We start from the raw sequence: 288,358 nt of genomic DNA on the forward strand, positions 1-288,358 counted from the left end.
GTGGGGAAAGTTGAAGGATATTTGCTATCGTGATCCACCGACTACGCCTGATAACATGCGTCAGCGAATTTTCAATGCATGTGCGAACATTACGGAAGGGGAACTACTCGCTGTTGAGAGGAATGTCGTTACACGTAAAGCCAAACGCATTTAGGATGACGGACATCATTTTGAGCATTAATTGCATTAATGTGGTATTTACAGGTAATCACGCTGTAACAGCATGCGTTCTCAGAAATGATAAGTTCACAAAGGTACATGTATCACATTGGAACAACCGAAATAAAATGTTCAAACGTCCCTACGTTCTGTATTTTAATTTAAAAAACCTACCTGTTACCAACTGTTCGTCTAAAATTGTGAGCCATGTGTTTGTGATATTACAGCGCCATCTATCACAAAGCGAAAAAAGTGGTCCAACTGAAACATTCATATATCTTTACGTACTACACGAATATGTAATAAAAAATAGGGGTGCCTATTTAAAAAAAAAACGCAGTTGATATCCGTTTGGCCTATGGCAGCGCCATCTAGCGGGCCAACCATAGCGCCATCTGGTTTCCCCCTTCAAGCTAGATGAGTTTCAATCTTTGTAGTTTTTTCGTTTGGTGCTTATTTCGTGAAATATTTGGCCCGGTATCGATCAATGGACCACCCTGTACAGTCACTGTAAAGAAATGTCTAAAGAAACAAAGATTACTGTACAATAAACGTAAAACAAAGTGTAGGGCTATTGATAAAGAGATGATGAATGAAACGCATTTGGCTCTGAAGAGAGCAACGCGTGGTGCCTTCAATGACTATCGAAGCAGAATATTGTCAAATGATATTTTACAAAACCCAAAGAAATTCTGGTCGTATTTAAAGGTTGTTAGTGGCACCGAAGTTATTGTCCAGTCCATAGCGAGTGAGCCAGGAACTGAAACTGAGGGCAGCAAAGCAAAAACTGAAATGTTTCACTCAGTTTTCAAACGTTCCTTTACCAAAGAAAACAAAGGAGAACTGCCCCAATTTAATCGTCGTACTACTGAAAAAATGGATGAAATACGAATTAGTGTGAATGATATTGAGATCCGCCTCGATAGCTGCGTAGTCAACGCGACTTAATGCTGTGAAAAGGGGCCCGAGTACGATTCTCGGCTGGGTCGGAAATTTTCTCCGCTCGGGGACTGGGTGTTGTATTGTTTTCATCATCGTATAATCCCCATCGACACACAAGTCGTCGAAGTGTCGTCAGCTTAAAAGACTTGCACCAGGCGGCCGGTCTACCCGACGGGAGGCCATAGCCACACGACATATCATTTCAGTGGTATTGAGAAACAGTTGAAGTAGTTAAAATTGAACGAATTTCAGGACCAGACGGAATCCCTATTAGATTCCATACCGAATTTGAGGCTGAGTTAGCCTCTTTTCTAACTATAATCTATCGTAGATCCTTCGAACAAAAAACCGTTCCCAGTTGTTGAAAAAAAAAAAAAAAAAAGCGCACGTCACACCCGTCTACAAGACGGGTATTAGAAGTGATCCACAAAACTACCACAATATCCCTGACATCGATTTATTGTAGAATCTGAGAACATATTCTGACCTGAATACTAATGAGGTATCTTGAACAGAATGATCTCCTCAATGTCAACCAACACGGGTTCAGAAACATCGATCATGTGAAACCCAACTAGTAGTTTTCTCACATGACATGCTGAAATGTTTGTATCAAAGCAGTCACATAGATTGGGTAGTTCTTGATTTCTGAAAAGCATTTGACTCAATCCCACACCTATGTTTATTCTCAGAAGTACGATCATATATGCCATGCACCTCACGTTGGTTTGCAGAATATAGATGTAGATGATCACGGAAGCCTTTTCATTTTACGATCTGCTATCTATATGTTTCTCTATGACAGTTACTATTTCTCACACACGACACAGTATCAACCATAAATCGGTTAATTAATCCTGCGTGCCTTTCCGCGAAATAACTGAATTACTAATATACTTTTCTTCTACAAATCGACGTAACATTGTCGGCTATTAATTTCACTTCCAACCAACTTCTTCCTACTACTTATCCTCGATGTGGCTTCCATAGTCCCAGAAGCCGGCGATAAGTTACGGAAAACGATGCAATTACATTATGGTATCAAAGATAGCAGACTCCCTTACAAGATACACTATAAGACAAAAGAAAAAGAAAAGAAATGCACCACGAAGCAATTATCCGAATGGGACGGGAGTCAATAACGCGTTGGTCCACCTCTGGCCCTTATGCAAGGAGCTATTCAGCTTGGAACTGACTGATGGAGTTGTAGGATGTACTCCAGATGGATATAGTGCCAAATTCTGTCCAATTGGCGCATTACATCGTCAAAATCCCGAGATGGTTAGAGGGCCCCGCCCATAACGCTTCAAACTTTCTCAGGTGGGGAGAGATCCGGCGACTTTGCTGTCCAAGGTAGAGCTGATAATCAAGGCTCAGTTAGAAGCAGGACTAATCTGTGAAGACAATTCTACTTCAGTCAATGAGATTCCACATCGAAGATGTGTCTGGAGATGCCCCACACAGCAGTAGGATACCAACCTGACTGTCGCCCATCACACGGCCCATCAACTGGGAGTGATGGTCTAGGGTGCCATTTATTTTCATAGCAGGACCCATCTGGTTATCATCCACGGCACCCTTACAGTACGGCGGTACATCGACGATATTCTATGCTCCGTGTTATCATTCATGGCAAGCCATCCTGGCTTACATTTCAGCAAGATAATGGTCGCCCACACATGGCGAGAGTTTCTACTGGTTATCTTCGAGTTTGCCAAACACTACCTTGGCCTGGAAGGTCACCAGATCTCTCCCCCCAATTGAGAAAGTGTGGAGCATTATGGGTAGGGCCCTCCCGCCAGATCAGGATTTTGACGATCTAACTCACCAGTTGGACAGAATTTGGCACGATACCTTTCAGGAGGACACCAACAACTCTGTCAATCAATGGCAAGTCAAATAACTGCATGCATAAAGGCCAGAGGTGGACCCAAGTGTTATTGACTTGCTCAATTTGTGAAGCTCTTGCTCTCGAATAAATCCATTTTTTTCTTAAACTGGTCGCCATCATCACGTGAGAAACGCTAAACCGCTCTCACCGATAACTGATTCAAACTGAGAACGATGGGACCTTGCAGCGAAAATACGAAACCGCATGCGCTAAGGTAATGTGCAAGCGCTCAATCGTTGCTGCCGCCCCCTGGCGCAAGAAGAGTTGCAGCACCTCCAGTCGTGGGTATTGTCGAAAAACGATATGTCGTTAAAGATTATTCTCAGCATCCGAGATAGCGCATGCTCTTTTGAGCAAGGTCCGTAGGACTCCTTTACGTTGAAACGCTGGATGACAGCTGGTAGCATGTTAACACCTGCTGATAGGTATTTACATGTACCCACCGTTTCAACATGTAGGAGAGAATTTACCAGAAGAGCTGCAGCATCTGGACGTGTTTAATCATAACGGCTATACAGACAGACAGATTCGACGTGCTTTTGAGTTTGGACCATTTCCTAAACCAGCTGAAAACATTTTTATTCTGCGACTTTCCTTCCATATGCTGGAAACGGATGTCTGCGAAGATAGGTAGGTATTTGAAGAAACATGAAATCATATGTGTATTTCGTCCACGGCTACGATCAGAGCACCTCTTAGCTCTGTTAAGGACGATATTTTTGAGAAAGCCTGGCGTTTATAAAATACCACGTGAGTGCGGTAAAATACACATTTGTCAAGCTATTCGTACTGTCAATGACAGATGTGTTGAATATCATCGTCATACGCGATTATTACATCCTGACAAATCTGTGGTGGCTGAGCACTGTCTTAGAGAGGGACATAGGCTGCTATAAAATGAGACCCAAGTGGCCGAGAACGCTTCGCGTTACTGGGATTGCGTTTTAAAAGAATCTGTCGAAATCAGGCTAACAGATAATATTATTGACCATGATAATGGTTCAAATGGCTCTGAGCACTATGGGACTCAACTGCTGAGGTCATTAGTCCCCTAGAACTTAGAACTAGTTAAACCTAACTAACCTAAGGACATCACAAACATCCATGCCCGAGGCAGGATTCGAACCTGCGACCGTAGCGGTCTTGCGGTTCGAGACTGCAGCGCCTTTAACCGCACGGCCACTTCGGCCGGCACCATGATAATGGATAACCGCCAAGTAATACTTGGAATCCTGTTTTATGAGGTATGAATAGGCCGGCCATGAGCATTAATTTTCAAAGAGATGTCGTTTTTCGACAATGTTCGCCATTGCAGGAGCCAGGGAGCAGCAGCAACGATTGAGCGCTTGCGCCTTACCTTAGCGCAAGCGCTTTCGTGTTTTCGCTGCTCACAAAGGTTCTGTCGTTCACGAGTTGAATCAGTTATCGGCGAAAGCGGCTTAGCTTTTCTTACCTGATGATGGCGGACAGGCGGACCGCGGAAACATTGTGCGCTGATGATAGTTTGATCCGGCTGAAGACCCGACAAGAATTTAAAGCTAGTTCTGCCTTGGTGCCAGTGATGGCCTTGTGTTGGTTAGGAGGCTAGTCGAGGGCCTGCAACCAGATCGTCTGCATGTTTAACGCACTTGACATTCACAGGGAGTTATGGTCTGGGGTGCAATTTCGTATGACAGCAGGAGCACTCTTGTGGCTATCCTCGCATCCTGACTCCAATATTGTGTCTGTCTGGTGATTCGACCTGTTGTGCTCCCATTCATCAACAGTGCTCCAGGGGGATGTTTTCCAACAGGATAAAGCTCACCCACATACCGCTGTTGTAACCCAACATGCTCTACAGAGTGCCGACATGTTGCCATGGCCCACTCGATCACCAGACATGTTTCCACTCGAATACATATGAGACACCATCGTATAACAACTTTAGCGTCATCCACAAACGGCATTAACCGTCCCTGTATTGACCGACCAAGTGCAACAGGCATGGAATTCCACCCCACAAACTGACATCCAGCATCTATACACCACAATGCCAGCACTTCTGCATGCTTGAACTCAAAATCCTGGCGTTTACATCTGTTATTGATGCACCAGCATTTCAAATTTGCAATGGCTTGTCTCGAACTTGCATTAACCTGAGATCTTACCATGTTAATCACTCAAATATGTTACCCAGGCAAACGCATTCACGAAATTTCATTATTCTACATTAATTCTTTTTGGCGTTGCGACTTTTACCCGTCAGTGTGCAACCAGGCACCTGACGAATTGGTAACTCTAAGTCACTGGCGTTGGGTAGCGTGGATCACAGTGTAGGACAGAGGTGGAAGTCAGTACAAATTTCATCTATGTTGTTGAAAAATATCCATCGACATGGAACTTGAAGCGGCAGTCCTCTTTAAGTTTTCACTGCGATCTGGAGACAAAGGTACTTCAGAGACGAAGGCAGTTGATGAGTGTCATAAAAAGAATTATTAGCGAACTGGACATTTACCACATCCTGATTTTTATCAAACTAATAAGTATAGAAAGTATGCTTCATTTAAGTGAGATGCTGAGTAAAGTAAACTCATTTAGAAAACAATTGACGTCTTAGTTGTCCCTTTGTGCTCACAAATATGCCTGTAAGATTGTCATGAAGATATTTTACATTTCTCTAAGCTTGTATTGCGTTTGTTGACATGTCACGTAAACCATAAGTAGTCAAAGTCTCTTCAGATCTGTATCCATCTCGATCACGCACAAAATAGTGCAACACACACCATGTTTTTATGTTATCTTCATCAAGTTTTTGTCATACGTTCAACAGCCGATGAAGCGCATGGCTGTGGGTACTACCCTCTGGTTTAGTTAGTAGGGTTTTTTCCCATTCCATTTACGAATGGAGGGGGGAAGAATAACGGTTTAAATGCCTCTGTGCGCACTGCAGTTAATCTAATCTTGTCCTCACTATCCCTACAGAAGCGAGGCGTTTTCAAGACGGTCTTCAAGATGTCTTCAGGTGGATTCAGTTCGGTACCTCCAGCATCGCTGTGATACTCTTAAACAGATCAGACAAACTTGTGAACATTTGTGCTGCCTTTCTCTGCATACATTCAGTATACCCTGCTGGTTGGATAACCAACGAAAGGATAACGTTCTATGAGTTGTGGCGTGGAATGTAAGGAGTTTGAACGTGGTAGGGATGCTAGAAAATCTGAAAAGGAAAATGCTACGGCTCAATCTAGATGTAGTGGGGTCAGTGAAGTGAAATGGAAAGAAGACAAGGATTTCTCGGCACACGAGTATTGGGTAATATCAACAGCAGCACGAACAGCAAATCATATAACTGGACTAATTCATTATGAACTGGAAGAAAGGGCACAGATTGAGCTACTGTGAACAGTTCAGTGATAGGTTTGTTCTCATCAGAATCGACAGCAAACCGACATCGCCGTTATAGTTCAGGTATACATACTGGCATCGCAAGCAGAAGATGAAGAGACAGAGTATGAGGAAATTGAGCAGGTAATTCAGTAAGTAAAAGGAAATGAAAATCTAATAGTCATGGGGGATTGAAATGCCGTTGTAGGAGAAGGAGTAGAAGAAAGGGTTGCGGAAGAATATGGGCTTGGTTGTAGGAGAGGGATAGGAGGTAGACTAATTGAGTTCTGCAATAAATTTCAGCTAGTAATAGTGACTACACTTTCCAAGAATCAAAGAGAAGGAGGCATACTTGGGAAAGGCCAGGAGATAGGGGAAGATTTCAGCTAGATTACATCATGGTCAGGCAGAGATTCCGAAATCAGATATTGGATTGTAAGGCGTGCCCAGGAGCAGATATAGACTCATATCACAATTTAATAAGGATGAAGAGTAGGCTGAAGTTTAAGAGATTAGCCAGGAAGAAACACTGCACAAAGAAATGGGATACGGAAGTAATAAGGAATGAAGACATACAGCTGAAGGTTCAAATGGCTCTGAGCGCTATGGGACTTAACTTCTGAGGTCATCAGTCCCCTAGAACTTAGAACTACTTAAACCTAACTAACCTAAGGACATCACACACATCCATGCCCGAGGCAGGATTCGAACCTGCGACCGTAGTGGTCGCGCGGTTCCAGACTGTAGCGCCTAGAGCCGCTCGGCCACCACCGCCGGCAGCTGAAGGTCTCCAAGGCTATAAGCAATGCCAGAAACAAAAGAAAGGTTCAAAAGTTGGATTAAAATCCACGGTGAAGAGATATCAATGATAAGATTTGCGTATGGAATTACAGACCCCAGTGAGCGTGAAGCAGAATTACAGGATCTGTTGGATGGAATAAACGGTCTAATGAGTACAGAATATAGATTGAGAGTAAACCGAGGAAAGACAAAAGTAATGAGAATTAGTAGAACTGGGGAACAGCGAGAAACTTACGATCAAATTTCGTGATGACGAAATAGATGAAGTTAACGATTTGTGCCACCTAGGCAGCGTAATAACCCATTATGGACGGAGCAAGGAGGAGATAAATCGCAGACTAGCATAGGCAAAAAGGGAATTCCTGGCCAAAAGAAGTCTACTAGTATCAGACACTGGCCTTAATTTCAGGAAGAAATTTCTGTGAATGCACTTTTGGACACAGCACCGTATGGTTTCACTAGAAACATGGACTTTGGGGAAAACGGAAGGGAAGAGAATCGAAGCATCTGAGATGTGGTGCTACAAAAGAATGTTGAAGACTGGTGGACTGATAAGGTAAGGAATGTGGAGGTTCTCCGATTTGGTACTGTAGAGGGTTAAAACTTTATAGAGGAAGACAGAGATTGAAATACATCCAACAAATAACTGAGGACCTATGTTGCTAGTGCTACTCTAGGATGAAAAGGTTGGCGCAGGAAAGGAATTCGTGGCGGACCACATCAAACCAATCAGAAGACTTACGACTCAAAAGAAAAAAAAAATCTCTGAGGTCCAGCGCTTTGAGCAGTATTCTAATATACGTTGCAGGAGTTTTTTGTACGTATTCTTCTTTGTAGAGCGGTTGCTTTTCTGTAGTATTATACTAATAAACCGACGAGTGCCACCTGCTTTACCTACAAACGAGCCTATGCGATCGTTCCATTTCACAACTCCACAGAGCGTTACATTCAGATACTTGTGTGAGTTGATTGACTCCAACTGCGACTCGTTGATACTATAGACGCAAGATACTTCTCCCTTTGGTTCTGTGAAGTGCACGATTTTACATTTTTGAACATTTAAAGTAAGCTGCCAGTCTTTGCATCAGTTTGAAAACTTACGAAGATCTGACTGAATGTTTGTGTAAATTTTTCAGACAGTACTTCACCCGGTTACAAAGTTGTGCAACACACGCCACATTTTACAGTACCTACCGGCACTGTAACATACCGAACAAAACCTTCAACAACAACAATTACAAGAGGAAAGTAATTACAGTCTTCACACAACTGCCTGCTTTGACGGAATTTAGTTTATTTTCAACTAACTTCTTACACATTAATGAACTCTTGAACACAGTTGTATCTGACAATCTAACATATGCTTCAGTCAGTAGAGATGAACTGTAGTGAGAACCACACAAAGCTAGCAACAGTAAGAAAAACAGTTTTGTAGCTCAATAAAGGGATCCACAGCCCGTGTTTACCATCTATATCCACCATACAGACGAGGAAATTGGCTTCCTTTTTAATAAATCTGTAACTATTCTTCCTTCTTGAAATGGACCCAAAGGTTAGATGTTATGAATGTATGTCCTTCTGAAGTTGTTCATCTACCGCATCGAAGGCATAACACGGAAGCACCAATATTTACCATGATGTATAACATGCGGTTAATGTGTAAAAAATCGAATGTGATGAATGAAATGCGGAAACGACATGGATACTCAAGCTATATTTAAGAACTGTAATACTTTACAACACGTCACTTATCAGCTTCAGTTATGCCTATTTAGTCATCATCACATTATTTGTTTCTTATTTAAAGAGTGATCTCCAACGTTGAGCACTGAAACATGTAACTGAATGCAAAACAACATCAAGATGGGCACAAACCAGAAATAGCTCGTGCATTAAATAAAATTACCTTTTATTGTGACAGGTAGCGGTTATTATTTTACACCCTACTTCCTTTTAAATTTCCTTTTTTTTTCTTCTTCTTCTTCTTTGCTAGAGATGAAGAGAAAGGCGTCCTCCTCCTGTCTTTTATATATTTATTTTGCTGGACCCACTATCTAGATCAGTCGTCATCAAGCTATTTTGCTTAAGAGCCAATATCGACATTGAGGGGCGACATGTCGGGCCGCATGAGGGGGGGGGGGATGACAGTTTCGTATATAACAGGAGTTAGAAGCCAGCTTTATCCGTAAGTGTGTTTTTTGGAAGCAACTAAATGTTGTTGAGGTGAACACCTTGACCACTATTCCCGATGAGTAGTGTGGCCATTTTTCCCGATCGGATGCCATATCAAAAACAGTGGTCAACAGAAGAAACTATCAAACAGGCATTTGAAGGCCTAAAGATATTATTTAGAAAAACTTATTACTCTCCATACAAGTGAGGTAATGTAACAATATAAATGACTTATTTTGCATCAGACGACAAAAAAAAATGTTTTAACTAAAATAACGGAACAAGCTTCGACTGTCAGTCTCACTGACAACAATAGCGATGTATATCAGAACCAGTGTGACCGCTTCTCGGCAGGCAACTGCGCTGTTCGGGGCAAAAAATATGCAATGGGCACTTTTCCCGTCCTGGCCACTTTACTTCATCTTCCACTACCAGTCTTGGTAATAATTGGTAACTTATATAAATTAGTATGTTACACTAATTAATAACAGCAATCGCAATATGAATCACGATCGTAATTGTCTAGGCTACTAAATGTTTTGAATGTCACTTTTCTTTCAACAGTTGCATTGTATGACAACAGCATTAATTTGATTTAATTTTACTTGCAACAAACATGTACTGCATCTGAAGATTACCGTATCTATATTGTGTATTCACGAATCCATGTTACTTCCATTTAACACTTATACACTAACAAGGCGCTCCATGAAGGGACAGAAATCGGTAGATGTGGAGTACATGTACACACAGACAAGTAATTACAATTTCACAAAAACAGCATAATTTATTCAAATGAAAGAGCTTCACGAACTGAGTCAGTCAATAACGCATCGATCCACTTCTGGCCCTTATGCAAGCAAAAATTCGGATTGGCCTTGACTGACAAATTTGTCGCATGTCCTCTTGAGGGATAGTGTGCCAAATTATGACCAATTGGTGCGTTACATCGTCAAAATCTGCAGCGTCACACATTCATCTATCGGTTGCCAAAATTTTCGATACCTGTACGACTATCAGTTTGTAACCAGTTTGCATAACTCCTTCGTGGGTGTTTTTTGTCTTAGAGTGAAATCTCACACGGATCGATAAGGTGACCATTTCAGACTTTAGTTATTTTTTCTAGAAGAAGACCTATGTATCTTAATAGTAAAACTATCAATTTTTGACAATATAATGTAATTGGATAGATAAAAAATCTACTCACCAAGCGGCGGCAGAACACGCACATAAAAAAAGTTTATAATTATGCAAGCTTTTGGAGCCAGTGGCTCCTCCTTCCGGCAGAAGGGTTGAAGGGGAAGCAAGAGGGGCGAAGTAAAAGGATTGGAGAAGTCTAGGAAAAGGGGTAGAGTCTGGAAAAGTCATCCGGAATCGTGGGTAAGGGGAAATTTACCAGACGGGATGAGAAGGAAAGGCTGATTGTGGGGACTGCACCGGACGAGATTTGAAAACCTGAGAGCTTAAAGGTAGAGGACAGCGTAATATACAAGACAGAGATTACTGCTAAAACACTGTGCACGAGTTAATAAGAGTACAAAGCTAAGTGCATTGTATGTAACAGATGTGGGAACTGCAGAGCAAAAAATAGACAGGTAAGAAAATGAAAGATGTAGAAAACTAAAATAAAGTGATGAAAGGAGTGGTTGCTGAGGAAAAAATGTTGAGACAGAAGAAATGAACGTAAATTATGGCTAGGTGGGTAGCGAGAATCAAGTTCCCACCTGCGGAGTTCTGAGAAACTGGAGTCTGGGGGAAGATGGTGCGTATGGAGAAACAGGCATCGATGTCACAACTGTCACGTAGAGCATGCTCAGCAATAGGATAGTGTGTGTTGCCCGTATACACATTCTGTCTATGCCCATTCATCCTAAATGATAATTTGGTAATAATCATGCCAATTTGTCAAATGTCGAACAATGTTTACATAACAACTCTTATATGACGTGTTGTTTCACAGGTGACTGCTCTCCCTTTGATAGTATATGTTTTGCCAGTTACAGGGCTGCTATAGGTGGTGGTAGGAGGGTGCATAGGGTAAATCTTGCAGTGGGAATGGTCTCACGAGAAGGAGCCATAGGTTCCACATTCTGTTTCTTTAAATCTGCTTGTCCTTTGGAGTTACTCCAGAAGGCCTAACATTGAAAGTCCCTGTTTCTGGATGTCATCCTACCCTACACCAGGCTCTTTTACATTTTCAAATACTACAATTTCTTGCTCTTACCCAGATAATCTGTGACATACATACATCAAAAAAAGTTTTGGATCACCTCGGTTCCGCAAGTTCCAGAACCTGTACAGAAAATTGGAAGAGAGATCAACCTAATCATTTCCACTCTTTTTATTGCTCATGAAAACCACACATTGCACATTGTGCCATGACCTTCAGAGGTGGTGGTCCAGGTTGCTGTACACCCAGTATTTCTAATACCCAGTAGCACATCCTCTTGCATCGATGCATGGCTGTATTCGTTGTGGCATACTATCCACAAGTTCATCAAGGAACTATTGGTCCAGAATGTCCCACTCCTCAACAGCAATTCGGCATAGATCCCTCAAAGTGGTTGGTGGGTCTCGTCTTCCATAAACAGCCCTTTTCAATCTATCCCAGGTATGTTCTGATAGGGTTCATGTCTGGAGAACATGCTGACCACTCTAGTCGAGCAATGTTGTTATCCTGAAGGAAACCATTCACAAGATGTGCACGATGGGGACGCGAATTGTCGTCCAGGTCACATCGCTTAGTTTTTCTGAAGTTGGCGGCTAGACAAGGAGCTGGTACCTCTGTATAGCAATAGGGAATGGATACAGTGTATCTGGGAACGACCTTATCCAAGGTATGACAATGGGCGTCATCCCTATTGTCAACTACAATCATCTGCAGTTGACTGGCATGCACAGTGAAAAGCATGCTGTTGTGTTCTTCTCTGTCCTCCAAATGTTTGTACTTCTGCAGGGCATTGTATCTGGTGGAGGACATGGTTGTGCCAAGGTTGGTCAGATGCTGGGTTGTCATGTTGCATAACTCTGAGTTGGTCAAGTCCATTCTTCCTGGCATGTTCAACTAGTGGCAAAAATTGGTGCTAAGGATCAATATAACTCTTCTTCGATATTCTCTATCACCTCCTGACAGATGGGGTTAACATTCATGGCTGCCTTCTCTTATGTATTTTGTCCAAAGTTTCTGGCCATCATGCACTGCCATATCTCTTCCGTTACTATTTGATGTAAAGAATGGCTAGCTCATGGTAGTCTTCCACAACTGTTAAAGGGACCATATTCAGTAGGCACTCATATGTCTTTTGCGACATGCTTTTCTGTTGCATTCCCTCAATTCACTGGTAGCACCTGTTGTGACAGCCTAAATAAGCTTGTGCATGTCTCCTGCAACTTCTTTCATCAAGTATGTGATTTAGTTGGCTTCTGTCTTATTTGGTTTAACAATGTGACACAGTACCATAACATTCTGTACATATGATGTGTCGTTTTTCCTATGATGGTCTCTGTTCTTAATTTTGTTCTTCCAATAAGTGCACTTGGCTACTGACGCTGCCAAACACTTTCTTCAGTTCGGCTTGGAATTTGTACTGGTATTCAGCTTCTCTCCATCATTGCTGAACTGCTGCTGGGCTGTGCTGCCCAAGTAGAAGTACACATTTGCCAAACGTATCATGTCATCCTACTTGTTGTATATGGTGACTCAGTTGAATCCTTTCAGCTATTTTGTCAGGTTCTGACCAACCTCTCCAGAAAACAATGATGGGTGCCTTGTGTGCAGCTGACTTATTGCTGTTTTGGAATCCATTTGTCCCCTGAATACATGAATCACTGGGACAAGGTACTGCTTGTGTTCCCATTCCTGTCTACGTAGACAATGGCTTCTACATTATATATCTGGAGCCACGGTAATGTAGATGTTTTGAAGTTTGGAGTACTCTGCATCTCCCCCAAACAGTGTCATGTCTAAACCACAATGAAGTCCAAAAATGATGGGCAGGGTCGTCAGTTAAGGTCTACACCTAGTACTGAAAGTATGTTTACTACTGTCACCAACATACAGCCAGAAAAGAGCTGAACTCCTGTACTGAGAGTGCTACTATTTATAAAAAGATGGAACATTTCAGAATGCTGCTATTTATAATAACACCAAATATTCCACAATATACAAACACTGCACAAATAACATATTTCAAAAACCTTACAGAAATTATAAATACTACATAACAAATGGGGTTAAACTGGTGACCTGAGAGCAGCACTAACAACTACACAACATGGCATGCACCACAGTTGACAGCATTGGCTGTTCTGAAAGCTGCTGGAAAACAGCAAGTGCACTGGTTATTCCATAAGAGTTTCTATCATGTTTGTCATCACTTCAAGGTGTTTTTTGTATCCAGAAAACTGTTGTGAAGCCCAATTTGATGGTTACCGATAATGCAACTGGAAGATGGGTTTTAGAAAAGTGTGGTTAGTTCGGCCAGATAATTTTAGCGCTCTTTTTTTTAAGAAGGGGCGAGCTGGAGCAAATTCACGGTTACTAGGTCTGGCACATGGTGCAAATTTCTTTAACAAGCAAAACATATATTGCATTGGCAAAGATAAAAAATTTGAGTAAGTTGATCTCTTACCAGAAACATTCAGCTAACAGTGAAAATGTTGGCAGTCAAGTGAGTGTCAGAGGCTATGAAGCGGTTAAATTACTACCTATTTTTACCTTTAACGTGCACTTTCTGTTACATTAATGAGAATCTAATGTTCTTATAATCAGTTTTGTACTTGTGAGAAAAATGTTCACCAATGTTTCACAGTTGCTGATACCTGATATAAATAATGACTAGTATGACAGTTCAGTGCACATACAGGAATCCACTAATGCTAAGTCAGCATACAGCCCAGTGGTATGGGACACAATTGTCACATACAGTAATCTTTATGGGCAGATTGTTACAATGAGCTTGGCCACAGGATGTGCTGACAATATCAGTGCCGCCCTGTTCTCTTTGGATGAACAGTCTCCATTGAGTCTGCATCTATCTCACTGTCAATATTCAGTGGTGTAACGTTTGGATTAACAACCTAGTACTTAAAACGTGCAGCCACCACCATAATAATGTTCCTGTCCACGAAGCAGTGACTGGTCCATCAGTGTTCAATCAGGTGGCTGTGGGAGATTAATCTGTTCAAAACTATAAGTAGTAATCCATGAAACATATCTGGGATGGACTAAAACATTGGTTGCATAACAGATAAATCTGTTCAAAAATGCAGCTAAAATTATTCAACACACTTCAAGAAGGATGAACTAACTGCTTTTAGGGTATCAGAACTAAATGGAAAACCTTTCATGATATCAAAATCTACTATTTTCATGACTAGGAATAATGAAATGGACAGCAATAGGATTCCAGATATTTTAACCATCTTTGCCAAATGGGCTATTACTTGCTGTAATTTTTTCTTGAAAACTTATAACAAGTTTTAGGCACTATTACAAGTCTGTGCACTCCCAAGAACTGCCCAACAAAGTGATTCTTCAGTTTCTCAAGACATATATGTTGATCAACCAGTCCAAGGGTACACTGGTGGTTCACAGCGTCCAATGAGTACAGTATTTCGGCAATCAGACACGTCACCATCGTCAGGTGTGCTGACGAACTTAGCTCCTGGGGGCGCGTGGTCGACTACTGTCCTCTGCCCCCATGAGCCGCTCCAGCCATGGTACGTGCCTGCAGGCACATGCCAGTATCAGTGGTTGGTTAGTTGGTTGGTTGGTTTAAAAGAGAGGGGAAGGGACCAAACTGCGAGGTCATTGGTCCCTTGTTCCCAAAAAAATAATTACACAACAGAAAGAAGAAAAGAAAGGAGACATACAGCATAACAACAAGAGAAAGGAAGAACCAGAAGAATGACAGGAGGACAACCAACACTACTATGGATAAAAACAGGAAAAGAAAACCATAGAGAGAAGCAAGAAACAGGTAGAAGAGGTAAAAACAAGAGAGCAGATGACTGTGGCTGGCCGACCATGAGAAGAAAGAGGAAAAGCTAGCCACTCTGCGACACATTAAAACATCCACCCTAAAAGCATTAGAACGGAAAACACAAAGGGACAAAGGGCATGTGCTAAAACTTATATAGAATGATAAAACCCACAGGCGCATATAAAAAGTAAAAGTAAATTAGCCAGTGAGGCGTTGTCAGCTAAAATTAATGGCAACGAGTCCGGTAACTGAAGAGTCCGTTGCAGGGCAGCCAAAGAAGGACAGCTCAACAAGATATGGGCCACTGTAAGCTGGGTACCGCACCGACTCTGAGGTGGGTCATCACGGTGCAGGAGATAGCCATGTGTCACCCAAGCGTGGCCAATGCGGAGCCGAGAGAGAACCACACAATCCCTGTGAGAGGCCCACATGGAGGACTGCCACACACTTGTAGTCTCCTTAATGGCACACTGTTTGGTGTGCATGGTGAGGTTATACCATTTCATTTCCCAAAGCCGCAAAACCTTACGGCATAGTACTGAACGCAGGTCAGTTGCAGAGAAGCCAATCTCCACAAGCGGTATCTGCGTAGCCTGTTTGGCCAGCCTGTTGGCAAGTTCGTTGCCTGGGATTCTGGCGCGACCTGGGGTCCAGACAAACACCACTGAACGACCAGACCGTTCCAGTGATCTGCAGTGAAAAAACTGCAGCCATCGGGCAAGGATTGCTCTTCAATATGTCATCCTTGGACATAAGCAAATCCGACGTGAGCATCAGCCATCAGTGTACACCACTTCGGGGCCTTGGTACTTGTCAAGAATCGAGAGGAAATGGTAGCGGAGAGCTGCAGGGTTAACTGACTCCTTAGGGCCATGTGAAAGGTCCGGGCAAAGCTGCGGCCTAGGTGTCCACCATGGAGGTGTACGTGAATGGGCCTCAAGTATAGGTGGAAAAGGCAAGGACTCCAGTTCAGAAAGAAGGGATTGGACACTAACTGCAATTGGAAGCCCTGACCTGGGCTGGGGATGTGGGGATGAACCGCCATGGGTGGGAAAAGGAGATGGTGATTCAGATGCGCAGGAGAACTACGAACGGGTGCTATGTAACTGGCCAGCAGTTGTACATGCCTAACCTGCAATGAAGGCACTCTGGCTTCCACAAGGACGCTGGTCACTGGACTTGTCCTAAAAGCTCCTGTTGCTAGGCGAACACAACAGTGGCACACTGTGTCGAGTAAACGCAATGCTGAGGGCGCTACCGAACCATAAACCAGACTCCCATAGTCAAGGTGGGATTGAACAAGTGCTCTGTAGAGCTGCAGCAGCGTAAAGCGATCTGCACCCCAGTTGGTGTTGCTCAGGTAGCAGAGAGTATTGAGGCGATGCCAGCACTTCTGCTTAAGTTGACAAAGGTGAGGAAGCCAAGTCAATTGGACATCGAAAATCAGTCCCAAAAATTGATATGTCTCCATTACACTGAGTGGATCATCATTAAGGTAAAGTTCTGGTTCTGGATGAATGGTACGATGCCCACAGAGGTGCATAACACATGACTTTGCGGCTGAAAACTGAAAACCATGGGCTAGAGCCCATGACTGTGCCTTGTGGATGGCTCCCTGCAGGCGCCACTTGGCAACACCAGTACTGGTGGAGCAATACGAAATGCAGAAGTCGTCTGCATACAGAGAAAGTGGGACGGAGGGCCCGACAGCTGCTGCTAGACCATTAATGGCCACTAAAAACAGAGACACTCAATACAGAGCACTGCAGGACTCAATTCTCCTGGATATGGGGGGAACCATGGGAGGCACCAACTTGGACACGGAAAGTATGGAGCAACAGGAAATTCTGGATAAAAATCGGGAGTGGACCTCGGAGACCCCACTCTCATAATCTGGCAAGGATATGATTTCGCCAGGACGTGTCATATGCTTTTCATAAATAAAAAAAGACGGCAACCAGGTGTTGGCGTCTGGAAAAGGCTGTTCGAATGGCAGACTCTGGGGACACAAGGTTATCAATGGTGCAGCGACCCTGGCGGCAGCCACTCTGACATGGAGCCAGTAGGCCACGTTACTCCAGGACCCAACCCAACCAGCAACATACCATACGTTCCAGCAGCTTACAAAGAACGTTGGTGAGGCTGATGGGCCAACAGCTATCCACATCAAGTGGGTTTTTACTGGGTTTGAGCACTGGAATGATGGCGCTCTCCCACCACTGCGATGGAAAGACACCATCGCACCAGATCCGCTAGAAGATGACGAGGAGATAGTGCTTGTAGTCAGATGAGAGATGTTTAATCTTCTGACTGTGGATCTGTCTGGTCCAGGAGCTGTGTCGGGGCAATGTGCAAGGGCACAAAGGAACTTCCACTGTGTAAATGGGGCGTTACAGGATTCACTGTGGCGTGTAGTAAACGAGAGTACTTTCCCTTCCAGCCACCATTTGAGAGTGTGACAGACTGGGGGCAATTCTCCGATGCAGAGGCTTGAGCAAAGTGCTCAGCAGTCGCATTTGCGCTGTAGATAACACGCCATCTATGGTAACACCGGGAACACCTGTTGGCGTCTGGTATCCGAAAAGACATTTGATCTTTACCGAGACTTGGGAAGGTGACATATGGCACCCAATGGTCGAGACATCTCTCTCCCAACACTCCTCCTCCCTTCATTTGGTAAGTTGGTGAATGCGAGCATGGAGCCGTTTAAAGGCTCTGAGATGCACCAGGGAAGGTTGCCACTTATGCCACTGTAGAGCTCGCCAACCATCCTTAATTGCTTCAGCAACTTCCGGTGACCACCAAGGAACTGTCTTTTGCCAGGGCACCCTAAAGAGAGAGGGATCGTGATTTCTGCCACAGAAACGACTGTTGCAGTCACCTGCTCAACCATCACATCGATGTTCCCGTGTGGGGGAGATTCAACAGTGACAGCAGAGGTGTCCGTTGTGGTGGGGCCACCATGTACCCGTTGGCTGTAGCCCCCTGACCACACAGGGATTGCTCTGCTGATGCCTGCGCCATTAACTTCCCATGTATTCCAAGGGGTAGATGCCCATCCCCCTGGAGCATTGGGACTCCCGGCAATGGCCATCCTTGCTGGTGGTCACATACCAGCAGTCTCTAAGTGTTCACAGGCTCAGTTCAGTGCACAAAAGTATGACACCAAATCGTTCCGCTCCCTGGCTACACCACAGAGGAACATCAGGCTAAGGATGGCAGCGGCTCTTATTCTCCCCAGTACCTTGTATGTTCGAGAGATGATGGGGAATCTTTCATGATGATGAAGGCTCAGTTTTTTGTTGAGCATTTATAGGACAAGTTTGGGGAGATGGAGGGATTGTCCAAAATGCAGTCAGGGTCAGTCTTGATCAAAACAGCATCCCCTCCTCAGTCACGGGTGTTACCCACTTGTGACAAGCTGGGGGATGTTTCTGTAACCATCACACCCCATAAGAGCTTAAATATGGTCCACGGTATCATATTTCACAGGGACCTACTTTTGCAGTCCGACAATGAGCTGCACGGCAATTTAGAACAGCAAGGTGTACATTTTGTTTGGCATGTCCACCAGGGTCTGATGGATAATCAGGTTGCCACCAGTGCCTTCATCTTGGCCGTCGAGGGTGATACATTACCTGAGAAAGTCAAGTTGGATGGTCTACCGCTATGATGTAAAACCCTATATCCCTCCCTCAGTGCGTTGCTTTACATGTTGGAAGTTTGGTCCTATGTCTTCCTGCTGTACTTCTAGCATCACATGTCGAGATTGCGGACACCCATTGCATCCCAATACTCCATGTGTCTCGCCTCCCATCTGTGTCAATTGTGGAGAGCACCATTCACCTTGCTCGGTAGACTCAAGGATTCTCCAGAAAGGAAGGAAAATCATGGAGTACAAGACCCTGGGCCAACCTACACTGAGGCTAAGAGGAAATTTGACCGCGTACGTCCTGTACGCATGACATTGTCTTAAGCCGCTGTTACAACAGTTCTAGCCCTAGCCCCATCAGCTCTGCCAACCCCAGTCACCTCTCAGCTCCGGAAGACTACCCTGCCCCCTTGATGGTGGGGGGAGGGGGCACTTCCCACCCTGTTGCTCCCGCACACCATAGTTCAGGAGCAACACCCCCCCCCCCCCCCCAACTATCAAGGATGTTTGTCCCCACTTCTAAGCTGCAGAAGCGTACAACTTCTTCAGCTGCTCTTGCTAGGAAGGGGTCCTATGGATCACTCCCTTCCCAGGTTTCTGCTAGTGGAAAAGATGACAAGTGCCAGTGGCTGAAGAGCTCAAAAGCAGCTGGTTGCAGGGCTTCACGCTCATCCTCAGTCCTGGAGACTGAATCAGTGAAGTCCTCCCAGCCAGAGAAACTCAAGGAACAGCGAGAGAAATCCAAAAAGAAGGTCTCCAAGACCAAGGGAATTGCGGTGGCACCCACACCTCCATGCTCTGTGTCTGTGGAGGAGGTGGAGATTCTGGCATCTGCCAAGGACCTAGATATTGCCGGACTCTCAGACAAAATGGATACAGACTGCACAGGCAAAAAGTCGGTGGCACCAGGTGACCCTGAAGCGTAAACTGCCTCATTGAATGTGTCATGCTTTCCCAGTCTCAAGATGACGTCATACTCCAGTGGAATTGTGGCGATTTTCTCCACCGCCTGGCTGAGCTGCGGCAACTGTTAAGCTTTACACCTGCTTTCTGCATTGCCCTCCAGGAAACCTGGTTCCCGGCAATGCAGACACCTGCCCTCCACGGCCATAAGGGATATTACAGGAACCATAGCGAATTTTGTTGAACAGTGTCTTAGAAAATGTAAAAACTGTCATTTAGCATTAATTTATTTTTTACAAGCCATGAACTTACGTGCATGAATTGCTCGATTTGAAACAGTGCCAATGTTGGTTCAAATGGCTCTGAGCACTATGGGACTTAACATCTGTAGTCATCAGTCCCCTAGAACTTAGAACTAGTTAAACCTAACTAACATAAGGACATCACACACATCCATGCCCGAGGCAGGATTCGAACCTGCGACCGTAGCGGTCACTCGGTTCCAGACTGAAGCGCCTAGAACTGCACGGCCACAACGGCTGGCTGCCAATGTTGCCCACAACATTCTTTACTACCAAGCTAGTGTCATCAGTGAACAGAAATATTTTAGAATTCCCTTTAATACTAGATGGCATATCACTTATATAAATACAGAACAGGAGAGGCCCCATCACTGATCCCTGGGGCACCCGCGATTTGACCATACCTCACTCAAACCCCACATCATAGCCATTCTCAACGCTTTGGATAATGACCTTTTGGTCTGTTGTTAAAGTAAGAGGTGAACCAGTTGTGAGATATTCCCCATATTCCATAATGGTCCAACTCCTAGAGCAGTATTTTGTGATCAACACAATCAAGCGCCTTAGTTAAATCAAAAAGGATGCCTAGCATTTGAAACCTTTCGTTTAATCCATCTAAAAAAAGAGAATATAGCATTTTCAGTTGTTAAACGACTTCTAAAACTGAACTGTACATTTGATAGTAAATTGTGTGAAATAAAATGATAAATTATCCTTAGATACACAACTTTTCCAGTTGGCATAGGAGTTGGTCTAAAATTGTCTGCATTATCCCTTCCCCCCTGTTTATAAAACGGCTTTACTACTGAGTACTTTAATCATTCAGGAAACTGACCATTCTTAAAGGAAAAATTACAAATATGGTTAAGCACTGGGCTAACATATGCTACATACTCTACCATATCCATGAGAGTCCTTACTCTTCAATAATTTAATCACTGACTCAATCTCCCCCTTGTCAGTATCACAGAGGAGTATTCCAGACATCAGCCTCGGAAAGGTATTTTCCGATAGAGTTATAGGATTCCTAGTAGCAACTAAGTTTTTATTTAACTCACCAGCAATTCTCAGAAAGTGATTGCTGAATACTGTACATATATCTGACTCATCAGTAACAGAAATATTTGTATCACAAACTGATTTTATGACATTGTGCTGCTGACCAGACACTTCTTTCACAACTGACTATATGGTTTTAACTTTACCTGTGAATTAGCTATTCTATTTGGGTACCACACAATCTTTGCCTTCGTAACAACATTTTTAAACACCTTACAATACCTTTTGTAATGGCTACTGTAGCTCGACTGTGACTACTTCTGACATTTTGATAGAATTCCTACTTTGTTCTACATGATATCCTTATCCCACTAGTCAGCCATCATGGCTGCCTTTTACTGCTAGTACCCTGCTTAGAATGTTCTGAAGCAGGGCTTCACAACATACGTGCTCGCGGAGCAAGCTGTGAGCAGCACGAGCACGCTACCCCCACTACCGGACCAGAGCGGAAAGTGGGGAGAGTCACGTCGGGCACACAACAGCTGCCGCCACTCAATGTAAATCCGCGGCCACCTGCAGGGATATCACCCACGAATTATTACTGTGACAAACGAAACAAATAAAGGAGAATGTACATGTGCCACATAATTTTATTAGCTTAGTGTATGTCTCTACATTCGTATTAATTTGTGAACTGTTACACAATAAAAGGTGTCACTGAAGTGGGGGATTCTCTGTTATCTTGTACTTTTTGCCCTTTACAATTGCGTCTATGTTCGGAGTAATTGTTCTTGTGCATCGTAGGCGCAGCGTGCAGTTTAAATTTCGATCAGACAATGCGTTTCTCAGGCGCATCTTGTTACATTTCATTGCAGAGAACAGTTATTCACAAACATACGTGGAACCGAACATTGATATTATTGTAGCCGCCAGTTTGTGCAAATGAGGAAATCTATCCTGAGGGAAGTGTCTGTAAAATTCCAAAATGTTTTTCTTGTTCTGAAATTTGTCTCTGTATTCTCTGTCACACTGCAGGCCAATAACTTCTAGTTGCAGCTCAGGACGAATCTCTTCAATATTTGCTGAATATGGGGAGGAGAACAGATCAGAATCACTGTCTAGTGCTGTCAGATCTTGAAAGCATTGATCAAATTCTTCCTTAAGGGCAACTAAACTATGTCAATAACGTTCACAGTCTTTGTGAACATCTTGCATGGATGATAATTTAGGAAAATGAGCTAGATTTCCTGTTTCCAGCTGACTCACCCAAAGTGTCAATCTCATTTTAAAACAATTTTGGTAAACATTTTTGGAATACAGTGATCAATTGTTATATTTAGATTAAAGTTCAGTCTTGATCACGTTATGTCTGTTTTAATGGGTAACCGGTTTCGGTTATAGAAAAAACCGAAACCGGTTACCCATTAAAACAGACATAACGTGATCAAGACTGAACTTTAATCTAAACTCATTTTAAAAGCTCGTATTCGATCTATGAAATGAGTAATTAGCAGATCTTTACCTTGTAGTGAAATGTTCAAAGCATTCAGATGGCTAGTTAAATCTGCCAAGAATGCGAGATCACATTTCCATGAAGGCTCTTTCAGTTCAGGAACACACGTCATTTATTTCCATGAACATATTTATCTCATCTAATAGGCAAAAATTCGATTTAATAATTCGCCACGAATAAGCCAGCGGACCTCGCTGTAATAAGGCAGGCTACCATACTGGCTTTCTACATCCTCAAGAAAGCTTTTAAATTGTCTGTGTTGTAGCCCATGCTTCTTTATATAATTGGTTGTACGAACAACAACACTCATCACATTTTTTAGAGTGATACTCTTTGCACATAAGTTTTCCTGGTGGATCACACAGTGAACGGCCCTTATTTCATTCGGCACGGTCAGTTTTTGCATTTTCTCCTTCAACAGCGCAACGAAACCTAATTTTTTCCCTGTCATCGCTGGTGCACCGTCTGTAGACACTGAAACTAAAGAATTCCATGACAATCCTATATTTTCAACACTTTCTTCAACACTACTTAAAATATCACCTCCGGTTGTAGTGTTCTTCATGGCTACTACATCGAGGAGCTCCTTCCTCACCTGAAGATCTCTATTAACACCTCTAATAAATATGGAAAGCTGCGCTGTTCCAGTGATATCAACACTTTCGTCCAGAGCTAGAGAATACGCCATAAAATCTTTATAGATATTTGCAAGCTGGCTCTGGACGTCGTCTGCCATGTCCTGTATGTGACGCATAATGGTCATGTCAGATAATGGCACAATCCGAAACTGTTCAACTTGAGACGGACACAAATGTTCCGCTGCAACTACCAAACATCTTTTATTAAATCGCCATCGGTGAAGGGGTGCAGGGATTTTGCTAAAAACAAAGCAATTTTGTAGCTCACTCTGAGAGCTGCCTCAGCTGATTTTTCTTCGTCATCCAGATCTTCTTCGGATAGCTTCCTTTTAAGTTTAATAACTTCCTGTGCACGATCTGGTCCATCACATTTTCCACTTCCATAGTCTTTCGCGTCGTATGACATATAATGGCGCTGCAAATTAAATTTCCTAAAAGAATTCAGCGTTTTGTGACATACTAAACATTTTGCAACACCATCTTTTTCTGTAAACAGATACAATTCCTCCCAATGGGGGTTGAACCGCGAAAGCATGGTTGGGGTAACACAACAGCGACTTGACATGATTCTTAACCAGCGAAGTGACTGTTAGAGCTGATCGTAGTACTTTTAACGTTACACAGTCGGCGCTAATTCAATAGGCACGCTGCGGTCCTATTCATACGTGCGCGCGCATTTCCCCTCCCTCCCTACTCCGCGACCTTGCACATGCTTGCGAGCACGTGCCTGAGCAGACGCGAGTACTCGCGCTCAAAACCAGCCAGTTGTTAAGCCCTGTTCTAAAGGAAAGCAATCTTGGCAAGATCCTGGTACATGCATACTCCATCTTGTGATGTGCTTTGACAGTCCACACTGTATGTCCAACATATGTCTTCCCACATAGATTGTGCAATCTGGTATACGCCGGTCTTCCGCAAATCGAGGTTATCTGTGACACTTCCCAATAATGCTTGTGGTTTATTAGGTGGGAAAACAATGGTTTCTAGTTGGTGCTTTTTCAATATAAATCCTATTTTTCCCGATAGTGTACCAGTATATGGTATAAAGACAGTGACCGCCTTTTCCTCCTCCTAAGAGTGAGCTGCCCATTGCAACTCTATCCATTTGTTCGTAATATTCTCCATTAAAATATTTGGAGGTCAGGACATGCCTGAAAAGGTCGGTGGTCTTCTCATCAAATTCCAGACCAATAAGCCCTAATGACTCTCACAGAGGTACCTTCGTGAATAATGAAATGGCATCAAAACTCAACAGATAGCTAAGTCTTTCACCCTGAAGGCTTTTTACAAAATCCACAGAACTACAGATATGATGACTGCATATAACACATAAGTGCTTGGTATTTCCAGTATGTATTTTGCAGCAAATATGTGGGTGCCCCAATGTTGCTGACAATGGGGTGCAACAGCATCCTATCTTTGTGAACATTAGGGAGACAAAGTCTTGGCAGTAGAGGTCCTTGACGTAGCAGTTTCTTGGTTACACCCTCTGGTAGACCTACGTCCTTGAGAAGAGCCCTAGTATTGATCTCCACTTTCTTTGCGGGGTTGGTGTTGATCTTCCTGTACGAGTTGTCGTCTAGCAGGCTATGCATTTTCTGAAAGTAGTCCTTGTCGGAAAGAACAATAATAAGCCTTTGTCAGCATGTAAGACAACAATTTTGGGGCTCTCTCCCAGATCCTGAATCACCGCCTGCTCTCTGTTGGTAATGGGTGACTTTGTAGGCTTAGTTATCATCAGAGCGTGACAAGTTTCATGGCATACTACTTCATCTGGTAATTAAGACGTATCTTATTCAACTGCACTGATGATGTTCACAACTAAAGTATACTTGGGGGAGGGAGGAGGGCGGGGGGGGGGGGGGGGTGAGGAGGGGGGAGAGCGAGCAAAGTGAAGTCCCTTCTCCATAACTGAAACCCATCATCACTCAGCTCCATGTCAGTCAGTCAGATTGATGACCATCTCGTACAGGTCCTTTAGAGATGGTTTGTCAGAGACGTATGTAAGAATTTTGATATTTGACGTCGTGTGGCCTTTCTATAGGTGGAATCAGCTGCCACCCAGGTAACACCATCAATCCATTCCCAGGTCCAGGAATTAAAATGATTGGCCAGTTGTAAACGTAGTCTAAATAAAGGCAAAGTGCGTTCTCTCACATTCCAGAGCAAGGCTGGCTCGCTTCTTAATTTTCCTGGCTGTTGTGGAATCAATGAAAGGTGTGACCTTAGAAAAGTTTGGCATTACATGCTCGGCATGACATCTCATCAGAAATGCAAGAGTACAGCAAACAGTACCTTCACTGGTGGAGATTGTCAAACTTCTTCATGCTGCAATACATCTCCTCCCTGTAAAGGTATATGGTGTGATTCTTCAGTTTCTCCCAGTGTCTCTGTTGATTTAACAGTCCACAGGTGTACTGTCACTCATAGTGTCCAATGGGCACAATATTTCAGCGATCAGACATTCACAGTCGTCAGGTGCTCTGACAAACTGAGCTCCCGAGGGTGAGCGGCTGACTAACATCTCCTGCACCCACGAGCTGCTCCATCCACAGTCCATGGGAACCAGCACTGAATTTAATTAAGAAGACTCTCAGCTAACAACACGATCTGGTGATCAGGGCGGATGGAGAACTTACATCAACATCACTACGGCTGCTGATGCTAGTGTCTCCATGACTGCCAACACCAATACATGGCTGCAGATGGAGCAGCTCGAGGGGCAGGGGATGTTAGTCGGCCACATGCCCTCAGGAGCACAGTTCGTCAGCACACCTAACGATGGCGAATGTCTGATCACTGAAAAATTGTGTCTGTTGGACACTATGAACAATGAATCACTCAAAGTCGAGCTGAAAGTTGTGGGGATCATTTGCCATGTATGAGAATGGATATGTACAAATTTATCTGGTGCAAAGAAACACATAGGGCTCCAATCATTCATTGTAGAAATGTTTTTACATACATATATTAGAGTCGGAGTGCAGAGTGTCAATAACCAGGAGCAATGAAATTGATTCACCCAATTTGAGATACTTTGGGGGCAAGCACACAGTCAGTAGTTGCTTGTTACTGTGGTACAGTAATAACTTTAAACCAAGTTTAACAGCAACTGGAAAAGTGCTTTCAGAAATAGTAAATTATTAAACATTTGAGTATATTATTTTAATAGGTTATCCTAATACAGATGTAGGACTGTGATAAAAAGAACACTGCAAGTGCAATAGCATCATGCTTTGAAAATATACTGGTCAAAACTTCACACAAGATACAAACTTTTTTTCATTTCAGAATCTAAACAGCCTAATGCAAAGTGTAAATAAAGGAACAAATACCAGGAATGTTGAGTTTTTAGGGCATGGAATCAATAATAAACAATATGTCATGATGTACTTTAGTTAAGTCTACTTCCACATTGGTCTGATAATTTAGATTGGTTGTTTGGTTTAAAAGAGGGGAGAAGGGACCAAACTACGAGGTCATTGGTCCCTTGTTCCTAATAAAACAATGCCACAAATGTGAGAATAAAACAGACGAGAAATTAAACACAAAACAAAAAGAAAGGAAAAATCACAAGAACAAAGGAAAGGCAAGGAACACTAGAAGGAACAAAAGAGGACAAGAAAACAACAGAGACACTAGAAACAGAAGAGAGTAAAACAAGAAAGCAGATTACAATCGCTGGCCAACGACGAGAATAAAAAGGAAAAGCCAGCCACTCTGCAACACATTAAAACCTCCACTCTAAAAGCACTAGGGTGGAGGGGGGAGAGGGACAAAGAACATGTGCTAAAATTTAGCTCAAATGATAAAACCCACCCTCACGAATAAAACATAAAACTAAATCGCCCAATGACAATGAGGTGTTGTCAGATAAAATGAGTGGCAACGAGTCTGGTAACCCACGATTTCGTTGCTGAGCAGCCAAAGTGGGAAAGTGCACCAAAATATGGGCCACACCAACACTGAGGCGAGTCTTCACGGCACTAGAGGTAACTGTGGGATGCCCAAGAGTGGCCAATATGGAGCTGGCAGAGGACAACTGATTCCCTGTGAGAGGCCCGCAGAGAGCACTTCCACACATTCGAAGTCTCCTTAATGACATGCCGTTTGTTGTGCGTACTGTTATGTCATTCCATCTCCCAAAGCCGAAAAACCCTGTGGCATAAGTCAGAAGACAGGTCAGGTTCAGAGATGCCCATCTCCACAAGCAGTTTCTGCATGGCCTGTTTGGGCCAGCCTGTCGGCAATTTCGTTGCCTGGGATGCTAACGTGTCCTGGGGTCCACACAAACATCGCTGAACAACAGGACCAGTCCAGGGCATAGACGGACTCCTGGATGGATGCCACCAAAGCATAGTGAGGGTAACACTGGTTGATAGCTTGTAGGCTGCTCAAGGAGTCAGTACACAGAAGAAACAATTCCTCGGGGCATGAATGGATATACTTAAGTGCACGAGATATTATCACCAGCTCTGCAGTGAATACACTGCAGCCATCAGGCAAGGAATGCTGTTCAATATGGCCTCTGCGGACAAACGCAAAGCCAACATTACCATCAGCCATCGAGTTGTCGGTGTAAACAACTTCAGAGCATTGGAACACTTCAAGAATTGAGTGGAAGAGACAACAAAGAGCCGGAGTCCTTACGGCCATGCGAAAGGTCCAGGCAAAGCTTCGACCTACAAGTTTCAACATCTCTGCCTCGGCCAGTAAGCACGGTGCCACCCCACAAGGGGTTATGGCCATTAAAATCTCCCAAAAGTAGGGAAGGTTTAGGAAGTTGATCAATCAGTGCAGCTAATATGTTCAGGGGTATTGCACCATCTGGAAGAAGATATACATTGCAGACAGTTATTTCCTGCGTCGTCCTTATTCTGAGAGCCACAGCTTCAAGAGCGGTTTGTAGGAGCACAGTGTCACTACAGACTGAGTTCAGGACATAAACGCAAACTCCACCTGACACTCGATTACAGTCGCTAAGGTTCCTGTAATATCCCTTATAGCCACAGAGGGGAAGGGTCCGCATTGCCAGGAACCAGGTTTCTCTTTACATTTGCCGAAGCTCAACCATGTGGTGGAAAAAATTGCTGCAATTCCACTGGAGGATGACATGATCATGAGGCTGGGAAGGCATGGAACATTCAATGAGGCAGTTTACACCTCAGAGTCACCTGCTGCCCCCAATTTATTGCCTGAGCAGTCTATATCCATTGTATCTGAGGGTCTGACAAGATCTAGGTCTTCAGCGGATGCCACAGTCTCCACTCCATCCTCAGAGGCAGAGCTTGTAGGTAGTGGTGATGTGGGTGCCACCACAATTCCCTTGGTCTTAGGGGTCTTCTTTTTGGATTTCTCTCGCTGCTCCTTGGGTTTCCATGTCTGGGAGGACTTCACTGGCTCAGTCTCCGAGAATGAGGGTGAGCGTGAAGACCCATGAACAGCTGCTTTTGGGCTCTTCAGCCACTGGTTGGTGTCATCTTTTCCACTAGCAGAAACCTGGGAACGGAGTGACCCAAGGGACCTCTTCCTAGTGAGAGAAGCTGAAGAAGACTTACACTTCTCAGGCTTAGAAGTGGAGATGGATGACCCTGATGGTTGGGGGGTGTTGCTCCCAAAGTAGGTGGTGCGGGAGCAACAGGGAGGGAATTTCAGCCTGAGAGGTGATGGGGGTTGGTGGAGCTGATGGTGCCAGAAACGTTGTAGTGGCAGCGTAAGACAATGTCATACGTCCTGGATGCAGGTGTTCAAAGTTTCTCTTAGCCTCAGTGTAGGTCAGTTGGTCCAGGGTCTTGTACTCCATGATTTTCCTTTCTTTCTGGAGAATCCTGCAGTCTGATGAGCAAGGCCAATGTAGCACTCCACAGCTGACACAGATGGAAGGCGGGGCACATGGTGTATTGGGATGTGATGGGTGTCCGCGATCTTGACATGTGACGCTGGAAGTACAGCGGGAAGACATACGGCCGAGGCCAAGATGAAGGTGCCGGTGGCAACCAGATTATTCTTCGGACCCTGGTGGACACGCTGGATGAAATGTACACCTCACTGTTCTAAATTGGCGCGCACCTCATCCTCGGACTGCAAAAGTAGGTCCCAGTGAAATATGATACCCTGGACCATATTTAAGCTCTTATGGGGTGTGATGGTTACAGAAATATCCCCCAGCTTGTCACAAGTGAGTAACACCCGTGACTGGGCAGAGGATGCTGTTTTGATCAAGACTGACACTGACGGCATTTTGGACAATCCCTCCATGTCCCCAAACTTGTCCTCTACATGCTCAACAAAAAACTGAGGCTTCATCATCATGAAAGATTCCCCATCAGCTCTCGAACATACAAGGTACCGGGGCGGGGAAGAGCACTGCCATCCTTGGCCTGACATTCCTCCCATGGTGTGGCCATGGAGGGGAACAATTTGGGGTCGTACTTCTGGGCAATGATTTGAGCTCGTGAATGCTTAGAGACTGCTGGTGTTTCGCCACCAGCAAGAGATGATGAACTACACTTCATTGCGTGTCATCCACCCTGATGCCACCCGCTCCGACCAGCCACAGCAAAGGCCACCTGACAGGGTGGCCATTGCCTGGAGTCCCGATGCCCCAGGGCATACACGGGGAGTTAACGGTGCAGGCATCAGCAGTGCAATCCCTCAGTGGTCAACTTGGACAAAGGAAGTACGGAGCGACGGGAAGTTTTGGATAAAAATCAGGAGTGGGCCCCGGAGACACCACTCATACAATGTGGCAAGGATGTGACATCTACCAGGTCATGCTGTATGCTTAATGTTAAGTCAAAAAAGACGGCAACCAGGTGTTGGCATCTAGAAAAGGCTGTTCGGATGGCAGACAAGAGGGACACAAGATTATCAGTGGTAGAGCGACCCTGACGGAAGCCACCCTGACATGGAACCAGCAGGCCACGTGACTCCAGGACCCAACCCAACCACCGACACACTATACGTTCCAGCAGCTTACAAAGAGGCTGACGAGGCTGAGAGGCCAATAGCTATCCACATCAAGTGGCTTTTTACTGGGTTTGGGCACTAGAATGATGGTGCTCTCCCGCCATTGCGATGGTAAGATGCCATCGCACTACATCCGGTTGAAGACGACGAGATGATGTCTCTTGTAGTCAGATGAGAGATGTTTAATCATCTAGCTGTGGATCCGATTTGGCCCAGGAGCTGCGTTGGGGCGATGTGCAAGGGGGCTGAGGAGCTCCCACTCTGTAAATGGGGCGTTATAGGATTCACTGTGGCATGTAGTGAATGAGAAGACATTCCCTTCCAGCCGCCGTTTGAGAGTGCGAAAGGTTGGGGGGAGGGGTAATTCTCCGATACAGAGGATCAAGCACAGTGCTAAGCAAAATTCTTGTCAATCGCGTTTGTGACGGTATATAACACGCCATTTATGGTAATACCTGGAACACCTGTTGGGGTCTGGTACCCGAAAAGACGTTCGATATTTGCCCAGGCTTGGGAAGGTGATGTATGGCACCCAATGGTCAAGATGTATCTCTCCCAACACTCCTGCTTCTGTTGTTTGGTAAGTTTGCAAACATGAGCACGGAGGCATTTAAATGCTATGAGGTGCTCCAGGGATGGGAAATGTACACATTGTCGTTCTAAAATGGCGCGCAGCTCACCGTCGAACTTGAAAAGAAGGTCCCTGTGAAATATGATACCCTGGACCATATTTGAGCTCTTTTGGGGAGTGATTGTTACAGAAACGTCCCCCAGATTGTCACAAGTGAGTAACACCCGTGACTGGGCAGAGGATGCTGTTTTGATCAAGAGTGACCGTGACTGCATTTTGGACAATCCCTCCACCTCTTCAAACCTTTCCTCTAAATGTTCAACAAAAAACTGAGGCTTCATCATCATGAAAGATTCCCCATCAGCTCTCGAACACACAACAGGGCGAGTAAGAGCCGCTGCCATCCTTAACCTGACATTCCTCCCATGGTGTGGCCAGGGAGGGGAACAATTTGGGGTCGTACGTCTGTGCATTGAACTGAGCTCATGAATGCTTAGAGATTGCTGGTGTTTCACCACCAGCAAGAGATGATGGACTATGCTTCATCGCGTGTCATCCATCCTTCCTGATGCCACCCACTCCGACCAGCCACAGCAAAGGCTACCTCGCAGGATGACTATTGCCAGGAGTCCCAATGCCCCAGGGAGATGGGCACCTACCCCTTGGCATACGTGGGGAGTTAATGGTGCAGGCATCAGCAGAGCGATCCCTGTGTGGTCAGGGGGCTACAACCAACAGGGTACATGGCAGCCCCACCACAATGGACTGGCTGCCATGCTGGATATCAGGTATCAGGTGCAAAGAAGTCCATGGTCATTGTCGACACAGAAAGTGACACTGCATAGTGCATGGTGGAAATCACACCCAGGAAGGTGTCCTCTCCGAAGAGATGGAGAATGAGCGGGAGTGAAATGCGATGACGAGAAAGTGGGCTAAAGATCTCAATCCACAATGGACACGAAGTACCATGTAAGGTGCCCTTCCCCAGTTGGCTCGCTCTTCAGGAAAATTTTGAAGAATTGAGGTCAAACCCTATCACATAATGGCCTAAACCTGTGAAACTCCTTTTAGTGGCTTCTTATGAAGGCAGGAATACCTCGGGCCTATTCTTACCCCCAGACCCGCAGGGGGAGATAATCTGGAGATCAGAAAAGACCAGAAAATGGGAACTGTAGATCGACACAGACATGTTGCTTCATTTCGTATGTCCACACTTTTCTCTGATCGAAGTCATGATCGTTACATTACACTGCAAAGTACCATACTTAAAGTAAAAACTTGATATGATTAACTGGAAAGTTTTGCACGCAAATAGTCTGATGTTCTGACATATGTAAGGATTTAAAAAAAAATCAATTTTATTCTGGTACAAACTGTTAACAGAGAATTACAACAGTATTGATTTTTCCATAACCAGAAATGTAACTACACAATTGGAAAGTTATGTGGTAATTAGTAAAACATACTACAGCGATTACATAATTGAAAAGCTATATGGAAATTAATATGACACACTAGAGGGAGTCAAAGAGAAGTTGCATTCTGGCACAATCTTAGGATCATTTTAGTAATAAATATAATTCACCACTTTATACAGACTTCTTAAACCCTCTAGCAAGAATGAATTTCTCTGCAGAATCAGTTCGACTTGCTGCTGGTTTGACTACCTTCACAGACTCATAATATCTGTTCAGATCAGTACAAAGTGAGGGCACACCACCTCCATCCCATATCTGAAAGAAAACCATAAATATTAGAAACACTGTCTGCACATAAACCTTTACAACAGTTCAGAGTACTCAAATTCATCATTAATGAGTGTGGCTTTCCTGGAACAAAAACATGGAATAAAATACCAGAATTTCACAAAAGAACAAAGTACACAAAGTTCCACATATATGCTGTGTCTGGAATATATATACTGCTAAAGCTATATTCGGTTTTCAGAAAAATCATCATTTACGAGTACAGCAATATCCTAAAAGTCTACTACTAATTAATGTTAGTAATACACAGCAACTGTTCTGCACATTCGTGTCCCTGTCTATTTAAAACTAGAATGAACTACTACCAAGTGACTTGGCAGGTATAACATTCAGAAGAAAGATTCAAATCACTGTCCAGACATCCTGATTTTAAGTATCCATGGTTTCTCTGTATCGCCTGAAGCAAAAGTTTTCTTCACCATCTTTGCTCATTCTGAGCTTGAGAGCCAAACTCATCATTGGCAGTCTGTAAACCCCAATTTTCATTCCCTCCCTTTTTCCCCATTGCCCTGGCAAAAGCCTTCATTATACTGTTTCTCAGGAAGGTGTTAGTTATATTGCATATTCAGTACAGGATGTAGCCAGAACACCGAAGATCGTATGTCCTTTATGGATAACCTAATTTTGGGTATTGGGCTGTGTCACTGTAAACTACTAAAACAACTAAACTGCCAATGTCTCATCTGACTTGCAGCGGTCCTATTCATGACAGATCATTGCTGTACGCTACTGATTGTCTTCCTTTATGTTACTGCCATTTTTTGTTATTTGATGGCTACTGAAATCACAAATCTGAGATGTCACTGGACAATATGAAGAGGTTGTTATGGAGAAGGTGACTGTACAGTATGCTACTGCATGTGCTACCGTGGTGGCTGACTGGAAGGCAAGAAAGGACTGCAGAAAATTGTTCAAAATGCCAGCAGTTAAGTTGTTTTAGTAGTTTAAAATCATGCGTCCCAATATCCAAAATTATTTTACCCACAATGACACCATCCATGGAAGCCTATGAACTTTTATCCTATGTCCTTGATTTTATCAACAGTAGCTTTCCATCTCCATAAGATTTATTCCGAATTTTCAGTTTACGCACCTGTGAGTTGGCAAAATTTTATTCCATGAATGATTTTTTTGAACACAGAACTTATAACAGTTTTCTATTATTGTGTTTGAGCAACATTACAATTAATAAGTGACAAAAGATACAATGAAAGCTACCAACATTTTACAAATTTCAGTACATTATATATTTATTTGAAAAGAAAACAAACAGTCTCCTACTTATTTTCATTCAACTGTCTGCAGGATAATGATCACTGTTGAATTTACCGCATTGTTCTCTAGGACACCTTTTGACAGAATTGCTACACCATGGCATAATTGTCCACCCAGTTCATTACATCTTTTTCTGAATACTTATTTAGTGTGACCCACAATATATTTGAACTAAACGCACAAAACTTGCACATTTTTCCCCACTTTATATGGTTCTTGCTGCTGCAGTGAATGTATAGCAGTTTGTTAAATGTGTTATTTATAATATATTTTTGAGCATTTCTTCTCATTTTTTAAACTCTGGTATCCAGTGAAGCAAAGACAATCTTATCGTTGCAAAGATATCTTAAGGTGACTGTGCAATGAGGCTCAAACATTGCCAGACTGCCAATGTTCACAAAACATTATAAAAAGGGAGTGCGAGAGACGGGGGAGTGGGAGTGGGGGGGAAGGGAGGGGGAGTGGGGAGTGCGAGAGGCAGGGGAGTGGGAGTGGTGGTGGGTGGAGCGGGAGTGGGAGTGGTGGTGGGGGGAGCGGGAGTGGTGGTGGTGGTGGTGGTGGTGGTGAAGTGGGAGTGGTGGTGGTGTTGGTGGTGGTGGGGGAGTGGGTGTGGTGGTGGTGGTGGTGGTGGTGGTGGTGGGAGTGGTGGTGGTGGTGGGGGAGCGGGAGTGGTGGTGGTGGTGGGGGAGCTGGAGTGGTGGTGGTGGTGGGGGGAGCAGGTGTGGTGGGGGGCGGGAGTGGTGGGGGGGAGTGGTGGGGGGAGGGAGGGGGGGGGTCGGAAGTGGTGGGGGCAGGAGTGGTAAGGGGGAGCAGGAGTGGGAGTGGGGGGGAGTAGGAGGGGGTTTGATTTTGTTTTGCTCTGGGGCGCAAAAACAACTGGGGTCATATGCGCCCAAGTCAAAACTAAAGAACACGAAGACTACACGTCAGTCCCAGTTGATGTAATAGAAGACAGCTAAAAACCAGCACTTGGAAAAAGGGCTAAAGAAGATACCAAACAGAAATGGAGGTCCAAAAGTAAGAATTAAATAGCCTTTGCCATATTTGCTAAAACAGCCAATAACTCAGATGGCAAACCCACACAGGAATGTAAAAGGTTAAGAAATGGACAGTCCATCAGGATGTGGCAGACAGTTAAAATTTGAGTGCAATGTGTAGAAAGTGGTGGGGTAGCACCACTTAGCAAATGACGATGGCTAAAGAGGCAGTGCCCAATACACAGCCGATTTAAAATAACCTCCTCCCAGCGGGAGGGCCGAGAGGAGGTCGTGTAAGCTGCTGGGAGAGGCTTAATAAGCCGGAGCTTATTCCTGTGAAGGGAGGACCATCGGCAATGCCAAAGCAACACCACCTTCTAACAGACGGCAGCACAGAGATCATTGGAGGGAATACAGATATTCTCGGGCTGATGTACAAGGACTGCAGCCTTGGCAGCAGCGTCAGCAGCCTTGTTTCCTGGCAGACCGACACGACCTGGAAGCTGATATTGAAAGACACAAGTGACAACGACGAAGGCACAAGCGACCCCACGGTCAGTCTGAGACCCATCACCATATACAAAGGTACTATCGTGAAGTTCCATGCAATGGTGGTGAAACTCAAGGCGATAGACCAAGGCTGGAGTAGTCTCCTTAGAAAGCGAATGAAGGCCGGAGTTAACATGGGCTACTTCACAAAGCCAAGGTGGTGAATGGTTCACACCCACCGAGAAACGTACAGGTAGTGTGAAGTCAAGTCGCCGTAGCAAGTGCAGAAAGCAGACTCCAGGGGGGGTAACAGAGAAGCAGCACGAGTCCCATACTGACGATCAAAGCAATCATCAGAGGAGGAGGATAGGATGGGTGGCCACGCATGAGAAATGGCATGCATACCTGCTGAGGAGAAAGTCACGGCAGTAGTGGGGTAGTTCAGCAGCTTCAGCATTCACAGTCTCAACCAAGCTGGTGTAAAAGGTGCCTGTGGCCACACAGATGCCATGATGGTGGATAGTGTTGAGACGGCTTAAGAGGGATGGGCATGCAGATGCATAAACAAAAACACCCATAGTCCAGTTTTGAATGGACAAGGGACCGGTACAAATGGAGGAGGGTTCCCAGGAAGCTCCCCAGGAAGTACCAATGAGGACACATAGGACATGGAACCATGTACAGCGGGCTGCCAGGTAAGATACATGGGAGGACCAAGAGTTTTTCCTATTGAGCATGAGCCCCAGGAATTTTGTAGTTTCTACGAGCTGAAGGGCAACAGGCCCAAGATGTAAAGATGGTGGGCCAAACCACTTGCGTCGCCCGAAATTCATAGAGACGGGTTTGTCAGTGGAGAAGTGAAAGCCATTGTTGATGCTCCAGGAGTAAAGACGATCAAGACACTGTTGAAGATGCCCCTCAGTGAGACAGGTATGTGGAGAACTGCAATAAATGGCAAACTCGTCAACAAAAATGGAGCTAGAGATGCCCGGTGGGAGACAGGCCCAATGGTGATAGCAAAGAGGATGACAATCAGGACGGATCCCTGAAGCACACTGTTTTCCTGGATAAAGGTGTCCAACAAGGCAAAACCCACATGCACCTTGAAAACTCAGTCTTGTAAAAATGCCTGAAGGAAACAGGGCAGGTGGCCATGGAAGAATACGGAGGATGTGTGTTCTCCAGCTGGTGTCTTAGGCCTAATCCAAAGCGAAAAATACGACCAGTCTGGGATTCATGCAAAAAACTATCCATGCCAGGGATGGACAAAGTAACAAGATGGTCAACTGCAGAACCCCGTGCTCTAAATCCACACTGTGCATTTGTTAGTAAATTGCGAGACTCAAGCCATCATACCAGCCGGGCATCAATCATATGTTACATCACCTTGCAAATGATACTGGTAAGAGAGATGGGGCAGTAGTTAGAAGGAAAGCTCTTGTCCTTATCGGGTTTAGGTATGGGTATGACTGTGGCTTCATGCCAGCGTCCAGGAAATGTGCCCTCAGCCCAGATGCAGTTGAATGTGTTGAGCAGAAAGTGCTTGCCCACAAGAGAGAGGTGCTGCAACATCTGAATGTGGATAGCGTCCTGTCCTGGGGCGAATGACCGAGATGAACTGAGAGCATGATCTAGCTCCCTCATAGTGAAGGTAGCATTGTAGCACTCACGATTGTGAGAAGAGAAGAGTATTGCCCGAGCTTCCTCCACTCGTTTCCGATGGATAAACGCAGGGTGATAGTGAGAAGAGCTCAAAACATCCGCAAAATGGTGGGCCAAGGTGTTGGAGATACCAACAGGATCCATGATGTCATCGGCACCTACTCTCAGGGCAGAAATGGGGGAATGGAGCTTGGTTCTAGAGAGCCGTCGGAGGTTGGCCCACATGACAGAGGAAGGGATGGAACTGTTAAAAGAACTTGTGAATGAAATCCAACTAGCTCTTTTGCTATCCCGAAGAACTCGATGACACTTTGCATGCATCTGTTTCTAATGAAGGCAGTTTTACAATGTAGGGTGGAGAGCACATCTCCATGTGTGAACTGCGTCGCGGCACACCTCAGTCCACCAAGGAACTGGGACGTGGTGTGGTAATGAGGAAGTGTGAGGAATGGAACGTTCTGCAGCAGTAAGGATAACGTTGCAACTGGGGATATCTTGTTCTGCGATGGTTGCCAGGGAGGAGTAAAGCTGCCAGTCAGCCTTAAAAAGTGGCCAGCTGGTGGAGAGTTGCTACTACAGGGCACAGAAGCAGGAGGATCCTGCTCCATGGGGTCCACAGAAGCATCCGCTTGGTTGTGAGGTCGGTCCGTGCAGTCCAACGCTGAAAAATGGTTGGTGGTGCGCACCAGTGAGACAGAGGCTGGCCCGGCTAAGGTACCACATGGTGACACCGTTGAACAGGATCTTAGAGTTGGCGAAGGAGAAGACTGTTTGCCTTTGGTGGACTTCTTTGAGCCTTTCCGGTTAGAGGAAGACTCTGGTGTTGTTTGGCTGGAGGGACAGAGGAAGCCTTCATGGGAGTACTTCTGTCCTTTCCTGCCTAGTGGTTGTGTAGCTGGTGGCTTCGACCCTTGAGAGAGAGTTTGACAGTTTGTTGCACAGCGGGATGGGGGGATGGTGATGCTATCTTGACAATGGCGATTTCACAACCTCAGAGCTGAATTTGAGGTTGCATGTCTGCATGGCCATGTCCTTCATGTAACGAGGGGTAACAAGAACAGAACTACAAGTGCCAGGCAGGAGAACACAGGGTTTGCGACCAGCCAGTAACTTGCGAGCTACTGGATAAGGCACTTTTTCCTTCACCCGAATCTCTTGGACAGCCAGCTCATCAAGATACACAGGGCAATTCCAAGAGGAGGCAGCAGGGCTGCCACTGCAGTTGATACAGCGGGGAAAAGGAGGCAGACAATAGCCCTCATGTGCATCCCTACCACAGGTTACACATTTGGCTGGGTGTCAACAAGACGTTCTAGTGTGGTTGAAACGATGACACTGGTAGCAGCGTATTGGGTTTGGAATGTACGGCCAGACTGTGATAATTTCATGGCCTGCTTTGATCTCTGATGGCAGCACCACTCTATCAAAGGTGAGGAAAAGAGCATGGGCGGGCACTAAGGAGGAATCTACCTTTTTCATTCCACAATGGACAGCAATGGCACCCTGATCAGAGAGGTAAGACTGGATTTCTGCCTCTGTTAGACCATTGAGCAGCCTGGTGTAAATTACACCACGGGAAGAACTGAAGATTCCATGGGCCTCAACATGAACAGGGTAGCCTTGGAGAAGCAAGGAAGCAAGCAGTTGCTCTTGAGAATCAGAAGCAGTCTCCAAAAGCAAAGTGGCATTCCATAAACGAGAGCAGGATTTCACAGGGTCAGCAATTGCATCAGCACCTTTCTGAATAACAAACAGATTTACTGTAGCAAAGGACTGACTGTCTTCAGTACATGAGACCTTGAGGAACTGTCGTGCAGTGGGAAGGGTCTCTGAATCAGTAGCCTAATTACATTTACATTTCATAGACGTTGATTGGGAAGATGATTGACGCATTGTGAGAAAATCCCCCATGATTGCCAGTGTCTCCAGTGGCACGCTCCTTCCAACTGGGGGCTCCCTTCACAAGAGGGCGCACCCGCCTTAGGCGATTGTTCACATCTCAGGTCACACCTCCCAAACATCTGACAGATGGACCAATCAGCAATTTGGGAGGGTTGCAGCTCAGGCAATCACCCCTCCCTGGGCCTGGCCTGTACCAGGGTGTATGTGCAAACCCTACCTGTCGACACGGGGCAGGGAATGACAATGCACCCGGTCACCAGTTACACGTCAGAGGCATGGGTCGGCCTTCAGGAGCGCACAGGGAGGAAGAAGAAAAAGAGGGACCTGGAACGCTGAAGCAGAGGAATGAGAGGAGAAGGGAAACAAAGAAAGGAAAAGAGAGCGAAAAACAAAAGTGAGACTGCTCGTACATCAGCAACAGACAATGCAGAACATTCCCAATAACATCCCAGACATGTTCCCCAGGTGAAGGGGAAAAGAATAGCATGAGGATATTTTATGATATAACATAATAATGATATAATATATATGATGATGTAAGACATATGATACAGATATGCAGCACAGATGGGGGAAAAATGCTGCAAAGGCAGGGGCCCCATGGTAGCCAAGCATGAACTCACCAAAGAGTGGCGAGTCCCCTGGGGGGAGTGGGTTGGTTGGTTGGTTGGTAGGTTTGTTTGAAAGGGGGGGGGGAAGGGACCAAACTGCTTGGTCAATGGTCCCTTTTTCCTATTGTAACAATTCCACAAGGGAAAGAATAAAACAAACAAGACATACAACACAATACTGAAAGGAAGGAAAAACCACAAGAAAGACAGAAGAGCAACGAACACTGCAAGGAACATGATAGGACAAGAAAAACACAGATAGAAGAAAGTAAAAGAGGAGAGCAGGTTGGCTATCCATGAAAATAAAAGAATAAGCCAGCCACTCTGCAACACATTAAAACCTCCACCCTAAAAGCACTAGGGTGGAGGACACTGAGGGACAAAGGACATGCACTAAAATTTAGATCAAATGATAAAACCCACCCTCACGTATAAAATGTAAAACCAAATCAGCCGATGAGGCGTTGTCTGCTAAAATTAATGATAACGAGTCCAGTAACCGAAGGTGATCTCTCAGGGCAGCCAAGCTAGGACAGTGCAAAAGAATATGGGCCGCTGTCAACCAGGTGCCGTACCGACACTGAGGTGGGTCTTCACAGCACAGGAGGTAGCTGTGGGTCGACCAAGTGTGACCAATGATGCGGAGCCGGCAGAGAACCACAGAGTCCCTGCGAGAGGCCCGCATGGAGGCCTTCCACACATTCGCAGTCTCCTCAATGGCACGTAGTTTGTTGTGTGTACTGAGAATACGTCATTCCGTCTCTCAAAGCTGAAAAACCTTGGGGCATAATAACGAACTCAGGTCAATTATTGGAATGCTGACCTCCATAAGCAGTTTCTGTGTAGCCTGTCAGCAAGTTCGTTGCCTGGGATTCCAACGTGATCTGAGGTCCACACAAACACCACTAAATGACTGGATTGTTCCAGAGCATAGATGGACTCCTTGGATGGTCGCTACCAAAGGATGACAAGGGTAGCACTGGTCGATAGCTTGCAGGCTGCTCAAGGAGTCAGTACAGGGAGGAAATGACTCCCCAGGGCATGAATGGATGTGTTCAAGAGAACAAAATGTAGCCATCAGCTCTGCAGTGAAAACACTGCAGCCATCGGGCAAGGAATGATGTTCAATATGGCCTCCTTGAATGTAGGCAAAGCCAACATGACCATCAGCCATCGAGCCATTGGTGTAAACCTCTTCAGAGCCCCAGAAGATGTCAAGAATCAAGGGGAAGTGGCAGCGGAGAGCCACAGTGGGTAACTGAGTCCTTAGGGCCATGCAAAATGTCCTGGCAAAGCTTCGGTCGAGGTTTACACCATGGAGACATATGTGACTGGACCTCAAATGGAAGTGGTAAAGGAAAGGACTCTAGTTCAGACAGAAGCAATCAGACGTGAACCGCAATTGTGAGCCCTGACCTGGGCTGCCGATGTGGGAGATGAATTGCGGTGGTTGGGAAAATGAGACAGTAATTCGGATGCACAGGAGAATTATGAATGTGTGCAACGTGAGTGGTGGGCAGTTGTGCACGTCTAACCTTCACTGGAGGGACTCCGGCCTCCACCAGGACACTGGTCACAGGACTTGTCCTAAAAGCTACCGTTGCTAGTCGAACACCACAGTGGTGCACTGGATTGAGTAAAAGCAATGGTGAGGGTGCCGCTGAACCATAAACCATACTCCCATAGTCAAGGTGGGATTTAACAAGGGCTCTGTAGAGCTGCAGCAGTGTATAGCGATCTGCACCCCAGTTGGTGTTGCTCAGGCAGTGGATAGCATTGAGGTTTTGCCAGCACTTCCGCTTAAGCTGACAGAGACGAGGAAGCCAAGACAATCGGGCATCAAAAACCAGTCCTAAGAATCGATATGTCTCTACTGCAGTGAGTGGATCATCATTAAGGTAAAGTTCTGGTTCCGGATGAACGGTACGACACCGATAGAAGTGCATGACACACGACTTTGCAGCTGAAAACCGGAAGCCGTGGGCTACAGCCCACGACTGTGCCTTGTGGATGGCTTCCTGTGGGCGTCGCTCAGCAATACCAGTACTGGAGCTGCAGTACGAAATTCAGAAGTCGTCTGCATACAGAGAAGGTGAGACAGACGGTCCTACAGCTGCTGCTAGGATGTTAATGGCCACTAAAGTAGAGATACACTCAATACAGAGCCCTGCAGGACCCCATTCTCCTGGTATGGAGTGACAGGACATTTTGGATAAAAATCAGGAGCAGGCACCAGAGACACCACTCACACAACGCGGCAAGGATATGATATCGCCAGGTCATGTCATAAGCTTTTCGTAAATCACAAAAGACGGCAACTAGGTGTTTTGCATCTGGAAAAGGCTGTTCAGAAGGCAGACTCGAGGGACACAAGATTATCTGTGGTAGAGTGACCCTGGCAAAAACTGCCCTGGCATGGAACCAGTAGGCTGCATGACTCCAATACCCAACCCAACTGCCGACATACCATACGGTCCAGCAGCTTACAAAGAACGGTGAGGCTGATGGGCCAATAGCAATCCACATCAAGCATGTTTTTACTGGGTTTGAGCACCGGAATGATGGTGCTCTCCCACCATTGGGATAGAAAGATGCCATCACACCAGATCCGGTTGAATATGATGAGGATATGTCGCTTGTAGTCAGATGAGAGATGTTTAATCATCTGGCTGTGGATCCGATCTGGCCCAGGAGCTGCGTTGGGGCAATGTGCAAGCGGGCTGAGGAGCTCCCACTCTGTAAATGGGGCATTATATGATTTACTGTGGCATGTAGTGAACAAGAGGACTTTCCCTTCCATGTGCTGTTTGAGAGTGCAAAAGGCTGGGGAGTAATCCTCAGACGCAGAGGCTCGAGCATAGAGCTCAGCAAAGTGCTCAGCAATCACATTTGTGTCGGTAGATAACACACCATCGATGGTAACACCAGGGGCACTTGGGGGTTGGTACCCAAAAACACGTCTGATCTTCATCCAGACTTGGGAAGGTGATGCATGGCACCCAATGGTCAAGACATACCTCTCCCAACACTCCTGTTTCTGTCTTTTTAGAAGCTGGCTAATGCAGGCATGGAGCCATTTAAAAGCTACTAGGTGCTCCATAGATGGATGCTGCTTATGCTGCTGTAGAGCCTCCCAATGCTCAGTACCGCCAAGATACTGTCTTTCGCTGGGGGCACCCTAGGGAACAAGGGATCGCGTTTTCTGCCGCAGAAATGATCATTCTAGTGACCCACAACATCGATGGTACCATGTGGGGGGGAGAGTCAATGGTGACAGCAGACGTGAAAGCTTCACAATCTGTCTTGTTTAGAGCCCATCCAGGTAGGCATCCTTGGGCATGACACTGGGGAGTAACAAGAAGAGAGGGAAGTGGTCACTACCACACAAATCATCTTGGACGCTCCAGTGGACAGATGGGAGAAGTCCTGGGCTGCAAATTGATAAATCAATGGCGAAGTAAATGCCATGAACCACACTAAAATGTCTGGGAACCCCAGTATTTAGGAGGCAGAGGTCGAGCTGAGACAGTAAATCTTTGACCTCTCTACCTCGACCAGTAAGCATGGTACCATGCCACAAGAGGTTATGGGCATTAAAATCTCCCAAAAGTAGAAAATGTTTAAGGAGTTGATGAATCAGTGCAACCAAGACGTTCAGGATACCACACTATCTGGAGGAAGATATACATTGCAGACAGTTATTTCCTGTGTCGTCCTTATAATGACAGACACAATTTCAAGAGGAGTGTCAAGAGGCACAGGTTCACTACAGACTGAGTTCAGGACATAGACACAAACTCCACCTGACACTCTATTATATCCCTGTGTCTGAGGATGAGGTGGAGATACTGGCATCCACTGAGGACCTAGATCTCGCTGGACCCTCAGACACAATGGACATAGACTACTCAGGAACTAAGTTGGTGGCAGCAGGTGACCCTGATTCGTATACTGCCTCATGATAATGTCATCCTCCAGTGGAATTGCTGCGGTTTTTTCCACCATATGGCTGAGCTGTGGCAACTGTTAAGCTTTACACTTGCTTTCTGCATTGCCGGGAACCAGGTTTCCTGGAGGGCAATGCAGAAAGCAGGTGTAAAGCTTAACAGTTGCCACAGCTCAGCCATATGGTGGAAAAAACCGCAGCAATTCCACTGGAGGATGACATTACCATGAGGCAATATACGAATCAGGGTCACCTGCTGCCACCAACTTAGTTCCTGAGTAGTCTATGTCCATTGTGTCTGAGGGTCCAGCGAGATCTAGGTCCTCAGTGGATGCCAGCATCTCCACCTCATCCTCAGACACAGGGCTTATAGATAGTGGTTGTGTGAGCGCCACTGCAATTTCCTTGTTCTTGGGGGTCTTCTTTTGGGATTTCTCTCACTGCTGCTTAGGTTTCTCTGGCTGGGAGGGCTTCTTTGATTCAGTCACCAGGACTGAGCAGGGTGCATACGTGGACAAGGAAAAAAAATTCCCAGATTTTTCCCGGATTTCCCGGTTGAAAATACACTTTTTCCGTGTTAAATAACAGTATACTTTTCCTCGGCACTGTAAAACTTATCAATCCTTAGAATGTTTATGGTTTTCTACACAGACGTAGAATTTGCCGGCACTTTAGAAAATGAAACCCAGGGGGAAAAAAACAAGTTTTGGAAAGATCTTTGATGTGCAGCAACATGTACGCTGCATTTCTTCGTTTTACGGAGGTATAAATTCGAATTCCACCAAACACTGCATGATATTTCCGAAGCAATGAATTAGAGATTGCGACGCGCTTTTGCAAGCCAGTCATAGCTCATGTCACGTGATCTCAGCACTTGATGACAGCACAGGACACGTAGTGTAGTCAACCGATAGCAAGATCACAAAAAGAAAAGTTAATGGTTTAAATTAATATACATAGTTTTGCTAGAAGAAAAACAAAGCTTTCACAAATAATACTGGTCTCTAAGATTAATAAGCTGCAAGAGAAGCTAAGCTTCCACATATAATGACGATCATTTTGTGCGTGTTACACTTTAAGATACATCACACAAATGTGCCAGTAAAATTTTTAATAATGACGTAAATGTCTGATCTTCTGGGCTTGGAATTCTTCTAGATGGTTGTCCTCAAAGAGTTGATTTTTAAATGAGAGTCAAACGCTCTGTGACTTAAGAAATTCATCATACATTCTCGCACATAGTTCATCTTGCGTCAAAGGAAATTTACTTTGAAAGTAACACTTTTCAAACCACCATTCGCAATTTCCCGTGACCTGTTAGAAATTGGTTCGTTTCGGCAGTCGCCAGAGAGCGCCAGATAACAGGCGTCACCGCGCCTGCACAGTTACAATGACGCAGGAAGCCCGCATGTTCGTTTGTGTAAAATATTAAAAGATCTTGCATTATGTCATAACAGAAACAAGACATCAAAGGATACTTCAGGAGCATCGGAATTTCGTGAACTATACTAAAATGCATAATTCGGCTTAAAGTGCACAATCGTATGTGCAGATTCGGATGTAAATTTTCTTGAGTACCAGTACTGTATTATCTCATGTTTGGTTACTTATTATGGCATAATGCCATACGAGCTAGAAGATGGAAAACATGCACTTGAAATGCAGCGAACAGTTGAAACTAGCCAACAGTGTGAAATTAAACACTTCGTTTCAAATAAATTGACTGCCTCAGCGCAAAAGATTAATACAAGCCTAATCTCTTTAGCAAACCGACAAAAATAACTTCATTGTTCTGCAAGGTGATTAATGCTTGACTGTCAGAAAGGTGGAAATAAAACCTGAAACTAACAACATATTTTAGCTTCCATAATTATGCGAATGTATTTTAATTCATTTGGTAGCTCCTGGACACAGAAATCAGTTTTGTTTTCATTTAATGTGAGAGCAATAAACGAAGGGGAAACAGCAAAATCACTAAACGTAAATACAGGTCACATGGAGACTACCCACCTCCCCACTACAACTCTGACTGCTCTGTGCATCAGCCCTGGATCTACAATATTTCCAAACCAGAGTAATTTAGAAAGTGGCGCCCAGCCATACATCTGTAACCAGAAGCGGGAGAAGGTACTACTCATAGGCAACTCAACTGCGCATGCGCAAGAGCCTGCCCGCAACTGCTCAAATGAACCAAATGTAAACAGCTGTCATGTCAGGCTCATCGGAGGCAATTTGTTGTTAGGAAGCACTGCATATTCTTCCTAAAGCCTTTGACACACTTTGGTTGGCAGACGCTTCTATGAGCACTGTGTTTTGTTGTTGTATATGGCGCATTTCCTTTGCGACTTATATCCTTCGTTAGAGTATTGGTTCTTACCAGTCAAAATCACAAAAATTTAACTGGTAACTAAAACAAGGAAAAGTTCCCGGAATTCTAAAAAATTCCCGGATTTTTCCAGGTTTTCTCCTGGACGAAGAAATTCCCGGGTTTTTCCCAGATCTCCCAGGTGTCCCGGGTCGTATACACCCTGCTGAGGAGAATCATGAAGCCCTATGACCAGCTGCTTTTGGGCACTTCAGCTACTGGTGGGTGTCATCTTTTCCACTAGTAGAGACCTGGAAAGGGAGGGACCCAAAGGACCCCTTCCTAGTGAGAGGAGCCGAAGAAGACTTAAGCTTTTCTGGCTGAGAAGTGGGGACAAATGTCCCCAATGGTTGGTGGGGCAGTGCTCCCAAGATAGGTGATGCGGAAGCAACAGGCAGGGAAGTGCCCCCCAGCATCAAGAGGGCAGGTGTGGTCTTACGGCTCAGAGTCAACTGGAATTGACTGAACGGATGGGGCTAGAACTGTTCTCACAGCGGCGAAGTAAGAAGATGTCATAGGTACAGGATGCAGGAGGTCAAATTTCCTCTTAGCCTCAGTGTAGGTCAGTCGGTCCAGGGTCTTGTATTCCACGATTTTCTGTTCCTTCTGGAGAATCCTGCAGTCTGGTGAGCAAGGGGAATGGTGCTCTCCACAGTTGACACAGATGGGAGGCGGGGCACATGAAGTATTGGGATGTGATGGAGTCCACATATTATGCTGGAAGTACATTGGTAAGACATATGCCCGAACTTCCAGCACATAAAGCATCGCATCAGTGGCTTGACATCACACCAGTATACCATCAACTTTATCTTCTCGGGTATGCGTCATCCTCAAAGGCCAAGATGAAGGCACCCATGGCTAACTGATTATCCTTTGGACCCCTATGTACGTGATGGATGAAATGAACTCCTCGTCACTCTATGGTGGCGCACAGCTCGTCATCAGACTGCAAAAGAAGATCTGTGTGAAATATAATACTCTGGTGTGATGGAAACACAAAGATCCACCAGCTTGTCACAGGCGAGTAGTGCCCATGATTGGGCAGAGGATGCTGTTTTTATTATGACTGACCCTGATTGCATTTTGGACAATCCTGTCAACTCCCCCAACTTGTCCTCTAAATGCTCCACAAAAAAACTGAGGCTTCGTCAACATGAAGGATGCCCCATCAGCTCTCACGTACGAGGTACAGGGGGGAGTAAGATCCACTGCCATCCTTAGCCTGGAGTTCCTCCCATGGTGTGGCCAGGGAGGGGAACGATTTGGGGTCATACTTTTTCACATTGTAGCTAAGACCTCGACCGCTTAGAGACTGCTGGCATTGGGCCAGCAGCAAGAGATGACATAGTACACTTCCTTGCGTGTCGTCTGCCCTGATGCCACCCACTGCGACCAGGGGCCCTCCCAACGGGCGCTACCCAACCACAGCAAAGGCCACCTGTCAGGATTGCCATTGCCGGAGACCCAATGCCCCAGGGTGTTGGGCATCTACTCCTTGGTATAAGTGGGGAGTTAACGGTGCAGGCATCAGCAGAGCAATCCCTGTGTAGTCAGGAGGCTGCAACCAACAGGGTACATGGCGGCCCCACCACAACGGACTGGCTACCGTGCTGGATATCAAGTGCAAACAAGTCCATTATCATCATCAGCGCAAAAAACGATACTACACAGTCTATGGAGGAAAATGCACCCAGGAGGGTGACCTCGCCCAACAGCTGGAGAATGGGCAGAAGTGGTGATCCACATCGACGAAGGATGCGAGAGGTCTCAGTGCAAGATGCACCGTGTAAGGCGCCCTTCCCCAATTGACTTGCTCTTCAGAAAAATTTGGAAGAATGAAGGTCAAACCCTACAGGGGACCATCACATAAAGACCGAAACATGTGAGACTCCTTTAGTCACCCCTTACAACAGGCAGGAATACCTCAGGCCTACTGTAACCCCTGAACGGGCAGGGGGGATAGAGGGGGGCAGGGCGGGGGAGAGAGGGGGGCAGGGCGGTGGAGAGAGGGGGGCAGGGTGGGGGAGAGAGGGGGGCAGGGCGGGGGAGCGAGGGGGGCAGGGCGGGGGAGAGAGGGGGGCAGGGTGGGGGAGCGAGGGGGGCAGGGCGGGGGAGAGAGGGGGGCATGGCGGGGGAGAGAGGGGGGCAGGGTGGGGGAGAGAGGGGGGCAGGGCGGGGGAGAGAGGGGGGGGGCAGGATGGGGGAGAGAGGGGGGCAGGGCGGAGAGGGGCAGGGGGGTCAATAAGTACAAATCACTGTATGCATGAAAAAACAGAGTGATACAATTATAGAACTAACTTGTTCCACAACATAGCAAGAGGTCACAATTGTGAGCCACAGGATACTAAAATAACTTACTAACTAGCTTCATCATGTATTGCAGCAGCAGCAGCAGCTCTGTGGCTTACACTGTGGTTAAGGAGGAAGAATTATCGTGACTTATGATCAGAAACACTAGTCTATTGGTTCCATTACAAACTGAAACACAATGAAAAAAAGTATTCTTCTGCAGCCACTGAAAACGAAAATTCAAAATATCAGGCATTGTGTCAAAAGTACTTCAAAAGCAAGTGAGCAATATTTGAGTAGTTCCACCATACTATCTAAAATGGATAGTTAAATTGCTGTAATTTTGTTTTAAGGTTTAATTTTCATGTGTAATTTTTGAGACTAATTATGTATGAAGTAAGATAATGAAAATTTGTAACATATAAATATATTAGACGGAAGACACTACATCTGGTAATACAGGCTCTACAAGTATAGTTTTGTAAACTTACTGTTCAATTCTTAGAGCTACTTTTAATCATAATTACTAATATCCTGCTCCAACTTTTACATTTTCAATAAGCAAAAGTTGAAGTATGGACTAATATTTTACTGCACTTCAACTTCACCTGGAAGGGATTTTTGGCTGCAGCCATGCTCGAACGGGAGTAAGATTCAAAAGTCAAGATCCTAAAACATGTTGGGCTGGCTAGTGACCTACAGCCAACTGTCCTGTCTACCTGCCAGATTATCCCAGAAGCAACCCGCGATGGCTCCACACTGCATCTTGACCAAGCAAACACGCAGTCCTTACCAGTCCAATTGGCTGCATCCTACTGGGTATTTCAGAACCTCCACTTTCATATCTTACTCCCATTCAGGCATGATTGAAGCCGAGAATGCTTACCAGTCAGAGGAGGAAGGTACAGCAGTATACATACAGGGTGGTCAGAAACAGTCTGAAAAGCTCATAAGGATGTTGCAGGGCAGACTAAGAAACAATTGTTAAGAAAAAAATTCAATATGTTGCATCATTTCTGAGTTAATTAGCATTGAAGTTAGCCCTTATGGTCATTATGTGGGCAAATTCAAGCAGTCCACCAGAAACAGTAGCCAAATGTGTTCTTTGCTTTCCTGAAACCAAATAAGAGAGGGATACAAAAATTGGACATGGGATGGTAGTAAGGATTGAAGCTGAGCCAAAGGCTGAGCCGTCTCGTTCAATATCATCTATGCCATGAGAACAACTGAGACAAACTGCATCTGGCATGTCGTTTGAATTTGCACAAGCTATGGCTTGATTGGCTAACTTCAGTGCTAATTTACTTGGAAATAGTGCAACATATTGAATTTTTTATTTCTCAACACAACCTACCCTGCAACAACACCCTTACAAGTTTTACAGGTTTTCAGCTTTGAATTTGTGCTTTCAGGCCTTAATTTTTGTATGAAAGCATATTGTAGTCAGGGGTATTAACACAAATTTTCTAAACAACACTTCCTCCATTTCAAAATTCAGGTTTATACTGTTCTACTCAAACCATTTGTCGCTTCCATTTGGACCAACTCGCCTTATGGCAGACAATCATATGTTTATCTACATATTTGCAACCAAACCTCCAGAGATCTTTGTTAATCTTCTCATATTTTTGGGGCCACAGTCATGCGATAATGTTTGAATGATATTTCTGTCATTCGACTGTATAAACTTCTTTTTTTGAAAACATGTTTGCTACCTGTCTGCTGAACATTTTTGTGACTTTGCACTTATCTGCATTCTGGGACACCCAGTTCAATATATCTTGATGATGACTTCATTAACAAAATCCAATTATACCCAACACTGTTGTACTTGAAATAGCTTAAGGCCAAAATCATGATAGTAATATAAAATAAAGAATTTTGTGCAGTAAAATGGCAGAAGTATCATTTCGGTGTCTCTGCATCAGACATATCTGTTCATGATGTAACATTTATGAATTACTCATTAAAATATCCAAACAACATTTACAAATTTTAAGTACATGACTATGTTTCAACTTAAGCTAATGCCTATGAAATTTCTTTGGAGGCAATGGCATGAAATAAGATCAATATAAATTTTGACTCAGTAGTCAACGGCCTTGACACAGTGGTAGCACCAGTTCCTGTCAGATCACCGAAGTTAAGCGCTGTCAGGCTGGGCTAGCACTTGGACGAGTGACCATCTGGTCTGCCGAGTGCTGTTGGCAAGCAGAGTGCACTCAGCCCTTGTGAGGCAAACTGAGGAGCTACTTATCGAGATTTAGCGGTTCCGATCTCATAAACTGACATATGGCTGGGAGAGCAGTGTGCTGACCACATGCCCCTCCATATCCACATCCAGTGACGCCTGTGGGTTGAGGATGACACAGTGGCTGGTCAGTACCACTGGGCCTCTATGACATGTTCGGGTGGAGTTCATTTAGTTTACATGATAAACACACTCCTCTGAAACCTGTATGAGACAAACTGCACCATGACTTAAACACCTTATGAGTATGAGACACAGTTCACAGAACACAAAAACTGCACCCGACCTGTGACAACTATCTCACTAACAAGAAAATATGGAACCAAGCTACTCAACCTGTAAGAAATTAAAAACTCATTGCTTACATATGCTCATTCATTAATTGAGGACATTCGCAGATCCATCAACCTGTGGCAAAATCTACAGAGTGTAGGAATAGACAAATCTAAAGCTGAACCCCTAACTCCCGTCAAGGTCCAAAATTAGTATTTCATCACACTGATGCCCTTACTTGACCAACAAAACAGCACAAACATTCAGTTCCCTGAATAAACCCTTGGTTGGTGTGAACTAAACATTTTTCTTCATTATGCAGCCTTCGATACCGCAAGAAATCAATTGCACAGATTTGTTTGAAAGCTGCTGGACATGATTATATTACAATGCAAATGAACTACCTCATTTTCTAGTCCACTAATGTCCAAATTAATGGACATATTTCACTACTCTCTGACTTCCAGCATCTACCTGACAGCCTGGAAGCAGGAACTTATACACTGCAGTAACGAAAGTCATGTGATACCTCCTAATATTGTGTTGGACCTGCTTTTGTCCGGCGTAGTCCAAGAACTCTATGTGGCATGGACTCAACAAGTCATTGGAAGCCCCCTGTAGAAATATTGAGCCATGCTACTTCTATAGACGTCCGTAACTGCAAAAGTATTGCCTGTACAGGATCCTGCGCGTGAACTGATCTTCCCATTATTCATTATTATGGAATTCATGATGGGTGATCTCAATGGCCACATCATTGACTCGAATTATCCAGAATGTCCTTCAAACCAATCATGAACAATTGTGGTCCAGTGACATGGCACATTGTCAACCATAAAAATGCCATCATTGTTTGTAAACATGAAGTCCATGAATGGCTGCAAATGGTCTCCAAGTAGCCGAACATAACCATGATTGGTTCAGCTGGAATGGAGGACCCAGCCCATTTCACATAAACACAGCCCATACCACTGTGGAGCCACCACCAACTTGCACAATGCCTTGTTGAGACAACTTTCGTCCATGGCTTTGTGGGGTCTGCACCACACTTGAACCCTACCATCAGCTCTTATCAAATGGAAATCGGACTCATCTGTCCAGACTACAGTTTTCTAGTAATCTAGCGTGCAATCAATATGGTCACAAACCCAGAAGAGGCACTGTAGGCAATGTCATGCTGTTAGCAAAGGCACTCGCATCTGTCTTCTGCTACCACAGCCCATCGACACTAAATTTCTCCGCACTGTCCTAATGGACATGCTCGTCACGCATCCCACATTGATTTCTGCAGTTACTTCACACTATGCTGTTTGTCTGTTAGTGTTGACAACTCTACGCAAACACCACTGCTTTCAGTCATTAAGCGAAGGTCAATGGCCACTGCATTGTTCGTAGTGAGAGGTAATGCCTAAAATTTGGTATCCTTGGCACATTCTTGACACCATGGATCACAGAATACTGAATTCCCTAATGATTTCCAAAATGGGGTGTCCCTCTCCAACTAGCATTCCGTGTTCAAAGTCTGTTAATTCCCATCGTGCAGCTGTAATCACATCAGACATCAATTCACATGAATCACCTCAGTACAAATGACAGCATTGCCAATGCACTGTCCACTTATACCTGGTGTGCATGATACTGCTGCCATCTGTACTGTGCTTATCACTATCCGACGACTTTTGTCACCTCATTGTAAAACGATTATCCAAGTTTTTATCTAATGCTTTAGAATGTGTATTTCACAATAAGCTTACAATTACTTATCCTCAATAAATGTTTTAGACAAATGGTGGTCAGATTTCTGCAAAAAGTCACAGCCTGATGCCTTTGACACTCTACTTGTCAAACCCACAAGCCAAACTTTTTCTTTAAGCACTATGGAATGATGCTATTCATTCCTCAAATTCTACAAACAGTGTGTAATAAATGAAGCAAGAATTGACACTGGAAGGATGTCGTATCAGAAGTACCGCAATAAAGTCCCACAGTAATTAAGGGGATAGTTTACACTCACAACAGCATTCTTATAAGTAGGATAATATTTTCCCCAATTGTGATGATTATGAAGTCACTGTTATTCTTTTTCCTATTGTTTGTGAAATTCATTTCAACTTGGAGTACCAACAACTGGTATTCTCTTATATGCTGTCCAGTTCATTCTACAATTCCAGATATTCTTCACTTTTAGCCAGTGGGGCTTTGTCATCTTTGAAATTTAAGATAGGTATCTATCTCCTCTAAACAACATAATTTATACAGTGCAATTTTGCCTTACATTATTCATAATACGAGCTTATCATTCTTAATTTTCAATTTTTATTGCTCCCACTCTTGATATGTACAGCACAATAATAAATGATTATTTCCACTGCACATAATATAGCTTTGAAAAGAAAATATCTTTGTAATTAACATTGTGTGAGGAAAGTTTTACAAGTAAGACATTATGGGTAAAAATATGAGACTTTCACCTCTCAACATTCATCACAAATAAAAGTGTAACATTAAAACCATTGCACAACAAACCTTAACCAAAAGCATTGCTGATCCTGGCTTTGAGACAGTAAGTGCAAACTTGAATGCTGCATAAGCTAATACCAATATATTCTCTTGATCCAGAACACGCACTCCAGTTGCATTCGGAGCCATATCACTCAGTATCACATCAGCTGGGCCAAAGTTGTTCAAATGTTCTGTAAGTTTCTTTTGAGTTGTTTGCTCAGTGAAATCATGACCACCCAGAATGATTGCACCATTGACAGGGTATATAGGCAGACAATCCACAGCAATTACATGTCCCACTGGCTGTTTTTCTTCTGAAACAAAAAGTACAAATATAAAAATCAGTACTCCTCACAAAAATTTGTTTGTTATGTTTTATAATTATGAGAAATTCTGTGGTATATGGTGTGTAACATGTTTCTATAGCACAAATTAAATTAACACAGTTTCAGCATTGATTGTATATAGCCACTGCAAATGTAACTCTCATGGCCAAGACAGTTCACTGTAATTTATGCCTCTTATCATTTAGCTCCATACACTGTTTCCTATAAATGACCTTACAATTACCTGGACTTTACACTGTATCTGTTTGAAGTGTTCTCAACACTGTTTTTTTTTTATGCATTTCATTAAAGTACAAGACTCAATTGGGATTTAACGCATTGTATGTTAGAGCAGTGTGTGACAAAGTAAGCTGGGATCTTTTTACTTTCTCTCTTGTTTTGCCATCTGCCTCCTTAAATTCATTTTTTATTTTTGACTAATTATCATTAACATATGTGAGTATAATCCGCATTTTCATTAAAAGAGAAAGGTTGGCCATCAGTTTTAAAGAATGTAACACCAGATCTAGCTTTGAGCTTAGTTTTGTGTATGTCATCAGTTTCCTAATTTATTTTGACTATTCCTAGTTAATATCTTTTGGTAAAGGGTGAAATCATTGATTGTTTCATAACTTAAATTCTATTGTTGATGTATAAACAAATATAAATTCTGGCACTCTTTAAGTATTTATTTGGCTCTATTTGAAAACATGTTAGCAAAGCCAGCTCTTAATTAATTCCAAAGCAATTATCCATTTTGTCAAAAGTGTCTTTTCTATAACTTTATCTGTTAATTTCATCATTTAAACAAATAATACAGCTTAAATCTCTCGGCAGAAGAAACTGTTAAAGAGAACCGCTTTCTTGGTGTATTCAGTTAATTTAATGAGTTATGTTTTAATTGCAATTTCTGTAAGTTAAACATCAAACAATGTATAGTTTCATTAATTATTATTGTGATGATATATAAAGGTCTAATTTTTTGTCCCAAGACAGTCAGTCCACAGTCAATTTTCAGACAAGAAACGCGTGCTGGTTAGGTCAACAACAATGCATCAACTTAACTGTGAAAGAAGTGTAACACAAATAGGCCATGTGTTACAACAATGACAATGTCTGTTCAATACATACCATATTATTCTGAAAGAACTATGAGCTGTGTGGTTAGGTTTTTACTGCTCATAGATATTCAACAGTAAACTATTGTAGCAGTATGCTGATGTTTGCCTGCAACCTATTAATGAGGCTTATCAAAATTTGCCAATAGCTAACTGGCCGTATAACTGTAATATTGGGGAGGGGGGGGTGAACAGTGAAAGTAAAGAAATGTGAAATGCAACTGTCAGCTACATCATTTACAGTAATCAGTGTTGAACTTCCACCCCGCATTTTTCAGCCAGTATAACAATGCAATATGTCGACACCAAGGACTGTCAACGAAGTAATAAAGCAGGCAAACGTCACAATTGTTTGGGTATCTGCACAGGTACAAAAGTTGCTGATGAATACTTACTCTGCAAATCCTGACAGTATTTTTATTTTTTTATTGTGGTGATAGCAAATCAAGTTACAACTAGAGCAGTTGTTGCATTATCAAGAACAAGAGAAGCAGCAGCAGCAACAACAAATGATGTTAATGCAACAAGTTGATCAATAAAAGAACCCAGTTTCATCTCCTACATCAATGTCATTGACAGTTTTGGTAGGTCTAAGGAGACTTGGGAAATTTAATTATGCTTTCCTGCAATCTTGCTGATCCCACCATTGAGTAAGCTTTATTACCGTTTTCTTGCAGTCAATGTTTTAGTGCAACAGGATCCAGAGCCATGATAAACTACTTGAATGAAACTAGTTTACTGCATTGGCCGTTTGTATTGAACCAGATACTACAAGCTCAACCCTGGTTATGAGGTAAACCATTTTATTTTATGGCATTTTCACCTACTGTATACATATCATTTTATCTGTACTTACATAATGTTTAATTTTTATTTTAGTTTATTGCATATCAGGCCAATGATGCTCTGCCGATGAAATTATATGACTGTAACCCAAAACATGTGCTTAATGGGTCAAATATTGTAAGTGCTCTTTATATTCTGGTGACTATAATCATTGGTTACTTTGTACCTTGTATTCTAATTATGCTTTTCCTATATTTATGCAGCTGTACAGCTGAAATGATGTAATATACAAAATGGAAATAAAATAGACATAAAGAACAGCCTGTGTAAAAAAAAAAAATAATAATAATTTCTTTCACAAAATTCTTTTAATTATTTGTGTTAAGTGGCACAAAAATTACAGCCACACACTGACTCCAGTAGTATAAAATTCAATCATACTATTGATTTTTTGACCCAACCTTATGGTCAGCAAATACACAAGGCAACACCTTAATTGTAATTTAATCAATGTGCTAATAACTGTATGATTAACAGAGTGCTGACCACCAAGGTCTTAATTGTATATGCAATTTTTTGTGTAATGAATTCAATGTATCCTACACCTGCTTCGTCATCAGGGTATCAAGTGCCTACTGCATTGATGACACTACCTCAAATGATTGAGGAATGTAGTGGTCAGTCCGAAGAGGCAAGGGCTTCAGACTCAAGTTCAGTAGGGAGCAAGACTAGCTACAGCAACTTTAATGAGAAAGTCAGATTAAATTAGATTAGATTCAATTTCGTTCCACAGATCCAAAAAATGAGATGATTCTCGTGGGTGTGCAACATGTCAGTACCAACAATTCCCAAAATAGAAAGAAACTGGCAAAAGGCTGCCATGTAGACAACAGAATAGTAGTCAGTAATAAGCAGCCCATAATTTTAGTAGGTGTCATGTAGTTCACTGGCAGTGCCCCTTAACAATTTTGTTCTGGCATGCTGAAGAGTAAGCTTGAAATCAGCATCTGCAAAATAGTTTCAAACTGACTTGGGCACAGCCGTGTCACTTATCAATCTGGATGCACATTACGAACTATTCTCACTGCCACTACTAGCCCCACAGTGGCAATTGACTGTTTATAGAAGTCAATCAGTGCTACTAAGAGGCCAAATCAGCATAGCTAAGTATAAGAATGTCTACAGACCACTAACATTATTAGTGACAGCTTCCCCGATACTTGCAAACATTTTTCGGCTACATGCAATTTCGTTGTTTAGCTTCCAAATCAATGAGCAAGATAAACCACTCTATTTAATGAGCTGCATGTATTGTGCAGTTATTTGAATCTTTGTCGGCCTGTGCAAAATTTTTCATTCATGTGCCATTATAATCCCGAGTCCAGCAACATTTTTGTCATGCTCAAACAGTAACTTTCGTAATGCAGATTCTCTCAAAACAGAACTTGATTGATTACATGACGTAAGTGCTGTCACCCCTGCCTTGTCAATCAATGGACTAACGCCCATGATAGTCATTAAAAAATGAATTTTTGGGAGCTTCACAGTCAAAGTTAATGCACAGGATAATACAGATTTATATCTGGTTCTGCATCTGGATGACTTGCTGGACAAGTAAGATGGAGGCCACTACTATTCAAAAATCAATTTAGCAGACACATATTTGCATTTGCTGTTAGAAGTGGAAACACAAAAAATACCTGTGTTCAATGTAACATTCAGAATCTACAAATATAAAAGATAATTATTTGAAGTCACAACTGCTTCAACTGTTTTTCAAAAGTATTTATCGCATCACATCCAAGGGATGCACAGAGCCTAGCTATATGGATGGCATCGGGCTTCACACTGACAACACAGGGCACTTCAACACCATAGACAAATTCCAAGTGACCAAAAGTTTTAAAGAACCGAATTGATTTATGGTTAAGCTCCTGCTTTTGTTGTTGAACAAACAATGAAACAAAGGTGTCAAGTTTGTGCAGTCTGTGGCCTGTCACAAGATAATAATGCTACGGAAATGGTGTGTGAAACCTGTACCATGCCTCACGGCATTTAGGGTAACGCTTGTGACAATACAGTGTTGGTTTGGTCCCATACCACAAAAAAGGCAGCAGAATAAATCAACTGGTTGTCTATATCTCCACAACATTATCAGTGGTGCAATTCAATAACTCCCGAGTGAGGAGGTTTGCTTGCTCTGGATCCGGAGGGCTATGCCGGCGGTAGTGTAGCCACCAGTAAGGTCACCCATGCAGGACAGGCCAAAGCGGAGGAGCCAGACAAAGTGAGTCCCACAATGACCTATCATTAGCCTGTCTCCTATCTTATCCTATCCTAAACCTCTTCTTTTTTCCTTACCATTATCAAACCCTTGCCAGGGATACGGCGAAATCCTTAATGGCAGCTACGACCGAGGAGAACATCTTTGGTACGGCAGCTGGCGGAGGAGGCACCCTTTCCCTCCTAAAGGCAAATGAGGAGCGGAACAACTGCCTTGTGGTGCAGAGGAATCTTCAAAGGCTGAGGGAGTAAACCCTGAAAGAACATCCTCAGATGCGTTAGGCTTAGCAGGCCAGCAGATGAGAAAAAGTTGTTACTGCTTTCAAATTAAAGAATGAGCCTTGGATTAAAAATACTTAATGTAGACAGCACTTCTTGTTCACCTAGAACAAATGACAGCCCTTCACAGCCTGAAGAAAAACCAAGGAACGCAAGAAGATACACTAAACAAGAACAGAAAACTAGAACCCAACAAAAAGCCAAAAACAAGTTGAGCGTGGGAACATTAAATGTAATAACCTTCACAGGAAAGACTGAAGAGATTGTAGAAATGATGGACAGGAGAAATATTCATATCCTTGGATTGAGTGAGACCAAGTGGAAGGGAAAAAACTCTAAATTGCTGAGAGGTGGGTACAAATTATACTGGCAGGGTCACAATAAAGAGGCAAAAAATGGAGTGGGGTTTGCGTTTCACAAAGACATTGAACCAGTTACAGATGTGAGTTTTGTAAGCGAAAGGATACTTAGAGCAAGAATGAACTTAGGAAAGAATAGTTTTACTATACTCCAACTGTACGCACCTCTGCAAGGGTGCAGTGAGGAAGAAAAAACGAAATTACTAAAAGACCTGGAAGACCAAGTAAGATAATTGGGGGTCTGAATGCTCAGATTGACACGGATAGAAATGGATATGAGGAGGTGAAGGGCCCCTTTGGATACGGAACACAAAATGACAAAATGTTGAGAGTGAAGCAATTCTAAATCTGTGCTACGGTATATTGATAAGTTTCACTTATGGACTGTCTGACAGCAACTGAATAAAACACAATTTTAGTGCCATACGCGTTTCGCCTTTATTTTCTGCAAGGCATCATCAGTGGCAGGTTGCGTAGACAGTTTCTTACATATTACGCTCTTGTTGCATTTTTCGTGTTGTTCTTCTTCCTATGAGCGCCAGTTTGCTGTTTTTTTCCACATTCCACAGCACTATGCACTGAACGCTTGTTTTAATGCAATGTTTTGGTTTCTGTGCATAAGGAATTATCTTTTAGTGAAGAATACATTCTTCAAGAAACGAGATAGCCGTAAGATTATGGCAAATCTAAGACAGTTATAGACTATATATTAACGGACAAATTATTTGGAGCAAAAGTAAGGGACACTTAAGTCATACCAAGTGAGCACTTGGATAGCGACCACAGGTTACTAGTCGCTGATCTAAATTATAAGATGAAAAGTTTGAATGCTGTAGAAAGAATGCCAAAAATTAAGTAGTGGAAGTTGACAGAAGAAGAAAATAAGAAAAGTTTCCAAAATTTAGTAGTACAAAAATTGCCCAAAACTGAAAGGGGTAGTGGAGAGGAAGAGTGGAACCTATTTAAAACAACAATAGTTAACAGTGCTGTGCAGATATGCGGCAAAACAAAGGGTAAAGTGAAAGACAAAGAAACCAGTTGGTGGAACGATAGAGTAAAAGATGCAATTAAAAATGTAATCTGGCAAAGAAAAACATGGAGTTTGAAAAAAGAAATCAGAACCAGGGGCTGGTACCAAAAGACGAACACAAGGTGACAACACTGGAGAAGGAATACCAACAAAGGAACTTCAAGCAAAGAGAACTGTGAAAGAAGAAAAGGAGAAGAGTTGGGAAATATTCACCCAGAAACTAGAGCAGGATAGCAAAGGGAACCAAAAACTCCTATATGGGTTATTGAAAAGTAAAAGATCTGACAGAGAAGACATAAAAGCGATTGAAACAGAGGATGGGGATATTATCAGGGACATGGAAGGTATCAGAGAAGAGATGAAGAATTATTTTGAAATCTTATTGGATGGGGAAGGTGCACAAGAAAGGAACACCGAAATCATTGAATTAAAGAAAGAGCAGGAGCCAATCTCTTGGTTAGAAACTGAGAATTCCCTGAAAGAGATGAAAAGTGGGAAGGCAGCTGGAGTAGATGAGCTAACAGCGGTTATGATTAAAGCCGCAGGAATCCATGGAATACAATGGTTACACCGGGTGCTGGGAGTGATATGGAAAGAAAAAAAAGTGCCGGATGAATGGAAAAAAGGAATAAAAATACTATTGTTCAAGTAAGGTAGTAGAAAGAAATGCACCAACTACCGAGGAATCACATTGCTTTAAGATAATGGAAAAGGCCATAGAAAAAAGATTGCAGAAAATTCTAGAACACCAATTAGAGGAACAACGGCATGGGTTCAGAAGTAATAGGGGAACAATAATTCTCATTTTCTTCCTCCGTCAGTTAATGGAAAAATACTGGGAAAAACGAAAGGACTTGATAGTAGTATTCGTGCATTTGGAAAAAGCATATGACAGTGTACCAAGAGATAAAATATGGGAATGCTTGAGAAAACAATGCTCCTGATTCATTAAATAAAAAAGTCCAGGTGCTGTACAATGGTTGTGAGATCAGTGTACAAGTAGGAGGTGGAAGATCAAAATGGTTTAAGACAAAGAGAGGTCTTCAGCAAGGCAGTTCGCTCTCCCCTTTACTCTTAATTACACTTATGGACACAATCATGAAAGAAATCAAGGAAGAAGAAAATGAAGAGCTCAACGCTTTTGTTTTTGCTGATGACATCGCAATTTGGGGAGAGACGGAAATGGAGGTTCAGAGGAGATTAGATTACTGGAACACAAAATTTTAAAAAATTCAAGTTAACTGTGAGTAGGAACAAGACAGTGGCGATGAAGATGAGCAGGACACCCACACCTTGTCACATCATACTGGAGGGGGAGTAGGCTGAATGTGTGAAAAGCTTCAATTATCTGGGTAGCATCATATCACGTGATGGAAGTTTCAAGCTAGAAGTCTTAAACAGAATAACAAAAGGATCTAGCTTCTTCCACCAAGTACGAAATCTAATCTGGGAAAAGGAAGTCCCTCAAAGGGCCGAACAGACCATGTATAAAACTTATCTCCTGCCAATAATGATGTATAGTCTGGAGGCCTGCGTCATAAATAAGAGAGAAGAGAATCAAATACAAGCATGTGAAATGAAGTTCCTTAGGTCAGCTCTACAAAAAACTAGGTGAGACAGAGCCAGGAATGATTATGTAAAGGGAGACCTGCAGGTGACATTGACTACAGAGGAGAGGATGTGTGCATTGAGACTGAAGTGGTTCGGTCATGTGAAGCAAATGCACCTGACCCGAACTCCACACCAGTATTTGGAGAGAAGGTTCCAGCAAGAAGACCAATTGGGCAGCCTAGAAATAGATGGACAGACCAGGTTAAAGAAGATCTCAAGAGGAGAGGAGTAACATGGGATGTAGTGGAGAGGGAAAAGCTATACCAGGAGAGAAACCAATGGAGGCATATCGTTCACAAAGTCCCTACCTGGCTCTCTGGAAGGAAATCCTGATGATGCTGCTGCTGCTGCTGATGATGATGATGATGATGAAAACTGATCATAGTTTATGGCCACAATTAATTTCACATTTACCATTTGGCTTTAACCCATTACTGGCCATTGTCCCTTTTTTTGGGACGCGTATATTTTACTTATTTCTACATAAGCAATGGATCTTTTAACCTTTATTGTTGCACCTGTAGGTTCAACAAACTGCTATAAGCCTGTAAATGTAAAATAAATAACTTTTTTCTAAGTACTTCACGTCAGGAAAATTATAAACTTGGCAATTTTTTGTTCTCGCACTCGGCAGCACTGTATGTCTGCTGGTAGTTCCTGGACGGCAATGAGCTGTGATTTAGTTGTCTGGGCATGTTTGTTATGAACATATGGATGTCTGTGTAAGATTAAGTATACTTCAGATTTTTTCAAGTAAGTGCAATATCGATATATTTTATGCGTCCCAATAATGGGACAATGGCATGTTACACTATCATTTATTGTTGATATGCCCTATTCTTGTATACACATATTATACAGAGAAGAACTGCATTTTACATTCTTTATATCTGCTTTTTTTCATATTCTATTCGAATTTTACGATTCCAACAGGATAAAAAACATGCCGCGTGGACTTACACTTGAAGAAATTCTAGCAGAACTAGAGAACCATCAAGAGAGTGATGATGAAGATGATGACATAGAATTGGTGATTATTCCACCCGATGCAGATGTAATAACAGATGAAGAAGACATTGTCGAAAATGTACTGAACAATGAGTCTGTTGTACAAGATGTAGCCGGTACTTTAGAGCTCATAACAAGCCGAGATGAAGCTAATGCTACAGTTGTACCTCCAGAAGCCAAAAGAAGGAAAGCGTTAGGAGATGGAGCAGAAAGTGGTACGTTATCTACAAAAAAATATAAATATAAGTGGTATAAATATCAACCCACGTACACAAACACTAGTGAACCACGGAAGAGCAACAAACATTATGTTGCGGAATGTCTAGCAAATAAGACAGTGCCCCAGGTGTTTGAGGATTTTTTTTCTGAGAAACTAATAGATACTACACTCCTGGAAATGGAAAAAAGAACACATTGACACCGGTGTGTCAGACCCACCACACTTGCTCCGGACACTGCGAGAGGGCTGTACAAGCAATGATCACACGCACGGCACAGCGGACACACCAGGAACCGCGGTGTTGGCCGTCGAATGGCGCTAGCTGCGCAGCATTTGTGCACCGCCGCCGTCAGTGTCAGCCAGTTTGCCGTGGCATACGGAGCTCCATCGCAGTCTTTAACACTGGTAGCATGCCGCGACAGCGTGGACGTGAACCGTATGTGCAGCTGACGGACTTCGAGCGAGGGCGTATAGTGGGCATGCGGGAGGCCGGGTGGACGTACCGCCGAATTGCTCAACACGTGGGGCGTGAGGTCTCCACAGTACATCGATGTTGTCGCCAGTGGTCGGCGGAAGGTGCATGTGCCCGTCGACCTGGGACCGGACCGCAGCGACGCACGGATGCACGCCAAGACCGTAGGATCCTACGCAGTGCCGTAGGGGACCGCACCGCCACTTCCCAGCAAATTAGGGACACTGTTGCTCCTGGGGTATCGGCGAGGACCATTCGCAACCGTCTCCATGAAGCTGGGCTACGGTCCCGCACACCGTTAGGCCGTCTTCCGCTCACGCCCCAACATCGTGCAGCCCGCCTCCAGTGGTGTCGCGACAGGCGTGAATGGAGGGACGAATGGAGACGTGTCGTCTTCAGCGATGAGAGTCGCTTCTGCCTTGGTGCCAATGATGGTCGTATGCATGTTTGGCGCCGTGCAGGTGAGCGCCACAATCAGGACTGCATACGACCGAGGCACACAGGGCCAACACCCGGCATCATGGTGTGGGGAGCGATCTCCTACACTGGCCGTACACCACTGGTGATCGTCGAGGGGACACTGAATAGTGCACGGTACATCCAAACCGTCATCGAACGCATCGTTCTACCATTCCTAGACCGGCAAGGGAACTTGCTGTTCCAACAGGACAATGCACGTCCGCATGTATCCCGTGCCACCCAACGTGCTCTAGAAGGTGTAAGTCAACTACCCTGGCCAGCAAGATCTCCGGATCTGTCCCCCATTGAGCATGTTTGGGACTGGATGAAGCGTCGTCTCACGCGGTCTGCTCGTCCAGCACGAACGCTGGTCCAACTGAAGCGCCAGGTGGAAATGGCATGGCAAGCCGTTCCACAGGACTACATCCAGCATCTCTACGATCGTCTCCATGGGAGAATAGCAGCCTGCATTGCTGCGAAAGGTGGATATACACTGTACTAGTGCCGACATTGTGCATGCTCTGTTGCCTGTGTCTATGTGCCTGTGGTTCTGTCAGTGTAATCATGTGATGTATCTGACCCCAGGAATGTGTCAATAAAGTTTCCCCTTCCTGGGACAATGAATTCACGGTGTTCTTATTTCAATTTCCAGGAGTGTATTATTGAACAAAGCGAAATCTATGCTTGCCAACATAACAAAATAAATTTTCTGCTAACCAAAGAAGAACTAAAATCATTTATTGGCATACTACTTCTGAGTGGTTATCATAAGCTTCCCCATGAGAATATGTACTGCGAATAGGCTCCTGATGTCAGTCTTTCTTTACTCTTCAACTCCATGTCAAGAAATAGGTTTCGGGAAATAAAGCGATTCATTCATCTCAATGACAACTCCAAAATAGACAGAAATGACAAGATGTACAAACTGAGGTTGTACTTTGAAATGCTGATAAAGGAATTTGGTAAATTTGGCGTATTTCATTCAGAACTCTCAGTTGATGAAATGATGGTACGTTATTATGGCAAACATTCACCTAAAATGCTTCTGTGGGGAAAGCCTATCAAATTTGGATATAAAATTTGGTGTCTTACATGTTCCAATGGCTTGGTTTATATTTTTCGCCATACTGTGGCAAGACTGATAACAAACAGGAGCCTTTAGGTGCAAGGGTAATAAATGAACTAACCAGCATGATTCCAGAATCAGAGTATCCGAATTATAAGCTATTCTTTGAAACTTTTTCACCAATGTTGACACACTGATCACACCCGTAAAGAGTAAAATGAAAGCTACAGGAACAATAAGAGAGATCCGAACTAATGCATGGCCTTTGATTGACTCGAAAAGAATGGCAAAAGAAAAGGAATGAGGATTCTATGACTACATGTTTGACAAAGATAACGAAGTTCTGGTTGTGAAATGGAATGACAACACGCTAGTATGTGTAGCGACAAATTACAGTACTATTACTCCTGTGAGTTCTACTAAAAGATACTCACGGGCAAAGAAAAAGGAAATATCTGTTACAATGCCACATCTCATTGAAGAATACAATGCCCATACGGGTGGCGTAGATCTACTGGACAAGCAGATATCACTTTATAGGACGAGGATAAGGGCAAAGAAATGGTGGTGGCCATTATTCACACAGATGATAGATATCTGCATAATAAACACATGGCATGCATACCAAATTGCTAACTCTAATGAGAAGCTCTCACCTTTGGATGTCCGACAAAGAGTAGTGACGTTTTACCTATCAAAGAAAACAGGATCAGTACCCAAATGCAGACGACCACAAGGAAGTAAATAGAAGGAAAGACGGGTGAGCACAGATGTACGACTAGATCCAGGAAATCATTTCATTGTGCCAAGTAAAACACAGAAGAGATGTGCTTACTGCAAGAAAAAAACAACAAAAATTTGTGATAGGTGCAATGTTGGTGAAAACAAGTGTTTTGCTTCATTTTATACTGAATAGACATTCACTAATATTAAAACATTCTTTATTTATTGTTTGTGTTGTTTTTTACAATATTATGCATGGAGAATAAGGTTGTGAATTTGCATAGCGCATTTGGCCAATGTCCCAAAAATGGGACGGTCTGTAGTTTTTGTTCTAATAAACTGAAAATTTTCAAAACAACTTTTTATTCAATTAATCACTCAGTGTAACGTATTTATGTACAAAAGTTTGCAAAAAATTATCCGATAGAGTTTTGGCCAGTAATGGGTTAAATTCCATTGTATTAGGAATTCATGTAGTAATGGTATCACAAATATCGTGCCCTATTTTCTGGGAGCTTGGAACAGGGACTGTTTTAATACTGAAACAACATTATCTGTTTATTATTTGTATAACCCAAAAAATGTGACATACTGTTCAGAGGAAGATGATGATCAGGAAAACAGTCACCTAACTTTAAAAAGAAAGAGACTCTAACAAGGACAATGAAGCAGTTAACAATGGGGCAAGCAGCAGCAGCAGCAACAACAAAAAACAACATTACCATCTTCTTGTAGTCAATGTTTTAGTGCAACAGGATCAACAGCGATCATAAACTTCTTGAAAGAGATTAATTTCTTACATTGGCTTTTTGTACAGATCTGTGGTCTAGGGGTAAAATCTTTGATTAGTAACAAAAATGTCCTTGGTCACGGTTTCAAAACCTGCCACTGCTTGAATTTTTATTAATAATTAGCATTGGTGATCGAAGACTTCCAGCATAAGAAGTCACCCTCATTCTACAAATGACCTTGTCAAAAAGATGGGGTGGGAAACTGCCCCTAAAGGTGGAATAATCAGCAATGATCAATGGCGTGAGCTTGGACATGCCACCTGTAACTGAAAAAGTATCATCATGATCTCTCCATTGGCAAAAGATTCCAGAACAGTTCCCCATTCAGCTCTCCAGGAGGGAACTGTCAATGGGGAGGTGACCATGAGAAAAAGTTTGAAAAACCAACGAAAGGATAATGTTCTAAAAGTCAGGGCATGGAATGTCAAGAGCTTGAATGTGGTATGGATGCTAGAAAATCTGAAAAGGGAAATGAAAAGGCTCAATCTAGATGTAGTATGGGTCAGTGAAGTGAAATGGAAAGACAACAATGGTTTCTAGTCAGTCGAGTATAAAGTAATATCAACAGCAGCAGCAAATAGTATAACGGGAGTAGGATTTGTTACGAATAGGAAGGTAGGGTAGAGAGTTTTTTTTTTTTTTTTTTTTTTTTTTTTTTTTTTTTTTTTTTTTTTTTTTTTTTTTTTTTTTTTTTTTTTGTTGTTTTAGGGCGCAAAACTTCTATGGTCATTAGCGCCCAGCCCGTGACGTAGAAAACAGGAAAAAAACGAAATTTAAAATCAGCAGCAATGGAAACAAAGTCAGAAAATTTGAGAAACTAAAGGCAGAAGGAATGCTTAAAAGTCCACTATAGAAAGGGGTTGGTTGTCCCCCAAAAAAAAAAAAAGCTTCAAATGACTGACGTCATTTCACTGTCACTAATAAACTGTAGAACGCGGTCAGCTGAGCACGTGTCATCTGCTAAAATCGACGATAGATCAGGCGATAGCTGTAGACGGGAGCGTAACGGATTAAAATAGGGGCATTCAATTAAAAGGTGTCTGACCGTCCACAGCTGAGAGCAGTGGGGACAGAGTGGGGGAGGATCACCGCTTAAAAGATGTCGATGACTAAAAAGACAGTGCCCTATCCGGAGTCGAGCTAAAATTACCTCCTCCCGACGACGCGTTCGGGAGGAAGAGGTCCAAGCGCAAGGAAGGGCTTTCACTTCCCGCAATTTATTGTGGGGAAGTGTTGACCAATGCGCATGCCATAAATGAGTGACTTGGCGACATAAACCGCTCCGTAGATCGGTAAACGGAAGAGACTGAAGAGCTGGCCGAGGAAGAGAGACTGCAGCCTTGGCCGCTATATCGGCCGCCTCATTTCCACAGATACCAGCGTGTCCCGGGAGCCAGAGGAACGCCACTGAGACGCCCCCCAGGTGGAGCAAGCGCAGACAGTCCTGAATCCGGTGGACCAGAGGGTGCACAGGGTAAAGAGCTTGGAGACTTAGGAGAGAGCTGAGAGAATCGGAGCAGATTACGTACTGTATCCGCTGATGGCGGCGGATGTAGTGGACAGCCTGGAGAACAGCGTAAAGCTCCGCAGTATAGACCGAACACTGGTCGGGAAGCCGAAAGTGATTTGGGGTGTCGCCAACAATATAGGCACTCCCTACACCTAACGATGTTTTCGAGCCATCGGTGTAAATAAATGTGGCTTCCGTCATTTGTGCACATAGAGCAGCAAATGCCCGACGGTAAACAAGTGTAGGGGTACCATCCTTGGGAAATTGACATAGGTCTCTGAGCAAGTCGATCCGGGGACGGTGCCAAGGCGGTGCTGTACCCCAAGTTGTCAAGAAGGTTTTAGGAAAGTGGAAGTAAAGAGAATGGAGCAGTTGACGGAAGCGGACTCCCGGGGGTAGTAGGGAGGAGGAGCGGCCTGAATACCAGACATCAAAGGAGGCGTCGAAAAAAAGGTTATGGGCTGGATTAGCAGGCATGGAAGACAGATGGCTAGCATAACGACTCAGAAGGATTGCCCGCCGATTGGACAGCGGAGGTTCAGCAGTCTCAGCATAAAGGCTTTCCACAGGGCTGGTGTAAAAAGCTCCAGACACTAAACGTAATCCACGGTGGTGGATAGAGTCGAGTCGCCGAAGAATAGACGGCCGAGCAGAGGAGTAGACTATGCTTCCATAATCCAATTTCGAGCGCACTAAGGCGCGATAGAGGCGGAGAAGGACCACTCGGTCCGCTCCCCAAGAGGTACCATTCAGGACACGGAGGGTGTTAAGGGAACGCAGACAGCGAGCCGAAAGATAGGAAACGTGGGAGGACCAGCACAGTTTTCTGTCAAACATAAGACCCAAGAATTTAGCGACGTCGGAAAACGGAAGGTTGACAGGGCCTAGATGTAAGGAGGGCGGAAGAAACTCCTTACGTCGCCAAAAATTAACACAAACGGTCTTACTGGGTGAGAAACGGAAGCCGGTTTCGATGCTCCACGAGTGGAGGCGATCGAGACATCCTTGAAGACGTCTTTCAAGAAGGCTGGTCCGTTGAGAGCTGTAGTAGATCGCAAAATCGTCCACAAAGAGGGAGCCCGAGACATCAGGAAGGAGACAATCCATAATTGGATTAATGGCGATGGCAAACAGTACAACACTCAGCACGGAGCCCTGGGGTACCCCGTTTTCTTGGGAGAAAGTACGGGAGAGAGTAGTGTTCACCCGCACCCTAAATGTGCGCTCTGCCATAAATTCGCGAAGAAAAAGGGGCAGCCGGCCTCTAAAGCCCCAAGAGAACAGTGTACGGAGGATGCCTGTCCTCCAACAGGTATCGTACGCTCTCTCCAGATCAAAAAATATTGCTACCGTTTGGCGTTTCCGGAGAAAATTGTTCATGATATAAGTGGAGAGAGCAACAAGATGGTCAACAGCAGAACGATGCTTTCGGAATCCGCATTGGGCAGGTGTTAAAAGACTGCGGGACTCCAGCCACCAAGCTAAACGGTAATTCACCATACGCTCCAAAACCTTACAGACACTACTCGTGAGAGAAATGGGGCGATAGCTAGAGGGGAGATGTTTGTCCTTTCCAGGTTTCGGAACGGGAACGACAATAGCTTCCCGCCATCGCCTGGGAAAGGTACTGTCGGTCCAAATTCGATTATAAAGGCGAAGGAGGTAACGCAGGCTATGGGTTGATAAATGCAGCAACATTTGGACATGGATACCATCCGGTCCTGGGGCGGAGGAGCGAGAAGAAGAGAGTGCATGTTGAAGTTCGCGCATGGAGAAAACAGTATTGTAGCTTTCGCGATTTTGAGAGGAGAAAGCAAGATGTCGCACTTCCGCTGCACGTTTCTTCGGGAGAAACGCCAGCGGGTAATTTGAAGAGCTCGAAATCTCAGCAAAGTGCTGACCCAATGAGTGAGAAATTGCGACGGGGTCCACTAAGGTATCATGCGCGACAGTGAGCCCAGAGACCGGGGAGAAACTAGGCGCGCCTGAGAACCGTCGAAGCCGACTCCAAACTTCCGAGGAGGGAGTGAAGTTGTTAAATGAGCTAGTAAAGAATTTCCAGCTTGCCTTCTTGCTATCGCGGATGACGCGACGGCATCGCGCACGGAGCTGCTTATATCGGATACAGTTGGACAAAGTTGGATGGTGACGGAAAATGCGAAGAGCACGTCGCCGCTCACGTATTGCGGCACGGCATGCCTCGTTCCACCAAGGGACTGGAGGGCGCCGGGGCAATTCGGAGGTGCGTGGTATTGAACGTTCCGCAGCTGTGAGAATAACGTCGGTAAAATGTGTGACCTCATCGTCGACGCTGGGAAAGCGACGGTCATCGAATGTCGCTAGAGACGAAAAAAGTGTCCAATCGGCTTGGGCAAACTTCCAGCGTCGCGAGCGCATATATGGCAGTTGAGGCTGCAGTCGAAGAACACATGGAAAGTGGTCACTCGAGTGTGTATCATCAAGGGCGAACCATTCGAAGCGCCGAGCTAGCGGAACAGTACCGACCGCAAGGTCCAAATGGGATAAATTTGCCGTGGAGGCAGACAAAAATGTGGGGACCCCAGTGTTGAGGCAGACTAGATCCGCTTGGTGGAAGACGTCTAGCATTAGTGAGCCACGTGGACAAGGATGTGGAGATCCCCAAAGCGGGTGGTGGGCATTGAAGTCCCCAACCAGCAAATAGGGGGGTGGAAGCTGATCAAGAAGATGAAGGAGATCAGCTCGTGCCATTGGTGTAGACGATGGAATGTATACCGTACAAAGAGAGAACGTGTATCCAGAAAGGGAAAGACGGACGGCGACAGCTTGGAAGGAAGTGTTTAAGGGGATTGGGTGATAATGGAGAGTATCATGGAGCAGAATCATGAGTCCTCCATGGGCTGGAGTGCCTTCAACAGAGGGGAGGTCATATCGGACGGACTGAAAATGAGGGAGAACAAAGCGGTCATGGGGACGCAGCTTTGTTTCCTGAAGACAGAAGATGACCGGCGAGTAGGATCGTAAGAGGATCGACAATTCCTCCCGATTGGCGCGAATGCCGCGGATATTCCAGTGGATAATGGACATAGGGTGAACAGAAATGGAGGAACGTCACCAAGGGTGCTGTCAACTCAACGACTGCTCAGAGCTTGCGACCGACAGGATGGAATGGCATTCAGTCGAAGGCAGAAGATCCTGATCCATAGGTTGGTCAGGAGCAGCTCCTGCCACCAACGATCGGCCAGTTGACCGGCCACCAACAGTGCGCCTCGGCGACACAGAAGATGGCCGAGGGCGATTTCCGCCAGGTGGTGCTGTAGATGGGACACGCCTTGGCGGAGAAGGAGAGGAACTGTGTTTCTTCGTAGCCTTCTTGGAGGTATGTTTAGATGAAGGAGGAACCGATGGTTGTGAAGTTGCAGTACGTAAAAACTCTTCACGAGAATGCTCTTTTTTGGAAGACTTGGAGTCTGACTTTTGGGCTCGAGATTTAGCAGAACCCGACGAAGGGTGAGCCATAGAGTGGGCAGGCGAAAGAGGTGAGGTTGAACGGGCGATCTTTGCGCTGGCCGATCTGACGACCGTGGTACTAAATGTGAGATCGCAAGTCTGCGTGGCCGCCTCCTTTGTTGGTCGAGGAGAAGCAAGGACAGCGCTGTATTTTCCTTTCTGAGGCACGGTGGGCTGTCGACTGGCGAGTAACTTTCGAGCAGCAAAGGTCGACACCTTTTCCTTCACTCTTATTTCCTGGATCAGCTTTTCGTCCTTAAAAACAGGGCAATCTCGAGAGGAAGCAGCGTGGTCACCCATACAGTTGATGCAGCGAGGGGATGGAGGTGGACAAGCACCCTCATGGGCATCCCTGCCACACGTAACACATTTGGCCGGATTGGAACAGGACTGGCTGGTGTGATTGAACCGCTGACATCGATAGCAACGCGTAGGGTTTGGGACATAAGGGCGAACGGAAATTATCTCATAGCCTGCTTTGATTTTTGATGGGAGTTGAACTTTGTCAAATGTCAAGAAGACAGTGCGGGTTGGAATGATGTTCGAGTCAACCCTTTTCATAACCCGATGAACAGCGGTGACGCCCTGGTCAGACAGGTAGTGCTGAATTTCTTCGTCAGACAATCCATCGAGGGAGCGTGTATAAACGACTCCACGCGAGGAATTTAAGGTACGGTGCGGTTCCACCCGGACAGGGAAGGTGTGGAGCAGAGAAGTACGCAGCAATTTTTGAGCCTGGAGGGCACTGTGTGTTTCCAACAACAGGGTGCCATTCCGTAGTCTGGAACAAGACTTTACAGGACCCGCAATTGCGTCGACACCTTTCTGAATAATGAAAGGGTTGACCGTGGAAAAGTCGTGACCTTCGTCAGACCGAGAAACAACAAGGAACTGTGGCAACGATGGAAGAACCGTCTGTGGCTGAGACTCAGTGAACTTACGTTTGTGAGCAGACATAGTGGAAGGTGAGGAAACCATTGCGGAAGAATCCCCCATGATTACCGGCGTCTCCGATGGCGCGCTCCTCCCTTGTGGGGGCCCTCACCGAGGGCACACCCGCCTTAGGTGATTGTTCACACCTCAGGTCACACCTCCCGACAAACGGACGGAGGGACCAATCGGCACTTTCGGAAGGTATCAGCTCGGGTAATCACCCCTCCCTGGGCCTGGCCTTTACCAGGGGGTACGTACGTGTCCTACCTGTCTACCCGGGGCGGGGAATTACGCGTTACCCCGTCACCGGCTACGCATGGAAGTGCGTGGGTCGGCCTTCAGACACGCACAGGGAGGAAGAAAGAGAAAGGGAAAGGAAAGAAGAGGGGGTCTCAAACGCCGCAGCGGAGAAAAGGGTAAAGAGAAGAGGTAAGGAAAGGAGATGGACAAAGGAAGGAAGAAGACATACAAGCAAGGAAGAAGAAGAATGCGGTACATTTACAAGCGTCCGTCTCCGGACGTAGGCGCAAACCATACTCCCAGAGGGGGAGAAAGTGAAGGAATCAGCCAGAGGTGAGGGGGGGGGGGGGTGAAGACAGGGGATGGGGATGGATGCGGAAAGGGAAGGTATGCAGCCCGGAAAGGAAGGAAGGCCACATTAGCTCGGGGCCCCGTGCTCGCTACGCACGTATCCACAAAAGAGTTGTGGATCCCCTGGGGGGAGGGTAGAGAGTGTGTTACTGTGAACAGTTCAGTGATAGGGTTGCTCTTATCAAAATCGACAACAAAACAACACCAACAATGACAGTTCAATTACACATGCCGATGTCACAAACTGAAGATGAAGAGATAGAGAAAGTATACGAGGATATTGAAAGGGTAATACATAGGGAGCTGAAAATCTGAGTTATGGGGGACTGAAATGCAGTTGCAGGGGAAGGAGTAGAAGAAAAGGTTATAGGAGAATATGGGCTTGGGACAAGGAGTGAGGGAGGAGAAAGACTAATTGAGTTCTGTAATAAATTTCCACTACTAATAGCGAATAGTCTTTTCAAGAATCACTAGAGGACAAGGTATACTTGGAAAAGGCTGGGTGATATGGGAAGATTTCAGTTAGATTACATCGTGGTCAGGCAAAGATTCTACATTTAGACAATCCATTGCAAGGCATACCCAGGAGCAGATATAGACTCAAATCACAATGTAATAGTGATGAAGAGTAGTCTGAAGAGATTAGTCAGTAAGAATCCATATGCAAAGAAGTGGGATACGAAAGTACTAAGGAATGATGAGTCACACTTGAAGTTCTCTACGGCCGTAGATACAGCAATAAGAAATAGCTCAGTAGGCAGTGCAGTTCAAGAGGAATGGACATTTCTAAAAAAGAGCAATTACAGAAGTTGGAAAAAAAAAAAAAAAAAAAAAAAAAAAAAAAAAAAAAAAAAAAAAAAAAAACATTGGTACACAGAAGATAAATGCGAAGAAACCATGGCTAACAGAAGAAATACTTGAATTGATTGATGAAAGAAGGAAGTGCAAAAATGTTCAGAGAAATTCAGGAATACAGAAATACAAGTCACTGAGGAATGACATAAATAGGAAGTGCAGGGAAACTAAGACAAAATGGCTGCATGAAAAATGTGGAGAAATCAATAAAGAAATGATGGTTTGTTTTATTTTGTTTTAGAGAGGAAAAAACAACTGAGGTCATACATGCCCAAGTCAAAACTATAGAACACAAACACAGAGATTTGGGAAATGACTATATGTCAGTCCTAAGGGACAGAATAGGAGACATCTAAACAAGGCATGTGGGAAAAAACCATACAAAAATGGAGATCCAAAGCTAAAAATTAAATGGCCTTCACCATATCTCTTCGGCGGATAAAAAGTAAAACGCGGGCGACAGCCCGCATGTCATTTGCTAAAATGGCTCATAAATCAGATGGCAAACCCAAAATGGAACGTACATTGGTAAAAAAAAAAAGGCATTCCAGCACGTAGTGGTGGACAGTTAAAATTTGGGCACAATGTACACAAAGTGGTGGGGCAGCGCCACTGAGCAAATGACGATGGCTAAAAAGGCAGTGCCCAATACGCAGGTGAGTTAAAATAATCTCCTCCCGGCAGGAGGGCCGAGAGGAGGCGGCGGGAGAGGCTTAATAAGCCGAAGCATATCCCCGTGAAGGGAGGATCATTGGCGATGCCAAAGGGACACTACCTCCTGACAGACGACAACGCAGAGATCATCGGAAGGAATAGCGGTATTTGCGGGCTGAGGTACGAGGAATGCAGCCTTGGCAGCAGTATCAGCAGCCTCGTTTCATGGCAGACCAACATGACCAGGGACCCACAGAAACATGACATTGGCTCCACTAAGACTGAGCAAGTGACAGTTTTCCTGGACCCATTGCATTCACTGCACTAAGGGATGAGCAGTGTACAGCGCACAGATACTTTGGAGGGTGCTGAGTGAGTCTGAGCAGAGGACACAACTGGGAAGGCTGTGTCACCAGACTTACTCCATGGCCTGATACAAGATGAAAAGCTCGGCTGTGAATACTGAGGAGTGGGGTGGAAGCCAATATCGAAAGACGCGGGTGCCAATGATGAATGCACACCCGACCCCATGGTCAGTCCGAGAGCCACCAGTGTATACAAAGGTACTAGCGCTAAGTTCCATGCAAAGGTTGTGAAACTGAAGGCGATAGACCGAGGCTGGAGTAATGTCCTTAGGAAGCAAACGATGACCAAGGTTAACATGGGCCACTTTACGAAGCCAAGGTGGTGAAGGGTTCACACCCACAGGGAAAGTTGCAGGTAGTTTGAAGTTAAGTCGCTGTAGCAAGTGGCTAAAGCGGACTCCAGGAGGTAACAGAGAAGAGGGACGAGCCCCATACTGATGATATAAGGAATCATCACAGAAGGAAGCATAGGAAGGGTAGTCACGCATGGCAGACAAATGGCTTGCATACTTGCAAAGGAGAAAGTCATGGCGGTAGGACAGTGGCAGTTCAGCAACTTCAGCATACAGACTCAACCGGCTGGTGTAAAAGGTGACCGTGGCCAAATGGATGCCATCTTGATGGATAGTGTTGAGACGGCGTAAAAGGGATAGGCATGCAGATGCATAAACAAAGCACCCATAGTCCAGTTTCTAACGGACAAGGGACCTGTACAAACGGAGGAGGGTGGTTCAATCGGGGCCCCAAGAAGTACCATTGAGGACATGTAGGACATTGAGGGACTGCGTACAGCAGGCTGACAGGTAAGAGACATGGGAGGACCAAGAGTGTTTCCTATTGAGCATGGGCCCCAGGAATTTCGTAGAGTCAACGAACGGAAGGGCACAGGCACAAGATGTAGAGATGGTGGGAGAAACCATATGTGACGCCAGAAATTCATACAGATGGTTTTGTCAGTGGAAAAGCGAAAGCCATTGACGATCCTCAAGGAGTGAAGATGATCAAGACAGCGCTGAAGATGCTGCTCAATGAGACAGGTCCATGGAGAACTGAACTAGATGGTAAAATCATCGACAAACAAAGAGCCGGAGATGCCATTACAGTGTTAATGGCAATAGCAAAGAGGATGAGGCACACCGTTTACCTGAATAAAGGTGTCTGACAAAGCAGAACCCACATGCACCTTGAAAATTCGCTCTTGTAAAAATGCCCGAAGAAAACAGGGCAGGCACCCATGGAAGCCCCACGTGTAAAGAGTACAAAGGATACCAGTTCTCCAGCAGGAGTTGTAGGCCTTCTCCAAATCGAAACTCATGTCCACAGCCTGAGATTTCCACAGAAAACCATTCATGACATGGGTGGACAAAGTAACGAGATGGTCAACTGCAGAACGCCGCACTCGAAATCCACACTGTGTATTCATGAGTAAATGGCGAGATTCGAGCCACCACACCAGCCGGGCATGAATCATACGTTCTATCACCTTGCAAACGCAACTGGTAAGAGAGATGGGCGGTAGCTAGGAGGAGGTTTTTGTCCTTACCGGGTATAGGTATGGGTATAACTGTGGCTTCACGCCAGAGTCCAGGAAATGTGCCCTCAGCTGGGATGCGGTTATATGTGTTGAGCAGAAAGTGCTTGCCCACATTCTCCACTCATTTCCAATGGATAAAGGCAGGGTGATAATGAGAAGAGCTCGAAACTTCCGCAAAATGGTGGGCCAAGGTGTTGGAGATACCAACAGGATCCATGATGTCATCGGCACCTACTGTCAGGCCAGAAATGGGGGAATGGATCTTGGTTCCACAGAGCCATTGGAGGCTGGCCCACATGACAGAGGACAGTGTGTAACTTTTAAAAGAACTTGTGAATGAAATCCAACGCGCTCTTTTGCTATCCGAAGAACTTGACAACACTTTGCACGCATCTGTTTATAATGAATGCAGTTTTCCAGCGTAGGGTGGAGGTTAAAAATATGAAGAGCACGTCTCCATGCATTAACTGCATCACGGCAAGCCTCAGTCAACCAAGGGACTGGGACACGGTGTGGTAACGAGGAAGTGTGAGGAATGGAACTTTCTGCAGCAGTAAGGATATCGTTGGTGAGATAGTCCACCTGGTCATTGCAACTGGGGATATCTTGTTCTGCGAAGGTTGACAGGGAGGAGTAAAGCTGCCAGTCAGCCTTAAAAAGCGGCCATTTGGGCATGCATGTGGATGAGGTAGGAGTCAGCACATCGAGAGCACACGGGAAATGGTTGCTCGAGTAGGGGTCAGAAAGAAAGGACCATTCAAGACGATGGGCAAGCTGGGCAGTGCAAAAGGATAGGTCCAAATGGGAATAGGATAGGTCCAAATGGGAATAGGTGTGTGAGGAGTCAGAGAGCAAAGTGGGTGCACCAGTGTTAAGGGAGAAGAGGTTCAGTTGGTTAAGAATATCAGCCAAGAGGGCACCTCTCTGGCAGGTCCTGGGAGAAACCCAAAGGGGATGATGGGCATTAAAGTCACCGAGTAGCTGACCAAGAAGCTGAAGGAAGTCTTCCCTGGTGACATCAAAGGGTGGAGGTGCATAAATTGTACAGAGGGAGAAAGTCAGGTGGGGAAGGAAAAGGCGAACGGCAACAGCTTGAAGATGGGTAGTCAGGGAGATGGGTTGACTATGAAGGTCATCCCATATAAGCAGCATGATGCCCCCATGAGATGGGATGCTGACCTCAGAGGCAAGCTCAAAACAAATCGGTAAGTAATGTGGAAGCTCAAAGTGGTCTTGAGGGCGTAATTTAGTTTCCTGAAGGCAAAGTACAAGGGGATGCTGCGATGCTAGAAGCAGCTGTAAATCCTCTTTGTGGGACTGAAGGCCATGAACGTTCCATTGGAGGACAGTCACGAGAAGGAAGAGATGTAGGGGTGACAACTCCATGTCTGCTGAGGGACAGCCAGTGGAGAGTCGCTACTACAGGGCACAGAAGCAGGAGGATCCTGCTCCTTGGGGTCCACAGAAGCATCGGCTTGCTTGTGCGGCTGGTTGGTGGAGTCCAACGCTGAAAAATGGTTGGTGGTGGACACTGGTGAGACAGAGGCTGGCCGGGCTAAGTGACCACATGGTGACACTGTCGAGCAGGATCTTCGAGTTGGTGAAGGGATGACCATTTGTCTTTAGCGGACTTCAAGCCCTTCTGGTTGGAGGAAGACTTGGGTGTTGTTTGGCAGGAGGGATGGAGGAAGTCTCGGGAGTACTCTTCCTGTCCTTTCCTGCCTGCCAGTTGTGTAATGGGTAGCTTCGTCCCTTTAGGCGAGAGTTTGACAGTTTGTTGCACAGCGGGACGGGGGGACGGCAATGCTCCCTTGACACCGGGTGACTTCACAACCTTAGAGCCAAATTTGAGGTCGCATGTCTGCGTAACCATGTACCTCATGGAGTGAAGGGTAACAAGAACAGAATTATAAGTGCCAGAAGGGAGAACACAGGGTTTGTGGCTAGCCAGTAACTTGCAAGCTACTGGATAAGGCACTTTTTACTTTACCCACATCTCTTCAACAGCCCATTCGTCTAGATACATGCAACAATCCCAGGAGGAGGCAGCATGGCCACCATTGCAGTTGATACAGCAAGGAGAAGGAGCCAGACATTCGCCCTCGTGTGCATCCCTGCCACATGTTACGCATTTGTCTGGGTGTCGACAAGACGTTTTAGTGTGAGTGAACCAATGACACTGGTAACAGCACATCAGATTCGGAATGTACGGCCTGACTATGGTGATTTCATAGCCTGCTTTAATCTTGGATGGCAGCAGCACCCTATGAAAGGTAAGGAAAAGAGTGCGGGTGGTCACCAAGGAGGACTCTACCTTTTTCCTTACACGATGGACAGCAATGACACCCTGATCAGAGAGGTAAGACTGTATTTCAGACTCGGTTAGACCGTCAAGCAGCCTAGTGTAAATTACACCACGGGAAGAATTCCAAGTTCTATGTGACTTGACACGAACGGGTAGCCGCGGAGAAGCGAGGCAGCAAGTAGTAGTTGTGCTTGAGCTTCAGAAGCTGTCTCCAAAAGCAAAGTGCCATTCCATAAATGAGAGCAGGATTTCACAGGGCCAGCAGGATTTCACAGGGCCAGCATCAACACCTTTCTGAATAGTGAACAGATTGACCGTGGTGAAGGACTGACCGTCATCACTATGTGATAACACAAGGAACCGTGGTGCAGCGGGAAGGGTATCCGAATCAGTAGCCTAATTACATTTACGTTTCATCGACGTCGATGGCGAGGATGAGTGACTCAACACGACGAAATCCACCATGACTGCCAGCTTCTCTGACGGCACGGTCCTTCCAACTGGGGGCCCCCTTCACAAAGGGGCGCACCCGCCTTAGGTGATTGTTCACATCTCAGGTCACACCTCGCGAACACCTGATGTAGGGACGAATGGGCAATCTGGGAAGGTTACAGCTCAGGCAATCACCCCTCCCTGGGCCTGGTCTGTACCAGGGGGTATGTGCGAACCCTACCTGTCGACCCGGGGCTGGGAATTACACATTACCCAGTCACTTTTTACACGTCAGACTCGTGGGCCGGGCTTCAGGAGCGCACAGGGAGGAAGAAAAAAAAAAGAGGATCCTCAAATGCCAAAGCAGAGTAATGAGAGCAGAAAGGAAAAAAGGAGCCAGAAAGAAAGTTGAGACTGTTCACAGGTCAGCAACAGAATGCAAAACATTCCCAATAATACCCCAGATATGTTCCCCAAGGGAAAGGAAAAAGAATAGCAAGAGGATAGACATGCAGCATGGAAGGGAAAAAGTGCTGCAAAGGCTGGGGTCCCGTGGTAGCCAAGCACGAACCTGCCAAAGAGTGGTGAGCCCCCTGGGCGAAGAAAGTAATGATGGTTGGCAGCACTGACTCAGCATACAAGAAAGTCAAAACAACCTTCGATGAAATTAAAAGCAAGGGTGGTAACATTAAGAGAGCAACAAGAATTCCACTGCGAAATGCAGAGGAGAGAGCGGATAGGTGGAAAGAGTACATTGAAGCCCTCTATAGAGGAAAGATATGTCTCATGTGATAGAAAAAGAAACAGGAGTTAATTTAAAAGAGATAGGGGATCCATAATAGAATCAGAATTTAAGAAAGCTTTGGAGAACGCAAGTTCAAATAAGGCTGAAGGGATAGATAACATTCCACCAGAATTCTTAAAATCATTGGGGGAAGTGGCAACAAAACAACTATTCACATGGCTGCCTGGAATGTACGAGTCTTGTGACACGCCATACGAGTTTCAGAAAAATATCATTCACACAATTTTGAAGACTGCAAGAGCTGACAAGTGTGAGAATTATCACACAATCAGCGTAACAGCTCATGCGTACTCCAAGTTGCTGACAAGAATAATATACAGAAGAATCAAAAGGAAAATTGAGAATGTGTTAGATGACTATAAGTTTAGCCTTAAGAAAGGTAAAGGCTCCAGAGAGGCAATTCTGACACTGCGGTTGATAATGGAAGCAAGACTAAAGAAAAATCAAGACCTGTTCATAGGATCTGTTGACCTGGAAAAAGCGTTTGACAATGTAAAATGGTGCAAAACGTTTGAAATTCTGAGAAAAATAGTGGTAAGCTATAGGGAGAGACAAGTAATAATAATAGAGCCAAGGGGGAATAATGATAGTGGATGACCAAGAACGAAGTGCTTGAATTAAAAAGGGTGTAAGACAGGGACATAGTCTTTCACCCCTACTGTTCAATCTGTACATCGAAGTATCAATGATGGAAATAAAAGAAAGGTTCAGGAATGGGATTAAAATTCAAGGTGAAAGGATACCAATGATACAATTCGCTGATGACATTGGTATGCCGAGTGAAAGTGAAGAAGAATTAAATGATTTGTTCAATGGAATGAGGAGTCTAATGAGTACAAAATATGGATTGAGAGTAAATTGAAGAAAGATGAAAGTAATGAGAAGTACCAGAAATGAGAATAGTGAGAAACTTGACATCAGGATTGGTGGTCACAAAGTAGATGCAGTTAAGGAATTCTGCTACCTAAGCAGCAAAGTAACCAGTGATGGATGGAGCAAGGAGGACACCAAAACCAGACTAGCACTGGTAAAAAGGGCATTCATGGCCAAGATAAGTATACTAGTGTCGAACATAGGCTTAATTTGAGGAAAAAATTTCTGAGAATGTACGTCTGGAGCACAGCATTGTATGGTAGTGAAACTTGGACTGTGGGAAAATCGGAACAGAAGCGAATCAAAGCATTTGAGATGTGGTGCTACAGATGAATGTTGAAAATTAGATGGACTGATAAAATGAGAAACGAGGAGGTTCTGCACAGAATCAGACAGGAAAGGGATATGTGGAAAACACTGACACAGAGAAGGGACAGGATGATAGGACATCTGTTAAGACATCAGGGAATGACTTCCATAATACTAGAGGGAGCTGTAGAGGGCAAAAACTGTAGAAGAAGACAGAGATTGGAATACATTCAGCAAATAATTGAGGATGTAGGTTGCAAGTGCTACACTGAGATGAAGAGATTGGCACAGGAGAGGACCTAGTGGTGGGCCTCATCAAACCAGTCAGAAGACTGACAACTCAGAGCTGGATATCATTGTTACAGAAAAACTTTTTAAAATATTTAAATCAATTTATTTATCTGTCTGGCATATGGTAAAGCACATCATATGAATTAATTAAATATACATAATATAAATACAAACATGTATGTATATAAAACACACAGGATATAAAAAATAATAGCTATAAACACACATAAAACAATAAAACACAAACAAACACAACTACAGCCAAATGTTCATGTTGTGATATGTTCTACTAGCATTCCATTAGCATACAGGAATATGGAGTAGTCATCAGAAAAGGCTGTCACTTGGCAGTCTTCAAACATTTGTTTAACCATTTTCTTAATGGCTTGACAATCACACTTGGGAGACATTATTTTCTCCTATACGTACAATTAGTCAGCACATCTTCAACAGCCTGTTCAAATTCTATCTCAGGTAGACCAGGTTTTGCAAGGCTTATCAAACCTGGGTGGTGAGGTGATGGGACAAGGCATATTACAAAAGACAGAGGTTGCCTGTTCAGTCCATACCTATTTCCTGTGATCAACTGAGCTGCATCCATTTTCACCCAAAATTGTTCCACTCTTTACAGGGTGGATCTGTAGAGCGGAGGCTGGTACTTTCACTGTTGAGGGTACCTTGGTAGGTTTGTAGAAGACAGTTGTTCTCAATCTTTTTGAGTTCTCCATGATCTAATTCTACAAGAGAACACTACACAATGATTGATATAACAAACTTTATTAAGTCTACAAAACAATTTATTATAATTGGTACATTAGCCATAGAGTGACTCACAATAACAGTCCAACAACACATATGCAGATGTAAACACGTAACTGAGTTAGAGCTGGCCCAGTCCATCTCTAAAACACGTCAGCAGGCCAGTGGACTGTACGGACAAGAGGCTGCACACGCAGCATCCATGAGAGGCAGACTCTGAAGGTTGTTGAACTTCAAGCTGTGTCTGCTGACTTACGTGGTGAGCCTACAACTGCACGCCTGCATCTCAGATGTGGATATATGTGAGTCGCTACAGCCCTACCCCACAGGGGGATGGTGTGTTGTTAATTCCTGGGGAGTATCGTGGATGGCTGTGATGTGGAGATGGTGTTCACGCGCATGGAGGCTCCAGAGGCAAGAGAAGCAAGCAACCCCTGATCACCAAAGACCTGGGGATATGGGCCAAATGGCTGGGATAAGGCGAGCCCCGTTGGCCCACAAGAGAACAGAATCAGCAATGAGCAGTCCAAGTCAGAATCCATGGCAATGTCCAGTGGTGGTGTGGAAGGTGGATAGACACCGCCACAGGTTGAGGCTTTTCCTGTAACATTGGACCAGAGACGGCAAGCACTCCAGCTGGCGTGCCACTGGAATTGCTGCCAGAGTCTGTGAAAGCATAGCCTCTTCAGGCAGAGCCACTGCAGCAGCTGGAAGAGGAGGCTGGAACCCACGAGAACTGCTGCCAGAGGCTGTGAAGGCATAGTCTCTTCAGGCAGAGCCACTGCTGCAGATGGAAGAGGAGGCTGGAGCCATTACAGGTAAAGTGGTGCCCAGTGGCCGGGCTACCAGTGATGGTGGTGTTGCAGCCGGGATGGAGGGTGTGGATGCCCATCCAGATGGAGCTGATTTAAATGGCACCAGAGCTCTTGGACCCTTGTCTGTACAGTGTAGAAGTGGTGGACATTCTTGCAAACGATGACTGCCAGTATCTAGCAGGGCATCAACCAAAACCACATGCCCAGACTGCTGCCTCGATGTAAGACCCAGTATGCTGGAACACTATGGTGGGCGAGATGCAGGAAGGAGGAGACGGAGCAGCTCCTTTGCTTGTGCCTGTGGAGAATCTCGTTGGGCCACAAGAACCCATCGGACTCATACATTAGGCTGACAGAAAAAAATTTAATGAAACTTCCTGGCAGATTAAAACTGTGTGCCCGACCGAGACTCGAACTCGGGAGAGCTTCTGTAAAGTTTGGAAGGTAGGAGACGAGGTACTGGCAGAAGTAAAGCTGTGAGTACCGGTCGTGAGTCGTGCTTCGGTAGCTCAGTTGGTAGAGCACTTGCCCGCGAAAGGCAAAGGTCCCAAGTTCGAGTCTCGGTCGGGCACACAGTTTTAATCTGCCAGGAAGTTTCATATCAGCGCACACTCCGCTGCAGAGTGAAAATCTCATTCTGGAAACATCCCCCAGGCTGTGGCTAAGCCATGTCTCCGCAGTATCCTTTCTTTCAGGAGTGCTAGTTCTGCCAGGTTCGCAGGAGAGCTTCTGTAAAGTTTGGAAGGTAGGAGACGAGGTACTGGCAGAAGTAAAGCTGTGAGTACCGGTCGTGAGTCGTGCTTCGGTAGCTCAGTTGGTAGAGTACTTGCCCGCGAAAGGCAAAGGTCCCGAGTTCGAGTCTCGGTCGGGCACACAGTTTTAATCTGCCAGGAAGTTTCATATCAGCGCACACTCCGCTGCAGAGTGAAAATCTCATTCTGGAAAAAATTTAATGCCTCTTTGTCTTGTATATATTTATTCATCTGGGTCTTAAAGGTGCAAACCTTGCGCTCAGCTTCCCTATTAGATTGTAGATGAGGAGGGGAGTGAACATGGCAAATGCCTGAATGCACACAGAAATCACTGAACACCTGAGACAGGAACTGGGTCCATTGTCAGAAACTAGGGTAACTGGAAGACCTACCACAGAAATTTTTTTGGAAAGACCTTGAGTAGTGACTTCAATAGTGGCCTAGACGAACCTGAGCACATATGGAAAATGCGAAAATATGTAAATGACAATGAGCAGAACACATTCAGCAAAGGACCTTAAAAATCAAAATAGATGCATTCCCAGGGTTGGGTTGCTGGAGGCAACGAAGAGAACAGTTACCTGGGAGCCGCCTCTTGAATACACACTGGGGACAAGCAGCAACCAAGTGTTCCAGCTCCCAGTCAACGGTGGCCTGTAAACATGTTTGGGAGCCATGGCCTTGGTCTAGAAAGCACGTAATAGCTGTAAAACCTCCCTCCACAAACGCCCAGGAATGACTGCCCAGAGAGCTGTATTGTCCATGGAGATGAGAAGGATACAATCTAACATCAAGAGACGATGGTGCAAGACAAAGTAGTTGTGAAGCGGACTGGACAAGCACCCCAGAGGACAAGAAGACCAACCCTGTTGGACCGGGCAAACTACCTGCTTGAAGACAGAGTTGGCAGCAGTTGCCTTGGCAATTTGGGCACTGATCAGAAAACCATTTACTAATTGGTAGGAGGAGACATCCAAATGTTAACATACAAGCTCTTTCTGATCGAACTTGGGGTCTGGGCCAATGGGCAGCCAGGATAAGGTGTCTGTGTTGGCATGGCAACCTGTGGGATGAAAATGAGTATCATAATTGTATCACTGCTTAAACTTGTGGGCCACCGTATTGGGGACTCAGGTGGATGAACTAAATTATGAAATTAAGGGCTTGTGGTCAATAATTAGTTGGAATTTGGCGCCATACAAGAAAACATGAAATTCACAATGGTTAGAGCCTCCTTCTCGATCTGAGAGTACTGAACCTGTGCTGGGCTAAGAGTTTTGGATGTGAATGCCAGTGGCTGTTCCAGGCCATCTGCATTCTGTTGGGCACAAGATGCAAGATGTGCTGCAAGATGTCCATAGCCAAAACCAATGGTTTGTCGGAATCAAAGGCAGCTAGACACAGTGTCAACCAGAGGCATTCCTTCAGCATGGTGAAGGCCTAGTCACTCACTGAAGGCCAGACAAAGGGAGCACATTTGCACACAAGAAGATGCAGTGGTGCACCATCGGGGTGATACGACATATCCCAGATACTCAGAGCCTGTAGGAAAAATTTTAACTTCTGATAGATTGCATCGCAGACCCATAAGCCCAGAGCTTTCGGAAGAGGGCCCGGAGGTTGTGCAGGTGGTCACTCTTAGTACGGCCTGTAGCAACAACATCACCAGATAGTTGAAGCAGTGTGGAATATTGTACATGACCTGTTCCAAATAGCGTTGAAAAATTGTGGGGACGCTTGCCACCCCATACACCAACTGCTGATATTGATGAAGTCCAAATGGCATGTTATTGATCATTATATGCTTGGACTCATCATCCAGGAGAAACTATGTCAAAGAAAAGGCATCAAAGATGAAGTCTGGAAAAGAATTGACCCCCTGCTAGGTGCATGAACATTTCCTTAAGATGCGGCACTGGGTATGTGTTGACCATGGACTGTGAATTCACAGTGGCCTTAAAATTGCTGCAAAGGTGTAATTTATAAGAGATTTTCTTAATGATGACAAGGGGCATGGCCCATTGACTAAAAGAAGTGGGACCCACAACCCTGTGAGAGGCAAGCGAGGCCAGCTCCACCTTGGCTTAAAGAGCCAGGGGACTCTGCTTAGCACAAAAATATTCTAGGACAAGCAGAGTGCTTCAAAGTTATGTGGGCTTTAAAGTCTGAGGTGCACTCTAGGCCTCCCGAAAACATATCCTGAAATACTGAGCACAGAGATTCCAAACACTCAGGTAGTACCTGTATGGAGTCCATGACCGAAATGCCAAAGGCCTGAAAGGTATCAAACACGAAAAAGTTTGCTGAAGTCATGTCCTGCATGACAATAAAAGTAGCATTTTGAGTCACTGATTTATAGGCTACTTCCACCATGAACTGGCCAAGCAATGGGATTTGCTGTTTACCGTATCTCCTCAGATATCTGTTTACTGGAAACAATTGCAGAGCGCCCAGGTCTGAATATGTTTGAGCATTAATCAGGGAAACAGCTGCACCAGTGTCCACCTGCAGATGCAGCCGTCACAAGAGAACCAAATCCTCCCTAAAAAGCTTGCTGGAATAACGATCGGGAAACAGCCCAGATAACGACACTTCTTGAATATCCATATCCGTGGTTTCTGATGCTGCATTTTGTGCAGCTGAGTGGCAGACTACCACAATGTGGCCTTTTTTTTCTGACACGACAGAGTGCCAATGCTGGGGACACTCCGATCTGTCATGTTTGGAGTGAAACGACATCAGCAGGGAGCAGCGACTGGGATGCTGCGTATCTGCTGTGCATGAGCTGCCTAACTGGATGCCCTGTTACCAGACTTGCTTACCCAGGCTGAAGCGGATGATAACGCTGCAAACCATGACATCTTAATATGACTCTCTTGACTTATCCATGACAAAATATCACTTGCAACTAAGGCCATGGAGGGTCACAGCCCGGGCACGATCAGACTGATGAGTGCTTTTTGCATTGGCGAAGTTCACCCCAAGCAGCCACGATGTGCATGCAGTGATGATACTAGGAAGATGACAATGAACATAAGGAGTCAAATTACAACGAGGAAGCTTCCTGCAATGGGGCCAACTTGTGATACAAGGTGGAGAAATTCTTGAGAAAAACAGTGCACAACATACCTCAGCAGCCATAATGTGCAAGGCACGAAAATGCTGCCATAGACAGTGTTCATATGCCTCCCAATGTCTGCTGCCTCATCAAATGGCGGGAAGTGAGGAGGGAATGGATTCAGAGATGAGTTTTTGGAGAGGAATGCTGGCGCAAAAAAAAGCAACTGCACAACAAAAAACACGAGGAGATAGGAAGCTACTCATCACTAATGTGTTCTACTACCACAAGAGAATACCACACAATGACTCACACAAAAAACTTTATTAAGTCTAGATAACTTATTATAATGTGTACACTAGCCAGGGAGTGGCTCACAATAATGGTGCGATAACACATACGCAGAGGTAAACATGTAACCAAGTTACAGCTGGGAGGGCCCATCTCTGAAAGCAGTCGGGAGCCCGATACAGGAGAGGGTGCACCTGCATCCATGAGTAGTGTCAAACTTTTCACTGTATCTGCCAACTACTGCGGAATGCCTTACAAATGCAAAGCCAGATCTTGGGTTTAGATCTATGCAGGTCACTACACACTAATGAGCAATTTCTGTTGTCACAGATGGAGAGGAGCCACATTGCATAGTGCTGGTAGCCAAGAAGTTCGGTCTCCTTTAATGTGTCTGTTACAAAGCTTATAGTTTGATTTAGCTGGACATCAATGCAACTAATGTGAATACTGTTGATACAAACTGGTGTACGACATTCTGCTATGGGATGGACTAGACGTATAGCTGAAGACCGAAAGGGGCACCTGAGGACCACAATGATGTGCTGGCAAGTTTCTGCAAGATGCTGCTGCAAGTTCCAAGTTTGGCAGCTGTGTTTGACAAATGACTTTTGATGCTCAGTATTTTATCGAAAGTGATGCCTGGATATTTTGGGTATCAATTGGGGGACAATTGTTCATTATCAATGTAAATACCGATTTCTCTGTTGGCTAACTTGCTGTTGAGGTGGAATGTCAACTTCTGACTTTTTAACACTGGGTTTCAATCTTCAATGGCAAAAATATTTCCCAATAGCTGCTGGGTCCTTCGTTATGATATCCTCTATGGCCTCTGTATCTCTACAACATACTGCCATGGCCCAATCATTGGTATACTTCAACTTCTGTGAGGTGGTTTCAAGCATATCAGATATGTAAAAGCTCAGTAACACAGCAGCCAGAACACATACCTGTGGAAGACCATTGTTCAGCTTCAGTTGAGTGTTCAATCTATTACTGACATTCACTTGGCAGCATTTGTTAGAAAGCAAGGCACTGTCCAGATTGATGGTAATTTCTCAGGGGACTGCTTTCATGAGTTTTAACATCATGCTCTCACCAAACTGTGTCACAAGTTGCACTAAGATCAATAAGCACAGCTGATGTTTTCAGCTGTTTTTGGTAGCCTGCTTCTATGAATACTGTTAATGAGGGAACTTGATCCGAGCTACTTCGATGACGGTGAAATCTTGCCTGTTCAATTGAGAAAATATCTAAGTAATTTTTCCAATAGTTCATAAATCATGCTGAACAGTACAACTGATCTAAGGTTCTGTGAGGAATAATTGTTTTTTTTTTCAGATTTTAAGATGGCAATGATCTTAGTATTCTCGGGCTGATGGGGAACACTGCTTGTCTACAAGATATCAGTGAAAAATCTGTCAAGCCACTTTCTGCCGTAGTTACTGAAATATTAGAGTAATTCGGTACGGATGTCACTGAAACCAGAAGCTATTCCCTGAAGAGCAACAGCGATTTCTCTCATGTTGAAGGAACCAAGTAGCTGGTTTCTGTGTTATGGAGTGTTTTTTCTTGTTGGTTTAGAATTTTATGTAGCTGCTGGCTTTCTCCTTGTAGTTAAAGCTGAGGCAGAACACTTCATGAGATCTGTCACTTACATAATATCTAACATATTTATCTTTGTCTATTAATTTAGTCACATTAACATACAACTATAAACAACCTACTTACTTAAAAACACTCAAAATGTTTTTCCTCTTTAAAAAGAAATAAAACTTCATTTTTAATAACAAGTCTTTTCAATTTTGTTGTTTAATTTCAGGTAAATTGTTCTAAACAGTGTTAGTCTACTTTGTATATCTCCATCTTATTAGCATCACATCCTGGTGATAGAACTACCCTGCGATGAGTAGTCTTTCTATACTGCAAGATATCACTTTTATACATGTGTGTGTCACGATCCAACTTAAATAAACTTAACGCTATTTTGTCGAAAGTCGACATGTTGAAAAACGTGGCTGTTGTACTGAAGGTTTATAATTTATATAAAAAACAGCTACCAGCCACATGTATGGTTTAAAAAGGTTTATTCTCTTCAGACCATGACCGGTTTCGGATTTTTCTTTACAAATCCATCTTCAGATGGCAGATTACAAGCATTCTTGGTTGGACCTAGTTTTGCTTTGTGTTATTCGTTTGCTGCACTAGGAAAGAAAAGAAATATTTTTGTTGTCATATCGGTAATGGTATTACTACGAAAGATTTACTTCTTTTACAAAATCTAATTGCTCATGAGATGGTTTTCATAAACATTAGTAAACTTGCAGGATTAGTGTACTTACGAGCTGTGTAGTTCTGTCTGACGAAATATTCGTGCGTTTATATTTTCGATCGCCAGCTTGATGCACTTTTCAATATGCACTATGTAAGTGCTATTCCAATCAATGGACGTCACTTTAAACCTCATCATCTTAATTACACACGCAGCACACACGAATAACGTTTACAAAACGTGGCCCAGCTTCACATTACAAACGAAAACAATATTTGCAAAGAGCTTACAGTCATAATGATGTTAACTTACAGATGCTGTATAGTCGATATGGGTACAGTAAAACATCTCTAGCTGTTACATGAAATTAATCTAAAACGGAATAAATAAAATTACATACAGATAAGATTACAAAATTTATGTGTAGTACAGAATTACTGTGTGTTACTAATTAGTTGTTACAATAGTAAGAGATAAATTCTAATATATGACATAATATGCAATGCATATGTTTTCAATTATGCAATTTTTCTTTTTTCTTTTTTTTTTTTCTTTCAGTGACATATAAGCAGTTTTTGGGGCCTGTATACTGAATGTTTTTGATGGAATATTGGACTTAAGTTAATTTTAAAAAAGTAAAAACTTCTTCAAAGTTATTTAAGAAGGGGGTGTTAACTGACTCTGTCTGTTCATTCAAAATGAGATCAGGGAACCTGTTTTTATGTGTATGAATCTCAATCTCCTCTAGGAGATTCAATGTGAAACCTTTGTCTTTGAGGTGTAATATCTGCAGGTTGTTTTCTATATTCTCAACTGTATGATTGTTTTCTGCAAGATGGGTGGCAAAAGCAGATTTGCTTAGGTTTTTCAGACGTAGGTCATCAAGGTGTTCCTTGAATCTTGTTTCAAAAGCTCTACCTGTTTGGCCAATGTAGAATTTAGGACAGTTGCTACACTTCAGTTTATAAATTCCAGATCTTTTATGGGGTATGCTATTGTGTGGGAGTGAGTGTATGACTCTTTGTTGGAGTTTTTATTGGTAGAGAAACTGATTTTGACATTCTTCTTCTTGAATAAGTTGGAAATTTTATATGAAAGTGGGCCTATATATGGTAGGGCTACATATTAACAAAGAGTCATACACTCACTCCCACACAATACCATACCCCATAAAAGATCTGGAATTTATAAACTGAAGTGTAGCAACTGTCCTAAATTCTACATTGGCCAAACAGGTAGAGCTTTTGAAACAAGATTCAAGGAACACCTTGATGACCTACGTCTGAAAAACCTAAGCAAATCTGCTTTTGCCACCCATCTTGCAGAAAACAATCATACAGTTGAGAATATAGAAAACAACCTGCAGATATTACACCTCAAAGACAAAGGTTTCACATTGAATCTCCTAGAGGAGATTGAGATTCATACACATAAAAACAGGTTCCCTGATCTCATTTTGAATGAACAGACAGAGTCAGTTAACACCCCCTTCTTAAATAACTTTGACGAAGTTTTTACTTTTTTAAAATTAACTTAAGTCCAATATTCCATCAAAAACATTCAGTATACAGGCCCCAAAAACTGCTTATATGTCACTGAAAGAAAAAAAAAAGAAAAAGAAAAATTGCATAATTGAAAACATATGCATTGCATATTATGTCATATATTAGAATTTATCTCTTACTATTGTAACAACTAATTAGTAACACACAGTAATTCTGTATTACATATAAATTTTGTAATCTTATCTGTATGTAATTTTATTTATTCCGTTTTAGATTAATTTCATGTAACAGCTAGAGATGTTTTACTGTACCCATATCGACTATACAGCATCTGTAAGTTAACATCGTTATGACTGTAAGCTCTTTGCAAATATTGTTTTCGTTTGTAATGTGAAGCTGGGCCACGTTTTGTAAACGTTATTCGTGTGTGCTGCGTGTGTAATTAAGATGATGAGGTTTAAAGTGACGTCCATTGACTGGAATAGCACTTACATAGTGCATATTGAAAAGTGTATCAAGCTGGCGATCGAAAACATAAACGCACGAATATTTCGTCAGACAGAACTACACAGCTCGTAAGTACACTAATCCTGCAAGTTTACTAATGTTTATAAAAACCATCTCATGAGCAATTAGATTTTGTAAAAGAAGTAAATCTTTCGTAGTAATACCATTACCGATATGACAACAAAAATATTTCTTTTCTTTCCTAGTGCAGCAAACGGATAACACAAAGCAAAACTAGGTCCAACCAAGAATGCTTGTAATCTGCCATCTGAAGATGGATTTGTAAAGAAAAATCCGAAACCGGTCATGGTCTGAAGAGAATAAACCTTTTTAAACCATACATGTGGCTGGTAGCTGTTTTTTATAAAAATTATAAACCTTAAATAAACTTATTCAATTTACTTATCGTTTACTTATTTAACAATTGTTTGTTTGTTTTGTTTTAACTAAGGTCATATGTGCCCAGGTCATAACCTTAGAACACTAATATGACTACATGTTAAATCCAATCAATGGAAGGAAAGAGAGCTAAGAACAAGAACTTCCTCCTAGTGAAACGTCCACACTTTATGCCATAGAGACAATTGCGGTCCTAAACTAGAGGCTAAATGTCCTTGTTGGATCTGATGCCATGAATGTTCCGCAGGAGAAGAGTCATAATGGGGAATGGGCAGGAGGGAACAATGGAAGGTAGTCACCACGGCAGATCCCGAGTGTTGGCCTTTGAAGACTCGCTACTACAGGGTGCAGAGGCTGGAGGATCATGTCTTATGAAATCTATGGAGATGTTGGCATTCTCCCTGCGTCAGCCTACAGATTCCAGAGCAGAAAAATGGTACGTAGTTTGCACCAGCAAAATGAAGGTCAGCTGGGTGAGGGTATCACTTAGTGACACTGTTGAAGAGGATCTCCAAGTCGGGTAAGAACAAGATCATTTGCCTTTATTCGATTTCTTAGATCCTTTATGACTGGCAGACAGTTGTTGGCTGGAGGGATGTAAAAAGTCTTTGTGGGAGAATTTGTTTTATCCTTTCTAGTCTGCAAGTTGCGTAGCAGGTGATTTCGCTGCTGGGGTTAAAGATTCGGTGGCTTGTTGCATGGCTGTAGGAGAAGGAGGCAGGGATGCTACTGTGATACTAGGCAATTTTACAACTGCATTACTGAATTGGAGGTCTCAAGTCCATGTGGCCATGTCTTTCGTGGAGCGAGGCATAGCAAGAATCGAACTAAAAGTGCCGGATGGTAAAATCCAGGGCTTTCGACTAGTCAACAGCTTGCGAACGACATGGTAAGGTATTTTTCCTTCAACCGGACCTACTGGAAGGTCCGTTCAGTGAAATACAAGGGACATTCATGGGATGAGGCTGCATGGTTGCCATTACAATTGATACAGCAAGAAGAAGGAGATGGGCAATCATGCTTGTGAGCATCCATGCCACAAGTAACACGTTTGGCTGTATTTTGACAGGACATGTGAGTGCCCGTTGACACTGGTAGCATCACATCAGGTTTGGAATGTACTGCCAGACTGTCATGACTTCATACTCTGCTTTGATCTTTGATGGAAGCACTAATCAATCAAACATGAGAAAAAGAGTGCGTGTACACCCTAAGGTTGCATCAACATTTCTTGTGACCTGATGGAATGCAGTGATGCCCTGATCAGAGAGATAAGTTACGATTTCTACCTCAGTCAGACCATCAAGTAACCAAGTGTAAATAGCACCTCATGAAGAATTCAGCATTTGATGGGCCTCAACACAAACAGGATACCTGTAGAGGACCAATACTGTTTTAAGCAGGTGTTGGTCTTGAAAATTGCAATTGGTCTCCAGAAGCACAGTCCCATTACATAAGTGAGAACAGGATTTCATAGGGCCTGCAATTGCATCAACTTATTTCTAACTAATAAACAGATTAACCATAGCAAAGGACTGATTTTCTTTGTTATATGATACCGTGAGGAACCGAGGTGCAGCTGAGAGAGTTTTTGAATCTTTAGCCTCATTCTGTTAATGTGTAATAGATGTAGACTGAAATGGGGATTGGCTCACTGCGAAAAAATTCCCCATGATTGTCAGCATCTCCAATGGGGTGCTCCTTCCAATTGGGGGGGGGGGGGGGGGGTTTCCTGAGCATGGCTTGTACCAGGGGTAACACGTGAACCCTACCTGTTGACCTGGGGCTGGGAATTACATGTTACCCGGTCACCTGTTATGTGTCAAACGTGTGGGCTGGCCTTCAGGAGCACACAGGGAGAGAGGAGAAACTCCAAACATCAAAGTGGAGGAAGGGGAGACGATGGAGAACGAAGAAAGAAAGAAAGAAAGGACCTCCACAAATGTCCCCTCACGGCCAGCATGGTTCAAACCAGCAGCATTGGTATACAGCAAGCACTGGCTTTTCCATAGCCTCTTCTCTACAGCTCCAGTTGGTGGTAAGCCTTAGCATTGAACGGTTGTGTTGTCACAGTGAAAAGTATGGAACCCTGTGCAGACAGTCGGTCAATGCAATTTAAGCAACTTGCAGTCATTGAATTCTTGACAGCAGAAGGTGTCACACCAAAGGCGATTCATCAGAGAATGAAAGCAGTTTACGGTGATCATGTTGATGTGAGTACTGTACATCTTCATTCTTGTAATGCGAGAGGAGTTTCTGGCAAATTTCAAGTCTGTGCGATTTCATTTCAGGCATCAGCATTTAGGGTACCCATCGTGCACAGATCTTCCAATGGCCAAGCAAAGCAATAATGTGACACACACGTTCTTGTGAAATGCCAATTGAGCTTGCAATTTCTCTCCGAGTGATACGATGATAGTCCTGAATCAATGTGACAGCATTTTGTTTATGAAACACAGTGGTTGCTGTTACAGCACGTCCAACTCATTGTTTGTCATGCAGGTCAGATGTTCCCGCCACATCTTTAAACTAAATCGCCCAACAATGCCCAGTACTCACATCAACACAATCACCATAAACTGCTTTCATTCTCTGATGAATTTCCTTTGCTGTCAAGAATTCAATGACTGCATGTTGCTTAAATTGCATTGACTGTCCGCCTGTGCAGGGTTCCATACTTTTCACTGTAACAACACAATCGTTCAATGCTAAGGCTTCCCACCAACTGGAGCTGTATGGAACAAGCCAGACCCTGCTGCATATCAATGCTGCCAACTGTTGAAGAGTTACGAAGATAGAGGCACTACTTTTCAGTCAACCCTCATATATATATACACACACACACACACACACACACACACACACACACACACACACACACAGGTGTTGCATTCACCCTCAGTCAACTTGCAAATTCCAGAGCAGAAAAATGGTATGCGGTGTGCACCGGCAAAATTCTTAAAGACTGGGCACACCTATGAACATGGAGGATGGTGTGGGTCTGCTGTGCAGAGGGATGATATATGACCAAAGCGTAAACCTCTGAAAAACTTCATGGGTGATTGGACATAAGGCTCGACATCCCAGCTGTACAGCATAACTTAACCTTTTTTGAAAGCACATTTCCTTCAAAGGCTAAAATGAAAGATCAAGCATCTGTCTGATTATCCTTCGGACCTTTTGTACATGCCGGACAAAATGTGTACTTTGTCATCTGATATTAGCCCATAGCTGGGATGTAACATCTCTGTGGAAGATGATTCCTTGGACCATATTCAGAGCAATATGTGTGCAATTGTCACTGGTATATCAACAAGCAGTTCACAAATCTGTGTGAAATGTCTCCCTGGTACTACCCACTCTGACCAAAAGCTCTCTCCACTAGCACAACCTAGCTGCAGCAAAGGTCATCTGGCACAGCAAGCGTTGCTGGGACTCCTGACCCTGCAGGAAGATGGGCATCTACTCCTTGGCATGCACAGGGAACTAGCAGCTCAGGCATCAGCAATGTGATTCCTGTGTTGTCAAGTTGCTGTACCAAAAGGGTACAGCTTGTAAGGATACAGTACCCTTGCCATGCTATGAATCTAATGTAATTGCTAACACCAACAATGCTTAACAGCAGGCTTGGCAAACAGAGCAGTTGGCACCTGAGAGCGGTGAGCCATGGGCAGGCTGAGACAAAAGATTGTTTCATGTTATTTAGTGGCATACAATACTAGCAACAAATGGATATTTTGAAATGTTTACATGACTAAGAGTTGATCGACATTAAGAAATGGTGTTTAATTTGAATTGAGTTATGTATTTTATTAGTGGAAGAAACCTCATTCATGACAAACAGAAATAAATATCAGGAAAGTAATAAATGTAAGTGTAAACGTAGTTCACCAAAAAGGAGAATAGTATCACCATTACAGTCATCAGGAAGAAAATTGTTACAGAACCTCCAATGTTGGACTGGCTTCTGCAATGGCTTTTAAGAGTATTTATTTTGCACAGATGAGGTTTAACACTGCATGCAGTAGGTGTTGTTTAAGGTGTTCTTCCTCAGTCATTCCACACTGCAGAAAAATGTTGAAAACAAAAGTCAAATCCAGAAGGGGACCAAAACTTGTCTCAGAAACAAGGTGATGTAAAGTACAGAAATGAATATCTCAAGAAAGGAAAGTGGAACATAGGGGATTGCTGGGTCAACATCAAAGGGGGGAGAGGTAATATTACGGAGATACCGATGTCACACTGAATGATTACCGGACAATGCTGGCTTTGTGGCAAATCTGAGAGACCTTTATACATTGTTACTGCTGGCTAGATATTATTACTGGAGGATACGATACAATACAATAAATGCTCTTAAAAGCCAATGTGGTAGCCAGTCTAACATGGTGGGTTCTGTAATGATTTTCTATGACTATAGTGATGATACTCTTCTCCTGTTTGGTGAACTACACGGACTTTTAAAACATTCATTTACTCCTGCTGCCAAGCTGCTGATCAAAACACACACTGATGAGCATCAAACACAAGGTGTGTATAATAATCCTCATTCCTGTACACCAGAAAATCAAAAACTATGAATTTGAATGCAAAAATAATTTGAAACTTCCTGGCAGATTAAAACTGTGTGCCACACCAAGACTCGAACTTGGGACCTTTGCCTTTCGCAGGCAAGTGCTCTACCATCTGAGCTACTCAAGCACAATGCAGGCCCTGTCCTCACGGCTTCACTTCCGCCAGTACCTCATCTCCTACCTTTCAAACTTCACAGTAGCTCTCCTGCGAATCTTGGAGAACTAGCACTCCTGGAAGAAAGGAAATAGAGGAGACATGGCTTTTCGACAGCCTGGGGGATGTTTCCAGAATGAGATTTTTCACTCTGCAGCAGAGTGTGCGCTGATGTGAAACTTCCTGGGAGATTAAAACTGTGTGCCGGACCGAGACTCAAACTCAGGACCTTTGCCTTTCGTGGGTAAGTGCTCTACCATCTGAGCTACCCAAGCACGACTCATGCCCCGTCCTCACAGCTTCACTTCCGCCAGTACCTCGTCTCCTACCTTCCAAACTTTGCTATTTCCTTTCTTCCAGGAGTGCTCGTTCTGCAAGGTTCGCAGGAGAGCTTCTGTGAAGTTCGGAAGGTAGGAGATGAGGTACTGGCAGAAGTGAAGCTGTGAGGACTGGGCGTGAGTCATGCTTGGGTAGCTCAGATGGTAGAGCACTTGCCCACGAAAGGCAAAGGTCCTGAGTTTGAGTCTCAGTTCGGCACACAGTTTTAATCTGCCAGGAAGTTTCACATTTGCACACACTCTGCTGCAGAGTGAAAAATATCATTCTGCAAATCTGAAATCTCTCAAGGATTATCACCATTTCTTTAGCAAAAACATGGAAAAAAGAGGAGCTATCATTACATAAGAGAGAAATTCAATTTCAAATATACTGATATCAGAAGTATCTGCTTCGACCTACAATTGGAAGCCTGCAATTATGAATTGCTGGAATCGGAAATTTATCTATAATTATCAATATAGAGATCCCCACTGGGAAAATTTTTAATCATCTAAGAACAATTTGACTGTTTATTATGCCACCTAGCAGGCAAAACAAAACAAAAAATGATAGTCTGTGGAGATTTTACTACTAATTTTCTGAAAGATTTGAAACTAAAGAATTGTGGTTGCACCAATGTGAACATGGTGGGGCTGTTCCAGCAGCATGTAAAACATGTCAATGCAAAGCTGGAGATGGTGGTGATGACTGTTTGCCGGGAACACATTGCAGTGGTGCCAGAAGGGACTATCAGGAGACAGGGCAACACTAGGCATAGTCTGCACCGCAACAGATTTGGGGGAGGGAGGCTGGTGAAGTTGATTAACGAGAGGATGGTGAGTGGGTGTGGGGACAGACATGGACAAGTATGTCTTGTCATGGGTAAGAATACTACACCTTTTCTAGGATAAACCATGACGACAGGTGCCCTTCTTTTAAAAGCATCTTGACCAGCTTAGAGACTTCTGCAACACGTAAAAGGGAAATAGCAGGTAGCACACTGTAGTGTGCAGTCACCATGTAATTTTGCTCAGAATTATCTGTTATTCAACAAAAGTGCAGTTCAACAAAGTACATCAGCATGACATGAATTACAGTGTTTGGGCAGCATGGTAGTGTGCATTTCACAGCACTGTTGTAGAGATGATGAAGTGCAGCATATATTATCATCAGATCAGATGAATGTGCAAGTTGCTACTGTAGATCTACATTAAAGGTTGAGGGATCATGTATCTATATCAGGAGTTGTACACACTTTAAATTTAGAGAAGATCTGACCACAGCTGGTATAGATAAACATTTTGAAATGAAGTGCTTATAAGAAACTTATCACTCTCTGTGTTTACTGCTCACCTAGTGGTCATGTAGATACTTCCTTCAACAAATTAACTAAGTCCTGGAGAAAGACTCTGCCCCCCCCCCCCCCTCCAAAAAAAAAAAAACTATTCTAATACTGTAAATGGAGATATGAATATTAACACAGGTGTTGACGGTGAAATTACTAATTACTTCTTAAACATTTCAAGCACTTTTGTCATGATACAAATGGTATACACTGCTATGAGCATTTCAAAAAGTTCAGCTTCAGGTGAAAACAGCAGCCATCTAATTACCTACAACAGCAATAACTACACTCTCAATTATTTTTACAAATAAAGGTGCTGAATTGTACACTGAATGTTACAAAAGTATATTTGTTTATGTGACAACATTGTGGCACTGCTGTAGAGACATTTATAAAATCATGTTACATTACTGTCTGAGGTAGGCCCTTGAAGCTGCAGTGCCCAGCCCATTGCAACTGTCGGGGATCAAATAAGGCTGACTCCGCTATAATTATAATAGTACTAATAGTAAAAGCTATTGTCAAAATTCTGTAAGGGCCAATGTTAGGCCAAAGCATTAGTCACTGTAAAGGTGTTATAAAGCAACAGCTGCTGTGACCAGTACGTGACTTACTGGATGTGTGAAAATTGTTAATAAATGAAGAGCATACTATGCATTACATGATAATATACTTCTCAGTTTTGTCTATGGATCATATTGTGCAAATCCCACAAAATTTCATTGATACAACTAACCTACACGTTCAGGTGATCACTGCTACAAGATGCGACTGATGAGTACTGACCCATGGCGGTGACATTTATCAGGTCAGGAGCTGCAATATAATGCATGGGAAGATAGTCACAGTTAGAGGAAAGCATCACTCATAGTGCCTCCTGCAGCGAGCGGCAGAAAGGCCTTCCACACTTGCACTGTGGGCAGTGCACTGCATCAGTTCATGAATCAGAAGTTCATGTTTCTTCTGTTTTAATTTAATGGCAGCCAGTGCTGGAGTCCAGGCAGTGCTTAATTTAACACCTGCATCCCTGTTGATAAGATTGCCTGCTGGACAGATATGTAAGGCCCCCTTAAGAACAGTCCCAGAAAGACACCACCTAAGGTTAAGACTTCAGTCTTGTTGTAAAACATGTGATACCCAACGTCCAGGCAATGCTCTGCTACAGCTGATTTATCAGGTTTCTCAGGCGTGTATGACAATGGTGTCTCACACACTAGCATGGGATCTTATACACACATTTCCTAGATCGTCTTTGACCAAACACAATGGAGTCCTCAGAAAACACACTTGATGGTTCTTTGTATTCTTGAAGACATGCTGCCAAAATATGGCACGAATGGCATTGCAATGGCAGCTACCATATCTTCATTTACATCCCTGCTCTGAACTTGCTTAGAACAGAATGCATGGTTATCTGTCTATCACAACAGCTGTTCTGTTGGAATACTATTCTTAGGAGTTGTAGCTCATCAGGCAGACTGTTGGTCTCTAAGACAACATGTGCTCTATGTACCAAAAAACATAAAACACTACTGCGAGAGAGTTGGTTTGCGGTATACACTATTTTTGAGTGTACCATCGGCTTTTCTTTTATCCACGACATCCAGGAATGTTAACATTCCACCTTTCTCCACTTCCATGGTGAACTGATATTCAGATGGAGCAAGTTCAGATGTTGGAGAAACATATGTAATGTTTCTATTCAATGAGGCCATACCACAAATATATCATCTACATACCGCCAGAAGGAAGGTTGGAGACTTGCCAACTGCAGTGCTTTTTTCCCCAAAGTCTTTCATAAAATAGTTGGCCACTATGGCAAACAGATAACTGCCCACGACAACACCGTCCACTTGATCAAAACATTGGTTATTGAATAAGAAATAAGTTGAGGTACACACATGTTTAACCAATGCCACAACATATTTCTCAAACTTGCTGCTCATAATCTCTAATGAAACCTGCAGAGGTACTTTAATAAATAAAGATAAAAGGTCAAAGCTAACAAATTAGCTAACAGTTGTAGCTTAAGTGTCTTCAAGCATCCTACGAGATACTCTGAATTCCTGACATGATGGTCACATTTGCCTATGAGCGGTCCCAACAGTGAAGTAGGATCTCTAGAAGGAAATAGATAGGAGCTCCAATGTTGCTCACTACTGGCTATGTATCTTCAGTAGGCCGTTCAGTCTTGGGGGAACTGCAGCCTGTTGGTGCAAGTTCAAATGGCTCCGAGCACCATTGTTGGTGCGGGTCCTTATTTAGTTGAAACAGAAATCATCTTGAGAAGGTCTAATGTTTTCCTCTGGAACTTGGCTGTCGGATCCTCTCTTCGCTAGCAATAAGCACGATCATCCAGCAATGCCTCTATCTCACTGTTGTATTCAGCTCGTGAGAGAAGGATGGTGGCATCTCTCTTGTTGGCAGACAAAATGACGAGGTCTTTTTCCGCCCTCAGGTCTTGCACATCCTTCCTTTCTGTTGAACTGATATTAAACTTTTTTGGTGGGGTTTGGGTTAAAATTTGGCAGGTGTCCCTCTTAATCTCTTCTGTAACATCACTGGGAAGTTTCAAAATTTCCTGTTCTTTGCCAGCTATTACATCTTGGCTTGGAGTTGTCCCAGGTGTTGGTGCATAGTTCAACCCTTTCTCAAGCATCGAAACCGCTGCATCATCAAAATCCTATCCGTGAGATTAAACACTCTGAATTGACTTGGTGCATTTCCATCTTGTGATTGAGCCTCAGGACGATTATACTTGTGTTAAATGACTCTTGGGCCATCACGAATGGCGAGTGAGATGAAACATCACAACGACAGCACATTTGTTCAATTAATTTCTTTATTCCGGCCCTTGGCCATAGTACATCATGAACAGCTTTGTGGAAGCATCCAGTTGCCCCTCATCCAAAAAAAATAGACGTCCGGCATTGTTACAAGTGCAAAAAGTGGGGCCAAGATTGGTATCATTCAAATGCCGCTGTCAGCAATGTCGCCAGCTGCAACCGTGATGACATTATGGCAGCACAGTTAGCGGTGGCCATGAAATTCGTCCAGTGAGTTGGTGGCTATCTCGTGATTCAGGGCAGGCTGCCCTGTCTTGGGGTCAAACAGAGAACCCCAGACGGCATTCTGGGATGTCACCGGGGTTGTCACAGGCTCATAGTGTAGGTTGACATTTAGTACATCAAAAGGCTGAGCACCTATAAGCTCCAGATTATCATTGCATAGTGCTTCAGGCATGTAAACACTTCCATGGTGGCAAATGAGGGAATGCTTCTGTCCTTCCACTAGCATATTGCAGTGTCGGCTGTTGCTATACTGCACCCAGCTGGCTCCTCTCCACAATGCCATTCATCCATGTTTAGCTTTGCAACGCATAACATTCTCGTCTGCCTGTGGCTGTCTCTGTTGCAAATCATTTTGACTCTGGCATATTTTTTGGCTGAATATGGTCGCTATGCAACACTGCCCTCCTTTTCATCAAAACCCAGTCCCTCACCATACTAGTTTAACCTTTACACTAGAGTTCCTGGCAATGGCAACCAGCCCTTCTGGCCCTATTTCGCCTCTTAAGAATTATTCCAATGACTGGTTCCCTTAACCCTATCACTTAACATCACACATTTCCACAGGCCCTCTTGCCCTTCTCCTTAATTCAAACACCATGAAACTTATTTCATTACTAGGCTTCTTGCACAATCACTTCTAATTCTCTATTCCCAACTTATAAGCTTTTATTATTCTTAATACCACCCCCTTTGGTGTTCAGCTTCCTTCTGCTGCTTTTGTGCTTGGGGTAGCCAATCCACTGGAATTCATAAACTATGGCATCCTGTCCTAATTCATAGGTACACCCATTAATTATCCTCATCCTACCTGCAAATTGTTCCACAGTTTCTGTACTTTTCTTTGTTATTACCCATGATCATTCCCTACAACATCAGTCACTATTTCATTTCATTATATCTCTGAATTAACCCATCTTTACATTCCTTGAAAGTTATGGTTCCCTTACGAGTTTCTGTAAGCCCCTCATAAGTTTTCCCTTCCCCTGTTAGTCTCAATTTTGCAACACTCAATAATTGCTTATCAGTCCCACCTTCCATCTGAGCCAGATTTCCAAGTCTTCCACAAAGGACTGCACATCCTCGGTTGCTTTAACAGAAAAAGGAGCAATTAAACTTTTGACTGACAAATCTATACCCCATTGTGACAATCACGATTTTACCAACCCAAGCAGTTTTACATTGTGCCACCTTTCCTAACCGTTGGTGTACTGCTTCCGGTTCTGACACACCTTGCATCTCTGGTTCTGCTGAAGCCATTTTGAGAACTAACATTTACAAGACAAGAAAACAAAATACATTAACTTAATTTTTACGTCAAACCATGAGCCATCTCAACTCCTGGCACTGCCTAGCCAAAAGCCCCCAATAATTACATTTTACTGGAACTGATTTCGTACATGGCGCTGTGTGACCCTCAAGGTTACAAGGTTATACTGAACACACCAAACAGGCACTAACCAATCATGACTTCCATTACCTCTAAAACTAAACAAATCCACTGGGTCTCTACTTCCAATAAAATCTACTTTACAAAACACACTACTGTCAAACTGCTCCTCCATGACCAAAATATAACATTTTTTTCTTTGACTTACTGTACCATAGGCTGTAGGCTCAGACACTGTTCTACGAAGGCGATGTCAGTGTTCCGACAACAGTGTTAAATGATACGTGGGTTATCACCTGTGGAGAGAAATGAGATGTCAGGATGACAGTAGATTTGTTCAATTAATTTCTTTATTCTGGCCCTCAGCCATAGTACATCAGAAACAGTTTGGTGGAGGCATCCAGTTGCCTCTCATGTGAAACCACACATGTCCAGCATTGCTGACAGCACAAAGAGCATGGCATCAGTTGAATGCCACTGTCAGCAACATCTCTGGCTGCAACTGTGATGAAGTGTGGCAGCACAGCTGACAATGCCCGTGAACTTCCTCCAGTAGGCAGGTGTCTCCCTCGTGACTCAGGGCAGGCTGCCATGTCTCGTGATCAAACAGCGGACCCAATACTGCATTCTGGGATGTTGCTCCAAGTATCACAAGCTTGTAGTGTAGGCTGTGATACTGAGAATCATTTAGTACAAAAATGGTTGAGGCTTAAGGCACATACTCTAAACACTTTCGTGTTGGCAAGTGAGGAAGACTTCTGTTCTCCCACTAGTGTATTGCAGAGTCGGCTGTGCTATACTATGCCCAGCTGGCTCTGCTTCACAATGCCAGTCAGCCGTGTTCTGCGTTGCAATGCATAACATTCTGGCCAGCCTGTGGCTCACTCCGTTGCCACTCACTTCTGCTCTGGCATATTTTCTGACTGCTCGAAATGCTACACTTGGATATTTGGTGAGCCTTAGCTTGTTGTTTACACCAGTCTGCTGGTGCTCTGGTGAAGTTATCTGCCCAGTCCCAGGACTTAGCTGAGACATTTGAAGAGATATTTGGATGCAGTGACAGTATGCTGTTCTTGTCATGTATAACATACCTTCTGTCTCTCACTGGGGCTGCACTTGCCTTTTGTTTAATTCTAGCATTGGGTGAAGTGTCAATTTGATTTTTAAATTCAGCAAATGTTGGATAGTTTGCTTGTTACAGCATGTCCATGAGCAACACTTGAGCTCCTACATATTTCCCAGCTAAATATCTTACTTCACTGTCGGGGCCACTCACAGCCAAATGTGATCATCATCTCTGGAATTCAGAAGACTTTATAGGATGCCTGAAGACTCTTAAGCTACAAACATATTTCAGTTAGCTTTGATGTTGTATCTTCATTTACGAAAATACCTCTGGGCAGAACACATTAGAAGTTATCAGCAGCACATTTGAGAAAGGTATTCTGGCACTGTTTAGACTTGTGTTTACCTACACTTATTTACTATTAAAAAACCAACATTTTGATTAAGTGGACAGTGTCACCGTGGGAAGTTGTCTGTATCCCTTGGTGGTCAACTATTATTGGAAGACTTCGAGGAAAAGGCACTTTAGTTGGCACGTCTCCAACCTTCTTGCTACTGAAGGTATGTATATGATAAATGGAATACAGACATTACCAATGTTTCTCCAACACATGAACTCGTTCCATCCAAATATGCAGTTTACCGTGGAAATGGAGAAAGATGGTATCTTAAAATTCCTGGCAGTCACGGTTAGAAGAAAATCTGATGATACAGTTGGACATAGCATATAACGCAAACCAACTCGCATAGGGTTATATCTGTGGGCCACATGCTGTCATCATCCTGTAAAACACACTAGTGTCTTACACTCTTTGGTACATATAGCACATGAGGTCTCCCACACCGACAGTCTGCCTGGTGAACTACAACACCTAAAAATGGTATTCGAACACAATGGCTATTCTGATAAACAGATACGCCACACATTCTGCTCTAAGCAAGTTCAGAGCAGCAATGTAAACGAAGGTTCAGAGGCACCCATTGCAATTATTTCTTGCTGTATTTTGGCAGCATGTCTTCGAGAATAGAAAGAATTCTGAAGAGAAATGACATCAAGTGTTTTGTTGGCACAAAAAAAAGTGAAGAATTTGTTGTGTTCAGTCAAAGACAATCTTGGCCTTAGCAAACATGGAGTATATATGATCCCATGCCAAATTATGCAAGAATGTCGTATTGAACACCATCATCACACACGGCTGGGGCAACCTGATAAATCAGTAATAGCGAAGCAGTGCCTGGACACAGGGAATCACATTTCACAACAAGACTGAAGTTTTAGCCTCAGCAATGTCTTTATGGGACTGTGTTCCTAAGGAGGCCATACATATCCTTATGGTGGACAATTTAATCAATAGGGATGCAGGTTTTTCAATTAAGTGCCACCTGGAATCTAGCACTGCCCATTATGTTGGGAGAAGTCATTCACTAATGACTATTATTACTTATTCTTGGCCATGTTGCTACCTCCTCTCCTAACTATCAATATCAGATCTTCTTCGCTCAAATTCCTTTTCTGTGTCTCACTATCCCCCATTACCTGACCAAGGGCAGCACTATGTTTTACAATACTTATGACCTGGTATCCTGATATTACTTTTCCCTGTAGCTGCTTGTTTACAAACTTCCCATGACTGTTAAATGGTAGCAGCACCTATCTTTTTCCATTTATCTTGTCCTCAATCTGTCACTTAACGTCTTGTTAATGAACTGCAGCATCTCCTGTCTTCTACAGTTGAATGAAGTTTCTCTCCCTCAACAGGTAATCGGCTAAATCTGTCTTTAGCACAAAGATAAAATAACAATCTATTCTGAACAATTCCCTTTTTGATCCTTTCCTATTACCCCTTCACATGTCCCACTTCCTCCTCCCCCCCCCCCCCCCCCAGTTGGTCTAAGTCAATTTTTGTGGCCTCAGTCTCTGCCTGAAGCATGTCTTGTTCTGTGAACTTCTTGTCTTTTTTTTTTTTACACTTAATCTAAATAGCCTCCGTAGAAATCCCTCCTTCTGACCCACTGCATTGGGCCCAGTGAAACAGCAGTTCACAATCCCAACACACTAATTCCCAAAATACTAAGTAATCAGAGGCAACATGCACAGTTGTCATTCACGGTCATAACATTAACAACAATCATGCAGATAGGTACCTATGTGTTTGTACATATTAGTGACCTTTTACAGTTGTGTTTACACACACTGATATGAGTGAAAAAAATTAGTGATACCAGGCAAGACTTCTAACACTGAATCCTCTAGTATAAACTTACCAAAATCAGATGTGGGTAATTCATGTACACAAACATTATGAACTCTCACATTTTTACACGATTTGAAGAGGACGTAGGTGAAGATGAAATGGGAGATATGATACTGCGTGAAGAATTTGACAGAGCACTGAAAGATCTAAGTCAAAACAAGGCACCGGGAATAGACAACATTCCATTAGAACTACTGATAGCCTTGGAGTAGCCAGCCCTGACAAAAATCTTCCACCTGGCAAGCAAGATGTATGAGACAGGCGAAATACCCTCAGACTTCAAGAAGAACATAATAATTCCAATCCCAAAGAAAGCAGTTGTTGAAAGGTGTGAAAATTATCAAACTATCAGTTTAATAAGACACGGCTGCAAAATACTGACATGAATTCTTTACAGGCGAATGGAAAAACTGGTACGAGCTGACCTTGGGGAAAGATCAGTTTGGATTCTGTAGAAATACTGGAACATGTGAGGGTATACTGACCCTATGACTTATCTTAGAAGATAGATTAAGGAAAGGCAAACCTACATTTCCAGCATTTGTAGACATAGAGAAAGCTTTTGACAATGTTGACTGGAGTACTCTCTTTCAAATTCTAAAGGTGGCAGGGGTAAAATACAGGGAGCAAAAGGCTATTTACAATTTCTACAGAAACCAGATGGCAGTTATAAGAGTTGAGGGGCATGAATGGGAAGCAGTGGTTGGGAAAAGAGTGAGACGGGTTGTAGCCTATTCCCGATGTTATTCAATATATACATTGAGCAAGCAGTAAAGGAAACAAAAGAAAAATTTGGAGTAGGAATTAAAATCCATGGGGAAGAAATAAAAAATTTAATTTGCCAATGTCATTGTAATTTTGTCAGAGGCAGTAAAGGACGTGGAAGAACTGTTGGACAGAATGGACAATGTCTTCGAAGATGAACATCAACAAACGCAAAATGAGGATATGGGAATGTAGTCTAATTAAATCAGGTGATGTTGAGGGAATTAGATTAGGAAATGAGACACTTAAAGTAGTAGATAAATTTTGGGTCATTCCATGTCAATTCAACCAATTTGAGAAAATGTTCCAGCTGATACTCTCAGATTTGGCTGAAATTTAGCACACCAATGCTACCAAGTGTGGGACACTCATGTACAAAATTTTAAGTTCTACTGCCAATTAGTTCCAGAATTATGGCTTGTGAAAGAAAGTGGCGTGACCAGGAAATTGCAACCCGCATCTGGCAATCTATCTTCAGACCCAACTTCAGGTCTTAATAACTTTGGAACTATTCCACACAGTCCAGTGAAATTTTTACAACCCAGTAACATCCACTTAGAGAACACACTCTATGAATCAAAACACCAAAAACATATTTCTGAGGGAAAATAAAAAAATCAAAAATGTGATTTTAAAAATGTAATACATTCAAAGGTACATATTGTGGGTGCCCTCTATGCCAAATATAATTCACTCAAAAAGGGTATACATTTTTTGTGGTAAGCTTAAAGTGGCCTAAACATACACAGAACTCATCATGCCCATATCAGTTACAAAAATGAGTTACGTGCACAGGAAAATACAAAAATTTGAAAAATTACCTGAAAAACATGGATTTTCAAAGTGTGGTAGCACAAAAGGGACACGTGGTATTCAAGACAAATTTCAAACACTGCATAAGTATACCTTAATATAATATGTGGCAAACTTTCAACTTGTTATTGCAAGGCATTTATGTACAATAAAAGTTGACAGAGATGTATTTGGTTACGTTTCTTTTAACACGATTCAGCAAGTAATAGTGATGATGCAGACAGCTTGTTTGAGATAAAGCTGCAACAATTGTTAGGAACCATTAGGCAACAGAAAGTTAAACAGTGGTAGTCTTCAGGGACAGAGTGAGTCATTGTTAGGTAGGAACAACAAAGGAAACAAGCAACAATTACAGGTTACTTATGTTTTTAAGATTCTATTTCAGACTGGTCAGTACTATTGTGGAAAGTCAGTATGGAGGCAGATGAGTGTACTAGTGGTGCTTTTGTTCAAACAAGTTGAAGTATTGGTAGAGCACAAACATCTGAATGTCTTAAAACAACATATGGAACAAAATGTGGCACTCGCTTTGTACTTTATGATCTGGATGAATCGGACCAAGATTTGTTGCTATGGAGATACGGGATACACCCTGTGGGCGCAAGAAGTACAGTTCCAGGAAACTTTAGTGTTTGTTATCATCATATGAAAGTGTTTCTGGATAAGTATTCTTTCCTACAAAGTTGTTGTTTTGATCCATTTCAGACTCATAAGAAGACAGTGAAGTGTGAAGTGTAGCCTCAGAGAAATTGATATAAAATCAGTATTGAAAGTGAATCAGTGCATGCGACTTAACATGAAACCAGGGCAAAAGTTATGTTCGAGGTGTCTTACACTGCTAAAAAATGAAGAATATTCTGATAATTTACATGACAGTGACGAAGAGTATCAGCCACCTACAACCACAGCGGATGAGCAATTAAATACTTCAGTGACTGCTCTTCGTTTGTCTCCCATGAAGACACACAAAGTTGGGAAAAGAGACAGGACCAGGTATGGTAGAAGAAAACTACAAGGAGCTCAAATGGAATTAAAACACAAATAGCTGACACACTAATGGTGGAAAAGGAAGAACTATCTGCTCCAAAGGAACGGAAATCATGCCAGAAATACCCTGATTTGGACAAAATTGTGCATGATTTAAAAGAAAAATGTTTCATATCCACATGCCAGAAAAAAGTAGCTATTCTTACCCTTGCACCTTCCAGCTGGTCTATTGACTACACTGCAATGGAATTCAGTGTTTCTACATATATGGTAAAGCAAGCTAGGAAAATAAAAGCAACCCAAGGAGTGCTTCCACAACTTCAGCAGGCTCAGGATAAGCAACAGAGTTCAGAAATAAAGGTGCTAGTGTCGGAGTTTTATGGAGGAGGAGATTAGTGTTTAACGTCCCGTCGACAACGAGGTCATTAGAAACGGAGCGCAAGCTCGGGTGAGGGAAGGATGGGGAAGGAAATCGGCCATGCCCTTTCAAAGGAACCATCCCAGCATTTGCCTGAAGCGATTTAGGGAAATCACGGAAAACCTAAATCAGGATGGCCGGAGACGAGATTGAACCATTGTCCTCCCAAACGAGAGTCCAGTGTGCTACACACTGCGCCACCTTGCTGGGTCAGAGTTTTATGAAAATAATGACTACAGCCAAATAATGCCTGGAAAAAGGAGACTATGTAATGGTGAAAATGGGAAATGTACGTGTACAGATAAAAAAAAGACTTGCTATGCAACATATCAGAACTATATGTAGAATTCAAGGAAAAGTATCCCAATACCAAAGTAGGTTTATCATCTTTTTTCAATCTTCGGCCAAAATGGGTTGTGCCTGTAAGTGCAAGGGGGGCACACGATGTTTGTGTATGTGAGACCCATCAAAATTCTAAGCTCATGTTTGCTGCTATAAAGGCCTCTGGTCTGGATTACAAATGTGCAATGAAGCTGCTAGTGTGTGACATCAGTTCCTACCAGTGCATGATACACAGGTGTTAAAAGTGTCCCGGTAAGGCAAGTCTTGCAGAACACATGAATAACAAACTTTATGGTGAACTCCCTATGGATGACGATGAACTTGTTTCTTATAAACAACGGACACACATAGATCGCACAAGTCTTGAAACAAAGCAAAGTACAGTGGAAGATTTTGTTGAAATGTGTTGTCAAAAAACGGACAAACTGACCACACACAGCATCACAGCAACAGCACAATCGGCTTAGCTCCAGTTTTGTAAGGATAATTTGAAACAAGTTGAAATTATGGTAATACTAGACTTTTCTGAAAATTATGCATTTACAGTTCAAGATGCCATCCAAGGATACCATTGGGACAACAGTCAAGCAACTCTCCAGCCATTTGCGATTTACTATAGAGGTGAATCAGGTGATGTGTCTGTCATGAACCTGTGCATTTTTAGTGACTGTTTACTTCATGATGCCATTGCAGTTCATGCCCACATTCGCACTGTCATGGCATATGTGAAAAACAAGCTGCCTCACATACATTTTGTGAAATACTTCAGTGATGGGGCAGCTAGTCAGTACAAAAACTGTAAAAATCTCAAAAATTTATGCAAGCATTACCACGATTTTCAGATTTGCGCAGAATGGAATTTTTTCGCAACAAGTCAGGGTAAAAATGTATGTGATTGTATTGGTGCTACCATTAAGTGCATGGCATCACGAGCTAGTCCGCAGCACGCTACAGAAGGTCACATTTTAACACCTCTTCAATTATTTATCTGGGTACAGAAAAATATCTCTGGCATACAATCATTCTATGTTTCGAAAGATGAGGTGAAATCAGTCAAAGAGTTGCTAAAAAGCAGACTAGAACACGTTAAACTGTTGCAGGCATAAGGAGCCATCATCACTTCTCTCCAGCGGACTGTGACAATGTGCAGATTGTCTGGTTATAACTATAGGTGCATGCACAACATGTCTCTTCACAGTGTGTCTGACTCAGGATTCAGAAGCAAAAGTAGCAACATACAACCAGGTTGCTATGTTATTGCTTTTTATGATGACAAATGGTACTTAGGATGTGTTGCAGAGTGCTGTGAAGCAGAAGGTGATATATTTGTGAACTTCATGGCAACAGCAGGACCAGCAAGATCATTTCATTGACCACGTTTGGCAGACAGGTGTTGGATTACTTTTGAACATATTCTTATGACAGTTCCAGTTCCTACCACAGTGTCAGGAAGACAGTACAACTTGCCACTCAATGTACAGAGTACAGTAGCTAAAGTGTGGGAGAACTTCTGTTCGAAGCACAATTGACTGGTTTTTAGCAGTTAAGGTGCAGTAAACATTAATGCATTGTACACAAATGTCTTGCAATAACATGCTGAAATTTTGAGATGTATATCATTATGGTCTACTTATGCAGTGTGTGAAATTTGGCTTGGATACCACTTGTCCCTTTTGTGCTACCACATTTCAAAAATCCATATTTTTCAGGTAATTTTTCAAATTTTTGTATTTTCGTGTACATGTAACTCATTTTTGTGACTGATATGGGCATGATGAGTTCTGTGTGTGTGTTTAGGCCACATTACGCTTACCACAAAAAAATTTATACCCTTTTTGAGTGAATTATATTTGGCATAGAGGGCACCTACAATATGTACCTTTTAACGTATTACATTTTTTTAATCACATTTTGGAATTTTTTATTTCCCTTCAGAAATATGTTGTTGGTGTTTTGATTCATGGAATGTGTTCTCTAAATGGATGTTACTGGGTTGTAAAAATTTCACTGGACAGTGCGGAATAGTTCAAAAGTTATGAAGACCTGAAGTTGAGTCTGAAGATAGACTGCCAGGTGCGGGTTGCAATTTCCGGGTGATGCCACCTTCTTTCACAAGTCATAATTCTGGAACTAATTGGCAGGGGAAACTAATACTTTGTAGACGAGTGTTCCACACATGGTAGAATTAGTGTACTGAATTTCAGTCAAATCTGAGACTAAGAGCTGGAGCCCCTGGTTGAACTGACATGGAATGACCCTTTTGCTATTTGGGGGGCAAAATAACTGATGATGGTCGAAATAGGGAGGACATAAAATTTAGACTGGCAATGGCAAGAAAAGCGTTTCTGAAGAAGAGAAATTTGTTAACATCAAGTATAGATTGAAGTGTCAGAAAGTCTTTTCTCAAAGTATTTGTATGGAGTGAAGCCATGTATGGATGTGAAACATGGACGATAAATAGTTCAGACAAGAAGATAATAGAAGCCTTTGAGATGTGGTGCTACAAGAGAATGCTGAAGATTAGATGAGTAGATCACGTAACTAATGAGGAGGTACTGAATAGAATTGGGAAGAAGAGGAATTTGTGGCACAACTTGTCTAGAAGAAGGGATTGGTTGGTAGGAATTGTTCTGAGGCATCAAGGGATCACTAATTTAGTATTGGAGGGCACTGTGGAGGGTAAAAATTGTACTGGGAGACCAAGAGACGAATACACTAAGCAGATTCAGAAGGATGTTGGGTGCAGTAGTTACTTGGAAATGAAGAAGCTTGCACAGGATAAAGTTGCATGGGGAGCCGCTCAAACCAGTATGTGGACTGCAGACCACAACAACAATAGAAACGCAAATAAATTCATCAAGACGATATTTACTCCGTTTTTAGCGAGAACATATTTAAACCTACGCCAGCTATTTCTCTCCTGACGAACTTTTTCGAATTAAAGGAATAATACTAATAAAAACGTGGAACTTTCGTAATGTGAATGGCACAGGCACTCTAACACTCAGTTACCATGTAATACAGACGACATTAACTGTTAACATCAGATTAAAAACTTTACAAACTACTAAATGTTAACAGTGGATAACAAAGTCACTATTAATAGCAACCAATAATTTTCTTTACATTTGTATATTTTTGTGTTTTACTCCTTCATGTGTCTCGCTGTTATTAAAATGGACCATGTACAAACATATAAAAAATGATGCAATGTTTTACCTGTCCCCAATGCGTTAACCCGTTCAACAGCAACTTGGGTCCAACTGCCAGGAGCAGCCCCACAATCTATAACACACTGGCCAGGACTCAGTATATGGAATCTGTCATCTATCTCCCTCAACTTGAATGCACTGCGACACCTATCAACCACGATTAAGATTATTTAGTCACAAACAGACTATTTAAAAAATTACGATATCAATTACATTAACCTGTAGTTTGACATCTTGGCTTTCTCCACGTAAGGGTCTGAAAATTGACGGAGCAACCACAGATGAGAACTTTTTCCTTTCTTTCGTGGGATCTGTTGTTTCATATTTCCAGTTGTAGTGCTGAAAACACAGCGACAGGTTCTACTGGCAATGCCTCTAACGTGGACAGGCGTTAACACTTGGCCATACATTTCATATAACCCCTCAGACAACAGAGTGGATCATGTATCTTCTTTCACAACCAAACACTTACCGCTTTGCGACTATGTTTTGTTTTGGCCGCGTCTACGGTGGGGAAATAAAAAATCTTATTGGTTGGACGCGAATGTCAATAAAAATGGCTGCAGTAGAGTAGTGGTTACAGCACTACTGGGAAGGCATGTAGATAAAATTAGGTTAAATTTTCTTTATCTTGGCACCGCACACGATTACAAGAGACATGAATTTAGGAACCACCAATCCATACAATAATGGGCTCCTGTATGCGGGTTTCAATCAGGACCAAGGTGAGAATTGTCGTGCGCGTGGTGACACCGCAATGTGTACAGTGTACAACGTGCGCAGTTTTGCTTACAGACGTTCGACATTTCAGGATGCTTTGCATGCGGAATGGAGAATGGTTTTCGAGTGTATAACTGTGATCCACTAAAAGAAAAAGAACGACAAGATTTTTCTGAAGGTGGTCTTGGTTATGTTGAAATGCTGTTCCGGTGCAATTATTTGGCGCTTGTCGGAGGTGGACCCCGGCCGCTCTACCCTCCGAACAGAGGTTACTACATAGCTACATATAAGTAATAGTAAGATATGTGTATTTCAAATTACCTCGAACACATGTAGACGTAATAGTTTTATTGTTATGTGTTCATCGGTGTATGTAATGCTTTGTTCTGTTTAGTGATGATATGGGATGATTTGAAGAAGTCACCTGTCATTGCGATGGAATTCAATGCACCTGTCCGAGGAGTACGTCTCAGGAGAGATAGAATTGTCGTTATACTGGAAGGTGTAATCAAAGTCTACACATTCACAGCAAATCCACAACAGCTACACGTGTTTGAAACTAATCCAAATCCTAAGGGTGAGTTGATAGATTATAGTTCAGCAAAATGTGTGACTAAATACTGCATAACTAAATAAGTGACTACCAGCAAATGTGTCGATTTGACCCTAAGTGAAATGGCCTTCGTAGCTGCAAGATAAGTCAAAAAATGTTGAACATACATTCATTTGAGAGGTAGGCCTAGTAATTAACTTATCACAACCCGAATTACACATGATAAATCTTTGGCTATTGTAGCCAGTCATCATCAGACATACACTTAGTTTACAACACTTATTTAAATTTATCACATCACGTCATTTCAGATGTGCATAAGTCAGATTTTTTGTACCAGTAACATAATATTTGATAAATTTCTGATTTGTATATTAATTGGTTCTGCTAAGAAATTTATCATTGGAATAAAAGGATTTGGGTCTAGTGTAGCAGGGGATACAACCCGTCGGCTTTGGACAATGACGTCACAAGTCGCCAGAGAGCAGTTTACCATTTTCGCTTTTGCTGTTATGTTTCAGTTTCGTTTTTTTACTGATTGCTTAATAAAGTGGATCTCTTTATTCTATCTCGTGAGTTTTTTTAAAAAAGCCAAAAAACACTTTATCAGCTACTGAAGGGAGCTACAACACTAAGAAGAATCGCTTCTCGTTTGGTGACTTGTGACGTCATTGTCCAAAGCCGACGGGTTGTATCCCCCGCTACACTAGTCCCAAGGATTTGGTCATTCATAAATCTTCCACACTTCTTTTAAGCTAAACTTTATTGGTAGCCAAACTTTTATGGATGCTGGCATATGGCATTATGTGTCAAGAAGAATATTAAATACAAGTCATTGGCTCTGACAGTGACATAATGTTAATGATTGCTATGACAACATGTTTTGGATTGTATATTCACACTTATCACCTGTGTCGGGCAGTTTCCACATTTCACATAGATTTATTAAGATACTTTTTTAAGCCATTCTGCGATGTGCTCCTCTCAATTGAATTTTTCATCAAGTTGTAATCCCAAGAATGTTGCACTCTCAGTCTCTCTTCTATATGCTTATCATATTTTAGACATAGTCTCCTGCAAGTTTTTAACTGCATATAGTCTGTCTTTTCAAAGTTTGATTGCAAAATTCGTAGAAATCATTTATTATTGTCCATGAAATTTAGAGGATTACAGAAGTGTCTGATTCCACCCGTCTGCTTTGACCCATGACGTCATCAATATGGTGGAAGTGGCTATTCTAAGCTTCTCCAATATAGTGCCTATGATGTCTCTACATACATACAGCAAAAAACATGAAAATACGTATGAATAAGACAATAACATCTCCCTCCAAAAACACAATCAAACTAAGGACAACCATGAAAAATTGGGGGTTTTAGGGAGCGGGCAAAAAAAAAAAAAAAAAAAAAAAAAAAAAAAAAAAAAAAAAAAAAAAAACCTCAAACCACACAAAATGATGAATAAAAAATATAATTACAAAATCTACAGGAATCGGACACTTCCCTTTGACCAAAATTTGTTGGTGGTAGGTAATTGTTTTTTTGGGTCAATGTTTCTCAAGTTGTAATGTTTTGTGTATTTATTGTGTATCAAATGTGTTAATCGATGTTGGGATGTTTGACTTTTGAATTTTTTGAGGTGCTGTTGTTTTGGTTCTGTTTTTCATAGTTATAGGTGTTGGTTTTTTCATATCAATAGTTACGGTCACGGGACATGACTGATTACAATTTTCGTAGAGTTTTATGTGCAGGTATTGGTGTTTTGGTATCGTCATCTGTGGTCAAGGGATTTGTCTGATTCCAGTTTCCGTAGTTTTTGTTGTAGTAGTTGGTGTTTCGGTATCGGCAGCTGCAGTTGACCTCAAATTTTGGCACTGCAAAGCAGGTCAAACCCCCTCACACACACACACACACACACACACACACAGAGGGCACCATCAAACATAACAAGACGACATCTACAAACATAACCAGCTCATAAACTGCGCGCCTTAATGGCGTCACACACCACAACACCCTTACGTCATGGGTCAGCAGATGGGTGGAATCGGACACTTCCATTGACCCGAAAATTGCATTAACCACTGTTTTAAAACTGGACTGTTTTGCTATTTATGGTGATGTTTGTGTCATCTGCAGACATAACAAATTTGGCTTCTGGTAATATTGCTGTTTAAAGGGCATTAATGGACACAAGAAAAAGTAAGAGGCCTAAGATGGTAACTTGTGGGACATCACTTGTAATTAGTTTCCAGTTGGTCGATGACTTGTAGGCCAGTTTTATCTGTGTGGTTCCTATGAGAGTGATAAGTAGAAGGCGGACGACCATTTGTAGATTGCCTTCTGGAAATAGTGACTTGCCAGTAGATGCACTTGAGATGTTGGGAGTTCTTTTCTGAATGTTGCTGCAACAAATTCTTCAGCATTTTGGCAACACTCTTCTTAATTCAAACAGGGTTGCGATCCCAGCAAATATACATAATCATTCAAATTGGGTTGCAGCGTATTCATGCGGAACTTGGGGTTAAAGTAAAGATTTGCCCTTGAGTAGCACTTCTTTTACTGTCTAGTAGAATTGGCAAAAAATGATTCCTGACAGCTGGCAGTGCTTTTACCATCTTTCAATTGAACTGCAACTGGCTGTGATGAAAACAATAGTGATCTATAGAGTTGTGACAACACTAAAATGTTGCCACAGAGAAACACATGGAATGGCATTACATGGTTGGTTCAGGTAGACACATGAAGCAGCCACACCAATCCTACTGCAACTGTCAGACATCTTTGTTCACTAACTATTCATTAGTTTAGTTATTTGCACATTCCATGGATTTTTGTTATGACCTCACCCTTATAGTTGCCAATTCTCTAAATTTTGTCAATAGCACTCCTTGAGAAGAATGTTACCTATCCTCCAGTGATTCCCATTTGATTTCACCCCACTTCTGAACTGCTTCGAAGTCTTCCTTTAATACCACTTGGTGCAGATCCCAAACACTCGAACAGTACTCAACAATGATTTGCACTAGTATCTATTAGAGTCAACACAGTTGAATAAGTAATAGTGAGTAAAAGACATTTAGTGCCAGTAACTATATTTGCACTTGCAGGTAAATACATCGAACACAACAACCAAGGAACGTTATATTACACACATAAAAATCAAAGCATACAATAGCACCAGAGAGGTCTATTATATTTCACACGATGCATTTTGCCGCCGTCTCACATGAAATATATTGTTCACACAATTCCAATTCCAACATCGCCTTTGAACATATATTTTGTGTTTTGCCTTCATAAGATAAACCAAATAGCCCCACAGTCTTTTCAAATTTCTCTTCATCCAAGGGTTTTGTCAGCAGGACAGCCAACATGTCTTCTGTGCGCAGGTAGTCCACGGCAATGTATTGTCGCTCTATGAGGTCCCGAATAAAATGGTGCCTTTGATCAATATGTTTTGTCCTAGCACTTGTGACATCAATTTTAGGTAGGTTAATGGCACCTTTATTGTCACAGAAGATTGTTATAGGTTCCACAATTACACAATTAAATTGAGTTCTATTTCACATAATGTTTTTAGCCATAGTGCTTCCTGTGTGGTGTAAGATAGTGCCAAAAACTTGGCCTATATGGTACTCAATGCGACTGTTTTCTGCTTCTGACAGTACCATGAAGTGAGGCCGACCCTTAATTTAAAGCAGCAGCCAGTAGTGGAGTGCCTATCTCCTAATTCACTCCACCAGTCCGCATCACTGTAGCCTTCTAGTTTTGCATTGCCTTCTTTATTATGATATCTTAATTCGTGGTTTGATGTTCCTCTTAGATATTGGAATGTCCTTTTCAGAGCTTCCCAGTGCTTTTCCTGTGGGTCTCTGCAATTTCTGTTCACTGCGTTGGTGGCAAAAGCAATGTCAGGTTGTGACGTTTGAGACGAATATAACAGGCTCCCTACTGCTTCTAAATATGGAACATTCTTGACACATGCCACATGTGTCTCATTTGTATTTAACTTCACTCCTACTTCCATTGGCATAGTTATGGGTTTACAGTCACTCATGCCAAATTTCCTTTAGATTTTTTATGTACATGATGATTGATTTTATGCTCAATTCTTGTCTCTCTTCATCCTCAGTGATCTGCATACCTAAATAATGTTTAACTTCTCCCAAATCATGCACCTTAAACTTGGTTTGCAGCTGTTTCTTACAAATTCCCATTTGGCTTTCGTTTTCAGTCAGGATAAAGAAGTTGTCCACGCATATTGCCATTATTATTATTATCTCTTCCCCTTTTATAGTATATACTGGGATCTGCCATAGATTGCTTCATGTTCATATTTATTTTTTATGTAGACATCGATTCCAGCAATGTGCACTTTTTCACAAATGCCACATCTTTTCCCTTTCCAATCTGGTTCTCATGACTTCTCTTGGTGGAATGACATATATCTCCTCCTCCAATTTCCCATTTAAATATGCTGTTTTTACATCCATATGATGAATTTTTAAATTTCATTTTGCTGCCAAGGCTCAAAGCTATCTCAGTGAGGCATACTTGACTACAGGTGAAAAAGTTTCCTTGTAATCTACCCCTTGTTTTGCGAATATCTTTTTTTTTTTTTTTTTTTTTACAAGTCGTCCTTTATATCTTGGTGATGAGTTTTCGGGGCTCTTCAAAGTGAATACCCATCTTGCCTGTAATGGTTTATTATCGGCTGCATTTTTACCTATTCAGAGGTTTCATTCTGAAATAAAGATTCCAATTCTCTCTTCATTGCTTCTTTCCGTTCTTGAGAGTTCAGGCCGCTCATTGCTTCTTCTGCTGTTGCTGGCTCATCATTAAAAGACAGAACTGCGTACATCTCGAAGTCCAGATATTCTTTTGGTTTTTGAACGCAAGAAGAATGCCTTACGTTGTTCTCTTCATTTTGTTCATCCTCAAACTCATTGCCGTCACAGTTAGTCTCCATTTGCCTTTGACTATCCTCCTTCTGTTTTCACTTTCTCTTTCTTCACCTAAGGTTTCACTCTTGGAACTAGGTGCAGTTAACTTAGTAGTCTTGACCTCTTCAGTGTCCTTTTTATTTTCAAAGAATACTACATCTCTGCTTGTGACTATCCTTTTATTCAATGGATCCAGTAATCGGTAGCCCTTTGAATTTCTCACAATAGCCTACAAAAATGTACTTTTTATTGGGTCCCATTTTCCTCTCATCTGTTTTGGAATGTGCACCATTGCATCACAACCAAAAACCCTTGTATTGCTTAGATCAGGTTTCCTTCCTACCCATATCTCATAGGGGGTTCTATTCCTTAATGCTTTTGTAGGTGATCTAGTGTTCAAATATATGACCGTTGATACTGCCTCTGCCCAAAAATCTTTGGATAATCCAGCATCAGTTATCATGCTCCTTGCTTTTTTGAGAATGGTCCTATTCCTCTCAGACCCCGTTTTGAGATGGGTTGTACTTTATTGTAGTTTGATGCCTGATTCCCATTTTTGCAAGAAGTGTCTTCAATTTCTGGTTATTATATACTCTCCCGTTGTCATACCTGATGATCTTAATCTTCTTTCCCATACACCTTTTCACCATATTATGATATTTCTCAAAAGTCACACACACTTGGTCTTTGGAACTAAGAAAATAAACATGAGTATATTGTGAATAATCATCAATAAACGTAAGAAAATAACAACTCCCATAGATTTGCACTCCTTTGGGCCACATACATCTGTATGGATTAACTAACTATAAGACCTCTGCAGATTTGCTTTTACTAGTTTTAAAAGGTAGCCTCGTTTGTTTTCCTTTTATGCATATCTCACAAGGGTCGTTGGATACACTATAATTCTGCATTCCCTTTACCATTACCTTTATTAAGGATATACTCTTTCTATTTAAGTGTTCAAGTCTGTGGTGCTATAAAAAAACCTTCCGCTGAGTATAATGAATGACTAACATTTCTAGTTTACTGCAGTGGTATCCAACTTAAAAAATACCCCTTTTGTTCCTTGCTGTAGTTATAACTTCACCATTTTCGTTGATTACTGTTGCTCCATGCATGTCAAAAGTGACTGTATTTCCTTCTTGACAATTTCTCCTACAGACAGTAGGTTACTCACAACATTTTTTACATAATGAACGTCATGTGCTGCAACCATATTGGGTTCACCATTTACACTTACATGTAGGTCTAGTTCCTCAGCCAAATGACATTGGAGCTTGCTGCCATCAACAGTAGATATTCCTATATGAGTCTTATCTTTAACATCATAAAGAATAGATTTGTCTTTAACAACATGCACAGTTGCACCGGAATCTAAAATCCATTTCAGTGGACAGTTACCCACATCTCCAAAAGAATAAAAACATGAGAGCGCCTTACCTTTATTATTGGTCCCTGCCTCTGGGCTATCAGCAAAATACCTCTTGTGCTGCATGTCTGACCTTGGGTTTACTTTTTCTCTGCACTGAGATGCAATATTCCCCTTCTTCTGACATCTGTAGCACCTCACTGATTTCTTCCTTTTGTTTTTTTAATAAAGAGCAGATGCAGTTTCCTTCCCCAACACATGACAGCTTGAAGTATTCTTTACATCCTGTAGGATTTTCACTTTAACACTGTCGCCTGTGATCGGTATGCTTGAACTTTCCATCCCCTTAATCGTAGGTGCATACCTTTCGGGCAGTCCTACCAACGGTAGTGTCCCTATCCATTCATCAACAATCTCAAACCCAATGTTTCTCAGTCAGTTCGAGGTGGCGTATTTGTCTACAAGTTTGAATTTGTCCAGCCGAGTGGTAATTAACTCACTTAATAATCCTACTTTTCTTGTAAGACCTCCATCCTGAAATGCACTTCGTAATTTGTCCCAGACTTCTTTCGCTGTCGCAGCTTTTTCAAGGTGAATATAATTCACCGAGTCAACCAGTGATATACTTGAATAATTCTGATCTGTGGATTTCATTGTCCCATCCACCACATCCCATAGGTCATCCAGACGTAAAAACGCTTCTACTGCAAATTTCCACATTGCATTGTTTTCGCAACCCATTAGTCTTTCAATCTGTGGAATTTGTGCTGTACTCATTTTAACAGTAACTTTGATCTTTCTTAACGTAAAGAATAATACAAAAGTGTTGCATCCATCGTGTAAGAATAACCCATACTCCATGCAAGTGCACTACCTGGAACTTTTTCAATACTTTCTCACTACTATGTTATGGATATACTTATTCCAAATGCTACGCTGGGCCCATAACCTATTCGAGTCGACACAGTTAAGTAAGTAATAGTGAGTAAAAGTCATTTAGTGCCAGTAAATATATTTGTACTTACAGGTAAAATACATCATACACAACAACCAAGGATCATTATTTTACACACACAAAGCTCGGACCATACAATAGCACCAGAGAGGTCTACAGTAGAACCCCTCTAATCCGTCACCTTTGGGACCGGGACCATGGTCAGAACAAAAAAAAGGTTGGATTATCCAAAAAAATATAAAAAGACATTTAGCACAAAAAATTAAACGATTTAAGAACTAAAAGACATCTACAGCAATATAAAAAGATGTTTTTTTACACAGTGTTCAACAATATATTAACTAAAAAACGTCTACACACACTATAATATGTATTGGTTTTAAAAGGAAAAACAACAAACAAATTACAGTACTATACTGTACTTAATAACGTATAAATGATATATACTGTAAACTAAAAAATGTTTATAGCACTGCAAATAAAAAGAAATTTTTTACAAAGAAATATACTACTGTATGTATAAACTAAGAAATGATTATACTGTATGCATTGTTTTTACAGTATAAACAAAAACAAATTACTTGGAAAAAATTTCAGTGATACATTTGTGCTTAGCAGATGTTATTCTAGATTTAGCTGTAGTGTCCCTCCATTTTTTAGGCACAAAATGTCCACTGGAGTTGAAGTTGGATTCTGCTCGATGTATTGAAGGGCGATGTAAAAAGCGTTTTTTACATCTTGTGTGAAGTCCGGGTGGGGGATTCGTCTTCACCGTCCGAGTCCTCATTGACAGTTTCCTGGCTAACAGCGGCAACAATCTGGTCGTCATTGAGCTCTTTACATTCGTTGAGCCACTCTTCAACTTCAGTGGCAGGGACGTTCAGCTCCAGAGTTTGTAGATCTTTAGCGATTTCCAGTGCGTCGTTGTTTTGCCCATCTTCGGTATGCTCATTTTCAGTCATAACTTGTGCCCAAAGCTTACGCCACGATTTTCGCAGTGTGTCAGGTTTCAGTTTGTCCCTTGCTGCAGCGGTTGTGTAAATAGCATCTTTGATGTTCAGAGATTTCATTGCCTCAAATAAGTTATGACCTTCAGATCTTTCCAAGATTGAGCTGATATACTTTCTGCGATATCGCCTTTTTAACCATTCGATAACGCCCTGATCAATTGGTTGGATGAGTGAGGTCACATTAGGAGGCAGAAAGAGAGCTTTTATGTCCCCTTTCACCCAATCTTCCTCAGATGGGTCTGATGGTGCGTTATCCAAGAGCAGTAGAGCACGAACATGCAGATTTTTTTGCTTCAAGTCTTTTTTGACCGATGGCACAAACTCCTCGAAAAACCAGTATTTAAAAATGTTGCAGTCCATCTAAGCAGATTTTTTTATTGCGGTAATAAACCGGCAAGGAAGATAAGTTTATATTTTTGAATGCCCTTGGCTTTGTAGATTTGCCAGTGACGAACAAGAGGAGCTTGTGGGTATCGTCTGTTTTGCTACAAGGAATGACTGTTATTCTATCAGTAATAAGTTTCGTTCCTACCACGGATTCATTTGAAGCTGCGAGCGTTTTTGTTGGCAACATTTTAAAGTTCAGCCCTGTCTCGTCGATGTTATACACTTGGCAGGGTAACAGTTCATTTTCTTCTACAATTTCTTTAAACTTAACAGAAAACTCCTTGGCAGTTGCGGCATCGGCAGATAGTTTTTCACCGTAAATAGAAACAAATCAGACACCATGACGAGTTTTCCAACGATCAATCCAGCCTTCACTGGCAGCAAATTTACTTTCGGCTTCCAATTTTTTGTGCAAAACTATCACTTTTTCTTTGAGAATTGGCCCGGATATTGGAGTTCCTTTCCTTCTTTCTTGACAAAACCACATCCACAATGCGTTATCAAGCAGTTCAAGCTTAGACTTTTTTAATGTTTTGCGATTCTTCAGTGTGTTTTCACCATCAGTCGTAACTGTATAGGATTAAATGTGTTTCCGGTGCTTCCTCCAGTCCTTAACTGTCGTAACACCTACATTCAGTTCCTTTGCAATTTTTTTGAGCGATTTTCCTTCGTCCAGTCATTGTAGCACTGCTAATTTTTCGTTTAGTGAAAGAGTTATGTGTTTAAATTTGAATCCAGACATGTTGAAAAACAGACAACTGTACACACAATGAATCTGCAGTAATAAGTACTGTAGAAAACATGGAATAAAGCAAATGACGACGTTTTTTAATCCCAACAAAGGATAAAACTGCACAATAACATACAGTATAACAATATGCACAGTGATAGACATCCCAACAATGGCCCGACAGGCGTGCAGTCAGTGACAAGTTGGCACAGGCTCGCGAGCCTCATCATGGTCGGACTAACCGGAGTGACGGACCATCCGAGTTCGGATTAGAGGGGTTCTACTGTATTATATTTCACAAGATGCACTTTGCTGCCATCTCACACGAAATATTTTGTTCACACAATTCCAACAGTACCCTACATGCGGTCCCCTTTACAGATGAACCACACTTTCCGGAAATTCTCCTATAAACTGAAGTTGACCATTCACCATCCTTACTATAATCCTTACGCTCATTCCATTTCATATTTCTTTGCAACATTACACCTAGATATTTAAGTGATGTGACTCTGTCAAGCAGCACACTACTGATCCTGTATTCAAACATTACTGCTTTGTTTGCCCTACTCATGTGCATTAACTTACATTTTTCTGCATGTAGGTCTAGCTGCCACTCATCACACATCAACTAGAAATTTTGTCTTAGTCATCGTGTATCATCCTATTGTCACTCAACTTTGACACCTTCCCGTATACATAGTATCATCAACAAACAGCTACTTACCCCATCCACCAGATCATTTATGTGTATAGAAAATAACAGCAGTCTTATCACATTTCCCTGGGGCACTCCTGATGATACACTCATCTCTGAAGGACAGTCGCTGTCGAGGACAGCGTACTGGGTTTTGTTACTTAAGATATTTTCAAGCCACTCACATATCTGGGAACCTATTCCATAGGCTCATGTGTTTGTTAACTGTCAGCAATGTGGCACCGTGTCAGATACTTTACAGAAATCTAGGAATATAGAATCTGCCTGTTGCCCTTCATCCATAGTTCACGAGATATCATGTGAGAAAAGGTCAAGCTGAGTTTCGATCGAGTGGTGCTTTCTAAAACCTTGCTTATCTGTGGACAGAAGCTTATTCTTCTCGAAGATATTTATTATATTCGAACTGAGAATATGTTCAAGGATTCTGCAGCACACCAAAGTGAAGGATATTGGTCTGTAATTTTGCAGGTCTGTTCTTTTACACTTCTTGTATATAGGAGTGACATGCTTCTTTTTCTAATACCTTGGGCCTTTGTGCTGGGGGAGAGATTCGCAATAAATGCAAGCTAAGTAAGGGACCAGTGTTGCAGAGTAGTCTTTGCTAAATTGAATTGGAATTCCATCAGAATGTGGAGACTTACTAGCTTTCAGTTGTTTCTCTACGCCATGGATCCTTATTACTGTGGTCTCCATATGGGAGTCTGTGTGTTAATATATGTTTATATAACTAAAAACAAAGAAGCTGTAACTTACCAAACAAAAGCATTGGTATGTTGATAGGAGACAATAAAAAAAACACACACACAAATTTCAAGCTTTCGCAACCCACGGTTGCTTCATCAGGAAAGAGGGAAGGAGAGGGAAAGACAAAAGGATGTGGGTTTTAAGGGAAAGGATAAGGGGTCATTCCAACCCCGGGAGCGGAAAGACTTACCTTAGGGGGAAAAGGGACAGGTACACACTCTCTCTCTCTCTCTCTCTCTCTCTCTCTCTCTCTCTCTCTCACACACACACACACACACACACACACACACACACACATATCCATCGGCACATATACAGACACAACCAGACATATGTAAAGGCAAAGAGTTTGGGCAGAGATGTCAGTCAAGGTGGAAGTACAGAAGCAAAGATGTTGTTGGGTGACAAGTGATGTACAAGGGGCGGCAACTTGAAATTAGTGGAGGTTGAGGCCTGGTGGGTAGCAGGAAGAGAGGATATATTGAAGGGCAAGTTCCCATCTCCGGAGTTCTGATAGGTTGGTGTCAGTGGAAAGTATCCAGATAACCCGGACGGTGTAACATTGTGCCAAGATGTGCTGGCCGTGCACCAAGGCATGTTTAGCCACAGGGTGATCCTCATTACCAACAAACACTGTCTGCCTGTGTCCGTTCATGCGAATGGACAGTTTGTTGCTGGTCATTCCCACATAGAACACTTTACAGTGTAGGCATGTCAGTTGGTAAATCACGTGGGTGCTTTCACACATGGCTCTGCCTTTGATCGTGTACAACTTCCGGGTTACATGACTGGAGTAGGTGGTGTTGGGAGGGTGCATGGGACAGGTCTTACACTGGGGGCGGTTACAAGGGTAGGAGCCAGAGGCTAGGGAAGGTGGTTTGGGGATTTCATAGGGATGAACCAAGAGGTTATGAAGGTTAGGTGGACCGCGGAAAGACACTCTTGCTGGAGTGGGGAGGATTTCATGAAGGATGGATCTCATTTCAGGGCAGGATTTGAGGAAGTCGTATCCCTGCTGGAGGGCCACATTCAGAGTCTGATCCAGTCCTGGAAAGTACCCTGTCACAAGTGGGGCACTTTTGGGGTTCTTCTGTGGGAGGTTCTGGGTTTGAGGGGATGAGGAAGTGGCTCTAGCTATTTGCTTCTGTACCAGGTCTGGAGGGTAGTTGCGGGATGCGAAGGCTGTTTTCAGGTTATTGGTGTAATGATGCAGGGATTCCGGACTGGAGCAGATTCGTTTGCCACAAAGACCTAAGCTGTAGGGAAGCGACCGTTTGATATGGAATGGGTGGCAGCTGCAAAATTTAGGTACTGTTGCTTGTTGGTGGGTTTGATGTGGACGGATGTGTGAAGCTGGCCATTGGACAGATGGAGGTCAACGTCAAGGAAAGTGGCATGGGATTTGGAGCAGGACCAGGTGAAACTGATGGAACCAAAGGAGTTGAGGTTGGAGAGAAAATTCCAGAGTTCTTCTTCACTGTGAGTCCAGATCATGAAGATGTCATCAATAAATCTGTACCAAACTTTGGGTTGGCAGGCTTGGGTAACCAAGAAGGCTTCCTCTAAGTGACCCATAAATAGGTTGGCGTACGAGGGGGCCATCCTGGTACCCATGGCTGTTCTCTTCAATTGTTGGTATGTCTGCCCTTCAAAAGTGAAGAAGTTGTGGGTTAGGGTGAAGCTGGCTAAGGTAATGAGGAAAGAGGTTTTAGGTAGGGTAGCAGGTGATCGGCATGAAAGGAATTGCTCCATCGCAATGAGGCCCTGGACAGTTCCTTATACACAAATATCCCGCATGTCCAACCTATTTATGGGTCGCTTAGAGGAAGCCTTCTTGGTTACCCAAGCCTGCCAACCCAAAGTTTGGTACAGATTTATTGATGACATCTTCATGATCTCGACTCACAATGATGAAGAACTCTGGAATTTCCTCTGTAACCTCAACTCCTTTGGTTCCATCAGATTCACCTGGTCCTACTCCAGATCCCATGCCACTTTCCTTGACGTTGACCTCCATCTGTCCAATGGCCAGCTTCACACATCCGTCCACATCAAACCCACCAACAAGCAACAGTACCTCAATTTTGACAGCTGCCACCCATTCCATATCAAACGGTCGCTTCCCTACATCTTTTGTCTTCGTGGCAAACGAATCTGCTCCAGTCCTGAATCCCTGAACCATTACACCAATAACCTGAAAACAGCCTTCGCATCCCGCAACTACCCTCCCGACCTGGTACAGAAGCAAATAGCTAGAGCCACTTCCTCATCCCCTCAAACCCAGAACCTCCCACAGAAGAACCCCAAAAGTGCCCCACTTGTCACAGGATACTTTCCGGGACTGGATCAGACTCTGAATGTGGCTCTCCAGCAGGGATGCGACTTCCTCAAATCCTGCCCTGAAATGAGATCCATCCTTCATGAAATCCTCCCCACTCCAGCAAGATTGTCTTTCCGCGGTCCACCTAACCTTCATAACCTCTTGGTTCATCCCTATGAAATCCCCAAACCACCTTCCCTGACCTCTGGCTCCTACCCTTGTAACTGCCCCCAGTGTAAGACCTGTCCCATGCACCCCTCCCACCACCACCTACTCCAGTCCTGTAACCCGAAAGTTGTACACAATCAAAGGCAAAGCCATGTGTGAAAGCACCCACGTGATTTACCAACTGACATGCCTACACTGTGAAGTGTTCTATGTGGGAATGACCAGCAACAAACTGTCCATTCGCATGAATGGACACAGGCAGACAGTGTTTGTTGGTAATGAGGATCACCCTGTGGCTAAACATGCCTTGGTGCACGGCCAGCACATCTTGGCACAATGTTACGCCATCCGGTTTATCTGGATACTTCCCACTGACACCAACCTATCAGAACTCCGGAGATGGGAACTTGCCCTTCAATATATCCTCTCTTCCCGCTACCCACCAGGCCTCAACCTCCCCTAATTTCAAGTTGCCGCCCATTGTACATCACTTGTCACTCAACAACATCTTTGCCTCTGTATTTCCGCCTCGACTGACATCTCTGCCCAAACTCTTTGCCTTTACATATGTCTGGTTGTGTCTGTATATGTGCCGATGGATATGTGTGTGAGTGCGAGTGTATACCTGTCCCTTTTCCCCCTAAGGTAAGTCTTTCCACTCCCGGGATTGGAATGACTCCTTACCCTCTCCCTTAAAACCCACTTCCTTTCGTCCTTCCCTCTTCTTCCCTCTTTCCTGATGAAGCAACCGTCGGTTGCGAAAGCGTGAATTTTGTGTGTATGTTTGCGTTTGTTTGTGTGTCTATCGACCTGCCAGCACTTTCGTTTGGTAAGTCACATCATCTTTGTTTTTAGATATATTTTTCCCATGTGGAATGTTTCTCTCTATTATATCCATATCATTTATATAACGACATGTTTATATGATTCTCTTGCATAAACAATTTCTTAAAAACCAAATTTAAAACTTTGGCTTTACTTTTGCTATCTTTTACTGTCATGCCAGGAAATGGATAGATTAAAGTTAGATATAGTGGGAATTAGTGAAGTTCGGTGGCAGGAGGAACAAGACTTCTGGTCAGGTGAATACTGGGTTATAAATACAAAATCAAATAGGGGTAATGCAGGAGTAGGTTTAATAATGAATAGGAAAATAGAAATGCAGGTAAGCTACTACAAACAGCATAGTGAACGCATTATTCTGGCCAAGATAGATACGAATCCCACGCCTACCACAATAGTACAAGTTTATATGCCGCAGATGACGAAGAGGTTAATGAAATGTATGATGAGATAAAAGAAATTATTCAGATAGTGAAGGGAGACGAAAATTTAATGGTCATGGGTGACTGGAACTCGACAGTAGGAAAAGGAAGAGAAGGAAACGTAGTAGGTGAATGTGGAATGGGAGTAAGGAATGAAAGAGGAAGCTGCGTGGTAGACTTTTGCACAGAACATAACTTAATCATAGCTAACACTTGGTTCAAGAATCATGGAAGATGGTTGTATACATGGAAGAAGCCTGGAGGTACTGGAAGGTATCAGATAGATTATATAGTGGTAAGACAGAGATTCAGGAACCAGGTTTTAAATTGTAAGACATTTCCAGGGGCATATGGGGACTCTGACCACAATCTATTGGTTACGAACTGTACATTAAAACTGAAGTAACTGCAAAAAGATGGGAATTTAAGGAGATAGGACCTGGATAAACTGACAGAACCGGATGTTGTAGAGAGTTTCAGGGAGAGCATTAGGGAACGATTGCAAAGAAGGGGGGAAAGAAATACAGTAGAAGAAGAATGGGTAGCTTTGAGAGATGAAATAGTGAAGGCAGCAGAGGATCAAGTAGGTAAAAAGACGAGGGCTAGTAGAAATCATTGGGTAACAGAAGAGATATTGAATTTAATTGATGAAAAGAGAAAATGCAGTAAATGAAGCAGGCAAAAAGGAATACAAACGTCTCAAAAATGAGATCGACAGGAAGTGCAAAATGGCTAAGCAAGGATGGCTATAGGACACATGTAAGGATGTAGGGGTGTATATGACTAGGGGTAAGATAGATACTGCCTACAGGAAAATTAAAGAGACCTTTGGAGAAAAGAGAACCACTTGCACGAATATCAGGAGCTCAGATGGAAACCCAGTTCTAAGTAATGAAGGGTCAGCAGAAAGGAGCAAGGAGTATATAGAGGGTGTATACAAGGGCGATGTTCTTCAGGAAATGGAAGAGGATGTAGATGAAGATGAAATGGGAGATATGATACTGCGTGAAGAGTTTGACAGAGCACTGAAAGACCTAAGTCGAAACAAGGCCCCGGGAATAGGCAACATTCCATTAGAACTACTGATAGCCTTGGGAGAGCCAGCCCTGACAAAACTCTTCCATCTGGTGAGCAAGATGTATGAGACAGGCGAAATACCCTGACTTCAAGAAGAATATGATAATTCAAATCCCAAAGAAAGCAGGTGTTGACAGATGGGAAAATTACCGAACTATCAGTTTAATAAGCCACAGCTGCAAAATACTAACACGAATTCATTACAGACAAATGGAAAAACTCATAGAAACCGACCTCGGGGAAGATCAGTTTCGATTACGTGAAAATGTTGGAACACGTGAGGCAATACTGACCCTACGACTTATCTTAGAAAATAGATTAATGAAAAGCAAACCTACGTTTCTAGCATTTGTAGACTTAGAGAAAGCTTTTGACAATGTTGAGTGGAATACTATCTTTAAAATTCTGTAGGTGGCAGGGGTAAAATACAGGGAGGGAAGGGCTATTTTCAAATTGTACAGAAACCAGATGGCAGTTATAAGAGTCGAGGGGCATGAAAGGGAAGCAGTGGTTGGGAAGGGAGTGCGACAGGGTTGTAGCCTATCCCCGATGTTATTCAATCTGTATATTGAGCAAGCACTAAAGGAAACAAAAGAAAAATTTGGAGTAGGAATTAAAATCCATGGAGAAGAAATAAAAACTTTGAGGTTCGCCGATGACATTGTAATTCTGTCAGAGACAGCAAAGGACCTGGAAGAGCAGTTGAACGGAATGGACAGTGTCTTGAAAGGAGGATATAAGATGAACATCAACAATAGCAAAACGAGGATAATGGAATGTAGTCGAATTAAATTGGGCGATGCTGCCGGAATCAGATTAGGAAATGAGATACTTAAAGTAGTAAAGGAGTTTTGCTATTTGGGGAGCAAAATAACTGATGATTGTCGAACTAGAGAGGATATAAAATGTAGACTGGCAATAGCAAGGAAAGCATTTCTGAAGAACAGAAATTTGTTAACATCGAGTATAGATTTAAATGTCAGGAAGTCGTTTCTGAAAGTATTTGTATGGAGTGTAGCCATGTATGGAAGTGCAACGTGGGCGATAAATAGTTTAGACAAGAAGAGAATAGAAGCTTTCAAAATGTGGTGCTACGGAAGAATGTTGAAGATTAGATGGGTAGATCACATAACTAATGAGGAGGTACTGAATAGAATTGGAGAGAAGAGAAATTTGTGGCAGAGCTTGACTAGAAGAAGGGATCGCTTGGTAGGGCATATTCTGAGGCATCAAGGGATCACCAATTTAGTATTGGAGGGCAGCGTGGAGGGTAAAAATCGTAGAGGGAGACCAAGCGATGAGTACACTAAACAGATTCAGAAGAATGTAGGTTGCAGTAGGTACTGGGAGATGAAGAAGCTTGCCCAGGATAGAGTTGCATGGAGAGCTGCATCAAACCAGACTCTGGACTGAAGACCACAACAACAACAACTTACTGTCACACCAGACTGGTCAACGAGTGACTGGATTGGAGCCTTAGTCTCACTTAGTGATTCTGTGGAAGACCAGAAATTTCTTCTCGGCAGGTCTTTTGCTAAGGCATGTAGGTTGTAGTTGTAAGCTCTACGCATTGATCTTTTTACGGACATGCATATTTCTACAAATTTTTGCCTATTGTCATTTGCGCATTTTCTTTTGAACCGGGAATGCAACAGCCTCTGCTTCATCAGCATTTTTTGAAATTTGTTGTTAAACCAGTGGGTCTTTTCCACCCTTAGTCCACTTGTTTGGCACATACTTCTCCAGAGCATGATTTACAGTCTCTTTTAAACTTTGTCCATGATTTCTGTACGTCCATCAAACTGGAACTAAATGATGTCAGTCCTTTGTCGAAGTGAGATTCTAACTATTGTCTGTATGCTCTTTCTAGTTTCCTTGGTTCATTTATTAATGTTAGTAAAAAAAGTCATTATGATGAAATCATGGTCATTAATCCCTGCCTCTGCCATTGTCGATTAGATCAGGCCTGTTCATAGCTACAAGGTCTAAAATGTTTCCATTTTTTGTGGTCTGTCAAACTAGCCACTCAAGACAATTTTCGGAAAAGTGTTAAGAAGAACTTCGCAAGACTGTTGGTACCTCCTGCATTGAATCAGACGTCTCAGTCTGTACTCAGTGGGTTAAAGTCACCCGCAACTAATATTACGTGGCCTGGCTAAAGTCTAGATCAGGGCCAGCGGCAGTCAGGACGGAACTTATGAACTGCTCGTAGATTGGCAGTATGTCAGTTTCACGTAGCCATTGGCATGATACTTTCAAATAACCAGTGATAGGCAAGAATGTGGGCAATGTATTTCTAGTGACAAAATTGAAACCATTTTCTTGTTTGCTGTTTTTTGGTGCATTAGTGAGTTTAGAGAGAAAGATTCTGGGATTATGTCTGCAAATGGTGCGAAGTGGAGTGGTTTCGCAGATTTAGTATCCACCTATCTCCTCCCATGATTTAATAGAAAACATTAATCTACCTCCGTCCTCCCACGATTTAATTAAAAAACATTGACTCACTTACTCAGTGTGCTTGCAATGATCAGTTGGTTAGCAACATAGAGCAGAGATATATTTAACAGTTTTTTTTATTATGTCAAGGGTTGCAACACTGCCCTTACATTACATTTATAATCTTTTACGGCAAGGCTTCAGTTTGTTTTCCAAATGTATTCAAAACATATCATCAGTTTGCTGCTCTATTATTGGCTGCATAAAAAAAATAAAAAAATAAAATAAAAAAAATCTGGTGGCACACATTCTTTTGATCCCACCATGTCTCATAGCACGTACTGACAACATTTGTACACGAAACACGTAAGTACGCCACTGGCCCAGTCTAGACTCTTACTGGGTATTTCTATGCTACTGTCCGTAGATTTTCTTCCAATGTCTCTAAAACCATCACAGTGGAATCAGATGGCCAGTAAAAACATCCAACAATTAACTTAATCTCATCTAAACCTGTTATATGTGACCAGGTATCTTCACTGTCATACCCAGATTCTACCTCAGTAGACACAATATTTTTGTCAACCGCAATGAACACACCCTGTTGTATGACACCTAGTCTTGTCTTTTTGGTATACGTTCCATGAATTGCTAAATATCTTAGAGCCTTCTACTTCAGGTTTCAGCCAGCTCCGGGTCCTGAGAATAATTTGAGTGTGAGAAGTTTCCTGGCGGGCAATAAATTCGGGAATTTTATTTACTGGCGGGCAATAAATTCGGGAATTTTATTTACTTTATTTCTCATACAGTCATTTATACTGCTCAGCTGTGTTTAATATGTATCTCTCTAGGCATATACAGGATGAATCACCCAAAACTTGCACCACAAATATTGCGGAAATGGAAAATTATATTGATGTGCTATTTTCCCAGAATGGATTACTAATCAGGGACAACATATTGTTGGCCAATAAACAGATTGTAATAATACTTAGAATACATATTTTTTGTACAAACATACACTTTTGCTAAGTGGAACAATGCCTATTGACATCAACAAACTAAAAGTAGGCTAAATTAGAATGTCAGTGGTGTTTGTTGCAGGAGTGTAGTGCAAGTCGTTTAGGATAAATGGCATTTTTTGTAAGTTCACCCTACACCCCCCCCCCCCCCCTCTCTCTCTCTCTCTCTCTCTCTCTCTCTCTCTATCTATCTATCTATCTCCCCCCCCCCCCCCCTCCCCACTTCATAACAGGCACAGATATTCCCTTCTCCCTCTTTTTCTGTGTTCACTACCACTTGTGATGTGATGAGAGTGCTATGATTTGTGTGTTGGTGGAGTAAGTTTGAAATTTGTGTGATCTGCATTGTTTTTACCGTGAACAGATATTTGCTCTGATTTAGTTCTCCCTCCTCACAGAGTGGAGTCTATTGTGGTGTTTATTAGTCATATGTTGTAAGAAGAGAGATCCAATATATAGTCCACAATTTCCTCTAGCAACAATTGGTATTTTTAGAGAGAGCTGTCCTTTTTTCTTTTCCACATTTGTGGTCAAAATATGTGCTTATGAAACTGCACTTGCAAATTCATCAGATGCACACTCATGGTAGTGGCCTGAGGATAATTTGTGGCAATTTGGTTTGAAAAATTGAGTCTCCCACTTTCCATTTTTCTCATGTTGACTCTCTCCACCTTCCCCCCTGCCCCCCCCCCCCCCCTCCACCTTCTGTTTCTTTTGCCATACACAGAATGGGGTAAATAAGTAGACTTTGGAAGTTTATGAGGAATTTATTAATTATTTGGGTCCAATAGGGGAAATTATGAGGTGGCAGAAATAGACAATTCTTGTTTTAGAAAAGGGAAGTAATGGAGAGAACACAGTGTTGTGGGTCTTTGGTTTTGGAAGTGCTGCTGTTTCTGACTTGCAGGGAAGGTGTACAAGTATTGAAAGTCTTTTCGGGTTTGCTGCCGGGTCCTAAAATCAACTTGACTCGATATTTCGGCGATCCAACTGTTCGCCATCTTCAGGGAATGCTGCTTCTGCTGATGAGTCCCGCTGAGAACTGACGCAAGATTGCAATTCGACGTCCTATATAGGCCACCGTTCAGTACACGGCGCATGCGCCGCCCATCACGGTTTCTGACTTCCAAAACAGGGAGGTGGCGCCGCCCTTAGTATTGTTTCCAAGCAGTAGAATATTGTAGTAAGAAAGTTGTAGTTGCATTGATTGAGGAATATGTTGCTGACTGGTGTAGTATAGTTTTTTATGTGTTTGCTTTGTATGAGGGATTGAGGAGGAAGGGGTATAATCATTTACAAAGTCAATTTTCCTGAAATTTATGTACTATTAATATAAAAATTACAAAACTCCAATTGCCATGTGGTTTCCATGTTAGTCATAAATCATCAGGTAAATTTAAAACTTATGAGATTGAGCCATGCACAAACACAATTGAGGCATATTGGGATGCAGTCTAATGGATTACAGGAAAGGTACTTTCCTGTTTTGCAATCTCATTTTGATGATTATCACCGACAGAAGAGAGTTCCTGATAGGTCATGTTGTTTTCAGGGGTTTTTAAGATTAACTGGGATAAAGTATAGGCCAAGTGTAGTAAGTTGAATGATAGGGGATGCTTTGGGGGGAAGGAGGTTATTGAGTTGTGTTTATTTGTATTTTTTTGTTTGTTTTTGTGGAATTTCTGTTTGAGTGTGACAGATTTTTAGAGGGTGTTATTTGGGTTAGGGGATGGGACCATTGGGGTTGGTGTAGATGTGGTTGCTTTTATTAAATTTAATAGTTTACATATTATCTAATTTGCAGTGACATTTTATTCTCAATCATAAATTTTTCGAGAAACAGTTGAACATAGTACATGGAGATTATTTTCCTAGCAGTAAGTGCTATCAACCTTACTCAATACTTACTTAAATACAGAAACATAACTATGAACTTTTTCTTGTCCCTCTGAAAAGTGTACACAATTAAACTATTTCCTTAGCAGCTTGTGTTCCAGCTACCAACTCTGCACCAATTACAGATATGTCTTCAGCAGAGCCAGGAAATAGCTTCACCTGCATGTGAAATGAGGACACCAGATGTTGACCGACCAGTTTTTGTGCACCCTCCAAAATCCACATCACTGTCGAGTCCAATATGCAAGGAAGCTAATGTGGACAGTAGATTATGCTTAGGTGACATGTACCTGCTACATACGGGAATACTCATTTTAGTCTCACTGCATCTCCCATTAATGCAAAGTAAAATGTTTAAGACAGAGAGCTCATACTGGAAGCTAAATTAGGTTTCATCCCAAGCTTCAGGTACATCAGCACTCCAATTGCTTGTCAGTACGGAAAGTTATACATGTCTGCAATTTTTATTTTTGGTTGTGATGTACTGGGTTCCTTTACAGTAGCTGTTGAATCAGGCTTGTATTCTTGATAATTTAAATGCTTCAGACTCCTCCTTGCACAAGCTTGTTGAATGATCTTGGTTGGCTGGTTAATTGGTTGTTAGAAGACTAAACAGCGAGGTCATCAGTCCCTCAGTCCAGGAGTAGTTCTTCAAGAATTAGTGATTCCTTAAAGGACAAGTTCTGATGTTGCAAGTATGTAGGAGCAGTAAGACCAAATCATTGAAAGCAGTACTGATGCCAGAGCTGAGAAAGAATTTATGAAGAAGTGTACAGATTTGGCCAGTACACAGGTCACAGCAGACGAAGGGTCTTCCCAAGGCTGAACCACTGGCAAGAAAACTCCCATTTCACATCTGACCCCCTCTAGCCTGACGAGCACCATCCGACATCCTACCCCCAATAGCCTGATGAAGGGCAAATACAGTACAGAGGAAAGAATGTCTTCAAGTCAGTAGATTAGGTGGGCATCCTCAAGGCTCTGCATGCAGTGGGAGTCATCCTAAAACACTGTAGCCAGGTGTCTTTAAGGAACAACCACCATTTAACTAAGTGCTACCTCTAAAATTGAAAATAGGTTGTGGTAGGAAAGGAGGTGAACCATTGAAAAACAATTAAATCAGCGTAAGAGAGGGATGAAAGGGTGAGCTGGTCAAAGAAGTAAAGGCAGAGGTTCCTAGACCCAGCATGCAGCAGGGGATACCCAAACCCCAACCATCCCACCCCTGCCCGAAGGTAGCTTAAAGCTAAACATCTGAAAATAAAAACCACTTTCACAGAGTAAATGGAGAACCTGTTCAATTATCTGTGAATCATCTGTCATTATTTGAGGGAAAGAATTTGGAAGGCCATGCTTATCATGGAGGCCAGAGGAAGGGGGCATTCCACCAGGATATGAGCTACTGTCTTGAGGCTCCATAGCTACATGTTTGGGGTACCTCATTACATAAAATAAGACTATGGGTTAGCATGGTATGACCAATGTGGAGGCAACATAGGATGGTAGATACCTTCCTGTGGGAAGGGAAGGAAGAGCACCATGCAGCAGTAGTCTCTTTGATTGTGCAGATCTTAGGGGGCAATAATAGCCAACCAGATGTCATCCCATCTCCAAGTGAGCAGATGTCTCATTCGCACCTGCAAACCTGCTCCTGGGACCAGCAAAGCAATTGAAGATGAGTAATTGTTCCTCTAGCCAAACAATCAGCCATTTCATTCCCTGGGACACCCACATGATTAGAGACACAGAAAAAAAAAAAAAAAATTGAGCCGTCAGGATGACCAAGTTCAAAACCACTGAACAGTTAGGATGACTAAGTTCAGTAAGAAGTTCATGAATAACAGAGATCACATGGTGTTAATAGTAATATAGGTCGGTGGACTAAAGACAGCTCATTGAATCTCTACATATTAAAATGCAATCAAGGGAGGCCCATTCAGCTTGATGCCCCTTGTACACAAAAAGTATGGGATACATTCATGATCAAGTAATTGTTGAATGGTGGGTGCATAGGAGAGCAAGAATTGATACCATCAGAACTGGAGAGGAAAGATCCCTGCTTCAGCTAGGAAACCAGTCCACGGGACTAGTCGAGAAGGCACCAGTTGACAGACAATCTTCATGATGATGGACTGGGTCTAACAATTTTGAAGCCGGAGGTGCCACCAAGCATAAACCTGGCAACCATAGTCTAGTTGGGATGAGACCAGGGCCTGGTAAATACAGAGAAGAGTAGCACAATCCACGCCCCAAGAGATGTGGGCAAGGAAGCAGAGAGCGGTAAGATTCCACATGTAGTTAGTCTTTAAGTAACAAATATGGGGCAGGTAAGTCAGCTTTTTTATCAAAAAGAAGGCCCAAAAAACCCAGAACAGTGCAACAACTTCCAAGTGCTGAATATGCGAATAGAGTTCTGCAGGAGAGAATTGGAAACCATGGGAAAGGGTCCACACAGAGGTCTGTTGGATGCTCTCTTGGAGTTGGTGTTCAGCCGAACTACTTAGTTGGAGCTGTACCAAATGTGAAAGTCATTTACATGCAGCAAATGGGTGACCAGCAGCCTGACAGGAGACGTTACATTGTTGATAGTGATGACAAAGTATATGACACTCAGGACAGAGCCCTATGATGAAAAAAAATGATAGGGAGCTTCAAAAGCCCCAGTCATATACGGTAAGGTAAATGTGGTGGTGTCAAGTGGTGCCATATGCCTTATGTAGGTTGAAAAGGAGATGATTCTACTGGAAGCCACACTGATTGGGGGGAAAAAAGGTCCCCAGACTTGAGAAATCTTTGTAAACACAAGGAACCACTCTTCCATGCAGTTTATAGAACACTTTGTTAAGGCTAATTGATGGGAGCTGTTGAGAGATGTTAGGTTTTTGCCTGTGTTAAGGATTTCGACGATAATACTATCTCGCCATTTTGAAGAGAGAACACGATGGAACCAAGTATGCATGAAAACCCTTAGTAGATGTAACCTTTTAGAAACATTCAGGCGTTGAATTGACTGATTGTGAATTGAATCAGGGCCTGGGGCCATGTTGTGAAACAAGGCAAGAGGCTGAAGCAGTTCCCAGTCAGTGAAAGGATCATTATATGATTCAGTTTGGGGAGAAGGGGGGGGGGGGGGTGAAACATGGGGACGTTGTTTATGCAGTAGAAAGGTAGTGTGACGTCCCTTCCCTCCCTCTTCACTTGCCGGGACGAGACGTGACTCGTAACGATGTTCGTCCTCGTCGGTGTGACGTGGAACAGCACCTGTAACCCTCGTAAGAACACAACTCCTCACGTAGTTTAGAAATATTCAGCTATCCGGCTGCAACAGTCTTCTCAGTTTGTGCGAACTGTTAAACTGCAATCGTTTATTTTTATTTTTATGCCTGGTTAGTTCCGTGATGAAGTAAAATCTTGATTCTTGATTTCGTCATTATGGTTGTTTTTCACGTCATACATAAAAGGATGAAATTTTTCTGTCTACTATTCCGTTGGTATGCCATTGCTACGTCTAGTTATTAATAACGGTCTGATGTAACTCCAGAGATAACTTATGTTGAAGTAAATGATTATTATTATTATTATTATTATTATTTAAATACACTGTAATACTGGTTTAAACTAATCACTCTTCACTGCCCATTATTCATGTACTCAGTCACTTTAAGTGTTTAAAGAGTTAGGCGACACGTAAGGTTTATCTTTTCATTCAGATTTTATTGTTCTTTCTGTAATTAATAGTTTGGCCCTACAACACATGCACACCGATATGTCATTCAAGATTAACCTCTGTTCAGTTCAGTAATTGTCATGCTGACAACAACTTTTGACTAATCGGCATACTTGTCTTTTTTCGTGTCTTCATCTTATTGTGTCCTACTCAAGACTACAAATTGTTTTTCTGTTGTTGATTCATTGCTCTCAAAGTTTGTGACTATTCATCAGGACAAAGGTGAAGTCTAACACTCGTCTTACTATACCGTCGCGTTGCGAACGGTAAAGATTAACTTTCATCAGTCGAATGACTGAGCAATACTTCAGTCTCTACCTCACAAATTTTCAAACTTCCAAAACTGAAACAATCTAATAGCGTTTGTGTCCAGACAACTATCACAGAAGTACTCTAGATTTCCATATCCGAGTTACATTGTAGTCGCATTGAATTTCCTTTTTGATGCCGTTACAACTCTCTTCCATGATAAATGTTATCTTTGACTGAATTACTTTCTTGGATTTAACCTTCATTCATATGATTTTGAATTTATTCTATAGGTGCTTGATAAAGAATCTATGATAATCCTTCCTTTTATCTCCCCTTTTTGTAGGCTATTCTCAGTATTTAATAATATAGGTGTTAATCAAAATATTACCAGTGTAGATTTTATCATCAATAGTTGCTGTTACTGTCAAGATAACTCACTTCCCTACTTTAAGTTTCCACAAAGTTTGTTAATTGGGGTTTTCTGTCCTTGGGGCATTACAGTAGATAGGTAGGAAGAGGATGCTGATGCTGTTGCAAAGTGTCAGGAAAAGTCATTGCATCAATACAAAGATGATCCTGCAGGACTAGACCCAGTGGAGTTTTGGAAGACTACAGAGTTTGGCCCACTCCTCCGATGAAGAGGCACACATTCTCAGGTAGCAGAAGTCTCTTCCAGCATTCTTTCTTACTATGTTTAAGTAGACAGCAAGCCTTAATGTGAAGCCGATTAAAAGAGATAAGGTTTGTCTGAGAAGGATGTCGCTTGAATTGTTGCAGGGCTCTTTAGTGATCCTGAACAACTATTGCAGTGTCTTTGGTCCACCATGGCACCAGATGGTGGTGGGGGGACCTGTAGAAAGGAGGAATAGCAGTTCCGGTATCATAGATGATCACGCTGGAGATGATTTGCACATTCTCGTCAATGCAGTCTGACATAGAAGGGACACAGGTAGCAGCAGTGGCATACAACTGTCAATTGATTCTTCGAAGCACTCATCATGCTAGTCGGTCCGTCTTCTGATGGCAAGAAAGTGACACAATAATCGGAAGTGGTCACTGTCACAAAGATCATCATGTAGTGGCCAGTGCAGTGAAGCTACAACATTGAGGAAAGAGATTGTTTGTTCTATAGCTGAAAAGGTGCCATGGGTGACACTGAAGTGAGCAGGAGTACCATCATTGAAGAGAGACAGATCATGGTCAGTAAGAAGAGATCATGGTCAGTAAGAAGCTGGTCAAGTAGAAGGCCCCTACCAGAGACAGTGGTACTCCCCCAAAGGGGGTGGTCTCCGTTGTAATTCTCAAGTAGGAGAAAATGGGTAGGGTGAGGAGAGAGTTGTTGGATTAAGGTGGTCAACTCAAGGTAAGCAAGAGGCCTGCCTGAAGATATGTAAACATTGCAGATGGTAAGAAACTTGCTGGCAGATTAAAACTATGTGCTGGACTGAGACTCGAACTTGGGACGTTTGCCTTCCACAGGCAGCGCACACTCTGCTGAAGAGTGAAATTTTCATAGCAAATGGTGATTGTTGAGGTTGTTTGCACTCACGCTGCTGCTGCTGCTTTCAAATCCACTCACTGACATCTGTGCAAATTAATGTACAGACTCCTCCAGGTGCTCTCTCAGGGTCTGCACAGCTCCGAGAGAATGCAATATAACCACTGAGTGATGGGGAATGATCACTGGAGGAGTTAACTGGCTGTCTGGTCAGGTATGGGAAGTGGTTCTCAAATACGATGCCATAGGAAACACAAGAGATGAAGATGGTGGGAGAACTGGTTTTGAAAAGATGGAGGTAGTGGGAGTTATGGCTGGCACTTTCAATTAATTGAAGGTCTTATCAGTAGTGTGTGAGCATTCACAGTTTCTATGTGCCTCATTATGTGGCAGACAGTCAATAGATTTATATTTGGGTATTTTCTTTTGTTTCTAGAAGACTGAGCAAAATGGTGAATGTGAAGGTGAACAACTTCCAACTGCTCCACAAATTTCAAGTCTCAAACTCGCAATGTTACACACATACCTGATCAACATCTGCTTGCTTTGGTGATATTCGAAATAGTAATTCGAACACTTGTTACCATTAAGTTGGCACATATGTTCATGGCGTTTTTATTTTGCATGTTGGTATTCCATTTGCTGCAGGTTTATTTATCGATTGTCATCTTTTATCTGTAGTTTGCTATTGCTATGTCACAGTCTTCTGCTTAAGTTCAGTATAGGATGAGGGCAGCAGAGGCAGCCAGAAACATATGCATCGTATATGGGGATAATGTCATGGGATAGAGCATGGCAAGAAAATGGTTTTCTCATTTTAAGTATGATTGATTTGACATTAGGGGCTCTCCATATTCAGGAAGACCTTCAGGGTCCTTTTTCATTACTGGTGAGGAGAAATGGTGTCTTTATGCTACCATAAGGAAAAGAAAGGAATGGTTGAGCCCAAACAAAGCAGCAACTCCCCTTACAAAGATATGCACGTATCCACAGAAGATAATGTTACACATCTTGTGAAACAGTGGCTGTGTGATCTACTATGAATTGCTCCCCCCAAGATGTAACCATCACTGTTGACATTTATTGTCAACAACTGAGATGTCTTACAGATGCAATCCAGAAACAGCAACCAGGGAGACTGTGTGAAGTGATGCTAGCACACGACGACACCCATCTGCATTCTGCCAGACTGACAAAAAACACTATACAGGAGTTGGTTGGGATGTCATTCTACACCCACCTTACTCACCTGATCTTGCGCCCTCAGATTTTCACCTTTACCACTCTGTATCAAAAGACCTTCAAGGGACTTCCTTTCTTAAAGTGGCTCAATGAGCTCTTCACCTCAAATCCACATGATTTCTACAGTGGCAGTTTTGAAAAGTTACCCCACCACTGGCAGACTGTTGTAAATGGTGAAGGATAATATATTATTGTTGACTAAAATCTCTGTTATGTGTACCTGTTGTGTTTATCTAACTTATGTAAAAACACTATGAATTTATGCACCAAGCCATTATAATCTCGCTCTGTGGTCTAAGCTCTCTTTAACTTTAATTAGATATGGTACACACATCCAATCACAGTCTCATCCCACACCTGCTCTCAATACTCCTTGCTTAGATCGCACATTAACACAGTCTGTTGATACGTTTCACTATGATTATGCTTTGCTCATGAGTGATAAAAGCCGATACTGAATTAAATTAAATTAATCATCATAAAATGTGTATATTCTGTTTTCACATTATCAGTTGCATTATAAAATTTAGAAAGATTTTCTTATGAATCTCTGCAATTTCTGTATTTTTATTTCTTATTGCTGTTCTATATCTGTAGGCACTGAATACCTATATTGTCCCCCCTGACATCTTTCCAATGTTTTCTGTTGTACATGGTAATGTGCAGCAAAAGTAAAAAATTGTAGTGTATTCTGCTTCCATCATTTTAACTTAGGCTCAGGCAGTGGCGTGAACAGTTATGTAAACTACTCTGCAGTACTTGTGGCCAGCTCCCATGCTATTATGCTGAGTTATGGATGCCACTACATTATTGCTGAGTGAGACACATCAACTTTCTGCCACAAACCTGCCAGTGAGAGAACTGGGTGCCATCACATGAGATATGCAAGAGGGTCAGTGAGGTAACAGCCACAACTGCAGGTTGCTCCCTTGCCTGCCAGCTTCCTTACCCTCCAGACATGTCCATCCTATTGAGGGTGAAATGCTCTTTCCATACCATGTGCAGTTTACTCCATGGCCATAGCCAGTTTTCAAGAATGTTGCACCCCTTAATGGTAGTTCTTGGGAATAAAACCCATTTTTCCGTGAATCCTGGCATTTCTCATTTTAAATGTAGGAAAAACTACCCAGATGTCCACCTGACCTCCTGATACCATCCTGGCATATACACTGTTTTGTGTACCTACATTTCAACTCACCATAAAAAAGGTAATAATTTGAGATATGGGTTATCGTAGGTGTTTACATTTTATATGAAATACACAAAAAGCCAACAACTGAATATACACAAAATACTGTGGAATTTGTTATAGTTCATGTTATGTAAGTAACTGCTGGCAGTGTTTTCACTGTATTTATCAGTTCTGTCTAGTAACCTACACTGTTCTGGCAAGTGTGGCATACACATATAATAAAACTAATATTTTGAATCCTGAAGATGTGGTAGGTACTGTCTTATTTCATGTTAATTTTTTCTGTATCCTCCACAGTAAAAAAAAAAGTCATTGCCCTATCATGGCATATTTTCTCATTTCAATTTCCGCTTTAGTGCCCAGAAAAAGAATATCTGTAGACAGAACTCCTGATCATATTCTTTATTGGATCATCATTTGCAGCCATGTTTGTAATCTGTAATTTTTTTTGTTCTCATTATTTCCTGTGAATTCTGTAGGTTTTATATCTAGACTTCTTTCTTACAGGTCTCTGTGTGCTTTGTCCCAATAGCAATAACTCTCTACTTGCCTTTCCTGGTCGGCATTCAGGACAGGTCCAGTTAGTTGATTTGGCGAACACTGAGAGAGCTCCACTGGACATAGCAGCCCATGAAGCACCTCTCAGTTGTATTGCTCTCAATCTCCAGGGCACACGTCTTGCCACAGCATCTGAGAAGGTATTGCTGCTAAGCCTGTAGGATAGTTGAAATTAATGTATGTTCCATATTTCTGTTACAGACTGCATGGTTTCATGACATGGTAATACTGTGTATGCCTCGGGACAACTGGGTAATCTGGGAAAAACCCGGGAATTTTTTAGAATTCCGGGAGCTTTCCACTGTTTCAGTTTTCAATTAAACTTTTGTTGAACAAAGAATTATTTTTAGCCCGCTACTGCGGAAAAATAACTTGGCAATAATACGTAAATGAGAGAATAACACCAAAACTTTAGTTCCAATGAAAATGCACATTTACAACAACAAAAAACAGTGCACACACAAGCATCTGCAGACAGCAAAATGTGTCCGAGGCTTTAGGGTGAAGACTGTGCAATACTTTGTAACAACAAATTTCTTCCGATGAGTATGATGTCATTACTGTTTACATTTCTAACAGGACGCAGGAAAGTATAGTGAATAGTGATTTGAGAAGCGTTACTCTCAAAGTAAATCTCTATTTACGCAAGATAAATTATGTTATGTGTGAGAATGTGCAATGAATTTCTTTAATCATGGAGCTTTTGACTCTCATTCAAAACATAACACTTTGAGGACCAGCTATTTAGAAAAATTTTGGACCCAGCAGACTGTCATTTATACCATTATTTAAAATTTGCCTGGCACATTTGTGTTTCATGCACCTTAAAGAGTAACATGTAGTAAAAGGACCAAGCTTCAAGGTTAGTTTTTGGTGTCTGTTTTGGTTCTTTCATAGATTACAAATTATGCAGTAATGATGGCAAAAAGTATAATTAGCCTTAAAAAGTGAGAGGTGAGTTCTTGAGCAATTTCACACACAAGCAGCTTTTCTATGGAAAAGGCAAAGTGCTCGACAAAACATTTATTCAGCATTATTTGGTGCACAGCAGTGAAATTTACAGTGATGCTTGTCAGAAATATTCAACTGCTGAAGTTTAAGCTGTGCTCTTAGGATTCTACCTAACCACACTTTCTGAAAACAAAACAGCAAAACATTTTTGATGCCCAATATTATAAGTAATAGCTTAGCTTTTCCTGTATCTATACTGAATGTATATTACTTTAAACCATTTGTGTGTTTACACTACTTAACAGTGATTTTGCTATTGGCTGACTACATCACATGTCCTGTGCTCTGAATAGCTGGCAAGATCACATGATGCGAGCTGTGATTCGCTGACGAAAGTGCAAGCTCTATTTCAGCATTCAGAAGCTACCATTCAAAGGATTGATGTTCTACAGTCCAAGGAAGAGTATATTGCCACTTGACACAGAAAAAATATGCTTTCACCCAGGGTATATTGTGTTTTCACCTGGGGTATAGTGTATCTTCAGCTGGGAAAAATGTAGGAACTTATTTTCTGGGCTTCATGTACACCCTCTCCTTCCTGATTCAAGGCAAGTTGCTCCTGAATGGTAGGTCTGCAAGTGTATAATATTTATGAAAATTTCATAAATGTTTATTTTGTTCATCTCAGTTGCATGTGAATATACATTTTATTGCTGCAGTGGTTACTAGTTTGAGGCTGACATGCCCATACTCAAACACACATCTTGTTATTAACTGTTTACTAATTATACAGCATGGCGCCAAAAGGCACAACCTCTCAATACAAGAAAGTCAAAATGTGAACAACGAATACGCTCATTGATATGACAACCTAACTGTCTGTTGTTTCACCTAAACAACACAATGAAACTTTATTCTTATGAGTAGTTTCATTGTGTCATTCAGTAGACGCATAGGCTGTCAAATCAGTGAGAGTATATGTTTCTCACAGCTTGACTTTGTAACACCAAGTTCGTGCCTTTTAGCACTATGTTGTGTAACTAGCTACAGTTAATAACAAGGTGTGTAGCTTGATGATGGTGAGTCAGCCCAAAACCGTTAACCACTGTAGCAATAAATTGTATACTCATGCAACTGAGACTGACAAAATAAAAATTATCAAATTTTCATCAGTTATATATCCTGCAACAACAGAACTGAGATGAAGATACAGTTTTTTTAATCGGCTGACAGTGTAGTGTTCTTTAGTGTAGTATTTGCTTTATTTTTGTGGACAGTGCACATACTACATTTGGGTGTGTTTTGTAATGAAATTGAGCTTGAATGAAGATGTGTAGCTTGGTGGAATATGAACAATGTTATGAAAAGGATAGATTGCTGTTCACCCATAAAGATGTCTCGTTGAGTGGCAGATGGGCACAGCAAAAAGATTATTACACATTGAGCTTTATGCCAAAGCCTTTTTCAAAAAGGAAATACAGACACATACACACAGGCAAGCACACCTCACACACACGACTGCTTTCTGTGACGTTCTGGCCAGAATGCAACTGCATTGAACAGAAGCAGCAATCAAAAGTGGGAAGGGGGACCAATAGCCTGGTATGTGTGGGGAGAGAGAAGGGAGCACAGGGACTAGATCTACATCTACATCGATACTCTGCAAATCATATTTAAGTGCCTGGCAGAGTGTTCATCAAACCACCTTCAAATAATCCTCTTATTTTTCCAATCTCGTACAGCACGTGGAAAAAACGAACACCTATATATTAAACTTCCTGGCAGATTAAAACTGTGTGCCCGACCAAGACTCGAACTCGGGACCTTGCCTTTCGCGGGCAAGTGCTCTACCAACTGAGCTACCGAAGCACGACTCACGCCCGGTACTCACAGCTTTACTTCTGCCAGTACCTCATCTCCTACCTTCCAAACTTTACAGAAGCTCTCCTGTGAACCTTGCAGAACTAGCACTCCTGAAAGAAAGGATATTGCGGAGACATGGCTTAGCCACAGCCTGGGGGATGTTTCCAGAATGAGATTTTCACTCTGCAGCGGAGTGTGCGCTGATATGAAACTTCCTGGCAGATTAAAACTGTGTGCCCGACCGAGACTCGAACTCGGGACCTATATATTTCTGTATGAGTTCTGATTTCCCTTATTTTATTATGATGATCATTTCTCCCTACATATGTCAACATCAGTAAAATATTTTACATTCACAGGAGAAAGTTGGTGACTGAAGTTTCGCGAAAAGAGTCTGCCACAACAAAATACGCCTTTGTTTTAATGATGTCCACCCCAAATCCTGTGTCATGTCAGTGACTCTCTCTCCCCTATTAGCAATAATATAAAACATGCTGCCCTTCTTTGAACTTTGTTGATGTACTCAGGCTGTCCTGTCTGGTAAGGATCCCTGCACCAGTATTCTAAAAGAGAACAGATAAGCGTAGTGTAGGCAGCCTCTTTAGTAGATCTGTTACATTTTCTAAGTGCCCTGCCAATAAAATACAGTCTTTGATTAGCCTTCCCCAAATCTTTTGTTGTGTGTTCCTTCCACTTTAAGTTGTTCATAATTGTATTTCCTAGGTATTAATTTGAATTTTTGGCCTTTATATTTGACTGATTTATCATGTAACTGAAGTTTAATGGATTCCTTTTAGCACTCATGTGGATGACCTCACACTTATCGTTATTTAGGATCAATCGCCAGTTTTTTCACCATACGGATATCTTTTCTAAATCATTTTGCAATTTGTTTTGATCTTCGATGAGTTTGGTAGACGACAAACAACAGCATCATCTGCAAGCAATGTGAGATGGCTGCTCAGATTGTCTCCTATATTGTTTATGTAGATAAGGAACAGCAAAGGGCCTGTTACACTACCTTGGGGAACACCAGAAATCAGTTCAGTTTTACTCAATAACTGTCCATCAGGTTCTATGAACTGTGACCCCTCTGACAGGAAATCACGAATGCAGTCACATAACTGAGACAGTATTCCATAAGCACGCAATTTCACTGCAAGCCACTTGTTTGGTACAACGTCAAAAGTCTTCCGGAAATCTAGAAATACCTAACCCATTTGAAATTCAGTGTCAGTATCACTCAACACTTTGTTTGAGTAAGACTAGTTGTTTCACAAGAACGATGTTGCCTAAATCCATGTTGACTCTGTGTCAATCGACCATTCACCTGGAGGTAGTGCAAAATGTTCGAATACAATATATGCTCTAAAATCCTGTTGCATATCGATGTAAATGATATGGGCCTGTAATTTAGTGGATTACTCGTACCACCTTTCTTGCATGTTGGTGACCTGTGCAACTTTCCAGTCTTTGAGTATGGATCTTTCAGCGAGCGAACGGTTATATATGATTGTTAAGTTTGGAGTTATTGTATCAGCATACTCTGACAGGAACCTAACTGGTGTACAGTGTGGACTGCAAGACTTGTTTTTGTTAAGTGATGTAAGTTGCTTCATTACTCCGAGGATATCTATTTCTACGTTACTCATGTTTGCAGCTATTTTTTATTCGAATTCTGGTGAAGGAATTTCAGAAGGCTATGTGTAATAACTGCTTTGGCAGCACTGTCGTCGATCGTTTCCATTTCCATTGCTATTGTGCAGAGAAGGCATTGATTGTGTCTCAGCGTTAGCATACTTCATATACAACCACAATCTCTCTGGATTTCCTGTCAGGTTTCGAGACAAAGTTTTGTTGTGGAAACTATTATAAGCATCTCGCATTGAAGTCTGTGCTAAATTTTGAGCTGCTGTAAAACATCACCAGTCTTGGAGATTTTATGTCTGTTTAAATTTGTCATATTTTTTTCGTTGTTTCTGGAACAGTGTTCTAACCCGTTTTGTGTACGAAGGAGGGTCAGCTCCATCATTTCTTAATCTATTTGGTACAAATCTCTCAATTGCTGCTGATACTATTTCTCTGAATTCAAACATCATCTGGTCTACACTTACATTGTTAATTTGGAAGCAGTGAAGATTATCTCTCAGGAAGATGTCATGAATTTTTATCTGCTTTTTTGAATAGCTATATTTCTCATCTATTTTTGATGTATTTGGGGGTTAAAATATTCAATCTTACTATGACAACCCTGTGTTCAATAATCCCTGTATCCATTTTTATGCTTGTTATTACCTCAGGATTATTTCTTGCTAAAAGGTCAAGTGTGTTTTCACAACTGTTAACTATTCACAAGGGCTCATGAACTAAATGCTCGAAACAATTTTCAGAGAATGGATTTAGCACAATTTCGGATGATGTTCAGCGTGTACCTTCAGATTCAAACATGTATTTTCACCAACATATTGAGGGTAAATTAGTTACCACCAACTATAACTGTACGAGTCGGGTACATATCTGAAATTAAACTCTAGTTTTATTTGATCCTTTGAGCAATTGTATCATCTGAATTGGGAGGTCAGTAAAAGGATGCAATTATTATTTTATTCCGGTTGTCAAGAATGACTCACAATAACTATCTACTTCAGTTTCATGACAAGAGAAACTACTTCTAACAGCAACAAACACACCACTGCCAACTGTGTTTAGCCTATTCTTTCAGAACACAGGTTCTTAGCAATGATTTTGTCTGAACTTATCTCCAGCTTTAGCCAGCTTTCAGTGCCTATAACGATTTGAGCATTAGTGCTTCCTATTAGTGCTTAACACTCCGGTACTTTCCAACACAGCTACGACAGTTTACAACTGTTAAACCAGTGGTTCCTGTATCTACGTTCTTCCTGTGTTTGGCCTACACCCTTTGAGACTGAAGTTCTTATTGTGTTTTCCCGAGACCCTCTAACCTAAAAAACCGCCCTGTCCATGCCACACAGCCCCTGCTACCCATGTAGCCACCTTCTGTGTATAGTGGACTCCTGACCTATTCGTTGGAACCCAAAACCCAACCACCCTATGGCACAAATTGAAGAATTTGAGCCTACAAAGGCACAGAAGTGTCTGAGTCTTTGATTCAGACCCTCCACTTGGCTGCGTACCAGAGATCCGCAGTTGGTCCTGTCGCCTATGCTGCAAAGGGTGAGCTCTACTTTCATCTTGCAAGCAAGACTGGCAGGCTTTACCTCTTCTGTTAGCCTTTCGAAACCAGAGATAATCTCGTCTGATCCAAAGCAACATACATCATTGATACTTACATGAGCCACCACCTGCAGCTGGCTGCACCCTGTGCTCTTCATGGCATCCAGAAGAATCAGTTCCACATCTGGAATGACACCACCTGGTATGCACACGGAGTGCTCATTGGCTTTCTCCCCTTCTTGGCAGCCATGTCCCCAAGGGGCCCCATAATGTTCATAACGTTGGACCTCCCAACTACCAATAGTGCCACCCTCTGTCATTGCCTCGATGTTACAGGCTGAGAGGTTTTCTCTGAAACAGGACAGGCGACTGCATCTGGCTGAGCAACAGTGTCGGCCACAGACTGCACCTGGAACCTGTTTGTCAGACTAACCAGGGAGGCCTTACATACGGCCTCCTGGGAAGTCTTTTGCCACCTGCCATGCCCTGAGGCGACCCCCCCCCCCCCCCCCCCACTTGACCACTGGTGAGGGGTTTGAGCAGTAACTGAACTGGCCACCGGTGAGGACTGATTGGAGGACTCAGATCTGCTGGATGTCCATTGGATCCCCATGGCCAGCCCACAACTTTGATGCCCATCCATTGCAGCTTCAAGCTGTGTAACAGAAGCCAGCACAGCCTGGAGCTGAGAACGAAGTGTCACCAACTCTGCTCACATCCGTGCACAACACTCACAGCCCCTATCCATACTAAGGTGGGAGAAAACTAAACTACTACGACAAATGGACTATTGACACATAGTGCGGAACTTTACTGCACACCCTTATGAAAATGGAAGAACTATGTCTTGTAAACTAGATTAATATGCAGAGATTCAGGAACTGATCTACCGAAGCACTCAGGTGAGACAAAATAATTTGCCCTTGATTAGGGAGCTTGTAATATATCACAAAATCAGTTTTCTTTCAGACGCAAATGAAAACACAAGAATTCTGTCCATTAGATATTAAATTAATTCATAGAAATTCAAGAAACTAAACTATCAAAGCACACAGATGAAATTATACAATTCACTCTTGGTTAGGAACTCGTAAGAATGACAAAATTGGTTACTTTCATGTTGCTGCTTCTGTCTCGGCTGGCTGATGCTGGCTGACTGATGGTGAGAGGACAAGGCTGCCGAGTGCAGCATTGGGAGGCTACGGAGCGGACAGAGGGGAGGGAGTGGAAAAGGAGAGGAGCAGAGGAGAGGAAAAGACTGGTGGATGCATTGGCAAAGAGCGGCACACAATTAGGGTAAGGGAACATAAGTTGGGAGGAGGTGATAGGACCGAGGGGACGGAAACTGTTCGGTGGGGAGTGTGACAACAATAGGTCACGTTAGGTTGAGAGTAGAGCTGGAGGCAGAGGGGAGGATTCAGGTGGCCCAGGTTGCAAAGCAAACACTGAAATCAAGCTCGTTCCATTCAGCTGCACATTTTGCTACAGGGTGGACAACTTTGTCGTGGCCACACACTGTTGGTGGCCATTCATCCTGGTGGGCAGCTATTTGGTTGTACAGAGTGGTATTGGATCAGGAGGGGGACACTCTTTGGGACTGGAATGAGTATTAGGGATGTTTGGGGATACGGCATTAGATATCAGTTTGCAGACTAGTTCTGGGACATAGTGCCTGCGTGTGAAGGGGCTGGGAAGTTCTTGTCACTGAAGATATGCTGTCTCCTGGTGGACGGGCAGTAAGGGATAGATTTTTTGGTATAGAGTGTTTGGCTGCTGTGAAAATGCAGGTACTGTTGGTGGCTTTTAATGTGCACAAAAGTGTTGATGAAGCCATCAGAGAAAAGGTGATTAGCATAGGAGTATGCCATGTAGGTGTCTATGGCTGTGGTGTAGATTAGTTTGTATACTTCTCCTTCAAAGCAATAGTAGGTGTGTGTTAGGATAAAATTAGTAAGGTGTATGAGGAATAAGGTAGTGAGTTTGGAGTCTGAAGGGCATTGGGAAGAGGTAGTGGCTATGAGACGATAGGCATGAGGGATGCTGGTATGTAGGGGAATGGCTTCAACAGTGATGAGTAGGAATCCAGAAGGTAAAGGAATGGGAATAGTGGATAGGCGGTAAGGAAATGGGTTGGTACCATTGACATGGGAGCTTAGATTATGGGAAATTGGTTGGAATTGTTGGTCGATGAGGGCCAAAATTGTTTCAGTTGGAGCACAATAACCAGCTACAATGGGGGCGCCAATGATCATTGAATTTGTGGGTTTTGGGGAGCATGTAGAAGGTGGGTGTGCGGAGTGTCATTGGGGTGAGGAGGGAAATGGATTCAGGGGGTAGATTCTCCGATGAGCCTAAGCTTTCAAGCTGGGATTGGAGGTTATGTTGGACTTCTGGGATGGGATCACCCTGACAAGTACATAGTTAGAGAGATCAGACAGTTTGCAGAGGTCTTCTGCCAGGCAGTCACTGCATTTCATAATGGCAGTGGGGGAACCTTTGTCTGAAGATGTGATAATTAGGTCAAGATCTCTTGTTAGGCTGTGTATGTCTATCCTTTGTTCTGCTGAAAGATTGGTGTCCTTAAGAAGGGGCCTGGAAAAGGATGGTGAGGTAAGGAATTCCTGTACAGTGACCAGGGGGTAGGTGGGAGGTTGAAGGAGGAGGGGGATGAGGGTCACGAATGGATGGTGGTGTGAACTGGTAGGGGCAGGGTTCACTGTTGCAATTAGATTGGTGTTGGTTGGAGGCTTTGGTGGCAAAGAAGTGTTTCCAATTGCAGGGGTCGGGAGGAGGAGGAGGAGGGTAGGTCTTTGACAAGGCCAAAATGATTAAATTTGGGTGAGGGGTTGAAGGTGAAGCCTTTGGATAGGACTGAATCTTCTGTGCAGCTGTGGATTTTGCTGGAAAGGTTAACAACAGTGTTCTGGGATTGTTTTGGCTCTGGGTTTAGTGGAGTGTTGGTAGGGAGTATTGGAGGAATGTGGCAAGTTGAAAAGGTAAGTTATGCAGGGTCTGGGTGCTAGGAGGAGCTGACCGGAAGACTGTGGGTAGGATTGGATAGTGGTACCGTAAGGTGGTTGTAGGATGTCAGCAGGTTGGATAACTTATGGAGGTAGTGTCAGGAATGTTCTTCCAAATGCTAGAGTTTAAGGGATTCAATTTCAGAGATGTTATGCAGGGATTGAACAGTAACAGTATCGTGCTGAGGGAGCAGAGGTGGTTCTGGGATGCCTGTGTCATAAAGATGGTTTTTGTGGTACTATGTTTGTGAGGTCAGGAACTGGTGCAGTCAGAAAAAGTAAAAGTCATTGAGAACAGAGGGGCGGGATCCACAGAAAGGAATTTTTATGGTTAGGTGGGTCAGAGGGGGTCCCATGGTGTAGACAGCATTTAAGAAACAAGATGTGGGACTGGGTTTTAGACAGGGAAGGGGATACTTTTATGAACTACTGCAGGAAGATGGAGTAGGAGTCCATAGTGGCAGGGATGGCACGTGGGAAATGGGCAAATGAAAGCATTAGGTGGTTGTGACAGGAGCTAGATGTAAAAGTACATACAGGTATGGTAAAATACACATAGATATGTAAAAACATGCACAGACATACATAAGTACATAACAAATATACAAAAATGTGGGAAAAAGGACAGAACAGTTGAAGTGTGTGTGTGTGTGTGTGTGTGTGTGTGTGTGTGTGTGTGTGTGTGTGTGTGTGTGTGTGTTGGGATAAGGGGAGAGAGAGAGTGGGGGAGGGGCTGTTGGTTAAGTCGAGGTTCATTTATTTGTGTGGCTCAGGGAGTGTGGAAAATAACATGCGAAAATATGCAAGGATGAGGGTTGGAAATGTGGTGAATAGGAATAATTGTAATTAACCATGGGAAGAAATTGGGGCATGAGATGCTGCACCAACAGTCTTAAAGATCACATAGCTGTGTGTTGTGTGCAGACGAGAGTATTGATATTGTGTGGTTTGGATGTGTACAGTTTAGAAGGCAATGGAAAAACGCAAGAAAGAAGAGAGAGAATGGACACTGTGTAGAGTAATGCTTCAGAGAATAGGAACAAAGGAAATCATTGCTGGGTTGCGGGATGGAAGGAAAGCTGTTAGGCAAAATCAAACCGTGAAAAATCCAGGTTGGAATAGATTGGAATATCAACAATACTATGAAAAGGGTGGTGAAAGCAGTAGGGAGCTGGTGTTAAGTGGTAAGGTGCTGCACCAGAAGTAGTTGATTCAAATTGAAAGAAACCACTTTATTTAAACAAGCAGAAAACTTCACAAGTGTAAAATATTCCAAATACGAACAGCTCATATCTGTAGCATTCCTTAATATGACTTAACACAAAAAAACAACCTGCAACACAGCAATTTAATGACATTAATACTAAGTGACACTGCCAACAACATTTACTATTACAGTTTAATAAAAGCAGCTGTTCACAGAATTTAAATAAAATTAGTATTAAGACAGCAGCTGCCATCAAGACTACCACTACAATTCAAGAAGAGCAACTGCTGCCAGGATTAATAAAATGATCCATGGAGTTAAATAGCAGTTGCACACCAGATTTACTGTTACAACCTAAGGAAAGCATTTGGTAAAAGAATATAATAAAATGATTCACTACAGTGAGTTAGGGGAGATTTACTGTGACAACTTATTGAAAGCAACTGGTGGTAGAATTTAGTAAAATGCAAAATACAGAAAGCAACTATTGGCAAATTTAATAAAATGATCCAATGAAGTAAACAACTGCCCACCATATTTATTGTTACAACATATAGTATGCTGGCTACAGTTCTGGGTCCAAGAGCACCCAAAATCAACAGAAAGAATTACAAGGGGCTGCTTTCTGAAACACATGAAGAACAGAAAAACAATCAAAATTTTTTACAACCTGTACATACACAGAACAGACCACTTTGACATTCACGGACTGCTTGTTGACACAAGTTACAGCAAGGCACAGTAAATAAAGGATAACTACCACATCACAGGAGCGACTTAAATTGCATACAGCTTTGCCATCTGAACAGAACATACACTTAAACATGACCCGTCTTCGTCTAGTGGCTCCACTGATACCGTAAGACAAATAACAAACTATCAGTTGGAAATCACTTAGCAGCCAACCTGGTATAACTAGTTCACTTATGCTACTGTGTTTCTGACTAATTTTTGAGTAACCAGGACAGTTATAACACTATCACAAACTAGTGTTACCCTCTGGGAGGATTTTTATGCTTTGAGCTTGTGTGTGTCTAACAGATAAAATTATCAGACAGTAATTTAGATATATAATGCAATTAATAGAAAAACTAAACCAGGTTTTACTTTGGGGATAATGAAAGTAGAAAAGTTCATACGAATGAAACAATAAACGGTCACCAGCCAAATTAGGCATATTAATTTGAAACATTATGTTTCAGGAAATTGAATATTAGTTGTCGTAGTGACCTTCATTCCAACTCCCTTTTAGTAGCACACTGGATACACACGAATACAGGACAACGTAAGTTATGGGTTGCAGTAGCTACCATCAATGCATAAGCCAGTAATTACAGAAAGCCAAATAGTACTCCACTCATAACATTAACAGTTGCAATTACTATTTTCACAGCACTGAGATGTTACTTTGGGAACACTGAACTAAAGTTGGGCATGAAAAGATTTCTGACTTAACTAACATACAAATACCGCAAATATAATTAAATAATACTTCAGTTACACTGTTTACATTCTCATTTATGGAAATGCATCAGGTTTCTTTAGTAGTGATAATATTTCAAATATCTTTCTAATATGACAGGAAAACGATAGCAATCAAGGTTAAATTAAAATTTGTGTGTCCTTTTCATCGCCTGTGAAGTAGGTATTTTAGATAGTAATATATACACACACTGGCACAGAATTTTTGCACACTTAATTCACAGAAACTAATCACTATTTTGTTAGAAACAGGATACTCAGTTTTCTGCACACTTAGGAGGGGATCCTGCATCGGTTCATGATTGGGATAATGTTAGGGTTCAAAACAAAGGTTTATAGCACTTGGATTATTATTGGAAACACACAAATTATCTGGCCCATGCTATAATACATATCTGCGTGCCTGAAGTTGGTGGAGCAGTGGCGAAATAGTGGTGGCAAGCGACATGGTGGCTAACTGTATTCACGGCTCTTGATATTGAATGCTCTTTATAATTTCTTCTTGGTGACGGATTTATATCGTATTAGAGCCATTCCTTATTGCCAAGAGCACCATGCAACAGCCAAATTTCCATGCAAAATGGCTTCCAAATGCCTCCCTTGGCACCCTCAATGTTTACCGTGCAACGGCTGGCCCTTGCCTGCCTGCTGTTCTCTCAAAGGAGCCACCCAGATTGACCACCAAAACCACCTTTCACCTTGCACCAAGCCACTTCCGTTGCAGAGGGGCTTCCTGCAGTAGCCACCAGAAAGATCGCGGGAGGCGCACATCGGCATAGCGCGTCACGGACGGTAGTTGCCGCAAGTAGAGTCCCGTCCACCAGAGGGCACGCGAGAATTCTGCCGTGACCTCTGCCGGCGGAACAACAACGACAGCAGAGGCACCATGGGCCGTGCCCCGTCAGTTAACATTGGGCATGCCTAGGAGACAGTTCCCAGTCTACGGTATGTGAAGTGCGATGGAAAACGTGAACCGTGTTACTACACTTCCTAACAGCTTTTACATTTCACAGTACAAATTCCCTAAGCATGAAACAGCTTCCAATATACAAATTTTTCTTTATGAACGTACATATTTGATTAAATTTCATTATTTTAAACGTCATTTATCTTTTTTCATACATGCAATACAAACTTTAAATTTCTTGACACAAATCAATGACATTAATTAACAAAGAACAAATACTTCATAATCACAGACACATTGTTACATAGTATAAACCTATTTCTAATCGATATTGGTGTTACACAGTGACCACAGAGATTGCAAGGTCATTTAACACCACAACTCACTGTCATTTCTGATAATGAAGAAACCAATAGTAGCCCCCAAATAAACAAGTCTGCCAGCAAATGGGTGCTTTTGCCATATATCTGTTGTTCAGGACCCAGCAGACTGTAATGCACAGTCAGCCCAACAAACAGTAATTGGAATTGACTGACATGTAGCAAACCTGCCACCACAGCCGACAAGGGCTTCCTTCAGATATTCATAATCAAAGCACAAGTAAAGGTTCGACCAACATGCTGTTCAAACTGCAATGACTAGCACATCAGAACAGAATAGGCTAGCGTCTGAAATTTAGCTGCTGCCCAAACCTACTACCAGCTCCGAAGATGACATCCTTGCTCGCAGGTCACTGCCTTCCCTGAACTGACTGAGCTGCTGACCAACACGGCTGCCCTTAAATCCTGCATCACAATGTGCAACCTTCCCTCTGGTGGCTGATCCACCACTCGTTCCACTGCCACAACCAGCCTTGGTGCAACCTGAGGCACCAATTGATAGAATGCAAAAAGAAAAGATATCCACATGTCACAAATTTCCCCCTGCCCCCATAAGCTTGAACAGGTGGGGTGGTGGGAGGGGGTGGAGTGGGTTAACTGCAAGACATTACCCTGCTATCGTGGTTATCCATGGCAGCTTTAAGTTGATATATGTGAGCCCTAATAAGTTTTGGGGAAGATGGATGCTGAAGATGTTCAGTATGATATCAGGTAACATCTTACGCCTACCACCGACTTTAAATATGTTTTTTTGTCAACATATCAAGTGCAGTTCGAAGTCACTGCCAACTGTAATTGGATGAGAGAGATACCTATTTGGAATGACCAAGGAAATGGATTTAACATCGTTATGGGGCCCCAGTAATCTAGGTAGCATTTTTGAGGTGATCTTCAGGGCCCCTTTACTTCACACCCAGAAGTTCTTTAAATATACCACACTGCCCACCTGTAGTGAGATAGGATGCGTCCTCTGATTATAGCTAGTGGCCTCCCTTCTGCATGCCAACTGAATGTTTTTCTTAGCAGCCTCCCAGTTTCTCATGAGTATCACTGTTCTCCAGTGGTAAATCATTGATTCCACGTAAGTTGGCGAGGGGCAGATTCACAGTGAAGGTGTAAATCAAGCTAGCAGGAGCTGTCTTGTGGGCCTCACGCGCAACTGTGGTGAACACAAAATTTAACCACTGTATTGAGTGATGCCATTTGGCGTGTGACTGTGAAAGAAAGTTGGTAAGAGCCAACTTTAAATTACAGTTCACCTGCGTGGCAAAAAAGGGCTAAGGATAGTGGAGAGTTGTTCTCACATGGGATATCCCACATCAGAGAAAGAACTTATTGAATGCCTTTGAGGCAGGCCAGTGTGTTATCACTCACTAGTACTCTGAAAGGACCAAACACAGCAAATATCCGAGTTGGATGTTCAATCGGGGTTCCAGTGGTCTCCAGTGTGCCGGCCGCAGCCACGCAAACCTAGGGATGGCATCAGCTACTACAGATAAATTGCTGTTCTCTTGCATAGTGTGCGGTAAGGAACCAAGATAAGTTACAGAAATGTTGTCCATTGGATTTTCCTTCCATGTTGAAGCAAGCTGTCCTCTACATGTGTTCAGATTGGGGTGTGCTTTGTTACAGTCTTGGAACTGATTCACTAGCTTCCAAACATCCCCTTTCAGGGTTGGCCAGGTTAGGTGTTGCTTTATTTTCATTATAGTTTACTGGTAGTTGGGAGCTCCAATGTTAGGTGTGTAATGGGCCGCCTTAGGGATATGGCAGTGAAGGAGGGGAAGAAATCTGATGTGCACTCTGTGTGCATGCCGGGAGGAGCCACTCTTGATGTGGAATGGGTGGTTCCAGATGTCATGAAAGGTGCAGGGTGCAGTCAACTGCAGGTGATGGCTCATGTTGGTACTAACATTGTGTATCACTTTGGATCAGAAGAGGTTCTCTCTGGTTTTGTCTGGCTAGCTGAAGTAGTAAAGGCTGCCAGTGTTGCTTGCAAGATGAAGGCGGAACTCACCGTCAGTAGTATCATCGACAGAACAGACTGTGGTCCTTTGGTACAGAGTCGAGTGGAGGATCTGATTCAGAGGTTCAGATGGTTCTGCAACCGTGTAGGTTGCAGATTCCTCGACTTGCGCCATAGGGTGGTTGGTTTCCAGCCCTCACTAAATAGAACAAGTGTCAACTACGTACAGGAAGTGGCTATACAGGTAGCGGGGGATGTGTGGAGGGGAGTAGGTGGTTTTTTAGGTTAGACAGTCTTGGGAATGTGCACAAAGGGCTTCAGTTTTAAAGGGTGCAGAATGAACACAGGAAGAGGGTAGACTTTGGAACAATCAATATTGTGTGATTCTTGAAGCTTTCCCAGCGTACTGAATGTTCGATGAGGTTTTGGGATTGCAGCCAGCTGCAATCCCTAAATCTCATTGAACAATCAATATTGTAGTTGTAAATTGCCGTAGCTGTGTTGGGAAAGAATCAGAGCTCCAAGTGCTAATAGAAAGCACCAAATCTCAAATCATTGTAGGTACGGAAACTGGTTAAAGCTACAAATAAGCTCAGCCAAAATTTTTACAATGGACCTAACTGTGTTCGGAAAGGATAGATTAAATACAGTTGGTGGTGAACTGTTATTGCTGTGAGAAACATTTTACCTTGTAGTGAAATTGAAATAGATTGTTTCTGTGAGTCAGTATGGGGAGAGGTTATACCTGACAACTGGAATAAATCAATAATTAGTTCCTTTTATTGACCCCCTGACTCAGATGATACAGTTGTTGAACAGTACAAAGAAAACTTTAGTATCGTTTCAAATAGGTGCTCCATTCATTCAATTATAGTTGGCAGTGACTTCAATCTGCACTTGATATGTTGACAAAAAATACATATTTAAAGTCGGTGGTAGGCATAAGATGCCACCCAAAATCATACTGAACACCTTCTAAGAAAATTATTTTGATCAACTAGTTCAGGAGCATACTCAGAGTGTAAATGGTTATGAAAACATATTTGACATATTGGCAATAAATATTCCTAACCAAATAAGGGGCATCATAACAGATACAAGGATTAGTGATCACAAGGTTGTTGTAGCTGGACTGAATGCTGGAACATCCAAACCCACTAAAAATAAATGCGAAATACATCTATTTAAAAAGGCAGGGAAAAATTCGCGTGAAACCTTCCTAAGAGACAGTCTCCACTCATTCCAATATGATAGACCAGATGTGGTTTAAATTCAAAGTAGTAGTATCAGTGGCATTTGAGAGATATATACCAAATAAATTAATAAGAGATGGCACTGAGCTTGTGTGCCTCAGCGATACAGATAGCCATACTGTAGGTGCAACCACAACAGAGGGGTATCTATTCAGAGGCCAGTCAAATGTGTGGTTCCTGAAGAGGGGCAGCAGCCTTTTCAGTAGTTGCAGGGGCAACAGTCTGGATGATTGACTGATCTGGCCTTGTAATACTAACCAAAACTGCCTTTGCTGTGCTGGTACTGCGAACAGCTGAAAGCAAGGGGACACTACAGCCATAATTTTTCCCGAGGGCATGCAGCTTTACTGTATGGTTAAATGATAATGGCATCCTCTTGGGTAAAATAGTCCCCCATTCGGATCTCTGGGCAGGGACTACTCAGGAGCATGTTGTTATCAGGAGAAAGAAAACTGGCATTCTACAGATTGGAGCATGGAATGTCAGATCCCTTAATCGGGCAGGTAGGTTGTTGTTGTTGTGGTCTTCAGTCCAGAGACTGGTTTGATGCAGCTCTCCATGCTACTCTATCCTGTGTAAGCTTCTTCATCTCCCAGTACCTACTGCAACCTACGTCCTTCTGAATCTGCTTAGTGTATTCATCTCTTGGTCTCCTTCTATGATTTTTACCCTCCACACTGCCCTCCAATGCTAAATTGGTGATCCCTTGATGCCTCAGAATATGTCCTACCAACTGATCCCTTCTTCTAGTCAAGTTGTGCCACAAATTTCTCTTCTCCCCAATTCTATTCAATACCTCCTCATTAGTTATGTGATCTACCCATCTAATCTTCAGCATTCTTCTGTAGCACCACATTTTGAAAGCTTCTATTCTCTTCTTGTCTAAACTATTTATTGTCCATGTTTCACTTCCATACATGGCTACACTCCATACAAATATGTTCAGAAGTGACTTCCTGTCACTTAAATCTGTACACGATGTTAACAAATTTCTCTTCTTCAGAAACGCTTTCCTTGCCATTGCCAGTCTACGTTTTACATCGTCTCTACTTTGACCATCATGAGTTATTTTGCTCCCCAAATAGCAAAACTGATTTACTACTTTAACTGTGTCATTTCCTAATCTAATTCCCTTAGCATCACCCGACTTAATTCGACTACATTCCATTATCCTCGTTTTGCTTTTGTTGATGGTCGTCTTATATCTTCCTTTCAAGACACTGTCCATTCCGTTCAACTGCTCTTCCAAGTCCTTTGCTGTCTCTGACAGAATTACAATCTCATCGGCGAACCTCAAAGTTTTTATTTCTTCTCCATGGATTTTAATACCTACTCCGAATTTTTCTTTTGTTTCCTTTACTGCTTGCTCAATATACAGATTGAACAACATCGGAGAGAGGCTACAACCTTGTCTCACTCCCTTCCCAACCACTGCTTCCCTTTCATGTCTCTTGGCTCTTATAACTGCCATCTGGTTTCTGTACAAATTGTAAATAGCCTTTCGCTTCCTGTATTTTACCCCTGCCACCTTCAGAATTTGAAAGAGAGTATTCCAGTCAACAAATTTAGTAAATTTATGTTAGCAAATTTAAAAAGGGAAATGGATAGGTTAAAATCAGATATAGTGGGAATTAGTGAAGTTTGGTGGCAGGAGGAACAAGACTTCTGGTCATGTGAATACAGGGTTATAAATACAAAATCAAATAGTGGTAATGCAGGAGTAGGTTTAATAATGAATAGGAAAATAGGAATGTGGATAAGCTACTACAAACAGCATAGTGAACGCATTACTGTGGCCAAAATAGATATGAAGCCCAAGCCTACCACAGTAGTACAGGTTTATATGCCAACTAGCCCCGCAGATGATGAAGAGATTAATGAAATGTATGATGAGATAAAAGAAATTATTCAGATAGTGAAGGGAGACGAAAATTTAAGTCATGGGTGACTGGAATTCGATAGTAGGAAAAGGAAGAGAAGGAAATGTAGTAGGTGAATATGAAATGGGGGTAAGGAATGAAAGAGGAAGCCGCCTGGTAGAATTTTGCACAGAGCATAACCTAATAATAGCTAACACTTGGTTCAAGAATCATAAAAGAAGGTTGTGTACATGGAAGAAGCCTGGAGATACTGACATGTTTCAGATAGATTATATAATGGCACGACAGAGATTTAGGAACGAGGTTTTAAATTGTAAGCCATTTCCAGGAGCAGATGTGGACTCTGACCACAATCTGTTGGTTATGAACTGTACATTAAAACTGAAGTAACTGCAAAAAGGTGGGAATTTAAGGAGATGGGACCTGGATAAACTGACAGAACCAGAGGTTGCAGAGAGTTTCAGGGAGAGCAATAGGGAATGATTGACAGGAAGGGGGGGGGGGGGGGGAAGAAATACAGTAGAAGAAGATTGGGTAGCTTTGAGAGATGAAATAGTGAGGGCAGCAGAGGATCAAGTAGGTAAAAAGATGAGGGCTAGTAGAAATCATTGGGTAACAGAAGAGATATTGAATTTAATTGATGAAAAGAGAAAGTGCAGTAAATGAAGCAGGCAAAAAGGAATACAAACGTCTCAAAAATGAGATCGACAGGAAGTGCAAAATAGCTAATCAGGGAAGGCTAGAGGACAAATGTAAGGATGTAGGGGCTTATATCACTAGGGGTAAGATAGATACTGCCTACAGGAAAATTAAAGAGACGTTTGCAGAAAAGAGAACCACTTGTATGAATATCAATAACTCAGATGGAAATCCAGTTCTAAGCAGAGAAGGAAAAGCGGAAAGGTGTAAGGAGTATATAGGGGTCTATACAAGGGCGATGTACTTGAGGACAATATTATGGAAATGGAACAGGATGTAGATGAAGATGAAATGGGAGATATGATACTGCGTGAAGAGTTTGACAGAGCACTGAAAGACCTAAGTCGAAACAAGGCCCCGGGAGTAGACAACATTCCATTAGAACTACTGATAGCCATGGGAGAACCAGCCCTGACAAACTCTTCCATCTGGTGAGCAAGATGTATGAGACAGGCGAAATACCCTCAGACTTCAAGAAGAATATAATAATTCTAATCCCAAAGAAAGCAGGTGTTGACAGATGTGAAAATTACCGAAAATCAGTTTAATAAGTCACGGCCGCAAAATTCTAACACGAATTCTTTACAGACGAATGGAAAAACTCATAGAAGCTGACCTCGGGGAAGATCAGTTTGGATTCTGTAGAACTGTTGGAACACTTGAGGCAATACTGACCCTACGACTTATCTTAGAAAATAGATTAAGAAAAGGTAAACCTATGTTTCTAGCATTTGTAGACTTAGAGAAGCTTTTGACGATGTTGACTGGAATACTCTCTTTCAAATCTGAAGGTGACAGTGCTAAAATACAGGGAGCAAAAGCTATTTACAATTTGTACAGAAACCAGATGGCAGTTATAAGAGTCGAGGGGCATGAAAGGGAAGCAGTGGTTGGGAAGGGAGTGAGACAGGGTTGTAGCCTATTCCTGATGTTATTCAATCTGTATATTTAGCAAGCAGTAAAGGAAACAAAAGTAGGAATTAAAATCCATGGAGAAGAAATAAAAACTTTGAAGTTCACAGATGACATTGTAATTCTGTCAGAGACAGCACAGCATCTGGAAGAGCAGCTGAAGGGAATGGACAGTGTCTTGAAAGGCAGATATAAGATGAACATCAATAAAAGTAAAACAGGGATAATGGAATGTAGTCGAATTAAATCGGGTGATGCTGAGGGAATTAGATTAGGAAATGAGACACTTAAAGTAGTAAAGGAGTTTTGCTATTTGTGGAGCAAAATAACTGATGATGGTCGAAGTAGAGAGGATATAAAACGTAGACTGGCAATGGCAAGGAAAGCGTTTCTGAAGAAGAGAAATTTGTTAACATTGTGTATAGATTTAAGTGACAGGAAGTCACTTCTGAAAGTATTTGTATGGAGTGTAGCCATGTATGGAAGTGAAACATGAACAATAAATATTTTAGACAAGAAGAGAATAGAAGCTTTCAAAATGTGGTGCTACAGAAGAATGCTGAAGATTAGATGGTAGATCACATGACTAATGAGGAGGTATTGAATAGAATTGGAGAGAAGAGAAATTTGTGGCACAACTTGACTAGAAGAAGGGATCGGTTGGTAGGACATATTCTGAGGCATCAAGGGATCACCAATTTAGCATTGGAGGGCAGTGTGGAGGGTAAAAATCATAGCGGGAGACCGAGAGATGAATACACTAAGCAGATTCAGAAGGACGTAGGTTGCAGTAGGTACTGGGAGATGAAGAAGCTTACACAGGATAGAGTAGCATGGAGAGTTGCATCAAACCAGTCTCTGGACTGAAGACCACAACAACAGCAACAACAACAACATGGCACTGATCCCCCATGACACACAAAACCAGTCTGAACACTGTTGCAGAAGCAATGCAAAAGCATACCAAATTTAATTTAAAAGACACAAAATCCACAAGATTGGTGAAGTTCTACAGAAGCTTGAAATTTAGTGCGAACTTCAATGCGAGATGCTTTTAATAGTTTCCACAATGAAACTCTGCCTTGAAATCTGGCACAAAATCCGGAGATCCTGGCTGTATGTAAAGTACTTGAGTGCTAAGACAGTATTATTACTTTCACTGCACGATAAAAATGTTTAAGTTATTGATGATACACCACTGAAACGGAATTGCTAAACACGCATTTCTAAAATTTCTTTGCAAAAGATTGTGAAGTAAATAGTCCACAATTCTAAACAAGAACAACTGTCAACATGAGTAACTGAGAAATAGATACCCTTGGTGTAGCAAACGACCTTAAAACACTTATGAAATGCAAGGCTTCCGGTCGAGATTGTATACCAGTAAGGTTCCTTTCAGAGTATGCCGATGCAATAGCTCCATGCTTTACAATCGTAACCGAGCGATTGGCGCAGTAGTTAGCACACTGGACTCTCATTCGGGAGGACGACGGTTCAATCCCGCGTCCGGCCATCCTGATTTAGGTTGTCTGTGATTTCCCTAAATTGTTTCAGGCAAATGCTGGGATGTTTCCTTAGAAAGGGCACGGCCGATTTCGTTCCCCATCCTTCCCTAATCTGAGCTTGTGCTCCATCTCTAATGACCTCGTTGTCGACGGGACGTTAAACAGTAATCTCCTCCTCCCCCTCCTTAACAATCATATAAAACCCTCACTCGTAGAAAGACTCGTGCCCAGAACTGTAAAATTGTAGAAGTCACATAAATACCCAAGAAAGGAAATAAGAATAATCCATTGAATCACAGAACCATATCGCTGACATTGATTTGCAGTTGGATTTTGGAACATATATTACGCTCAAACATTGTGTATCACCTCAAAGAAAAGATTTATTGACAAATAGCCAACATGGATTCAGAAAATGTCATTCTTATGAAACACAACTAGTTCTTCATTCAAATTGATTCCACATTTTTAGAAATTCTTCCAGTCCATCTGTGGCATGAGTCAGCAAAACAGTGTTTAATAGTATTAGTTGAAAACAGTCTTGGTTGCAATTTTAGTTTTTTATTTTATCAACTACACATTTCGCCTTATTTAGGCATCTTCAGGGTGATCTACATAGAAAACAGAGAACAAATACATCTATTTAAGGATCACAATTGCATTTTACAGACCTGGATAACCTAAAAGCATGTATAAACAGACCAAATACTGAAAAAGCAAATACCTTATTTGGTATGTCTTAGGACAATCCTTTAGACAGTGTAGCTAAAGGGCATCGTTGAGTACATCAGGCCAACATTGCCTTTGTTAACCTGAATAAATACTAGAAATATAAAATAGTAAAAACGGACGAGAGACTTGACCAATGATCGGATACTCAGAAATGCAATCATATTGCCAAAGCCTTATGATAAGGCCTTACCTTTCTAGATTGATGTGAGTGACTCAAAGACCTGCATAACACGTATACGTTCACAGGAGCAAATAGTAGAATAAGATGGGGCTTAAGTAGTTAGCAAAATGCACCACAGTGTATTGTGCTAGTACTGATGCCTAATACAAAATCACCTCATTAGATGGCGCTGCCATGCAGCTGCTGGTAAGAATGAGAGATTGTAAACTGGATATACATTGCCACTAAAACTTTAGAATTATAATGCACATAAACATTAATAAGCTAGAATTGCTAGAAGCAACACCTGTGCATTAATTTATCCAAAAATTATGACAGAGTAAAAACACAAAAGAAGGCAGTAAATTTAAAATATAATACCAGGGTGTATAGTACAACACACAGATGTGGTGCCTAATCAGGTATTACGTATCATATATCACTAGAACGAAAACATTACTAACACAGGGCCATAATTTCGAATGCAGAAGCCCACCAATAACACACAGTAACGCGTCATATGGAGCAAGAACTTCTAACTGACAAACTAACAAGAAAATTCTTTTTACAAAAATAACAAAGTAAAATTATTACACATAAAAGATACACACCAGCATAGGAGGGAGACATGATGGGGTGAACTTTTTTCCCATTTCCATTTTATATTTACATTAAAATATGTAAGATATGTTGACATTTGAAGTGACAAACTCACAATATCATTTTCTAGTCAAAAAACTCTAAGAGTTTGGCTAAAAAGATGAGACAGGAAAAGGGCTTATATTTAGGCAGAAATACGAGTGTCCCAGGTTTAAATTAATAACACCGATTTCATAACTGATTAGCGCCAAATATTTGGTCGTTACGGAGGGACAAATCTTTGTCCTCCATATGCCTAAATATGTCAGTTTCTTCCAAAATGTTTAACTTCTTACCCTTTCGTGCAAAATGCAAAATATTAAGATTTTGTGCTTGCAGAGGACTATGGCCACTGGTTTTAAGGTGTTGAGCAAAGCAGAGTTCTGTTTTACCTGTCCCCATCTATTGAGGAGATGTTCTTGTAATCTAATTGTAAAGGTTCTGACTATTTGTCCAACATATCCTACATTACAATCGTGACAATCCAGCAGATATACCCCCAGTGCCAAATGGTTGTTCTTTGTAGGTGATTCATTATGTACATAAACTGGAGATTGGCAGAAGCGGAAAATACTATACGAGAGTTCACTCCCGGAAAAAGTTTTGCCAGTTCATAACTAGAATTGCCCATAAATGGCAAAGAAGTGTAATTGTGCTCCTTGACAGAAGCTGCAATGGGTGTACTCCGAAGTGGCATTGTTGTTTAGTCTTGGTATAATTTTTCAACAAGCGCGATACTGTAGCCATTATTAAGGGCGATATACTTTAGATTGTCAAGTTCTCTATTAATGGCGTCTTCAGATTATGGCAATTCGCATAGACGCGTGATCATAGCTCTGAAAAAATTAACCTTATGCTGGCGAGGATGGCAGGAGGAACATGAATAATAGCGTCTGTGGTCGTGGATTTCCTAAAAATATCTATGGATACTTTGTTATCATGTAGCTGTAACTGCAGATCTAGGTAATTGAGGACCCCGTCAATATTCATATCCTCATGTGTGAAAATCATCTTCGGGTGAAGGGCATTAAATTCATCAACTAAACCCAAAATTTCTGATTCATCGCCATTAAACATGATCAGAATGTCGTCAACACAACGCCGATAAAGTAGAATTTTTTGACAAAAATAGGACTTGCTTTTAAACACCTGGAGTTCAATGTAGTTAACAAAATCATTAGCTAAGAAACCAGCCAAAATGCTGCCCATAGCCAGGCCATCTTTCTGACAGTACATGTTGTCATTAAACGAGAAAAAATTACATGCCGTAAGAATTCGAAGGAGAGAGATAACCTCACTAATTTCTTCTGTTGTCAGTCGCTTATTATGAAAGAGGTTCTCCTGGATAATCATAATGGTTTCTTCTATCAGTACATTTGTGTATAAATTCTGTATGTCAAGGGATAACAGCCGACAGCCTGTCGGGAAGACCTGGTCATGCAACAACGTAACCAGTTCTTTTCGACTTGTTAACGTCAAAGTCTCCTCAAAGACTAATTCTTTTTCAAGAGCTTCAGAAGAAATCTTTGCACAGGCTCTCCTATATTCCCTCTTGCATTAATTAACGGGCAGATAGGGAAACCTTCCTTATTTTATCTGCATGAGTAACAAGGGCTTCCTCATCCTTGAGTTTTTGTTTATAGATCTCAAAATTGACATCTCGTCATTATGGGCTTGCCTTTTTACTGCCTTAGTTGTTATATCACTCACCCTACAGGCCAATTTGACATCTGCTTCTTTAGTACACTTCGAAGCATCGATGACCATTTTTACATCTGCTACTAAAGTAGCGATCTTACTACCATCAAGCTTAGGCTGAATACTATATTTTAGGCCTTTATTCAGAAGTCGAGATTTTTTTTCATCGAATGTAAGTTGGGTGAGATGAATCACTCTTTTAGCGAAAGTAAAGGCATTTTTAGGAGTAATATAGTGCTGTGAAATAGCAGTTGGACGTTGCAACCTAAGTATTTCAAATTTATAAGCATGCTTCTGCAAGATGAGATGCTTCTCCTCCCACATGACAGCATTTGTGAGTTGCATACACAAATCAAAAGAGACCGGCTCAAATATCGCCACCACAGAAAAATACAAATTATATGCCAACACATTCAATCTATTTTTTATAGCCTACCAGCGTCTAATTTCTCCCAACATAACTCAGTGTGCACACTTAAGCATAATGCTACTTGGATAACAACCTTTTGCCATTCTAAGAAACTTATACACATAAGTGGGAATCATCTTACACTCTAAACACTCCTTATTAAATGAAATGTTCATAGAGGCTTTCATAATCTTGTTTTTGATGTTATGCAGAGATGAAGGCACATGTTTTTCTGCCCGACTAGACAGCATACTACAGAAATTTTTCCAATCCATCTGTGGCTGAGTCAGCAAACCAGTGTTTAATAGTATTAGTTGAAAACAGTCTTGGTTGCAATTTTATTTTTTTATTTATCAACTACGCGTTTTGCCTTATTTATGCATCTTCAGGGTGATCTACGTAGAAAACAGAGAACAAATACATCTATTTAAGGATCACAATTGCATTTTACAGACCTGGATAACCTAAAAGCATGTATAAACAGACCAAATACTGAAAAAGCAAATACCTTAATTTGGTATTTCTTAGGACAATCCTTTAGACGGTGTAGCTAAAGGACATCATCGAGTACATCAGGCCAACATCGCCTTTGTTAACCTCAGTAAATACTAGAAATATAAAATAGTAAAACTGGATAAGAGACTTGACCTATGATCGGACACTCAGAAATGCAATCATATTGCCAAAGCCTTACGATAAGGCCTTACCTTTCTAGCTGGACGTGAGTGACTCCAACACCTGCATAACACATACATGTTCACAGGAGCAAATAATAGAATAAGATGGGGCTTAAGTAGTTAGCAAAATGCACCACAGCGTCGTGTGCTAGTACTGATGCCTAGTACAGAATCACCTCATTAGATGGCGCTGCCACGCAGCTGCTGGTAAGAATGAGAGATTGTAAACTGGATATACATTGTCACTAAAACTTTATAATTATAATGCACATAAAACATAGGCATCAGTACTACCACACAACACTGTTGTGCATTTTGCAAACTACTTAAGCCCCATCTTATTGTATTGTTTGCTCCTGTGAACGTGTACGCGTTAAGCAGCTCTTGGAGTCACTCAGGTTCATCTAGAAATGTGAGGCCTTATCATAAGGCTTCGGCAATATGATTGCATTTCTGAGTGTCCGATCATTGGTCAAGTCTCTTATCCATTTTTACTATTTTATGTTTCCACTATTTACTGAGGTTAACAAAGGCGACGTTGGCCTGATGTACTCGACAACGCCCTTTAGCTACACTGTCTAAAGGATCGTCCTAAGAAATACCAAATTAAGGTATTTGCTTTTTCAGTATTTGATCTGTTTATACATGGTTTTAGGTTATCCAAGTCTGCACAACGTGGTCACGATCCTTAAATAAATATATTTGTTCTCTGTTTTCTATGTAGATCAGCCTGAAGATGCCTAAATGAAGTGAAACGTGTAGTTGGTAAATAAAAAACTAAAATTGCAACTAAGACTGTTTTCAACTAATACCACATTTTTAGGTTTCCAGAAGGCTTTTGACACCGTCCCTCACAAGCAACTTCTAATTAAATTGGGTGTCTGTGAAGTATTGTGTTGGTTGTGTGACTGAAAATTTAAGTGTTCGTTTTTCCTGCATGCCGTGCAAGAGTGGAATGGAAGAAAAGTAGCTCAAACAATGGAAAATCCAGGATGGAATGTAACAGTACCAGAGAAGGAAAATTTGAATTACATTCTCCACCAGGGTTTTGATTACCTCTCGTCATGCCCTGAAATGAAAAATGTCCTGCCCACTCTCCTTCCCACCCCTCCTATCGTGGTATTCCACCATCCACAAAAACCTACACAATATACTTGTCCATCCTTACACAACCGCTGCTCCCAATCCCTTACCTCATGGCTCATATCGCTGTAATAGACCTAGATGCAAGACCTGTCCCATACACCCTCCTACCACCACCTACTCCAGTCCGGTCACTAACATCACCTATCCCATCAAAGGCAGGGCTACCTGTGAAACCAGTCATGTGATTCACAAGCTAAGCTGCAACCTCTGTGCTGCATTCTATGTAGGCATGACAACCAACAAGCTGTCTGCTTGAACGGCCACCAACAAACTGTGGCCAAGAGACAAGTGGACCATCCTGTTGCTGAACACGCTGCCAAACATGATATCCCTCATCTTAATGACTGCTTCACAGCCTGTGCCATATGGATTTTTCCCACCAACACCAGCTTTTTTGATGCACTGTGCAGGTGGGAACTTTCCCTGCAATACATCCTACGTTCCCGTAACCCTCCTGGCCTCAACCTTCGTTAGTCACTGTCCTCACCCATCCAGCCCTCTCCCTGTTCCCATTCCAGCACTACTCAGCTGTCATTTCACTGCCACACCCAGTCTTTTAATTTCTTTTATTTCTCTCCTTTCCTATACTTACCCCCACCCCCCTACACACCTTCTCTCCTGCCTTCCGTCTAAACTGCAACACTTGGCTGTCCGCCACTCCCACCATACTATCCCTCCCCCTCCCCACCCCATCCTCCTCCTTACCCCCACCCAGTTGCCACTCCCATCATGCACTGGTGCTGCTGTTCGCAGTGTGGTCTCAGCTCTCTGAGACTGCAGATGTGTGTGCAAGTTGCATTTGTGTGTGTGTGTGTGTGTGTGTGTGTGTGTGTCTACTGCTGATAAAGGCCTTACTGGCCAAAAGGTTTAATTGTGTGAATCTTTTTATTGTTCCTATTGCAACTCAGCATCTCCGCTATATGGTGAGAGAAAAGTAGCTCAAGGTGGTTTGATGAACCCTCTTCCAGGCGACTTAATGGTGAATTGCAAAGTAATCAGTGTAAATGTAAATAGTTTAATTTATTCCCAAATGAGCACCACATAATGACTGGGAAATATTTGAACATAGCAGGAATCAACTTCTTGAGGAGATATAACTTATCTTTCCCATCGACTGAGTTCGAAAGGGTGTGTCCCTTTTTAAGGGAATGCCCCAAAACTTTTTTCCCTTCTCAGAGCTTCTGCTGATGTAGCTGTGGGTCTGCATTCTGCCACTCCCCTAAATCTCCAATCAAGGCCGGAATATCACTTAACACTGTTCCAATGCAAACATGCTGGTGGATACATTCGTTGGGTTCCCCGGACTCATGCTCCTCAAAAAGCATTCAACTTAGGGCATCAGCTACTTGATTGTCAGTACTCTTTATGTGATGTGCCTGACAACAGGAGGCGAAAATCTGTGTCTATATGGCTAAACACCCAGTCGTATGGGGTCGAGCCAGCACCCACAACAATGCTTGATTGTGTGTCTCCAGATTAAATAACTTAGCTTCAAGATAGAATTTAAAATGTTCTATCTCGAACAACACCACTAGTACCTCTAATTCGTATACTGTATATTTCTTCTCTGCACGAGACAAAGATCTAGAGGTGTAAGTGATGCGTTGTCTTTCCTCATTCACTTTCCTGTGAGAGGACCACAGCAATTCCTGAATGCAACCTTGAGAGCATGAAAATGTGTGTGCTGAGATTCATCCCATTTTAAAACCTCTCCCTTTAACATTGGTTGGTTGAGGAGAGGTGCCAGCTGGGAGAAGTTCTGGACCAATTTAAAAAAAAAAAAAAAAAAAAAAAAAACACTGTGAAGTCATTAAACCTAACATTTTTTTACTTATTTTTGGGCAATGGAAACTGATGGAAGGCTTTGTTGCAGTCTTGTTCTATCGTAACACCACTGACTGAAACAACGTGACCTAGGAAGAACACCTCCCCTTCGTGAGGTTAACTTTTGATGACTTAACGCAGCTGGCATAATACCCACCTTACACAGTGCACGTGGACTTCAAATATTTAGCTATAAATAACATCGTCTTCAAAGTAATTATATACATTCTCGTACTTTAAGTCACCCAAAATAGAATCTAAATGTGGAACAAGACTGCGGCCCCTGTGGTCAATCCAAAGGGCACTCAGTTGTACTTAAATAAAGCCCAGTCTGTACGGAAAGCAGTCAGGGGCTTGGACTCTTCCGTAAATAGTACTTGATGGTATGCTTGGTTTAGGTCAAGCACGGAAAAATATTCTGCCTCCAAGAAACAAGTTAAACAGTCATTCTAATCTGGAAGTGGGACTGATTCTAAGATCAGTTTCAGATTCAGCTGACAGTAGTCAACCACCAGATGGTACCCTTGACCACCTGCCTTGGGTATCAAAAATATTAGGGCACCTAACGTGATACATAGCTTTCTAAATTCTTTTTGGTGACACCAAGCCTATCCATCAAAACCTCAGGATATTGTTCTAGGATTCAAGTGAGACAGCTGAAGATGAGACCTGTTCTCTGTAACTGAACACACTATTCTGTGGTGCTTATGGTGACACAAAGGATATTTCTGTCTGGGACAATATTTAAATATAACTTCCTGATCAGTATAATTCAGAAGACACTCGGTACATTTAAAATTTTTTAAAAAAGCTCACCGTCATTTCTGAGAATTGATGAGGTAATCAACAGCAGCCCCCAAATAACATGCTAGCAAATGGGTGCTTTTACCATTGAGCGTCATTCAGGATCCAACAGACCATAAACCACCATTAGCATATGGCCAAACCTTCTACTAAAGCTGACACAGGGTTCCTTCAGATATTCAAACTCAAAGCGCAAGTACAGGTTCAACCACCATGTCAGAAAAAGGTGCCCACTGGGTGACACTGACAGGCCAAACAACAATGACCGGAACATTGGAACAGTAGAGACTAGCATTTGAAGTGTAGCTGCTGCCCAAACCTACCATCGGCCCTGAAGACCTTGTCATTGCAGCTCACTGTCTGCTTGGAACTGACTGAGATGGTGACCGCCACAGCTGCCCTTAAATCAAGCATCACAACATGTGACCCTCCCTCTGTTGGCTGAACCACCACCACTCATTCCGCATAATATTGTTCAGTGTGTATCTGTGGACAAGAAAATAAATAAATAAATAAATTTCCAGATTCCCCAGTTAAAAACGCTTTTTTTCCCATGTGAAAGTACACTTCTTCCAAGGTGAAAAATATGCTTTTTCCATGATAAATGACAGTATATTTTCCCTCGGAGCTGTAAAAATATTAATCCTTTGAATGGTAAAGGTTTTATACACCAGTGTGGAACTTCAGAGAACAAAAAAAAAAAACAAAAAAAATTACAAAGATCTGTGATGTGCAGCAACGTTTGCACTGCATATTTTCATATTATCATATGCTGCATATGAAAGTATTCATATTACGAAAATATAGATTCAAATTTCACTAAACACAGCACGTTAGTTTCCGAAGCACTGAACTCTGGATTGAAAAGCGCTTTCATAATCTACGAAAATATAGATTCAAATTTCACTAAACACATCACATTAGTTTCCGAAGCACTGAAATCTGGATTGAAAAGCACTTTCATAAGCTATTCATAACTTATATCACCTGATCTCACTAGCCAATGACAGCAGATATCCAAGCAGAGGAAAGATGATGTAGCCAGCCAATAGTAATATCACTGTTAAGTAGTGTGAACACACAAATAGGAAAAGTTAATGGTTTAAATTAATGTACATAGTGTAACTACAAGAAAAGCTAAGCTTTCACGTATAATACTGTCTTTTTTGTGTGTGTTGCTCTTTATGATACATCACACAAATGTTCCACAAAATTTTAAATAATGATACTGTTTGGTCTTCTGTGCTCGAAGGTTTTCTAAGTGGTTAGTCGTCAATGTGTTAAGTTTTAAATGAGAGTCAAATGCTCTTTGATTTAAGAAATTCATTGCACATTCACACGCATAGCATAATTCATTTTGCATAAAGGGAAATCTACTTTGAAACTAACACTTTTGAAAGCACCATTCACAGTATTTTCCTGCGACCTTTTAGAAATAGCGTGGCTTCAGCAGTTGCCAGCAAGCGCCAGAAAACAGGTGTTACTGTTCGTGGGCAGCTACAGTGATGTAGGAAGCCTGTATAGTGTTAAGAGAGCTTACATTACGTCATAAAGGAAACAGGTCATCAGAGGATACTCTTAAGAGCATTCAAATTTCATAAACCATACTAAAAGCACATCGTCTTCAGGCCACAAGTGGCCCATTGGGACCATCCGACCGCCGTGTCATCCTCAGCTGAGGATGCGGATAGGAGGGGCGTGTGGTCAGCACACCACTCTCCCAGTCGTTATGATGGTTTTCTGTGACCGGAGCTGCTACTATTTGGTCAAGTACCTCCTCAGTTGGCATCATGAGGCTGAGTGCACCCCGAAAAATGGCAACAGTACATGGCAGCCCGGATGGTCACCCATCCAAGTGCCGGCCACGTCCGACAGCGCTTGACTTCGGTGATCTGACGGGAACTGGTGTATCCACTGCGGCAAGGCCATTGTCCCCATAAACCATACTAAAATGCATAATTATGCTGAAAGTGGACTTTCATATGTCCAGGTTCACAGTGAAGTAGGCACCAACCTGATATTAAGCTTTTTAGTGCGATTTTCGGGATGCAAATTTTCTTGGAGTAGCAATACTGAATTATCTCATGTGTAGTTCTTTATTATGGCATAATGCCATATGTGCCATAAGATGCAAATGTGCACTTGAAATTCAGTGAACAGTTGAAACTAGCCAGTAGTGCGGAAACACTTTTTCCAATGAACTGACTGCCTCTAGGGAAAAGATTAATAAAAGTCACATTTATTTCACAAACCAACAAAAATAGCTTCACTGTTCTGTAAGGTGGTTTAATGCTTGACTGCCAAAAATGTGGAAATAAAATAAAATCAGAAAACTGAAACTAATAAAATATTTAGCCTTCCGTAATTACGTGAATGTATTTTAATTCACTTGATAGCTTCCACCCACCCAGAAATCCATCTTGTTTTCATTTGATGTGAGAAGTATAAACGAAGGAGAAACAGTAAAATCACTAAACATAAACACGACTTACGTGGAGACTAACCCCCTCCCCACTACAACCCGGACTGCTATGCGCATGCGCGAATCTGGCAGCATGGGTAGGCCAGAAAATTTTTCCGGGTAGCCTCTGGCTGCTTGTTGCTACTGCTGATATGGCTAACAGCCACACTTCAAGTAGCCGGAAGTGGGAGAAGGTACTGCCCATCTGCAACTCAACTGCGCCTGCCTGCGGGCAACTGCTCAAACGAACTTAATGTAAACAGTTTTGATGTCACGCTCGCTGGCAGCAGTTTATTGTTATGAAGTATTCTGTAGTCTTCATGCTAAAGACTTTGTCACATGTTGCTGTTTATAAGTTCTTAACAGTCAAAATTACAAAAAATTACCTGAAGATTAAACAATGAAAAATTCCTGGGTTTTTCCTGGTTTTCTCCCAGATGAAAAAATTCCCGGGCTTTTTCACAAATGTCCTGGAGCATATACGCCCTGTTGTCGTAATTTTAACCTTGACTTTCCATTGCATGCAAACATACAAAAAAAAAAATTGAAGCCATTTGTTATTCCATTAGTGGAATAGACGTATTTATTCTTTGATCAAACATTTTGTGATAGTTAGCTGTCTGTTGCAACTGAAATCTGTTGGTTTGATTATCCAAAAATATTTTCTCTTGTTATGTCTATCATTCTTAGTTAACAGAAATAACTATTATGACTTATTAACAGATTTATAACACTTATGGATTTCTTGTTGCAGTAATTTGAACTGACACCAAAAAATGAGGCCTATTGTTTCCTAAGTATTTTAAGAAGTATTACTATTATGTACTACGATTTATTCTCTTAAAGAAGACTGCATCCATGATCATTTCTATGGAACAGATATGCTCCATAAAAATAAACTTTTTGCAGAATTCTGGGAAAATACAGCTTATATGTCAGTTAAACAGCAGCTGTTCCAGAATACTGTCCCTGTATTTGTGGCCTTTGTTGTGTCAGCATTATTGACAAACCAAAAGAGTAAAGAAATGCTTATTGAATTTAAATTTGTTTTGATGGAAGCCAGTTGGATGTATTTACAAAATCAGTATTCGGTGTAGACTATGCAACATCTCTGTTGTCTTTGTTGTTTATGTCACACATGAAGCACAAGAAAAAAGATAGATCTTAGAGCATGTACAGAAGAATATACACAGAAATTTTCCTCTTGCTCCGTACAGTGGCTTGTGGAGTATATGACTAGATGTAAACAAACAATGTAAACTAAAGTACGGAATAACAACAATATGGAAATGATGGATTTATAACAACCACACACAGAAGGCATTGACTCGCAGATAGGTACAATGACAAGAATGCTAGAAATGTTCAGCTTTCGGATAAAATCCTTAATAAGAAGTAGAAAACACATTCACACAAATGCAAATGCATGAGACACTAAGGAGAAGGGCTAGCGGGATAGGGGTGGAGGGAGATGTTAGTGTTGCCTGTGGGAGCGTGCAGGACGTGGTGAGGGCAGGAGGGCTGTGGGATGCAGCATTGGGAGGCTGCACTTGGAGGAGGAGGAGTGGGGGCGGGAGAGGAGAGAAGTATGAGAAAGGACCTGCATTGATGAGACAGAAGGTATGTGTAGTACTGGGCAGGGAGCAAGGAAGCAGATAGGCAGGTGGAGAATGGGGGCTGGTGAAAACTAAAAGATCGACGCCAGGGTAATTAAGGTAATGAAGGATATTTTGCAGCTCAGAGAAGCTGGTGTTGTTGGAAAGAATTCAGATGGCACAGGCTGTGAAGAAAAAAAAGTTAAACTCAATCTGTTTAAATGCATATAACATACAACGTGTCTTAACCATTCTACCGTTATGCCATGTAAGTCTGCAGAAGTTACATACTACATTTTTGTAACTGTGTAATGTATTGTAGCAATATACTTCCATAAGATTGGAAATTACAATACTTCAGTGGTCTTTTGTACTCAAACACTGATCAGCCTAAGCAAAATAATATTATATCCATTAGTCATGGTTGCAAGATACTAACACACATTCTTCACAGAAGAATGGAAAAAACTGGTAGATGTCAGCATCATGGAAGATCAGTTTGGATTATGCAGAACTGTTGGAACACACCAGGCACTATTGACCCTACGACTACCTTAAAAGATACATTAAGGAAAGACAAACAACATTTATAGCATTTGTAGACATAGAGGAAACTTTTGAAAATGTTGAGTGGAGTACTCTCTTTGAAATTCTGAAGGTGGCAGAGGTGAAATACAAGGGGTGAAAGACTAGTTACAATTTTTACAGAAACCAGACTAAAAGAAAAGGGTGGAGACCCACTATTACAGGCCCACGTAGGGGATGGAGATCGAAAAGCGAACAGAGGGTAGGGGGTTTAAAGGTAGAGGGCAAAAAAGTGCCTAGGCAAGCACAAAGGGAAAAAACCTCTGTGACAGTCTGGATGAATAGTAAGAGCAGTAGTATTGCTGTTGCTTGAGAAAGCTAGACAACCTCGCCAGCTGGCGACAAGGAGCCCACCACAGCGAGTGTACATTGGTACGATGTGTCTACCGCAGTTGCAGGTGCAGCTGCTGTGCTCTCCGTAGCACTTCACATGCCATACAGTATAACGGCAGTACTTGACGACATGGCTCTCGCTCCTGGCACCTGAAGCACTGGGGCTGAGGGTCCATGCCGAACGGGGGAGCTTCCATAGTCACAAAGAAGCTCAGAAGCTTCCACAGAGAGATGATGTCACCTGAGTCACTTGCCGCTAGCATGGCCACAGTAAATAGCATAGGTTCCTCCTGTTACGCAGCCTTACTGCTGCATTAGCGAACCCAGTGCATAGCAGCTCTTCTCAGACTGCCCCTTCATCACAACACCAGGGTAGCCCCCTTAAAAGTACCTTGGTCAGCTTCTCTGACTGCTTTGAAGTTATCTTCTCTCTCACCTGCAGAATGTCGACGATATGGGCGGCTACAGTGCTCCTGATAGCCCTTTGGTCAACCGTGCTCACTGCTTGCATGCAGATGGGTGAGTCAGAGTTGACAGACTCAATTGCCATGTTTTTCTTGCAGCAATTTGTCATTTTTTCATACAGCTCTGTCCACCCAATACCTTTGCACTCAGTGTACAAGGGAGGAGGGGGGGGGGGGGTAAAGACGTATAAGATTCTTCTTCTTCTTCCTCTTCTTCTTCTTGGACCGTTCGGCATGCCCACTGGTTTACCCTGATCGAGGGCCTCTTCATGGTAGCAGCTTTATTCTGTCCACCTTTTCCGACCATGCTGTGGCGAAGAGAAATATGACAATGTTGCTTCATTGTGAGAACAATGCACGGCAGTTGCTACTTTTGCCCACAACCACATCACGACACTTCTTCACGAGCTATCCTTCAGCCTTAGTAGTGGAGCGTGTGACAGCAACTCACCACACTGGCTCAGGCTGAACCGTATGGCAGCTATAAGAGTCGAGGGGCCATGAAAGGGAAGCAGTGGTTAAGAAGGGAGTGAGACAGGGTTGTAGCGTAACCCCAATGTTATCCAATCTGTTTATGAAGCAAGCAGTAAAGGAAACGAAAGAAAAATTTGGAGTATGAATTAAAGTTCAGGGGAAAAAAATTAAAACTTGGAGGTTTGCCGGTGATATTGTAATTCTGCCAGAGACTGCGAAGGCCTTAGAAGGGTATTTGAACAGAGACAGTGTCTTCTAAGGAGAATACAAGATTAACATCAACAAAAGCAAAATGAAGATATTAGAATATAGTTGATTTAAATCACGTGATGTTGTGAGAATTAGATTAGGAAACGAGACACTTAAAGTAGTAGGTAGATTTTGCTATTTGGGTAACTAAATAACTGTGATGGCTGAGGTAGAGAGGATGTAAAAGTAGACTGGCAATGGCAAGAAAAGTGTTTTTCAAGCAGGGGAATTTATTAACATCAAATTTAGATTAAAATCTTATGAAGTCTTTTCTGAAAGTATTTGTATGGATTGTAGCTGTGTATGAAAGTGAAACGTGGATGATAAATGGTGCAGAAAAGAAGAGAATAAAAGCTTTTGAAATCTGGTGCTGCAGAAGAATGCTGAAGATTAGATGGATGGATCACGTAACAAATGAGGAGTTGCTGAATAGAGTTGGGAGAAATATATTTATGCTTCAACTCAATTAGAAGAAAGGATCAGATGGTAAGACACATTTTTAGCCATAAAGGGATCACCAATTTAGTACTGGAGGGAAGTGTGGAGGGTAAAAATCTTGGAAGGTGACCAAGAGTTGGATACAGTAAGCAGACTCAGTAGAATGTAAGTTGCAGTAGTTGGAGATGAAGGGGCTTGTACAAGGTAGGGCAGCAGGGAGAGCTGCATCAAACCATTCTTTGAACTGAACAACAACAACAACAGTTGCTGCTATTGCTAATTGTACAGAAGTAATCAGGGCAAATATCGTTTGATAATTGAACTAATTTACTCTGACTGTGTCAGTTGACGGGGAAAAAAGGCACAAGAATATTTGCCACCTACCTCATTACTTGTAAACAGTGAGTTTCATTGTATATTGCCACACCCATAGGCACAGAGGCAAAAATCAAAAATATTTATTTCTCAAGTGTAAACAGTATGCTCGAAACATGTATCATGCAAAAGAATATTACTTAACATAATATAAAGAAATTGGTTAAGGTTTTTTGTGTAAGTAATGTAAAACAAGCAGAAAATGTGATTTTTCAGTTGAAAAACATGGAGAAATACGGTTAATACAAATTGGAGGACATATTCCTAAAACAAGACACTCAAAACATATACGTATTTGACATTTTCCTTTACCACAAAACTCCTTTCGCAACACACACTCACTGACAGATGGACATAGTGGCTGATTCATGACACCATATGGGCACTGCGAGCATTGATTTTCTGGATAGCCGCTGATGACATGGCCAAAAGTCATCATTTCTTGTATCATGGCAGGGGGCAGGAAACATTATGCTCGCTGGCTGTGTAGTAGGGTACCGGCAGTGATCAGCATCATATAGGCAGCGGCTGTGCAAATGAAACTCAGTGTCCTCCAGTGGCCTGGATGAGATGTAAATGTACCAAGTGCACAGATCTCTCCGTGTGACATCAATTGTGTGAAGGAAGCAGCGTGTGAAGAGTACCACTGCTAGTATGCATTTGAAACAGTGCTCCCCCATCTACTAGGCAACAGATGACAAGAGCCAAATTGGTAGTGCTGACTGCGTACTGCCGGCCGGTGTGGCCGAGCGGTTCAAGGCGCTTCAGTCTGGAACCGCGCAACCGCTATGGTCACCAGTTCGAATCCCGCCTCAGGCATGGAGGTGTGTGGTGTCCTTAGGTTAATTAGGTTTAAGTAGTTCTGAGCTCTAGGGGACTGATGCCCTCAGATGTTAAGCCCCATAATGCTCAGAACCATTTGACTGTGTTACTGGAACCCCCACTCTCTGACATCGAAATGTAGCAAACATGAAAACAATCAGCATGGCTTAATGTCTGTATGCCCAACAAGAAAAAACACATGCACTTTGTAGGTGACAGGATTACGAAATACCAAACAGAAAAGAAATTTTACTATTTTTTGTAATGACAGTCTACATTGCTGATAGCCTAACACCGGCACTGTATATAAAATTGCTAAACAAATCACTGTTCAAAAATATTTGACCATTCTTTTAGTTGCAAGTACCACTCAGGCACAACACATTGTGTTGATCTCTTTTTCCCTGTAGTTTTTTCTCCTCTCCCACTGCGTAATATTTATGTCCTTGTAAGCGATCAACCAACAATGCCATCTCAGCTTGGCTTGCTCTGCTTCATGCATGCCTTTGACCTTGACCGATCGCTCCCCTCTAATTCCACTTCTTTCTGAATTTCTTTCCTTAAAGCAGCACGCCGTAAAAATCTAGCACTTATTCACGGTGGTAATTGTGTCTTCTCTTCTTTCTTTTGCTTGTGCTTCCTCTTGACTCTCATTGCTTCTTCTCTGTTCTGCTTTCTGTGGGTCTTTGTAATACCTGCTCTACTTTTCCGGTTGTTGCACCAGGCAGAACACCACAAACATCTCATATTAGCTGTTACTTCGTCCTGCTTACGATGTTATTCTATTAATACTATACTTAAAAAACTACTGGTATGTTCTTAATTCCTTTCCCAAAAATTCTGCATACATTTCATCACATCTCTGGTAGTATGGATCATTGCAAATAAAATTTAAACTCGCAGCTTTCTTGTTTTTAGACTGGTATTTATCCAAGAACATATGTTCAATGTCTTCATATGATTAGTTTACTTCTTCTTGGTTCCTGAACAATATATCTTCAATTTTCCTCTCTCTGTCTAACAAACTTTGACTTTCTTTTTCTAAATCTTATTTTTATTTCATACCAGTTTGCTCCATCTTCCATATGATGATAATCTTTGTATCAGCTGCTTGAGTCTGTCTGCTTTACAGTACCCAAGGACATCTCCTTACCTTCCTCTGTGTATGAGAAACTTTCTTATTCTTCCTTCAAAGACAACATATCGTTATGTTTCTTATCAAAGTCTGACAGACTCTGACATTTTTCTTCTGAGTCTCTTTTCTTTCCCCCACATAATTTTGCTCCGGCTTCTGTGCAATAATAACCTTCTCATCCTCTGCTTGAATATTCTTCTGTGGAGTATGCTTCTTACCCACAGAAAAAGACATCTGGATCCACACCAGGAATTTGTGCATTTGATTGATTATTATCACGTTTGATGCATGTATTAGTTGCTTCAACATCTAAAATTGCATTAGCTGACATTCTGCTTGACATGTTCATGTCAGAACTAGGCATTTCAGTGAACAAGTCGGTGTCTAAATCTGCTTAAAAAATCTGACTCCTCGGGTGGCATACAGTCTGTAAGAACAGTAGATGCATTTTGCAATTCCTCCATTTTCTCATCCATCTCCTTTTCTATAACCCTTCTCCGTGCTTCCCCGGTTGTCTTACTTTTGAACTGAATTCGTACAAGACTAACTACTGGTACTTGTTTGTTCGCTGATGAGATTTTTACGCTCAAAATTCGAAAGTACAAAACACAAGCCTAACTAACTGTTCTCCATCATGCTATAGGGATATACTTTTTATGGTGACTGTTAGTTGCTGTGTTTAATGCTGCAACCTGCATCACTCCCTTGTGTTGTCATGATGGTCGTCTCGAACCATATCAATCGAAGATGCCGTAGATTTCTGTTTCATGCAGAATTTGTCTGCGATGAAGCTGTTTTTTTACTTTCTCCACATGTATACTCGAAACTGTTATTCACAGTTAATTCTCATTACTGTTCGAGAAGCCACCTATAATTAAGGAGTACAATATCAATAAATTATGACATTGAAGATAGCAGTAGTCCTTATAGGTGGTTTCAGCTAAGTTGGCAGATCATGTGACTGTTTTCTCATGTGGGCCTGTCTTTGATGGGGTAGAAGATGCCTGTGCCAGGACTGGAGTAGGTGGTAATGGGTGACAGTATGAGATAAGTCTTGCATATAAGTCTGTTGCATTGATATGAGGCGTGAGGCAAAGGGTAAGGGGTTGGGAGTAGGGGTATCACTGTGTCACATTCTACTTGGGCATGACAACCAACAGAGAGCTGGACTATCCCATTGCTTAGCATGCCTTACAACGCAATGTGCTTCACCTTAATGAGTGCTTCACAGCCTGTGCCTTCTGGATTCTTTCCACTGACACCAGGTGGGAACTCCCCATACAACACACCTTCTGTTCCCATAACCCCTCTGGGTTGTAATCTTTACTTGCACTTGTTCTCTGCCTGCGTATCCCCTTCCTTGCTTGTACTCTAGTACTGTACATGCCATGCATCCTGTCAGTGCACATATGTAGTCCTTTCCCCTTCTGTTCCAATGTTGCATGTAGCAGGTGTATCCTGTTCCCATCATGCTCCAGCATGGTCCCACAGGCAGCACTAGCATCTTCCCCCAACCCTAGCCTGCCATCCCATCCCATCCCATCCCATCCCATCCCATCCCATCCCATCCCATCCCATCCGCTCTCCGCTCCATGCGACTACCTTACTCCCACTCCCCACCCCAGATGCAGTTGTAATCAGGCCTTAGTGCCCAGAGATGTCAGTGGCCATGTGTTTGTAAGTTGTGCTTGTGCTAATATGTGTGTGTTTTCAGCTTCTGATGAAGGACTTTGTGTGAAAGCTGAATATCTCTAGCTTTCTTTTCATTGTACCTGTCTGTGATTCAGTGCACTCTCTGTGTGTTGAGTAGCAATCTAGCCTTTCCATAGTGCAGAACTCTGGATGTAGATACTTGCCAATTATCCAGTGAGGAGCAGCTAAATTAGACTTGATATTTTCTGTTAAAATAGCTATTCTTTTTGTTTAGTATTGTTTATTCTTGCAGGGAACATTAATCCGTGTCTTCGATACATCTACTGGGTTGATGATAAATGAACTTCGTAGAGGGGCACACACTGCTAACATTTACTGGTAAGTTTATTCTTAATAAGCTGAAGTACTAATTAGCATCTACTTCCCAGAAAGTGCCATTTTTACTGTAAATGATCGTTTGGCAATGTTTGTTGATATGTAAAATTCCAAATTGCACCGTGGTTTGAAATCCGTGTTGAACTTTCGGTCCCCCTATAACTAGCAGGGTACGTCAATTCTCAAAGGCAAGAGGATGGCTTACTAATCCCAACAAGACCGTGATTGATGACAGCTTTACTAATTATTTGGCACCTTGGAAGTTAGCATAAATGATATTGATTCACTCGTCATGTTTTATGGAATGTGCTATAGGGAATAATTAATCAGGATGTTGAATGTGTCAGGGTATACATTGCCAGAGAAAAGTAGCTCTGAGAAACCAGTAATGTAGGCTGTATTAAGAATTAAGTCGCATTGATCCACTGTACCAGTGTAAATTAACATAACACAGTTGTCAGAAAGCCACTGTTTGGAAAATGGTATTGTGTTATTTGCATGACTATGACAACAGTTGTTACTGAAAAATGTTGGTATATATACATCAGACATACCTGCTTATCAAGTTGCTAAAGGTACATCCACACAATACCCAGGAGCAAAAAGACATGCACATATATTGGCTGAATGCACACAGTGGAAATGTGGTCAGTATGACATCCACATGCTATCTCAAAGTTATAGTAATCCACTGTAAGGTTTTCGTATTCTGGTTGGGAAACTAGCAATGTCTGTCTCTAAGCAGTGTAAGGTTGCATAAGACAATTTCCATTGACATTAAGGCTGGTAGTAATGCTTAGTTACCTGAAAGCTTATTATTTATACCCAAGATTGAGCTGTTATGTACAGGCTAATCACATTTGGTTGTTGACATATAATGGCACACGAGATTCCCAGCAATAAAAACAAGCTTTGCACTTTGATGCATGTCATCCATTTTCAGTTAAGTGCTCTTGTGTGAAATGCATGCTTTCCTTTCATTATAAAATTGACCAAGCATGGGCATGAAGTAGAACAGAAAAAGACAATGTGTGAGTGTGCCTTGACAGCGGTTTTCAGTCTGTGAATCTAAATGGTGAGATACTTTGTAAGAGTTGTGCTTTTAATGTTTTTTGTGATTCTCAGACATTTTCATTTTTACCCCTTAAGCCTACAGGCAGCTCATTGAAGCACTCACCATAATTCAGTACCCCATCCAGAATCTTCAATAATATGTATTTTTTATTATTAGAAAAACTGCAGTTAATGAGTAACTGTATTGGGAAGTGAGTCTGAAAATGCCATTGTATTCATGGAAATCTTAAGCTGGCTGTAAGACATAAAAGCAGCTGTTTAATATTGCTGAGAAAGTAGCAGCTGTTTCCAAAGTAAAATTTTACTTAGTTACATTTAGTAACTACAAAAACATATATATGCAATGTGTATTAACACGATTCACATTGTCCGTCGCACTTCACATAGTGTAGACCGGGAACTGTCTGCTAGGCATGCCCGATGTAAAACTGACTGGGCACGGCCCGTGCTGCCTGAGTTGTTGTTGTTCCGCCTCCAGAGGGCGCAGCCGAATTCTCGCATGCCCTCTGGTGGACGGGACTTTACTTGCGGCAACTACTGTCTGTGATGCGCCGTGCCGATGTGCGCCCCCCGCAATCTTTCTGGTGGCTATTGCACTCCTCCTCCTTCGGGAGGTGAAGCCACTGTGTCGGAAGGTGGAGTGTCGTGTAGTAGCGATGACCTCCACATCCATTGGAATGCTGGAGTCGGGGGGATCTGCTAACCCTCGAGCCCGAACCTTCGAATACAGTTGGAAGTAACCCACACGAAGAGGCCCCCGTCGTCCCACCACTGGAGCCCGGGACAGAACGGGTGACAAGCTGTTGAACTCCGGATCCCGTTCCACCTCAGGAGGGGCAAGACCGAGTGGCGGGGACGATGGGGAAGGCACGACCACAGGTGAACCAGCCTCCAGAGAAACCGGGCCTGCGAGGGGGGCCAGCTCTCGCCGGGACATCTCCAACGATGGCGATGCCGGTGCTGGAGCTACTGGAAGCCACCAAGGCTGAGAACCGTCGCAGTGTGGTGGAGTCACAGTTGGGAGGGGCTGTAGCGTCCCCTGAGAAAACAACACGGGTGCAATGGGGAAGCCAGCACCTGAGGGGTCGGAGGGTGGGTGCCCAAACGTGGACCTAGCTGATTTTGGTGACGACGTACCTCCCGGTCTCCTGCCTGCAAGGTATAAAGCCGGCAGCCATTGCGGCGCAGGACCACCGCCGGTATCCAACGTGGATTGCGACCAAACCCACATACCCAGACCGACATACCCGGTGGATAGCGGTACCCCTTTTGGTGAAGTCTGGTGAGGACCTGGCCAGAGGAGGTGCAGCAGAGTCCTAGGTTGGCGCCCATGGAGGAGCTCTGCAGGGCTGCATTCTCCCATCGGTGTGGTCCGGTATGCCGTCAGGAAAAATGTCAACGCCTCCTTCGCAGGAAATTCGTGCACATACTTTCTCATCTGCGTCTTAAACGTGCGCACCATGTGCTCAGCTTCCCCATTCGATTGTGGATGAAAGGGGGGAGACCAAAGGTGCCGAATGCCGAAGCGCCTACAAAAATCCTGGAAGGTCTGCGAAATAAACTGAGGTCCATTGTCTGATACCAGGGTGACTGGCAGACCTTCCATAGAAAAGATTTTTGCAGGTGCCTGGATTGCAACTTCTGAAATGGTTGAGGAGCAGCGAACCACATATGGGAATTGGGAATAAGCATCAATGACAATGAGCCAAAAGCCATTGAGAAACGGGCCCGCAAAATCTGTGTGAACACGTTCCCATGCCTGGGTTGCAGGCGGCCATGAAGAGAATGCTGACCTGGGAGACGCATGTTGGCTCGCACACTGGAAACAGGTGGCCACCAAGTGCTCAATTTCTGTCAATACCGGGCCAATACATATGTCTGCGAGCCAAGGTTTTAGTACGAGAAACACCCCAGTGCCCCTCATATAATAACGTGAGGACCTCCCTTCACAGACTTGCAGGAACAACCACGAGAGGAGTCGTATCATCGGTAGCCAGAAGGAGAACTCCTTCCAAGACTGAGAGGTGGTCTCGTAGAACAAAATAATTACGAAGAGGGTCCGAGGCCCAGCCTGGAGGTCAGGGCAACCACCCCTGCTGAACGAGGCGAACTACTTGCTGGAGAACCGGGTCAACTGCCGTTTCCCTGGCGACTCTAGAACTAGTGATCGGAAAGCCATCAACCGCTTGGTGGGACGCCACATCCAAATGAAAAAACATAATTTCCTCCCGATCGAACTTAGGATCCGGGCCCACCGGAAGACGGGAAAGAGCGTTGGCATTGACATGCTGTCCGGAAGGGCGAAAATGAATGTCATAATGGTACTTAGAGAGGAACAAGGCCCAGCGCTGCAGTCTGTGGGCCACCCTATCCGGAATCTGAGAGGTGGGGCCAAATAATGATATTAGTGGCTTATGGTCAGTGATTAACTGAAACTTAGTGCCATACAAGAAAGGGTGAAACTTGGTAACAGCGTAGACAATGGCCAAAGCCTCTTTTTCCACCTGGGAGTAATGGGCCTGCGCGGGACTAAGAGTTTTGGACGCAAATGCCAGTGGCTACTCGGAGCCATCCACATTGCCATGGGCCAGGACCGCCCCAACCCTGTACTGCAAAGCATCTGTAGCCAGGACCAATGGCTTATTGTAGCCATAGCTTATTGTAGCCAATAGCTTATTGTAGCCAAAGTAGCCAAACAAGGCACTGACATGAGGAGGCCCTTCAACGAGGTGAATGCACGCTCGAATGCAGGCGAACAATCAAAAGGAACACCCTTGCGCAGAAGGCAGTACAGGGAGCGGGCTGTGGTGGAAGCCCTGGGAATGAAACGTTGGTAATAGGCAATCTTGCCTAAAAAAGCTTGTAACTCCTTCAGCGAAGCGGGCCGTGGAAGGTCGACGATACCTTGGACCAAACTTCCTAGCGGCTGGACGCCGTGCCGATAGATGGTGTAGCCCACATACTCAATGGACGGTTGGAAGAAGTTTGACTTACGCAGGTTGCAACGCAGGCCCATGGACCTGAATTTGAGAAAGAGGGTGCGAAGTTTGTGCAAGTGTTCCTTCGTGCTGTGGCCTGTGACAATTATGTCGTCCAGGTAATTAATACAATGAGGGATGTTGACGACCGCCGGCCATTTGGAGTCCTCATCAAGTGATACCTGATGATAAGCCTCCGAAAGATCGATTTTCAAAAAATATTGGCCTCGCACCACGTGGGAGAACAATTCATCAGAACGAGGCAAGGGATAGGTGTCCACCACCAATTGGGAATTAAAATGGTGGCGTTGAAATCACTACAAAGACGTAATTTTCCCGAGGGTTTCCTGACAATAACGAGGGGCGAAGCCCACTCACTAGAAGAGATGGGAAGAATGATCCCAAGGGCTGTCAGCCAGTCTAGCTCTGCTTTTACCTGAAGGCGGAGAGCCAAGGGGATCTGCCTCGTGCGTAGAAAATGCGGGCGAGGCGACGCCTTCAATGTTAAGTGAGCTTCAAAGTCTGAAACACGCCCCAGATATCCTTAAAGTCAGAGGTCAAAGAATCCAATGATTGATAGGGAACATCTTCGGAGACCAACTGTATGGTGTCTGCGATAGAAAAACCGAAAGTTTGAAAGGCATCCAATCCAAAAAGGTTAGCGGAGCTCGCATCATTGTCAACAATAAAAGTAAGAGGCCGAGTGACTGATTTGTAAGTAATGTCGGTAGTGAATTGATCCAGTAGGGGAATGAACTGTTTACCATAACTGCGGAGACACTGGTAAACTGGTGCCAACGGGGGCGACCCAAGGTCGGAGGAAGTTCAACAAGGAAACTGCCGCGCCCGTATCTACTTGCAGTTGTAATCGGCGCGACCGAACTGACACCTCGATAAAGAGTTTGTGTGCCGAAGCGTCGGGAGCCTGGCCCGATGAAACTTCCTGAATGTCAACGTCCATGTCCTCTGTACCTGCTTCCTTCAAGTCTTTTGAGGCTGAGTGGCAAACTTTAGCAATGTGTCCTTTTATATTACATTTGCGACAAACGGCCCAATGCTGGGGACACTCTGACCGATCATGATGTACATAGTACGACGCACAGGACGGTAACGGGCCGGCGGCTGGAACTCTGTTTACGCGCCATGCGGGAGCGGCCGTAATGGCCAGATTGTACCATTCGCACATTGTCCACCCCGGATGCAGTGGACACGGCCGCACTGCCCTGAACCACCCTGACGTCGCACCACGCTTCCAACTGTTGACCTGCGGCGTGAGAGACTTCATACAATTGAGCAATGGACAAGACTTCCTCGAGGGAAGGGTCTTCCAACTGCAGGGCTCGGTACTGGACCTCCCTATCAGGGGCCGAACGAACAATGACGTCGCACACCATAACATGGGCATACGACTCTCGCGACTGCACCGTGACAAAGTGACACTTGCGACTAAGACCGTGCAGGGTAGCGGCCCACGCCCGGTAAGACTGATGGGGCTGTTTCTTGCATTGATAGAACTCAACTCTAGCCGCTACAACATGCGTGCGGCGGCGAAGGACGAGGGTTCCTGCAATGTCGTTAGCTGGCGCAAAACTTGCTACAGTGAGGGAGATATCCAAGACAAGAAAAGGGCACGACATACCACTGCATCGGAAACATGAAATGCCTGGAAATGCTGCCAAAGGCAATGTTCATATGCGTCCCAATCCTCCGCCGTCTCGTCATACAGGGGAAAGGGAGGAGGGAACGGCGCCGGAGCAGACTGCGTGGAGAGCAACGCCAGAAGTACTTGTTTCATGGTTGCCATGAGCTCCATCTGCTGCTCAACCAAAACCCGCACTAAATCCTCCGTGCCGTGGATAAGCTGCGAAACCGTAACGGCGACGCAACACACGAAAGAACGACCCTACTCGCCACCAGTTGTGTATTAACACGAAACACGTTGTCCGTCGCACTTCACATAGTGTAGACCGGGAATGTCTGCTAGGCATGCCCGATGTAAAACTGACTGGGCACGGCCCGTGCTGCCTGAGTTGTTGTTGTTCCGCCGGCAGAGGGCGCAGCCGAATTCTCGCGTGCCCTCTGGTGGACGGGACTTTACTTGCGGCAACTACTGTCCATGACGCGCCGTGCCGATGTGCGTCTCCCGCGATCTTTCTGGTGGCTACTGCACAATGTAGTGGTACTTTCCTGTTAATATGGTGTACAGCTTAAGTTTCTAAATGTTGCTTCTCTTTTGTTAATGTACATCTTAATGTATCTGTTTTCAGTGTATATCTTGATTGCAGGCTTTGTCAGCATATTCCAGTGATTAAATCCTTTCAGGTGATTAGCCAAGTGGTGGCATCTTCTCGCAACATTTCAATGAATTTTGTACCCATCTTCTTTGCCAGGTTATGAAACTCATTGAAACCTTGTGACAAGATGATGCCACCAATCAACTGATCACCCAAGAAGATTCTGTCACTATATCTTGAATCATTAAACATCCCAGAATAATCTTCTTCTTGATAGGTTCCATGATTGTCAAGAAATGCGTGAATGTATGCAAACTAAGTAATTTGATAGCTTATAAACAGTCATTGTAGCTTATTATCTGACTACACAGAACATTTTACATATTCTGCTTTATTTTTTGTTTCAATATTCATTAATGCATTCTTTTGGAACCAGGGGAACACTTTTGTTTATTTGAAGTAATGTTGTAGTTCTTGTAAGATAAATACAAAGCATTTGCTGTGAACCAGTCATGGCCCTATTCAGCCATCACATGGACCCTGTTGGGTGTGTTGAGGCTCTTGATTAGTATATTTGTATCTTCAGCAAACCCTACAACTTTTGAACAGTTTCTTAAAGGCTTTGGATAGTCTTCTACATAAGCTAAGAGTAGGACTGAATCCAATACAAACCCTTGTGGGACAGCATATTTTATGTTCTCTTATTCTATGTTTAGTTTTACACTGCAGCACAGCTTGTAATTTTGACTGTCTGTTGCCTATTATGAAGTTGACACTCAGTGCTTTCAAGAGGATTGGCATAATGTTTTAGTATTCAATTGTTATATTCCACACAATCAAAGGGTTGATGTTTTCAAGAGGAGTGGCATAGTGTTTTAGTATTCAATTGTTATATTCCACACAATCAAAGGGTTGACTGTCGCATAAAATGCTGCCAGGATGTCTTGTCTGTTTTTTTACATCCCTCTTATGGGGAATCAGAATAAAGGTGCTCTTCTGAGAATGCATTTATTACTCAGTTAAATTATACTCACCGTTTATCACACAATTTATTTGAAATTGACATTGGCCAGTTTTCTTTCTCATTCTTCCCTAGTCCCAACTTTTGGTCCTTCTCTAGCCACCTTGTCATCATCAGTATGTTAAATCTAATTTTCCTTCCTTCCCTCCCTTCCACGGGTCATTTGCTTGATGTGTTGTAATGACACAAAATGAGTTGATTTATACATAATATTAATTACTGGATATAAGGTCTGCCTGTTATTAACTTAGCTGCAGTAATCCACAGAGAGTTTGTAGAAATGTATGGCAACAATGCACCATCATATGATGCAGTGGTGAGATGTCACAGGTGTTTCCAGTGTGATCAGAGAAGTTTGAATGATGAAGAACAAAGACTATCTCTTTCTGAAGAATTGGGAATTCCAAGAGAAGTGGAAGTCCAGGTGCTTGAAGACTGGTGTGTCACATTCAAGATGATAGTAGAAAAATTGAAAATAAGTTATTTATCAGTTTTCAACATCTTGCAATGACAGATGTCGCCAACTGATGATTTCTGTGGCTGCCCACACTCATTCATAAAGCCCGCCGAACTCAGGCAGCAGCAGAAGTGTAGCAGCCATATCAGGCCAATCCAGATGACTTCTTTAGATGCCTAATATGCATTTACCTGTACATCTACATACATAAATACTCTTACAAGCCACCATAACGTGAATGTGGAGAGTACCATTTACTGTAACACTGTCAGTTAGTTTCGTTCCCATCTGTACAAGCCTAAATTTCACTTGTTTTGTCTTCAACGCTGACTACTGTAAATATGTAGCTAACAGTTGCATTTAACAGTTCTTTACTTTCACTGTTCACAACCCCCCAATGTTACACAGCTAACGTGGCCAGTTCACTATTGGTTAACTTTTGATAAGCCTCATTAATAGTTTGCAGGCAAATGTCAGCATACAAGTTGATGCATTGTTGTTGTTCTAACCAATACAGGTTTCTCGTCTGAAAATCGGTCATAGACTGACTGTCTCGGGACCAAGAACTGGGCCTTTATATATCCTCATAACAGGTACTGAAACTATACATTGTTCGATGTTTCATTTACAGAAATTACAATTATAACATAACTCATTTAGTTAACTGAATATATAGAAAAATTCCTTCTTTTTAACAGTTTCTTCTACGACAAGGGATAGACCAAGTTATTTGTTTAAATGATGAAATTAACAGATATAGTTATACAAACAATACTTTTGACAAATGTGGTAATTATTTTGGAATTAATTAAGGGCTGGCTCTGCTAACACGTTTTCAAATAGAGCCAAATAAATACTAAAAGAATGGTAGTGGTTCGTTTATAACTGATACAGAATTTATTTTTGTTTATAAGTCAACAATAGAATCTAAGTCACAGAACAATTACTGATTTCACCCTATAACAAAAGATATTAACTAGAAATAGTCAAAATAAATTAGGAAATTGTTGTCATACACAAAACTAAGCACAAAATTAGATCTGGTGCTATATTCTTTAAAGCTGAGGGTCATCCTTTCTCTTTATGAAAATGCAGATTATACGTACGTATGATAATAGTAATTAGTTAAAAATGAAAAAATGAATTTAAGGAAGCAGATGGCAAAACAAGAGAGGAAGTAAAAAGATTCCAGCTTGCTTCGTCACATCATCAGTATAGAAGCGAAATCCGATATCTATCCCTCCAAAAAAAGGCTGTGTTCTCTGGTCCCACCAAAACGACAACCTCAGAAATAGCAACATATTTGGAAGAAACAACCAGATATTTGTGACAGTGAAGATATAAATTTTGCAGCTGTCGTATTAGGATGATGATGATGATTAAAAATAGTGATAACACAGACTACAGTGTTAGTACACTAAATTCAGTCCAAACAGGCCTTGGAAGGCCCAGTGGTACTGACCGCCGCTGTGTCATCCTCAGTCCACAGGCATCACTGGAAGTAGCTCCTCAGTTTGCCTCACAAGGAGTGAGTGCACCCCGTTCGCCAACAGCCCTCGGCAGACCAGATGGTCACCCATCCAAGTGCTAGACCAGCCCAACAGCTCTTAACTTCGGTGATTTGACGGGAACCGGTGTTACCACTGTGGCAAGGCCGTTGGCACAGGGTTAGTAAGCAAAATTAATGTATCCATTTCTTTTTATTTATTTTGTTTCCCCCAGTATTATCAAAATGTAGACAGTCAGTAAATGACATAAGTTTAGAATATGTATAACGTTAACTTTTTGGCGAATGCTTTATATCAGTGAAACAGTTTGTAATTTTGATCAGTCAGAATATGTTAAAAATAAATTTTTCTTGAGGAGCATTTTAAAAAAATGGGAGTAGTTTTATATTCAGAGTCATCTTATACTCGGTTAAATACGGTATTCTTACTGCTCACTTTTGCGCAATCAGTACTTCCTAAGTGATGAGTTACGCCAAAAAATTAATCTATTCGACAGTACTGTGTTGAAATATGTGAAATATGTCAGGAGGTTGATATGTTTGTTTCAGAGTTTAGTGGTTATACAAAAAGCAAAAATAGCTGAGCTTCTTTGTTTCAGAAGCTCAGTAATATGCTTCTTCCAGTTCAAATGTTCATTAATATGTACCTCAAAAAATTACATTCTACCATAGTTACTGATTCCTGCTCCTGTGCTACATCAGTTGTTGGTATGACTCTATACACTGATTGTAGTGTGTATTTTCAAAATTTGGTGAGAGTCCATTTTCAGAGAACCTCTTACTAATTACGAGGGCAGTTCAATAAGTAATGCAACACATTTTTTTTCTGAAACAGGGGTTGTTTTATTCAGCATTGAAATACACCAGGTTATTCCCCAATCTTTTAGCTACACAACACTATTTTTCAACGTAATCTCCATTCAATGCTACGGCCTTACGCCACCTTGAAATGAGGGCCTGTATGCCTGCACGGTACCATTCCACTGGTCGATGTCGGAGCCAACGTCGTACTGCATCAATAACTTCTTCATCATCCGCGTAGTGCCTCCCACAGATTGCGTCCTTCATTGGGCCAAACATATGGAAATCCGACGGTGCGAGATCGGGGCTGTAGGGTGCATGAGGAAGAACAGTCCACTGAAGTTTTGTGAGCTCCTCTCGGATGCGAAGACTTGTGTGAGGTCTTGCGTTGTCATGAAGAAGTAGAAGTTCGTTCAGATTTTTGTGCCTACGAACACGCTGAAGTCGTTTCTTCAATTTCTGAAGAGTAGCACAATACACTTCAGAGTTAATCGTTTGACCATGGGGAAGGACATCGAACAGAATAACCCCTTCAGCGTCCCAGAAGACTGTAACCATGACTTTACCGGCTGAGGGTATGGCTTTAAACTTTTTCTTGGTAGGGGAGTGGGTGTGGCGCCACTCCATTGATTGCCGTTTTGTTTCAGGTTCGAAGTGATGAACCCATGTTTCATCGCCTGTAACAATCTTTGACAAGAAATTGTCACCCTCAGCCACATGACGAGCAAGCAATTCCGCACAGATGGTTCTCCTTTGCTCTTTATGGTGTTCGGTTAGACAACGAGGGACCCAGCGAGAACAAACCTTTGAATATCCCAACTGGTGAACAATTGTGACAGCACTACCAACAGAGATGTCAAGTTGAGCACCGAGTTGTTTGATGGTGATCCGTCGATCATCTCGAACGACTGTGTTCGCACACTCCGCCATTGCAGGAGTCACAGCTGTGCACGGCCGGCCCGCACGCGGGAGATCAGAGTCTTGCTTGACCTTGCGGCGATGATGACACACGCTTTGCCCAATGACTCACCGTGCTTTTGTCCACTGCCAGATCACCGTAGACATTCTGCAAGTGCCTATGAATATCTGAGATGCCCTGGTTTTCCGCCAAAAGAAACTCGATCACTGCCCGTTGTTTGCAACGCACATCCGTTACAGACGCCATTTTAACAGCTCTGTACAGCGCTGCCACCTGTCAGAAGTCAATGAAACTATACGAGACGAAGCGAGAATGTTTGAAAATATTCCACAAGAAATTTCCGGTTTTTTCAACCAAAATTGGCCGAGAAAAAAAATGTGTTGCATTACTTATTGAACTGCCCTCGTATTTAGAAAATATCATTTACTAACTCTCATGCTGCTTTTTCTGTAATAGGATTTATTATAACACTAGTGTCATCTGCAAAAAGTGCCAATTTTACTTGTTGAATGGTAAGTGGAAGGTCATTCACATATATAAGGAATAGGAGTGGACACAGAATTGAACCCTATGGGACGTCCTTTGTTATTTTTACCCTTATATGGGGCAAATTGTCACAGGAGTATACTGCTGAAATTTCTTTTTAGGTTACGGGAGACTGTTAAGGTCAAGTGTCACGAAAAGCTGTTGAAGAGGTGTTTTTGCTCCATGGTAGTACTCCAGCTTATTCTGCACAGGGCACAGTCACACATGCTGCTTCTTTGGGCTATCAAATTTTGCCTCAGCACCTGTATTCTCATGACAGGACACCCAGTGACTATTTCCTCCTTTTTGGAAGAAGAAATCATTGTGTAGTAGGCAATTCTAAATGATTACAAGGTGATTTTTGAGGCAGAATGTTTTGTATACAGCCAAGATACAGACCTCTACAACAAAATTATCCCGAGTCATCCAAAAGTTGGGAAAAATGTTACACGAAAGGTGAACATGTAAAGATGGACTCACACCACCACCACCAAATTTGAAGGTCATAATTTGAAATTTTTTGAGATGTGATCATTAAAACTTTGACTACACCTAATAAATATGGCCAATGAGATGACCATTCACAGATGAGTCCACATAATTAAAATAATATTTAGTTTAATAACAGAGACATGTATGTAATGCTTCTGAAGGAGGTCCCCAGAAGGAACTTTTTAGCTCATTTTCAAATTTAGCTTCACTGCCAAACATCTAATCAGTGGTTATATAATCAAAGATTTTTGGCAGTGGGATTATTAACTCCTTTCTACGCTGAAGTCAGTTTAAGAAGAATAAGTCTTTTTTGTCTAGAGCTGCAGTTGTGCACATCATCATTTTTTTTCTGGACTCTAATGGGCTATTGACAGCAAATTTAATGGAAGAAAATATGTAATTTGATGTTCTAGTTGAAGTAACTACGTCTACATAGTTGTCTGCAACAGAGTTGTGGGTGAGCATCACATATTATTCTGACGGCATCCTTTTGTTGTTTCCCAGAGATGAGTTCCCCCCAGAATATATTGATGTGTTTTTCTCAAAATTGTAAAAGTGGGCAAACAGCAGCGGTAAGGGGTCATTTGACCAGCTAGTGCATAAAAATCCACGAGATGGTTAAAGTAAGGCCTTTTTTTCCATTCATTTGTATGTTGTACACATTTCACTCAAGCTGTACCTCAGAGTTCTAACACCTTTAGATTACTGTTTTGGGTACAACACATTGCATATCCCCGAAATGCAGCCTGTTTCTTGAGTTCCTGAAATTTCTTAATTTATTTCCATTATTTTGAAACAAACATTGAAATTGCACTTTGGGCAGATTAATGTTACTTTTTGTACACATTTTGCAAAGCCAGATTTTTTGCATTTCTCATTCTTGTTTCCTTTGCACATTCCAATTCGACACTTCCACTTTTTTGTTTTCGTCCGGCCCTCAACTGACTTATTGCTCCTGTTTTGCTCTTTGTTGTTTCCCATTTATTTACCAGCTGCAGAGTGAAACATTTCTCTTCAGATTATTTTTTAATAATTGATTACAGATAATCCATGCATTTATTAGTGCCACATCTAGGGCACTGTTAAAAGACATGCATCAACCATCTTCTGTGAGTAATTTTAGTTGCATAATTATGAATAATTTGATCAACATGATCGGAACCATACTTTGTGATGTTATAGAGGATAACAGTTTCTATTTTCTTCTTCCCTTCTTCACTCATTGCTTCTTCAGGATGTAGTGTGCTGATAGTTGTGACATTCTTATTCTCCTTTCTTTAGTACACTGTCAGGGTGCACTATGGGTTATTATTATTTTTCTTCTTTTTTTCCAGTGAGGTGATGGAATGTGAGAATTGACAAACTGCCTATTGGCTTCTGTCTTGGGTTCTTCGGCCAACGTTCATCTAATGATTTTTTCTGACGTTTCGCCAGCCCGAGTGGCTGGCATTGTCAAAGCTTCACCCTCCATTGCCCTCCAGTTCACCACCGGCAATGGAGGGTGAAGCTTTGACAATGCCAGCCACTCGTGCTGGCGAAACATCAGAAAAATCATTAGATGAACGTCGGCCGAAGAACCCGAGACAGAAGTCAATAGGCAGTTTTTCAACAAGTGGCCACGAAAGCCTTAACAATTTTGTAATGTGAGAATTGCTCATGCATTTGGAGATTCCTCAGCAAATCGTGTTCATATTCTCACTATGAAAGTTCTCTTCTATTGAAGTTTCTTAGCAAGCTGAAGGGATGTGAAAAAGTTGTCTTTTGTCTATTCCTTTTATTTATAAATGAATCAATGAGGCAAAAACTGACATTGTGTCCCAGTGGCTGGTTGTCTGGTCAATTTCATTCTTGCCAAGGCCCAAGAAAGTATTACAGTTGTACTTGGATGCCACATTTGTCAGGTTTGTAAATCTGCTCTAGGCTTTGTTTGGGAGTAACTGCTAAATCAGAATGAGATTTTCACTTTGCAGCGGAGTGTGTACTGATATGAAACATCCTGGCATATGAAAACTGTTTGGCAGACTGAGACTCAAACTTGGGACCTTTGCCTTTCACGGGCAAGTCTTCTACCAGCTGAGTTACCCAAGCACGGCTTATGACCCATCCTCACAGCTTCAGTTCTGCCAGTATCTCGTCTCTTACATACCTTCCAAACTTTACAGAAGCTCTTCTGTGAAACATGCAGAACTAGCACTCCTGGAAGAAAGGATGTTGCACAGACATGGCTTAGCCACAGCTTGGGGATGTTTCCAGAATGAGATTTTCAGTCTGTAGCAAAAGGCAAAGGTCCCGAGTTCGAATCTTGGCCCGGCTCACAGTTTTAATCTTCTAGGAAGTTTTATATCAGCGCGCACCCCACTGGAGTGGCAAGTAATCTGATCAGTTCAGAATCTGTCTCTTGCCATTTTATCCCTGATAAAATTAAGGCCCCAAGAACGTGAACAAATGTCATCCAAGGTAACACCTATAGTACAGAAAAGCACATCTGGCATAAGTGGTACTAATCATTGCCTTAATTCCTCCAACAACACTGTCCAGGTGCCATTTTTCATTTCATTCTGGGCATTGTATTCTGAGCTTTTAATGATAAGCAGCATCAGTTTGTCAAAAAGAAATCAGAAGGCACTGATTACGAAGTCACCCACTCGGTGGTAGACTAGTGCAGTGAACCCTCATCTCTCCTTCAGGACATTCAAAGCAGGCAATGGTGTGTTAGTGATCATGTACTTTAGTCCATCTCTAGCCATGTACCTCACTGCACCAGTTGAGTTCTCGGAATAATTTGGGGAAAGATTTGAAACAGGAAGACATCTACTAATGGCATCTTCTCCGCCTCTTCATCATCGTCAGTGGCAGAAAATCCCCATCTGACTCTGATAACTGATTCAATATCTGAGTTCTCCAGAATATTCAAAAGCGCTTCCTTAGTAAGACTATGCTGATACAGCAGCACAATTGAAAATGCTTTTTACAGGCCAAAACACTAGCTAACTAATGAGCTGAGTAGCTACAGCAACACTCAAAATACAATTAAAAATTTAAGTTACAATTTCCAGTGTGGCTATCTTTTTAACAAAGTTTATACCATCATTCAGGGTAGAAGTTGTTGCCCAAAGCAGAATGCGACACAGATATCTTTTTGTAACACCAATATTTTAAAAGGGAGTTATGCCAGGGGTGAATTGAGCAGATCAGTGTGTGGAGCACAGTAACACATGCTGTTTTCTGTTAAGTGTTTGTGTGTTACTGTGCTCCATACTTTGACCTACTATAGGTGAGTGGTTTCCTTTCCCTTATGTTATATATTTCTCCACCCAGGAATTTCCATTATTGATCTTTTTGATTAATTTATTCATATTCTGGATGCCCAGCATGTGTCCATTGATCTCTACTTTTGCCACATGTAAGTTATTTTTGTTTTTGGGAAGTCTCATGTCTTTATTTTTATTCATATAGAATTGTGTAACGTGAGTTGTAAGATTAATGGCTGTACCATTTACTGTGGACAATTTGTAGACCATTGCCATTGTTCTCCTGGCAGTGTGTGGTGTGGATGTATGTGAGTCTTTCATCGGTATATTTGTGTGATCAGCTGACATCACAATTTTGAAGAGCTGCCCAGTGTTGCAGATAATTCATGTATGTAGGGCAAGAACAGGAGTGGCCCAAGGACCAAACATTGTAGAACATCATGTTTTTGTGTTTCACCACTCTGAATGTAATCTCATTACTATTGTATCATCATATAATTTGTTAATGGGAATCTCTGTTTTCTGTTGTTCTTAACTATCGCCACACAAGAGGAATGTCTTAAATGTCATACTGTTGTACTGTCCCTAGTACAATTTTATGATTTACACAGTTGAAGGCATTGACAAGACCTCAGATAATTTTATTTGTCTAACTCTGAGAGTGTGACATTATATATTGTTTGAAGGCATTGACAAAACCTCGGATAATTTTACTTGTCTAATTCTGAGTGTGTGACATTATATATTGTTTTCTTAGTAAAGAAGCCTTTATGGAAGCCTGACTGAGCCGTTTTTAAAAGGTTATTCTCAGAAAGGCAATTTTTTATTCTGTTGTAAGCTACCTTCTCAAAAGTTTTTAAGAACACAGGAAAGATAGAGATGTTCTAGATTAGATTAGATTAATACTTGTTCCATAGATCATGAATACGACACTTCGTAATGATGTGGAACGTGTCAGGTTAATAAAAGATGTCTGTACAAGATATTACATTACACAAAATATTGCATGACACAAATGTTTAAGTTGTTTTTTTCCCCTTAATTTGTATCTAAAAATTCAGCCATTAAGTAGAAGGAGTTTGTCATCTAGAAATTCTTTTAATTTATTTTTAAATATTAGTTGGCTATCTGTCAGGCTTTTGATGACCAAAGACTTATGTGGCAGCATAATTCACCCCTTTCTGTGCCAAAGTCAGATTTAACCTTGCATAGTGAAGATCATCCTTTCTCCTGGTTATAGCTATGTACACTGCTATTACTTTTGAACTGGGTTGGATTATTAACAACGAATTTCATAAGTGAATATATATACTGTGAGGTTACTGTGAGGATCCCTAGATCCTTAAATAGATGTCTGCAGGATGATCATGGGTGGGCTCCAGCAATTATTCTGATTACACGTTTTTGAGCAATGAATACTTTTCTACTCAACGATGAATTACCCCAGAATATGATGCCATACGAAAGCCGTGAATGAAAGTAGGCATAGTAAGCTAATTTACTGAGATTCTTATCACCAAAATTTGCAATAACCCTAATAGCATACATAGCTGAACTCAGACGTTTCAGCAGACCATCAATGTGTTGCTTCCAGTTTAACCTCTCATCAATGGACACACCTAAAAATTTTGAAAATACTACCTTAGCTACAGACTTCTGTTCAAAGTCTATATTTATTACTGGAGTTGTGCCATTTACTGTACGGAACTGTATATACTGTGTTTTATCAAAATTTAAAGAGAGTCCGTTTTCTGAGAACCACTTAATAATTTTGTGAAAAACATCATTTACAATTACATCACTTAGTTCTTGGTTTTTGGATGTTATTACTATACTTGTATCATCAGCAAAAAGAACTAACTTTGCATCTTCATTAATGTGGAATGGTAAGTCATTAATGTATATCAAGAACAATAAAGGACCTAAAACCGTACCCTGTGGGACCCTGTACTTAATAGCCCCCCAGTTTGAGGAATCAGCTGTTGTTTTAACATTACATGAATCACTTATTTCAACTTTCTGCATTCTTCCAGTTAAGTATGAATTAAACCATTTGTGCACTGTCCCCCTCAAACCATAATGATTTATTCCATAAAAACACGGGAGAACTGCCGGATATCAGTAACTTCCTGCCACGATATTTCGGCGCAGAGTCTTCTGGCCATCTTCAGGTGAAGGCCACTGTAGTAGTACTGCTGTAGTACGCCGGGAAAGCTTTAAACAACACATAATGATTTAGCTTATCTAAAAGAATTCCATGATTTACACAATCAAAGGCATTTGAGAGATCACAAAAAATACCAATGGGTGATGTCCGGTTATTCAGAGCATTTAATATTTGATCAGTGAAAGTGTATATGGCATTTTCTGTTGAAAAGCCTTTCTGAAAACCAAACTGACATTTTGTTAGTACTTTATTTTTACAAATATGGGAGGCTACTCTTGAATGCATTACTTTCTCAAAAATTTTTGATAGAGCTGTCAGAAGAGAGATTGGGCGGTAGTTGTTGACATCCGACGTGCAATGGTTTTACAATGGCATATTTCAGTCTATTGGGGAAAACGCCCTGCTCCAAAGAGCTATTACATACGTGGCTGAGAATCCTACTTATCTGTGGGGAACAAGCTTTAAGTACCTTGCTGGAAATGCCATCAATTCCGTAAGAGCTTTTACTTTTCAGTGAGTTTATTATTATACTGATTTCAGAGGGAGAGGTTGGTAAAATTACAGTTGTTTCAAACTGCACAGGTGCGGCCTCTTCTATTAGTAGCCTTGCCTCTTCTAGTGAAGATCTAGATCATATTTTCTCCACAACATTTAAAAAATGATTATTGAAAATATTTTCAATTTCTGGTTGTTTGTTAGTACACTTGTCATTCAGTTTTTATGGCACTAAAGTCTTCCTGTGCTCTTGGTTGCCCTCTTTCCCTTTCAATAATATTCCAAATTGCTTTAATTTTATTATCAGAGTTACTGATCTCAGACATGATACACATGCTTCTGGACTTTTTAATAACTTTTCTTAGTACCGCACAATAGTTTTTATAATATTGAACAATTTCGGGGTCAGTACTCCCTCTTGCTGTTAGATACAGTTCTCTTTTATGGTTGCAAGATATTCTTATTCCTTTAGTTAGCCAAGGTTTTTTATATGTTTTCTTGGAATTATGTTTAACTATTTTCTTGGGAAAACAATTTTCAAATACCCTTAAAAATGTATCGTGAAATAAGTTATATTTCAAGTTTGCTTCCTAAAGTTTGCAATATTTATATTGTTAATTGAACGCACTGCTTTGAAAGTCTGATTTGATATACTGCATGGAGCTATGTCATGTACTGTAACTAGCTGTGCACCATGATCTGAAAGACCATTCTCAACAGGATAAACATTTATGTCTTTAAACTTATCTTGGTCTATAAAAAAGTTATCTATCAATGTACTGCTGTTCTTTGTTATCCGAGTAGGAAAATCAATGACGGAGCTCAAATTGAAAGAATTGAGTAATACTAAAGGTCATTCTTCCTATTACACTCTTTCAGGGAATCAACATTGAAATCCCCACAAATGATAATTTGCTTCCCCCTGTCTGACAGATAGCGCAACAAAGCATCCAAGTTTTCTAGAAATAGCTGGAAATTCCCTGAGGGGGACCTATACACTGTTACAATTATGAAAGTGCCATAATTTAGTTTAAGTTCAGTGGCACATGCTTCCATGTGTTGCTCTACACAAAATTTTTTAGTTTCTAAATTTTTTACACTGTGGAAGCTTTTGACATATATGGCAATTCCTCCTCTCATCATATTATCTCTACTTACATGTGCAGCTAATTTGTACCCATTGATGCTAACCTTTTGCATATCAGTGACAATGTGATGCTCAGACAGGCATAGTACATCTACTACATTCTCAGTTTCTATATCTTCTAAACAAAGCAGAAGCTCATCAATTTTATTCTTCAACCCCCCAATATTTTGATGAAATATACTAACATTATTTTTCACTTTACTTTTGTGTGTATCTTTAACTTTTTTAACATCTTTAGTACCTGCCTGGCTGAGTTTCCCACTGGACACTGATCTTACACTAAAGAAGAGTTTCCACCATGAGAGGTAGTTCCTCCCCCCTTTAAATTTCCTGCTATCGGCCCAGCCAGTTTACCCTTCCCTTTCTTGTTGAGGTGTAGGCCATGTCTATATATAATCCCACCTACAGAGTGAATCAACAGGAACCACACCAATGTGTGACCCTGCACCAGATCCAAGTAGCCGTTCCAACTCCAAATTAACTCTCCTGACAAAAGAGCTCAAATGAGGTCGGTCGTGGCGCTCCAGAACCGACACAAACCCAACACTGGTATGACTCGATGTTGATGCAATCTTTGCCAGGTCACACTCTACGCTGTACCCCGGATCTCTGTCAATACTGTTGCCCGGCCGACCCACAGTAACCACGGTATCTTCCTTAGTAAAGCCTCTACATAGTGAACGTAAATCCTCTGTAACCTGCCCCAGTCCAGCACTAGGTTTGAAAAAACTTGTGACCTGGTATTCTGACCCTAATTCATCCTGCAGAAGTTGGCCCACACCCCTAGCATGCGAACTACGTAGCAACAAGACTTTCTTTCTCTTTGCATACTTCCCTACATTCTTATTCAATTTGCTGCTGAAAGCTTGTTGAGCCCTGTCTACATCTACTTCTGTGAGAGGCTCATCAGTTTCTGACTGAGGCAACAGGTCAAACCTATTTTGTACATTAATAACAAAGCTGTCAGAAGAATTTCTTGGCCTGTTCCTTATGCCTGTTGCCACTACCCACCCCTGTTTACCCTTCTCCCCCCTTAACCTGCTCAGTTCTCGCCTATCCTCATCTAACTCAGCCTGAAGGGCAGCAGTTTCCCCCTCCTGTTCCACAATCTTTCTATCTCTACTGCATAGCCTACAGAACCACTGATGAGTCTCGCTCATTTTCCCAATTCCCACGCCACTACAATCGCCCCAATGAAAAATATTACTACATCCATCACACCAGACCCCGGAGCTAACGATTCTACGGCATGTCAGGCACTTTACACTCATGGTACAAATCGATTTTAGTGACAGAAAGACAATTAAGTTACCGGAAAACAATGAAAATACGTGTATGAAAAATTAGGCCTACTCGCGACTATGTAAACAGTGGTTCAGAAGTTTTTTACTGGAAATTACTTAAGAGATGACGATACTCTACAGATATAAAGGGGCAGCAAACGTATTTAGCACACTAAGCTATCAGTAAATGCACTTAAAATTGCAGTATGAAGTTTCATCTGAAAGCTCAAAAGTTCGGCCTGGCCGCGATATGTAAACAAAACGAACTTTACGTGATTACTGTGAAAATCGCGAGTAAGACAAAAACCTTTAATGGTACGCTTGAAGAGCACTATAATTAACCTAATAAATTAATTTTTAAAGTGGTAAAAACAGTTTATTACTACTTAAATTACTTACCTTGTACGAGAGCTGTGACTCAGACGTCTGTATAGCAGGTGCAGGGCTACCAACAGTACAGGTCACAGTACAGGTCACTCACTTCAATAAATGGTTACTAGTATCTTGTGCTTCAGTCTTTCAGGAAGTATTCCTTGTCTCATTGATCATTTACAAAGATGATCCAATACAGGATGCCACTAAGTAAGGCCAATATTGTACTATTCGGATTGAAATACCATCATAGCCAGAAAAGCATTGCTTTTTAATAATCACTGCTTCCTTTAGTGAACTAATGATGTTCCTAAGAGATAACGTATTGCCTGTTGGCTTCTGTCTTGGGTTCTTCAGGGGACTTTTGTTGAACGATTTTGCAGCACAAGTGGCCCGAATTTCAGAGGTTCAACCATCATTGCTGGAGCAGTCAGGAGTTGAGCCAGTGGCCAGAGATTATAGGTAAATGTCGTGCAAACATCTGTGAACTTTCCTCTGGTCATTAACTCTGTGATCGCTCCACAAAGAGATTGGTAACCACTGAACTGAGTTGAATACCCATAACGACACATTCCAGCTGCTCGTAGAAATAGCCATTCTAGATAAAGTAGTTCATGGTAAGACATGCATGAAAGAGCTTAGGAAAGGGAACTGATATGCTCCAGATAGTCACTGGATAGCATTTTTATAAAAAAAAATAATCTCAAAGCTGACCAGTGTCATTTGGTCCAAGTTTTAGTTTCTTCAGTTTCTGAATGAAATGTCCCTAGTCTTGTATGTATCTTTTGTCCTTTCCCAATTGTGGTTGTAGCAGAGGGGCCAAGTGTTTCAGTAGTTGGTGAAAGTCGATGAACCAGGAGCATTTAAGGACAACATGCATAGTTTCAACAAGAAAGAAGAAAGCCTCAAGTAAACAGATCCTGGATTACTTACGTGCATGTTTGAAAGAACAGACACTGTTGGCAAGCCACAGCTCCATGATATACTTTGAAGTTTATTCATTGACTGCAAATGCATTGACGTCAGCTGTATTTGGTAAAGATCTATTAGTCAGTAGTGACATGTGAAAATCTGTGCTGGACCTGCACTCAATCCCAGTTGTACAATTTATTACAAGCTAAGACAGCCACACAACAGCAGCAACATTGGTCTCAATTCCTTCTTGTCTTCTCCTCTTTGTGCAGGAATCCAACTAATGTTGCGAGCATAAGGTTATGAATTTACTGGATTGTGATAGAAGGATGTAGAAAGTGTGACATGTGAAAGTTTGGGTTGTTCCATGGAACATGCATGGATGGTTGAAATGGCTAACATGACTGCTCACGATGAGTGGGAAATGTGGGTTCGAGTCCCGATCTGGCACAGATACTCATATATCACTATTTGTAGTAGATCTATACCTATACAGCTGATGTCGAGAAATTGACAGTGTAAATTTCAATGACCCTGGATTCTCTTACTGCAGCGAACAACTGTTGCAGGTAACAGGGAGGAACCACAGCTGTAATGGCCAGGGAAAAGCCCTGAGGCAATGGTGTGCACAGGTACATATAATCTCCAGCCATAGGCTTGATGCCAGTGTACCATCATCAATGGAGGGTGAACCTAAGACAGTGCCAGCCACTTGTGCAGACTAAACATCAAGAAATTCATTGAACAGACATTTGGTGAAAATTGTGAGATGGAAGCCAATAGGCAGTGCATCAACAAGTGGCCCTGAAATCCTCAACAATTACCTAACAGATGATTTGGCTGAACTGTTATTTGGGGATTGTGTATGCAGTGCCAGGCTAAGTAAACTTTCAAGGGTTCCTTTTTTCCCCTTTTTTTCAGCTGCTGTCTGGAAGAGTTTATTGAAATTAGTGGTCAATAATGTGAGTTTAATATTATCTTTGTCACTACTGTTGTCATCAGGGAGTGAATTATCATCTGCCTTACTGAGATTATTAGTTTCATTCCTTATAATTCTCAACATTTCCTTTTCTTTGTTCTTGGAATATTGAATTTTAGCATGTATAGTATGTGCTTTTCACCATTTTGATAAAATGATGACTACGTTTTCAATACTACTTGTAGTACATCTTTAAGTCTCGATTAGGGCTTGTCCTGTAATCAGTTAAGCTCTCTCATGCTGCAGAAGATCCAGATATTAGCCACACTTTCTCTACACTTCCATTGTAGTTGTCCCAGATCTATTGTAATTTCTCATCTTCTGTGTTTCCAAGGAAACCTATTTCCATATTTTATTCTGTAAATTGTCCATAAATAGTGCAACTAAGTCAGCATTTATGATTCTGTAAAATTGTGCTATTCCCTCCGTAGTTAAACTGAATTTGCTTTATTACTGCCATTTGATAATTTTGTTTAGATAAAACATTTATTATGTGTCTGACATCTATTTCATGAAAGATAGTTCAATTTAAAAGTAAATTAGCAGTCACTATTGCACTATCTCATTCTATTCTTATTGGAAATGTTACCTTCGAGATCAAATCAAAACTGGGCATCAGTGCTTCTAACTTTCACTTATCAGAACCCTCTGTGTGGTGGTGCTGCTGGCAGAGCATGATCTCTGCCTCAACGAGACTGAAGCTCCCACATACTTCAGTATGGCACATGGCACTTCTTTAGCTTGAAATAAGTGGTTTAGCTCTGTCATAAGTTGAATTGAATACTATCTTTTTTTTTTATTTCTTGATGGTGACTAGCTTCGGACACCTGTGTCCACTTTCAAATTATCCGTAAGTGTGACAAATACAGGCAATAATCCACGTACAGAAATGCCCTGCAGTGATCAAGGTGGTACTATGACTGACTGTTGTTGAGCTGGCCATAGGACCGCTTTCATCACCTCAGGGGCAGTTTCTGCACATGGGCTGTTGCCTGTATTTGTCACACTTACGGATGGTTTGAAAGTGGACACAAGTGTCCGAAACTAGTCACCATCAAGGAAAAAAAAATAAATACTTCACAATACAACTTGTGATGGAGCTACAACTATTTATTTCAATTATAAGACAAGTTGCGGACCTATTTTTCATGTGCAGCATGCAGCAAGTTGGTAAACTTTCTCAGCTATTGATCTTTCCCTTTGTAGCCCACAATTCCTCCCCTCCATTCAATGAGAAGTTCATGATGATTTGTGTGACAGCAATCATTTTCCAATTGTCTTATCTTTTCTTCAGCATAAATCACCCGGATGCCCTTCCAGGTGGGCCTTTATTAGTGTGGAATGGGATGTTTTTCTTTGGCTGCCATCCAAATCACTCCACCATATGGCCGCTTTGATGACTTCGTACAGAGTTTGACTGATGCCAACCTTTCAGCAGCTGCTTCAGCAGTTCCCTCTTCCTCGGTATCTACCCGATGGAAGACTATCCTTTGGTGGACCCCTGAAATTTCTATGGTTGGTAAAGACCACCATCATGCCTTCCAAAGCTACAAATGGCATCCCTCTCTTGACCACTTCCTGGCCTTTAAATGGCTTCGTGCCTGGCCCTGGTATCTAATTAAATGTTAGGAACAGATTTGTTGGGAACAATATGTCACTACCGTAGGGCTGCATACTCCCTCTTCGCAGGTACGGGCAAAGATCAGGCACATATGTGGTCGCTGTCCTCCAACAGGTGTCCCAGGAATTTCCCTAAATGGTATTATCCTCACCAGCTCAAACTCTTATGACTGAGCATTTTGCTCAGGCTTCAGCATTGATCCACTATGCACCCGTGTTCTGTCTTCTCAAACACTGTCTGGAACGATTCCCTGTATCTATTGTTTCCCATCATCTGAAGCCTTGTAACACACCATTTAGTGAGTGGGAGTTCACCATCGGCCTCACTCTCTGCCCCAAGATGACTCCCAGACCAGACTGGGTACACAACCAAATGCTTCAGTACTTATTGGTGGCTAGCCAATGCCATATACTTGCCCTTCTCATCCGTCTCTGGAGCGGGAGGGAATTCCCTTCCCAGTGGTAAGAAAGTGTCATTATTATAGTTTTGAAATCGGGTAAATGCCTCTGCAGATGAACAGCTGTTGCCTGATCAGTTTAACCACTGCTGTTTTCAAGTTACTTGAATGTATGGTGAGTCAAAGGCTGTATTGAATACTTGACTCCCAGGACCTTTTGGCTTCAATCCAGGGTGGTTTTCACTGAGGCTACTGTCCTGCAGATAATTTAGTTCATGTGGAATCTGCAGTCCATATGGCTTTTACCCGTTGTCAACACCTTGTTGCAGCCTTTTCTGATCTGCATAAAGCTTATGATACCACATGATGCCACCATATCCTTGCCACATTACATGAGTCAAGCCTCCATGGTATGCTCCTGATTTTTAACCAGAACTTTCTTTCATGTCACACTTTTTAGGCAAATGTTGGTGACTCCCATAGCATCTCCCATATGCAGGAGAATGGGGTATTGCAGGGTTGTGTTTAGAGTGTCTCCTCTTTTTAGTGCCTATCAATGGTCTAGTGGTGGCTGTGGGACCTACAGTGTCCCCCTCTTTGTATGCTGATAACTTTTGCATTTATTTTTGTTTGTCAATAATGGGTGTTGCTGAATACAAACTGCAGTGACCAGTACACAGAGCACAATCTTGGACTCTTACTCATGGCTTTCAATTTTTGGATGCCAAAGACAAGAATTATGAATTTCAGTCATCACTGTACAGTGCATCCTCATCCAGATCTGTACCTTGATGACAAGTCCCTCAATGTGGTGGACTCTCATCGTTTTTTGGGATTGGTCTTTGATGCACAGTTGACATGGCTTCCCCATTTTAGTCAACTAAACCAGACATGTTACTTGCACCTGAATGCTCTTCGATCCATCAGTAATATCAATGGGGGCATGGACCACTCTACTCTGCTGTGGCTTTACAAAGCATTGGTCCAGTTGTGTCTAGATTACAGGATTTTCACATACAGCTCAACATCACCTTTGACATTACAGACGCATCTTTTTTGCAGGTACATAGATCTGCCTTCTGCAATGGTGGCCCAGGTGTGGGGTTACAATCATCATCCTCATTCAGTCCTGTTTTTCAGAACTTCATGTTCCCCTCTACCACCTGTCCACCTGACCTGCTCACATATACCTCCATAGAGCGTCCCCTGTCCACATCTGTATCTTGACCTACCACAAGATATGAAAGACTCGGCTCCCGCTGAGGCTTTCTGCCACCTGTTTTTCTCCATTCTCAGTGTGTTTCAGGGTTCAGAAGTCATCTATACTGATGGCTTGATGGTTGCTGGCCACACAGGCTTTGCTTGTGTTCTTACAGGCTACAAGGAACTTCACTCATTGCTGGATGGCTGCAGTGTTTTCACTGCGGAGCTGGTAGCAATCTCCCGTGCTCTTGAGCATATCTGTTCCAGCACCAGTGAATGCTCATCCGTAGCGACTCCTTGTGCACAGTGTACAAGCTCGTGACCAGTGTTACTCTTGGCATCCCTTGGCTCTGACTAACCAGGGATTCCCTTTTTACCCTCAAACAATATGGACACTTAGATGTTTTTATCTTGGCCCCAGGTCATATTGGGATCCCAGGAGTGAACTTGCTGACAGGCTGGCCGAATTGGCTACTGCCAAGCTGTGTTTTGATATCTATATTCCAGCAGTGGATCTTTGCTTGGCATTATTCCGTCAAGTTCTAAGGATTTGGAATACAAAAAGGCATACTCTGATGTCGCCAAACGAACTATGGGCAATAAAGAGGACCACAAATTTGTGGAGGTCCTCAAGACCACAAATTTGTGGAGGTCCTCTATGTGGGCCTCTCGCAAGGACTCTCTCATCCTTTGCCAGATCCGCATCAGCCATACTTGGCTAACCCATGGTCATCTCCTTCATCATGAAGATTCTCCCGGCTGTTGTGCTGCCCATTCGATGGTGGTCCACATTTTGCTGGACTGTTCTAACCTAGCCTACCTGCGGCAGACACTTACTCTTGCTGACTTGCTACCCTTGATATTAGCAGACGATGCCTCAGTGGCTGACATGGTTTTACAGTTTATTCATGGAGGGTTTTTTTGTCACTCTCTCTAAGGGAGAACACCTCAGACTTGTCAGTCCAGTTAGGGATTGGCAGGACACCCTGTTACCTCCTCAGACTTGACTGGGCAATGGCTATTTAGGCTAGGTGGTCTGCCCCAGCCTCCACACTACTCATCCTTTTGCTCTTCTTCTGTTTCTCATGTGTTCTATCTGACTTGGTGATCTTCCTCTGTTTTCCTGTGCTTCACTCGCTCTGTCCATGTTGTTAGTCTTAACTATGTTGTTGGGTGGGGTGCCTCTGGTAAGTGCTGGGGCATACGTCCCCATTGTAGTGTCTGCTTTTGAGGACCTGTGGCTGCTCCGTGAATGGTGCACCTTTCCCATCTTTCTTTCTTTTCCCCTTTTCTTCTTCCTCGTTCCTTTATCAAGGCTCTGTTGGCCTTTGCTAGACCTTGGGGTTTTCCTTCCTTGGATTCCGCATACTGTACTGTTCTTTGGTGCATAGTTTTGTTGCCTTGCCTGTTGTGGGTAGAGGAGACTAGTGCCTTCATAGTTTGATCACTTCAACACTTTAAACAACCAACCTATATTATTTATGTTCTGCCAGATCTTACCATTACCATGATGTAATGTAGTTGATATCTCCAAGTGTCTCCTAGTCTATTCCAATGTCTCTTGTGATTTTGGAAAAGGATGTTTCTTGCAACCAGTTGAAACCTGTGACAGAACTGTAGAAGTCTCTTGCCCCCCTCTCCCTTGCTGACTTGCTACCCTTGATATTAGCAAACAATGCCTCAGTGGCTGACATGGTTTTACAGTTTATTCATCCAGTAGCTTCACCTTCCATTACCTCTCCTATAATAATGTTTCAATCACAGAGGACTATCAAATTTTCATCACCCTTCATGCATTTTATCAGTTTATCCATGTCCTCATACATTCTCTCATTTCCTCACCATCAGTTTGTGATGTGATCATGTAACTGTGTGGAATGGTGGTATGGTGTTGGCTTAGTTTCAGTTCTCAGAAGAAAAATTGGCCACAGTGTTGCTCATAATAATTCAACTTGTTAAATGCTTTTCCATTCATAATTATACTAACAGCTGTTACACCAGTCACCAATGCTGTTACTATTATTCTATAATCGTCTGACTAGAAATCTCTCTTTTCTTTCTATTACACTTCACTAATCCATAAAACTTCTAAATTGAACCTTCTCATCTCTCTTTCCAGATTCTTCAGTTCCCGTACAAGTTTCGTACATATAATATTCCGTGCTCCAATTTGTAGAACAGTAGAGTTGTTGTTTATCCTAGTCTTGAAAATCCCCTCCTGGACAGTTCCTGCCCAGAGATCCGAAGGGGGCTAGTTTATGTGAGGAATTGTTTGAGAAGGAAGTGGTAATCTTGGACTTATTTTATGAAGAGTCCATATCTTGTGATTACATTGTGTTTGTCTTTAATGCAGTGGTTTCTAATACCTATTGCTCCTCATTTCATTGATCAATGCTAATTTTTCCACCTTTAGGGCCCGCTACCTAACCCAAAGGTAAGAGGGTACCCTCCACCCTCTTTTGACAATAATTGTAGAATGTGGACAACTCTGTATACCAGGAGTATTTGGCCACCAGAGTGTATGATTTTCATTCAGAATATAAACAGTGTCTGTAAATAAACCCAGGTCCTTTGGACTGGTAGTTGAAGACACTACCCCTTTTCTACAGACACTTTCCACTACACTATTGTACTACACCACTAAAATAAGTTTGTTTAAAATTGTTTCAGTATAAACTTCAACCATGATTCCACATGTCTTTGTGTGGCAAGTGATCATGGGACAGTACATATATTTGCAGTTGAAGATCAGAAACTGAATAAGCAGTCCAGGTAAGTTCTTCAATATAAAATTTATTGTACGTTATTCTGTAGTAATGTAGCATGTTTTGTATTATAATAGAGAGGATTTTTAAAATCTGCAGTTTTCAGAATGAATATTGTTCCTTAAATATAACATATTGAATGAAGTTTATATGAACATATTTTGCATACAAGAATATTTTGAACTATGCTCCAAAACTGAATTGCTAAATGTGGCATTTTGAGATTGCTGAATTTTATGATGAATGTGCAGTGGTCTGAGCTATTTTCTTTAGCCCAGTCCTCTCATATAAATGGTGTAATTTTCAATCACTTTTTTTTTAGCTTGGCGTCTGCTACATTTTTACCAAAGTACTTCAGTTCAAGCTGGAGTTTCTGCAAATTCCAAGTTCCAGGTGGTCCTCAATGTATGTGTGCATTTGGTTCAGACAACAACTCAGTCATAGGTATGGTACCTTTTCTGCTATCTACACATTTAGATTTCTGAAGTCAGTCCCTCTCCCTCTCCCTCTTGTATATATATTGTCCTTCTGTATACATTTATATATATGGATGCAAATGGGTTATGAATGATAAAATAACTGCTCATTGATGTGTTATTATGAAAGATAAAAATACAAGAATTCTCACCACCACTAGTTAGTAAATCCCAGACATTATCAGAATAAACATAACAACGGAGGCTATAAACTCATTTCATTGCATGAGTATAAACAGCACCATCACTTAATAATGAATGTTGTCAAAAACTCAATATAATCATTAATTTAAAAATGGTAGTATGTGAAAACATGATTCAGGTAAAATGAAAGAAGTGTGTTAAGTGGACTTGATAAATATTGAAGGAAATAAACCTGTCCAGTACTGCTCTTGTTTCTGATAGGGGTATTAAACAGTCTGATTATAGTGTTAATCCCATAGATCAGTTGTTACACACTTTGCGAAAATTCAACTAAATATGAATACCAGGAACTGAAAGTCAAACACAGCAACTGTTTTAAGGAATATTTAGATATTGATATGAGTCATCATAATATCTGATAAACATGGTTATAGGAACAGTGTGCATCATCGTCAAGATGATGAAGAAAAGAATACCCAAAAATGTTATTGCCAGGCTAGTGACAAAAGATATACCATCCTACCTCTGGTAGATCCCAATTTATCTGCCAAATATGTACATTGCAACAAGTCATATGATAAAAAAAAAAAGACAAATGGAAACAGTAAATGTTTGTAATCACTGGATGCAACCGATAAAAATAAAACTAACTAAGTCCATAGAATAGTATGTATTGCTGGCAATACACTCTGAAATAAAACTGAACTTCTGAAGCCTGTATTTGTTGTGTAACAAAAACCTGTCATATAATGTACCTCATCTGAGTAGTATAATCACTACAGCATACACTCTTGCCTGGTTGCTAATCATAAGGGCACCTGCTGGGCATAACAGGCATGCATAATTTCTCAAATCTGAAGTTGATGCTGTAGGAATAGCCACCTGCACTACACTACCAAAATGTCAGACATGTACCTGCAAACAAACAAAAAATTAATGACGTATTTATTATTCCTCATGAAGTGATAATTAAACTGTATGACTACCCTTCGTATCTGTATATCTGTCTACCATATTTTAAGGACTATAAGATGCACTTTTTTCTTCGAAAAATTGCCTCCACAATGCAGGTACATCTTATACTCGAAATTAATATAAAAATGTCCATTGTTTGATTTAAAATTCCCACCAGTCTTTAAAAGGGCCATGTATTTGATGCTGCTGGAAACCTATCTCTGTCTGGCAATATTGGATTCAGCTGGCAGCAGCAGTGCACTGACACGATGAACATGAGTTGCAGTAATTCACAAGCTTGTTAACAATGACTCCCTCCTGCCCCGCCATCATAAATCCAGAACACTGTCTAGCCTATGATGCGTCATTCCATTCTACAGTGCTAGTAAAATGAATTGAAAGTGATTTGTGTTGTTGTTAACAGCACATTATTTTTGTTGGCAGCAGGTTTCACTAAAAAAAAAAAAAGGGAAAAGATATTCACATGATGCAGCCTGTACATTGAAACTAATAGTATATGCAGAATAATTTGGAAACAGAGCAGCTGAGCAGCATTTTGGCCCTTCAACAAAGAAAAACAATACACGATCGATGGGCCAATAAAGAAGTAAAAAAAATGTGGAACACTAAATGTGTAGAGGACTGAATGCAAAGTTGCCTAAACGAGAAGATGACGTATTGAAATGGATTCTAGAACACCATCAAAATCGCATTGGAATTAATACACAAATGATTCAAATACACACTTGTAAGCAAGCAATACAGTGAAACTTAACATACTTTAGAGGTGTAGTTGGTTGGCGCTACAGATTTATCAAAACCAAAGCTAAAATATCTCAGAAAATACCACAAGAGTATGAAGAGCAAATATTATTTTCCCATTGCTCTATTATTCAACACCAAAAGAAAAACAGTGTGGAACTAAGCCAAATAGCAAATATGGATGAAACTCCTCTGACATTTGATGTGACAAGTAACATAACTGTTGCCATGAAAGTTGCTGAAACTGGAACTATAAAAACAAGTGAACATAAAAAAAAAAAAATGCACTACACTTTTGTCCTTTCATGTTGTGCCATCAGTACTAAACTTAATCCAGTGATCATTTTCAAACGCAAAACAATATCTGAGAAGGGTTGGATGTATGAGGCTGGTATGAAGTTATGGATTAATAGTGTGTGGGAGAGAAGGAAAGGTTGCTTTATTGAAGAAGAGTTCTCTTCTTGTATTAGATCAGTTTAGTAGTCATTTGAAAAATTGTTTGAACGAGAAATTGAGACAGGGGAATACAGAGCTTGCTGTTATTCTGGGGGGACTTGCTTCACAATTGCCACCTCGTGATGTCTTAATAAATAAACCACATATAGTGTATATGAGAGAGGAATGGAACAAATGGATCATGAATTCACACCAAAGTGCACTTTAAAATCACCTACAATCAAACAAGTGTGTCAGTAGATAAAATAGTTGTGGTTTAGAGTGAGAGAAGACATTATTGTTAAATCTTTCAAGAAGTGTGGCATGAGTAAGGCTCTCGAAGGCGGTGAACACCATCTTATATATGAAGAGGACAATGATGACAACAAAGAGGTAGAAGGAGGAGGAGGAGAAGAAGAAGAAGAAGAAGAAGAAGAAGAAGTAGTAGGAGGAGGAGGAGGTTCAAATGACGATTTTCAGGGATTTTAAAGGGCAATTTGGTTTTATAAACTAAGAAATTTTTTAGACTGGCTTTTCAGTCTAATAATAGAAGTGGTAAAAATGTTATTTTTAAAAAAATTGCTTAGAGGTGAAGATGTGTCTTGTAGATCATAGCATCTTATGGTCCATAAAATACTGTAGGTATTTATGGTAATCTGATAGTGGGTGATAAATGGTCACACTGCTTCATGTCTGTTAGTAGTATGGGTTTGGTGTGTGGTGGGAGTTGTAACATTTTGCCCATCATTTGATTTAATATAATCAATTTCAGAGATCACTGTTTGAAGACCTTTCACATAGCCAAAAGCTTTTCATTTATGTTTATCACTGATCCGTAATACTGAAAAAGTAGTATGACATTCTTTCAAGAGAAGTTGTGTCCCAAAATTTATTATCTTCTTCGCAATGCTTAAGAAGACTTTGTTTGCTAGTAACTGAGTGTGTAACAACCAGAAGAATAATATGAACTGTTCCTATGTGGACTGTGTTACTGTTATTTATTCCTTGTAAACATCTATGACCTCTGAGGAATTAATATGCAGTTTCTTTTAGGAAAGAGTGATTCCTGTTGGAATCTTGCCTTTACTTTAAATTGAGTCACAATTCAACCAAAGCAAAACATTGGTAATGACAACAGTTACCCTCATTGTTGTTGTCAGTTTGGTAGTCAAAATTTGAATGGTCTTTTTGTCACAAGATAAGTAGATCGGACTCCTCTATTATGTAAATGCTGTATTTACCCAACTGTAAGATGGTCCTTTCTTTGAAGAGGCTTCTTGATTAATTTTTAATTTTAACATATCTTTAGTGATATAAAGTGTCTTAAGGCTGCCTAAAAAGTTAATCTTGTCTCTTGTAAACAATTTGTGGTGTTTTCTTAGATTATATGATTCTTATACTCATGTAGCTGTTCATCAAAGACTACAGGAAGGCAACTCGCTAAGCTAGTAATATTCTGTTTCACACCCCACCGCATCTTCTTCATTTTCGCACACCAGCTGGTACTTGCTACATTTATTTTATCTTATTCTATTTATTTATTTCTTTAAAGTGGTCTCTTACATTGAACCAGGGTTTCACACCTACAGTATCCATTAAATCATAGTTACCTAAGAAATAAAAATTATAATATGACAGCTAGTATTAAAATGATTTGAGTGTCTGAAGTGACAGTATGAGTAAATTATACTGACTACGAACTAATAAAGTCAATACCATCATTACTTGTACTACTGCATATTCTGCTGCTGCTGCTGATGATGATGATAACAGAACTGTATATTAATAACAGTAATGATAGTGGCATATAAAAGATGAATTTATGGGTGTACAAAATAGAAGTTTTCTGTAAGGTGAGTTCTGGGAAAAGAAAATTTAAGAAGACTGTGTCCTCTAAGAATATTGAGGAATGAGGAAAATCAGGTTGGAAGGAGTGATCTCTAAGGGTAATAAGTGCTTACAGGGACAATGCTAAGCCTTATTGTTGCTTTAGCAGATATGTCACTACCTGTCTTCTGAAGTTGGAGATGTTATTTAGTTCTCTCATATAATGTGGGAGGCTATTTCAGAGTCAGCTTCCTGCTACTGAGAAGGACTTTAAGAAGGTGGCTGAATGATTTAGTTGGGTAGAAAGAATTTTACTCTGATGGGAGCAGGTGTTTCCACCACCATGTTGTTTAGACACAAGCATTAAGACCGAGGAAAGGGATGAAGGCAGTGTTCAGTGATAAGACAGTAGAGAAGACAGACAATATGGAAATCTCTGCGCTTGTCTGTATGTATTCAGGATAGGTGTGCATATGATGATGAAATGTGATCATAGAATCGAAATGACATATAATGAACACAGGAATTCATAACCAGTTCCAGGTGCCGTGAGCATTCCTGAGGAATGCTGTAATGAATAACTGGAAGTATAAGTGTTTGTACAAGTTTCTTTTCCAAGCCAAGAGGGAAGAGCTTTTCATTTTTTGTAGGACGTGGAAAGCTGCTGATGCCTTCACACACAATCCAGCTATGTGCTCAGTCAAATATAAATTTTCTTATATTATTACTCCTAGATACTTTGCTGAAGGAGTGAAGTTGATATTTCTCCCATTTTAGGGTTAAAGATGGTAGGGATTTCAGGTATTTCGGGCTTATGACTCAAGAAGAATGACCAACCAGAACTGCTTGGAAGCTCACAAATCAGTATTGAGATTCTCAAAGCTGTCTACAGATTTATTGGTTCTGCACTTAGATACAACTGGATGTCATCAGCACACAAGTGGTATTTGCAGTAGGACGAAACTGATGACTCATCATTCACAATGAAAAGGGTATAGGATCTAATACTGATCTCAAGGGAACCCCTGATACTACCTTCCCACATTGTGACTTCATGGTGCTGGCGAGGTATCAGGTGTGAGCGAAATTTAGGTTGCTGAGTTTGGCAAGTAAGTGTCATATCCATCTGTGTCAAAGACTTTCATAAAGTCTAGAAAGCACATGATAGTTGTCTCTTGTGCACCCATGACAAGTTTCATGTCTTACCTTTGTTAAGGCAGAGGTTGTGCTGTGATGTTTATGGAAGGCTGATTGGTATTTTTCTAGTAGGTTGTTTGTAGTTAGGTAGTTCATTAGCTGGTTGTGGACTATAGATTCTAAGGTCTTGGACAGTGCAGGAAGAATGAACATAGGTCGTTGATCAGAGGGTACTGTGGCAGTGTCCTTTTTAGGTGATGGCCTAAATAGTTCATCTTGCCAAGCATCAGGGAAAAGACGTGTGGTTAAGAATTGCTTGAAAATATCTGTTATAGTGGGCAGTAGTGGGTCAGTAATAAGCTTCATCATTCGTGTCCAGTAGATGCTGATCTGATACGCATGATGACTTTTTTGATAGTGTTGCAAGTGACATGCTTCAGATAAAAAACTTTTTGGCTGAAGACATTTACCCTCATGACGTAATCAATGAGTCTTTGTTTTGTTTGTGGTTTGTTTGTCGTCATATGCAATGTAAAATACCAGTTTAGTTTGTCGTTGGCTGGGACAGCGGGATGAGCTGCAGCTTTTACTTCGCATATACCCGGACCACGCAGGTTTTTCCATAGCACAGCTAGTCTATTCCTGTTGTCGATCAATGCATGGGTATGCCTGAGTTTTGCATTTCTCACAGCTTGACTGAATCTGTTCTGCTTGTGCTTATAAGTAATATGATTTTCAGGTGTGGGATAGACACTGTTTGTATGCCCAGTGTGCAGTTTTCTGAGATTCATCAGCTGTTTTAGTTCTGTAGTTAACTAAGGTGTAAGTTTTGGTTTTACTTTTATAGTATTTAAGGAGGCATATTTATCATATAGTTCAGTAAGTTTGTTAGTAAACCTATGAAGTTTTTCTTTCATATCTGAGAAAGAAATAGATGACGTCCCCAAGCTATTTCTTGTGCATCAGTTGCAACTTCAGATAAATTAATGTGTCTGAAGAGTCTGTATGTAGTCGGTTGCAGTTTCTTTCTTGGACATTCTAGCTAGTGTGTCATAAAAATTATGTCATGCAGATATTTGAGAAATACAAATGTCTATGTTTGGGGGTTTTGTTGGAAATATGTCCGTGATAATGTAATTACTGTTTGTGTGATGGGTAGGAGCAAGCTGAAGTAATTTCACATTTGAAAAAGAAAGCATCTGCTTAAATTTCACAATGGATGGATTGTGATATAGAAGATTTCTATTAGTGCAACCAGTTGTAATTACATGCTCGTATATCAGTTCGAGACGTGAAAGAGCAGTTTCGCAGTAGGCAAATCCACGTACTTTAGGCGGTTTGTATGGGAGACACATCTGTCACTTCCTATTCAGGAATTTGATCTCTGTGAACATGCATTCCACTTCTTTGTCTTCATTATTGTTGGAGTTGTGTAGCACAGTATGTGATAAATCAGAGCTTATGTATGCCTGTCCTCCACCCACTCATTGGTTACATCTGACTATGTTTACTGAACTTGTGGGAGTATTTGGTTTACGCCAGATCTCTGACAGAAGTGTTAATACAGATTTTTGTGTCTTGAAATAAATGACGGAATTAATTGAGATGAGCTGTCATATTATTATATACCATATACTAATCAAGGATGGATGTTTATACTTTAAATAAAACCAGTGATGAACTTTCAAACAAATAGTGTTACTATGCATAACTTTAGTATGTTGGAATCCTCCCATGTTTGGTAGTCCTTCACATAGAATTTAGGGTACAAATCTGTCTTTGAGTGTGTGTGTTCATAATTTATGGGACCTAGGTTTCCTAAAAATTAACACCACTTTACATCTTTGAATGAAATTATGGTAACTGATTATTATATCAACAAAGAATGTCATCAGTTCAATGCCTTTCTTTTTGCCTTATCAGCAAACACATTTATCACATTTTCAAAGTCCAGTTTCACAGTCACATCATTTTCTGTTGCCAATACAGCCAAGGCATTCAAACGATCTTGAGTCTGAGCAGCATGCAAGTAGTTCTTAAGAACTGAGAAGGAGCGTTCAGCAGAGTGATTCTGATTTTTGGATAAATATCAACGAGCTATTTCTCTCCATAGCATTTTATTTAAGACTGGTAAAGAAGGACCATTCTCATATCCATAACTGAAGAGGAAGCTTTTGAGGTGGATACATTCTGTTCCAAAAGAATTGCTTTCCCAGAAAATTATTTCGAACAATTAGTTCATGAGCCAACTCGAAGCATAAATGGTTGCGAAAGCATACGTGACCTCTTGGCAACAAATAATCTAGGACAAATAGGGAGCGTCATGACATATATAGGGATTAGCGACCACAAGGCAGTTGCTGCTAGGCTGAATACCGTAACACCCACAGCCAAAAAAAGAAACACAAAGTACATCTATTTAAAAAAAGCTGATAAAAATGCTCTTAATGCCTTTTTAAGAGACACGTATCCACTCCTTCCGATCTGATCACGTAAGCGTAGAAAAGATATGGAATGATTTGAAAGAGATAGTATCGACGGCAATTGAGAGATATATACCACATAAATTAATAAGTGATGTTACTTATCCGCCATAGTACACAAAAAGGGTCAGATCGCTGTTTGCAGAAGCAATGAAAAAAGCATGCCAAATTTAAAAGAACACAAAGGCCAAAGTTTTGCGGAAGTTCGAAATATAGCATGTGCTTCAATGCGAGATGCTTTTAATAATTTCCACAACGAAACTATGTCTTGGAATCTGGCAGAAAATCCAAAGAGATTCTGGTCATATATAAAGCACACCAGTGGCAAGATGCAATCAATACCTTCACTACGTAATAACGGTGAAGTCACTGATGACAGTGCCACTAAAGCAGAGTTTTTAAATGCGGTTTTCCTAAACCCTTTCACCAAAGAAGCTGAAGTAAATATTCCCGAATTACAGTCAAGAACAACTGCAAAGATGAGAAACATAGAAGTAGATATCTTCGGTGTAGCAAGGCAACTTAAATCACTTAATAAAGGCAAGGCCTCCAGTCCAGATTGTGTACCAGTCAGGCTCCTTTCAGAGTATGGTTATGCAGTAGCTCCATATTTATCAATTATATACAACCGCTCGCTCACAGGAAGTTCTGTACCTAAAGACTGGAAAATTGTTCAGGTCACACCAATGCCCAAAAAGGGAAATAAGATTAATCTGCGCAATTATAGGCCCATATCACTAACGTCAATTTGTAATATGTTTTTGGAACCTATACTGTGTTTGAACATTATGAATTACCTCGAAGAAAACGATTTATTGACACATAGTCAGCACGGATTCAGGAAACATTATCTTGTGAAACACAACTAGCTCTTTATACTCATGAAGTAATGAGTGCTATTGACAAGGGATGTCAAATTGATTCCATATTTTTAGATTTCCAGAAGCCTTTCGACGCTGTTCCTTACAAGCGTCTTATAACCAAACTGCGTACCTATGGAATATTGCCTCAGTTGTGTGACTGGGTTTGTGATTTCCAGTCAGAAAGGTCACACTTTGTAGTAATAGATGGAAATCAGTCATCAGATGACAAAAATGAATTGCAAAATGATTTAGATACAATATCTGTGTGGTGCAAAAAGTGGCAATTGACACCAAATAAAGAAAAGTGTAAAGTTATTCACATGAGTACTAAAACAAATCCGCTAAATTTCGATTGCACGATAAGTCACACAAATCTGAAGACTGTAAGTTCAACTAAATACTTAGGTATTACAATTACAAATAACCTATGAAACTTCCTGGCAGATTAAAACTGTGTGCCCGACCGAGACTCGAACTCGGGACCTTTGCCTTTCGCAGGCAAGTGCTCTACAATCTGAGCTACCGAAGCACGACTCACGCCCGGTACTCACAGCTTTACTTCTGCCAGTATCTCGCCTCCTACCTTCCAAACTTTACAGAAGCTCTCCTGCGAACCTTGCAGAACTAGCACTCCTGAAAGAAAGGATATTGCGGAGACATGGCTTAGCCACAGCCTGGGGGATGTTTCCAGAATGAGATTTTCACTCTGCAGCAGAGTGTGCGCTGATATGAAACTTCCTGGCAGATTAAAACTGTGTGCCCGACCGAGACTCGAACCGGGACCTTTGCCTATCACGGGCAAGTGCTCTACCATCTGAGCTACTGAAGCACGTCTCACGCCCGGTACTCACAGCTTTACTTCTGCCAGTACCTCGCCTCCTACCTTCCAAACTTTACAGAAGCTCTCCTGCGAACCTTGCAGAACTGCAAGGAAGTTTCATATCGGCGCACACTCTGCTGCAGAGTGAAAATCTCATTCTGGAAACAGCCCCCAGGCTGTGGCTAAGCCATGTCTCCGCAATATCCTTTCTTTCAGGAGTGCTAGTTCTGCAAGGTTCGCAGAAGAGCTTCTGTAAAGTTTGGAAGGTAGGAGGCGAGGTACTGGCAGAAGTAAAGCTGTGAGTACCGGGCGTGAGTCGTGCTTCGGTAGCTCAGATGGTAGAGCACTTGCCCGTGAAAGGCAAAGGTCCCGAGTTTGAGTCTCAGTCTGGCACACAGTTTTAATCTGCCAGGAAGTTTCATATCAGCGCACACTCCGCTGCAGAGTGAAAATCTCATTCTGGATACAAATAATCTAAATTGGAATGATCACATAGGTAATGTTGTTGGTAGAGCAAATCAAAGACTGCGATTCATTGGCAGAACACTTAGGAGGTGCAACAGATCTGCTAAAGAGGCTGTTTACACTACACTTGTCTGGAGCATTGCTGTGCGGTGTGGGACCCGCATGAGTGGGACTGACAGATGACATCGAAAAAGTTCAAAGAAGGGTGGCTCGTTTTGTTTTGTCGCGAAATAAGGGAGATAGTGCCACAGACATGATACATGAATTGAAGTGGCAATCATTAAAACAAAGAAGTTTTTCATTGCAACAGGATCTTCTTATGAAATTTCAATCACCAGTTCCACCTCCAATTGCAAAAACATTCTGTTGGCACCTACCTACACAGGGAGAAATGATCATCATGATAAAATAAGAGAAGTCAGGGCTCGCACAGAAAAATTTAAGTGCTCGTTCGTCCCGCTTGCCATTCGAGAGTGAAATGGTAGAGAGACAGCTTGAAGGTGGTTCGTTGAATGCTCTGCCATGCTCTTAATTATGAATAGCAGAGTAATCATGTAGATGTAGATGTAGATGTATATCCCCAGAGTAAATATGCTGCAGCTGTTAATTGCAGCAATATAAACTTCAGCAGGGTCCATTTCCATCAAACTGGGTAAGAAAGAGAACCTTTCAGAAAGCTCTTTGTAGACACTAAGATGATTATTGAGCTCTGTGGATAGTTTGTTCAGTATAATTAAATAATTTGTCTTCAGTATATCACCTTCAAATAAGTTTTGCAAACCACTGTTTCATTAGAGACTCGGAGTCTGAAGTAGACTCAAACACATTAGCACAGTCAAAACTGTTCTGACCTAACTCGAATGAAGCTAATAATAATTCCCACAAGATTTTGCCACCCCTAAGAATATGCCACTCAGGACCTGGGCCCATGTGGCCCATGCGGTAAATACAGGGCTGCATGCATGAGGTGCTGCCAGCATGTGCAGTGGTAACACGATAATAGATAGCAGCAGGCAAATACGCATATACAGTAATGAGAAGAATTATCACAAGAAATAATACCAAATGACTGTGTTTGTACAGAAGTTAAGGAGTTCAATAAAACTTGGGAATTTCACAAATTCCAAACTACCATGTTACAAAGAAACTGTATTGGCGAAAATATAGAAGTATTTATAATAATCATTACGTAACTATGAATTGAAACTTAATGACAAAAATTATCTTTCCTATAGAATGTGAATCAGAAAATAGGTACAATATACTTTTTAGGTTTTCCTTTATATAACTTATTACAGCAGGATAAGTGTACACTAAATGTCCACAATAACATGACAATTTAAATTCTTTAGGTTGTCTTTTCACAAAGCAGTAAGTGTATGTTCCAAGTGTGAACTGTGACATTATCATGTTCCTCATTGTCTGTGTCACTGCATTAAGAGCTAGATAATTAGGTAGTCAAAGTAATGTATCTTTTCCAGTTTTCTCGGTGAGTTTCATATTTCTGGCAGTTCTCAAAATCTGTTTCTTTACAAGTGTCATTAATATTACATTCCACCATATAGTTTGTGGCAATACAGTTAAGTAAAATACACAGAGATGTCAGATGTTTGGTATCAGGTTGTATACTAATTTGGTGTGCTGTAATGTTCAGTTAATATACACGGTTTGTCTCATTACAGTGTGCAATATGGTGTGTAGTTCATTCGGTCACAAAGCTTGCAAGGATGCTGCTGGTGGACGTTAGTGACAGTGGGCCTGTGAGAGTGAGGAAACAATGCATACTGAAGCAGCTTCCTGGGGAGGCAGAGGATCGGGATTTCTGGAAGTAAAAAGTGGCAGGCGTCTTCAGGCAGAGGGGAGGAATTGCGACCAAGACCAGCCAGTCACTGAACAGCTGACTGGAGACAGGAGACAGAACTTGCACGGCACTAGAGTAATCTGTACACAACAGTATTGAAAGCAAGATAAACAGAATAAAAAAGTGTGTATTAAGAGGTTCTAATGATGAGTAACAATAGTAATATGATGGTAAATCAGCAGTAAATAAAAATGGCAGAAAGAGAGTAAATTAATAGTCTGAATCTGTGTTGTGGGAGAATATTGAAATAATAGTGGAATAACACACTATATTATTTCTGGAAGTATGAGAATTTAACGGAAAATTTATAATTATTATTAAAAGTAGACTTAACCAAACAAATGATAATAACATGAAACTGTTTTAAAGAAATATTGGTAATGGAAGTATGAGAATTGAGCAGAAAATTTATAATTAGTACTAAAAGTAAACCTAAACAAACAAATGATAGTAACATGAAACTATTTAAAGGAAAGTATTACAAAAAATAAATTGTTTGTTTACAGAATAAAGAGAGAAAAATAAACGCACAAAAACTAGAGGCAGCAAGAGTTCAGATGTTTTCGCTCCTAAAGCTCAGGCATTTGAGTTCATCTGCCTTGCAGACTGATCTTTTCCCTTTTTCGGTGTTGACTGTTATCTTGTTGTTAGTCCACATGTTTTGTTGCTCAGATCGTGAGGTCACAGTGTTTGAAATCTGTAGTCTTTCAGAAGTGAGATCCTCACATTCACTATTATGGGTCTAGGTTTTGAATTCTGCATGCAATTAGAAAGTTCCGTTTTGTCTGCACTGCTTTCATTTGGATAATTTCTCAAGTGATCCAGAAACATTAATTGCATTTGTTTCACACATGCTGAAGAACTTGCTTCTCCAATTCATGAATCCTCACCTGATTTGGTCCCCTGACAGTCTGACCTGTAGAGTTGGGTACCTTTAATTTATTAATTTAATTTATTTTTCATCTAATGCCATCTAAGAACATTAACTTCTGTGATGATAAGTTTTCTTCCTGCTGCATAGTAGTTTGTAGCCTTTGCTTCATGAATAACACATTAACTTAAGTTAGTGTAATATTGTGTACATAAGCCATTTATGAACTGCAAACTTGTAGATCCATGTTTCTCAACAGTCATGGCTGTTTTTGAATCCATTACTGATAGCTACAATTTGCTTATCTCCCGCCATTAAGCAAACTTAATAACAACTAGCTCCCTGTGACTGAAATAGCAGAAATCGGACCCCTTTGGGTTAACTTCATAATTTGTTGCTATCCTTGAAAAACACCAATGCTGTAGAGCAGTAGTTGCTTTAGTAGTGTTTCATGTGTTGTGCCAGATTTTGAATGTTATGTGTGAACATATTTCTGAATGAATTCCTATAATTGGCACTACATCAAAATTTTCTGCTTGCTTGCCACTAACCTCCATACATTCGTCCAAGTTGATGTAACTGCAATTCATTTCACCCATATCTCCAAAATTGCCCAATCTGCACGTGAACTCAACAGCCAATGCTTCATCTGAGAATTAAGATGACCCCTATATTAAGCTGTTAACATAAAAATATTATGAAAAGGATAGTTTTACTCACCATATAGCGCAGATGCTGAGTCGCAGATGGGAACAATAAAAAGATAGTCAGAAAGTGAACTTTTGGCCAACAAGGCCTTTGTTGAAAATTGACTATGTACACACACACACACACACACACACACACACACACACACACCAAAATGCAGCTCACACACGTACGGCCACAGTCTTTGGCATCAGCTCCCAGGGACTGGTCATGTGTGTGCGAGTTGCATTTCCATGTGTGTGCGTGCGCATGCCCGCGTGTTTTGCCCATTTTTGAAAAAGGTCTTGTTAGCTGGAAGCTCACTTCCCAGCAGCCCTTTTGGTGTGCCTATCTGCAACATAGCATCTCTTGTATATGGTGAGTTGCAACTATCGTTTTCATAATATTGTTACATTCCAGCCTGTATTTTCCATTGTTTGATTAACATAAAAATGCTGACATCAGCAACCAATGCTTTGTCTATGAATGTAAGATATTCCTGTAATTTTCAAATGATGACTTTGGGAAATTTACACATTTCAGACAATAACTTTCCCAGTGGGTGGACAAGTACATTCATATTAAACAATGAAAAATCAAGGATGAATCAACCGTGAAATAGGGTAGATTGCTACTCCTCATGTAGAAGGTAGATGATGTTGAGCGGCAGACAACCACGTTTAAAAGTAGACTAAGCTATCAGGCAAAGTCTAAGTCAATCAGTCTCTCTCTCTCTCTCTCTCTCTCTCTCTCTCTCTCTCTCTCTCCCTTCCCCCCCCCCCTCTCTCTCTTTCTCTCTCTTCCTCCCCCCCCTCTCTCTCTCTTTCTCTCTCTCCCCTCCCCCCCCCCCCTCTCTCTCTCTCTCTCTCTCTCTCTCTCTCTCTCTCTCTCTCTCTCTCTCTCTCTCTCTCTCTCTCTCTCTCTCCCCCCCCCCTCTCTCCCCCCCTCCCCCCCCCCCCCCACACACACACACAAATGACCATATCTGGTCGTTGAGTTGAGGCCTGAATTTCTTGACTAAGAATTTGGTTTAATAGCTTAGTCTACCTTTAAATGTACCTGTCTGCCACTCATTGCCTCCTTTATGCGGTCTGTCCTATTTCACTGTTATACTCATAGTAATAATTAAGATTACTTCATGTAATATTTTCAAGTATTCTCAGTTTCATACATTAGCAGTCTTTACGTGTCACAAACATGAATTGCTGTGGCATCTCATATGCAAAACATATACATTAGTTTATGATGTCAATTTTATTTCTTCCATGGATGACTCTGAGAACCTACCAGAGGGATCAGCCTCAGATGTGCCAACTTTGGAACATTTTACCGTAATTCTTTCTTAGTTGTGAAGCCCCAGCTTCACTAAATCATACATCCGGAACATGCACTTAGAGGACAAATAGACCTGAAATTCATTATAATTATAATTAAATAGGCTATCACTTGCTGTCTTTTCCCATTAGGTTTGGAATAGTACATAATTATCCCTACTTTCTGTTGTCTGTGTTTCTGTTAATGTTGCCATGTACTTGCACTAAAACATTTTCTATTACAGCCAGTACATCAAAAAGTAATTTGTAACACATTGATGACATAGTTATGTTTTCGTTTTGCCTTGAATGTCTGTCTGCGGTGAGGCTTATTGGTCTGAATGTGACTGAAAATCATTGTATGCAGCACATGCTATTTTGACAGTATAATGAAAAGGATAGATTGCTATTCACCGACAGAGGAAACATTGAGTCATAGGTGGGCACAACAAAAAGCTGCAGTGTACTAAGCTTTTGTCCAAAAGACCTCCTTCTGATGTAGAAAATATTCGCACAAGCATGCACATGGCCTCTGTCTCTGGCTGCTGTCAGACACAGTGGTGCCTTTTTGTTGTTCCTGTCTGCAACTCATCACCACTTCTCTATGGCGAGTACCAATCTGTCCTTTTCACAATATTGTCATTATGCCATTCTGGACTTACATTTTTTTATTTTGCATATGCTCTTTCATCAGACAGCTTAGGTTTTTGTATCACTGCAGTCTTATGATCAACAGTTCACGGCATCGAAAGTGTAACAGTGCATCTGCTTTGTGTCATAGACAGCTTGATCACATATCTTAGGAGTTTAGGTAGTTTAACCAGTGAATAATGTAGTAAGAACCCTTGTTTTTCCTCCAATAAAATGGAAAAATCCTTCTCTGAGTTAACTTTTTCTCTTAACTTTTTTCTTTTGATATATTTGGTCATTTCCAAGCAATTGTTTCTGTTATTAAAACTTAAGTCAGTCAGGCAGATGAGAAACAATATTTCTTGTTCTTTAGGCTTTTCTTCATCATAAATCCTCCATATATATTTAATAATTAATCTGGGCTCAATAAATACCTGTTCAGGTTTTTTTTAAACAGTGGGTAGGAAATTAAGAACATAGGGCCTGAATACATTGAAAGAACCAGAAGGTTACAGAATTCCGAAGGCAGCAGGCAACCAAGTAGGAAAAAAAGACAAGATCCAATAGAAATTTTTGGATAACACGCGAGATATTCACAAAATAATTTAAAAAGTTCATTGACACAATAAGAAATTTATTTAACTGGTAAAATAAGGAAATATAAAAATAGAGCAAATAAAGCATGTGAAAGGAATACAGATGTGTAAAGAATGTGATCAACAGGGAGTGTAAAACGGCAAAGCAGGAACTGCTAGAAGAGATTTGAAAAGTTGTAGAAGCATGCCTGACCACCTGAAAGATAGATGTCATCAACAGGAAAATTAAAGAAACTTTTGAAGATAAGAGAAGCAGCTATAAGAATATCAAGAGACCAGATACCAAGCCAGTGCTTAGCAAAGAAGGGAAGGCTGAAAGATGAAAGGAATTTAAAGAAACGTGATACAAAATAAATAAACTTCAAGACAGTATTGTGGAAAGTGATGGAAGATATGGTAGTGTGAAAAGAATTTAATAGAACACTGAATGACCTGAGTAGAAACAAGGAAACTAGACTGGACAACATTCTCTCAGAAGAGCCCCTCAGAGAACCCATCATGACAAAACTATACCAACTGTATGCAAGATATGAGACGTAAAATGGAATGCCCCCACATATCAAGAAGACTGTAATAATCCCATTTTCAAAGAATGACAATTTTGAATCATACAGAATCATCAATTTCATCATGGTTGAAAAATACTGATGTGAATTATGTACAAAAGAGTGGAAAAACTGGTTGAAACCAATCTGAGGGAAGATAAGTTTGGGTTTTACAGAATGTGGGAACACATGGGAGAATAGTGAGCTTATGACCTCTTAAGGAAGTAGGTTCAGGTAAGGCACTCCTTAGTGTATAGCCTTTGTAGATTTAGAGAAAGTTATTAGGAGAGTTGCCTGCAATACACTCTTCAAAATTCTGCAGGTGTCAGGGATAAAATACAGGGAACAAAAGGTTATCTACAACTTGTACAGAAAGAAGACTGCGGGTATATAGAGTCAGTGAACTTAAAAATGAAGTGGTAGTTGAGAAAGAAGTGATACATGGTTCCAGCCTATCTGTCATGTTGTTCAGTCTGTACACAGAGAAAGCTATGAAGGAATCCAAAGAAAAATTCTAGAAGCATATTGATTTTCAGCTAGAAGAAATAAAAATCATGAGGTTTGCAGATGACATTGCAGTTGTCTGAGATGGTAAAAGACTTGGAAGAACACTTAAATGGAATGAATAGCTTCCAGAAAACAGATTATGAGATTCATGGTAAAAAAAAGAGAGAGAGAGAGAGTGGATAATCAAATTAAATTAGAAGGTGCTGAGGGAATTAGATTAGCAAATGAGACACCAAAAGTAGTACATGAATTTTGCTATTTTGGCAGTAAAATAACAGACAGTGGCTGAAGTGGAGAGAATAAAAAAGAAAAGAGGGGAATTAACTTGATGGAAAGAAGGGAGCAGTTGATAAGGTACACCTTGAGGCATCAGTGAATAGTCAGTTTGGTGATGGAGGGGCATGTGAGGAGGTAAACATTGAGGGAAATGTAGTCTTGACTACAGTGAGCAAGTTTGAGTGGATGTAGGTTGCAGTTGTTGTGCAGAGATGTAGAGGCTTGCACAGGATATACTAACACCGAAAGCTAAATTGCACTAATCTGCAGACCAAAGTTCACAACGATAACAGTAACAACAACAATAACAGAAAAAGCACCTCGACTCATGATAGTATAAATCCCCAAATTATTTATGATATTAAACTTGTTAGTGAATTTTTTTTCTGATTTCATATTGTTTTTAGTGATTCATCATTTGGGTAAATTATTTACAGCGCTGTACGGTAACATGAAGCTGGGCTGATCTTGTATACCATTCTGAGAGTTAGTCATAACCTAACAGTTTTCCGTGAAGCAATGTTTTTAGAGTGTGACAATGAAGTTTTTGTTGTTGTAAGTTTTAAGTAAAATAAGTGCAACACGTCACTGTTACAGCTAAAACTTCGCCATGTCATGAACCAGTTCTAATAATAAATTATTGTTTTGCCAAGCAAGTATTTCAATGACTTGACCAGACCATTCATAGATTTATAGTACCCAATTTACAGCACAAAAGACATTTATTAACACTTGCTAAATACACTTCAACATAGTTTGAAAAAAGTTATTGATCTTGAGAAGTTCTCAGGACTGCAAATGAAAACAGTTATGTAGGCACAGTTTGAAATACTGCGGTGGAAACTGCTTATAGGTGAGGCAGAATTCAACCAATCATACTAGGAAAAGGATAGAGTGCTACCCTCAGTGGGTACTAGCAATCTATTCTCTTTGTAGTATTGTTGATATTCCAGCCTGTAGTTTCCGTTGGCAGAAATGAATCACTTAGCCAACTGATCAAACAGTCCACTGGAAAAGAACTTCATAGCAGCCGCCAGAAGACAGTCACTTACACACAGATTACCAGCAGGCCCAGTCATAATACTGGAAGTCCAAAGAATAAAGTGTCACGCAGAGTTATTGGCAATACTTCAGTTGTCCACGGCAAGGAATGCATCAACTGGCAAACAGAAGTGAGATTCCTGCAGCCACTTGGCCTTTGATTGGCCGAGCTACTGCCTGTGCAACCTGCCAGCCAGAGATGCTGTGATGCTCACTGCTCAGAGTGACTGCAGTGTATTTAGGTATTGTGAGATTTATCGACAGTATTGATATGTGTAGCAGGGTTACAAGACATGGAGTATTCCTGTTGAGTAGTCATGTCAGCTCCTTTTCATATAATTATTTCCATGAAGATAACATCCTGTTGACCTTTATGCAAACAGTATTCTTCTTATTTCCCATACTAATAATATATTTGGCCTAAAATATGCAATATTGAGAGAAAGACATGTACTATACATAACAGCTATCACCATGACCTAAAAGATACGGCCATGTTGTTAGTTCGTACTTTCTTACTGGCTGGAAACAGGTTAAGCATTATTTAAGTTTTTAATTTTTTATGTGAAAATTAGCAAAAACTGTTGACAGGCAATCACTCTCTTGCAGATGAATTATGGAAGCACATAAGCACTCTTGAGTCCTCGGCATTGTTCTCCTTCCACTCATTGGGCGAGCCACTGGTCATGCCCTGACTGTCATTTGTTGCATTTTCGTCCAGACTGTCTGCATGTGAAGGCCATATGTGGGGTATACTGTCAGATATGACATTTGGCAACCGTGTGTGACATACAGGATCTTGGGGTGCCCAGAGTTACAAGATCAACTCCATTAGGTTGCGTCTTAAAGTAAACAGTGCATACCCTTGCAAGGGCAGTTCTCCGTCTCCTCGTGTTAATAAAATGTCTAGTGGTAACTTACATTGTTAATAGTCAATTCACCATTGGTGCAAAATATCTTTAGATTTGACGCATTTTCTGTTTTTGGCCTTCAGACCATGGACAAAGTGCATTTAGTTTCTCCATTCCTTTTCATGATTTGGACTTCTTACTGCGGCCCTACAGCCTGCTGCTTGAGAGTACGTATAGCCAGGCAGAAAATTTTGAGGCACATATTTCTCCTAAGCTGTTGGTGCTCCCAAAGTTTTGTCACCATGGTAAAGGCTGCACTGCAATGTTGGCACATTCAGGGTGTGTTCATTCTGTTTTGTCGAGTCAGTAGACCATCCCTTTGGTGGTAATTCAGAAGCCCGATGGTGCCATGTGCCTTTGCAGTGATTTTAAACAAATAGTCAACAATGTGTCGCAGGTTCGTACACCGGCCATTACTATTGGACACAGTTTCTCAGGCTTGCCTCTTCCTCATCTTCCCTTTTTTGCTTTATCAATTTAATCACTTGCATTTTGAAATCTCATCTGTGCCAGGAATTTACCTATGATATTTGGAACAATTGATTCAGAACATTACCTTGATGACATCTGGGTCAAGGGCCCTATGTGCAGGAGGATCATTTACAGAACCTTGAGATGGTTTTCCAATGCCTCCTGGAAAATAGCAAGCTAGAAAAGTGCAGATTTTTCTCCACAAAGGTTCATTGTTTGGTTCATCTGCTTAGTAAAGGTGGTCCCATCCTCACTGGTGACAACATTGAGTCTATTGTCAGGCCTGCTAGCAGCTAAGAACCTGAAGGAACCCAGTCTTTTGGGGAAGATTTCTTATTATGCTTATTTCATTCACCAGGCAGTGCATGTATGCAAGCCTCTTAACCAGCTTCTTCAGGAGCTGAGGATGGCCTTCAGAGATCTGTGTATTATTTTCAACAGATTTGCTCAGTATATAACAAGAAATTTTGCATAAAAGACCAAGACTGGCTGAACAAGATGTGTCACAAACTGAATAAGTACAAGGTTGTACATGGAACAAGCCATTTAACTTTACCTTGTGTGTGCATGCGCTTTTAACATTTCTGAACATTTTAAACAAGTTGCTAGTCTTTGCACCATTTAACATGTCATCAAGCTTTTTCCAGATGGTGTATCTTTGTTCACTATTCCAACACCGGCGAGAACTCTGAGATTACTATTATTATTGTCTGCCAAATTAATAATATGCAGCATGAACAGTAAGGGTCCCAAAACCTTTCCTGGTGCACACCTGTGTTTATTAATTCTTCTAAATGATTAATGGAAAATCTCATATGATATGTGAAACAAATACTAACAAAGAGATAGAGGGGCTGGCCAGTACTTACCTCAGCTCAGTACAGCCGATAGATACACATAAAACACAACCGAAAATTTACGTTCCTAGCTTTCGGAACAAATGTTCCTTCATCGGGGAGGAGAGAGGGGAAAGAAAGGGAAGAAGGGAAAGGAGATTCAGTTACTCACAACCCAGGTTATGAAGCAACAGGGAAAGGAAAATAGGGAGGGTAGCAAGGATGGAGGCATGGTTGTCAGAGGGAAGCCAAAGATATTCTACTGTAAGTACTGTGCCAGCTTCAAACCAAAGAGGATGCATAAGAAGTAAAGAGGTATATAGTATAAAGATAAACACAACTATGTAGGATGAAAAGATGCATGAATGGCTAAAGAGGAAAGGGAAAGAGGAGAAGACTGAAGAGTAAATGGGATTGAGGTTGTTTAACGTCCAGGGGGGATGACAGGATGAAAGGATGTGTTGGAGTGCAAGTTCCCATCTCCGCAGTTCAGAGGGACAGGTGTTGGGTGGGAGAAGCCAAATGGCACATACGGTGTAGCAGGTTCCTAGGTCCCTAGAATTATGCTGGAGGGCATGCTCCGCTACTGGGTATTGGGCATCGCCTAGGCGGACAGTTCGTCTGTGTCCGTTCATGCGCTCAGCCAGTTTAGTTGTTGTCATGCCGATGTAAAAGGCTGTGCAGTGCAGGCATGTCAGTTGATAAATGACATGTGTAGTTTCACACGTGGCCCTGCCTTGAATTGTGTATGTTTTACCAGTAGCGGGGCTGGAGTAGGTGGTTGTGTGGGGATGCATGGGGCAGGTTTTGCAGCGGGGTCGGTTACAGGGGTAGGAACCGCTGGGTGGAGAAGGTAGTCTGGGAATATTGTAGGTTTTAACAAGGATGTTACGGAGGTTAGGGGGGCGATGAAAGGCAACTCTGTGTGGTGTGGGGAGAATTTTGTCAAGGGATGATCTCATTTCAGGGGTTGACTTGAGAAAGTCATATCCCTGGCGGAGTAATTTGTTGATGTTTTCGAGGCCAGGATAATATTGGGTGACAAGGGGGATGCTTCTGTGTGGTCTGGGGGTAGGAACATTGTTGTTGGATGGGGAGGAATGTATTGCTCGGGAAATCTGTTTGCGGACAAGGTCTGCAGGATAGTTGCGGGAGAGGAAAGCATTGGTCAGGTTATTGGTGTAATTGTTGAGGGATTCATCACTGGAGCAGATACGTTTGCCACGAATACCTAGGCTGTAGGGAAGGGAGCGTTTGATGTGGAAAGGATGGCAGCTATCAAAGTGAAGGTACTGTTGTTTGTTTGTGGGTTTGATATGGACAGAGGTGTGGATGTGAGCTTCAACAAGATGAAGGTCAACATCCAGGAAGGTGGCTTGGGTTTTGGAGAAGGACCAGGTGAAATTCAGATTCGAAAAGGAGTTGAGGTTATGGAGGAAATTAAGGAGTGTTTCTTCACCATGAGTCCAGACCACAAAGATGTCATCTATAAACCTATACCAGGCCAGGGGAAGCAGCTGTTGGGTCTTCAGGAAAGCCTCCTCCATGCGGCCCATGAAGAGGTTGGCATAGGACGGAGCCATCCTGGTTCCCATGGCCGTTCCCCTGATTTGTTTGTAGGTCTGGCCTTCAAAAGTGAAGTAATTATGGGTGAGGATGAAGTTGGTAAGTGTGATAAGGAATGAGGTTTTTGTAAGATCTTCGGGTGGGCATTGGGAGAGGTAGTGCTCAAGGGCAGAGAGACCATGGGTATGTGGGATGTTTGTGTAAAGGGATGTAGCATCTATGGTGACAAGAAAGGTTTCAGGTGGGAGAGGAGTGGGAATGGATTTGAGGCGTTCTAGGAAGTGGTTTGTGTCTTTGATGTAGGATGGGAGTCTGCGGGTGATAGGTTGGAGGTGCTGGTCTACCAGAGCTGAGATACGTTCGGTTGGGGCTTTGAAGCCTGCCACAATGGGACGGCCAGGATGGTTCTCTTTGTGGATTTTGGGTAATAGGTAGAAGGTAGGGGTACGTGGCTCAGGTGGAGTGAGTAAGTCTATGGAAGCCATTGTGAGGCCTTGTGAGGGACCTTGGATTTTTAGGATTTTTTGCAGCTCAGTCTGGATGGAGGGAATGGGATCCTGGGTAACAGCTTTGTAGGTTGAGGTGTCGGAGAGTTGACGCAGTTCTTCTGCCACATACTCCACACGGTCAAGTACGACAGTTGTGGAGCCTTTATCCGCCGGGAGGATGACAATAGAGCGGTCTATTTTCAGCTCCTTAATGGCACGGGATTCAGCTGGGGTGATGTTGGGGGTTGTTGGGATGTTCTTCAAGAAGGACTGGGAGGCAACACTGGATGTGAGGAATTCCTGAAATGTCTGCAAGGGATGGTTTTGGGGGAGGGGAGGAGGATCCCTTTGAGAAGGCAGTCGGAACTGTTCTAGACAGGGTTCAACACTGGGTCTAGTATCTGGGGGCTGTGTTTGGGTAGTGAAGTGATATTTCCAGTTGAGGTTCCGGGTGAATGAGAGGAGATCTTTAACCAGGGCAGTGTGGTTGAATTTAGGCGTGGGGCTAAAGGTTAAGCCTTTTGATAGAACAGATGTCTCTGGAGGAGAGAGGGATCTGGATGAGAGGTTTAGGACTGAATTGGGACTGGTGATATGTGGCATTTGACTGTGGTTATAGGTGAGATTTGGTCTGTGTGGGGTATGTGCTGGGATGGGGAGATTGAGTAGGGTGGCTATGCTAGGTTTGTTGGCTATGAGGGGGGTTTGTTGAAGGTTCTGTTGTGGTTGGTGTTTGTGAGGGTTAGGGAGATTGTTGTGAGTAACTGAATCTCCTTTCCCTTCTTCCCTTTCTTTCCCCTCTCTCCTCCCCGATGAAGGAACATTTGTTCCGAAAGCAAGGAACGTAAATTTTCGGTTCTGTTTTATGTGTATCTATCGGCTGTACTGAGCTGAGGTAAGTACTGGCCAGCCCCTCTATCTCTCTGTTAGTATTTATTAATTCTTCTTCCAAACTAACTTGCTTCAACCTCCCTAACAAGAAATCCCCAATCCAGTCTCAAATTTAGTTTGATTTGGTTAATGAGCTTTGCTGTGGCACTGAGTCAAAATCTTTTCTGAATTAATGAAAAAGCTTTAAAAATGACTTAGTTTGGAGGGACCTGAATATATGTGAAATAGGAGGTAAAATCAAAGAAATTAAAGATAGCTCTCACACTGAACAGAATGCAGGAAAGAAAATTACCAGAAGGAATTTCATCTCATATGTCGAATGGTTGAAGAGACATTGAAAGAGCAGTGGAACTTGGGCAACAATTTCCTCTGTGGCTGGAATGGGCAGAGGGTCTTTTCCATAACAGAAGAGGAAGGACTTTGTCAAGCAACTGCACTTCACACTTTGGGCCAATAATTCTAGCTGTAAATCCATCCACACATTGCACACATCAAAAGAAATGGAAGTGAAAATTTCATTAAAAATTTTCTGAAAGGCTGAAAACCAGTATCATTTGCATATAATTTAGTGTAATTTAGTACCATTCATATGCATATTATTAAAAATACGAAGTGACTAACAATTTGGTTTTGCCACATAAAAACACCAGGAAAGTGATGTATGACAAAATTAAGCTACACCATCATCCCTATCTAAAGAAATTAAAGATTCGTACTGACCACAGACAGCCACAAGAAGAAGACGGGGGCTAAGCTTTCGAACAAGAAAGTCCGCCTGAAACAGAAAAACATGGACACACACACACCACAGCAATCTAAGTGGGGTTGGTAGTGGTGGTATGGAAAAGGCACAGGTCAGGGAGGGGCAGGATAGCAGGGTAGGATGGGGGGGACATAATAAGTGCTGCCTGTGGAAGCATGGAGGGACATGGTGGGAACAGGATAGGTCTGCAGGGTGCAGCATTGGGTAGCTGCACATGTGCATATGGGACAGGGGCTGCACATGTGCATACGGGGCGGGGGGGTGACAATAGGTGCGTAAGTGGTGTAGAAGGCTTGTGTAATGCTGGAGTGGAAGCAGAGAAGGTGATACGTTGGTGGTAGACAGGAACTAGGGAATTGTTACAGATTGTTGCTATTCCATCATGCACTTTCCATTGTTATGACATCATTCACTTTCCATTGTTTTAAATTAAAGATTTCCCTTGAAAATTCACATTGTGATATTGTACAAACACAAGAATGTTTGTCACTATTGTATTGGTTTAAGTGGAGCCATCCCTAAAAACTCTGTGATTATAAATGAAGAACGATGCCGCATCAGAAGGTTGGCATATTCAATGAATGCCAAACAAGATACTTAAAAATTTTGTGAAAGAGGAAAGATTTTTTCCGTGATGCCATTTTTGTGACAAATCATTTAATAGAATAATAAGATATCTACTGTTGTGGAAAAATAGTTTGCTACTCACTGCAGAGATGACACATGGAGTTGCAGATAAGCAAAATGAAAAAAACTGTTACACATTAAGCTTTCGGCCAAGCCTTAATCAGAAATGAGGAAAACACATGCATTCAGACACACTCATGTATTAACACAAGCACAGCTCACACACAAATGTCCATGGTCATCTGTGTGCACTAAGCCCGAATGTAACTGCATATGAGGTGAGCAACTTCCTCTAGCAGCTCATGTCAGATTGAAACTGAAACATGTTGAATGGGACCAACAGTCCATAGTAAGAAGAGGAAGGGGTAGCAGGGTAGAGATGGCGGAAGAGGGAACAGTGCTGCCTGATGCAGCAGGCAGGGACTAGAGGTAGTAGACAAGGCTACCTGATGCTGCATGGGGAGGATGTGGGGGAGGGAGGGAGGGAAGGGAAAAGGGGAGTGGAAAGGAAAGGAGCAGAGAAGGGGAGAAGGTCAATTGGTGCAGTGGCAGAGAGTGGTGAGCAGTGAAGGTGGGGACTTGAATTGGGAGGTGTTGATAGGACAGAGGGGGCAGAAACTGTTGGGACAGATCGCTTGCAGAGAGTAGATTACTGTAGGTTGAGGTCAGAATGATTTCAGGAGTGGAGAATATGTTGTAAGGTTAATTCCCATCTCTGTAGTTCAGAAAAGCTGGTGGTGGAGGGGAGGATCCAGATAGCTTGAAATGTGAAGCAGCCATTGAACTCGATCATCTTATGTTCAGCTACATATTGTGCAACAGGGTGGTTCACTTTACTCTTGGCCACAGTTTGGCAGTGGTTATTCATCCTGATAGATAGCTTTTTCATAGTTGTACCAATATAAAAAGTTGAGCAGTGATTGCAGTAGAGCTGGTACGTGACACGGCTGCTTTCTCAGTTGGCCCAATCTCTGATGGCGTAGGTTAAGCCTTTGACAAGACAGGAATAGGGAGTGCTGGGTGGGTGGATTGGGTAGGTCTTGCACCTTGGTCTTCCACAGGGATACTGTCTGTGTGGCAAGGGGTTGAGGTTGGAGGTGGCATAGGGATGGATTAGGATGTTGTGGAGGTTGGGTGGGCAGTGGAATACCACTTTAGGAGGAGTAGGATGTCCCTCTTTATCAGGGCATGATGATATATAATCCAAGCCCTGACAAAGGATGTGGTTCAGTTATTCCCTATTTCATTGTGGTATTTGGTGACTGGGGGTAGGGGGGCGCTCTTTTGTAGCTGGTTCCTGTGGGGGTGGGGAGGGGGGCAGGATTTGGGGTGTGTTCAGATGTGGCATGAGATGTCTGTTTGCAGACTAGGTCTGGATGATAGAGCCTGTCTGTGAAGGCCTTTGTGAGACTTACAGTGTACTGGGCAGGGAAGCTGCTGTCACTGCAGAATAACTGTCCCTGGGTGGTTAGGCTGTATGGTGCAGTTTTTTTGTTGTGGAAGGGATGGCAACTGTCAAAATGCAGGAACTGTTGGTGGTTTGTGGGCTTAATGTGGAGAGAGTCCTCAAAGAGGAGGTGCTCAATGTCCAGAAATGTGGCACTCTGCGTTGAGAAGGTCAAAGTGAAATGGATGGGAGAGAAGGTGTTGAAATGTCAAATCAAAACACCTTAAGCTGTCTAAATTTCCAGCTTTATTTTATTTTTGCTTGCAGTTTCAGCAATACACTACACCATCTTCAGGCCCTTTGATAGACATGTAGGATGAATTATGGGGCCTGAAAATGGCATAGTGTAACTCTGAAACTGGTACCAAAATAAAATAAAACTGGAAATTTAGATGGCCGAAGGTGTTTTGATTTGACATTTTATGGTGAAAAGCTGAGGTCCTGCAACCATCCAGTGTAAAGATGGACTTACATAGAAGGTGTTGAGGTTGTGAAGAAATGAGGGTAAGATGTCCTGTCCCTGAGTCCATATCAGGAGGATAGGAGGCTTTTGTATGATTGTGTGTGTGTGTGTGTGTGTGTGTGTGTGTGTGTGTGTGTGTGTGTGTGTGTGTGTGTGTGTGTAGGGGGGGGGGCATAGGCATGGGCATGCGCATGCACATGCGCGCACCTCTTTTCTGATGAAGGCTTGATCAAAACTTTAATGTGTGACAGTCTTTTCATTGTGCCTATCTGCAGCCCAATGTGTCATCTATACCTCTTTACCCTTCTCTTCATCCGCTCAGGTAACTGCTTTCAATAATCAAGTACCAGTTAGTCTTGTTGTGTCCACGGGAGTGTGTGTTTGGGTGTCTGTGTGGTTGTGTGTGTAAATGTGTATACTGTTTCTGCAAAAGAGCTAGTGCTTAAAAGCTGTTGTGAATGCTGTTTTCTGTTGTGTGTTACTGTGCACTATGCATTCATCCACTGTAGGTGAATCCCTTATTTTATGTACTGCTCCAGAAATACAAACATATTTTCATAGTAAAGATACTCATGCAAAGAAATATAAACATATCTTTCCTCTCATGACACTGACAATTACTGAAATCAGTCAGTTGTTTAACAAAGCTCTCTTTAGTTTTTTCACCTCAGCTTTTAACTATGCTCATTCTAAAAACTAATAATCACACATATGGAAGGTATTGTAAATCAAGTATTGTGATTTTGTGGATTACTAGGTGATGCCTCACATTGTAAAGGAATTAAGCTTATATTGAGAATTAGAGGCACTGCTTTCATCATGAGTCCTAGACAGCAAAGGCATCAACAGCAATGTCATCTCTATGATCAGGAGTGGGTGGGGGTGGGGTGGAGGGAGGGGGGTGGGGGGGAAAGGTGGTGCTTAGTGTCAAGACTCTCTATTGTATAAGTGGCAGTCACCATTTATTTTAAAGATATCGTAAACAAGAGCACAAAAGAAATTGGAATCTTTTATGTATGTTTATTATCTTCAGAAGATTGTAGTAGTGTGACAGATCACAGGCTGTGCTCTTCAAAAATGGCGGCTGTGCTCTTCAAAAATGGCAGGGGAGTGTGTGTGTGTGTGTGTGTGTGTGTGTGTGTGTGTGTGTGTGTGTGTGTGTGTGTGTTTTGGTGCTCGCATGCACCACTGAGATGAATTTTGACTAGTGTACATCTGCCATTTTATATTTTCTGTTGTCAAAACCAATTCATGATATTCAAAAATTCATCGCTTTTCTGGTAAGTTTCAACATGTCAGCTACTTCTTGATAGCCACAAATATTTAACAAAATTTTAATTTCTTGTAACTGCAGTTTATGGTAGAAATGAGACAGAGTTCCACATATTTAAAAATTTAGATTCTAATTGAAACACCTTCATGTGACTCTTCTTTTCTGATTTGCAGTTGTGTGTGCAGATGGCAGTTACTACAAGTTCCTGTTCAACAACAAGGGTGAATGCTCTAGAGATGTATATGCACAATATTTAGAAATGACAGATGATAAATTGTAACATAAGTACCATGAGCACTTCATCAATATTGTGAAAAGTCAGGTGCATTCAGACTGTGATTGTGAATGAGCTCATCAGTTGTGAGTAATATTTCTATGTGATAATGTGGCTACTTCAGCAATCAGGTGCACTGAATAGTTATGTAGGTTTCCCAGTCTCTCTCTCTTTCACCTGATGGACAAGCAAGCATTTATGTTCTTTAGTTCCCAATTATCAGAGTGTGTGTGGTTTTTAAGTGGTATTATTTTATAGCCTGGAAGAAAACTGCATTCCATTGTGCTGCAGCTGTAGTTCTTGTGTTTGAGAGCTTGTACTGAATGCATTTATGTAAAATATGTCATTAGACTATCAGTGTCTTCATGCACATCACCTCCATGTACTTTTTCAAAAAATATTTTGAGGTTCAGACTCTCACAATAAATTGATGTTGAGAGTTTACGGCAGGGAAGAAGTGACTGAAAAAGTTGAGAATATCAGTGAAACATAGAGAACTGATATCATTGGAAAAGTGTACAAATGAGAACAGAAAGTGTTTAGTGTTATTGATGATGGTAATAGAGCTGTGTGATGTGGTGGTAAGAGATCTTCACATAAAGATTCAACTATTATCTGTGCCTTTTTCTTCTGCTCAGTAAAGCAATTTTCAGCAGAAACATTTGGGGGGGGGGGGGGGGGGGTGCAGGGCAGTACGAAAACCACCAAGATCGCATTGCAGTCAATGGGCTTATTGAATACTTTGTGCCTTCAGAAAAATGACATTGCAAGATGACTGCCACAGTACCATGATGTTCCTCTTAAAAAAATTTATTTATGTAGTGATATCTATTACCTTCTTATGTTTGAAATTTTTTTGTGCATCAAGATGTTAAATGGTCTGTGCTGTGAGAGCACTGTAAAAACCACCTGTAATGATACTTATATAAATTTTGTTATTATGTAATTCACAAGTTGTTTGATTTGTAAATGACTTACAAAATTATTGTTGTTCCTTTAATAAGATAAAACCCCTAAAAGTTGCGCTAGACCATGTTTGTAAATACTGTATTGTTAGGAATTTTTTGAAAGTGATGTCCTGTATATTTATTGCCTTGTTATTAAGCTTTTTAACTATATAGCTAAAATGTCATTCTGTCATTAAAAATTTTTTAAAGTGTGTCTAGCATTTTAGAATATAAAATATATGTTACAAATTATTGAAGACCTTATATTCAGTGTGGTTTTTTTCCCTAAATGATATAAGGAACATAGTTCTTTAACAGTTTTGTGTGCTGTTATAATGCATAAAATGTCATACTGATGCTAACCATATTTAGCTCCCTTCATAATTACACAGTAAAGCCTGCATGGCAATAGTAAAACATGAAATATTTTCCTCACAAACACAAGATTACAAAATGTCAAAAATCTGAGTTTTAACATGAAAGGAAGATAAATGATTACTGGCCTTTTAAATAGTTGGACGGGCATAAGTTCATGCTTACTGAATTTTTCCACTGGGGTCAGAAAGAGGTAATACCCAACTACATTTATTATACTGTTTTTCAAGATCACTCTTCTATGCTTTGAATTACATAATTTAGTCTTGCACTATATGTATTTTTATTCACTTTAATAAAGTTTCATTGGTTGTTGTGGGTTTAAGGACGCACTACAGTGCTAACCTTAGCAACCTCCACTTTGGACGAATTAAATATAAATTGCACCACTAAAGGTCGTAAATCAGTAACAGGGGTGAAAAAGAAATCTGTAAGCAGAAATAATTCTAAATAACTATAAAAATATGTATGTAAGGGAAGATGTGGCATACTGACAACATTATGATTAGAACAGAAACAGTGGTCTTACCTGTCAAATTTTGCAGATGAGAATGTGAGCTGAAAAATGTAATTTTTTTTCTGCCATTGCACAAAAGGAAGAGCACTGATTACTTGAGACCCTGGACATCTTTTTCATTAGGAAACATTTTGTATTCTGTCAATATGAGTGCCACACATCGATGGGTCTTCCCCATGTCAAGCAACAGTGCTAACTGGAATATCGTGGGAATAATTTTCTCTCTTCTCTGTGGCTAGAATGAGCCATGCCTTAACTAGATAATCAATTTCATTGATATATGGCTTTTTACTTGGACAGGGTGATCCTAGTGTGTCTCTGCATTTCTGATATACAATTATCCTTAGCAGTGAAGCAGCTAACTTCCCTGGTAACCAGCAGAATGTAAGAATGGAATCCAGCAAAGTCTGGACATAAGTGTCTGCTGAGTATGTATGCAGTATATTCTGAAGGAGGACTAGAGAAGACGAACTTTCTTGGTGCAGTGACATCTCATCTATTCTAGTGCCCGTAATATCATTTGCAGCTTAATTTTTTTAATTAAATTCCTTCGATAAACAACTGTGGGTTTAGGAAATATAGCAGAGTAAACAACAGAATATCCATTTAGACCTTTCAGTGTGTAATATGTCAAGGCTGTTGTGCTCACTTGAAGTTTCAGTAAACAGAGAACTAAAATCATATTCTGTAGAATTTTTACTTTTGTATTCTTGTAAATACAACACAAATCAATTCCTGTTCAACAACTCAAATGTATTACCACTGTTACTTAAGAGTTGTCATAGTGCCTCTAAGTTAAGAGTTAACTGCCGAGACACTGTGGAAGGGTTTTGTGAAAGACTCCGAGTACGAGGTGTGATCGGAAAGTTTTAAGAATGGATGCGCTATTGCTTACTGGTTTGGCAGGCAGGTTCACAGAGCGTGGTGGGTGAGTCATTGACTTGTCCTTGAACGCCCTCCTGGAAACTGCTTTTCCTTCATTCAGTTGTGGCAACTGGTTGAGTGCGGGTCTGTTAGGGCTTGTTGCGGATTCTATCTGTGTGAAAATGGACATGACAACAGAGCAATGAGTTTGTATGAAATTTTGTTTTAAAACCAGAACATCAGCTTCTGAGACAAACAAACTATTAAAACAACTTTTGGAGATAATTGTATCAACCAGTCAAATGTTTTTGTCTGGTTCAACAGATTTAAAAATAGCCATGAATCATTTGAAGATGAACCACGGTCCGGCCGTTCTTCCACCTTAAAAACGAATGAAAATGCTGTGAAAGTTCCTGACTTAGTGTGCTCTGATCATAGACTTATAATTAGGGAGATGGCTGATGAACTTAATTTAAGTTTCTATGCAGTGCAGCTATTTTTAACTGACGATCTGAATATGCGTCGAGTGTCCTCAAAATTCATTCCAAAAGTGTTGTCGAGTGACCAGAGACAACACCGACTTGAAGTGTCCCATGAATTGTTGGTATATGGATATGATCCTGAAACCAAAGTGCAGTCTGACTGCAGCTTCACCACGACCGAAAAGTCGGTTGATGGTGAAGACAATGTTGGTGATTTTTTTCGATTCTGCCGGTATTGTGCATCATGAATTTACCCCCGGAAAACAGACAATTAACCAGGAATACTACAGATGTGTCCTTGAGCATTTGTGTCAAAAGATGTGGAAGAAAAGGCCTGCATTGTGGAAAGACAGAAGTTGGGTGCTACTCCATGACTATGCTCCGGCTCATCATACCTTCTCCATCATTGAATTTTTGACCAAATTTAAAATTCCTGTTCTTCCACAACTGCCATATTCCCCTGATTTGGCTCCTGCGGACTTCTAACTGTTTCCTAAACTGTAATTTTCACTGAAAGGGAAGCGATTTGGTTCGATTGAAGACATCCAGGCAAATATGGACAGCACCCTTAACACACTTAAGGAAAAAAATTCCAGGAATGTTTCCAAAAGTGGAAACACAGTTGGAGTCAGTGTGTTCAGTCAGAAGGTGACTATTTTGAGGGAGATGCATCACAGTAGCATGTAAGTACCACCATTGCATAATTACAAGCCCATTCTTAAAACTTTCCAATCACACCTCGTATGTGCCTGCCCTTCCAATAACTTTGAGTGAAGTGTGACATTATACAGCGACAGCAGTGAATGAGGTAGTTCCAGACATTATCATAGAAGTATGGAAAGGGTATGACTGTCATCTGGATGTGTGTTGTGTATCCGGTGGGAGACACATTGAACATTTATGAAAGACAAACAAAAACTTCAGTTCCAATCACAATGGTAAAAAATGCCCCAAGGGTGTATGTGCAAGCATGTAAAAGGGATACGTCTGTAGAATTGAATGGTCCATTTGTACACCTTTGCTTAACCTAAAATTCACCAGAAGTTCCTATCGTCATTCGTGTTCTACATGAAAAGAGATGAATCTTTTTGAAACAGCCTATATCCAGTATGATTAAAAAAAAATTGTGGAGTTAAGAGGGGAGAAAAAGGGACACTTCAGTTAATTGATGCCAGTATTATAGGTGCGCCATTTCACGCTAGGAATCTTTGATGGTGGATTTCTGTTAGGCCAATGTTCCCAGTTCTTTGGATTGCTTTGAATGGAACATATTGATGCTGTAGTCTGATTGTAACGCAGTTACATCTTGCTGCTAGTAAGGGCAGGTTTTCATAACTACAAACAGCATCTATACCCCTGGATAAACAATTATAGAGAGCTACTATAAATAATGATAAATCAGCTGTAGCAGAACATGCACTGGAAAATGGACACCAAATTGCATTTGATGAGACTTTTATTATCAAACAGACCAACAGTTTGTGGGATAGTGTAATAAACGAAGCAATAGAGATCAAAATATCAGTTAAAGCCATCAATAAAGATGGTGGATTGCAGCCAGGGATCCTGTGATTGGCGAGTTGAAGTGAGGGTGATGGTTGCACCACAAACCCATACCATATATGGCGTCAGACTGAGCACCAGTGACATCAGCAGCAGCTACAGGCGACAATCAACTGCTTGACAATGGTAGAAAAGACCTCTGCCTAAATTTTGTGGGCAGTCAACCACTTGATACGGTCTGAAACCTGATAATATTTTATTAATAACTCATTTGATTTCAAAGCTCTGTATTTTTCAAAGTATTGTGTGTACAAATATGATTGTAGTATGAATAGAACCATAAACTCGCCAAGTTTGCAAGAGTCGCAGGAGATTTTCTGTGAAGTCTGGAAGGTAGGAACCATCCTTACGTTTGTTCAATAATTGAAAGGCGGAATGGTGCTGCAGTCCTCTATTGTAAACGAGTTTTTGAAAGCTAGGTTTAGAATTTTGGCCTTCTGTTTATCATCATCCGTTACATTACTCGTACTGTCAGCAAGAGAAGCACTTCGTCTTCAGGCCACAAGTGACCTACCGGGACCATCTGACCGCCATGTCATCCTCAGTGGTGGATATGGATAGGAGGGGCGTGGGGTCAGCACACCGCTCTCCCGGTCGTTAAGATGGTATTCTTGACCGAAGGCGCTACTATTTGGTCGAGTAGCTCCTCAATTGGCATCACGAGGCTAAGTGCACCCCGAAAAATGGCAACAGCGCATGGCGGCCTGGATGGTCACCCATCCAAGTGCCGACCACACTCAACAGCGCTTAACTTCGGTTATCTCACGGGAACCAGTGTATCCACTGCAGCAAGGCCGTTGGCTGTCAGCAAGAGAAGGTATTGAATTATGTGTACGGTTCATAGATCTTACGTATAACCAAAATTTTTTGGGGTTATTTTTAGAATCTGCAGATAAAATATTGCTTTCAAATTCATTAAAAGAATCTCTCATTAACCTTTTGATAGCTGCTTTCATTTTGCATAATTTCTGTTTGTCAGCGAGGCAGTGACTACGTTTAAAACAACTGTGCAAAATTCTCTGCTTTCTCAGCAACTTCCTAATATGTTTGTTGAACCAAGGTGGATCCTTTCCCTCCCCTATATTTTTGCTATACACACATTTCTCTAGCACGTGGTGGACAATACCTCTAAATTCCGACCAAAGATGCTCAATATCTTTGTGTTCCACGGTGAATGTTTAGAGCTGAGTATGAAGATATTTATTAATGACACTTTTATTTGCTTTCCCAAATAAGGAAGCTCTACACTGTTTCTCTGTTTTTTTTGTGCAACTTCCACTGACTTAGAAGCCACAATGATATTAAGGTCGCTAATATCCTCTTCTAGATTAACTTCCTCAGAAAGATCAGGTCTGTTTGTCACCTAGATATCTAATATGTTCCCTTCTCGAGTTGGTTTTCTAACCAATTGCTCAAGGTTGTATGTTGAGAGCACTCCTGTAATAACTTAACACGAATCTTTGCTTCTGCCTCCTGTGGTAAATGTGTAATTTTCCCAGTCAATGGACACCAGATTTAAGTCTCCACCCATAACTAATGGATAATTTGGATATTTATTTCCTATGTACTCAAGACTTTCCCTGAAACGTTCTGCGGCATTTGTTGCGATTGCTGGTGATCTATAAAAACATCATAATACCAGTACAATGGTCACTCCTTGTCTGATTGACAGCTTTATCCAGACTATTTCACAGTCTGACCCAGTATCGATCTCAACTGCGTTCAAACTTTTAAGTGCGATGAACACACCACCTCCCTAGCATCAGTCCTATCCTTCCTAAACATTGTCCAATCCGAGTTCAAAATTTCACTTCTATTTGTGTCTAGTTTCAAACAGCTTTTGGTACCTTATACAATATTGGCATTACTACCGTTTATTTCGGAGAGTAACTTGGGGATCTTGCTACAGACACTTCGATTATTTACTGACGTGAGATTTAGCATATTTAAATCCTTTGGAATGACCTGTTTAGGCAAACTAATAATTTTTACAGTTCGCACACCCACATCAGTGTCATGAACTGGTAATTTTTCAGGCCAACAGTTTGTTTCCCATGGGGAGGAACCTAATCTTAAAAAAGACCCCCATGTGCATGCCACAAGTACTGTGCTACCCATGTAGCAGCTTCCAGTGTGTAGTACACACCTGACCTATTGAGGGGTGTCCTACAACCATCCACCCCTGGAGGAAGTTATTGATCTTTCTCCATGAAGTACTACCAGAAATGTTAGAGAATTTCCTGTTTGCACTCAGGTAACGATTATGGTTCCAGTGTGACAGGGCCTCACCAAACTTCATTGCTGATGTCTGAGAACATTTAGACAATGTTTTCCCCATTGTTGGGTTAGGAGGGGCAGGCCAGTACCATGGCAACCTCACTCGTTTGGATTCCTTTTTGTGGGATGAGATGGAGCTTTCAGGGTATGAAACACCAATAGATGCTCCAGAAGAGATGGTTGCCTGTTTATCTGAAGGTGCAACCATTATTCATTTAATACCTGGTTGTTTTGATTGTGTTAGCATGTAAATGTCAGTTGTGCATTAATATATATGTGTGACATTTTTAGCAGCATCTGTAGAGCATTAATCATCACACGACAGTTTGAACGCCATCTCAGAATCTCACTAGTGTCAAAACCTTCAAGGACTCCAAGTAGGGAAACAGTGTGGATGTGACATTTTTGTCACATAAAAAAGTGTTTCACTTTATCTCCTGCACATACTAAAGTTTTGTATATGTAGTTTCCGGGTCTAGTGCAGCAGGGGATACAACCCGTCGGCTTTGAACAATGACGTCATTCCTTAGTCATAGATCGTAATGTCTTCACTTCGAGGCATAGGTAATAAAGCAGTTCTGTGTTCTAATAAGCACTATCATTAAAATAATTGAATGAAGAAGAATCGCTTCTCGGCTTTTGACAAGATATTGCTTAATAAAGAAGGATCAGTTTATTCTATCTCGTGAGATTTTTTTTTAAAAAAGCCAAAAAACTCTTGTTACGTACTGAAGGGAGCTAGAACACTAAGAAGAATCGTTTCTCGGCTTTTGACAAGATATTGCTTAATAAAGTAGGATCAGTTTATTCTATCTCGTGAGATTTTTTTTTTTTTAAAAAGCCAAAAAACTCTTATTACGTACTGAAGGGAGCTAGAACACTAAGAAGAATCGCCTCTCGGCTTTTGACAAGATATTGCTTAATAAAGTAGGATCAGTTTATTCTATCTCGTGAGATTTTTTTTTAAAGCCAAAAAACACTTATTAGGTACTGAAGGGAGCTAGAACATTAAGAACAATCGCTTCTCGGCTTTTGACAAGATATTGCTTCATAAAGTAGGATCAGTTTATTCTATCTCGTGAGATTTTTTTTTTTAAAAAAGTCAAAAAACACTTATGCTTTTGACAAGATCAATGTTTATCTCTCTCGCATTCCTTTGTTTCTCAACATTCTCCTCAGCTCTTTCATCTCTGTAATACATGCTCTCTGGCGACTTGTGACGTCATTGTTCAAAGCCGACGGGTTGTATCCCCTGCTGCACTAGTCCCTAGTTTCCTTATACCCTTTGTATGACACATTTCCATTTATCACAGGGAGCCAGTTATTTTTCTAACTCTTGTGGTTAGTTATAAGATGACATACACACACACTTTTAGGGCCACAGTGTGCTTTTACATTGCATAAAATCAAGATAGGGACCTATTCCCTGAGGAATACGTTCTCTTTGTTCTCAGCTTTTATGTTTTCTCCTGAGTACTATAACTTTGCATACATTTTCCTATTAAAATATATTTTTGCTAATTTCAGTTTGCATTCTTCATTCAGAAAATGCCTAATATCTTTAAACACAGATTTAATTTCCTTTCACATACAACATTTTTTTACTCTATTTGTAGTTCACCTTCTTCCACACATTCATATTTATCTAAAGTAACAATGCATCAATCATCTCAGCAGCCTCCCATTCAAAAAACTGTTCCTATGACTGGTTTTTGCTGTCTGGTCAGTTAACACCACCATCTCATATCCCTCCAGGTAAGTATGGACCTTCAACAAGCCTAACATAAGAGCCAACATCTCCTCCTTGGATCTTCCATATCAGCACCTGTATTTTGACAGTGTCCTGTTAGCAAATTCCTTGCTTCCATAGTCTATACTCCTGTCTATTTCCCTTTGTGAGAATTGGGCTGTTCGGGGGTTAGAATTGGCCCGCGGTATTCCTGCCTGTCCTAAGAGGTGACTAAAAGGGGTCTCCAAAGTTTCAGCTTTTCTGTGATGGTCCCCTCTTGGATTTCACCTCCACCTTTTCCAAATTTCTGTTGATAGTACGTGCCATTTGGGGAAGGACGCCTTACGTGTGGCGGGCTTGGCCCCCTCATTCTTGTAGGTTGCCTACTTCTCGTCTCCTGCACTGTACCATCCTTCACGCCCATGACCATTCTCTACCATTTTGACACCCAAAATCCAGCGCGGTAGCCAGTCCGTCCGTTGTGGTGGGGTTGTCATGTACCCTCTTGGTGGTAGCCCCCAGACAATACAGGGATCGCACTGCTGATGCCTGAGCTGAGACCTCCTTGTGTATGCCAAGGAGTAGGTGCCCATCCTTCTGGGGCACCAGGACTCCCAGTAATGGCCATCCTGCCAGGTGGCCCTTGCTGAGGCTGGGTGGCACCCATGGGGAGAGCCCCTGGTCGGAGTGGGTGGCATCAGGACAGATGACCCGCAATGAAACAGGTTAAATCGAATCATGCTGGTGGTCACTCAGCCCCAGCAGTCTTCAAGTATGTCAGAAATGATTTTTATGCTGCAAACTATGATTCCCAATCATTCCCCTCCGTGGCTATACCTTGGGAGGACCGTAGGGCAACCAGATCACGAGAGCCATATTCACCTCGGTACTAATTTGCAGCAGGACTGAGAGACCTTTCAGGCAACGACGTCCAAGTTTTTCGTAGACCACCTTGAAGGTAGATTTGGGGAAATGGCGGAGTTGTCTAAAATGCGCAGCGGGGCTATTTTGATCCAAGCAGCCTCCCCAGTCCAATCGCAAGCATTGCTCACCTGTGACAAACTGGCTGATATCTCCATCTCAATTGCTCTCCATAAAAGCCTTAATTTGGTCCAGGGTCTTATTTTCCATCGCGACCTCCATTTTCAGTCAGATGAGGAACTACGCGCCAACTTAGAGCAACGGGGTGTCCACTTTGCCCGGCGTGTGCATAGGGGACCCAGAGACAACAGGGTTGCTACCGGTGCCTTCATATTGGCGTTTGAGGGTGACTCGTTGCCTGGAAAGGTCAAGGTGATGGTTTACTGTTGTGACATAAAACCATATGTTCATATGCCTATGAGATGCTTCAAGTGTCGGAAGTTTGGTCACATGTCATCTCATTGTACTTCCAGTGCCACGTGTAGGGATTGTGGTCATCCTCTGCACCTGGGCACTCCGCATGTGCCTCCTCCGACTTGTGTCAACTGTGAGAAGCATCACTCCCCCTGCTCGCCTGACTGCCCTGTTATAAGGAGCGGCGCATCATGGAAATCAAAACCCTGGGCAGGCTCACCTATCTGGATGCGAAGAGGAAATACAAACGACTTCATCCTGTGCAGATGACTACATCATGTGCTGCAACTGTGACTTCGTTGTCCCTGCAGTTGTTCAACCTCCAGTGGGTCCTCGGTGCTGCCCTGGCTCTTCCCCCGTGTCAGTGATGGGGGACTTTGCTCCCAAGGTACCTCCTTTGGGAGACCTACCCTCCAAACTGATGGGGATATCAGACCCCCACCCCCAGAGGTATGCCAGCCTCCTCCGGCTTCTCTCACATGGAAACGGTCCCTTCGATGTCTACCTTGTAAGGCATCCTCCAGTGCGACAGCTGACATCAGTCAGTGGCTCAGGGAGCCGTGAGCGGCAGCTCGAAGAGCTTCCTGCTCTTTGTCTGTCCCTGACACTCCTTCTGAGACTCCCTCCTGGGTTGCTCCAAAGGAGCAGCGGAAGGAGGCAGAGAAGAAGAAGAAGAAGAAGAAGAAGAAGAAGAAGAAGAATAGGCTGGGTAATACGGACGAGGTGCAGGTTGCCTTTGTGCCCCCCTGTTCCTACCAGCTCTGCGTCTGAGGACGATTTGCAGATTTTGGCATCCCCCAACGACCTCAATCTTGCCTGCCTGAGACGCAATGATTTTCAATTCCGGCTATCCTTCGGTGGCTGTCGATGACCTAGTGGCATAATCTGCCTCCTCAGTCCCTTTACACCTTTTTCGGCTGCGGACAATGTCATCCTCCAGTGGAACTGCAGCAGTTTTTTCCACCACCTTGCTGAGCTTCGACAACTTCTCAGCCTCCACCCTTTCTTCTGCATTGCACTCCAGGAAACTTGGTTTCAAGCACTGTGAACCCCCATCCTCTGTGGCTATCGGGGTTGTTATAAAAACCAGGCAGCTTATGAGAGGGTATCTGGTGGAGTTTGCGTCTACATTCTTCACTCTCCTTACACTGAGCATGTCCCTCTTCAAACACCTTTAGAGGCTGTTGTTGTTAAGGTATGGACCCTGCAGGCTGTTACTGTCTGCAGCCTTTATCTTCCATAGGATGGTGATATCCAGCAGCATGTATTGGCTGCGCTGGTGACCCAACTGCTGCCACCTTTTATGTTACTGGATGCCTTTAACGCCCATAACCCTTTGTGGGGTGGATTGATGGCAATGGGTCGAGGCACTGTTGTTGAGCATGTGTTGTTGCAGCTCAACCTTTCTCTCTTAAATAATGGTGCCTCCACACATTTTAGTGTGGCGCATAGCATGTACTCAGCCATTGCCCTTTCGGTCTGTAGCCCTGGCCTTCTACCATCCATCCATTGGAGTGTGCACGATAACTTGTGTGGTAGTGACCACTTCCCAATCTTTCTGTCACTGCCGCAGCGTCACTCTTCTGGGCACCTCCCCAGGTGGGCTTTGAATAAGGCTGACTGGGACTCATTTACCTCCATTGCCACTATTGTGCCTCTTTCTCAAGATGCCATTGATGTGGTAGTTCACACGGTCACCACTGGAATCGTTTCTGCGGCAGAATCTGCAATCTCCTGCTGTTCCGGATCCACTTGGCAGAGGACTGTGCCTTGGTGGTCACCAGAGATTGCTGAGGCAGTTCGAGATCACAGGCGGGCCCTCCAATGTCGTAAGAGGCTCCCATCCCTGGACCACCCCATTGCCTTTAAGCGGCTCCGTGTACGAGCCTGTCGTCTTATTGGCTGATGGAAGCAGGTGTGCTGGAAAAGGTATGTCTCCACCATTGGCATCCATACCTCTCCATCAGGTTTGAAGCAAGATTAGGTGACTCTGTGGATTTCAGACCCCTGTCAGCGTCCCTGGGCTTTCCCTGAATGGAGCCGTCTGTACTGAATCAGACATAATTGCAGAACTCTTAGCAGAGCATTATGCTCAGAGTTCCGCTTCTACGAATTACCCACTGGCCTTCCACTCCCTGAAAGAGCAGTTGGAACTTTTGAGCCTTTCATTCCATACACGCCACCCCGAATCATACAATGCTCCACTCAATGAGCGGGAATTCCAAAGTGCCCTAGCCGCTTTCCCTGATACGGCTCCCAGGCCGGATCGCATCCACTATAAACGCTCAAACACCTCTTGGCGAACTGCCAGTGACGCCTTCTAGACCTTTTCAACCATATCTGGGTTGAGGGTGAGTTCCCATCACAGTGGCGGGAAAGCATCATCATCCCCATGTTGAAACCTGGCAATAATCCACTGGAGGTGGACAGCTACCGCCCCATTAGCCTCACCAACATTCCGTGCAAGTTGCTCGAATGCATAGTGAGCTGGAGGTACTTGAGTATCAGGGCCTTCTGGCTCCATCACAGGGTGGGTTCCGTAAGGGCCGCTCTGCTACCAATAATCTGGTCTGCCTGGATTCTGCCATCCGCAGAGCATTTGCCCGCTGTCAGCATCTCGTTGCTATCTTTTTCGATGTGTGGAAGGCATACGATACAACATGATGGTATCACATCCTCACCACGCTTCATGGGTCGGGTGTTTGGACCCAGTCCCAATTTTTATTCAAAATTTTCTGTCACTTTGTTGCTCCCACGTGCAAGGTAGTCCCTCCCATAGTTCCTCCTGAGTCCAGAAGAATGGGGCTCTGTCTTGTGTGTCTGCCTTTTCTGGTTGCTATCATGGGCTAGCTGCAGCTGTGGGAACATCCGTATCAGCTTCTTTGTATGCTGATGACTTTTGGCTGTACTATAGCTCCACTAGCATTGTGGTTGCTGAAAGGCAGCTACAGGGCACTATCCGCAGGGCACAGTCTTGGGCCGTCACGCACGGCTTCCAGTTCTCGGCCACCAAGACCTGCATCATGCATTTCTGCCGGTGTCGCACTGTTCATCCTGAGACACATCTTGACGGCGAACCTATTGCCGTGGTGGAGACGCATTGATTTTTGGGCTTGCTTTTTGATGGCCAGTTGACTTGGCTCCCTCATATTTGGCAGCATAAACAAACATTCTGGTGCCATCTTAACACTCTTTGTTGCTTGAGTCACAGTAGCTGGGGTGCCAATCGGTCTACCCTTCTCCGGCTGTATCATGCATTGATTCAGTCCTGTCTCGGTTATGGGAGCCTGGCTTATGGTTCTTCATCGCCTTCAGTGTTGTGGTTGCTTGCCCCCATCCTTCACTGCGGGATCTGACTTGCCACTGGAGCTTTCCTCATGAGCCCTGTCGATAGCCTACTTGTGGAGACTGGTGTCCCTCCATTGCGGATCCAGTACCAGTGACTGCTGGCCGCTTATGCTGTGCATGTTTGTAGCTAGCCCGGGCGTCCCAATTACTGTCTCCTGTTCCCCAACTCAGTCATCCATCTTCCGGATCAGTGGCCCCAGTTAGGGTGTCCTATTGCAAATCGCGTTTGGTCCCTTCTCTCTGGGCTTGAGTTTTTCCCTCTTCCCACCTCCTTTCTGGGCCCATGCCCGTATACCCCTGTGGTGTGTGCCCCGTTCATGCCTTCAGCTGAATTTGGCACAAGGTTCGAAAGACTCAGTTCCTCCTGAGGCCCTCCGCTGCTGCTTTCTTTCCATCCTTGCCGCGTTTCCCGGCTCTACTGTAGTCTATACCGACGGTTCGATGGTTGCTGGTCACGTTGGTTATGCTTTTACTCTTGGGGATCACTCTGAACAATAGTCATTGCTGGATGGCTGCAGTGTTTTCACTGCCCTAGAGTATGTCTGCTCCTGCCCAGGTGAGTCCTTCGTCATCTGTAGTGACCCCTGAGCTGTTTACGAGCTATCGACCAGTGTTTTTCTCACTCTTGTCTGATGATTACTTTCCAGGAGTCCCTCCACACTCTTGCCCATTGCGGCCGCTTTGTGGTCTTTGTGTGGATCCCGGATCATCTCGGCATCCCGGCAATGAACGGGTTGACAGGCTGACCAAACAGTCTGTCAGTGCACTGGCCCTGGTGATTGGCCTTCCAGAGTGTGATCTCCAGTCACGCCCTGCCTTCACCCAACAAACTTCAGGCCATCAAGGACACTACCGGTGGGCAGCGCTCCTCCTTGCGGGCCTCTCACAAAGACTCCGTTGTACTCTGCCGGCTACACATTGGCCACACCTGGCTGACACACGGTTATTTACTGCACAGCGAGGACCCACCCCTCTTTTGCTGTGGTTCTGCGTTGACAGTGGTCTACATTTTGTTGGACTGTCCCCTTTTAACTGCCCTCAGGCAGACGTTTGCGCTGCCTGATACACTCCCTGCACTTTTAACATTCTCTGAAAATGGTTGAAGATGTATTCTAGTTCATTGATGGGCATGACATCATTGATCTAAACATGAGTATATTTCACATTTCTTAGTGCAAAACACACAATGATGAAGATTAACTTCTGCTATAACTATTTGTATACACTCCTGGAAATGGAAAAAAGAACACATTGACACCGGTGTGTCAGACCCACCATACTTGCTCCGGACACTGCGAGAGGGCTGTACAAGCAATGATCACACGCACGGCACAGCGGACACACCAGGAACCGCGGTGTTGGCCGTCGAATGGCGCTAGCTGCGCAGCATTTATGCACCGCCGCCGTCAGTGTCAGCCAGTTTGCCGTGGCATACGGAGCTCCATCGCAGTCTTTAACACTGGTAGCATGCCGCGACAGCATGGACGTGAACCGTATGTGCAGTTGACGGACTTTGAGCGAGGGCGTATAGTGGGCATGCGGGAGGCCGGGTGGACGTACCGCCGAATTGCTCAACACGTGGGGCGTGAGGCCTCCACAGTACATCGATGTTGTCGCCAGTGGTCGGCGGAAGGTGCACGTGCCCGTCGACCTGGGACCGGACTGCAGCGACGCACGGATGCACGCCAAGACCGTAGGATCCTACGCAGTGCCGTAGGGGACCGCACCGCCACTTCCCAGCAAATTAGGGACACTGTTGCTCCTGGGGTATCGGCGAGGACCATTCGCAACCGTCTCCATGAAGCTGGGCTACGGTCCCGCCCACCGTTAGGCCATCTTCCGCTCACGCCCCAACATCGTGCAGCCCGCCTCCAGTGGTGTCGCGACAGGCGTGAATGGAGGGACGAATGGAGACGTGTCGTCTTCAGCGATGAGAGTCGCTTCTGCCTTGGTGCCAATGATGGTCGTATGCGTATGTTTGGCGCCGTGCAGGTGAGCGCCACAATCAGGACTGCATACGACCGAGGCACACAGGGCCAACACCCGGCATCATGGTGTGGGGAGCGATCTCCTACACTGGCCGTACACTACTGGTGATCGTCGAGGGGACACTGAATAGTGCACGGTACATCCAAACCGTCATCGAACCCATCGTTCTACCATTCCTAGACCGGCAAGGGAACTTGCTGTTCCAACAGGACAATGCACGTCAGCATGTATCCCGTGCCACCCAACGTGCTCTAGAAGGTGTAAGTCAACTACCCTGGCCAGCAAGATCTCCGGATCTGTCCCCCATTGAGCATGTTTGGGACTGGATGAAGCGTCGTCTCACGCGGTCTGCACGTCCAGCACGAACGCTGGTCCAACTGAGGCGCCAGGTGGAAATGGCATGGCAAGCCGTTCCACAGGACTACATCCAGCATCTCTACGATCGTCTCCATGGGAGAATAGCAGCCTGCATTGCTGCGAAAGGTGGATATACACTGTACTAGTGCCGACATTGTGCATGCTCTGTTGCCTGTGTCTATGTGCCTGTGGTTCTGTCAGTGTGATCATGTGATGTATCTGACCCCAGGAATGTGTCAATAAAGTTTCCCCTTCCTGGGACAATGAATTCACGGTGTTCTTATTTCAATTTCCAGGAGTGTAGTTCAAATAGACCAAGTCAGCTACTACACTTGATGAACTCTAAACTGTGGCAGGTTCTTTCCATGGCGAAGTCATCATCCAAGTCTACAAAAAAGTAAATCTTCAGAAAATAGCATTTGAAAGAAATCAGTCACTGAAGCTTTACTAACACTTTAACGCAGAGAAGTTATGTGGATGACTACAGACAGATTTTCCAAACAAGTGCATTAAATAATTACACTGAGTGACTGTAACAGTAAGGTCTGCTCATATTAGTCACATCGACATTGAAATGTGGAATGGATGAGTTAACTCTATGGATTTTTACATTGAGATATTAAGATGAAAATAGCTAATCGTGACTCTGCCGAGGAGAAGTTACTGTAACGATTACTAGGCCCTATATTCCTATTGCTATATAAAGTGAACAATTTTGAAATTAGTGTCAATGACATTATGGGGAAGCAACTAATAATTAGGTTTATCTATGTGATAGATGATTGGGAAATAAAAAAAGTTGGGTGGATTATTTTATTCATATTAAGCTGTGGGAATTTACCAAGCCTCTTGTAAATTTAACAGGATAGTAGTTGTCTCCGTTTCTTAATTGTCAAATTACTCTGATAACCAAAGCTATTTTCTAGTTCAGAAAAATTACAGCAAGAAAATTATAACTAAACCTATGATTTTATAAACATACTAAAGGTCCAAATAATAACATTATTTTCTGGGTGTGAAAACTTTAATTATGAATAACATTTTAGTTAATGACTTTTCACAAATAATAAAATGTTTACTGATAGAGTGAAATGAGGGCTTTCAAATAATTTATGTCATTCTAGAAATAAACAATTGTTAGCTCACAATACGTTCCAGAGCATATGGCTTCTGAATAAAGCAAATTACAGATTTCTCTTAAAAGAACACACACAGTGTCGGCATTAGCAGAAATCAGTTAAACTGATAGATAATGAATTTTACTGAAACATCACCTAAATAGGAATTTTGATGCTTTATGTAAATGTGGTACATCTACTACCAGCAAAATATAAAAAAAGAAATAAGAACGTTATCTAAGGAGTAGACTTGTAGCAAATGGAGTTACTCCAACTTGTTAAGTTTCAAGTTCCTCACTTGTACAATAGAAGTACGTATTCTACTGTCCCCACCTTAAAAAAGTGAGTGTACAGTTCTCAAAGCCATAATGGTGCATGTCAATCAGTGTCTATGAAGCTACTGTTACTTGCTTTAGCACTGCAGATAACCTATCTGGATTATGAAAACCTATCAAATTTGGGATATCTTTAACCCAGCACACAGCTGCAAGTTTCTGAGGGGAACACGGCATTTAAAAAAAATAAAATGCTGTAAAATAATGATAGAGCACTTGTGTACATAGTTCACAGATCTACAAAAGCAAACTTAAGAGAGTGGCATACAAGGACAGTCAAATTAATATGAAAAAGGTGGAAAGAAAGTAAACTATTCATTAATACTGAAGTACTTGCCTTTGTTGTTAACCCATTTATTCCACTGTAATTGCCTTAAATTGTCAACACCTTTGTGGAAAAATGTTGCCAGGCACACACCTCTTTCTCTGAAGCAAAGGGACAGCCATGAACTTCTTTCTTCAGCACTTTAAAAATATGGAAATCACATGGGGAGAGATTGGGACTTTATGGAGAACATGTGTTTCCCAGCAAAACTTTTACAACGTACTCTATACAGCCTTGGCAGGCATTTTATTGGCAGGTTTCTTAAACTATGCTGCACCTAGTTTTGTCTGGGAAGCCTTCACACAACCTCCATACAGTCCCAATCTCTTCTGATGTGATTTCCATATTTTTGGAGCCCTAAAGAAACATTCTTGGCCATTCGTTTGGTTCACACCAAGAGCTGCACACTTGGGTACAACCATGGTTTTGTAGAACACTGCAAACATTTTTCCATGAAGCGATTGACCATCTTGTCTCACAGTGGCATAAATGTATTCACAGCTATGGTGATTACTTTTGAAATATTAAATAGTTAACTTACTTTTTTTCCATCAGTCTTCTTTTCATGGAGCTTGCATCTTGTGTACTTTTTCTGAAGTTTTGCTTCAGTGTAACCAAATATATTACAAAAAAAAAAAAAAAAGACAAATGTGACATGGTTCACATCCCTTGCTGAGCCAATCACAAAATATTTTAATTTCATTCATCACTTTCAAATTTTTTAAAATTCTGTTATGTTGACTCAATGATAAATCTATAATGGCAGATCCATAATTAGGTTGGGATTTCTTAGTTAACACATACTAAGACAGATTTTTCCATGTGAGCAGTGCACCCCCCCCCCCCCCCCCCTCCACCACACAAAAATTCATAAGACCAATTTTGTTTATCAGTTTCTTTGGGTGGCAGTGTGCATAAACACAACTCAAACATACATACCTGACCACAGTCTCTGGCTGCCAAGGCCAGAATGTGAGCAGCAGTGCTAGATGCTCAAAGTCTTGCCTTGGCAGCCAGAGACTGTGGCCACATCTGTGCATGGTGTGTTTGTGTGTTGTGTTGTGTGCTGTCTAAATCTAATGAAGACCTGTTTAGCCGAAAGCTGTGTTTGACAGACTTTTTGCTGTGCCTATCTGCGAATCAGCGACTCCACTATATGGTGGGTAGCAACTATCCTTTTCATAATACTGTCAAACATAAATCTTCCTTTTTCATTGCTGTGAGAAGACAAAGCAATCCAGGTACAGTTACTGGCATCACTATTTTAAACCAAACAACAACTTTTGTTGTTATGACCAGTGCTCGATTTGTGATGGTACGCCATACCGATACCTCTGTTAAGTCACAGTATTGGTACCTCTTCTTTCTTATAAATCAAGCACTGTTACTACTTCTACTTGTTTTATTTCTTCAAGATCATGTCACATCCAAAAGGTCAAACCAAACTGAACATATCTAGAAGAAACTGTTGTAAATAAGTGTTCATTTTGATGGCCCATTATGTACACTCACAGACTGATCAGTCTGAAGTGAAAAGCAGAGGAGAGGTGATGTGTGGAAAGAATCAAAGAGAAAGAACTGAACACATGCCAAATAAGAAGCTATCATTGGCTGAATGTGTTACAATTGGCTCATTATACCGTATTCTAAACACATACACAGTGAATCTTTGATGAGGCTCAAGTTGCAGTCCGGCAGAAATTTTCATATGTCACTAATATACCTAATACAGCTGAAGTCTGATAGTTCACAGTAAACGAATAAATTTTGAATAATTGAATACATTATAACAAAACATTCAACATTCCATGCAGAACCATTGAATAATTGAATACAATATAACAAAACATTCAACATTCCATGCAGAACCAATCACAAAATGTTTTAATTTCATACTTTTCACAGTTTTACTTTTGAATAAAGGCAAGCAACTCAGCCAAAAAATATTATCCTTGAACCTATAATCATTAGCGGATGCTCCTCCTCCTCTCCTGCCCCCCCCCCCCCCCCTGCACACACACACACACACACACACACACACACACACACACACACACTATGCAATGATTCTTGATTCTATAATTACTTTCTCTGGGTGGGGATGGGAGTAGGGATTGTGAACAACACGCATATAAAATGGGACAATACAACATATGTAAAAGACATAACTCCTTTTGCAATAAACAAATTTATTTTACTGCAGTTGTTTTTGACATGTCATATTAAAAATTCACATTCATCGCAACAGTAACTCCAACACAAGAGATACAAGTGTCATCCACGCCAATAAACATTTTATGACAGTGGGTTTTCGCAGTGAAATGTAAACCATTTCATTTTCTTAAAGTGTATCTATGATACTACTACAGACAGTAATATAACATTAATATATTACCAGACAAATTAATTTGACACACATGCTAAAATAAAAATAATCATCTTGGGTACTGGCTGTTGCCTATCCCTAGTAACCATTCCAGAAAATATAGGGTGGTGGCAGAGAACGTTTAGTTGTGCAATCCTATAGTCACTCTGTTGTGGTACTGGATTTGCAAAAAATGGCTCTGAGCACTATGGGACTTAACTTCTGAGGTCATCAATCCCCTAGAACTTAGAACTACTTAAACCTAACTATCTAAGGACATCACACGCATCCATGCCCGAGGCAGGATTCGAACCTGCAACCGTAGCGGTCCTGCAATTCCAGAGTGGAGCGCCTAGAACCACTCGGCCCCACCGGCCAGCTGGATTTGCAATGTGTTTTTGAAAACAAATCAAAGATGTATTGAATGAATTATTGAATATTTCTTGATAGAACCTGGCAGTAATGGAAAGAACAAACAGTAAGTAGAATAACATTACTAGATGTCCAATTAGAATAACATCACCACATGTCAAATTAGAAAAGAATTAAGTATGTACTGATCAGTAACATGAATTTTGTATGTAGAATACACCACTCTGTCGCCAATGAGGTGCAAATCAATCTCAAATGAAGTACCTAGGAATAAAAACTCCTACATTTGAGAACATATTAAGCTGTTAAATGGCTGAACATATAATCAGCTAATATGATCATGTATTGAATTCACATTGCAAATGGGCTGCTGAAAATAGTGATGCTACAGATTTACCAACAGTCAATATGTAGGTGCGTGTTCAAGGCATTAAGCATTCTAACAGCACTTTCACATTATATACATTTACTAACGTGGCTTGACATACATAAACCATCACAATTTCAAAAGAATAGAAATTTATTCTACTCATTCATCATATTCTGTACATCCCACCAAGAAGGTGAACCTACAGGGAGCAAGTGAAGGTAAACATTAACAAAAGACAACCAAACATTGCTTAAGCCGTACACTATATTAACGAGAAACTATCACAATACTGCTTAATGCTAGTCCTGTTTATGCTAGTTAAATGTGCTCTAGTGAATTAGAAAGAAAGCTGCTGCTACTTCACTTACATTAGGTAGCTGCAGGATGTGTTATAAGAAACATAATATTTACTTCATTAATCAAGTATTTTTTCAAAAAAAAACAGTAACCTAAATATGTAATTACATAGGACAGTTTACAACACACTACCTGTCATTCATCTAAAGAAGGAATCAAATCCTTGCACTAAGATAATCAGTGGAAGGAGTCACTAATGAGATATGTTTTAAATTTTTCTTTGGAGTTGCTGAGATAGCTAATTACTTCTTGAATGTTAGATGGGAGCTCCTCAGATATCTTCATGCCATAGTACATAACTTTGTTAAATCCTAGTTAAGGATGCAAAGTTTACACAAAAGTTATATTTCTGTCTTGTATTGATAGCGCAGATCAAATTTCAGGTTGAACTGATTTTTTTACAACCACACTATGCCTTGATTAGAATAACTCCGTGATTGTGGCAGTGGCTAAGAGTCAGCCAATTGCCATTCTTTCTTGACACCTATGTGCCCGCTATAATGACTGATTTTTTAGGCACCACACAGCTTTCTCAGCTGCAGTATGATGCTCAGGAAGGCGAGAGACAACTGTTGCCCTATCCACTATCCCCACTGATGTACTTCCCACTGCTACTGACAATGACAACAATAAAAGTAATCTGAATGTACGTTTTGCTCTATTTGCATTGCATGTGCAGCTCTTGTTTGTTCTAAGTATGTGGAATGAGTATATAACGAACGACTCTGCACCACCATAGCTGTCTGTCAACCAAGAGGTTATTTTAATCAAAATTTAGAAGAAAACATAATCATTGTTTATTCCTAAGTCTGCCAAAGGTTCACAAAAGCATTCAACAATAGCCAAAAAAGTTTTTTATTACTGTCCCACTAATATAATCTGAGAGGTGCTAAAAGAAAGGGGGGGGGGGGATGAAGAAGAAGAAAAACTTTCCAGAAATTACTGTCAGCCACCATTTGTATTATTTTTCAATCTTTATTTACCGAGACCAGTTTTGAATCACTATCATCAGATGGTACATATTTATTGCATGTTTACAGCTTTGTTGGAGTTGTGCAGCTGTGGCCAGGTGTGAACTGTACATACTTCTAACCACATTTGGTGCATATATGTTTCTTTCTCTTGCCATAACTACATGATCCACAAGAATGCTGTAAATATGCAGTAAATATGTACCATCTGATGATAAATTGCTTGTTAATTTAAAACCAGTCATAGTAAATAGAAACGAAAGAATAAAACCAAAGACAACTGGCTGCTGTAAACCTTTACAAAAATTTAAATCTGAACTGAAATTGCTGCTTCTGGCAACTTCTGCTCCAAAGATGCATATTTAACAAAAACCTTGTGGTCTAAAAAGACAACAATGATTGCTTGCGCTATTTAAAAGTAGACGTAAACATTCTGTAACAGTAACATGAGCAGTGACAGAGACCAATATGTTCCTTATCATTACTTTTCAGCCAATCTATATCTACATCTACATCCATACTCCGCAAGCCACCTGACGGTGTGTGGCGGAGGATACCTTGAGTACCTCTATCAGTTCTCCCTTCTATTGCAGTCTCGTATTGTTCATGGAAAGAAGGATGGTCAGTATGCCTCTGTGTGGGCTCTAATCTCTCTAATTTTATCCTCATGGTCTCTTCTCAAGATATACATAGGAGGGAGCAATATACTGCTTGACTCCTTGGTGAAGGTATGTTCTCAAAACTTCAATAAAAGCCCGTACCGAGCTACTGAGCGTCTCTCCTGCAGAGTCTTCCACTGGAGTTTATCTATCATCTCTATAATGCTTTCACGATTACTAAATGATCCTGTAACAAAGCGCGCTGCTCTCTGTTGGATCTTCTCTATCTCTTCTATCAACCCTATCTGGTACAGATCCCATACTGCTGAGCAGTATTCAAGCAGTGGGCGAACAAGTGAACTGTAACCTACTTCCTTTGTTTTCAGATTGCATTTCCTTAGGATTCTTCCAATGAATCTCAGTCTGGCATCTGCTTTACCGGCGATCAACTTTATATGATCATTCCATTTTAAATCACTCCTAATGCCTACTCCCAGATAATTTATGGAATTAACTGCTTCCAGTTGCTGACCTGCTATATTGTAGCTAAATGATAAAGGATCTTTCTTTCTATGTATTCACAGGACATTACACTTGTCTACATTGAGATACAATTGCCATTCCCTGCACCATACATCAATTTGCTGCAGATCCTCCTGCATTTCAGTACAATTTTCCATTGTTACAAACTCTTGATATACCACAGCATCATCCACAAAAAGCAGTGAACTTCTAATGTTATCCACTAGGTCATTTATGTATATTGTGAATAGCAACGGTCCTACGACACTCCCCTGTGGCACACCTGAAATCACTCTCTCCATTGAGAATGACATGCTGTGTTCTGTTATATAGGAACTCTTCAATCCAATCACACAATTGGTCTGATAGTCCATATGCTCTTACTTTGTTCATTAAACGACTGTGGGGAACTGTATTGAACATCTTGCGGAAGTCAAGAAACATGGCATTTACCTGGGAACCCGTGTCTATGGCCCTTTGAGTCTCGTGGACGAATAGCGTGAGCTGGGTTTCACACTATTGTCTTTTTTGAAACCCATGCTGATTCCTACAGAGTAGATTTCTAGTCTTCAGAAAAGTCATTATACTCGAACATAGTATGTGTTCCAAAATTCTACAACTGATCGACGTTAGAGATATAGGTCTAGAGTTGTGCACATCTGTTCGATGTCCCTTCTTGAAAACGGGCATGACCTGGGCCCTTTTCCAATCCTTTGAGACACTACGCTCTTATAGAGACCTATGGTACAGCGCTGCAAGAAGGGGGGCAAGTTCCTCCGCAAATTCTGTGTAAAATCGAACTGGTATCCCATCAGGTCCAGCGGCCTTTCCTCTTTTGAGCAATTTTAATTGTTTCTCTATCCCACTGTCGTCTATTTCGATATCTACCATTTTGTCATCTGTGTGACAATCTAGAGAAGGAACTACAGTGCAGTCTTCCTCTGTGAAACAGCTTTGGAAAAAGACATTTAGTATTGTCACCAGAAGGTCTACTATGTTATCACCATGAGTCGGTTCTCTGTTTAACTGCTCAAGGTAGTTTTCAGATAAAGCACTCAAAAAATTTCACTGGGTTCTTTGTCCCTGCCACCTGTTATAAACATTTGAGTCTCCCAGTCTATATCCGGCAAATTAAATTCTCCACCCAGAACTATAACATGGTGGGGAAATCTACTCGAAATATTTTCCAAATTTCCCTTCAGGTGCTCTCCCACAACAGCTGCTGAGCCAGGGGATCTATAGAGACATCCAATTACCATGTTTGAGCCTGCTTTAACCATCACCTTCACACAAATTATTTCACATTTCGGATCTCTGCCAATTTCCGTTGATACTATTGCACATTTTATCGCTATAAACATGCCTGCCTCTTCACTGTCCAGACTGTCTCTGCGGTATACATTCCAATCTGAGTTTATAATTTCATTACTGTTTACATTTGGTTTCAGCCAACTTTCTGTCCCTAGAACTATGTGGGCATTGTGACCGTTTATTAATGAGAGTAGTTCTGGGATCTTTCTATAGATGCTCCTGCAGTTTACTGTTACCACATTAAGCTAGCTGGTAATCTGTAAATAGCCAGTATGTAGCCATAAACAAAGACACAGAGTGTAAATGCAAAGTAATCTACACCATTTTGATAGAAACAGACCAGTGGTCCTTGGAACACAGCATTATTTTTAACTAATCAAAACACACACAAACTATATCCGAAGAACAAAATCAGTTTATATAAAGTGATCTACTTCTCAATTATAAAAGGTAGATTGGTGTAAAGTCATGACTCCACCTGCCTGTTTGGACCATTGGACCAGTAATGCCATCAACAAGGTGTACACTATTTCAAACACATACAATATGGTGAACACATCACTCATTACACCTGCGAACAAACATAAATAGCATGTGAAGTATTTCACTCCAACAATAGAATGAAACTAACAGGACAACCAAATGAAGAGGACAAACTAAATAAATGACAATAAGAATAATGTCATCACTGCTAAACAAATATTCAACCAAAAATGAAGCACACAAAATACTCAAAACTTAATAAAAAAATTACAAAAATGAAAACTATTGGTGTTGTAAATTTCACATGACCTATACATCTCAAATGAAGACCTCAATACAAGTAACCCATACAGAACTAAAAAACTCAACACAATTTTCACTTGAGCTACACAGCGCCAACAAAGCCCTTGATACCAGGAACCATCTACTCTAAAACATGGTGTTGCAAATTTCACTTCACCCACAAAGCTCAAGCAAAGCCTTTCACTTACTCTATCTAAACCAAAGTTCTCTGTACAATAAACAAAACCATGCTCATATGACTAATATCAGAAATGTATTCTAAACAACAATGGTACATCAGTACCCATGATACCTACCAATAACAATTCAACAATTACAAAACACTAACAAGGAAATCCCAAAAATTCATGAAAACTTTCATCACCACCAATTTCAATATACACTAACAAATTTGCCCATTGCAACAAGCAATGAGCTACTCATAAATATCTATATCTTCTTCACCACAGAAGAAAAAAGAAAAATATTAAATCCCCGGCCACAAGAAACATACTGCACTAAGATTTCCAAACATAAAAGTGAATCCATCAGCTAAAATATGCAAATTCAAAGTAACTCACCAGAAAGCCAGCACAAATTCTTTCAATACCAACAGGAAACATTCAATTAATGTCAAACTAATCACTAACAAACATACAGCACAACAGAGAGCCACCAAATACTACAACACACAACTTACAAAGACAAAGACTCAAAAACATCAAGGCTCACCATGACATTATGGGTCAAAGCAGATGGATGTAGCATCAGCACCTGATCTTGAGTGAATAACCTCACATTAGCCTCAGGTAGGAAATATTGATGATGCAATGACTGCCAATTGACAAGAAAACAGGACTAAATTATCAAGAATGAAACTTAGTTACTGTTGGAACATTTGTTCAGAGTTTGAATCTTTTTGGTACGCCACAAGAAGGCCAGTACTGCCTGCTTTGCACTTAGGAGATGTTTCTCACTGTACTGGCTCACAAACAGAATACTTTTATTCAATCTGTCCTACAGCATTTTCTTTCTAAGCAGTGCAGCTAAAAACTAAAAATTGTCCACTCTTACATTGAAATTCTAATACTTACATCATAAACCATTTACTCCCTAGTGGTACTTATGATTAATAACGAGGAGTGAATTTACTAGATATTGATTTGATTTGTGAATTTTCTGAATGTCAGGCAAGACATTCGTATGAATCCTTGCCTGCTATTTTAGCATCTTGTTTTGCAAATGCAAATTTCCCAATGTATCTTCAGTTATGCTGCATTTTTCTTCCTGTTTAAAGTGAGCTTCATCGCTATATACTTCAATGACTAAAAATAAAGTCCAACAACTCCATTAATCAACATCTCATTTTTAAACAAGCGTTACCTTTGAAGAAGCCTTCCAACAGCAAAATGGCTCTGAGCACTATGTGACTTAACATCTAAGGTCATCAGTCTCCTAGAACGTAGAACTGCTTAAACCTAACTAACCTAAGGACATCACACACATCCATGCCCGAGGCAGGATTCGAACCTGCGACCATAGCGGTCGCGCAGTTCCAGACTGAAGCGCCTAGAGCCGCCTGGCCACTCCGGCTGGCCCTTCCAACAGCCACTACCACAGTACTAAGTTGCATACAACACAGCTGTGGAGCTAAATCAGCCATTTATAATGTTCATAAGTAAAACACTACACAGGCAGCTTGAGCACATACATCTCAGTATTAAATAACTTCTATACATTTATATTCTTTGAGAAAATACGATATTCTAACCACAATCATTTTAACCGATCAGCTTGTTTGCCTCCCAGAATGTGAATTTATATGACATTTCCTGTTTTCTCTCCAACAATTTTTTCGTTCCACTTTTCGTCTCTTAGAAATCACAATACCACGAAGCCTATTACTTAGTTACTACAAAAGTTCCACACAGCATATACCACCTCGACAAAAACAATAACAAACACAGATCTTTCTGCCCGCCAAAAATTTCATCTTCAAAGATAATACTCGCAATGCCTTCAACTGGATGTGGTAACTTCTGTGAACTACGTCACATATCGTGATTCACTGTTGCTTGAGTCTAGTGTTATCTCACTGCAGTCATCATGTTAACTGACCCATCACTCATAAGCATAATTGCCATAGGAAACCAAGAAATCAAAATTGTAGATAAATTTAAATATCTGGGAGAAATCGTAACATATAACCTCAATGAAATGCCAACATGGCATAACAGAATAAACAAACTGACTAGAGCACAATATATCACCAAGAACACCTACAAAAAAAAAAGTGTCTGTCAATAGCAACAAACTTAAAACACTACAAAACAGTCACTCACTTAGAAATAACGTATGCAAGTGAAACTATCTTTAAAACAACTAACACTGCACAAACAGACAGAATACTCAAAATAGAGAGAAAAATTATCAAAACGTGCACCAACAAATCGTACCAGAAAGATGGATGCTGGAGAGTAGCTACAAATGAAACAGTATACAAGGAAACAGAACCAGTAATGAGTACAATCAAGAAGAAATGCATTTCATTTTTTGGACATCTAATCAGAACACCAGAGAACAGGATGATCAGGAGAATAATAGAAAAATTGTGGGATAATAAGTACAACATTAAGTGGATTACAGAAATCAAGGAAGATATGGATGAGCTACAGATTACATTGGAAGACCTAAGAAACAAAACTAGGAGACTCGCAGACAAACAAACCAGACTGCAAACAAGAATCAACAAACAGACAATAGGAAGGATGATTCTGATGAAGAAAGAAGGATAACATCTGAGAGAATGAAGAAGTACTGGGCTGACAGAAAACTGGAAAATTCTTTGTGTAAAGTTGGCTAGAGTGGTCCAATAAAGGCCATAAAATGTAAATAAAAATAAATAAATAACATGACCTTTGACTTTGACACAGATAAGACAGGTACTGCATTTAAACTCTCTTTTGATTTTTTTGCCTAGATGCATACATTTAAAAAGTTTTTACCTGCCTACGATAAAAATCTGTGAAAACAATTTGACTATAGATGATAATGTTTTCTTCATGGTTGCTGTAAGGAGAGAACGGTTACATACAGGATGATTTGGCAGTTGGAGGTTTCTGTTTCTCCAGTTCTCTGAGTATGCCAGGCAAGGTCTGAGAAAATTGCTACAACTCTCAATGAAGACTCCGTCTCTCTTGGCAGCTAAAGTACTCACAGTCACCATGAGATTTTCTGGAAACACTTTCAGATTGAGAAGGCTGAACAACAGTGGCAGTATGATATATTCTGACTAACAAACTGGTCGCTTAGGGAGCGTCTTTAACACACTAGCATCGTTCAGACCGTGATAGTAGCAGATTCTCCCAGTATTGTTAATTTGCAAAGAAATCACTGTGCACTCTATTGCTAGACAAACTAATAGTTTTTATGAAGGTCTGGGGACCTAACATCAGATAAATGTTTGTAGATGATATTTACCTTCTTTCTCATAAGAGAATTTTTTTTTTTTTTCCTTGATAATTGCGATTACAAGTTGTATCTCCTCTGCACTTCAAATAAATTACGTCTATATGCAAACTTCCCCCCCCCCCCCCCCCTCACCGCCATGAACCATGGACCTTGCCATTGGTGGGGAGGCTTGCGTGCCTCAACGATACAGATAGCCGTACCGTAGGTGCAACCGCAACGGAGGGGTATCTGTTGAGAGGCCAGACAAACGTGTGGTTCCTGAAGAGGGGCAGCAGCCTTTTCAGTAGTTGCAGGGGCAACAGTCTGAATGATTGACTGATCTGGCCTTGCAACACTAACCAAAACGGCCTTGCTGTTGTGGTACTGCGAACGGCTGAAAGCAAGGGGAAACTACAGCCGTAATTTTTCCCGAGGGCATGCAGCTTTACTGTATGGTTAAATGATGATGGCATCCTCTTGGGTAAAATATTCTGGAGGTAAAATAGTCCCCCATTCGGAACCCCGGGCGGGGACTACTCAAGAGGATGTCGTTATCAGGAGAAAGAAAACTGGCATTCTACGGATCGGAGTGTGGAATATCAGATCCCTTAATCAGGCAGGTAGGTTAGAAAATTTAAAAAGGGAAATGGATAGGTTAAAGTTAGATATAGTGGGAATTAGTGAAGTTTGGTGGCAGGAGGAACAAGACTTCTGGTCAGGTGAATACAGTGTTATAAATACAAAATCAAATAGGGGTAATGCAGGAGTAGGTTTAATAATGAATAAAAAAAATAGGAATGCGGGTAAGCTACTACAAACAGCATAGTGAATGTATTATAGTGGCCAAGATAGACACGAAGCCTATGCCTACTAAAGTAGTACAAGTTTATATGCCAACTAGCTCTGCAGATGACGAAGAAATAGAAGAAATATATGGTGAGATAAAAGAAATTATTCAGGTAGTGAAGGGAGATGAAAATTTAGTAGTCATGGGTGACTGGAATTCGACAGTAGGAAAAGGGAGAAAAGGAAACATAGTAGGTGAATATGGATTGGGGCTAAGAAATGTAAGAGGAAGCCGCCTGGTAGAATTTTGCACGGAGCATAACTTAATCATAGCCAACACTTGGTTCAAGAATCATAAAAGAAGGTCGTATACATGGAAGAATCCTGGAGATACTAAAAGGTATCACATAGATTATATAATGGTAAGACAGAGATTTAGGAACCAGGTTTTAAATTGTATGACATTTCCAGGGGCAGATGTGGACTCTGACCACAATCTATTGGTTATGAACTGTAGATTAAAACTGAAGAAATTGCAAAAAGGTGGGAATTTAAGAAGATGGGACCTGGATAAACTGACTAAACCAAAGGTTGTAGAGTGTTTCAGGGACAGCATAAGGGAACAATTGACAGGAATGGGGGAAAGAAATACAGTAGAAGACGAATGGGCAGCTCTGAGGGATGAAGTAGTGAAGGCAGCAGAGGATCAAGTAGGTAAAAAGACGAAGGCTAGTAGAAATCCTTGGGTAACAGAAGAAATATTGAATTTAATTGATGAAAGGAGAAAATATAAAAATGCAGTAAATAAAGCAAGCAAAAAGGAATACAAACGTCTCAAAAATGAGATCGACAGGAAGTGCAAAATGGGTAAGGAGGCATGGCTAGAGGACAAATGTAAGGATGTAGAAGCTTATCTCACTAGCGGTAAGATAGATACAGCCTACAGGAAAATTAAAGAGACCTTTGGAGAAAAGAGAACCATTTGTATGAACATCAAGAGCTCAGATGGAAACCCAGTTCTAAGCAAAGAAGGGAAAGCAGAAAGGTGGAAGGAGTATATAGAGGGTCTATACAAGGGCGATGTACTTGAGGACAATATTATGGAAATGGAAGAGGATGTAGATGAAGATGAAATGGGAGATACAATACTGCATGAAAGTTTCACAGAGCACTCAAAGACCTAAGTCGAAAAAAGGCCACGGGAGTAGACAACATTCTGTTAGAACTACTGACAGCCTTGGGAGAGCCAGTCCTGACAAAACTCTATTATCTGGTGAGCAAGATGAATGAGACAGGTGAAGTATCCTCAGATTTCAAGAAGAATATAATGATTCCAATCCCAAAGAAAGCAGGTGTTGACAGATGTGTAAATTACCGAACTATCAGTTTAATAAGTCATGACAGGAAAATACTAATGCAAATTCTTTACAGACAAATGGAAAAACTGAAAGAAGCCGATGTTGGAGAAGACCAGTTTGGAGTCCGTAGAAATGCTGGAACACGTGAGGCAATACTGACCCTATGACATCTTAGAAGATAGATTAAGGAAAGACAAACCTACATTTCTAGCATTTGTAGACTTAGAGAAAGCTTTTGACAATGCTGACTGGAATATTCTTTTTCAAATTCTGAATGAGGCAGGGGTAAAATACAGGGAGCGAAAGGCTATTTACAATTTGTACAGAAACCAGATGGCAGTTATAAAAATCGAAGGGCATTAAAGGGAAACAGTGGTTGGGAAGGGAGCGAGACAGGGTTGTAGCCTATCCCCAATGTTATTCAATCTGTATACTGAGCAAGCAATAAAGGAAACAAAAGAAAAATTTGGAGCAGGAATTAAAATCTATGGAGAAGCAATGAAAACTTTGAGGTTCGCCGATGACATTTTAATTCTGTCAGAGATGGCAAAGGACCTGGAAGAGCAGTTGAACGGAATGGACAGTATCTCGAAAGGAGGATATAAGATGAACATCAACAAAAGCAAAATGAGGATAATGGAATGTAGTCAAATTAATTTGGGTGATGCTGAGGGAATTAGATTAGTAAATGAGACACTTAAAGTAGTAGATGAGTTTTGCTGTTTGGGGAGCAAAATAACTGATGATGGTCAAAGTAGAGAGGATATGAAATGTAGACTGGCAATGGCAAGGGAAGCGTTTCTGAAGAAGAGAAAATTGTTAACATTGAGTATAGATTTAAGTGTCAGGAAGTCGTTTCTGAAAGTATTTGTATGGAGTGTAGCCATGTATGGAAGTGAAACATGGACGATAAATAGTTTGGACAAGAAGAGAATAGAAGCTTTCAAAACGTGGTGCTACAGAAGAATGTTGAAGATTAGGTGGGTAGATCACGTAACTAATGAGAAGGTATTGAATAGGATTGGGGAGAAGAGAAGTTTGTGGCACAACTTGACTAGAAGAAGGGATCAGATGGTGGGACATGTCCTGAGGCATCAAGGGATCACAAATTTAGCATTGGAGGGCAGCGTGGAGGGTAAAAATCGTAGAGGGAGACCAAGAGATGAATACACTAAGCAGATTCAGAAGGATGTAGGATGTAGGTTGCAGTAGGTACTGGGAGATGAAGGAGCTTACACGGGATAGATTAGCATGGAGAGCTGCATCAAACCAGTCTCAGACCTGAAGACCACAACAACAACAACATATGCAAACTTATCTGAACCCCCATCCTCCCCCCCCCCCCCCCCAAAAAAAAAAAAAAAAAAAAAAAAAAGTTTTTTTTTAATCACAGCAAAGCACATTGTCATCACTGCAAAGAGTTTTGTCGTCTCAATTATGGTAGCGCATCATCACTGGTACTCAGAGCCGGAATATTATAATAATTTTACAGTATGAAGGGACATTACGTGGCCCCTCTGGGTCACAAAAGTTTTCCTTTAAAAAACATTTATATGACCACAATATCTACCTAAACATTTGTTCATAAATATAGTGGTTACAAATTAAATCATTGAGTTGTATGTACTTTCTTAGCAACTCTCATTACCGGTTGGCATAAATAATCACACTATCTTTCTCGGGAATGGATTTTACAATGGAAATCAGGCCCACCCATTCAGGCACAGTTGGCGGAGGAAACCCAATGGGCCTTGCCAGACCAGTTGTAATTATCATATTTAGCAAAATACCAGAACTTTGAATCAAAAATATTGGTTTTCAGCATGAATATTGAAAAAAATGTTACTCAGTTTGTATGGAACAAAAAATACAGAAAATCATTTAAATGTTTGCAGAACTGTTTAGTGTCTTTGAAAACAGAGTTATTCACACAATACAAGATTCATTTAACAGACAATCCTGTTCTGGATATTATGCCGATGTTGTGGTGACAATGGTACGATGTTGACGGTGCGATGCCGATGGTACAGCAGGATGGTGAGAAGCTATAAGACATCGAGATGGAATGGTGGTCGGTGGTGATGGCTGGTCAGTTGGTTGGATGCAAAGCTGCCACAGCATGTTGAAAACAATGTACACTTCGATATCTTTGCAACACCAGCCATGTTGTTCAGAGCATCAACAGTCACATTAAAAAATGACACTTTCAGAGAAGAAGGGTGCAAACAGTCACTCGTGTTTAATAGGCAACTGAGCAGGGTGGCTCACTGTCTTTGCATAGTAACACTAGTCTGACTAATATCACAAAAACAACAACATCACTGTCAAATGACTACACTTCCATTGAAGTTACATTGTCAGACACGACACAGGAACAAAGTTCACTGTCTTTATATTCACACAAATCTGAATAATACTGTCCAGAATAGTCACTAGTTAACCTGAGACACAGCAATCATGACAACATACAGCACATAATCTTACAGAGAAACTCGCAAATAAATGGAATAACCTACAGAATCAAAATAACAATATGCAGATTATCCTACAAGAAATGACAACTGACAAGAAAATCAAGCAAGTTGAAAGTAACCATAAATAAATCACATAGTTATATCCCTACATCTGCACTGAAGGTTCACTCATTTTAGAACACCAGTTCGTGGCACAAAATGGTGACATATTATCAACACATATCATAGGAAACAAATTACATAACTTAAATAACTACTATTTACAAATCATATAGTTACACAAATCATGACACACATAAAAAATACACAGAATTATTTATAGAACATCTTAAAATCCTTATGAGAGTCCACATCCTTTATTTTCAATGTCTTTACATATGCTAACAGATATGCACCTGGATGTGGCAGTTTTATAACAACATATGGTCCATGGTATACTCTTTGCCACTTCTTGGAGCTCTTCTCCAGGAGTGAAGATCTTGAATGAGATCTCAATAGTACCAAATCTCCAACAATATAATATTGTCTTCTCTTTAATCCCTTGTCATGTCTCTTCTTTCTCATAAGAGCTTTCTCTTACATGTTGAGGTAAGCATCACAAATTTTTTCTTCCCATGAGATCCTATTTTGGGGTATTTTCGGTAATGTTTGCACCCATTCATTATTTTATTCAGTATTTACGAGTAATTCTTCTGGAGTATAACCAGTAGTTGTATGCGGTAGGTTATTTATGATTGTAGTGAAGTCTTCCAACAGATCAATCAAGTTGGTTTGCTTCGCTGAACAGTATGTTCTCATGAAACGATTTAACTCTCTAAATACACGTTCGATGGAACTTGCTCTGGGATTGTAACATGACATTTTGACACGTGTAATATTTGCTTCTCATAAAGCCATCTTCCAAGTATAACACATGAAAATCGTTGCATTGTCTGTTAGAATCATTCTTGGCTTCCCAACAGATGGAATAAAATCAGAAAACAATTTCTTGATCTGGATTTGCTGGTGGCTAATCAGATTACATTACATACTTAGAAAATGTACCACCTCTTGCCCTGGCCCTCAGATGTCCACAGAAATTAGATCTAAGGGCTTATGTGGAATGATGGAGTGCGTCTCATCTTGTGTACCTTTGTTACAAGAGTCAGCTGACAAACTTTGCATTTCTTGAAAACCTGCTGAACTCTTCTCCTGACATTCATAAAGTAACAATAGCTAACTATCTTGCTTGCACATTTAAGTATGCCAAAATGTCCCCAAACACAGTGAGTGTGCAGTGAGAGCTTTTCCACATAATCTTCTGGTACACATACACACCATTTATCTGAAGTATCAGACCTTCTGTAGAACAAAACATTATCAACTACTTTGAAAAATCTTCAGAGCTGCCCTTGGTCTGGGTGACTTATTCAAAATAATAGACTAGTGATCATCTCATTGCTGGAGGGCAGATAGGTTCCTACACATGTGTAAATAATATCTCCTGGATTCCAAATCTTTCATTAGCAAGATCCTATGTTGCTTCTCCTCATCTTCCACAGTGGTAATGCTCTCCAAACCTTCAGGTAGTCCAGATAAAGCATCTCCAGCCTGGTTATGTTGTCCAGCTCCGAAATTATATTCTTGTAAAGCCAAGGCCCAGCATGATACACGAGTGTGAAGTAGTTTTCATTGTTGCATGAATGTGAGAGCTTGATGATCGCAGTACACGGTAGTGTGTACCGCAAACAAGTAATAGTGGAATTTTCGAAATGCCCACACAGGTGCCAAACCTTTCCGTTCTGTTGTTGTGTAGGAGTGCTCGCAACATTATAACACACAACTTGCGTAAGCTATGGGACAGAATGTTGGATGATTGTTGATATCCTTGATGTGAAACAAACAGCATCCTAAACCAATGCTCGATGAATCAGTCATCAAAACAAAATCCGAAGTCATATCCGGATGGTGTAACAATTTTGCATCTGCAAGAGAGTCTTTGATGAGCTGGAATGCAACTTCACAGTCATTTGTCCACCTCCACAGTATGTGTTTTTCCATGGAAACTGGTGTGGGCTCTGCATTCATCACCTGTTTGTTTAAAAATCACCTATACAAGGTTGTCATTCCTTTGAAAGATTTTAACTGCTTCTTGTTTGATGGTGTGGGAAAATTCCTGATGGCGTTCACCTTCACTGAATCTTGCATTATGCCCTTGTTGTCTATTATATGCCTGAGGAAAAGGATCCGTTCAAGTGAAAAATGAGATTTTTGCACGTTAGCTGTCATGCCTGCTTTACTAAATGTGTTTATGAGTCTGGCCAAGAGGTTAATGTGTTCTCCCCAAGAAGATGTAACAATGAGAATATCATCCACAAAAAGTGTAAGATGACCATGCAGTTCATGTTTTAAAACAGCATCCAAAGCCTGAATAAACATGCCAGAGCTAACATTTAGGCCGAATGGAAGAACCTTAAAATGGTAGCTTCTCCCTGCATAAACAAATGCTGTGTACTTCCTCGATTCAGGACTTGGCTTTATCTGCCAGTAAGATATTCTGAGATCACAAGTTGAAAAGAATTTCTTGTTTCAAAACTTCTGTATAAGCTCATCAATATTATCTGGATGAGTGTGGACAGGACCTGTAACTTTATTTATCTGTCTTTTGTCCAAAACTAGTCGAACTTTGTCCTCTGGTTTAGGGACAACCAATAAAGGACTACAGCATGGGCTTGTGGATGGCTCAATCAACTTCCAATTCAACATTCATTGCAACTGTTCATCGACAGATCGCCCAAGTCACCAAGGAATAGGATAAAAACTTTGGCAATATATACTATGTGGGTACCCTTCTAAATTACACACATAGCCTTTCACTATACCTGGTTTTTCACTAAAGACATCAGTATTCTACTGCAATAAGTCTGCCAGTTGTTTTTGCTGTAGATCACCCAAACAGTTAGATTCAGACGCTTTTTGAGATACAACATCAGTTAATGTGTGTACTTGATAAACCTCTTTTGCATTTGATCTCCGACTCTTTTTGATATACGTTACAAGCTTAATTGTTGAACCCCAACAATATCTTCCATGGCTACAGTCTTCTCTGATCAGCTCCACACACACATTCTCATCATCAATATTAAAAGAGGCACAGCCTGCAGAGAAGTCGAATTTTACATCTGTCTCCCAGATACTCTCAATTCCCTAAGTACAGTCCTCTATTAATTTATTTGTTATTAGGAACATGCATAAAGTCACTACATTTCCTATTCTTAACTCAATAAGAGTCTGTATCTTTACCTTCTGTGCCCTGGTACTGATTGCACCTATAACTTCACAATTACTCACAGGAAAGACTGGTAGTTTCTAGTGCCATGTCAACTTCTCAAACAGTGCTGCGGAGATAGCATTCACATTTGCACCTGTATCAAAAATTACTTTAATGGTACGGCCGTAGACTTCTGCATATATATCACCAGTATAGGAATGGTCATATGCTTGGCTTACAATGCTGGACGTCATGCATAAGTTCATCTACTAGTCTCTGCCCAACATTGCATTGGAACATGACAATTCTCTTGCCAGAGCTTCTTACATCACACCCGGTGGATTCTCCAAGGCACGATAAGGTTGTCTTTAGTTTAACGGATGGGTTCTGGGTTTGTCAGTGACATCCATAATCACTGCAGTTGCTCTCTCCAGTCATTTGCATTTGGAAATTGCTGCTTAATATTTTGTGGTTGCCAGTTCGGATTATTCCCATGGAACTGTTGATTACGCTGACTATGTTGGTTGTCGTTATTTTGATTTGTGGTTTGCATTGGATTGAATCTTCACTCATTAGGTTTATTTTTCACCCAGCAAGGTTGGAAAAGCACTGCATTGGCATTCAATCTTTGACCACCATTCAGCTGTTGCTTGTTATGCTAATCTTAGAACCTTGAGCTCTGCTGTGCTGTACTATTATTATTGGCACTCAGTGCTGGGTGATATGCAAAGTTCCTGTTTACACCAGTCAACAACCTATTCCCATGATTTGTAGCTTTTTAAGTCTTTGTTTAATAGGTTGATGGTGTAGGTGACAGAGACAAAAGTCTTTGACATTGTCTTCGGGAGCATACATGAGTTTTTCACATATCTCGACTGGTAACTTTGCCTTAATAATCTTCAAAGTATCCACCTGTGGGACTGGAATATCCCAATATCTACTTTTATTCAAGTACTTCTTGAAGTACTGACGCAAGTTCCCACTCTTGACTGAAAATGGGTCTGGATTATAAACCTTGTTTTTCAGTCATTCTTGAATTCCCTTAGATCAATACCTACTCAAGAACGCTCGCTTAAAATCCTCGTAGGTGCCACAGGTTTCCATAACATCCATGCACTATAAACTACCTTCCCCTTGTATGTTGCCAGTGACAAAAGAAATATTTCATGCACGAGCCCATGCACGGGGTAAAACACCTCTGAATCCACAAATGAAAAAGACGGGGTTAACAGTTTTCTTCTCTGGACATAAGGCTTGGAACTGGTGGTGCTTTAGGAGCTTCTCCTCCATTAACAATTGGGCATATACATTGTGGGGTGGTATATTGCCATAAATAGGGTCAGACACCACATGTGCACTTTTTGTTGTAGGCATCGGGCTAGTCATCACTGACACCGAATTCATCATATTTTACTTTGGTTCATCGGAAAATGTGATGTGTGTCAGAACCACTTGCTTATATTTTTTTATTGACTCAGAACATTCTTCAATCGATTTGGTTATATTGTCTTTCCACTTCGAGAACTCCACAGCAAACTGTCGGATTATCACATCACTACCAATTTGGATCTTTGTGGAATCCGATATATTAGTCAGGTGAGCATTTTGCACAGCTTGTTGCAGGTGTTCATTAACACATTGTGTCACCCTCTCTTCTATAACTGTAACACAATCTGGTTTAACAAGTTCCAATTTGGACACAAGAGAATCTACAGTTGCGGTAACATCTCTTACTTTGGTTGGGATTTTAGAGATTTCCTCAGGAAGTTTCTCCTGGGAAAGCTTAGGATTTGCCACTTCCATAGGAAGATCACTTTGTTGAATTCTTAAATGACTCACTTCACATTTAAAACTCTCAAAATCCTGTTTGGTTGGCAATGACTTAACCATAGCAATAATATCTTGCAGAGTTAGCTTTTATATTTCCTCAGTCTGTTACTAGTGCTGCTGCTTAACAAGACCATCTTGTTTAGCAGAGAGACTTGCCTGTTCTACTGCTACAGTATGAACTATAGTGGAAATTTTGTCCTGTTCCGCTGCCATTGATTCTTGTGCGGAAGCTATCCTTGACTGTTCAGTTGCTACAGACTGCACTTTAGCAGACATCGATTGTTGATTTGCAGTAAAAGATCTGTAATGTTAAACTCCTCATTCCTAGCTGTGGTCATTACAGGTACTGAACTATAAGTGGAAGGGACCTCCTCTCCCTCAGCTGACTGGCTGACTGAATATTGTCTGTTGTATTCTGCTCCTGTTCCATTCTCAATTGGGGGTGTGTCCTAACCGTAAATCACATAAAGAAAGTCTTCACACGACCCACATAGTTTCAAACTACACGCATAAAATCAGTACAAATCTACACTTTTTTTAAATTTTTTTTTAAGATGTTCATCTATAACTAATAGATGTAGGAAGAGTACAAAAAGGACAGGATTAGATTCCAGATAGGTAAACTTGTTGTTACTTGCCTGCAGCCTGGACATTCAGGTGATCTGTTAAGATGAACCATACAGCACCAGTCTGCCAGTCCCTCTGTCCCCATTGTGGTCTCGAACAAGGACACGGTACGCAACACAGAAACGCACATTATAGTACACTTCTTACCAATAGCATACAACATGGAAATGATACAAAATCCTAACAAGTTCCCAAATTTTGCAAGAAGTCCTGTCAATTGGTTGTCACTCTAAAATGAAATGCTACACCATAAAAAAAATTAATTAATTAACTAATTTGATCTTTGACTTTGACACAGATAAGACAGGTACTGCATTTAAACTCTCTTTTGATTTTTTGGCCTAGATGCATTCATTTTAAAATTTTTTACCTGTCTAAGATAAAAATCTGTGACAACAATTTGACTATCGATGATTATGTTTTCTTCATGGCTGCTCTAGGGAGAGAACAGTTATGTACAAGATGAGTTGGTGGTCGGAGGTTTCTGTTTCTCCAGTTCTCAGAGAATGCCAGGCAAAGTCAGAGAAAACTTACTCGCTATGAAGACTCCGTCTCTCTTGGCAGCTAAAGTACTCACAGTCGCCATAAGATTTTCTGGAAACACATTCAGAATGAGAAGGCTGAACAACAGTGGCAGTATGATATCTTCTGACTAAAAAACTGGCCGCTTAGAGAACATCTTTAACACACAAGCCGATGGTGAAATATTGCGCATCGTTCAGACCATGATAGTAGCAAATTCTCCTGTTAATTTGTGAAGAAATCACTATGCACTGTATTTCTAAACACACTAATAGTTTTTATGAAGTCTGGGGATCCAACATCAAATAAAAGTTTCTAGAAAATATTTACCTTCTTTTTCGTAAGAGAAATTTTTTTATTCTTGATGATTTGCGATTGCAAGTTGTATCTCCTTTGCACTTAGTTATGTCTATATACAAACTTATCTGACCCCCTCCCACCCAAAGAAAAAGGGAAAACTCCAATAGTCATTCTTTATCTCCAACAATTGCAAAAAAGGCTAGATGCTCTTTTTTTCACAGCAAAGAGCATTGCCGTCACATCAAAGATCGTTGTCGTCTCAATTATGGTAGTGCATCATCACTGGTACTGGCTGCCGGAATATTACAATAATATTACATTATGTAGTGACATTACACCTCCTCAGGGGACACCACCTTAATGTAGCACTGTGCAGGTGAGGTGGTTTGTGTGCTCTGGATCTGGAGGGTTGTCCCGGCGGTAGCGTAGCTACCAGCAGGGCCACCCATGCCAGACAGGCCAAAGGGGAGGAGCCAGACAAAGTGTATCTCACAACGAGCTATCAATCCTGTCTGCTGTTCTATCCTATCCTAAGCCTATCCTTTTTCCTTGTCATTTTTAATGCTCTACAACACAGGGCAGGGAGGGCTCTAGAGGTGTGGTGAAGCCAGTCTCCCTAAGGGAATAAACCTGATACACATCCAGGCCCTCCAGGTTGGGGGTTGATCATGGGGTTAACAATCCCATATTGGAAAGAACGCATTGTTCAGCAACCAATTCACAGAGAGAACTGGAGTGTCTATAACTTACGACAACCAAGGCACTTCAAACAGCAACGATTTTGGTGTACTGGAACATGGAATGTAAGAAGTATCTTTCAGGCGGAACCAGTAGCAAGTGCGAGGAGGAATTATTGAGGTACAGAATTGAGATAAGATGGAAACAAGCAGAGTTGGTTGATCTTCAGCACTATACCTTGATCAATAGCAGGCAAGAAGAAAATAGATTAGGAACAGGTTTTATGGCAAAGAAGTCCATCAATCATGCCATGGTGGAATATGAAACAATAAACTGCAGATTATGTCGACTGAGGCTGAAGGGAAAATTCGCTGACTTGTCACTGATCATTGTGCATGCCACAATGGGAGATGCAGCTGAAGAAGAGAGAGAAGAATTTTATGAGAAATTGGAACAAGTATATGATAAGCTGCACAAGTAAGACGTTAAAATTATCCTGGGGGATTGTAACGCTAAAGTAGGTAAAGAGAAAGAGAAACAATCGGTGGCAGTCTTCATAGTAAACACCTGGAATCAAATAACTATGGTTGCAATCTGATTGAATTTGCTTTTAGCAAAGGATTAGTGATTAAAAGTACGTGTTTCCCACACAAAGACATTTATAAGGAGACTTGGATATCACCAGATTGGTTGACGAGAAATCAAATAGATCATATAATGATAGATGGACAGCATGCCTCAGAAATTTTGGATGTGATTAGCCACCAAGGAGCAGATATTGACTCAGACCATCTTTTGGTAAGAATCAAAACCTTAGAAAGGATTGCAGTTAAAGCCAGAAGGGCTAGGTTGGAGAAAAGTAAGGTCTACAATGTGGAGATGCTCAAAGATCACAAGAAAAAGGAAGAGTATAGGAGCAAAGTGCAAGAGAAGTTGCAAAAGATCAGCGTGATGGAGGGAAAGGATATCAACATACTATGGGATGAAACTAAGATAGGTTTAAATACAACAGCACAAGAGGTACTTGGAGAAAGAGGAAAACAGAAAACAAACAGATGGTTCGATGAGGAGATGATAGAAATCAGGCTCGATGAAGAATGTTATAGAGACCTGCATGAAATAATGTTGCTATGTTTAAAGAGAAGAGAAGGGTAGCTAAGAATTTAGTTCAGATTAAAAAGAGAGTAGAAGAAAGGGAAAGGATGGATGAAATACAGAAGAACTTTGAAAATAAGTAGGGGAGGAAATTCTTTTATGGGGTGGAACAAATAAAGAGAGGATATCAGCCAAAGACGGACATGTTGAAAGATGAGACAGACAGTTTGATAGCTGGAAAGGAAAAAATAACAGAAACATGGGCACAACATTTTGAAGTGTTACTGTCAGACAGACACACCATAAGTGAAGAGAGTAATGGAGGGGATAGAGAAGAAACTGAAGAAGAACAAGAGGTGGATGGAGATGATGCAGTGGACACGGAACCACCATCGATAGAACAGTTAAGAAAAATTATGAAGCAACTTGGGAATAGCAAAACTCCTGGACACAACCTGGTAACTGCAGAAATGATAAAACATGGAGGTGAAATATTAGTACGGAGGATACATAAAATAATTATAATTGCCTGAAAAACAGAGAAAATGCCAGAGGGCTGGACATTAGCAACCACCTGCTCTATACATAAGAAAGGATCTTGCATGCAGTGTAACAACTACCGAGGACTCTCTCTGCTTAGTATCATCTAGTCTACAAAATCCTTTCTATGGCTATAACAAGGACAGTTAAGCCCAAGAGCAGAAAATATTCTAGGCGAGTACCAGGCAGATTTTAGATTTGGGAGGTCTACAGCTGAGCATATCTTTACAGTAAGTATGATGCTGGAGAAGACTTACAATAATAATGTAAGATTAGAACATCCGTTTATAGACAGGCCTATGATAGAGTTAAAAGATCAGCACTGTGGGAAACAATGCAAACATTCAAATTTCCTAAGGAGCTAATAAAATTAACTAAGATGACCCTGGAAAATAGCAAAAGCCAGGTTAAAGTTCAGGGATGTCTGTTGAGATCGCTCCCAGCAGAAGAAGGCCTAAGACAGGGAGACCCATTATGCTAATACTGTTCAACCTGGTATTAGAGAATGCAGTAAGATCAATAACCACAAACCCAGGAGGTAATATTTACAACAGACTTCTGCAAATCTTAGCCTATGCAGATGATGTAGTAATAAGTGCTAGAAGTATGGAGGTGCTCACATCAGCCTTCAAAGAGTTTGAAGCCGCTGCCAAGAACCTTGGTTTAGGAGAGAGTTAGAAGAAATACAGATGATCTACAGTTAGAAGGGTACATTTTGAAAGAGTAGATAGCTTTATTTATCTTGGCTCACTAATAACATCAGAAAACAACGTGGAGGCAGACATAAAAAACGGAATTAAGGCTGCCGACAGATCATATAGGGCACTATATACCATTCTCAAAAGTAAGAACCTAAGTAGGAAACTAAAGTTGATACTTTACAAAACAGTGATCAAACCAGTTCTTATGTATGGCAGTGAAGCATGGGTACTGACGATGGCTTTGGAGAAGAAGCTAAATATATGGGAAAGGAAAGTGCTGAGGAAGATTTTTGGTCCTGTAAAAGAAGGTGAGATTTGGAGAATTAGGATTAATGAAGATATAAGGGCTCTGTACAAAGAACTTGATTTGGTAACTTCAAACAAAATGGGAAGGGTAAGATGGTTAGGACATGTACAGGGGTTGACAGAAGAAAGGCTCCAAAAGAAGATGATGATGGAACGTCCTGGTGGTAGAAGAAGGAGAGGACAACACGTGTGAGATGGCTGGAAGATGTAGAAGCCGTCCTGAGAGCAGTGGGAGTCAGGAGGTGGCACTGGCGTGCTGAAGACCGAGATGATTGGAAATCTGCGATTGAGGAGGCGAAGGTCCTCAGAGGACCGTAGTGCCATGGAGTAAGCAAGTAAGGGACATTACATCACACTTTTCTCATGTGATATACTGAAAGCTTTGGATCAAGGTAATCATAGATGCAATATTTCTTGATTTCCGAAAAGCATTTGACTCAGTGCCACACCTACACTTATAGTTAAAGTACAATAATATGGGGTATCAAGTGAAATTTGTGACTGGATTTGAGGACTTTTGGTAGGGAGTGCACAACGTGCTATCTTGGGCAGGGTGTGATCAACAGATGTACAAGTAACTTCAGGCGTCCCCCTGAGATGTGTGTTGGGACCCTTGTTGTTCATACTGTTTATTAATTATGTTGCAGACAATATTAATAGTAACCTCAGACTTTATGCAGATGATGCAGTTATCTATAATGATGTATTACCTGAAAGAAGGTGCATTAATAGTTAGTAAAATCTTGATAAGATTTCAAATTGGTGCAAAGATTGGCAACTTGCTTGAAATGTTCATAAAAGTAAAACTGTGCACTTAATAAAACAAATGTAGTATCTTATGTCAGTTCAGACAAATACTTGGATGTGACACTTTGTAGGGATATGAAATGGAATGATCACATAGGCTCAGGCATGAGTAAAGCAAGTGGTAGACTTTGGTTTATTGGTAGAATACTGGGGAAGTACAATCAGTCTAAAAAGGAGATTGCTTACAAATCACTCATGTGACCATTTCTAAAATACTGCTCAAACATGTGGGGCTCATACCAGATAGGACTAACAGGGGATACTGAATGTATACAGAAAAGGACAGCATGAATGGTCACAGCTTTGTTTGATCCGTGAGAGAACTGTCACAGACATACTGAAGGAGCCCAACAGGAAGATTCTTTAAGATAGATGTAAAGTATCCCAAGAAAGTCTGTTAAATGATGACTCTAGGAATATACTGCAATCCCCTATGTATCACTCACATAGGGGTTGTGAGGGTAATATTGGAATAATTACTACACACACAGGCATTCAAACAACCATTCTTCTCATGCTCCATACATGAGTGGAATGGGAAAAAACACTAATAACTGGTATAATGGAATGTACCCTCTGAAATGCACCTCATCATGGTTTGCAGGGTATAGATGCCGATGTAGAGAAGAAATCCAGAGGTACACCACTTCTGTGTTTGGAAGAGGATCATACAGATTTACAGCAGTGCAATTTTGGTAATCAGTTTCAGTGTGCACTTGGATTGAAATTAATGATTTGTTTCAAATTTATGTGGATGATCTTTTAGTGTCTAATCAATAACAGTTAAACTCATTTATCAGGAAGTGCTTTATTTAGCATACATCTATGAATGACAATAGTCTTTATTCAACAAAAATGTACATCAAGACACAAAGGAATTCAAGGCATTAGCTGACATTAGCTGCCAGAGGCCACTGATTTAAATCAATAGGGAAGTTGAAAATTTGTGCTGGACCAGGATCCGAACCTGGGTCTCCTGTTTACTAGGCAGATGTGTTGACAACTGTGACATCTGGACACAATGGTCATCGCAAATGCCCATACTACCTACACTGGCATGCCTCGCTCAGACCCAAACTCTCAACTTATCCACACGCTACTGATGTAGTGCCTCTTGCTCATTATCATCATTATTCGTGGCATCTTGCCAATTCCCGTGAGAGTTTGAGCTTGATGTGCATCTGCACTGAAGGGATTATTAGCCATTCTTGCCTGAATTTTGTAACTGGTGTCGTTTCTTTTGGACATGTTCAAAAGAACTGACACCACACATATAAAAATGAACATTATACAGATTTGGACAAAATGATTCAGCAAAGACTCTGATACAATCAACTGAACCCTTTGTGGAAGCAGGATACTGTACTTCTCTGACAGGTCTGCCATTTTGTTTAGCCACCAACAGCTCAGATTATGGGACGGCAGCAGCACAATTCTGGTTGGTTGGTTTGTGGGGGTTGAAGGGACCAGACTTCAAAGGCCATTGGTCCCTTTTTTTCCACGACCATGAAACACCCATAAGGAAGAAAAACAAGCAATGGAGATGACAAGGAATGACACAGAACAAGAAAGACATGGACAAAGACCGGATAAGAAGAATTAAAATCACACAGAGTGTTACAGTGGTTGGCTGACCACGGAAAAAAAAGACACACACTAAAATCTCCAATCTAAAACCATAGGCCAAAGGCCAGACTCAACACAAAAAAAAAGACACGAACCCTCAGATCGAGCAATAAAATCCCCCTGCGCAAATAAAACTCAAAACTAAGCCTGCCTAGTTTTAATGATGTACTTTTAAGACCTGAATGTTTAGTCTTAAAATCTGCAGATAACTTCGATGAGAACTGGTTGTGGTTGTATTTTCATTGTGTAGTGTCATGTTCCAACTTGTGTCCTGGCAACGTTTCAAAAATCCTTGAGAAGCAGAGGTTGTCTGCCCCTCATGGGTTGTTCATTGGTGTGCAGTGAGTCAATTGCTGCTGCTGTTGGTTCCATTTCTGTTATTGTTGATGATGTTTCTGTTTGAGAAGTTTTTGAAGAGACAAATTTTGCTCAAAGTAGTTTAACTTCACTGACAGTAGATTTTCACTGTTTTCCTAATTTGTTTCCCATCTTCTAGTTTCACATTTGCTCCCAAAGGGAGAAAGTAAAAACATGAAGGTGAAAACAGAAATGTAAAAACATAATATTTTCTTTCATGCCTCCATGAATCTGTTCTTTTTAAGTAAATACTAGCAGTTTTATTTTAAATAGAAGTTTTTTGGCTGCACTATTTATTTATTTGCTCATGGTGATACAAATTGCACAATGAGCTTGTTTCAGAGATTTGACATTATCAAGTGCACATCTTAGCCGGTATGATGGTGTCCGTAGAGCAACTTGGAGTATAAATGTCAGTTATCTTCTTGTTATGATATGATTACATGATTGATACATTTACTTTTTATTTGTGTGATCTCATAAAGCTATTTTTGTCAGCTTTTCTGACAAATTTTCTTATCGTTGAAGCTGAAATCAAGCAATCATATCATAACAAAAAGACAACCATCATTTACACTGCAAGATGCCATACGGACCACGTCATTTCATCTAAGATGTACACTTGATAATGACAAATCACCAAAAAGAGCTCATCATGTAACTTGTATCACCATGAGTAAGTGAATAAATAGTGCAACAAGAAGCTTGTACTTAAAATAAAATATGTAGTTCTTCAACCTCATGCAAGCTGTTGGCCCACTGGAAGGGAAACTAGCAGTTTTATTTTTCTGTATGCATTGCCTCTCAAGCTGGACAAAGAAATCAGTAGTCTAGAACCCTCAGTTTAAGAATTTTAATGTATGATGTATTTGGTGCATATATAGCAACAAAGAAGTGGCAAAAAGAGGATGATAATATGGTCAATCATTTTATTCTGTCAATGCTTATGATAATTATAATTTAACTACAGCATTTGGATATAGTCAATTAGATGAATGTATGAACTATAATTTTAATAATTTCTACATCTTTGAGTGCAATAATATTGCATGATGCAAAATTAAATAATTTTTTATGTGACTCAAAGCAAAATGAGTATCAACTGTTCATGAACAAGTTATATCAAGAATTTTTATAATGATTCATATGTGGAGCTGTTAAGATATAAAATTTTTAACAGCCTGTTGATTGTGTTATGTATTTTTTGTTGTCGATTTAACCATGCAGCACATCAAACAGCTGAAATATTCCAGCATACATGTACATTATACAGGAACTACTGTAGTAATTGGATTCTGTAAAACTCTTTTGAACAGTGTGTGCTCTCCACACATGTCCTACAGTTGCTGTTACATGTGTGTAAAGAACACACTGTTCAAAATACTACTACAGGATCCAGTTACTACAGTGGTTCCTGTATTAGGTACACATACAAATGTATTATCCTGGACATTCGATATATTGGGTCTCGAAGAAGGTACTACTGAGCTATTGAAACTAGTAGCATAAAAACGCTTTTAAATATAATGGCTGATGATATACACTGAATAGGAAAAGAAACTGGTACACCCGCCTAATATTGTGTAGGGCCCCTGTGAGCAAGCAGAAGTGCTGCAACATGACGTGGTATGGACTCAAGTTATGCCTGAAGTAGTGCTGGAGGTAATTGACACCATGAATCCTGCAGCCACTCTGTAGAAATTCTGGACATGTTGGCTGTTGCATTGCCCTGCTGGAATTGCCCAAGTCCATCAGAATTCACTACGCACATGAATGGATGCAGGTGATAAGACAGGATACTTATGTATGTGTCATGTATTAGAGTCATATTTAGACATATCAGGGGTCCCATATCACCCCAACTGGACACGTCCCACACCAACTTGAACAGTCCCCTGCTGACACGCAGGGTCCATGGATTCATGTGGTTATCTCCATAACCATACACTTCCATTGGACACTCGATTCAATTTTAAATGAGACTCAGCTGACTAGGCAACATGTTTCCAGCCATCAACATTCCTATGTTGGTGTTCATGGGCCCAGGTGAGGCGTAAAGCTTTGTGTCATGCAGTCATCAAGGGTACACGAGTGGGCCTTCAGCTCCAAAAGCCCATATCAATGATGTTTCATTGATTGGTTCACATGCTGATACTTGTTGATGCCCCAGCATCGAAATATGCAGAAATTTGCGGAAGGGTTGTGCTTCTCTCACGTTGAACAATTCTCTTCTGTCTTCATTGGTCCCGTTCTTGCAGGATCTTTATCCGGCTGCAGCGATGTTGGAGATTTGATGTTTTACTGGTTTTGCAGTATCCACGGTACACTCATGAAATGGACATACAGGAAAATCCCCACTTCATCGCTACCTCGGAAATGGTGTGTCCCATAG

At 41.8% G+C, this 288,358-nt stretch overlaps 2 protein-coding genes and 2 pseudogenes across 3 annotated transcripts; 1 reads left to right on the forward strand and 3 right to left on the reverse strand.

Annotated features, from left to right (window-relative positions):
* Nucleotides 1-32,199: 32,199 nt before the first annotated feature.
* Nucleotides 32,200-112,193, reverse strand: LOC126458334 (rRNA methyltransferase 2, mitochondrial). 2 transcript variants are annotated; one of them, XM_050095294.1, is made up of 4 exons: nt 111,928-112,193; nt 111,716-111,855; nt 53,195-53,481; nt 32,200-32,592 (listed from the first exon to the last, which is right to left on the reverse strand). In XM_050095294.1, exons 1-4 carry the CDS (start codon nt 112,116-112,118, stop codon nt 32,449-32,451), a joined length of 762 nt encoding a protein of 253 aa, XP_049951251.1. In that variant the 5' UTR covers nt 112,119-112,193; the 3' UTR covers nt 32,200-32,448. The 2 variants fall into 2 exon arrangements, with proteins under 2 accessions (XP_049951251.1, XP_049951250.1); XM_050095293.1 differs by having other exon boundaries at nt 53,195-53,484; nt 111,928-112,192.
* Nucleotides 112,194-112,234: 41 nt separating this feature from the next.
* LOC126458332 (WD repeat domain phosphoinositide-interacting protein 3) lies at nt 112,235-240,750 on the forward strand. Its single transcript, XM_050095292.1, has 8 exons — nt 112,235-112,433; nt 112,520-112,696; nt 112,823-113,005; nt 142,445-142,635; nt 182,681-182,766; nt 211,269-211,370; nt 211,686-211,807; nt 239,966-240,750. Exons 1-8 carry the CDS (start codon nt 112,367-112,369, stop codon nt 240,070-240,072), a joined length of 1,035 nt encoding a protein of 344 aa, XP_049951249.1. The 5' UTR covers nt 112,235-112,366; the 3' UTR covers nt 240,073-240,750.
* LOC126459226 (5S ribosomal RNA) lies at nt 173,620-173,737 on the reverse strand (annotated as a pseudogene).
* Nucleotides 192,072-192,189, reverse strand: LOC126458950 (5S ribosomal RNA; annotated as a pseudogene).
* Nucleotides 240,751-288,358: the final 47,608 nt, after the last annotated feature.

This window comes from Schistocerca serialis, chromosome 2 (assembly GCF_023864345.2).
Source record: "Schistocerca serialis cubense isolate TAMUIC-IGC-003099 chromosome 2, iqSchSeri2.2, whole genome shotgun sequence".
NCBI lineage: Eukaryota > Metazoa > Arthropoda > Insecta > Orthoptera > Acrididae > Schistocerca > Schistocerca serialis.

Bases quoted from the DNA above. Each gene is read 5' to 3' on its own strand.
- LOC126458332 (XM_050095292.1), top strand. From the start codon at position 112,367: ATGAATTTAGGAACCACCAATCCATACAATAATGGGCTCCTGTATGCG. The intron at 113,006-142,444 runs GTGAGTTGATAG...TCTTTCTTACAG, and splicing joins AACTAATCCAAATCCTAAGG to GTCTCTGTGTGCTTTGTCCC. The intron at 182,767-211,268 runs GTAAGTTTATTC...AAATTGTTTCAG, and splicing joins CACACTGCTAACATTTACTG to TATAAACTTCAACCATGATT.
- LOC126458334 (XM_050095293.1), bottom strand. From the start codon at position 112,118: ATGTATGGCCAAGTGTTAACGCCTGTCCACGTTAGAGGCATTGCCAGT. The intron at 111,856-111,927 runs GTTAATGTAATT...CGTGGTTGATAG, and splicing joins GCCAAGATGTCAAACTACAG to GTGTCGCAGTGCATTCAAGT. The intron at 32,593-53,194 runs GTTTGTTGTGCA...GTTTTCTTTCAG, and splicing joins CAGCAATGCTTTTGGTTAAG to ATATGGGATGGAGGTGGTGT.